Source organism: Danio rerio, chromosome 9 (assembly GCF_052040795.2).
Source record: "Danio rerio strain M-AB ecotype USA chromosome 9, GRCz13ab, whole genome shotgun sequence".
Lineage (NCBI taxonomy): Eukaryota > Metazoa > Chordata > Actinopteri > Cypriniformes > Danionidae > Danio > Danio rerio.
The window spans coordinates 17,108,641-17,396,998 of record NC_141029.1 but is presented as its reverse complement, the minus strand read 5'-3'; positions in this window follow the sequence as shown (position 1 = coordinate 17,396,998).

Sequence of the window (288,358 nt, the reverse complement as noted above, 5' to 3'; positions counted from 1 at the left end):
TTCAACGTCCAATTCAGAATGTAATAAAACCAGATCCAGCTATAAAATGCATCATTCTTTTTTGTTTTAGACAACATTTCATGCACTGTTACACATGTTAAAGCAAGTTGCAAGTGAAAATCTATGTCTCTGACTGAGTTTGCATTACTGTGATTTGACCTCTCTGCTGGCTGAGATAAGCTCATTTTCAACGTCCAATTCAGAATGTAATAAAACCTGATCCAGCTATAAAATGCATCATTCTTTTTTGTTTTAGACAACATTTCATGCACTGTTAAACATGTTAAAGCAAGTTGCAAGTGAAAATCTATGTCTCTGACTGAGTTTGCATTACTGTGATTTGACCTCTCTGCTGGCTGAGATAAGCTCATTTTCAACGTCCAATTCAGAATGTAATAAAACCAGATCCAGCCATAAAATGCATCATTCTTTTTTGTTTTAGACAACATTTCATGCACTGTTAAACATGTTAAAGCAAGTTGCAAGTGAAAATCTATGTCTCTGACTGAGTTTGCATTACTGTGATTTGACCTCTCTGCTGGCTGAGATAAGCTCATTTTCAACGTCTAATTCAGAAAGTGATAAAAACAGATCCAGCCATAAAATGCATCATTCTTTTTTGTTTTAGACAACATTTCATGCACTGTTAAACATGTTAAAGCAAGTTGCAAGTGAAAATCTATGTCTCTGACTGAGTTTGCATTACTGTGATTTGACCTCTCTGCTGGCTGAGATAAGCTCATTTTCAACGTCCAATTCAGAATGTAATAAAACCAGATCCAGCTATAAAATGCATCATTCTTTTTTGTTTTAGACAACATTTCATGCACTGTTAAACATGTTAAAGCAAGTTGCAAGTGAAAATCTATGTCTCTGACTGAGTTTGCATTACTGTGATTTGACCTCTCTGCTGGCTGAGATAAGCTCATTTTCAACGTCCAATTCAGAATGTAATAAAACCAGATCCAACCATAAAATGCATCATTCTTTTTGGTTTTAGACAACAATTCATGCACTGTTAAACATGTTAAAGCAAGTTGCAAGTGAAAATCTATGTCTCTGACTGAGTTTGCATTACTGTGATTTGACCTATCTGCTGGCTGAGATAAGCTCATTTTCAACGTCCAATTCAGAATGTAATAAAACCTGATCCAGCTATAAAATGCATCATTCTTTTTTGTTTTAGACAACATTTCATGCACTGTTAAACATGTTACAGCAAGTTGCAAGTGAAAATCTATGTCTCTGACTGAGTTTGCATTATTGTGATTTGACCTCTCTGCTGGCTGAGATAAGCTCATTTTCAACGTCCAATTCAGAAAGTGATAAAAACAGATCCAGCCATAAAATGCATCATTCTTTTTTGTTTTAGACAACATTTCATGCACTGTTAAACATGTTAAAGCAAGTTGCAAGTGAAAATCTATGTCTCTGACTGAGTTTGCATTACTGTGATTTGACCTCTCTGCTGGCTGAGATAAGCTCATTTTCAACGTCCAATTCAGAATGTAATAAAACCAGATCCAGCCATAAAATGCATCATTCTTTTTTGTTTTAGACAACATTTCATGCACTGTTAAACATGTTAAAGCAAGTTGCAAGTGAAAATCTATGTCTCTGACTGAGTTTGCATTACTGTGATTTGACCTATCTGCTGGCTGAGATAAGCTCATTTTCAACGTCCAATTCAGAATGTAATAAAACCTGATCCAGCTATAAAATGCATCATTCTTTTTTGTTTTAGACAACATTTCATGCACTGTTAAACATGTTAAAGCAAGTTGCAAGTGAAAATCTATGTCTCTGACTGAGTTTGCATTACTGTGATTTGACCTCTCTGCTGGCTGAGATAAGCTCATTTTCAACGTCCAATTCAGAAAGTGATAAAAACAGATCCAGCCATAAAATGCATCATTCTTTTTTGTTTTAGACAACATTTCATGCACTGTTAAACATGTTAAAGCAAGTTGCAAGTGAAAATCTATGTCTCTGACTGAGTTTGCATTACTGTGATTTGACCTCTCTGCTGGCTGAGATAAGCTCATTTTCAACGTCCAATTCAGAATGTAATAAAACCTGATCCAGCTATAAAATGCATCATTCTTTTTTGTTTTAGACAACATTTCATGCACTGTTAAACATGTTAAAGCAAGTTGCAAGTGAAAATCTATGTCTCTGACTGAGTTTGCTTTACTGTGATTTGACCTCTCTGCTGGCTGAGATAAGCTCATTTTCAACGTCCAATTCAGAATGTAATAAAAACAGATCCAGCCATAAAATGGATCATTCTTTTTTGTTTTAGACAACATTTCATGCACTGTTAAACATGTTAAAGCAAGTTGCAAGTGAAAATCTATGTCTCTGACTGAGTTTGCATTACTGTGATTTGACCTATCTGCTGGCTGAGATAAGCTCATTTTCAACGTCCAATTCAGAATGTAATAAAACCTGATCCAGCTATAAAATGCATCATTCTTTTTTGTTTTAGACAACATTTCATGCACTGTTAAACATGTTAAAGCAAGTTGCAAGTGAAAATCTATGTCTCTGACTGAGTTTGCATTACTGTGATTTGACCTCTCTGCTGGCTGAGATAAGCTCATTTTCAACGTCCAATTCAGAAAGTGATAAAAACAGATCCAGCCATAAAATGCATCATTCTTTTTTGTTTTAGACAACATTTCATGCACTGTTAAACATGTTAAAGCAAGTTGCAAGTGAAAATCTATGTCTCTGACTGAGTTTGCATTACTGTGATTTGACCTCTCTGCTGGCTGAGATAAGCTCATTTTCAACGTCCAATTCAGAATGTAATAAAACCTGATCCAGCTATAAAATGCATCATTCTTTTTTGTTTTAGACAACATTTCATGCACTGTTAAACATGTTAAAGCAAGTTGCAAGTGAAAATCTATGTCTCTGACTGAGTTTGCTTTACTGTGATTTGACCTCTCTGCTGGCTGAGATAAGCTCATTTTCAACGTCCAATTCAGAAAGTAATAAAAACAGATCCAGCCATAAAATGGATCATTCTTTTTTGTTTTAGACAACATTTCATGCACTGTTAAACATGTTAAAGCAAGTTGCAAGTGAAAATCTATGTCTCTGACTGAGTTTGCATTACTGTGATTTGACCTATCTGCTGGCTGAGATAAGCTCATTTTCAACGTCCAATTCAGAAAGTGATAAAAACAGATCCAGCCATAAAATGCATCATTCTTTTTTGTTTTAAACAACATTTCATGCACTGTTAAACATGTTAAAGCAAGTTGCAAGTGAAAATCTATGTCTCTGACTGAGTTTGCATTACTGTGATTTGACCTCTCTTCTGGCTGAGATAAGCTCATTTTCAACGTCCAATTCAGAATGTAATAAAACCAGATCCAGCCATAAAATGCATCATTCTTTTTTGTTTTAGACAACATTTCATGCACTGTTAAACATGTTAAAGCAAGTTGCAAGTGAAAATCTATGTCTCTGACTGAGTTTGCATTACTGTGATTTAACCTCTCTGCTGGCTGAGATAAGCTCATTTTCAACGTCCAATTCAGAATGTAATAAAACCTGATCCAGCTATAAAATGCATCATTCTTTTTTGTTTTAGACAACATTTCATGCACTGTTAAACATGTTAAAGCAAGTTGCAAGTGAAAATCTATGTCTCTGACTGAGTTTGCATTACTGTGATTTGACCTCTCTGCTGGCTGAGATAAGCTCATTTTCAACGTCCAATTCAGAATGTAATAAAACCAGATCCAGCCATAAAATGCATCATTCTTTTTTGTTTTAGACAACATTTCATGCACTGTTAAACATGTTAAAGCAAGTTGCAAGTGAAAATCTATGTCTCTGACTGAGTTTGCATTACTGTGATTTGACCTCTCTGCTGGCTGAGATAAGCTCATTTTCAACGTCCAATTCAGAATGTAATAAAACCAGATCCAGCCATAAAATGCATCATTCTTTTTTGTTTTAGACAACATTTCATGCACTGTTAAACATGTTAAAGCAAGTTGCAAGTGAAAATCTATGTCTCTGACTGAGTTTGCATTACTGTGATTTGACCTCTCTGCTGGCTGAGATAAGCTCATTTTTTTAACGTCCAATTCAGAAAGTGATAAAAACAGATCCAGCCATAAAATGCATCATTCTTTTTTGTTTTAGACAACATTTCATGCACTGTTAAACATGTTAAAGCAAGTTGCAAGTCAAAATCTATGTCTCTGACTGAGTTTGCATTACTGTGATTTGACCTCTCTGCTGGCTGAGATAAGCTCATTTTCAACGTCCAATTCAGAATGTAATAAAACCAGATCGAGCTATAAAATGCATCATTCTTTTATGTTTTAGACAACATTTCATGCACTGTTAAACATGTTAAAGCAAGTTGCAAGTGAAAATCTATGTCTCTGACTGAGTTTGCATTACTGTGATTTGACCTCTCTGCTGGCTGAGATAAGCTCATTTTCAACGTCCAATTCAGAATGTAATAAAACCAGATCCAACCATAAAATGCATCATTCTTTTTTGTTTTAGACAACATTTCATGCACTGTTAAACATGTTACAGCAAGTTGCAAGTGAAAATCTATGTCTCTGACTGAGTTTGAATTACTGTGATTTGACCTCTCTGCTGGCTGAGATAAGCTCATTTTCAACGTCCAATTCAGAATGTAATAAAACCAGATCCAGCTATAAAATGCATCATTCTTTTTTTTTAAACAACATTTCATGCACTGTTAAACATGTTAAAGCAAGTTGCAAGTGAAAATCTATGTCTCTAACTGAGTTTGCATTACTGTGATTTGACCTCTCTGCTGGCTGAGATAAGCTCATTTTCAACGTCCAATTCAGAATGTAATAAAACCAGATCCAGCCATAAAATGCATCATTCTTTTTTGTTTTAGACAACATTTCATGCACTGTTAAACATGTTAAAGCAAGTTGCAAGTGAAAATCTATGTCTCTGACTGAGTTTGCATTACTGTGATTTAACCTCTCTGCTGGCTGAGATAAGCTCATTTTCAACGTCCAATTCAGAATGTAATAAAACCTGATCCAGCTATAAAATGCATCATTCTTTTTTGTTTTAGACAACATTTCATGCACTGTTAAACATGTTAAAGCAAGTTGCAAGTGAAAATCTATGTCTCTGACTGAGTTTGCATTACTGTGATTTGACCTCTCTGCTGGCTGAGATAAGCTCATTTTCAACGTCCAATTCAGAATATAATAAAACCAGATCCAGCCATAAAATGCATCATTCTTTTTTGTTTTAGACAACATTTCATGCACTGTTAAACATGTTAAAGCAAGTTGCAAGTGAAAATCTATGTCTCTGACTGAGTTTGCATTACTGTGATTTGACCTCTCTGCTGGCTGAGATAAGCTCATTTTTAACGTCCAATTCAGAAAGTGATAAAAACAGATCCAGCCATAAAATGCATCATTCTTTTTTGTTTTAGACAACATTTCATGCACTGTTAAACATGTTAAAGCAAGTTGCAAGTGAAAATCTATGTCTCTGACTGAGTTTGCATTACTGTGATTTGACCTCTCTGCTGGCTGAGATAAGCTCATTTTCAACGTCCAATTCAGAATGTAATAAAACCAGATCCAGCTATAAAATGCATCATTCTTTTTTGTTTTAGACAACATTTCATGCACTGTTAAACATGTTAAAGCAAGTTGCAAGTGAAAATCTATGTCTCTGACTGAGTTTGCATTACTGTGATTTGACCTCTCTGCTGGCTGAGATAAGCTCATTTTCAACGTCCAATTCAGAATGTAATAAAACCAGATCCAACCATAAAATGCATCATTCTTTTTTGTTTTAGACAACATTTCATGCACTGTTAAACATGTTAAAGCAAGTTGCAAGTGAAAATCTATGTCTCTGACTGAGTTTGCATTACTGTGATTTAACCTCTCTCCTGGCTGAGATAAGCTCATTTTCAACGTCCAATTCAGAATGTAATAAAACCTGATCCAGCTATAAAATGCATCATTCTTTTTTGTTTAAGACAACATTTCATGCACTGTTAAACATGTTAAAGCAAGTTGCAAGTGAAAATCTATGTCTCTGACTGAGTTTGCATTACTGTGATTTGACCTCTCTGCTGGCTGAGATAAGCTCATTTTCAACGTCCAATTCAGAAAGTGATAAAACCAGATCCAGCCATAAAATGCATCATTCTTTTTTGTTTTAGACAACATTTCATGCACTGTTAAACATGTTAAAGCAAGTTGCAAGTGAAAATCTATGTCTCTGACTGAGTTTGCATTACTGTGATTTGACCTCTCTGCTGGCTGAGATAAGCTCATTTTCAACGTCCAATTCAGAATATAATAAAACCAGATCCAGCCATAAAATGCATCATTCTTTTTTGTTTTAGACAACATTTCATGCACTGTTAAACATGTTAAAGCAAGTTGCAAGTGAAAATCTATGTCTCTGACTGAGTTTGCATTACTGTGATTTGACCTTTCTGCTGGCTGAGATAAGCTCATTTTCAACGTCCAATTCAGAAAGTGATAAAAACAGATCCAGCCATAAAATGCATCATTCTTTTTTGTTTTAGACAACATTTCATGCACTGTTAAACATGTTAAAGCAAGTTGCAAGTGAAAATCTATGTCTCTGACTGAGTTTGCATTACTGTGATTTGACCTCTCTGCTGGCTGAGATAAGCTCATTTTCAACGTCCAATTCAGAATGTAATAAAACCTGATCCAGCTATAAAATGCATCATTCTTTTTTGTTTTAGACAACATTTCATGCACTGTTAAACATGTTAAAGCAAGTTGCAAGTGAAAATCTATGTCTCTGACTGAGTTTGCATTACTGTGATTTGACCTCTCTGCTGGCTGAGATAAGCTCATTTTCAACGTCCAATTCAGAAAGTGATAAAAACAGATCCAGCCATGAAATGGATCATTCTTTTTTGTTTTAGACAACATTTCATGCACTGTTAAACATGTTAAAGCAAGTTGCAAGTGAAAATCTATGTCTCTGACTGAGTTTGCATTACTGTGATTTGACCTATCTGCTGGCTGAGATAAGCTCATTTTCAACGTCCAATTCAGAAAGTGATAAAAACAGATCCAGCCATAAAATGCATCATTCTTTTTTGTTTTAGACAACATTTCATGCACTGTTAAACATGTTAAAGCAAGTTGCAAGTGAAAATCTATGTCTCTGACTGAGTTTGCATTACTGTGATTTAACCTCTCTCCTGGCTGAGATAAGCTCATTTTCAACGTCCAATTCAGAATGTAATAAAACCTGATCCAGCTATAAAATGCATCATTCTTTTTTGTTTAAGACAACATTTCATGCACTGTTAAACATGTTAAAGCAAGTTGCAAGTGAAAATCTATGTCTCTGACTGAGTTTGCATTACTGTGATTTGACCTCTCTGCTGGCTGAGATAAGCTCATTTTCAACGTCCAATTCAGAAAGTGATAAAACCAGATCCAGCCATAAAATGCATCATTCTTTTTTGTTTTAGACAACATTTCATGCACTGTTAAACATGTTAAAGCAAGTTGCAAGTGAAAATCTATGTCTCTGACTGAGTTTGCATTACTGTGATTTGACCTCTCTGCTGGCTGAGATAAGCTCATTTTCAACGTCCAATTCAGAATATAATAAAACCAGATCCAGCCATAAAATGCATCATTCTTTTTTGTTTTAGACAACATTTCATGCACTGTTAAACATGTTAAAGCAAGTTGCAAGTGAAAATCTATGTCTCTGACTGAGTTTGCATTACTGTGATTTGACCTTTCTGCTGGCTGAGATAAGCTCATTTTCAACGTCCAATTCAGAAAGTGATAAAAACAGATCCAGCCATAAAATGCATCATTCTTTTTTGTTTTAGACAACATTTCATGCACTGTTAAACATGTTAAAGCAAGTTGCAAGTGAAAATCTATGTCTCTGACTGAGTTTGCATTACTGTGATTTGACCTCTCTGCTGGCTGAGATAAGCTCATTTTCAACGTCCAATTCAGAATGTAATAAAACCTGATCCAGCTATAAAATGCATCATTCTTTTTTGTTTTAGACAACATTTCATGCACTGTTAAACATGTTAAAGCAAGTTGCAAGTGAAAATCTATGTCTCTGACTGAGTTTGCATTACTGTGATTTGACCTCTCTGCTGGCTGAGATAAGCTCATTTTCAACGTCCAATTCAGAAAGTGATAAAAACAGATCCAGCCATGAAATGGATCATTCTTTTTTGTTTTAGACAACATTTCATGCACTGTTAAACATGTTAAAGCAAGTTGCAAGTGAAAATCTATGTCTCTGACTGAGTTTGCATTACTGTGATTTGACCTATCTGCTGGCTGAGATAAGCTCATTTTCAACGTCCAATTCAGAAAGTGATAAAAACAGATCCAGCCATAAAATGCATCATTCTTTTTTGTTTTAGACAACATTTCATGCACTGTTAAACATGTTAAAGCAAGTTGCAAGTGAAAATCTATGTCTCTGACTGAGTTTGCATTACTGTGATTTAACCTCTCTGCTGGCTGAGATAAGCTCATTTTCAACGTCCAATTCAGAATGTAATAAAACCAGATCCAGCCATAAAATGCATCATTCTTTTTTGTTTTAGACAACATTTCATGCACTTTTAAACATGTTAAAGCAAGTTGCAAGTGAAAATCTATGTCTCTGACTGAGTTTGAATTACTGTGATTTGACCTCTCTGCTGGCTGAGATAAGCTCATTTTCAACGTCCAATTCAGAATATAATAAAACCAGATCCAGCCATAAAATGCATCATTCTTTTTTGTTTTAGACAACATTTCATGCACTGTTAAACATGTTAAAGCAAGTTGCAAGTGAAAATCTATGTCTCTGACTGAGTTTGCATTACTGTGATTTGACCTCTCTGCTGGCTGAGATAAGCTCATTTTTAACGTCCAATTCAGAAAGTGATAAAAACAGATCCAGCCATAAAATGCATCATTCTTTTTTGTTTTAGACAACATTTCATGCACTGTTAAACATGTTAAAGCAAGTTGCAAGTGAAAATCTATGTCTCTGACTGAGTTTGCATTACTGTGATATGACCTATCTGCTGGCTGAGATAAGCTCATTTTCAACGTCCAATTCAGAAAGTGATAAAAACAGATCCAGCCATAAAATGCATCATTCTTTTTTGTTTTAGACAACATTTCATGCACTGTTAAACATGTTAAAGCAAGTTGCAAGTGAAAATCTATGTCTCTGACTGAGTTTGCATTACTGTGATTTGACCTCTCTGCTGGCTGAGATAAGCTCATTTTCAACGTCCAATTCAGAATGTAATAAAACCTGATCCAGCTATAAAATGCATCATTCTTTTTTTTCAAACAACATTTCATGCACTGTTAAACATGTTAAAGCAAGTTGCAAGTGAAAATCTATGTCTCTGACTGAGCTTGCATTACTGTGATTTGACCTCTGCTGGCTGAGATAAGCTCATTTTCAACGTCCAATTCAGAATGTAATAAAACCAGATCCAGCCATAAAATGCATCATTCTTTTTTGTTTTAGACAACATTTCATGCACTGTTAAACATGTTAAAGCAAGTTGCAAGTGAAAATCTATGTCTCTGACTGAGTTTGCATTACTGTGATTTGACCTCTCTGCTGGCTGAGATAAGCTCATTTTCAACGTCCAATTCAGAAAGTGATAAAAACAGATCCAGCCATAAAATGCATCATTCTTTTTTGTTTTAGACAACATTTCATGCACTGTTAAACATGTTAAAGCAAGTTGCAAGTGAAAATCTATGTCTCTGACTGAGTTTGCATTACTGTGATTTGACCTCTCTGCTGGCTGAGATAAGCTCATTTTCAACGTCCAATTCAGAATGTAATAAAACCTGATCCAGCTATAAAATGCATCATTCTTTTTTGTTTTAGACAACATTTCATGCACTGTTAAACATGTTAAAGCAAGTTGCAAGTGAAAATCTATGTCTCTGACTGAGTTTGCATTACTGTGATTTGACCTCTCTGCTGGCTGAGATAAGCTCATTTTCAACGTCCAATTCAGAATGTAATAAAACCAGATCCAGCCATAAAATGCATCATTCTTTTTTGTTTTAGACAACATTTCATGCACTGTTAAACATTTTAAAGCAAGTTGCAAGTGAAAATCTATGTCTCTGACTGAGTTTGCATTACTGTGATTTGACCTTTCTGCTGGCTGAGATAAGCTCATTTTCAACGTCCAATTCAGAAAGTGATAAAAACAGATCCAGCCATAAAATGCATCATTCTTTTTTTTTAAACAACATTTCATGCACTGTTAAACATGTTAAAGCAAGTTGCAAGTGAAAATCTATGTCTCTGACTGAGTTTGCATTACTGTGATTTGACCTCTCTGCTGGCTGAGATAAGCTCATTTTCAACGTCCAATTCAGAATGTAATAAAACTAAATCCAGCCATAAAATGCATCATTCTTTTTTGTTTTAGACAACATTTCATGCACTGTTAAACATGTTAAAGCAAGTTGCAAGTGAAAATCTATGTCTCTGACTGAGTTTGCATTACTGTGATTTAACCTCTCTGCTGGCTGAGATAAGCTCATTTTCAACGTCCAATTCAGAATGTGATAAAACCAGATCCAGCCATAAAATGCATCATTCTTTTTTGTTTTAGACAACATTTCATGCACTGTTAAACATGTTAAAGCAAGTTGCAAGTGAAAATCTATGTCTCTGACTGAGTTTGCATTACTGTGATTTGACCTCTCTGCTGGCTGAGATAAGCTCATTTTCAACGTCCAATTCAGAAAGTGATAAAAACAGATCCAGACATAAAATGCATCATTCTTTTTTGTTTTAGACAACATTTCATGCACTGTTAAACATGTTAAAGCAAGTTGCAAGTGAAAATCTATGTCTCTGACTGAGTTTGCATTACTGTGATTTGACCTCTCTGCTGGCTGAGATAAGCTCATTTTCAACGTCCAATTCAGAAAGTGATAAAAACAGATCCAGCCATAAAATGCATCATTCTTTTTTGTTTTAGACAACATTTCATGCACTGTTAAACATGTTAAAGCAAGTTGCAAGTGAAAATCTATGTCTCTGACTGAGTTTGCATTACTGTGATTTGACCTCTCTGCTGGCTGAGATAAGCTCATTTTCAACGTCCAATTCAGAATGTAATAAAACCTGATCCAGCTATAAAATGCATCATTCTTTTTTTTAAACAACATTTCATGCACTGTTAAACATGTTAAAGCAAGTTGCAAGTGAAAATCTATGTCTCTGACTGAGTTTGCATTACTGTGATTTGACCTCTCTGCTGGCTGAGATAAGCTCATTTTCAACGTCCAATTCAGAATGTAATAAAACCAAATCCAGCCATAAAATGCATCATTCTTTTTTGTTTTAGACAACATTTCATGCACTGTTAAACATGTTAAAGCAAGTTGCAAGTGAAAATCTATGTCTCTGACTGAGTTTGCATTACTGTGATTTGACCTCTCTGCTGGCTGAGATAAGCTCATTTTCAACGTCCAATTCAGAATGTAATAAAACCAGATCCAGCCATAAAATGCATCATTCTTTTTTGTTTTAGACAACATTTCATGCACTGTTAAACATTTTAAAGCAAGTTGCAAGTGAAAATCTATGTCTCTGACTGAGTTTGCATTACTGTGATTTGACCTTTCTGCTGGCTGAGATAAGCTCATTTTCAACGTCCAATTCAGAAAGTGATAAAAACAGATCCAGCCATAAAATGCATCATTCTTTTTTGTTTTAGACAACATTTCATGCACTGTTAAACATGTTAAAGCAAGTTGCAAATGAAAATCTATGTCTCTGACTGAGTTTGCATTACTGTGATTTGACCTCTCTGCTGGCTGAGATAAGCTCATTTTCAACGTCCAATTCAGAAAGTGATAAAAACAGATCCAGCCATAAAATGCATCATTCTTTTTTGTTTTAGACAACATTTCATGCACTGTTAAACATGTTAAAGCAAGTTGCAAGTGAAAATCTATATCTCTGACTGAGTTTGCATTACTGTGATTTGACCTATCTGCTGGCTGAGATAAGCTCATTTTCAACGTCCAATTCAGAATGTAATAAAACCAGATCCAGCTATAAAATGCATCATTCTTTTTTGTTTTAGACAACATTTCATGCACTGTTAAACATGTTAAAGCAAGTTGCAAGTGAAAATCTATGTCTCTGACTGAGTTTGCATTACTGTGATTTGACCTCTCTGCTGGCTGAGATAAGCTCATTTTCAACGTCCAATTCAGAATGTAATAAAACCAGATCCAACCATAAAATGCATCATTCTTTTTTGTTTTAGACAACATTTCATGCACTGTTAAACATGTTAAAGCAAGTTGCAAGTGAAAATCTATGTCTCTGACTGAGTTTGCATTACTGTGATTTAACCTCTCTCCTGGCTGAGATAAGCTCATTTTCAACGTCCAATTCAGAATGTAATAAAACCTGATCCAGCTATAAAATGCATCATTCTTTTTTGTTTAAGACAACATTTCATGCACTGTTAAACATGTTAAAGCAAGTTGCAAGTGAAAATCTATGTCTCTGACTGAGTTTGCATTACTGTGATTTGACCTCTCTGCTGGCTGAGATAAGCTCATTTTCAACGTCCAATTCAGAAAGTGATAAAACCAGATCCAGCCATAAAATGCATCATTCTTTTTTGTTTTAGACAACATTTCATGCACTGTTAAACATGTTAAAGCAAGTTGCAAGTGAAAATCTATGTCTCTGACTGAGTTTGCATTACTGTGATTTGACCTCTCTGCTGGCTGAGATAAGCTCATTTTCAACGTCCAATTCAGAATATAATAAAACCAGATCCAGCCATAAAATGCATCATTCTTTTTTGTTTTAGACAACATTTCATGCACTGTTAAACATGTTAAAGCAAGTTGCAAGTGAAAATCTATGTCTCTGACTGAGTTTGCATTACTGTGATTTGACCTTTCTGCTGGCTGAGATAAGCTCATTTTCAACGTCCAATTCAGAAAGTGATAAAAACAGATCCAGCCATAAAATGCATCATTCTTTTTTGTTTTAGACAACATTTCATGCACTGTTAAACATGTTAAAGCAAGTTGCAAGTGAAAATCTATGTCTCTGACTGAGTTTGCATTACTGTGATTTGACCTCTCTGCTGGCTGAGATAAGCTCATTTTCAACGTCCAATTCAGAATGTAATAAAACCTGATCCAGCTATAAAATGCATCATTCTTTTTTGTTTTAGACAACATTTCATGCACTGTTAAACATGTTAAAGCAAGTTGCAAGTGAAAATCTATGTCTCTGACTGAGTTTGCATTACTGTGATTTGACCTCTCTGCTGGCTGAGATAAGCTCATTTTCAACGTCCAATTCAGAAAGTGATAAAAACAGATCCAGCCATGAAATGGATCATTCTTTTTTGTTTTAGACAACATTTCATGCACTGTTAAACATGTTAAAGCAAGTTGCAAGTGAAAATCTATGTCTCTGACTGAGTTTGCATTACTGTGATTTGACCTATCTGCTGGCTGAGATAAGCTCATTTTCAACGTCCAATTCAGAAAGTGATAAAAACAGATCCAGCCATAAAATGCATCATTCTTTTTTGTTTTAGACAACATTTCATGCACTGTTAAACATGTTAAAGCAAGTTGCAAGTAAAAATCTATGTCTCTGACTGAGTTTGAATTACTGTGATTTGACCTCTCTGCTGGCTGAGATAAGCTCATTTTCAACGTCCAATTCAGAATATAATAAAACCAGATCCAGCCATAAAATGCATAATTCTTTTTTGTTTTAGACAACATTTCATGCACTGTTAAACATGTTAAAGCAAGTTGCAAGTGAAAATCTATGTCTCTGACTGAGTTTGCATTACTGATATTTGACCTCTCTGCTGGCTGAGATAAGCTCATTTTTAACGTCCAATTCAGAAAGTGATAAAAACAGATCCAGCCATAAAATGCATCATTCTTTTTTGTTTTAGACAACATTTCATGCACTGTTAAACATGTTAAAGCAAGTTGCAAGTGAAAATCTATGTCTCTGACTGAGTTTGCATTACTGTGATATGACCTATCTGCTGGCTGAGATAAGCTCATTTTCAACGTCCAATTCAGAAAGTGATAAAAACAGATCCAGCCATAAAATGCATCATTCTTTTTTGTTTTAGACAACATTTCATGCACTGTTAAACATGTTAAAGCAAGTTGCAAGTGAAAATCTATGTCTCTGACTGAGTTTGCATTACTGTGATTTGACCTCTCTGCTGGCTGAGATAAGCTCATTTTCAACGTCCAATTCAGAATGTAATAAAACCTGATCCAGCTATAAAATGCATCATTCTTTTTTTTTAAACAACATTTCATGCACTGTTAAACATGTTAAAGCAAGTTGCAAGTGAAAATCTATGTCTCTGACTGAGCTTGCATTACTGTGATTTGACCTCTGCTGGCTGAGATAAGCTCATTTTCAACGTCCAATTCAGAATGTAATAAAACCAGATCCAGCCATAAAATGCATCATTCTTTTTTGTTTTAGACAACATTTCATGCACTGTTAAACATGTTAAAGCAAGTTGCAAGTGAAAATCTATGTCTCTGACTGAGTTTGCATTACTGTGATTTGACCTCTCTGCTGGCTGAGATAAGCTCATTTTCAACGTCCAATTCAGAAAGTGATAAAAACAGATCCAGCCATAAAATGCATCATTCTTTTTTGTTTTAGACAACATTTCATGCACTGTTAAACATGTTAAAGCAAGTTGCAAGTGAAAATCTATGTCTCTGACTGAGTTTGCATTACTGTGATTTGACCTCTCTGCTGGCTGAGATAAGCTCATTTTCAACGTCCAATTCAGAATGTAATAAAACCTGATCCAGCTATAAAATGCATCATTCTTTTTTGTTTTAGACAACATTTCATGCACTGTTAAACATGTTAAAGCAAGTTGCAAGTGAAAATCTATGTCTCTGACTGAGTTTGCATTACTGTGATTTGACCTCTCTGCTGGCTGAGATAAGCTCATTTTCAACGTCCAATTCAGAATGTAATAAAACCAGATCCAGCCATAAAATGCATCATTCTTTTTTGTTTTAGACAACATTTCATGCACTGTTAAACATTTTAAAGCAAGTTGCAAGTGAAAATCTATGTCTCTGACTGAGTTTGCATTACTGTGATTTGACCTTTCTGCTGGCTGAGATAAGCTCATTTTCAACGTCCAATTCAGAAAGTGATAAAAACAGATCCAGCCATAAAATGCATCATTCTTTTTTTTTAAACAACATTTCATGCACTGTTAAACATGTTAAAGCAAGTTGCAAGTGAAAATCTATGTCTCTGACTGAGTTTGCATTACTGTGATTTGACCTCTCTGCTGGCTGAGATAAGCTCATTTTCAACGTCCAATTCAGAATGTAATAAAACTAAATCCAGCCATAAAATGCATCATTCTTTTTTGTTTTAGACAACATTTCATGCACTGTTAAACATGTTAAAGCAAGTTGCAAGTGAAAATCTATGTCTCTGACTGAGTTTGCATTACTGTGATTTAACCTCTCTGCTGGCTGAGATAAGCTCATTTTCAACGTCCAATTCAGAATGTAATAAAACCAGATCCAGCCATAAAATGCATCATTCTTTTTTGTTTTAGACAACATTTCATGCACTGTTAAACATGTTAAAGCAAGTTGCAAGTGAAAATCTATGTCTCTGACTGAGTTTGCATTACTGTGATTTGACCTCTCTGCTGGCTGAGATAAGCTCATTTTCAACGTCCAATTCAGAAAGTGATAAAAACAGATCCAGACATAAAATGCATCATTCTTTTTTGTTTTAGACAACATTTCATGCACTGTTAAACATGTTAAAGCAAGTTGCAAGTGAAAATCTATGTCTCTGACTGAGTTTGCATTACTGTGATTTGACCTCTCTGCTGGCTGAGATAAGCTCATTTTCAACGTCCAATTCAGAAAGTGATAAAAACAGATCCAGCCATAAAATGCATCATTCTTTTTTGTTTTAGACAACATTTCATGCACTGTTAAACATGTTAAAGCAAGTTGCAAGTGAAAATCTATGTCTCTGACTGAGTTTGCATTACTGTGATTTGACCTCTCTGCTGGCTGAGATAAGCTCATTTTCAACGTCCAATTCAGAATGTAATAAAACCTGATCCAGCTATAAAATGCATCATTCTTTTTTTTAAACAACATTTCATGCACTGTTAAACATGTTAAAGCAAGTTGCAAGTGAAAATCTATGTCTCTGACTGAGTTTGCATTACTGTGATTTGACCTCTCTGCTGGCTGAGATAAGCTCATTTTCAACGTCCAATTCAGAATGTAATAAAACCAAATCCAGCCATAAAATGCATCATTCTTTTTTGTTTTAGACAACATTTCATGCACTGTTAAACATGTTAAAGCAAGTTGCAAGTGAAAATCTATGTCTCTGACTGAGTTTGCATTACTGTGATTTGACCTCTCTGCTGGCTGAGATAAGCTCATTTTCAACGTCCAATTCAGAAAGTGATAAAAACAGATCCAGCCATAAAATGCATCATTCTTTTTTGTTTTAGACAACATTTCATGCACTGTTAAACATGTTAAAGCAAGTTGCAAGTGAAAATCTATGTCTCTGACTGAGTTTGCATTACTGTGATTTGACCTATCTGCTGGCTGAGATAAGCTCATTTTCAACGTCCAATTCAGAAAGTGATAAAAACAGATCCAGCCATAAAATGCATCATTCTTTTTTGTTTTAGACAACATTTCATGCACTGTTAAACATGTTAAAGCAAGTTGCAAGTGAAAATCTATGTCTCTGACTGAGTTTGCATTACTGTGATTTGACCTCTCTGCTGGCTGAGATAAGCTCATTTTCAACGTCCAATTCAGAATGTAATAAAACCAGATCCAGCTATAAAATGCATCATTCTTTTTTTTTAAACAACATTTCATGCACTGTTAAACATGTTAAAGCAAGTTGCAAGTGAAAATCTATGTCTCTGACTGAGCTTGCATTACTGTGATTTGACCTCTCTGCTGGCTGAGATAAGCTCATTTTCAACGTCCAATTCAGAATGTAATAAAACTAAATCCAGCCATAAAATGCATCATTCTTTTTTGTTTTAGACAACATTTCATGCACTGTTAAACATGTTAAAACAAGTTGCAAGTGAAAATCTATGTCTCTGACTGAGTTTGCATTACTGTGATTTAACCTCTCTGCTGGCTGAGATAAGCTCATTTTCAACGTCCAATTCAGAATGTAATAAAACCAGATCCAGCCATAAAATGCATCATTCTTTTTTGTTTTAGACAACATTTCATGCACTGTTAAACATGTTAAAGCAAGTTGCAAGTGAAAATCTATGTCTCTGACTGAGTTTGCATTACTGTGATTTGACCTCTCTGCTGGCTGAGATAAGCTCATTTTCAACGTCCAATTCAGAAAGTGATAAAAACAGATCCAGCCATAAAATGCATCATTCTTTTTTGTTTTAGACAACATTTCATGCACTGTTAAACATGTTAAAGCAAGTTGCAAGTGAAAATCTATGTCTCTGACTGAGTTGGCATTACTGTGATTTGACCTCTCTGCTGGCTGAGATAAGCTCATTTTCAACGTCCAATTCAGAATGTAATAAAACCAGATCCAGCCATAAAATGCATCATTCTTTTTTGTTTTAGACAACATTTCATGCACTGTTAAACATGTTAAAGCAAGTTGCAAGTGAAAATCTATGTCTCTGACTGAGTTTGCATTACTGTGATTTGACCTATCTGCTGGCTGAGATAAGCTCATTTTCAACGTCCAATTCAGAAAGTGATAAAAACAGATCCAGCCATAAAATGCATCATTCTTTTTTGTTTTAGACAACATTTCATGCACTGTTAAACATGTTAAAGCAAGTTGCAAGTGAAAATCTATGTCTCTGACTGAGTTTGCATTACTGTGATTTGACCTCTCTGCTGGCTGAGATAAGCTCATTTTCAACGTCCAATTCAGAATGTAATAAAACCAGATCCAGCTATAAAATGCATCATTCTTTTTTTTTAAACAACATTTCATGCACTGTTAAACATGTTAAAGCAAGTTGCAAGTGAAAATCTATGTCTCTGACTGAGCTTGCATTACTGTGATTTGACCTCTCTGCTGGCTGAGATAAGCTCATTTTCAACGTCCAATTCAGAAAGTGATAAAAACAGATCCAGCCATAAAATGCATCATTCTTTTTTGTTTTAGACAACATTTCATGCACTGTTAAACATGTTAAAGCAAGTTGCAAGTGAAAATCTATGTCTCTGACTGAGTTGGCATTACTGTGATTTGACCTCTCTGCTGGCTGAGATAAGCTCATTTTCAACGTCCAAATCAGAATGTAATAAAACCAGATCCAGCTATAAAATGCATCATTCTTTTTTTGTTTTAGACAACATTTCATGCACTGTTAAACATGTTAAAGCAAGTTGCAAGTGAAAATCTATGTCTCTGACTGAGTTTGCATTACTGTGATTTGACCTCTCTGCTGGCTGAGATGAGCTCATTTTCAACGTCCAATTCAGAATGTAATAAAACCAGATCCAACCATAAAATGCATCATTCTTTTTTGTTTTAGACAACATTTCATGCACTGTTAAACATGTTAAAGCAAGTTGCAAGTGAAAATCTATGTCTCTGACTGAGTTTGCATTACTGTGATTTGACCTCTCTGCTGGCTGAGATAAGCTCATTTTCAACGTCCAATTCAGAATGTAATAAAACCTGAACCAGCTATAAAATGCATCATTCTTTTTTGTTTTAGACAACATTTCATGCACTGTTAAACATGTTACAGCAAGTTGCAAGTGAAAATCTATGTCTCTGACTGAGTTTGCATTACTGTGATTTGACCTCTCTGCTGGCTGAGATAAGCTCATTTTCAACGTCCAATTCAGAATGTAATAAAACCAGATCCAGCCATAAAATGCATCATTCTTTTTTGTTTTAGACAACATTTCATGCACTGTTAAACATGTTAAAGCAAGTTGCAAGTGAAAATCTATGTCTCTGACTGAGTTTGCATTACTGTGATTTGACCTCTCTGCTGGCTGAGATAAGCTCATTTTCAACGTCCAATTCAGAATATAATAAAACCAGATCCAGCCATAAAATGCATCATTCTTTTTTGTTTTAAACAACATTTCATGCACTGTTAAACATGTTAAAGCAAGTTGCAAGTGAAAATTTATGTCTCTGACTGAGTTTGCATTACTGTGATTTGACCTCTCTGCTGGCTGAGATAAGCTCATTTTCAACGTCCAATTCAGAAAGTGATAAAAACAGATCCAGCCATAAAATGCATCATTCTTTTTTGTTTTAAACAACATTTCATGCACTGTTAAACATGTTAAAGCAAGTTGCAAGTCAAAATCTATGTCTCTGACTGAGTTTGCATTACTGTGATTTGACCTCTCTGCTGGCTGAGATAAGCTCATTTTCAACGTCCAATTCAGAAAGTGATAAAAACAGATCCAGCCATAAAATGCATCATTCTTTTTTGTTTTAGACAACATTTCATGCACTGTTAAACATGTTAAAGCAAGTTGCAAGTGAAAATCTATGTCTCTGACTGAGTTTGCATTACTGTGATTTGACCTCTCTGCTGGCTGAGATGAGCTCATTTTCAACGTCCAATTCAGAATGTAATAAAACCAGATCCAGCCATAAAATGCATCATTCTTTTTTGTTTTAGACAACATTTCATGCACTGTTAAACATGTTAAAGCAAGTTGCAAGTGAAAATCTATGTCTCTGACTGAGTTTGCATTACTGTGATTTGACCTCTCTGCTGGCTGAGATAAGCTCATTTTCAACGTCCAATTCAGAATGTAATAAAACCTGATCCAGCTATAAAATGCATCATTCTTTTTTGTTTTAGACAACATTTCATGCACTGTTAAACATGTTACAGCAAGTTGCAAGTGAAAATCTATGTCTCTGACTGAGTTTGCATTACTGTGATTTGACCTCTCTGCTGGCTGAGATAAGCTCATTTTCAACGTCCAATTCAGAATGTAATAAAACCTGATCCAGCTATAAAATGCATCATTCTTTTTTGTTTTAGACAACATTTCATGCACTGTTAAACATGTTAAAGCAAGTTGCAAGTGAAAATCTATGTCTCTGACTGAGTTTGCATTACTGTGATTTGACCTCTCTGCTGGCTGAGATAAGCTCATTTTCAACGTCCAATTCAGAATATAATAAAACCAGATCCAGCCATAAAATGCATCATTCTTTTTTGTTTTAAACAACATTTCATGCACTGTTAAACATGTTAAAGCAAGTTGCAAGTGAAAATCTATGTCTCTGACTGAGTTTGCATTACTGTGATTTGACCTCTCTGCTGGCTGAGATAAGCTCATTTTCAACGTCCAATTCAGAAAGTGATAAAAACAGATCCAGCCATAAAATGCATCATTCTTTTTTGTTTTAGACAACATTTCATGCACTGTTAAACATGTTAAAGCAAGTTGCAAGTGAAAATCTATGTCTCTGACTGAGTTTGCATTACTGTGATTTGACCTCTCTGCTGGCTGAGATAAGCTCATTTTCAACGTCCAATTCAGAAAGTGATAAAACCAGATCCAGCCATAAAATGCATCATTCTTTTTTGTTTTAGACAACATTTCATGCACTGTTAAACATGTTAAAGCAAGTTGCAAGTGAAAATCTATGTCTCTGACTGAGTTTGCATTACTGTGATTTGACCTCTCTGCTGGCTGAGATAAGCTCATTTTCAACGTCCAATTCAGAAAGTGATAAAAACAGATCCAGCCATAAAATGCATCATTCTTTTTTGTTTTAGACAACATTTCATGCACTGTTAAACATGTTAAAGCAAGTTGCAAGTGAAAATCTATGTCTCTGACTGAGTTTGCATTACTGTGATTTGACCTATCTGCTGGCTGAGATAAGCTCATTTTCAACGTCCAATTCAGAAAGTGATAAAAACAGATCCAGCCATAAAATGCATCATTCTTTTTTGTTTTAGACAACATTTCATGCACTGTTAAACATGTTAAAGCAAGTTGCAAGTGAAAATCTATGTCTCTGACTGAGTTTGCATTACTGTGATTTGACCTCTCTGCTGGCTGAGATAAGCTCATTTTCAACGTCCAATTCAGAATGTAATAAAACCAGATCCAGCTATAAAATGCATCATTCTTTTTTTTTAAACAACATTTCATGCACTGTTAAACATGTTAAAGCAAGTTGCAAGTGAAAATCTATGTCTCTGACTGAGCTTGCATTACTGTGATTTGACCTCTCTGCTGGCTGAGATAAGCTCATTTTCAACGTCCAATTCAGAATGTAATAAAACTAAATCCAGCCATAAAATGCATCATTCTTTTTTGTTTTAGACAACATTTCATGCACTGTTAAACATGTTAAAACAAGTTGCAAGTGAAAATCTATGTCTCTGACTGAGTTTGCATTACTGTAATTTAACCTCTCTGCTGGCTGAGATAAGCTCATTTTCAACGTCCAATTCAGAATGTAATAAAACCAGATCCAGCCATAAAATGCATCATTCTTTTTTGTTTTAGACAACATTTCATGCACTGTTAAACATGTTAAAGCAAGTTGCAAGTGAAAATCTATGTCTCTGACTGAGTTTGCATTACTGTGATTTGACCTCTCTGCTGGCTGATATAAGCTCATTTTCAACGTCCAATTCAGAAAGTGATAAAAACAGATCCAGCCATAAAATGCATCATTCTTTTTTGTTTTAGACAACATTTCATGCACTGTTAAACATGTTAAAGCAAGTTGCAAGTGAAAATCTATGTCTCTGACTGAGTTTGCATTACTGTGATTTGACCTCTCTGCTGGCTGAGATGAGCTCATTTTCAACGTCCAATTCAGAATGTAATAAAACCAGATCCAACCATAAAATGCATCATTCTTTTTTGTTTTAGACAACATTTCATGCACTGTTAAACATGTTAAAGCAAGTTGCAAGTGAAAATCTATGTCTCTGACTGAGTTTGCATTACTGTGATTTGACCTCTCTGCTGGCTGAGATAAGCTCATTTTCAACGTCCAATTCAGAATGTAATAAAACCTGATCCAGCTATAAAATGCATCATTCTTTTTTGTTTTAGACAACATTTAATGCACTGTTAAACATGTTACAGCAAGTTGCAAGTGAAAATCTATGTCTCTGACTGAGTTTGCATTACTGTGATTTGACCTCTCTGCTGGCTGAGATAAGCTCATTTTCAACGTCCAATTCAGAATATAATAAAACCTGATCCAGCTATAAAATGCATCATTCTTTTTTGTTTTAAACAACATTTCATGCACTGTTAAACATGTTAAAGCAAGTTGCAAGTGAAAATTTATGTCTCTGACTGAGTTTGCATTACTGTGATTTGACCTCTCTGCTGGCTGAGATAAGCTCATTTTCAACGTCCAATTCAGAAAGTGATAAAAACAGATCCAGCCATAAAATGCATCATTCTTTTTTGTTTTAGACAACATTTCATGCACTGTTAAACATGTTAAAGCAAGTTGCAAGTCAAAATCTATGTCTCTGACTGAGTTTGCATTACTGTGATTTGACCTCTCTGCTGGCTGAGATAAGCTCATTTTCAACGTCCAATTCAGAATGTAATAAAACCTGATCCAGCCATAAAATGCATCATTCTTTTTTGTTTTAGACAACATTTCATGCACTGTTAAACATGTTAAAGCAAGTTGCAAGTGAAAATCTATGTCTCTGACTGAGTTTGCATTACTGTGATTTGACCTCTCTGCTGGCTGAGATAAGCTCATTTTCAACATCCAATTCAGAATGTAATAAAACCAGATCCAACCATAAAATGCATCATTCTTTTTTGTTTTAGACAACATTTCATGCACTGTTAAACATGTTAAAGCAAGTTGCAAGTGAAAATCTATGTCTCTGACTGAGTTTGCATTACTGTGATTTGACCTCTCTGCTGGCTGAGATAAGCTCATTTTCAACGTCCAATTCAGAATGTAATAAAACCAGATCCAACCATAAAATGCATCATTCTTTTTTGTTTTAGACAACATTTCATGCACTGTTAAACATGTTAAAGCAAGTTGCAAGTGAAAATCTATGTCTCTGACTGAGTTTGCATTACTGTGATTTGACCTCTCTGCTGGCTGAGATAAGCTCATTTTCAACGTCCAATTCAGAATGTAATAAAACCAGATCCAGCTATAAAATGCATCATTCTTTTTTGTTTTAGACAACATTTCATGCACTGTTAAACATGTTACAGCAAGTTGCAAGTGAAAATCTATGTCTCTGACTGAGTTTGCATTACTGTGATTTGACCTCTCTGCTGGCTGAGATAAGCTCATTTTCAACGTCCAATTCAGAATGTAATAAAACCAGATCCAGCCATAAAATGCATCATTCTTTTTTGTTTTAGACAACATTTCATGCACTGTTGAACATGTTAAAGCAAGTTGCAAGTGAAAATCTATGTCTCTGACTGAGTTTGCATTACTGTGATTTGACCTCTCTGCTGGCTGAGATAAGCTCATTTTCAACGTCCAATTCAGAAAGTGATAAAAACAAATCCAGCCATAAAATGCATCATTCTTTTTTGTTTTAGACAACATTTCATGCACTGTTAAACATGTTAAAGCAAGTTGCAAGTGCAATCTATGTCTCTGACTGAGTTTGCATTACTGTGATATGACCTCTCTGCTGGCTGAGATAAGCTCATTTTCAACGTCCAATTCAGAAAGTGATAAAAACAGATCCAGCCATAAAATGGATCATTCTTTTTTGTTTTAGACAACATTTCATGCACTGTTAAACATGTTAAAGCAAGTTGCAAGTGAAAATCTATGTCTCTGACTGAGTTTGCATTACTGTGATTTGACCTCTCTGCTGGCTGAGATAAGCTCATTTTCAACGTCCAATTCAGAATGTAATAAAACCAGATCCAGCCATAAAATGCATCATTCTTTTTTGTTTTAGACAACATTTCATGCACTGTTAAACATGTTAAAGCAAGTTGCAAGTGAAAATCTATGTCTCTGACTGAGTTTGCATTACTGTGATTTGACCTCTCTGCTGACTGAGATAAGCTCATTTTCAACGTCCAATTCAGAATGTAATAAAACCTGATCCAGCTATAAAATGCATCATTCTTTTTTGTTTTAGACAACATTTCATGCACTGTTAAACATGTTAAAGCAAGTTGCAAGTGAAAATCTATGTCTCTGACTGAGTTTGCATTACTGTGATTTGACCTCTCTGCTGGCTGAGATAAGCTCATTTTCAACGTCCAATTCAGAATGTAATAAAACCTGATCCAGCTATAAAATGCATCATTCTTTTTTGTTTTAGACAACATTTCATGCACTGTTAAACATGTTAAAGCAAGTTGCAAGTGAAAATCTATGTCTCTGACTGAGTTTGCATTACTGTGATTTGACCTCTCTGCTGGCTGAGATAAGCTCATTTTCAACATCCAATTCAGAATGTAATAAAACCAGATCCAACCATAAAATGCATCATTCTTTTTTGTTTTAGACAAAATTTCATGCACTGTTAAACATGTTAAAGCAAGTTGCAAGTGAAAATCTATGTCTCTGACTGAGTTTGCATTACTGTGATTTGACCTCTCTGCTGGCTGAGATAAGCTCATTTTCAACGTCCAGATCAGAATGTAATAAAACCAGATCCAGCCATAAAATGCATCATTCTTTTTTGTTTTAGACAACATTTCATGCACTGTTAAACATGTTAAAGCAAGTTGCAAGTGAAAATCTATGTCTCTGACTGAGTTTGCATTACTGTGATTTGACCTCTCTGCTGGCTGAGATAAGCTCATTTTCAACGTCCAATTCAGAATATAATAAAACCAGATCCAGCCATAAAATGCATCATTCTTTTTTGTTTTAAACAACATTTCATGCACTGTTAAACATGTTAAAGCAAGTTGCAAGTGAAAATTTATGTCTCTGACTGAGTTTGCATTACTGTGATTTGACCTCTCTGCTGGCTGAGATAAGCTCATTTTCAACGTCCAATTCAGAAAGTGATAAAACCAGATCCAGCCATAAAATGCATCATTCTTTTTTGTTTTAGACAACATTTCATGCACTGTTAAACATGTTAAAGCAAGTTGCAAGTCAAAATCTATGTCTCTGACTGAGTTTGCATTACTGTGATTTGACCTCTCTGCTGGCTGAGATAAGCTCATTTTCAACGTCCAATTCAGAATGTAATAAAACCTGATCCAGCTATAAAATGCATCATTCTTTTTTGTTTTAGACAACATTTCATGCACTGTTAAACATGTTAAAGCAAGTTGCAAGTGAAAATCTATGTCTCTGACTGACTTTGCATTACTGTGATTTGACCTCTCTGCTGGCTGAGATAAGCTCATTTTCAACGTCCAATTCAGAATGTAATAAAACCAGATCCAGCCATAAAATGCATCATTCTTTTTTGTTTTAGACAAAATTTCATGCACTGTTAAACATGTTAAAGCAAGTTGCAAGTGAAAATCTATGTCTCTGACTGAGTTTGCATTACTGTGATTTGACCTCTCTGCTGGCTGAGATAAGCTCATTTTCAACGTCCAATTCAGAAAGTGATAAAACCAGATCCAGCCATAAAATGCATCATTCTTTTTTGTTTTAGACAAAATTTCATGCACTGTTAAACATGTTAAAGCAAGTTGCAAGTGAAAATCTATGTCTCTGACTGAGTTTGCATTACTGTGATTTGACCTCTCTGCTGGCTGAGATGAGCTCATTTTCAACGTCCAATTCAGAATGTAATAAAACCAGATCCAACCATAAAATGCATCATTCTTTTTTGTTTTAGACAACATTTCATGCACTGTTAAACATGTTAAAGCAAGTTGCAAGTGAAAATCTATGTCTCTGACTGAGTTTGCATTACTGTGATTTGACCTCTTTGCTGGCTGAGATAAGCTCATTTTCAACGTCCAATTCAGAATGTAATAAAACCTGATCCAGCTATAAAATGCATCATTCTTTTTTGTTTTAGACAACATTTCATGCACTGTTAAACATGTTACAGCAAGTTGCAAGTGAAAATCTATGTCTCTGACTGAGTTTGCATTACTGTGATTTGACCTCTCTGCTGGCTGAGATAAGCTCATTTTCAACGTCCAATTCAGAATGTAATAAAACCAGATCCAGCCATAAAATGCATCATTCTTTTTTGTTTTAGACAACATTTCATGCACTGTTAAACATGTTAAAGCAAGTTGCAAGTGAAAATCTATGTCTCTGACTGAGTTTGCATTACTGTGATTTGACCTCTCTGCTGGCTGAGATAAGCTCATTTTCAACGTCCAATTCAGAATATAATAAAACCAGATCCAGCCATAAAATGCATCATTCTTTTTTGTTTTAAACAACATTTCATGCACTGTTAAACATGTTAAAGCAAGTTGCAAGTGAAAATTTATGTCTCTGACTGAGTTTGCATTACTGTGATTTGACCTCTCTGCTGGCTGAGATAAGCTCATTTTCAACGTCCAATTCAGAAAGTGATAAAAACAGATCCAGCCATAAAATGCATCATTCTTTTTTGTTTTAGACAACATTTCATGCACTGTTAAACATGTTAAAGCAAGTTGCAAGTCAAAATCTATGTCTCTGACTGAGTTTGCATTACTGTGATTTGACCTCTCTGCTGGCTGAGATAAGCTCATTTTCAACGTCCAATTCAGAAAGTGATAAAAACAGATCCAGCCATAAAATGCATCATTCTTTTTTGTTTTAGACAACATTTCATGCACTGTTAAACATGTTAAAGCAAGTTGCAAGTGAAAATCTATGTCTCTGACTGAGTTTGCATTACTGTGATTTGACCTATCTGCTGGCTGAGATAAGCTCATTTTCAACGTCCAATTCAGAAAGTGATAAAAACAGATCCAGCCATAAAATGCATCATTCTTTTTTGTTTTAGACAACATTTCATGCACTGTTAAACATGTTAAAGCAAGTTGCAAGTGAAAATCTATGTCTCTGACTGAGTTTGCATTACTGTGATTTGACCTCTCTGCTGGCTGAGATAAGCTCATTTTCAACGTCCAATTCAGAATGTAATAAAACCAGATCCAGCTATAAAATGCATCATTCTTTTTTTTTAAACAACATTTCATGCACTGTTAAACATGTTAAAGCAAGTTGCAAGTGAAAATCTATGTCTCTGACTGAGCTTGCATTACTGTGATTTGACCTCTCTGCTGGCTGAGATAAGCTCATTTTCAACGTCCAATTCAGAATGTAATAAAACTAAATCCAGCCATAAAATGCATCATTCTTTTTTGTTTTAGACAACATTTCATGCACTGTTAAACATGTTAAAACAAGTTGCAAGTGAAAATCTATGTCTCTGACTGAGTTTGCATTACTGTGATTTAACCTCTCTGCTGGCTGAGATAAGCTCATTTTCAACGTCCAATTCAGAATGTAATAAAACCAGATCCAGCCATAAAATGCATCATTCTTTTTTGTTTTAGACAACATTTCATGCACTGTTAAACATGTTAAAGCAAGTTGCAAGTGAAAATCTATGTCTCTGACTGAGTTTGCATTACTGTGATTTGACCTCTCTGCTGGCTGAGATAAGCTCATTTTCAACGTCCAATTCAGAAAGTGATAAAAACAGATCCAGCCATAAAATGCATCATTCTTTTTTGTTTTAGACAACATTTCATGCACTGTTAAACATGTTAAAGCAAGTTGCAAGTGAAAATCTATGTCTCTGACTGAGTTGGCATTACTGTGATTTGACCTCTCTGCTGGCTGAGATAAGCTCATTTTCAACGTCCAATTCAGAATGTAATAAAACCAGATCCAGCTATAAAATGCATCATTCTTTTTTTGTTTTAGACAACATTTCATGCACTGTTAAACATGTTAAAGCAAGTTGCAAGTGAAAATCTATGTCTCTGACTGAGTTTGCATTACTGTGATTTGACCTCTCTGCTGGCTGAGATGAGCTCATTTTCAACGTCCAATTCAGAATGTAATAAAACCAGATCCAACCATAAAATGCATCATTCTTTTTTGTTTTAGACAACATTTCATGCACTGTTAAACATGTTAAAGCAAGTTGCAAGTGAAAATCTATGTCTCTGACTGAGTTTGCATTACTGTGATTTGACCTCTCTGCTGGCTGAGATAAGCTCATTTTCAACGTCCAATTCAGAATGTAATAAAACCTGATCCAGCTATAAAATGCATCATTCTTTTTTGTTTTAGACAACATTTCATGCACTGTTAAACATGTTACAGCAAGTTGCAAGTGAAAATCTATGTCTCTGACTGAGTTTGCATTACTGTGATTTGACCTCTCTGCTGGCTGAGATAAGCTCATTTTCAACGTCCAATTCAGAATATAATAAAACCAGATCCAGCCATAAAATGCATCATTCTTTTTTGTTTTAAACAACATTTCATGCACTGTTAAACATGTTAAAGCAAGTTGCAAGTGAAAATTTATGTCTCTGACTGAGTTTGCATTACTGTGATTTGACCTCTCTGCTGGCTGAGATAAGCTCATTTTCAACGTCCAATTCAGAAAGTGATAAAAACAGATCCAGCCATAAAATGCATCATTCTTTTTTGTTTTAGACAACATTTCATGCACTGTTAAACATGTTAAAGCAAGTTGCAAGTCAAAATCTATGTCTCTGACTGAGTTTGCATTACTGTGATTTGACCTCTCTGCTGGCTGAGATAAGCTCATTTTCAACGTCCAATTCAGAATGTAATAAAACCTGATCCAGCCATAAAATGCATCATTCTTTTTTGTTTTAGACAACATTTCATGCACTGTTAAACATGTTAAAGCAAGTTGCAAGTGAAAATCTATGTCTCTGACTGAGTTTGCATTACTGTGATTTGACCTCTCTGCTGGCTGAGATGAGCTCATTTTCAACGTCCAATTCAGAATGTAATAAAACCAGATCCAACCATAAAATGCATCATTCTTTTTTGTTTTAGACAACATTTCATGCACTGTTAAACATGTTAAAGCAAGTTGCAAGTGAAAATCTATGTCTCTGACTGAGTTTGCATTACTGTGATTTGACCTCTCTGCTGGCTGAGATAAGCTCATTTTCAACGTCCAATTCAGAATGTAATAAAACCTGATCCAGCTATAAAATGCATCATTCTTTTTTGTTTTAGACAACATTTCATGCACTGTTAAACATGTTACAGCAAGTTGCAAGTGAAAATCTATGTCTCTGACTGAGTTTGCATTACTGTGATTTGACCTCTCTGCTGGCTGAGATAAGCTCATTTTCAACGTCCAATTCAGAATATAATAAAACCAGATCCAGCCATAAAATGCATCATTCTTTTTTGTTTTAAACAACATTTCATGCACTGTTAAACATGTTAAAGCAAGTTGCAAGTGAAAATTTATGTCTCTGACTGAGTTTGCATTACTGTGATTTGACCTCTCTGCTGGCTGAGATAAGCTCATTTTCAACGTCCAATTCAGAAAGTGATAAAAACAGATCCAGCCATAAAATGCATCATTCTTTTTTGTTTTAGACAACATTTCATGCACTGTTAAACATGTTAAAGCAAGTTGCAAGTCAAAATCTATGTCTCTGACTGAGTTTGCATTACTGTGATTTGACCTCTCTGCTGGCTGAGATAAGCTCATTTTCAACGTCCAATTCAGAATGTAATAAAACCTGATCCAGCCATAAAATGCATCATTCTTTTTTGTTTTAGACAACATTTCATGCACTGTTAAACATGTTAAAGCAAGTTGCAAGTGAAAATCTATGTCTCTGACTGAGTTTGCATTACTGTGATTTGACCTCTCTGCTGGCTGAGATAAGCTCATTTTCAACATCCAATTCAGAATGTAATAAAACCAGATCCAACCATAAAATGCATCATTCTTTTTTGTTTTAGACAACATTTCATGCACTGTTAAACATGTTAAAGCAAGTTGCAAGTGAAAATCTATGTCTCTGACTGAGTTTGCATTACTGTGATTTGACCTCTCTGCTGGCTGAGATAAGCTCATTTTCAACGTCCAATTCAGAAAGTGATAAAAACAGATCCAGCCATAAAATGCATCATTCTTTTTTGTTTTAGACAACATTTCATGCACTGTTAAACATGTTAAAGCAAGTTGCAAGTGAAAATCTATGTCTCTGACTGAGTTTGCATTACTGTGATTTGACCTCTCTGCTGGCTGAGATAAGCTCATTTTCAACGTCCAATTCAGAATGTAATAAAACTAGATCCAGCTATAAAATGCATCATTCTTTTTTGTTTTAGACAACATTTCATGCACTGTTAAACATGTTAAAGCAAGTTGCAAGTGAAAATCTATGTCTCTGACTGAGTTTGCATTACTGTGATTTGACCTCTCTGCTGGCTGAGATAAGCTCATTTTCAAAGTCCAATTCAGAATGTAATAAAACCAGATCCAGCCATAAAATGCATCATTCTTTTTTGTTTTAGACAACATTTCATGCACTGTTAAACATGTTAAAGCAAGTTGCAAGTGAAAATCTATGTCTCTGACTGAGTTTGCATTACTGTGATTTGACCTATCTGCTGGCTGAGATAAGCTCATTTTCAACGTCCAATTCAGAATGTAATAAAACCAGATCCAGCCATAAAATGCATCATTCTTTTTTGTTTTAGACAACATTTCATGCACTGTTAAACATGTTAAAGCAAGTTGCAAGTGAAAATCTATGTCTCTGACTGAGTTTGCATTACTGTGATTTGACCTCTCTGCTGGCTGAGATAAGCTCATTTTCAACGTCCAATTCAGAAAGTGATAAAAACAAATCCAGCCATAAAATGCATCATTCTTTTTTGTTTTAGACAACATTTCATGCACTGTTAAACATGTTAAAGCAAGTTGCAAGTGCAATCTATGTCTCTGACTGAGTTTGCATTACTGTGATATGACCTCTCTGCTGGCTGAGATAAGCTCATTTTCAACGTCCAATTCAGAAAGTGATAAAAACAGATCCAGCCATAAAATGGATCATTCTTTTTTGTTTTAGACAACATTTCATGCACTGTTAAACATGTTAAAGCAAGTTGCAAGTGAAAATCTATGTCTCTGACTGAGTTTGCATTACTGTGATTTGACCTCTCTGCTGGCTGAGATAAGCTCATTTTCAACGTCCAATTCAGAATGTAATAAAACCAGATCCAGCCATAAAATGCATCATTCTTTTTTGTTTTAGACAACATTTCATGCACTGTTAAACATGTTAAAGCAAGTTGCAAGTGAAAATCTATGTCTCTGACTGAGTTTGCATTACTGTGATTTGACCTCTCTGCTGACTGAGATAAGCTCATTTTCAACGTCCAATTCAGAATGTAATAAAACCTGATCCAGCTATAAAATGCATCATTCTTTTTTGTTTTAGACAACATTTCATGCACTGTTAAACATGTTAAAGCAAGTTGAAAGTGAAAATCTATGTCTCTGACTGAGTTTGCATTACTGTGATTTGACCTCTCTGCTGGCTGAGATAAGCTCATTTTCAACGTCCAATTCAGAATGTAATAAAACCTGATCCAGCTATAAAATGCATCATTCTTTTTTGTTTTAGACAACATTTCATGCACTGTTAAACATGTTAAAGCAAGTTGCAAGTGAAAATCTATGTCTCTGACTGAGTTTGCATTACTGTGATTTGACCTCTCTGCTGGCTGAGATAAGCTCATTTTCAACATCCAATTCAGAATGTAATAAAACCAGATCCAACCATAAAATGCATCATTCTTTTTTGTTTTAGACAAAATTTCATGCACTGTTAAACATGTTAAAGCAAGTTGCAAGTGAAAATCTATGTCTCTGACTGAGTTTGCATTACTGTGATTTGACCTCTCTGCTGGCTGAGATAAGCTCATTTTCAACGTCCAGATCAGAATGTAATAAAACCAGATCCAGCCATGATATGCATCATTCTTTTTTGTTTTAGACAACATTTCATGCACTGTTAAACATGTTAAAGCAAGTTGCAAGTGAAAATCTATGTCTCTGACTGAGTTTGCATTACTGTGATTTGACCTCTCTGCTGGCTGAGATAAGCTCATTTTCAACGTCCAATTCAGAATATAATAAAACCAGATCCAGCCATAAAATGCATCATTCTTTTTTGTTTTAAACAACATTTCATGCACTGTTAAACATGTTAAAGCAAGTTGCAAGTGAAAATTTATGTCTCTGACTGAGTTTGCATTACTGTGATTTGACCTCTCTGCTGGCTGAGATAAGCTCATTTTCAACGTCCAATTCAGAAAGTGATAAAAACAGATCCAGCCATAAAATGCATCATTCTTTTTTGTTTTAGACAACATTTCATGCACTGTTAAACATGTTAAAGCAAGTTGCAAGTGAAAATCTATGTCTCTGACTGAGTTTGCATTACTGTGATTTGACCTCTCTGCTGGCTGAGATAAGCTCATTTTCAACGTCCAATTCAGAATGTAATAAAACCTGATCCAGCTATAAAATGCATCATTCTTTTTTGTTTTAGACAACATTTCATGCACTGTTAAACATGTTAAAGCAAGTTGCAAGTGAAAATCTATGTCTCTGACTGACTTTGCATTACTGTGATTTGACCTCTCTGCTGGCTGAGATAAGCTCATTTTCAACGTCCAATTCAGAATGTAATAAAACCAGATCCAGCCATAAAATGCATCATTCTTTTTTGTTTTAGACAAAATTTCATGCACTGTTAAACATGTTAAAGCAAGTTGCAAGTGAAAATCTATGTCTCTGACTGAGTTTGCATTACTGTGATTTGACCTCTCTGCTGGCTGAGATAAGCTCATTTTCAACGTCCAATTCAGAAAGTGATAAAAACAGATCCAGCCATAAAATGCATCATTCTTTTTTGTTTTAGACAACATTTCATGCACTGTTAAACATGTTAAAGCAAGTTGCAAGTGAAAATCTATGTCTCTGACTGAGTTTGCATTACTGTGATTTGACCTCTCTGCTGGCTGAGATAAGCTCATTTTCAACGTCCAATTCAGAATGTAATAAAACCTGATCCAGCTAAAAAATGCATCATTCTTTTTTTGTTTTAGACAACATTTCATGCACTGTTAAACATGTTAAAGCAAGTTGCAAGTGAAAATCTATGTCTCTGACTGAGTTTGCATTACTGTGATTTGACCTCTCTGCGGTCAAGTAATAAAACCACTGTTAAACATGTTAAAGCAAGTTGCAAGTGAAAATCTATGTCTCTGACTGAGTTTGCATTACTGTGATTTGACCTCTCTGCTGGCTGAGATAAGCTCATTTTCAACGTCCAATTCAGAATGTAATAAAACCTGATCCAGCTATAAAATGCATCATTCTTTTTTGTTTTAGACAACATTTCATGCACTGTTAAACATGTTAAAGCAAGTTGCAAGTGAAAATCTATGTCTCTGACTGAGTTTGCATTACTGTGATTTGACATCTCTGCTGGCTGAGATAAGCTCATTTTCAACGTCCAATTCAGAATGTAATAAAACCTGATCCAGCTATAAAATGCATCATTCTTTTTTGTTTTAGACAACATTTCATGCACTGTTAAACATGTTAAAGCAAGTTGCAAGTGAAAATCTATGTCTCTGACTGAGTTTGCATTACTGTGATTTGACCTTTCTGCTGGCTGAGATAAGCTCATTTTCAACGTCCAATTCAGAAAGTGATAAAAACAGATCCAGCCATAAAATGCATCATTCTTTTTTTGTTTTAGACAACATTTCATGCACTGTTAAACATGTTAAAGCAAGTTGCAAGTGAAAATCTATGTCTCTGACTGAGTTTGCATTACTGTGATTTGACCTCTCTGCTGGCTGAGATAAGTTCATTTTCAACGTCCAATTCAGAATGTAATAAAACCTGATCCAGCCATAAAATGCATCATTCTTTTTTATTTTAGACAAAATTTCATGCACTGTTAAACATGTTAAAGCAAGTTGCAAGTGAAAATCTATGTCTCTGACTGAGTTTGCATTACTGTGATTTGACCTCTCTGCTGGCTGAGATAAGCTCATTTTCAACGTCCAATTCAGAAAGTGATAAAAACAGATCCAGCCATAAAATGCATCATTCTTTTTTGTTTTAGACAACATTTCATGCACTGTTAAACATGTTAAAGCAAGTTGCAAGTGAAAATCTATGTCTCTGACTAAGTTTGCATTACTGTGATTTGACCTCTCTGCTGGCTGAGATAAGCTCATTTTCAACGTCCAATTCAGAATGAAATAAAACCTGATCCAGCTAAAAATGCATCATTCTTTTTTTGTTTTAGACAACATTTCATGCACTGTTAAACATGTTAAAGCAAGTTGCAAGTGAAAATCTATGTCTCTGACTGAGTTTGCATTACTGTGATTTGACCTCTCTGCGGTCATGTAATAAAACCACTGTTAAACATGTTAAAGCAAGTTGCAAGTGAAAATCTATGTCTCTGACTGAGTTTGCATTACTGTGATTTGACCTCTCTGCTGGCTGAGATAAGCTCATTTTCAACGTCCAATTCAGAATGTAATAAAACCAGATCCAGCTATAAAATGCATCATTCTTTTTTTTTAAACAACATTTCATGCACTGTTAAACATGTTAAAGCAAGTTGCAAGTGAAAATCTATGTCTCTGACTGAGTTTGCATTACTGTGATTTGACCTCTCTGCTGGCTGAGATAAGCTCATTTTCAACGTCCAATTCAGAATGTAATAAAACCAGATCCAGCCATAAAATGCATCATTCTTTTTTGTTTTAGACAACATTTCATGCACCGTTAAACATGTTAAAGCAAGTTGCAAGTAAAAATCTATGTCTCTGACTGAGTTTGCATTACTGTGATTTGACCTCTCTGCTGGCTGAGATAAGCTCATTTTCAACGTCCAATTCAGAATGTAATAAAACCAGATCCAGCTATAAACTGCATCATTCTTTTTTTTTTAGACAACATTTCATGCTCTGTTAAACATGTTAAAGCAAGTTGCAAGTGAAAATCTATGTCTCTGACTGAGTTTGCATTACTGTGATTTGACCTCTCTGCTGGCTGAGATAAGCTCATTTTCAACGTCCAATTCAGAATGTAATAAAACCAGATCCAGCCATAAAATGCATCATTCTTTTTTGTTTTAGACAACATTTCATGCACTGTTAAACATGTTAAAGCAAGTTGCAAGTGAAAATCTATGTCTCTGACTGAGTTTGCATTACTGTGATTTGACCTCTCTGCTGGCTGAGATAAGCTCATTTTCAACGTCCAATTCAGAATGTAATAAAACCTGATCCAGCTATAAAATGCATCATTCTTTTTTGTTTTAGACAACATTTCATGCACTGTTAAACATGTTAAAGCAAGTTGCAAGTGAAAATCTATGTCTCTGACTGAGTTTGCATTACTGTGATTTGACCTCTCTGCTGGCTGAGATAAGCTCATTTTCAACGTCCAATACAGAATGTTATAAAACCAGATCCAGCCATAAAATGCATCATTCTTTTTTGTTTTAGACAACATTTCATGCACTGTTAAACATGTTAAAGCAAGTTGCAAGTGAAAATCTATGTCTCTGACTGAGTTTGCATTACTGTGATTTGACCTCTCTGCTGGCTGAGATAAGCTCATTTTCAACGTCCAATTCAGAATATAATAAAACCTGATCCAGCTATAAAATGCATCATTCTTTTTTGTTTTAGACAACATTTCATGCACTGTTAAACATGTTAAAGCAAGTTGCAAGTGAAAATCTATGTCTCTGACTGAGTTTGCATTACTGTGATTTGACCTCTCTGCTGGCTGAGATAAGCTCATTTTCAACGTCCAATTCAGAAAGTGATAAAAACAGATCCAGCCATAAAATGGATCATTCTTTTTTGTTTTAGACAACATTTCATGCACTGTTAAACATGTTAAAGCAAGTTGCAAGTGAAAATCTATGTCTCTGACTGAGTTTGCATTACTGTGATTTGACCTATCTGCTGGCTGAGATAAGCTCATTTTCAACGTCCAATTCAGAAAGTGATAAAAACAGATCCAGCCATAAAATGCATCATTCTTTTTTGTTTTAGACTACATTTCATGCACTGTTAAACATGTTAAAGCAAGTTGCAAGTGAAAATCTATGTCTCTGACTGAGTTTGCATTACTGTGATTTGACCTCTCTGCTGGCTGAGATAAGCTCATTTTCAACGTCCAATTCAGAATGTAATAAAACCAGATCCAGCCATAAAATGCATCATTCTTTTTTGTTTTAGACAACATTTCATGCACTGTTAAACATGTTAAAGCAAGTTGCAAGTGAAAATCTATGTCTCTGACTGAGTTTGCATTACTGTGATTTGACCTCTCTGCTGGCTGAGATAAGCTCATTTTCAACGTCCAATTCAGAATGTAATAAAACCAGATCCAGCCATAAAATGCATCATTCTTTTTTGTTTTAGACAACATTTCATGCACTGTTAAACATGTTAAAGCAAGTTGCAAGTGAAAATCTATGTCTCTGACTGAGTTTGCATTACTGTGATTTGACCTCTCTGCTGGCTGAGATAAGCTCATTTTCAACGTCCAATTCAGAATATAATAAAACCAGATCCAGCCATAAAATGCATCATTCTTTTTTGTTTTAAACAACATTTCATGCACTGTTAAACATGTTAAAGCAAGTTGCAAGTGAAAATTTATGTCTCTGACTGAGTTTGCATTACTGTGATTTGACCTCTCTGCTGGCTGAGATAAGCTCATTTTCAACGTCCAGATCAGAATGTAATAAAACCAGATCCAGCCATGATATGCATCATTCTTTTTTGTTTTAGACAACATTTCATGCACTGTTAAACATGTTAAAGCAAGTTGCAAGTGAAAATCTATGTCTCTGACTGAGTTTGCATTACTGTGATTTGACCTTTCTGCTGGCTGAGATAAGCTCATTTTCAACGTCCAATTCAGAAAGTGATAAAAACAGATCCAGCCATAAAATGCATCATTCTTTTTTTGTTTTAGACAACATTTCATGCACTGTTAAACATGTTAAAGCAAGTTGCAAGTGAAAATCTATGTCTCTGACTGAGTTTGCATTACTGTGATTTGACCTCTCTGCTGGCTGAGATAAGTTCATTTTCAACGTCCAATTCAGAATGTAATAAAACCTGATCCAGCCATAAAATGCATCATTCTTTTTTATTTTAGACAAAATTTCATGCACTGTTAAACATGTTAAAGCAAGTTGCAAGTGAAAATCTATGTCTCTGACTGAGTTTGCATTACTGTGATTTGACCTCTCTGCTGGCTGAGATAAGCTCATTTTCAACGTCCAATTCAGAAAGTGATAAAAACAGATCCAGCCATAAAATGCATCATTCTTTTTTGTTTTAGACAACATTTCATGCACTGTTAAACATGTTAAAGCAAGTTGCAAGTGAAAATCTATGTCTCTGACTAAGTTTGCATTACTGTGATTTGACCTCTCTGCTGGCTGAGATAAGCTCATTTTCAACGTCCAATTCAGAATGAAATAAAACCTGATCCAGCTAAAAATGCATCATTCTTTTTTTGTTTTAGACAACATTTCATGCACTGTTAAACATGTTAAAGCAAGTTGCAAGTGAAAATCTATGTCTCTGACTGAGTTTGCATTACTGTGATTTGACCTCTCTGCGGTCATGTAATAAAACCACTGTTAAACATGTTAAAGCAAGTTGCAAGTGAAAATCTATGTCTCTGACTGAGTTTGCATTACTGTGATTTGACCTCTCTGCTGGCTGAGATAAGCTCATTTTCAACGTCCAATTCAGAATGTAATAAAACCTGATCCAGCTATAAAATGCATCATTCTTTTTTGTTTTAGACAACATTTCATGCACTGTTAAACATGTTAAAGCAAGTTGCAAGTGAAAATCTATGTCTCTGACTGAGTTTGCATTACTGTGATTTGACCTTTCTGCTGGCTGAGATAAGCTCATTTTCAACGTCCAATTCAGAATGTAATAAAACCTGATCCAGCTATAAAATGCATCATTCTTTTTTGTTTTAGACAACATTTCATGCACTGTTAAACATGTTAAAGCAAGTTGCAAGTGAATACTATGTCTCTGACTGAGTTTGCATTACTGTGATTTGACCTCTCTGCTGGCTGAGATAAGCTCATTTTCAACGTCCAATTCAGAAAGTGATAAAAACAAATCCAGCCATAAAATGCATCATTCTTTTTTGTTTTAGACAACATTTCATGCACTGTTAAACATGTTAAAGCAAGTTGCAAGTGCAATCTATGTCTCTGACTGAGTTTGCATTACTGTGATATGACCTCTCTGCTGGCTGAGATAAGCTCATTTTCAACGTCCAATTCAGAAAGTGATAAAAACAGATCCAGCCATAAAATGGATCATTCTTTTTTGTTTTAGACAACATTTCATGCACTGTTAAACATGTTAAAGCAAGTTGCAAGTGAAAATCTATGTCTCTGACTGAGTTTGCATTACTGTGATTTGACCTCTCTGCTGGCTGAGATAAGCTCATTTTCAACGTCCAATTCAGAATGTAATAAAACCAGATCCAGCCATAAAATGCATCATTCTTTTTTGTTTTAGACAACATTTCATGCACTGTTAAACATGTTAAAGCAAGTTGCAAGTGAAAATCTATGTCTCTGACTGAGTTTGCATTACTGTGATTTAACCTCTCTGCTGACTGAGATAAGCTCATTTTCAACGTCCAATTCAGAATGTAATAAAACCTGATCCAGCTATAAAATGCATCATTCTTTTTTGTTTTAGACAACATTTCATGCACTGTTAAACATGTTAAAGCAAGTTGCAAGTGAAAATCTATGTCTCTGACTGAGTTTGCATTACTGTGATTTGACCTCTCTGCTGGCTGAGATAAGCTCATTTTCAACGTCCAATTCAGAATGTAATAAAACCTGATCCAGCTATAAAATGCATCATTCTTTTTTGTTTTAGACAACATTTCATGCACTGTTAAACATGTTAAAGCAAGTTGCAAGTGAAAATCTATGTCTCTGACTGAGTTTGCATTACTGTGATTTGACCTCTCTGCTGGCTGAGATAAGCTCATTTTCAACATCCAATTCAGAATGTAATAAAACCAGATCCAACCATAAAATGCATCATTCTTTTTTGTTTTAGACAAAATTTCATGCACTGTTAAACATGTTAAAGCAAGTTGCAAGTGAAAATCTATGTCTCTGACTGAGTTTGCATTACTGTGATTTGACCTCTCTGCTGGCTGAGATAAGCTCATTTTCAACGTCCAGATCAGAATGTAATAAAACCAGATCCAGCCATAAAATGCATCATTCTTTTTTGTTTTAGACAACATTTCATGCACTGTTAAACATGTTAAAGCAAGTTGCAAGTGAAAATCTATGTCTCTGACTGAGTTTGCATTACTGTGATTTGACCTCTCTGCTGGCTGAGATAAGCTCATTTTCAACGTCCAATTCAGAATATAATAAAACCAGATCCAGCCATAAAATGCATCATTCTTTTTTGTTTTAAACAACATTTCATGCACTGTTAAACATGTTAAAGCAAGTTGCAAGTGAAAATTTATGTCTCTGACTGAGTTTGCATTACTGTGATTTGACCTCTCTGCTGGCTGAGATAAGCTCATTTTCAACGTCCAATTCAGAATGTAATAAAACCAGATCCAGCCATAAAATGCATCATTCTTTTTTGTTTTAGACAACATTTCATGCACTGTTAAACATGTTAAAGCAAGTTGCAAGTGAAAATCTATGTCTCTGACTGAGTTTGCATTACTGTGATTTGACCTCTCTGCTGGCTGAGATAAGCTCATTTTCAACATCCAATTCAGAATGTAATAAAACCAGATCCAGCCATAAAATGCATCATTCTTTTTTGTTTTAGACAAAATTTCATGCACTGTTAAACATGTTAAAGCAAGTTGCAAGTGAAAATCTATGTCTCTGACTGAGTTTGCATTACTGTGATTTGACCTCTCTGCTGGCTGAGATAAGCTCATTTTCAACGTCCAGATCAGAATGTAATAAAACCAGATCCAGCCATAAAATGCATCATTCTTTTTTGTTTTAGACAACATTTCATGCACTGTTAAACATGTTAAAGCAAGTTGCAAGTGAAAATCTATGTCTCTGACTGAGTTTGCATTACTGTGATTTGACCTCTCTGCTGGCTGAGATAAGCTCATTTTCAACGTCCAATTCAGAATATAATAAAACCAGATCCAGCCATAAAATGCATCATTCTTTTTTGTTTTAAACAACATTTCATGCACTGTTAAACATGTTAAAGCAAGTTGCAAGTGAAAATTTATGTCTCTGACTGAGTTTGCATTACTGTGATTTGACCTCTCTGCTGGCTGAGATAAGCTCATTTTCAACGTCCAATTCAGAAAGTGATAAAAACAGATCCAGCCATAAAATGCATCATTCTTTTTTGTTTTAGACAACATTTCATGCACTGTTAAACATGTTAAAGCAAGTTGCAAGTCAAAATCTATGTCTCTGACTGAGTTTGCATTACTGTGATTTGACCTCTCTGCTGGCTGAGATAAGCTCATTTTCAACGTCCAATTCAGAATGTAATAAAACCTGATCCAGCTATAAAATGCATCATTCTTTTTTGTTTTAGACAACATTTCATGCACTGTTAAACATGTTAAAGCAAGTTGCAAGTGAAAATCTATGTCTCTGACTGACTTTGCATTACTGTGATTTGACCTCTCTGCTGGCTGAGATAAGCTCATTTTCAACGTCCAATTCAGAATGTAATAAAACCAGATCCAGCCATAAAATGCATCATTCTTTTTTGTTTTAGACAAAATTTCATGCACTGTTAAACATGTTAAAGCAAGTTGCAAGTGAAAATCTATGTCTCTGACTGAGTTTGCATTACTGTGATTTGACCTCTCTGCTGGCTGAGATAAGCTCATTTTCAACGTCCAATTCAGAAAGTGATAAAAACAGATCCAGCCATAAAATGCATCATTCTTTTTTGTTTTAGACAACATTTCATGCACTGTTAAACATGTTAAAGCAAGTTGCAAGTGAAAATCTATGTCTCTGACTGAGTTTGCATTACTGTGATTTGACCTCTCTGCTGGCTGAGATAAGCTCATTTTCAACGTCCAATTCAGAATGTAATAAAACCTGATCCAGCTAAAAAATGCATCATTCTTTTTTTGTTTTAGACAACATTTCATGCACTGTTAAACATGTTAAAGCAAGTTGCAAGTGAAAATCTATGTCTCTGACTGAGTTTGCAATACTGTGATTTGACCTCTCTGCGGTCAAGTAATAAAACCACTGTTAAACATGTTAAAGCAAGTTGCAAGTGAAAATCTATGTCTCTGACTGAGTTTGCATTACTGTGATTTGACCTCTCTGCTGGCTGAGATAAGCTCATTTTCAACGTCCAATTCAGAATGTAATAAAACCTGATCCAGCTATAAAATGCATCATTCTTTTTTGTTTTAGACAACATTTCATGCACTGTTAAACATGTTAAAGCAAGTTGCAAGTGAAAATCTATGTCTCTGACTGAGTTTGCATTACTGTGATTTGACATCTCTGCTGGCTGAGATAAGCTCATTTTCAACGTCCAATTCAGAATGTAATAAAACCTGATCCAGCTATAAAATGCATCATTCTTTTTTGTTTTAGACAACATTTCATGCACTGTTAAACATGTTAAAGCAAGTTGCAAGTGAAAATCTATGTCTCTGACTGAGTTTGCATTACTGTGATTTGACCTTTCTGCTGGCTGAGATAAGCTCATTTTCAACGTCCAATTCAGAAAGTGATAAAAACAGATCCAGCCATAAAATGCATCATTCTTTTTTTGTTTTAGACAACATTTCATGCACTGTTAAACATGTTAAAGCAAGTTGCAAGTGAAAATCTATGTCTCTGACTGAGTTTGCATTACTGTGATTTGACCTCTCTGCTGGCTGAGATAAGTTCATTTTCAACGTCCAATTCAGAATGTAATAAAACCTGATCCAGCCATAAAATGCATCATTCTTTTTTATTTTAGACAAAATTTCATGCACTGTTAAACATGTTAAAGCAAGTTGCAAGTGAAAATCTATGTCTCTGACTGAGTTTGCATTACTGTGATTTGACCTCTCTGCTGGCTGAGATAAGCTCATTTTCAACGTCCAATTCAGAAAGTGATAAAAACAGATCCAGCCATAAAATGCATCATTCTTTTTTGTATAGACAACATTTCATGCACTGTTAAACATGTTAAAGCAAGTTGCAAGTGAAAATCTATGTCTCTGACTAAGTTTGCATTACTGTGATTTGACCTCTCTGCTGGCTGAGATAAGCTCATTTTCAACGTCCAATTCAGAATGAAATAAAACCTGATCCAGCTAAAAATGCATCATTCTTTTTTTGTTTTAGACAACATTTCATGCACTGTTAAACATGTTAAAGCAAGTTGCAAGTGAAAATCTATGTCTCTGACTGAGTTTGCATTACTGTGATTTGACCTCTCTGCGGTCATGTAATAAAACCACTGTTAAACATGTTAAAGCAAGTTGCAAGTGAAAATCTATGTCTCTGACTGAGTTTGCATTACTGTGATTTGACCTCTCTGCTGGCTGAGATAAGCTCATTGTCAACGTCCAATTCAGAATGTAATAAAACCTGATCCAGCTATAAAATGCATCATTCTTTTTTGTTTTAGACAACATTTCATGCACTGTTAAACATGTTAAAGCAAGTTGCAAGTGAAAATCTATGTCTCTGACTGAGTTTGCATTACTGTGATTTGACCTTTCTGCTGGCTGAGATAAGCTCATTTTCAACGTCCAATTCAGAATGTAATAAAACCTGATCCAGCTATAAAATGCATCATTCTTTTTTGTTTTAGACAACATTTCATGCACTGTTAAACATGTTAAAGCAAGTTGCAAGTGAATACTATGTCTCTGACTGAGTTTGCATTACTGTGATTTGACCTCTCTGCTGGCTGAGATAAGCTCATTTTCAACGTCCAATTCAGAAAGTGATAAAAACAAATCCAGCCATAAAATGCATCATTCTTTTTTGTTTTAGACAACATTTCATGCACTGTTAAACATGTTAAAGCAAGTTGCAAGTGCAATCTATGTCTCTGACTGAGTTTGCATTACTGTGATATGACCTCTCTGCTGGCTGAGATAAGCTCATTTTCAACGTCCAATTCAGAAAGTGATAAAAACAGATCCAGCCATAAAATGGATCATTCTTTTTTGTTTTAGACAACATTTCATGCACTGTTAAACATGTTAAAGCAAGTTGCAAGTGAAAATCTATGTCTCTGACTGAGTTTGCATTACTGTGATTTGACCTCTCTGCTGACTGAGATAAGCTCATTTTCAACGTCCAATTCAGAATGTAATAAAACCTGATCCAGCTATAAAATGCATCATTCTTTTTTGTTTTAGACAACATTTCATGCACTGTTAAACATGTTAAAGCAAGTTGCAAGTGAAAATCTATGTCTCTGACTGAGTTTGCATTACTGTGATTTGACCTCTCTGCTGGCTGAGATAAGCTCATTTTCAACGTCCAATTCAGAATGTAATAAAACCTGATCCAGCTATAAAATGCATCATTCTTTTTTGTTTTAGACAAAATTTCATGCACTGTTAAACATGTTAAAGCAAGTTGCAAGTGAAAATCTATGTCTCTGACTGAGTTTGCATTACTGTGATTTGACCTCTCTGCTGGCTGAGATAAGCTCATTTTCAACGTCCAGATCAGAATGTAATAAAACCAGATCCAGCCATAAAATGCATCATTCTTTTTTTGTTTTAGACAACATTTCATGCACTGTTAAACATGTTAAAGCAAGTTGCAAGTGAAAATCTATGTCTCTGACTGAGTTTGCATTACTGTGATTTGACCTCTCTGCTGGCTGAGATAAGCTCATTTTCAACGTCCAATTCAGAATATAATAAAACCAGATCCAGCCATAAAATGCATCATTCTTTTTTGTTTTAAACAACATTTCATGCACTGTTAAACATGTTAAAGCAAGTTGCAAGTGAAAATTTATGTCTCTGACTGAGTTTGCATTACTGTGATTTGACCTCTCTGCTGGCTGAGATAAGCTCATTTTCAACGTCCAATTCAGAAAGTGATAAAAACAGATCCAGCCATAAAATGCATCATTCTTTTTTGTTTTAGACAACATTTCATGCACTGTTAAACATGTTAAAGCAAGTTGCAAGTGAAAATCTATGTCTCTGACTGAGTTTGCATTACTGTGATTTGACCTCTCTGCGGTCAAGTAATAAAACCACTGTTAAACATGTTAAAGCAAGTTGCAAGTGAAAATCTATGTCTCTGACTGAGTTTGCATTACTGTGATTTGACCTCTCTGCTGGCTGAGATAAGCTCATTTTCAACGTCCAATTCAGAATATAATAAAACCAGATCCAGCCATAAAATGCATCATTCTTTTTTGTTTTAGACAACATTTCATGCACTGTTAAACATGTTAAAGCAAGTTGCAAGTGAAAATCTATGTCTCTGACTGAGTTTGCATTACTGTGATTTGACCTCTCTGCGGTCAAGTAATAAAACCACTGTTAAACATGTTAAAGCAAGTTGCAAGTGAAAATCTATGTCTCTGACTGAGTTTGCATTACTGTGATTTGACCTCTCTGCTGGCTGAGATAAGCTCATTTTCAACGTCCAATTCAGAATGTAATAAAACCTGATCCAGCTATAAAATGCATCATTCTTTTTTGTTTTAGACAACATTTCATGCACTGTTAAACATGTTAAAGCAAGTTGCAAGTGAAAATCTATGTCTCTGACTGAGTTTGTATTACTGTGATCTGACATCTCTGCTGGCTGAGATAAGCTCATTTTCAACGTCCAATTCAGAATGTAATAAAACCTGATCCAGCTATAAAATGCATCATTCTTTTTTGTTTTAGACAACATTTCATGCACTGTTAAACATGTTAAAGCAAGTTGCAAGTGAAAATCTATGTCTCTGACTGAGTTTGCATTACTGTGATTTGACCTTTCTGCTGGCTGAGATAAGCTCATTTTCAACGTCCAATTCAGAAAGTGATAAAAACAGATCCAGCCATAAAATGCATCATTCTTTTTTTGTTTTAGACAACATTTCATGCACTGTTAAACATGTTAAAGCAAGTTGCAAGTGAAAATCTATGTCTCTGACTGAGTTTGCATTACTGTGATTTGACCTCTCTGCTGGCTGAGATAAGTTCATTTTCAACGTCCAATTCAGAATGTAATAAAACCTGATCCAGCCATAAAATGCATCATTCTTTTTTGTTTTAGACAAAATTTCATGCACTGTTAAACATGTTAAAGCAAGTTGCAAGTGAAAATCTATGTCTCTGACTGAGTTTGCATTACTGTGATTTGACCTCTCTGCTGGCTGAGATAAGCTCATTTTCAACGTCCAATTCAGAAAGTGATAAAAACAGATCCAGCCATAAAATGCATCATTATTTTTTGTTTTAGACAACATTTCATATACTGTTAAACATGTTAAAGCAAGTTGCAAGTGAAAATCTATGTCTCTGACTGAGTTTGCATTACTGTGATTTGACCTCTCTGCTGGCTGAGATAAGCTCATTTTCAACGTCCAATTCAGAATGAAATAAAACCTGATCCAGCTAAAAAATGCATCATTCTTTTTTTGTTTTAGACAACATTTCATGCACTGTTAAACATGTTAAAGCAAGTTGCAAGTAAAAATCTATGTCTCTGACTGAGTTTGCATTACTGTGATTTGACCTCTCTGCGGTCATGTAATAAAACCACTGTTAAACATGTTAAAGCAAGTTGCAAGTGAAAATCTATGTCTCTGACTGAGTTTGCATTACTGTGATTTGACCTCTCTGCTGGCTGAGATAAGCTCATTTTCAACGTCCAATTCAGAATGTAATAAAACCTGATCCAGCTATAAAATGCATCATTCTTTTTTGTTTTAGACAACATTTCATGCACTGTTAAACATGTTAAAGCAAGTTGCAAGTGAAAATCTATGTCTCTGACTGAGTTTGCATTACTGTGATTTGACCTTTCTGCTGGCTGAGATAAGCTCATTTTCAACGTCCAATTCAGAATGTAATAAAACCTGATCCAGCTATAAAATGCATCATTCTTTTTTGTTTTAGACAACATTTCATGCACTGTTAAACATGTTAAAGCAAGTTGCAAGTGAATACTATGTCTCTGACTGAGTTTGCATTACTGTGATTTGACCTCTCTGCTGGCTGAGATAAGCTCATTTTCAACGTCCAATTCAGAATGTAATAAAACCAGATCCAGCCATAAAATGCATCATTCTTTTTTGTTTTAGACAACATTTCATGCACTGTTAAACATGTTAAAGCAAGTTGCAAGTGAAAATCTATGTCTCTGACTGAGTTTGCATTACTGTGATTTGACCTCTCTGCTGGCTGAGATAAGCTCATTTTCAACGTCCAATTCAGAATGTAATAAAACCAGATCCAGCCATAAAATGCATCATTCTTTTTTGTTTTAGACAACATTTCATGCACTGTTAAACATGTTAAAGCAAGTTGCAAGTGAAAATCTATGTCTCTGACTGAGTTTGCATTACTGTGATTTGACCTCTCTGCTGGCTGAGATAAGCTCATTTTCAACGTCCAATTCAGAATGTAATAAAACCAGATCCAGCCATAAAATGCATCATTCTTTTTTGTTTTAGACAACATTTCATGCACTGTTAAACATGTTAAAGCAAGTTGCAAGTAAAAAATCTATGTCTCTGACTGAGTTTGCATTACTGTGATTTGACCTCTCTGCTGGCTGAGATAAGCTCATTTTCAACGTCCAATTCAGAATGTAATAAAACCAGATCCAGCCATAAAATGCATCATTCTTTTTTGTTTTAGACAACATTTCATGCACTGTTAAACATGTTAAAGCAAGTTGCAAGTGAAAATCTATGTCTCTGACTGAGTTTGCATTACTGTGATTTGACCTCTCTGCTGGCTGAGATAAGCTCATTTTCAACGTCCAATTCAGAATGTAATAAAACCTGATCCAGCTATAAAATGCATCATTCTTTTTTGTTTTAGACAACATTTCATGCACTGTTAAACATGTTAAAGCAAGTTGCAAGTGAAAATCTATGTCTCTGACTGAGTTTGCATTACTGTGATTTGACCTTTCTGCTGGCTGAGATAAGCTCATTTTCAACGTCCAATTCAGAAAGTGATAAAAACAGATCCAGCCATAAAATGCATCATTCTTTTTTTGTTTTAGACAACATTTCATGCACTGTTAAACATGTTAAAGCAAGTTGCAAGTGAAACTCTATGTCTCTGACTGAGTTTGCATTACTGTGATTTGACCTCTCTGCTGGCTGAGATAAGCTCATTTTCAACGTCCAATTCAGAATGTAATAAAACCAGATCCAGCCATAAAATGCATCATTCTTTTTTGTTTTAGACAACATTTCATGCACTGTTAAACATGTTAAAGCAAGTTGCAAGTGAAAATCTATGTCTCTGACTGAGTTTGCATTACTGTGATTTGACCTCTCTGCTGGCTGAGATAAGCTCATTTTCAACGTCCAATTCAGAAAGTGATAAAAACAGATCCAGCCATAAAATGCATTATTCTTTTTTGTTTTAGACAACATTTCATGCACTGTTAAACATGTTAAAGCAAGTTGCAAGTGAAAATCTATGTCTCTGACTGAGTTTGCATTACTGTGATTTGACCTCTCTGCTGGCTGAGATAAGCTCATTTTCAACGTCCAATTCAGAATGTAATAAAACCTGATCCAGCTAAAAAATGCATCATTCTTTTTTTGTTTTAGACAACATTTCATGCACTGTTAAACATGTTAAAGCAAGTTGCAAGTGAAAATCTATGTCTCTGACTGAGTTTGCATTACTGTGATTTGACCTCTCTGCTGGCTGAGATAAGCTCATTTTCAACGTCCAATTCAGAATGTAATAAAACCTGATCCAGCCATAAAATGCATCATTCTTTTTTGTTTTAGACATTTCATGCACTGTTAAACATGTTAAAGCAAGTTGCAAGTGAAAATCTAAGTCTCTGACTGAGTTTGCATTACTGTGATTTGACCTCTCTGCGGTCATGTAATAAAACCACTGTTAAACATGTTAAAGCAAGTTGCAAGTGAAAATCTGTCTCTGACTGAGTTTGCATTACTGTGATTTGACCTATCTGCTGGCTGAGATAAGCTCATTTTCAACGTCCAATTCAGAATGTAATAAAACCTGATCCAGTCATAAAATGCATCATTCTTTTTTGTTTTAGACAACATTTCATGCACTGTTAAACATGTTAAAGCAAGTTGCAAGTGAAAATCTATGTCTCTGACTGAGTTTGCATTACTGTGATTTGACCTCTCTGCTGGCTGAGATAAGCTCATTTTCAACGTCCAATTCAGAATGTAATAAAACCAGATCCAGCTATAAAATGCATCATTCTTTTTTGTTTTAGACAACATTTCATGCACTGTTAAACATGTTAAAGCAAGTTGCAAGTGAGAATCTATGTCTCTGACTGAGTTTGCATTACTGTGATTTGACCTCTCTGCTGGCTGAGATAAGCTCATTTTCAACGTCCAATTCAGAATGTAATAAAACCAGATCCAGCCATAAAATGCATCATTCTTTTTTGTTTTAGACAACATTTCATGCACTGTTAAACATGTTAAAGCAAGTTGCAAGTGAAAATCTATGTCTCTGACTGAGTTTGCATTACTGTGATTTGACCTCTCTGCTGGCTGAGATAAGCTCATTTTCAACGTCCAATTCAGAATGTAATAAAACCAGATCCAGCTATAAACTGCATCATTCTTTTTTTTTTAGACAACATTTCATGCACTGTTAAACATGTTAAAGCAAGTTGCAAGTGAAAATCTATGTCTCTGACTGAGTTTGCATTACTGTGATTTGACCTCTCTGCTGGCTGAGATAAGCTCATTTTCAACGTCCAATTCAGAATGTAATAAAACCAGATCCAGCCATAAAATGCATCATTCTTTTTTTGTTTTAGACAACATTTCATGCACTGTTAAACATGTTAAAGCAAGTTGCAAGTGAAAATTTATGTCTCTGACTGAGTTTGCATTACTGTGATTTGACCTCTCTGCTGGCTGAGATAAGCTCATTTTCAACGTCCAATTCAGAATGTAATAAAACCAGATCCAGCCATAAAATGCATCATTCTTTTTTGTTTTAGACAACATTTCATGCACTGTTAAACATGTTAAAGCAAGTTGCAAGTGAAAATCTATGTCTCTGACTGAGTTTGCATTACTGTGATTTGACCTCTCTGCTGGCTGAGATAAGCTCATTTACAACGTCCAATTCAGAATGTAATAAAACCAGATCCAGCCATAAAATGCATCATTCTTTTTTGTTTTAGACAACATTTCATGCACTGTTAAACATGTTAAAGCAAGTTGCAAGTGAAAATCTATGTCTCTGACTGAGTTTGCATTACTGTGATTTGACCTCTCTGCTGGCTGAGATAAGCTCATTTTCAACGTCCAATTCAGAATGTAATAAAACCTGATCCAGCTATAAAATGCATCATTCTTTTTTGTTTTAGACAACATTTCATGCACTGTTAAACATGTTAAAGCAAGTTGCAAGTGAAAATTTATGTCTCTGACTGAGTTTGCATTACTGTGATTTGACCTCTCTGCTGGCTGAGATAAGCTCATTTTCAACGTCCAATTCAGAATGTAATAAAACCAGATCCAGCCATAAAATGCATCATTCTTTTTTGTTTTAGACAACATTTCATGCACTGTTAAACATGTTAAAGCAAGTTGCAAGTGAAAATCTATGTCTCTGACTGAGTTTGCATTACTGTGATTTGACCTCTCTGCTGGCTGAGATAAGCTCATTTTCAACGTCCAATTCAGAATGTAATAAAACCAGATCCAGCCATAAAATGCATCATTCTTTTTTGTTTTAGACAACATTTCATGCACTGTTAAACATGTTAAAGCAAGTTGCAAGTGAAAATCTATGTCTCTGACTGAGTTTGCATTACTGTGATTTGACCTCTCTGCTGGCTGAGATAAGCTCATTTTCAACGTCCAATTCAGAATGTAATAAAACCTGATCCAGCTAAAAAATGCATCATTCTTTTTTTGTTTTAGACAACATTTCATGCACTGTATAACATGTTAAAGCAAGTTGCAAGTGAAAATCTATGTCTCTGACTGAGTTTGCATTACTGTGATTTGACCTCTCTGCTGGCTGAGATAAGCTCATTTTCAACGTCCAATTCAGAATGTAATAAAACCTGATCCAGCCATAAAATGCATCATTCTTTTTTGTTTTAGACATTTCATGCACTGTTAAACATGTTAAAGCAAGTTGCAAGTGAAAATCTATGTCTCTGACTGAGTTTGCATTACTGTGATTTGACCTCTCTGCGGTCATGTAATAAAACCACTGTTAAACATGTTAAAGCAAGTTGCAAGTGAAAATCTGTCTCTGACTGAGTTTGCATTACTGTGATTTGACCTATCTGCTGGCTGAGATAAGCTCATTTTCAACATCCAATTCAGAATGTAATAAAACCTGATCCAGTCATAAAATGCATCATTCTTTTTTGTTTTAGACAACATTTCATGCACTGTTAAACATGTTAAAGCAAGTTGCAAGTGAAAATCTATGTCTCTGACTGAGTTTGCATTACTGTGATTTGACCTCTCTGCTGGCTGAGATAAGCTCATTTTCAACGTCCAATTCAGAATGTAATAAAACCAGATCCAGCTATAAAATGCATCATTCTTTTTTGTTTTAGACAACATTTCATGCACTGTTAAACATGTTAAAGCAAGTTGCAAGTGAGAATCTATGTCTCTGACTGAGTTTGCATTACTGTGATTTGACCTCTCTGCTGGCTGAGATAAGCTCATTTTCAACGTCCAATTCAGAATGTAATAAAACCAGATCCAGCCATAAAATGCATCATTCTTTTTTGTTTTAGACAACATTTCATGCACTGTTAAACATGTTAAAGCAAGTTGCAAGTGAAAATCTATGTCTCTGACTGAGTTTGCATTACTGTGATTTGACCTCTCTGCTGGCTGAGATAAGCTCATTTTCAACGTCTAATTCAGAATGTAATAAAACCAGATCCAGCTATAAACTGCATCATTCTTTTTGTTTTAGACAACATTTCATGCACTGTTAAACATGTTAAAGCAAGTTGCAAGTGAAAATCTATGTCTCTGACTGAGTTTGCATTACTGTGATTTGACCTCTCTGCTGGCTGAGATAAGCTCATTTTCAACGTCCAATTCAGAATGTAATAAAACCAGATCCAGCCATAAAATGCATCATTCTTTTTTGTTTTAGACAACATTTCATGCACTGTTAAACATGTTAAAGCAAGTTGCAAGTGAAAATATATGTCTCTGACTGAGTTTGCATTACTGTGATATGACCTCTCTGCTGGCTGAGATAAGCTCATTTTCAACGTCCAATTCAGAATGTAATAAAACCAGATCCAGCTATAAAATGCATCATTCTTTTTTGTTTTAGACAACATTTCATGCACTGTTAAACATGTTAAAGCAAGTTGCAAGTGAAAATCTATGTCTCTGACTGAGTTTGCATTACTGTGATTTGACCTCTCTGCTGGCTGAGATAAGCTCATTTTCAACGTCCAATACAGAATGTTATAAAACCAGATCCAGCCATAAAATGCATCATTCTTTTTTGTTTTAGACAACATTTCATGCACTGTTAAACATGTTAAAGCAAGTTGCAAGTGAAAATCTATGTCTCTGACTGAGTTTGCATTACTGTGATTTGACCTCTCTGCTGGCTGAGATAAGCTCATTTTCAACGTCCAATTCAGAATGTAATAAAACCAGATCCAGCTATAAAATGCATCATTCTTTTTTTTTAAACAACATTTCATGCACTGTTAAACATGTTAAAGCAAGTTGCAAGTGAAAATCTATGTCTCTGACTGAGTTTGCATTACTGTGATTTGACCTCTCTGCTGGCTGAGATAAGCTCATTTTCAACGTCCAATTCAGAATGTAATAAAACCAGATCCAGCCATAAAATGCATCATTCTTTTTTGTTTTAGACAACATTTCATGCACCGTTAAACATGTTAAAGCAAGTTGCAAGTAAAAATCTATGTCTCTGACTGAGTTTGCATTACTGTGATTTGACCTCTCTGCTGGCTGAGATAAGCTCATTTTCAACGTCCAATTCAGAATGTAATAAAACCAGATCCAGCTATAAACTGCATCATTCTTATTTTTTTAGACAACATTTCATGCTCTGTTAAACATGTTAAAGCAAGTTGCAAGTGAAAATCTATGTCTCTGACTGAGTTTGCATTACTGTGATTTGACCTCTCTGCTGGCTGAGATAAGCTCATTTTCAACGTCCAATTCAGAATGTAATAAAACCAGATCCAGCCATAAAATGCATCATTCTTTTTTGTTTTAGACAACATTTCATGCACTGTTAAACATGTTAAAGCAAGTTGCAAGTGAAAATCTATGTCTCTGACTGAGTTTGCATTACTGTGATTTGACCTCTCTGCTGGCTGAGATAAGCTCATTTTCAACGTCCAATTCAGAATGTAATAAAACCTGATCCAGCTATAAAATGCATCATTCTTTTTTGTTTTAGACAACATTTCATGCACTGTTAAACATGTTAAAGCAAGTTGCAAGTGAAAATCTATGTCTCTGACTGAGTTTGCATTACTGTGATTTGACCTCTCTGCTGGCTGAGATAAGCTCATTTTCAACGTCCAATACAGAATGTTATAAAACCAGATCCAGCCATAAAATGCATCATTCTTTTTTGTTTTAGACAACATTTCATGCACTGTTAAACATGTTAAAGCAAGTTGCAAGTGAAAATCTATGTCTCTGACTGAGTTTGCATTACTGTGATTTGACCTCTCTGCTGGCTGAGATAAGCTCATTTTCAACGTCCAATTCAGAATATAATAAAACCTGATCCAGCTATAAAATGCATCATTCTTTTTTGTTTTAGACAACATTTCATGCACTGTTAAACATGTTAAAGCAAGTTGCAAGTGAAAATCTATGTCTCTGACTGAGTTTGCATTACTGTAATTTGACATCTCTGCTGGCTGAGATAAGCTCATTTTCAACGTCCAATTCAGAATGTAATAAAACCTGATCCAGCTAAAAAATGCATCATTCTTTTTTTGTTTTAGACAACATTTCATGCACTGTTAAACATGTTAAAGCAAGTTGCAAGTGAAAATCTATGTCTCTGACTGAGTTTGCATTACTGTGATTTGACCTCTCTGCTGGCTGAGATAAGCTCATTTTCAACGTCCAATTCAGAATGTAATAAAACCTGATCCAGCCATAAAATGCATCATTCTTTTTTGTTTTAGACATTTCATGCACTGTTAAACATGTTAAAGCAAGTTGCAAGTGAAAATCTAAGTCTCTGACTGAGTTTGCATTACTGTGATTTGACCTCTCTGCGGTCATGTAATAAAACCACTGTTAAACATGTTAAAGCAAGTTGCAAGTGAAAATCTGTCTCTGACTGAGTTTGCATTACTGTGATTTGACCTATCTGCTGGCTGAGATAAGCTCATTTTCAACGTCCAATTCAGAATGTAATAAAACCTGATCCAGTCATAAAATGCATCATTCTTTTTTGTTTTAGACAACATTTCATGCACTGTTAAACATGTTAAAGCAAGTTGCAAGTGAAAATCTATGTCTCTGACTGAGTTTGCATTACTGTGATTTGACCTCTCTGCTGGCTGAGATAAGCTCATTTTCAACGTCCAATTCAGAATGTAATAAAACCAGATCCAGCTATAAAATGCATCATTCTTTTTTGTTTTAGACAACATTTCATGCACTGTTAAACATGTTAAAGCAAGTTGCAAGTGAGAATCTATGTCTCTGACTGAGTTTGCATTACTGTGATTTGACCTCTCTGCTGGCTGAGATAAGCTCATTTTCAACGTCCAATTCAGAATGTAATAAAACCAGATCCAGCCATAAAATGCATCATTCTTTTTTGTTTTAGACAACATTTCATGCACTGTTAAACATGTTAAAGCAAGTTGCAAGTGAAAATCTATGTCTCTGACTGAGTTTGCATTACTGTGATTTGACCTCTCTGCTGGCTGAGATAAGCTCATTTTCAACGTCCAATTCAGAAAGTGATAAAAACAGATCCAGCCATAAAATGCATCATTCTTTTTTTGTTTTAGACAACATTTCATGCACTGTTAAACATGTTAAAGCAAGTTGCAAGTGAAAATTTATGTCTCTGACTGAGTTTACATTACTGTGATTTGACCTCTCTGCTGGCTGAGATAAGCTCATTTTCAACGTCCAATTCAGAATGTAATAAAACCAGATCCAGCCATAAAATGCATCATTCTTTTTTGTTTTAGACAACATTTCATGCACTGTTAAACATGTTAAAGCAAGTTGCAAGTGAAAATCTATGTCTCTGACTGAGTTTGCATTACTGTGATTTGACCTCTCTGCTGGCTGAGATAAGCTCATTTTCAACGTCCAATTCAGAATGTAATAAAACCAGATCCAGCCATAAAATGCATCATTCTTTTTTGTTTTAGACAACATTTCATGCACTGTTAAACATGTTAAAGCAAGTTGCAAGTGAAAATCTATGTCTCTGACTGAGTTTGCATTACTGTGATTTGACCTCTCTGCTGGCTGAGATAAGCTCATTTTCAACGTCCAATTCAGAATGTAATAAAACCTGATCCAGCTATAAAATGCATCATTCTTTTTTGTTTTAGACAACATTTCATGCACTGTTAAACATGTTAAAGCAAGTTGCAAGTGAAAATCTATGTCTCTGACTGAGTTTGCATTACTGTGATTTGACCTTTCTGCTGGCTGAGATAAGCTCATTTTCAACGTCCAATTCAGAAAGTGATAAAAACAGATCCAGCCATAAAATGCATCATTCTTTTTTTGTTTTAGACAACATTTCATGCACTGTTAAACATGTTAAAGCAAGTTGCAAGTGAAAATCTATGTCTCTGACTGAGTTTGCATTACTGTGATTTGACCTCTCTGCTGGCTGAGATAAGCTCATTTTCAACGTCCAATTCAGAATGTAATAAAACCTGATCCAGCTAAAAAATGCATCATTCTTTTTTTGTTTTAGACAACATTTCATGCACTGTTAAACATGTTAAAGCAAGTTGCAAGTGAAAATCTATGTCTCTGACTGAGTTTGCATTACTGTGATTTGACCTCTCTGCTGGCTGAGATAAGCTCATTTTCAACGTCCAATTCAGAAAGTGATAAAAACAGATCCAGCCATAAAATGCATCATTCTTTTTTTGTTTTAGACAACATTTCATGCACTGTTAAACATGTTAAAGCAAGTTGCAAGTGAAAATCTATGTCTCTGACTGAGTTTGCATTACTGTGATTTGACCTCTCTGCTGGCTGAGATAAGCTCATTTTCAACGTCCAATTCAGAATGTAATAAAACCTGATCCAGCTAAAAAATGCATCATTCTTTTTTTGTTTTAGACAACATTTCATGCACTGTTAAACATGTTAAAGCAAGTTGCAAGTGAAAATCTATGTCTCTGACTGAGTTTGCATTACTGTGATTTGACCTCTCTGCTGGCTGAGATAAGCTCATTTTCAACGTCCAATTCAGAATGTAATAAAACCTGATCCAGCCATAAAATGCATCATTCTTTTTTGTTTTAGACATTTCATGCACTGTTAAACATGTTAAAGCAAGTTGCAAGTGAAAATCTATGTCTCTGACTGAGTTTGCATTACTGTGATTTGACCTCTCTGCGGTCATGTAATAAAACCACTGTTAAACATGTTAAAGCAAGTTGCAAGTGAAAATCTGTCTCTGACTGAGTTTGCATTACTGTGATTTGACCTATCTGCTGGCTGAGATAAGCTCATTTTCAACGTCCAATTCAGAATGTAATAAAACCTGATCCAGTCATAAAATGCATCATTCTTTTTTGTTTTAGACAACATTTCATGCACTGTTAAACATGTTAAAGCAAGTTGCAAGTGAAAATCTATGTCTCTGACTGAGTTTGCATTACTGTGATTTGACCTCTCTGCTGGCTGAGATAAGCTCATTTTCAACGTCCAATTCAGAATGTTATAAAACCAGATCCAGCTATAAAATGCATCATTCTTTTTTGTTTTAGACAACATTTCATGCACTGTTAAACATGTTAAAGCAAGTTGCAAGTGAGAATCTATGTCTCTGACTGAGTTTGCATTACTGTGATTTGACCTCTCTGCTGGCTGAGATAAGCTCATTTTCAACGTCCAATTCAGAATGTAATAAAACCAGATCCAGCCATAAAATGCATCATTCTTTTTTGTTTTAGACAACATTTCATGCACTGTTAAACATGTTAAAGCAAGTTGCAAGTGAAAATCTATGTCTCTGACTGAGTTTGCATTACTGTGATTTGACCTCTCTGCTGGCTGAGATAAGCTCATTTTCAACGTCTAATTCAGAATGTAATAAAACCAGATCCAGCTATAAACTGCATCATTCTTTTTGTTTTAGACAACATTTCATGCACTGTTAAACATGTTAAAGCAAGTTGCAAGTGAAAATCTATGTCTCTGACTGAGTTTGCATTACTGTGATTTGACCTCTCTGCTGGCTGAGATAAGCTCATTTTCAACGTCCAATTCAGAATGTAATAAAACCAGATCCAGCCATAAAATGCATCATTCTTTTTTGTTTTAGACAACATTTCATGCACTGTTAAACATGTTAAAGCAAGTTGCAAGTGAAAATATATGTCTCTGACTGAGTTTGCATTACTGTGATATGACCTCTCTGCTGGCTGAGATAAGCTCATTTTCAACGTCCAATTCAGAATGTAATAAAACCAGATCCAGCTATAAAATGCATCATTCTTTTTTGTTTTAGACAACATTTCATGCACTGTTAAACATGTTAAAGCAAGTTGCAAGTGAAAATCTATGTCTCTGACTGAGTTTGCATTACTGTGATTTGACCTCTCTGCTGGCTGAGATAAGCTCATTTTCAACGTCCAATACAGAATGTTATAAAACCAGATCCAGCCATAAAATGCATCATTCTTTTTTGTTTTAGACAACATTTCATGCACTGTTAAACATGTTAAAGCAAGTTGCAAGTGAAAATCTATGTCTCTGACTGAGTTTGCATTACTGTGATTTGACCTCTCTGCTGGCTGAGATAAGCTCATTTTCAACGTCCAATTCAGAATGTAATAAAACCAGATCCAGCTATAAAATGCATCATTCTTTTTTTTTAAACAACATTTCATGCACTGTTAAACATGTTAAAGCAAGTTGCAAGTGAAAATCTATGTCTCTGACTGAGTTTGCATTACTGTGATTTGACCTCTCTGCTGGCTGAGATAAGCTCATTTTCAACGTCCAATTCAGAATGTAATAAAACCAGATCCAGCCATAAAATGCATCATTCTTTTTTGTTTTAGACAACATTTCATGCACCGTTAAACATGTTAAAGCAAGTTGCAAGTAAAAATCTATGTCTCTGACTGAGTTTGCATTACTGTGATTTGACCTCTCTGCTGGCTGAGATAAGCTCATTTTCAACGTCCAATTCAGAATGTAATAAAACCAGATCCAGCTATAAACTGCATCATTCTTTTTTTTTTAGACAACATTTCATGCTCTGTTAAACATGTTAAAGCAAGTTGCAAGTGAAAATCTATGTCTCTGACTGAGTTTGCATTACTGTGATTTGACCTCTCTGCTGGCTGAGATAAGCTCATTTTCAACGTCCAATTCAGAATGTAATAAAACCAGATCCAGCCATAAAATGCATCATTCTTTTTTGTTTTAGACAACATTTCATGCACTGTTAAACATGTTAAAGCAAGTTGCAAGTGAAAATCTATGTCTCTGACTGAGTTTGCATTACTGTGATTTGACCTCTCTGCTGGCTGAGATAAGCTCATTTTCAACGTCCAATTCAGAATGTAATAAAACCTGATCCAGCTATAAAATGCATCATTCTTTTTTGTTTTAGACAACATTTCATGCACTGTTAAACATGTTAAAGCAAGTTGCAAGTGAAAATCTATGTCTCTGACTGAGTTTGCATTACTGTGATTTGACCTCTCTGCTGGCTGAGATAAGCTCATTTTCAACGTCCAATACAGAATGTTATAAAACCAGATCCAGCCATAAAATGCATCATTCTTTTTTGTTTTAGACAACATTTCATGCACTGTTAAACATGTTAAAGCAAGTTGCAAGTGAAAATCTATGTCTCTGACTGAGTTTGCATTACTGTGATTTGACCTCTCTGCTGGCTGAGATAAGCTCATTTTCAACGTCCAATTCAGAATATAATAAAACCTGATCCAGCTATAAAATGCATCATTCTTTTTTGTTTTAGACAACATTTCATGCACTGTTAAACATGTTAAAGCAAGTTGCAAGTGAAAATCTATGTCTCTGACTGAGTTTGCATTACTGTGATTTGACCTCTCTGCTGGCTGAGATAAGCTCATTTTCAACGTCCAATTCAGAAAGTGATAAAAACAGATCCAGCCATAAAATGGATCATTCTTTTTTGTTTTAGACAACATTTCATGCACTGTTAAACATGTTAAAGCAAGTTGCAAGTGAAAATCTATGTCTCTGACTGAGTTTGCATTACTGTGATTTGACCTATCTGCTGGCTGAGATAAGCTCATTTTCAACGTCCAATTCAGAAAGTGATAAAAACAGATCCAGCCATAAAATGCATCATTCTTTTTTGTTTTAGACTACATTTCATGCACTGTTAAACATGTTAAAGCAAGTTGCAAGTGAAAATCTATGTCTCTGACTGAGTTTGCATTACTGTGATTTGACCTCTCTGCTGGCTGAGATAAGCTCATTTTCAACGTCCAATTCAGAATGTAATAAAACCAGATCCAGCCATAAAATGCATCATTCTTTTTTGTTTTAGACAACATTTCATGCACTGTTAAACATGTTAAAGCAAGTTGCAAGTGAAAATCTATGTCTCTGACTGAGTTTGCATTACTGTGATTTGACCTCTCTGCTGGCTGAGATAAGCTCATTTTCAACGTCCAATTCAGAATGTAATAAAACCAGATCCAGCCATAAAATGCATCATTCTTTTTTGTTTTAGACAACATTTCATGCACTGTTAAACATGTTAAAGCAAGTTGCAAGTGAAAATCTATGTCTCTGACTGAGTTTGCATTACTGTGATTTGACCTCTCTGCTGGCTGAGATAAGCTCATTTTCAACGTCCAATTCAGAAAGTGATAAAAACAAATCCAGCCATAAAATGCATCATTCTTTTTTGTTTTAGACAACATTTCATGCACTGTTAAACATGTTAAAGCAAGTTGCAAGTGAAAATCTATGTCTCTGACTGAGTTTGCATTACTGTGATTTGACCTCTCTGCTGGCTGAGATAAGCTCATTTTCAACGTCCAATTCAGAATGTAATAAAACCTGATCCAGCTATAAAATGCATCATTTTTTTTTTGTTTTAGACAACATTTCATGCACTGTTAAACATGTTAAAGCAAGTTGCAAGTGAAAATCTATGTCTCTGACTGAGTTTGCATTACTGTGATTTGACCTCTCTGCTGGCTGAGATAAGCTCATTTTCAACGTCCAATTCAGAAAGTGATAAAAACAGATCCAGCCATAAAATGGATCATTCTTTTTTGTTTTAGACAACATTTCATGCACTGTTAAACATGTTAAAGCAAGTTGCAAGTGAAAATCTATGTCTCTGACTGAGTTTGCATTACTGTGATTTGACCTCTCTGCTGGCTGAGATAGGCTCATTTTTTTAACGTCCAATTCAGAATGTAATAAAACCAGATCCAGCCATAAAATGCATCATTCTTTTTTGTTTTAGACAACATTTCATGCACTGTTAAACATGTTAAAGCAAGTTGCAAGTAAAAATCTATGTCTCTGACTGAGTTTGCATTACTGTGATTTGACCTCTCTGCTGGCTGAGATAAGCTCATTTTCAACGTCCAATTCAGAATGTAATAAAACCTGATCCAGCTATAAAATGCATCATTCTTTTTTGTTTTAGACAACATTTCATGCACTGTTAAACATGTTAAAGCAAGTTGCAAGTGAAAATCTATGTCTCTGACTGAGTTTGCATTACTGTGATTTGACCTCTCTGCTGGCTGAGATAAGCTCATTTTCAACGTCCAATTCAGAATGTAATAAAACCAGATACAGCTATAAAATGCATCATTCTTTTTTGTTTTAGACAACATTTCATGCACTGTTAAACATGTTAAAGCAAGTTGCAAGTGAAAATCTATGTCTCTGACTGAGTTTGCATTACTGTGATTTGACCTCTCTGCAGGCTGAGATAAGCTCATTTTCAACGTCCAATACAGAATGTTATAAAACCAGATCCAGCCATAAAATGCATCATTCTTTTTTTTTTTAGACAACATTTCATGCACTGTTAAACATGTTAAAGCAAGTTGCAAGTGAAAATCTATGTCTCTGACTGAGTTTGCATTACTGTGATTTGACCTCTCTGCTGGCTGAGATAAGCTCATTTTCAACGTCCAATTCAGAATGTAATAAAACCAGATCCAGCCATAAAATGCATCATTCTTTTTTGTTTTAGACAACATTTCATGCACTGTTAAACATGTTAAAGCAAGTTGCAAGTGAAAATCTATGTCTCTGACTGAGTTTGCATTACTGTGATTTGACCTCTCTGCTGGCTGAGATAAGCTCATTTTCAACGTCCAATTCAAAATGTAATAAAACCAGATCCAGCTATAAACTGCATCATTCTTTTTTTTTTAGACAACATTTCATGCTCTGTTAAACATGTTAAAGCAAGTTGCAAGTGAAAATCTATGTCTCTGACTGAGTTTGCATTACTGTGATTTGACCTCTCTGCTGGCTGAGATAAGCTCATTTTCAACGTCCAATTCAGAATGTAATAAAACCAGATCCAGCCATAAAACGCATCATTCTTTTTTGTTTTAGACAACATTTCATGCACTGTTAAACATGTTAAAGCAAGTTGCAAGTGAAAATCTATGTCTCTGACTGAGTTTGCATTACTGTGATTTGACCTCTCTGCTGGCTGAGATAAGCTCATTTTCAACGTCCAATTCAGAATGTAATAAAACCTGATCCAGCTATAAAATGCATCATTCTTTTTTGTTTTAGACAACATTTCATGCACTGTTAAACATGTTAAAGCAAGTTGCAAGTGAAAATCTATGTCTCTGACTGAGTTTGCATTACTGTGATTTGACCTCTCTGCTGGCTGAGATAAGCTCATTTTCAACGTCCAATTCAGAATGTAATAAAACCAGATCCAGCCATAAAATGCATCATTCTTTTTTGTTTTAGACAACATTTCATGCGGAGACTTCCGGTGTGGCGGCGAAGCTGATGGCTGTGTGAAAGAACCTCTCTTAATTGGTTGATTTAAAATCCCCTAGAAGATTCACGCAAGAAAACGAAGACAAACTGAAAATTAACATGGAAGGGGAGAAGCACAAAAGGGGTAAAAACAAGGTAGGCTCGAAGCGGGAAAAAGGAGAAATAACCGATGATACTGACGGCGGTGAAGAGAGCCGCGAAAATAATGGCGGTGCTGGAAAGGCCAACGTGGAAGCAACTAACTCGGATATTAGTGCTATTAGAGATGACATCCGAGCATTCAGAGCGGATCTTAAAAATGATATGGATGACTTTCGACTCTCTCTTCGGGAAGATATGCGTAAGGAGCTGATCGAATTTAGGGGGGAAATTAATCAGAAACTTAAAAATCTCTCAGACGATCTACAAGCCGCCAACTCCAGAGTGACTGAAGCAGAAGAACGTATAACTGATATTGAGGAATGGGACGCGGCGGCTGGTGACGCTCTCTTTAGAATGTTAGAGAGTCAGAAAGAGTTGCAAACAAAGTTAACCGACTTAGAAGCTCGCTCGAAGCGCAATAACCTCCGTATCTACGGAATCCCGGAGGGATTCGAGGGAAGCAACCTGATGGAGTTCGTAACGAGACTTATTAAAACGGAGCTCGACCTGCCACTAACAGACTTGGAGATCGGTATACAGCGATGCCACAGAGCACTTGCCCCGAAGCCCCCCCGCGATGCACCGCCGAGATCACTGGTAATTTGCTTTCTACAACACAGAGTAAAAGAACAGGTGCTACACACTGCATGGAAAAAGAAAGAAGTCCGACTTGAAGGAAAGAGGATTTATTTTGACCACGATTATCCTCCGGAGATATTAAAGAAAAGAAAGGCATACGCGGGGATATTAAAAGAGCTCAAAATCAAAGGGATTCGGTTCCAAACTCCACACCCGGCCAAACTGAAAGTTTTCTTTGGAGATGGCACCCAGATCTACGAGAGCGCGGCAGAAGCTGCAAAAGATTTGAAGAAAAGAGGATTTTCTGTGGGAAATGTGGAACAAGACCCCGAAGAACCGAAACGCCGAAATCTCCCTAACGCTACCTGGGAAAGAGCAAGCACAAAACGTCATCGCAAATCAGTGGACCAAGAACGGATTAGGGAGAAGTTGCAGAACTTTCATCGCGTCGCACATGAATCGTCTGAAAAGTGAATATATTATTCTCACCGAGAAATAACGTAAGTGACTGCATAAAAGACATTTGGACGATACTATTACTAAGCCTTTAACCGAACACTGAGGAGCTGAATGCTTATTAAGGCATATGACGCGTTACTCCCTTCGGACAATAACATATTTTGATTAAAAATAAGCAATCGATGGAGCAGTTATTTTATCTCCTATATTTTCGTTTAAGTTTGATTATCTAATTGAGCCTACCAAGGATGAATAGAGAAACCGATTAAGCAAGAGCAGATTTTTCTGATAAACTTTTCTTTTGCACCAAAGAGAGGCCCTTGACGGTCACAGGGACATTCTCTCAACTAGAAGGTTATAACTATAACCTGGGACTTGGAAGCCCTTTTTTCTCATCTTGTTATTAATGTTCATACTTTGTTTGTTAGGTTGTTGTTGGAAATGTTTTATAAAAGTGAGCGGTTTAAAATGAATATATATGCGTGGTCAGGAATATAAATTAGTCACGTTGAATGTCAATGGCATACATAGTCCAATTAAAAGAAGTAAGATAATTGCGAAAATGAAACAAGAAAAAATACAAATAATTAATTGGCAGGAGACACACTTATCACCTCAGGAACACGAGTAATTAAAGAGATTTGGCTTTCAAAATACTTTCTATTCATCGCATAAATCAGGACGTAAGAGGGGGGTAGCTATTCTGATTCCTAATTCAGTGAACTTTGAACTTATATCAGAAATTAAAGATAAAGAGGGTAGATATATTTTAGTTAGGGGGAAATTAGATAATAAAGAAATTACATTATTTAATGTGTATGCTCCACCAGGAAGTACCAAAACATTCTTTAAGAAAATATTTAATTTGATAGTCACAGAGTCACACGGTACTTTGATAGTAGGTGGGGACCTAAATGTTCACATTGAACCCAGACTTGATGCAACTGGTCCCAACAGAAAGAAAACCTCAAATGCTAAAATGATACAAAGACTGCTTAAAGAACTTGGCATGTTCGATATATGGAGAGAGTTTCACCCTAAGGAAAAACAGTTTACCTTCTATTCAACATGTCATGCAATGTACTCAAGAATTGATTATTTATTCATGAATAATTCAGATAGACATAGAATTAAAAACTGTAGTATAGGGATTAGAGATATTTCTGACCACTCCGGGGTATATCTAACCTTATATTTAGATAACCAGCAAAAAGAGACACTCTGGAGACTTAACACAGCAATTTTGAATGATAAAACTATACAGAAACAAATTCAGACTGAGTTTGATCTATATATCCAAAGCAATGACAATGGAGAAGTGTCTCCGAGTACCTTATGGGATGCTGCGAAGGCAGTAATTCGTGGTAAAATTATTTCCCTCACTGCTTATCGTAAAAGAGAAAAACAGAAAAAATTATTAAACCTCCAAAAGGAAATAAAAAATCTGGAAACAAAACATATTAAACAAAAAGACCCACAAATATTGATAAGATTAAATAAAATTAAACAAGACCTAAATAAAATATATGATGAAGAAATAGAAAAACAATGTAAATTCGCTAAACAAAGATATTATGAGATAGGACCTAAAGCAATGAAATTATTATCCTGGAGGATACGAAAACAACAGTCTAAAAACACAATCTATAAAATAAGGAATCCTAAAACTCAAAAGGTGTGTACTGAGTTAAAACACATTCAGAAATCTTTTGAACTATATTACAAAGACTTATACACCCAACCAACTAGAGCAGAAACTGGGATTATAAAGAGTTTTTTGGATTCACTAGACCTACCGTCAATAGGGGAACAACAGAATAAAGCATTGTTAACTGAAATAACTATAGAAGAATTGGATAGTGCTATATCAAAACTGAAAGCAAATAAAACACCAGGAACTGATGGATATCCATCAGAGATGTATAAAACATTCAAACCTCAAATAACACCCATGCTCCTCAAATGCTTTAATTATGTACTAAGAGGTGGAGAAATTCCACAATCTTGGCAGGAAGCTGTGATTTCAATTATTCCAAAGCAGGGAAAGGATAAGAATGAATGTAGCTCATACAGACCAATTTCTGTCTTAAATGTGGACTACAAGCTATTTGCTTCTATATTATCAAAGAGACTGGAGGTTGTCATTTCTGAATTAGTAGATTTAGACCAAACTGGTTTTATACAAAACAGACAGACGCAGGATAACTTAAGGAGAACATTACAAATAATGAGTCATATTACAACAGAAAATATAAGTGCAATGTTGTTAAGCCTAGATGCTGAAAAAGCATTTGATTCTGTTGGATGGGATTACTTGTATCAGGTTCTGGCAAGATTTGGCTTTAACAATAAATTTATTGAATGCATTAAAGGGCTATATCTATCACCAAAAGCTAAAATAAAAATTAATGGCCATCTGTCCAAAACTATTTACTTGGAAAGAGGGACACGCCAGGGCTGCCCTTTAAGTCCTACTTTATTTGCATTGTTTATCGAACCCCTGGCCCAAGCAATAAGAGAAGAGCCAGAAATAAAAGGGATCGTAATTAAAAAAGAGGAACATAGAATCTGTATGTATGCAGACGATGTTCTCCTGTTTTTGGCAAATCCTAAATCTAGTATTCCTAAATTAATGTCCCTCCTAAACACAATTAACTTCTATTCTGGATATAAGATAAATATTAAAAAAACGCAAACTCTTACTTACAATTTTAGACCAAATTTAGAAATGAAAAAACAATATAATTTTAAATGGAATTCTATTTCACTAAAATATTTGGGAATAAACTTAACAAAAGACTTGTCAACACTTTTTGACAGTAACTACGGCCCCATTTATAAAGAGATAAAATCTGATATTGCAAAATGGACTCTCCTACCATTAGACATGAGCAGCCGGATAGAAGCAATTAAAATGAACGTGGTTCCACGGTTACTTTATCTTTTTCAATCACTGCCTCTGGAAATACCTCAAAAACAATTTAATGAATGGGATAAGATGATCTCAAGGTTTATCTGGAATAGTAGAAGACCTAGGATAAAGTTCAAGACACTGCAATTGAGAAAAGAAAATGGTGGAAGAGCCCTTCCATGTCTTCAGGACTATTTTTTTGCTGCACAATTAAAACCTTTACTATGTTGGTGTATACAAAGCTATGAGTCTAAATGGAAAACACTAGAAACTACACAAATAGATCAACCTTTACAATCCTTACTTGGTAATAAAAATCAAGCAGAAAAGTACTACAGTAGATTGAGTACTTGGACCGTGTTTTCTTTGAAGTTATGGTTTAGAATACTGAAGAAATTACAATTAGAAAAGCATAATGGGATATTAAGTTGGATAGCATTCGACCCGGACTTTCAACCGTGTACACTAGATAAGAGATTTAAACAGTGGGTTTGGAGAGGAATCACATCATTCAGTTCGGTGACCTCTAATGGACACTTTATGAGTTATCAGACCTTATCAGATACATTTGGCCTGGACAAGCAGGACTTTTACAGATACTTGCAAGTTAGAGATTACTTTAATAAAAAAATTAAAAATAAATTTAAGGATGATTCTAATTTGATCACAGTATTTGCGGATGCATACATAAAAGAAGAAAACAAAAAACTGGTCTCTAAATTATATGAATGCATACAAAACAGTAAGACTCATTCATCAATTTACATAAAACAAAAATGGGAGAAAGAGTCAAACCAACAAATAACAGAAGAAGACTGGACAGATATGTGTGTCACACATGCAAAAACCACAAACTCGAGAGCTTGGAGAGAGTTTGGATGGAAAAATTTGATGAGGTTCTTCATAACTCCTAGACTGTCTGCATTGCGTACAGGTGTTGAAAGTTTGGGCTCTTGTTGGAGACAATGTGGAACCTCAATGGCTAACCATTTTCATGTTTTTTGGAGTTGCCCAAAAATACAAACCTTCTGGAGTGAAATAGCGACTGAAATAAAAAAGATAATCGGAGAAGAATTGGACTACTCATTTATAACATTATACCTTGGGAAAATACCAGAAGTTTTTCCAACTATTGACAAGTACCTAATTCAAATCCTTTTGGTAAGTAGCAGAAAAGCCATAACTCGAAAATGGTTACATGCTGACCCCCCGACAAGGGCTCAATGGATAGGAATTGTAAAGGAAATACACTGTATGGAGAGACTCACTTTTAATCTAAGATTTGACTTAAAAAAGTATACCAAGTACTGGAAAAAATGGTCTGAATATGTCATTGTAAATAATCTGTAATAATGTATGTCAAACGTATCATGACTTGATTTTGTAACTCTTCCAACAACCACTTTTGTTCTGTTTTTTTTTTTTTTTTTTTTTTTAACTTATTTATCTATTTATTTTGATGAGGTTAATTTAATATTTTTATACGTGTATGTATGTAGATGTACGTGTGTTGTATTGGCCTATATGGGTTTGTATGCATATGTATATTTATGTATATATGTATTTTTTTTTTTAAATTTGTTTTGTTCCTACTGGTTATGTTCCTAAAAAAATCAATAAAAACTAAGTAAAAAAAAAAAGACAACATTTCATGCACTGTTAAACATGTTAAAGCAAGTTGCAAGTGAAAATCTATGTCTCTGACTGAGTTTGCATTACTGTGATTTGACCTCTCTGCTGGCTGAGATAAGCTCATTTTCAACGTCCAATTCAGAATATAATAAAACCTGATCCAGCTATAAAATGCATCATTCTTTTTTGTTTTAGACAAGATTTCATGCACTGTTAAACATGTTAAAGCAAGTTGCAAGTGAAAATCTATGTCTCTGACTGAGTTTGCATTACTGTGATTTGACCTCTCTGCTGGCTGAGATAAGCTCATTTTCAACGTCCAATTCAGAAAGTGATAAAAACAGATCCAGCCATAAAATGGATCATTCTTTTTTGTTTTAGACAACATTTCATGCACTGTTAAACATGTTAAAGCAAGTTGCAAGTGAAAATCTATGACTCTGACTGAGTTTGCATTACTGTGATTTGACCTATCTGCTGGCTGAGATAAGCTCATTTTCAACGTCCAATTCAGAAAGTGATAAAAACAGATCCAGCCATAAAATGCATCATTCTTTTTTGTTTTAGACAACATTTCATGCACTGTTAAACATGTTAAAGCAAGTTGCAAGTGAAAATCTATGTCTCTGACTGAGTTTGCATTACTGTGATTTGACCTCTCTGCTGGCTGAGATAAGCTCATTTTCAACGTCCAATTCAGAATGTAATAAAACCAGATCCAGCCATAAAATGCATCATTCTTTTTTGTTTTAGACAACATTTCATGCACTGTTAAACATGTTAAAGCAAGTTGCAAGTGAAAATCTATGTCTCTGACTGAGTTTGCATTACTGTGATTTGACCTCTCTGCTGGCTGAGATAAGCTCATTTTCAACGTCCAATTCAGAATGTAATAAAACCAGATCCAGCCATAAAATGCATCATTCTTTTTTGTTTTAGACAACATTTCATGCACTGTTAAACATGTTAAAGCAAGTTGCAAGTGAAAATCTATGTCTCTGACTGAGTTTGCATTACTGTGATTTGACCTCTCTGCTGGCTGAGATAAGCTCATTTTCAACGTCCAATTCAGAATGTAATAAAACCAGATCCAGCCATAAAATGCATCATTCTTTTTTGTTTTAGACAACATTTCATGCACTGTTAAACATGTTAAAGCAAGTTGCAAGTGAAAATCTATGTCTCTGACTGAGTTTGCATTACTGTGATTTGACCTCTCTGCTGGCTGAGATAAGCTCATTTTCAACGTCCAATTCAGAATGTAATAAAACCAGATCCAGCCATAAAATGCATCATTCTTTTTTGTTTTAGACAACATTTCATGCACTGTTAAACATGTTAAAGCAAGTTGCAAGTGAAAATCTATGTCTCTGACTGAGTTTGCATTACTGTGATTTGACCTCTCTGCTGGCTGAGATAAGCTCATTTTCAACGTCCAATTCAGAATGTAATAAAACCTGATCCAGCTATAAAATGCATCATTCTTTTTTGTTTTAGACAACATTTCATGCACTGTTAAACATGTTAAAGCAAGTTGCAAGTGAAAATCTATGTCTCTGACTGAGTTTGCATTACTGTGATTTGACCTCTCTGCTGGCTGAGATAAGCTCATTTTCAACGTCCAATTCAGAAAGTGATAAAAACAGATCCAGCCATAAAATGGATCATTCTTTTTTGTTTTAGACAACATTTCATGCACTGTTAAACATGTTAAAGCAAGTTGCAAGTGAAAATCTATGTCTCTGACTGAGTTTGCATTACTGTGATTTGACCTATCTGCTGGCTGAGATAAGCTCATTTTCAACGTCCAATTCAGAAAGTGATAAAAACAGATCCAGCCATAAAATGCATCATTCTTTTTTGTTTTAGACAACATTTCATGCACTGTTAAACATGTTAAAGCAAGTTGCAAGTGAAAATCTATGTCTCTGACTGAGTTTGCATTACTGTGATTTGACCTCTCTGCTGGCTGAGATAAGCTCATTTTCAACGTCCAATTCAGAATGTAATAAAACCAGATCCAGCCATAAAATGCATCATTCTTTTTTGTTTTAGACAACATTTCATGCACTGTTAAACATGTTAAAGCAAGTTGCAAGTGAAAATCTATGTCTCTGACTGAGTTTGCATTACTGTGATTTGACCTCTCTGCTGGCTGAGATAAGCTCATTTTCAACGTCCAATTCAGAATGTAATAAAACCAGATCCAGCCATAAAATGCATCATTCTTTTTTGTTTTAGACAACATTTCATGCACTGTTAAACATGTTAAAGCAAGTTGCAAGTGAAAATCTATGTCTCTGACTGAGTTTGCATTACTGTGATTTGACCTCTCTGCTGGCTGAGATAAGCTCATTTTCAACGTCCAATTCAGAAAGTGATAAAAACAGATCCAGCCATAAAATGCATCATTCTTTTTTGTTTTAGACAACATTTCATGCACTGTTAAACATGTTAAAGCAAGTTGCAAGTGAAAATCTATGTCTCTGACTGAGTTTGCATTACTGTGATTTGACCTCTCTGCTGGCTGAGATAAGCTCATTTTCAACGCCCAATTCAGAATGTAATAAAACCAGATCCAGCCATAAAATGCATCATTCTTTTTTGTTTTAGACAACATTTCATGCACTGTTAAACATGTTAAAGCAAGTTGCAAGTGAAAATCTATGTCTCTGACTGAGTTTGCATTACTGTGATTTGACCTCTCTGCTGGCTGAGATAAGCTCATTTTCAACGTCCAATTCAGAATGTAATAAAACCAGATCCAGCCATAAACTGCATCATTCTTTTTTGTTTTAGACAACATTTCATGCACTGTTAAACATGTTAAAGCAAGTTGCAAGTGAAAATCTATGTCTCTGACTGAGTTTGCATTACTGTGATTTGACCTCTCTGCTGGCTGAGATAAGCTCATTTTCAACGTCCAATTCAGAATGTAATAAAACCAGATCCAGCCATAAAATGCATCATTCTTTTTTGTTTTAGACAACATTTCATGCACTGTTAAACATGTTAAAGCAAGTTGCTAGTGAAAATCTATGTCTCTGACTGAGTTTGCATTACTGTGATTTGACCTCTCTGCTGGCTGAGATAAGCTCATTTTCAACGTCCAATTCAGAATATAATAAAACCTGATCCAGCTATAAAATGCATCATTCTTTTTTGTTTTAGACAACATTTCATGCACTGTTAAACATGTTAAGCAAGTTGCAAGTGACAATCTATGTCTCTGACTGAGTTTGCATTACTGTGATTTGACCTCTCTGCTGGCTGAGATAAGCTCATTTTCAACGTCCAATTCAGAATGTAATAAAACCTGATCCAGCTATAAAATGCATCATTCTTTTTTGTTTTAGACAACATTTCATGCACTGTTAAACATGTTAAAGCAAGTTGCAAGTGAATACTATGTCTCTGACTGAGTTTGCATTACTGTGATTTGACCTCTCTGCTGGCTGAGATAAGCTCATTTTCAACGTCCAATTCAGAATGTAATAAAACCTGATCCAGCTATAAAATGCATCATTCTTTTTTGTTTTAGACAACATTTCATGCACTGTTAAACATGTTAAAGCAAGTTGCAAGTGAATACTATGTCTCTGACTGAGTTTGCATTACTGTGATTTGACCTCTCTGCTGGCTGAGATAAGCTCATTTTCAACGTCCAATTCAGAATGTAATAAAACCTGATCCAGCTATAAAATGCATCATTTTTTTTTGTTTTAGACAACATTTCATGCACTGTTAAACATGTTAAAGCAAGTTGCAAGTGAAAATCTATGTCTCTGACTGAGTTTGCATTACTGTGATTTGACCTCTCTGCTGGCTGAGATAAGCTCATTTTCAACGTCCAATTCAGAATGTAATAAAACCACATCCAGCCATAAAATGCATCATTCTTTTTTGTTTTAGACAACATTTCATGCACTGTTAAACATGTTAAAGCAAGTTGCAAGTGAAAATCTATGTCTCTGACTGAGTTTGCATTACTGTGATTTGACCTCTCTGCTGGCTGAGATAAGCTCATTTTCAACGTCCAATTCAGAATGTAATAAAACCTGATCCAGCTATAAAATGCATCATTCTTTTTTGTTTTAGACAACATTTCATGCACTGTTAAACATGTTAAAGCAAGTTGCAAGTGAAAATCTATGTCTCTGACTGAGTTTGCATTACTGTGATTTGACCTCTCTGCTGGCTGAGATAAGCTCATTTTCAACGTCCAATTCAGAATGTAATAAAACCAGATCCAGCCATAAAATGCATCATTCTTTTTTGATTTAGACAACATTTCATGCACTGTTAAACATGTTAAAGCAAGTTGCAAGTGAAAATCTATGTCTCTGACTGAGTTTGCATTACTGTGATTTGACCTCTCTGCTGGCTGAGATAAGCTCATTTTCAACGTCCAATTCAGAAAGTGATAAAAACAGATCCAGCCATAAAATGCATCATTCTTTTTTGTTTTAGACAACATTTCATGCACTGTTAAACATGTTAAAGCAAGTTGCAAGTGAAAATCTATGTCTCTGACTGAGTTTGCATTACTGTGATTTGACCTCTCTGCTGGCTGAGATAAGCTCATTTTCAACGTCCAATTCAGAATGTAATAAAACCTGATCCAGCTATAAAATGCATCATTCTTTTTTGTTTTAGACAACATTTCATGCACTGTTAAACATGTTAAAGCAAGTTGCAAGTGAAAATCTATGTCTCTGACTGAGTTTGCATTACTGTGATTTGACCTCTCTGCTGGCTGAGATAAGCTCATTTTCAACGTCCAATTCAGAATGTAATAAAACCAGATCCAGCTATAAACTGCATCATTCTTTTTTTTTAGACAACATTTCATGCACTGTTAAACATGTTAATGCAAGTTGCAAGTGAAAATCTATGTCTCTGACTGAGTTTGCATTACTGTGATTTGACCTCTCTGCTGGCTGAGATAAGCTCATTTTCAACGTCCAATTCAGAATGTAATAAAACCAGATCCAGCCATAAAATGCATCATTCTTTTTTGTTTTAGACAACATTTCATGCACTGTTAAACATGTTAAAGCAAGTTGCAAGTGAAAATCTATGTCTCTGACTGAGTTTGCATTACTGTGATTTGACCTCTCTGCTGGCTGAGATAAGCTCATTTTCAACGTCCAATTCAGAATGTAATAAAACCTGATCCAGCTATAAAATGCATCATTCTTTTTTGTTTTAGACAACATTTCATGCACTGTTAAACATGTTAAAGCAAGTTGCAAGTGAAAATCTATGTCTCTGACTGAGTTTGCATTACTGTGATTTGACCTCTCTGCTGGCTGAGATAAGCTCATTTTCAACGTCCAATTCAGAAAGTGATAAAAACAGATCCAGCCATAAAATTGATCATTCTTTTTTGTTTTAGACAACATTTCATGCACTGTTAAACATGTTAAGCAAGTTGCAAGTGACAATCTATGTCTCTGACTGAGTTTGCATTACTGTGATTTGACCTCTCTGCTGGCTGTGATAAGCTCATTTTCAACGTCCAATTCAGAATGTAATAAAACCAGATCCAGCCATAAAATGCATCATTCTTTTTTGTTTTAGACAACATTTCATGCACTGTTAAACATGTTAAAGCAAGTTGCAAGTGAAAATCTATGTCTCTGACTGAGTTTGCATTACTGTGATTTGACCTCTCTGCTGGCTGAGATAAGCTCATTTTCAACGTCCAATTCAGAATGTAATAAAACCTGATCCAGCTATAAAATGCATCATTCTTTTTTGTTTTAGACAACATTTCATGCACTGTTAAACATGTTAAAGCAAGTTGCAAGTGAATACTATGTCTCTGACTGAGTTTGCATTACTGTGATTTGACCTCTCTGCTGGCTGAGATAAGCTCATTTTCAACGTCCAATTCAGAATGTAATAAAACCTGATCCAGCTATAAAATGCATCATTCTTTTTTGTTTTAGACAACATTTCATGCACTGTTAAACATGTTAAAGCAAGTTGCAAGTGAATACTATGTCTCTGACTGAGTTTGCATTACTGTGATTTGACCTCTCTGCTGGCTGAGATAAGCTCATTTTCAACGTCCAATTCAGAATGTAATAAAACCTGATCCAGCTATAAAATGCATCATTTTTTTTTTTGTTTTAGACAACATTTCATGCACTGTTAAACATGTTAAAGCAAGTTGCAAGTGAAAATCTATGTCTCTGACTGAGTTTGCATTACTGTGATTTGACCTCTCTGCTGGCTGAGATAAGCTCATTTTCAACGTCCAATTCAGAATGTAATAAAACCACATCCAGCCATAAAATGCATCATTCTTTTTTGTTTTAGACAACATTTCATGCACTGTTAAACATGTTAAAGCAAGTTGCAAGTGAAAATCTATGTCTCTGACTGAGTTTGCATTACTGTGATTTGACCTCTCTGCTGGCTGAGATAAGCTCATTTTCAACGTCCAATTCAGAATGTAATAAAACCTGATCCAGCTATAAAATGCATCATTCTTTTTTGTTTTAGACAACATTTCATGCACTGTTAAACATGTTAAAGCAAGTTGCAAGTGAAAATCTATGTCTCTGACTGAGTTTGCATTACTGTGATTTGACCTCTCTGCTGGCTGAGATAAGCTCATTTTCAACGTCCAATTCAGAATGTAATAAAACCAGATCCAGCCATAAAATGCATCATTCTTTTTTGATTTAGACAACATTTCATGCACTGTTAAACATGTTAAAGCAAGTTGCAAGTGAAAATCTATGTCTCTGACTGAGTTTGCATTACTGTGATTTGACCTCTCTGCTGGCTGAGATAAGCTCATTTTCAACGTCCAATTCAGAAAGTGATAAAAACAGATCCAGCCATAAAATGCATCATTCTTTTTTGTTTTAGACAACATTTCATGCACTGTTAAACATGTTAAAGCAAGTTGCAAGTGAAAATCTATGTCTCTGACTGAGTTTGCATTACTGTGATTTGACCTCTCTGCTGGCTGAGATAAGCTCATTTTCAACGTCCAATTCAGAATGTAATAAAACCTGATCCAGCTATAAAATGCATCATTCTTTTTTGTTTTAGACAACATTTCATGCACTGTTAAACATGTTAAAGCAAGTTGCAAGTGAATACTATGTCTCTGACTGAGTTTGCATTACTGTGATTTGACCTCTCTGCTGGCTGAGATAAGCTCATTTTCAACGTCCAATTCAGAATGTAATAAAACCTGATCCAGCTATAAAATGCATCATTTTTTTTTTTGTTTTAGACAACATTTCATGCACTGTTAAACATGTTAAAGCAAGTTGCAAGTGAAAATCTATGTCTCTGACTGAGTTTGCATTACTGTGATTTGACCTCTCTGCTGGCTGAGATAAGCTCATTTTCAACGTCCAATTTAGAATGTAATAAAACCAGATCCAGCCATAAAATGCATCATTCTTTTTTGTTTTAGACAACATTTCATGCACTGTTAAACATGTTAAAGCAAGTTGCAAGTGAAAATCTATGTCTCTGACTGAGTTTGCATTACTGTGATTTGACCTCTCTGCTGGCTGAGATAAGCTCATTTTCAACGTCCAATTCAGAATGTAATAAAACCAGATCCAGCCATAAAATGCATCATTCTTTTTTGTTTTAGACAAAATTTCATGCACTGTTAAACATGTTAAAGCTAGTTGCAAGTGAAAATCTATGTCTCTGACTGAGTTTGCATTACTGTGATTTGACCTATCTGCTGGCTGAGATAAGCTCATTTTCAACGTCCAATTCAGAAAGTAATAAAAACAGATCCAGCCATAAAATGCATCATTCTTTTTTGTTTTAGACAACATTTCATGCACTGTTAAACATGTTAAAGCAAGTTGCAAGTGAAAATCTATGTCTCTGACTGAGTTTGCATTACTGTGATTTGACCTCTCTGCTGGCTGAGATAAGCTCATTTTCAACGTCCAATTCAGAAAGTGATAAAAACAGATCCAGCCATAAAATGCATCATTCTTTTTTTGTTTTAGACAACATTTCATGCACTGTTAAACATGTTAAAGCAAGTTGCAAGTGAAAATCTATGTCTCTGACTGAGTTTGCATTACTGTGATTTGACCTCTCTGCTGGCTGAGATAAGCTCATTTTCAACGTCCAATTCAGAATGTAATAAAACCAGATCCAGCTATAAAATGCATCATTCTTTTTTGTTTTAGACAAAATTTCATGCACTGTTAAACATGTTAAAGCAAGTTGCAAGTGAAAATCTATGTCTCTGACTGAGTTTGCATTACTGTGATTTGACCTCTCTGCTGGCTGAGATAAGCTCATTTTCAACGTCCAATTCAGAAAGTGATGAAAACAGATCCAGCCATAAAATGCATCATTCTTTTTTGTTTTAGACAACATTTCATGCACTGTTAAACATGTTAAAAAAGTTGCAAGTGAAAATCTATGTCTCTGACTGAGTTTGCATTACTGTGATTTGACCTCTCTGCTGGCTGAGATAAGCTCATTTTCAACGTCCAATTCAGAATGTAATAAAACCACATCCAGCCATAAAATGCATCATTCTTTTTTGTTTTAGACAACATTTCATGCACTGTTAAACATGTTAAAGCAAGTTGCAAGTGAAAATCTATGTCTCTGACTGAGTTTGCATTACTGTGATTTGACCTCTCTGCTGGCTGAGATAAGCTCATTTTCAACGTCCAATTCAGAATGTAATAAAACCTGATCCAGCTATAAAATGCATCATTCTTTTTTGTTTTAGACAACATTTCATGCACTGTTAAACATGTTAAAGCAAGTTGCAAGTGAAAATCTATGTCTCTGACTGAGTTTGCATTACTGTGATTTGACCTCTCTGCTGGCTGAGATAAGCTCATTTTCAACGTCCAATTCAGAATGTAATAAAACCAGATCCAGCCATAAAATGCATCATTCTTTTTTGATTTAGACAACATTTCATGCACTGTTAAACATGTTAAAGCAAGTTGCAAGTGAAAATCTATGTCTCTGACTGAGTTTGCATTACTGTGATTTGACCTCTCTGCTGGCTGAGATAAGCTCATTTTCAACGTCCAATTCAGAAAGTGATAAAAACAGATCCAGCCATAAAATGCATCATTCTTTTTTGTTTTAGACAACATTTCATGCACTGTTAAACATGTTAAAGCAAGTTGCAAGTGAAAATCTATGTCTCTGACTGAGTTTGCATTACTGTGATTTGACCTCTCTGCTGGCTGAGATAAGCTCATTTTCAACGTCCAATTCAGAATGTAATAAAACCTGATCCAGCTATAAAATGCATCATTCTTTTTTTGTTTTAGACAACATTTCATGCACTGTTAAACATGTTAAAGCAAGTTGCAAGTGAAAATCTATGTCTCTGACTGAGTTTGCATTACTGTGATTTGACCTCTCTGCTGGCTGAGATAAGCTCATTTTCAACGTCCAATTCAGAATGTAATAAAACCAGATCCAGCCATAAAATGTATCATTCTTTTTTGTTTTAGACAACATTTCATGCAACTGTTAAACATGTTAAAGCAAGTTGCAAGTGAAAATCTATGTCTCTGACTGAGTTTGCATTACTGTGATTTGACCTATCTGCTGGCTGAGATAAGCTCATTTTCAACGTCCAATTCAGAAAGTGATAAAAACAGATCCAGCCATACAATGTATCATTCTTTTTTGTTTTAGACAACATTTCATGCACTGTTAAACATGTTAAAGCAAGTTGCAAGTGAAAATCTATGTCTCTGACTGAGTTTGCATTACCGTGATTTGACCTATCTGCTGGCTGAGATGAGCTCATTTTCAACGTCCAATTCAGAAAGTGATAAAAACAGATCCAGCTATAAAATGCATCATTCTTTTTTGTTTTAGACAACATTTCATGCACTGTTAAACATGTTAAAGCAAGTTGCAAGTGAAAATCTATGTCTCTGACTGAGTTTGCATTACTGTGATTTGACCTCTCTGCTGGCTGAGATAAGCTCATTTTCAACGTCCAATTCAGAATGTAATAAAACCAGATCCAGCTATAAACTGCATCATTCTTTTTTTTTTAGACAACATTTCATGCACTGTTAAACATGTTAAAGCAAGTTGCAAGTGAAAATCTATGTCTCTGACTGAGTTTGCATTACTGTGATTTGACCTCTCTGCTGGCTGAGATAAGCTCATTTTCAACGTCCAATTCAGAATGTAATAAAACCAGATCCAGCCATAAAATGCATCATTCTTTTTTGTTTTAGACAACATTTCATGCACTGTTAAACATGTTAAAGCAAGTTGCAAGTGAAAATCTATGTCTCTGACTGAGTTTGCATTACTGTGATTTGACCTCTCTGCTGGCTGAGATAAGCTCATTTTCAACGTCCAATTCAGAATGTAATAAAACCTGATCCAGCTATAAAATGAATCATTCTTTTTTGTTTTAGACAACATTTCATGCACTGTTAAACATGTTAAAGCAAGTTGCAAGTGAAAATCTATGTCTCTGACTGAGTTTGCATTACTGTGATTTGACCTCTCTGCTGGCTGAGATAAGCTCATTTTCAACGTCCAATTCAGAATGTAATAAAACCACATCCAGCCATAAAATGCATCATTCTTTTTTGTTTTAGACAACATTTCATGCACTGTTAAACATGTTAAAGCAAGTTGCAAGTGAAAATCTATGTCTCTGACTGAGTTTGCATTACTGTGATTTGACCTCTCTGCTGGCTGAGATAAGCTCATTTTCAACGTCCAATTCAGAATGTAATAAATACTGATCCAGCTATAAAATGAATCATTCTTTTTTGTTTTAGACAACATTTCATGCACTGTTAAACATGTTAAAGCAAGTTGCAAGTGAAAATCTATGTCTCTGACTGAGTTTGCATTACTGTGATTTGACCTCTCTGCTGGCTGAGATAAGCTCATTTTCAACGTCCAATTCAGAATGTAATAAAACCACATCCAGCCATAAAATGCATCATTCTTTTTTGTTTTAGACAACATTTCATGCACTGTTAAACATGTTAAAGCAAGTTGCAAGTGAAAATCTATGTCTCTGACTGAGTTTGCATTACTGTGATTTGACCTCTCTGCTGGCTGAGATAAGCTCATTTTCAACGTCCAATTCAGAATGTAATAAATACTGATCCAGCTATAAAATGAATCATTCTTTTTTGTTTTAGACAACATTTCATGCACTGTTAAACATGTTAAAGCAAGTTGCAAGTGAAAATCTATGTCTCTGACTGAGTTTGCATTACTGTGATTTGACCTCTCTGCTGGCTGAGATAAGCTCATTTTCAACGTCCAATTCAGAATGTAATACAAACAGATCCAGCCATAAAATGCATCATTCTTTTTTGTTTTAGACAACATTTCATGCACTGTTAAACATGTTAAAGCAAGTTGCAAGTGAAAATCTATGTCTCTGACTGAGTTTGCATTACTGTGATTTGACCTCTCTGCTGGCTGAGATAAGCTCATTTTCAACGTCCAATTCAGAATGTAATAAAACCAGATCCAGCCATAAAATGCATCATTCTTTTTTGTTTTAGACAACATTTCATGCACTGTTAAACATGTTAAAGCAAGTTGCAAGTGAAAATCTATGTCTCTGACTGAGTTTGCATTACTGTGATTTGACCTCTCTGCTGGCTGAGATAAGCTCATTTTCAACGTCCAATTCAGAATGTAATAAAACCAGATCCAGCCATAAAATGCATCATTCTTTTTTGTTTTAGACAACATTTCATGCACTGTTAAACATGTTAAAGCAAGTTGCAAGTGAAAATCTATGTCTCTGACTGAGTTTGCATTACTGTGATTTGACCTCTCTGCTGGCTGAGATAAGCTCATTTTCAACGTCCAATTCAGAATGTAATAAAACCTGATCCAGCTATAAAATGCATCATTCTTTTTTGTTTTAGACAACATTTCATGCACTGTTAAACATGTTAAAGCAAGTTGCAAGTGAAAATCTATGTCTCTGACTGAGTTTGCATTACTGTGATTTGACCTCTCTGCTGGCTGAGATAAGCTCATTTTCAACGTCCAATTCAGAAAGTGATAAAAACAGATCCAGCCATAAAATGGATCATTCTTTTTTGTTTTAGACAACATTTCATGCACTGTTAAACATGTTAAAGCAAGTTGCAAGTGAAAATCTATGTCTCTGACTGAGTTTGCATTACTGTGATTTGACCTATCTGCTGGCTGAGATAAGCTCATTTTCAACGTCCAATTCAGAAAGTGATAAAAACAGATCCAGCCATAAAATGCATCATTCTTTTTTGTTTTAGACAACATTTCATGCACTGTTAAACATGTTAAAGCAAGTTGCAAGTGAAAATCTATGTCTCTGACTGAGTTTGCATTACTGTGATTTGACCTCTCTGCTGGCTGAGATAAGCTCATTTTCAACGTCCAATTCAGAATGTAATAAAACCAGATCCAGCCATAAAATGCATCATTCTTTTTTGTTTTAGACAACATTTCATGCACTGTTAAACATGTTAAAGCAAGTTGCAAGTGAAAATCTATGTCTCTGACTGAGTTTGCATTACTGTGATTTGACCTCTCTGCTGGCTGAGATAAGCTCATTTTCAACGTCCAATTCAGAAAGTGATAAAAACAGATCCAGCCATAAAATGGATCATTCTTTTTTGTTTTAGACAACATTTCATGCACTGTTAAACATGTTAAAGCAAGTTGCAAGTGAAAATCTATGTCTCTGACTGAGTTTGCATTACTGTGATTTGACCTATCTGCTGGCTAAGATAGGCTCATTTTTTTAACGTCCAATTCAGAATGTAATAAAACCAGATCCAGCCATAAAATGCATCATTCTTTTTTGTTTTAGACAACATTTCATGCACTGTTAAACATGTTAAAGCAAGTTGCAAGTGAAAATCTATGTCTCTGACTGAGTTTGCATTACTGTGATTTGACCTCTCTGCTGGCTGAGATAAGCTCATTTTCAACGTCCAATTCAGAAAGTGATAAAAACAGATCCAGCCATAAAATGCATCATTCTTTTTTGTTTTAGACAACATTTCATGCACTGTTAAACATGTTAAAGCAAGTTGCAAGTGAAAATCTATGTCTCTGACTGAGTTTGCATTACTGTGATTTGACCTCTCTGCTGGCTGAGATAAGCTCATTTTCAACGTCCAATTCAGAATGTAATAAAACCAGATCCAGCCATAAAATGCATCATTCTTTTTTGTTTTAGACAACATTTCATGCACTGTTAAACATGTTAAAGCAAGTTGCAAGTGAAAATCTATGTCTCTGACTGAGTTTGCATTACTGTGATTTGACCTCTCTGCTGGCTGAGATAAGCTCATTTTCAACGTCCAATTCAGAATGTAATAAAACCAGATCCAGCCATAAAATGCATCATTCTTTTTTGTTTTAGACAACATTTCATGCACTGTTAAACATGTTAAAGCAAGTTGCAAGTGAAAATCTATGTCTCTGACTGAGTTTGCATTACTGTGATTTGACCTCTCTGCTGGCTGAGATAAGCTCATTTTCAACGTCCAATTCAGAATGTAATAAAACCAGATCCAGCCATAAAATGCATCATTCTTTTTTGTTTTAGACAACATTTCATGCACTGTTAAACATGTTAAAGCAAGTTGCAAGTGAAAATCTATGTCTCTGACTGAGTTTGCATTACTGTGATTTGACCTCTCTGCTGGCTGAGATAAGCTCATTTTCAACGTCCAATTCAGAAAGTGATAAAAACAGATCCAGCCATAAAATGGATCATTCTTTTTTGTTTTAGACAACATTTCATGCACTGTTAAACATGTTAAAGCAAGTTGCAAGTGAAAATCTATGTCTCTGACTGAGTTTGCATTACTGTGATTTGACCTATCTGCTGGCTAAGATAGGCTCATTTTTTTAACGTCCAATTCAGAATGTAATAAAACCAGATCCAGCCATAAAATGCATCATTCTTTTTTGTTTTAGACAACATTTCATGCACTGTTAAACATGTTAAAGCAAGTTGCAAGTGAAAATCTATGTCTCTGACTGAGTTTGCATTGCTGTGATTTGACCTCTCTGCTGGCTGAGATAAGCTCATTTTCAACGTCCAATTCAGAAAGTGATAAAAACAGATCCAGCCATAAAATGCATCATTCTTTTTTGTTTTAGACAACATTTCATGCACTGTTAAACATGTTAAAGCAAGTTGCAAGTGAAAATCTATGTCTCTGACTGAGTTTGCATTACTGTGATTTGACCTATCTGCTGGCTGAGATAAGCTCATTTTCAACGTCCAATTCAGAAAGTGATAAAAACAGATCCAGCCATAAAATGCATCATTCTTTTTTGTTTTAGACAACATTTCATGCACTGTTAAACATGTTAAAGCAAGTTGCAAGTGAAAATCTATGTCTCTGACTGAGTTTGCATTACTGTGATTTGACCTCTCTGCTGGCTGAGATAAGCTCATTTTCAACGTCCAATTCAGAATGTAATAAAACCAGATCCAGCCATAAAATGCATCATTCTTTTTTGTTTTAGACAACATTTCATGCACTGTTAAACATGTTAAAGCAAGTTGCAAGTGAAAATCTATGTCTCTGACTGAGTTTGCATTACTGTGATTTGACCTCTCTGCTGGCTGAGATAAGCTCATTTTCAACGTCCAATTCAGAAAGTGATAAAAACAGATCCAGCCATAAAATGGATCATTCTTTTTTGTTTTAGACAACATTTCATGCACTGTTAAACATGTTAAAGCAAGTTGCAAGTGAAAATCTATGTCTCTGACTGAGTTTGCATTACTGTGATTTGACCTATCTGCTGGCTAAGATAGGCTCATTTTTTTAACGTCCAATTCAGAATGTAATAAAACCAGATCCAGCCATAAAATGCATCATTCTTTTTTGTTTTAGACAACATTTCATGCACTGTTAAACATGTTAAAGCAAGTTGCAAGTGAAAATCTATGTCTCTGACTGAGTTTGCATTACTGTGATTTGACCTCTCTGCTGGCTGAGATAAGCTCATTTTCAACGTCCAATTCAGAATGTAATAAAACCAGATCCAGCCATAAAATGCATCATTCTTTTTTGTTTTAGACAACATTTCATGCACTGTTAAACATGTTAAAGCAAGTTGCAAGTGAAAATCTATGTCTCTGACTGAGTTTGCATTACTGTGATTTGACCTCTCTGCTGGCTGAGATAAGCTCATTTTCAACGTCCAATTCAGAATGTAATAAAACCTGATCCAGCTATAAAATGCATCATTCTTTTTTGTTTTAGACAACATTTCATGCACTGTTAAACATGTTAAAGCAAGTTGCAAGTGAAAATCTATGTCTCTGACTGAGTTTGCATTACTGTGATTTGACCTCTCTGCTGGCTGAGATAAGCTCATTTTCAACGTCCAATTCAGAAAGTGATAAAAACAGATCCAGCCATAAAATGGATCATTCTTTTTTGTTTTAGACAACATTTCATGCACTGTTAAACATGTTAAAGCAAGTTGCAAGTGAAAATCTATGTCTCTGACTGAGTTTGCATTACTGTGATTTGACCTATCTGCTGGCTAAGATAAGCTCATTTTCAACGTCCAATTCAGAAAGTGATAAAAACAGATCCAGCCATAAAATGCATCATTCTTTTTTGTTTTAGACAACATTTCATGCACTGTTAAACATGTTAAAGCAAGTTGCAAGTGAAAATCTATGTCTCTGACTGAGTTTGCATTACTGTGATTTGACCTCTCTGCTGGCTGAGATAAGCTCATTTTCAACGTCCAATTCAGAATGTAATAAAACCAGATCCAGCCATAAAATGCATCATTCTTTTTTGTTTTAGACAACATTTCATGCACTGTTAAACATGTTAAAGCAAGTTGCAAGTGAAAATCTATGTCTCTGACTGAGTTTGCATTACTGTGATTTGACCTCTCTGCTGGCTGAGATAAGCTCATTTTCAACGTCCAATTCAGAAAGTGATAAAAACAGATCCAGCCATAAAATGGATCATTCTTTTTTGTTTTAGACAACATTTCATGCACTGTTAAACATGTTAAAGCAAGTTGCAAGTGAAAATCTATGTCTCTGACTGAGTTTGCATTACTGTGATTTGACCTATCTGCTGGCTAAGATAGGCTCATTTTTTTAACGTCCAATTCAGAATGTAATAAAACCAGATCCAGCCATAAAATGCATCATTCTTTTTTGTTTTAGACAACATTTCATGCACTGTTAAACATGTTAAAGCAAGTTGCAAGTGAAAATCTATGTCTCTGACTGAGTTTGCATTACTGTGATTTGACCTCTCTGCTGGCTGAGATAAGCTCATTTTCAACGTCCAATTCAGAAAGTGATAAAAACAGATCCAGCCATAAAATGCATCATTCTTTTTTGTTTTAGACAACATTTCATGCACTGTTAAACATGTTAAAGCAAGTTGCAAGTGAAAATCTATGTCTCTGACTGAGTTTGCATTACTGTGATTTGACCTCTCTGCTGGCTGAGATAAGCTCATTTTCAACGTCCAATTCAGAATGTAATAAAACCAGATCCAGCCATAAAATGCATCATTCTTTTTTGTTTTAGACAACATTTCATGCACTGTTAAACATGTTAAAGCAAGTTGCAAGTGAAAATCTATGTCTCTGACTGAGTTTGCATTACTGTGATTTGACCTCTCTGCTGGCTGAGATAAGCTCATTTTCAACGTCCAATTCAGAATGTAATAAAACCAGATCCAGCCATAAAATGCATCATTCTTTTTTGTTTTAGACAACATTTCATGCACTGTTAAACATGTTAAAGCAAGTTGCAAGTGAAAATCTATGTCTCTGACTGAGTTTGCATTACTGTGATTTGACCTCTCTGCTGGCTGAGATAAGCTCATTTTCAACGTCCAATTCAGAATGTAATAAAACCAGATCCAGCTATAAACTGCATCATTCTTTTTTTTTTAGACAACATTTCATGCACTGTTAAACATGTTAAAGCAAGTTGCAAGTGAAAATCTATGTCTCTGACTGAGTTTGCATTACTGTGATTTGACCTCTCTGCTGGCTGAGATAAGCTCATTTTCAACGTCCAATTCAGAATGTAATAAAACCAGATCCAGCCATAAAATGCATCATTCTTTTTTGTTTTAGACAACATTTCATGCACTGTTAAACATGTTAAAGCAAGTTGCAAGTGAAAATCTATGTCTCTGACTGAGTTTGCATTACTGTGATTTGACCTCTCTGCTGGCTGAGATAAGCTCATTTTCAACGTCCAATTCAGAATGTAATAAAACCTGATCCAGCTATAAAATGCATCATTCTTTTTTGTTTTAGACAACATTTCATGCACTGTTAAACATGTTAAAGCAAGTTGCAAGTGAAAATCTATGTCTCTGACTGAGTTTGCATTACTGTGATTTGACCTCTCTGCTGGCTGAGATAAGCTCATTTTCAACGTCCAATTCAGAATGTAATAAAACCAGATCCAGCCATAAAATGCATCATTCTTTTTTGATTTAGACAACATTTCATGCACTGTTAAACATGTTAAAGCAAGTTGCAAGTGAAAATCTATGTCTCTGACTGAGTTTGCATTACTGTGATTTGACCTCTCTGCTGGCTGAGATAAGCTCATTTTCAACGTCCAATTCAGAAAGTGATAAAAACAGATCCAGCCATAAAATGCATCATTCTTTTTTGTTTTAGACAACATTTCATGCACTGTTAAACATGTTAAAGCAAGTTGCAAGTGAAAATCTATGTCTCTGACTGAGTTTGCATTACTGTGATTTGACCTCTCTGCTGGCTGAGATAAGCTCATTTTCAACGTCCAATTCAGAATGTAATAAAACCTGATCCAGCTATAAAATGCATCATTCTTTTTTGTTTTAGACAACATTTCATGCACTGTTAAACATGTTAAAGCAAGTTGCAAGTGAATACTATGTCTCTGACTGAGTTTGCATTACTGTGATTTGACCTCTCTGCTGGCTGAGATAAGCTCATTTTCAACGTCCAATTCAGAATGTAATAAAACCTGATCCAGCTATAAAATGCATCATTTTTTTTTTGTTTTAGACAACATTTCATGCACTGTTAAACATGTTAAAGCAAGTTGCAAGTGAAAATCTATGTCTCTGACTGAGTTTGCATTACTGTGATTTGACCTCTCTGCTGGCTGAGATAAGCTCATTTTCAACGTCCAATTTAGAATGTAATAAAACCAGATCCAGCCATAAAATGCATCATTCTTTTTTGTTTTAGACAACATTTCATGCACTGTTAAACATGTTAAAGCAAGTTGCAAGTGAAAATCTATGTCTCTGACTGAGTTTGCATTACTGTGATTTGACCTCTCTGCTGGCTGAGATAAGCTCATTTTCAACGTCCAATTCAGAATGTAATAAAACCAGATCCAGCCATAAAATGCATCATTCTTTTTTGTTTTAGACAAAATTTCATGCACTGTTAAACATGTTAAAGCTAGTTGCAAGTGAAAATCTATGTCTCTGACTGAGTTTGCATTACTGTGATTTGACCTATCTGCTGGCTGAGATAAGCTCATTTTCAACGTCCAATTCAGAAAGTAATAAAAACAGATCCAGCCATAAAATGCATCATTCTTTTTTGTTTTAGACAACATTTCATGCACTGTTAAACATGTTAAAGCAAGTTGCAAGTGAAAATCTATGTCTCTGACTGAGTTTGCATTACTGTGATTTGACCTATCTGCTGGCTGAGATAAGCTCATTTTCAACGTCCAATTCAGAAAGTGATAAAAACAGATCCAGCCATAAAATGCATCATTCTTTTTTTGTTTTAGACAACATTTCATGCACTGTTAAACATGTTAAAGCAAGTTGCAAGTGAAAATCTATGTCTCTGACTGAGTTTGCATTACTGTGATTTGACCTCTCTGCTGGCTGAGATAAGCTCATTTTCAACGTCCAATTCAGAATGTAATAAAACCAGATCCAGCTATAAAATGCATCATTCTTTTTTGTTTTAGACAAAATTTCATGCACTGTTAAACATGTTAAAGCAAGTTGCAAGTGAAAATCTATGTCTCTGACTGAGTTTGCATTACTGTGATTTGACCTCTCTGCTGGCTGAGATAAGCTCATTTTCAACGTCCAATTCAGAAAGTGATGAAAACAGATCCAGCCATAAAATGCATCATTCTTTTTTGTTTTAGACAACATTTCATGCACTGTTAAACATGTTAAAAAAGTTGCAAGTGAAAATCTATGTCTCTGACTGAGTTTGCATTACTGTGATTTGACCTCTCTGCTGGCTGAGATAAGCTCATTTTCAACGTCCAATTCAGAATGTAATAAAACCACATCCAGCCATAAAATGCATCATTCTTTTTTGTTTTAGACAACATTTCATGCACTGTTAAACATGTTAAAGCAAGTTGCAAGTGAAAATCTATGTCTCTGACTGAGTTTGCATTACTGTGATTTGACCTCTCTGCTGGCTGAGATAAGCTCATTTTCAACGTCCAATTCAGAATGTAATAAAACCAGATCCAGCCATAAAATGCATCATTCTTTTTTGTTTTAGACAACATTTCATGCACTGTTAAACATGTTAAAGCAAGTTGCAAGTGAAAATCTATGTCTCTGACTGAGTTTGCATTACTGTGATTTGACCTCTCTGCTGGCTGAGATAAGCTCATTTTCAACGTCCAATTCAGAAAGTGATAAAAACAGATCCAGCCATAAAATGGATCATTCTTTTTTGTTTTAGACAACATTTCATGCACTGTTAAACATGTTAAAGCAAGTTGCAAGTGAAAATCTATGTCTCTGACTGAGTTTGCATTACTGTGATTTGACCTATCTGCTGGCTAAGATAGGCTCATTTTTTTAACGTCCAATTCAGAATGTAATAAAACCAGATCCAGCCATAAAATGCATCATTCTTTTTTGTTTTAGACAACATTTCATGCACTGTTAAACATGTTAAAGCAAGTTGCAAGTGAAAATCTATGTCTCTGACTGAGTTTGCATTACTGTGATTTGACCTCTCTGCTGGCTGAGATAAGCTCATTTTCAACGTCCAATTCAGAAAGTGATAAAAACAGATCCAGCCATAAAATGCATCATTCTTTTTTGTTTTAGACAACATTTCATGCACTGTTAAACATGTTAAAGCAAGTTGCAAGTGAAAATCTATGTCTCTGACTGAGTTTGCATTACTGTGATTTGACCTCTCTGCTGGCTGAGATAAGCTCATTTTCAACGTCCAATTCAGAATGTAATAAAACCAGATCCAGCCATAAAATGCATCATTCTTTTTTGTTTTAGACAACATTTCATGCACTGTTAAACATGTTAAAGCAAGTTGCAAGTGAAAATCTATGTCTCTGACTGAGTTTGCATTACTGTGATTTGACCTCTCTGCTGGCTGAGATAAGCTCATTTTCAACGTCCAATTCAGAATGTAATAAAACCAGATCCAGCCATAAAATGCATCATTCTTTTTTGTTTTAGACAACATTTCATGCACTGTTAAACATGTTAAAGCAAGTTGCAAGTGAAAATCTATGTCTCTGACTGAGTTTGCATTACTGTGATTTGACCTCTCTGCTGGCTGAGATAAGCTCATTTTCAACGTCCAATTCAGAATGTAATAAAACCAGATCCAGCCATAAAATGCATCATTCTTTTTTGTTTTAGACAACATTTCATGCACTGTTAAACATGTTAAAGCAAGTTGCAAGTGAAAATCTATGTCTCTGACTGAGTTTGCATTACTGTGATTTGACCTCTCTGCTGGCTGAGATAAGCTCATTTTCAACGTCCAATTCAGAAAGTGATAAAAACAGATCCAGCCATAAAATGGATCATTCTTTTTTGTTTTAGACAACATTTCATGCACTGTTAAACATGTTAAAGCAAGTTGCAAGTGAAAATCTATGTCTCTGACTGAGTTTGCATTACTGTGATTTGACCTATCTGCTGGCTAAGATAGGCTCATTTTTTTAACGTCCAATTCAGAATGTAATAAAACCAGATCCAGCCATAAAATGCATCATTCTTTTTTGTTTTAGACAACATTTCATGCACTGTTAAACATGTTAAAGCAAGTTGCAAGTGAAAATCTATGTCTCTGACTGAGTTTGCATTGCTGTGATTTGACCTCTCTGCTGGCTGAGATAAGCTCATTTTCAACGTCCAATTCAGAAAGTGATAAAAACAGATCCAGCCATAAAATGCATCATTCTTTTTTGTTTTAGACAACATTTCATGCACTGTTAAACATGTTAAAGCAAGTTGCAAGTGAAAATCTATGTCTCTGACTGAGTTTGCATTACTGTGATTTGACCTATCTGCTGGCTGAGATAAGCTCATTTTCAACGTCCAATTCAGAAAGTGATAAAAACAGATCCAGCCATAAAATGCATCATTCTTTTTTGTTTTAGACAACATTTCATGCACTGTTAAACATGTTAAAGCAAGTTGCAAGTGAAAATCTATGTCTCTGACTGAGTTTGCATTACTGTGATTTGACCTCTCTGCTGGCTGAGATAAGCTCATTTTCAACGTCCAATTCAGAATGTAATAAAACCAGATCCAGCCATAAAATGCATCATTCTTTTTTGTTTTAGACAACATTTCATGCACTGTTAAACATGTTAAAGCAAGTTGCAAGTGAAAATCTATGTCTCTGACTGAGTTTGCATTACTGTGATTTGACCTCTCTGCTGGCTGAGATAAGCTCATTTTCAACGTCCAATTCAGAAAGTGATAAAAACAGATCCAGCCATAAAATGGATCATTCTTTTTTGTTTTAGACAACATTTCATGCACTGTTAAACATGTTAAAGCAAGTTGCAAGTGAAAATCTATGTCTCTGACTGAGTTTGCATTACTGTGATTTGACCTATCTGCTGGCTAAGATAGGCTCATTTTTTTAACGTCCAATTCAGAATGTAATAAAACCAGATCCAGCCATAAAATGCATCATTCTTTTTTGTTTTAGACAACATTTCATGCACTGTTAAACATGTTAAAGCAAGTTGCAAGTGAAAATCTATGTCTCTGACTGAGTTTGCATTACTGTGATTTGACCTCTCTGCTGGCTGAGATAAGCTCATTTTCAACGTCCAATTCAGAATGTAATAAAACCAGATCCAGCCATAAAATGCATCATTCTTTTTTGTTTTAGACAACATTTCATGCACTGTTAAACATGTTAAAGCAAGTTGCAAGTAAAAATCTATGTCTCTGACTGAGTTTGCATTACTGTGATTTGACCTCTCTGCTGGCTGAGATAAGCTCATTTTCAACGTCCAATTCAGAATGTAATAAAACCTGATCCAGCTATAAAATGCATCATTCTTTTTTGTTTTAGACAACATTTCATGCACTGTTAAACATGTTAAAGCAAGTTGCAAGTGAAAATCTATGTCTCTGACTGAGTTTGCATTACTGTGATTTGACCTCTCTGCTGGCTGAGATAAGCTCATTTTCAACGTCCAATTCAGAAAGTGATAAAAACAGATCCAGCCATAAAATGGATCATTCTTTTTTGTTTTAGACAACATTTCATGCACTGTTAAACATGTTAAAGCAAGTTGCAAGTGAAAATCTATGTCTCTGACTGAGTTTGCATTACTGTGATTTGACCTATCTGCTGGCTAAGATAAGCTCATTTTCAACGTCCAATTCAGAAAGTGATAAAAACAGATCCAGCCATAAAATGCATCATTCTTTTTTGTTTTAGACAACATTTCATGCACTGTTAAACATGTTAAAGCAAGTTGCAAGTGAAAATCTATGTCTCTGACTGAGTTTGCATTACTGTGATTTGACCTCTCTGCTGGCTGAGATAAGCTCATTTTCAACGTCCAATTCAGAATGTAATAAAACCAGATCCAGCCATAAAATGCATCATTCTTTTTTGTTTTAGACAACATTTCATGCACTGTTAAACATGTTAAAGCAAGTTGCAAGTGAAAATCTATGTCTCTGACTGAGTTTGCATTACTGTGATTTGACCTCTCTGCTGGCTGAGATAAGCTCATTTTCAACGTCCAATTCAGAAAGTGATAAAAACAGATCCAGCCATAAAATGGATCATTCTTTTTTGTTTTAGACAACATTTCATGCACTGTTAAACATGTTAAAGCAAGTTGCAAGTGAAAATCTATGTCTCTGACTGAGTTTGCATTACTGTGATTTGACCTATCTGCTGGCTAAGATAGGCTCATTTTTTTAACGTCCAATTCAGAATGTAATAAAACCAGATCCAGCCATAAAATGCATCATTCTTTTTTGTTTTAGACAACATTTCATGCACTGTTAAACATGTTAAAGCAAGTTGCAAGTGAAAATCTATGTCTCTGACTGAGTTTGCATTACTGTGATTTGACCTCTCTGCTGGCTGAGATAAGCTCATTTTCAACGTCCAATTCAGAAAGTGATAAAAACAGATCCAGCCATAAAATGCATCATTCTTTTTTGTTTTAGACAACATTTCATGCACTGTTAAACATGTTAAAGCAAGTTGCAAGTGAAAATCTATGTCTCTGACTGAGTTTGCATTACTGTGATTTGACCTCTCTGCTGGCTGAGATAAGCTCATTTTCAACGTCCAATTCAGAATGTAATAAAACCAGATCCAGCCATAAAATGCATCATTCTTTTTTGTTTTAGACAACATTTCATGCACTGTTAAACATGTTAAAGCAAGTTGCAAGTGAAAATCTATGTCTCTGACTGAGTTTGCATTACTGTGATTTGACCTCTCTGCTGGCTGAGATAAGCTCATTTTCAACGTCCAATTCAGAATGTAATAAAACCAGATCCAGCCATAAAATGCATCATTCTTTTTTGTTTTAGACAACATTTCATGCACTGTTAAACATGTTAAAGCAAGTTGCAAGTGAAAATCTATGTCTCTGACTGAGTTTGCATTACTGTGATTTGACCTCTCTGCTGGCTGAGATAAGCTCATTTTCAACGTCCAATTCAGAATGTAATAAAACCAGATCCAGCTATAAACTGCATCATTCTTTTTTTTTTAGACAACATTTCATGCACTGTTAAACATGTTAAAGCAAGTTGCAAGTGAAAATCTATGTCTCTGACTGAGTTTGCATTACTGTGATTTGACCTCTCTGCTGGCTGAGATAAGCTCATTTTCAACGTCCAATTCAGAATGTAATAAAACCAGATCCAGCCATAAAATGCATCATTCTTTTTTGTTTTAGACAACATTTCATGCACTGTTAAACATGTTAAAGCAAGTTGCAAGTGAAAATCTATGTCTCTGACTGAGTTTGCATTACTGTGATTTGACCTCTCTGCTGGCTGAGATAAGCTCATTTTCAACGTCCAATTCAGAATGTAATAAAACCTGATCCAGCTATAAAATGCATCATTCTTTTTTGTTTTAGACAACATTTCATGCACTGTTAAACATGTTAAAGCAAGTTGCAAGTGAAAATCTATGTCTCTGACTGAGTTTGCATTACTGTGATTTGACCTCTCTGCTGGCTGAGATAAGCTCATTTTCAACGTCCAATTCAGAATGTAATAAAACCAGATCCAGCCATAAAATGCATCATTCTTTTTTGATTTAGACAACATTTCATGCACTGTTAAACATGTTAAAGCAAGTTGCAAGTGAAAATCTATGTCTCTGACTGAGTTTGCATTACTGTGATTTGACCTCTCTGCTGGCTGAGATAAGCTCATTTTCAACGTCCAATTCAGAAAGTGATAAAAACAGATCCAGCCATAAAATGCATCATTCTTTTTTGTTTTAGACAACATTTCATGCACTGTTAAACATGTTAAAGCAAGTTGCAAGTGAAAATCTATGTCTCTGACTGAGTTTGCATTACTGTGATTTGACCTCTCTGCTGGCTGAGATAAGCTCATTTTCAACGTCCAATTCAGAATGTAATAAAACCTGATCCAGCTATAAAATGCATCATTCTTTTTTGTTTTAGACAACATTTCATGCACTGTTAAACATGTTAAAGCAAGTTGCAAGTGAATACTATGTCTCTGACTGAGTTTGCATTACTGTGATTTGACCTCTCTGCTGGCTGAGATAAGCTCATTTTCAACGTCCAATTCAGAATGTAATAAAACCTGATCCAGCTATAAAATGCATCATTTTTTTTTTGTTTTAGACAACATTTCATGCACTGTTAAACATGTTAAAGCAAGTTGCAAGTGAAAATCTATGTCTCTGACTGAGTTTGCATTACTGTGATTTGACCTCTCTGCTGGCTGAGATAAGCTCATTTTCAACGTCCAATTTAGAATGTAATAAAACCAGATCCAGCCATAAAATGCATCATTCTTTTTTGTTTTAGACAACATTTCATGCACTGTTAAACATGTTAAAGCAAGTTGCAAGTGAAAATCTATGTCTCTGACTGAGTTTGCATTACTGTGATTTGACCTCTCTGCTGGCTGAGATAAGCTCATTTTCAACGTCCAATTCAGAATGTAATAAAACCAGATCCAGCCATAAAATGCATCATTCTTTTTTGTTTTAGACAAAATTTCATGCACTGTTAAACATGTTAAAGCTAGTTGCAAGTGAAAATCTATGTCTCTGACTGAGTTTGCATTACTGTGATTTGACCTATCTGCTGGCTGAGATAAGCTCATTTTCAACGTCCAATTCAGAAAGTAATAAAAACAGATCCAGCCATAAAATGCATCATTCTTTTTTGTTTTAGACAACATTTCATGCACTGTTAAACATGTTAAAGCAAGTTGCAAGTGAAAATCTATGTCTCTGACTGAGTTTGCATTACTGTGATTTGACCTATCTGCTGGCTGAGATAAGCTCATTTTCAACGTCCAATTCAGAAAGTGATAAAAACAGATCCAGCCATAAAATGCATCATTCTTTTTTTGTTTTAGACAACATTTCATGCACTGTTAAACATGTTAAAGCAAGTTGCAAGTGAAAATCTATGTCTCTGACTGAGTTTGCATTACTGTGATTTGACCTCTCTGCTGGCTGAGATAAGCTCATTTTCAACGTCCAATTCAGAATGTAATAAAACCAGATCCAGCTATAAAATGCATCATTCTTTTTTGTTTTAGACAAAATTTCATGCACTGTTAAACATGTTAAAGCAAGTTGCAAGTGAAAATCTATGTCTCTGACTGAGTTTGCATTACTGTGATTTGACCTCTCTGCTGGCTGAGATAAGCTCATTTTCAACGTCCAATTCAGAAAGTGATGAAAACAGATCCAGCCATAAAATGCATCATTCTTTTTTGTTTTAGACAACATTTCATGCACTGTTAAACATGTTAAAAAAGTTGCAAGTGAAAATCTATGTCTCTGACTGAGTTTGCATTACTGTGATTTGACCTCTCTGCTGGCTGAGATAAGCTCATTTTCAACGTCCAATTCAGAATGTAATAAAACCACATCCAGCCATAAAATGCATCATTCTTTTTTGTTTTAGACAACATTTCATGCACTGTTAAACATGTTAAAGCAAGTTGCAAGTGAAAATCTATGTCTCTGACTGAGTTTGCATTACTGTGATTTGACCTCTCTGCTGGCTGAGATAAGCTCATTTTCAACGTCCAATTCAGAATGTAATAAAACCTGATCCAGCTATAAAATGCATCATTCTTTTTTGTTTTAGACAACATTTCATGCACTGTTAAACATGTTAAAGCAAGTTGCAAGTGAAAATCTATGTCTCTGACTGAGTTTGCATTACTGTGATTTGACCTCTCTGCTGGCTGAGATAAGCTCATTTTCAACGTCCAATTCAGAATGTAATAAAACCAGATCCAGCCATAAAATGCATCATTCTTTTTTGATTTAGACAACATTTCATGCACTGTTAAACATGTTAAAGCAAGTTGCAAGTGAAAATCTATGTCTCTGACTGAGTTTGCATTACTGTGATTTGACCTCTCTGCTGGCTGAGATAAGCTCATTTTCAACGTCCAATTCAGAAAGTGATAAAAACAGATCCAGCCATAAAATGCATCATTCTTTTTTGTTTTAGACAACATTTCATGCACTGTTAAACATGTTAAAGCAAGTTGCAAGTGAAAATCTATGTCTCTGACTGAGTTTGCATTACTGTGATTTGACCTCTCTGCTGGCTGAGATAAGCTCATTTTCAACGTCCAATTCAGAATGTAATAAAACCTGATCCAGCTATAAAATGCATCATTCTTTTTTTGTTTTAGACAACATTTCATGCACTGTTAAACATGTTAAAGCAAGTTGCAAGTGAAAATCTATGTCTCTGACTGAGTTTGCATTACTGTGATTTGACCTCTCTGCTGGCTGAGATAAGCTCATTTTCAACGTCCAATTCAGAATGTAATAAAACCAGATCCAGCCATAAAATGTATCATTCTTTTTTGTTTTAGACAACATTTCATGCAACTGTTAAACATGTTAAAGCAAGTTGCAAGTGAAAATCTATGTCTCTGACTGAGTTTGCATTACTGTGATTTGACCTATCTGCTGGCTGAGATAAGCTCATTTTCAACGTCCAATTCAGAAAGTGATAAAAACAGATCCAGCCATACAATGTATCATTCTTTTTTGTTTTAGACAACATTTCATGCACTGTTAAACATGTTAAAGCAAGTTGCAAGTGAAAATCTATGTCTCTGACTGAGTTTGCATTACCGTGATTTGACCTATCTGCTGGCTGAGATGAGCTCATTTTCAACGTCCAATTCAGAAAGTGATAAAAACAGATCCAGCTATAAAATGCATCATTCTTTTTTGTTTTAGACAACATTTCATGCACTGTTAAACATGTTAAAGCAAGTTGCAAGTGAAAATCTATGTCTCTGACTGAGTTTGCATTACTGTGATTTGACCTCTCTGCTGGCTGAGATAAGCTCATTTTCAACGTCCAATTCAGAATGTAATAAAACCTGATCCAGCTATAAAATGCATCATTCTTTTTTGTTTTAGACAACATTTCATGCACTGTTAAACATGTTAAAGCAAGTTGCAAGTGAAAATCTATGTCTCTGACTGAGTTTGCATTACTGTGATTTGACCTCTCTGCTGGCTGAGATAAGCTCATTTTCAACGTCCAATTCAGAATGTAATAAAACCAGATCCAGCCATAAAATGCATCATTCTTTTTTGATTTAGACAACATTTCATGCACTGTTAAACATGTTAAAGCAAGTTGCAAGTGAAAATCTATGTCTCTGACTGAGTTTGCATTACTGTGATTTGACCTCTCTGCTGGCTGAGATAAGCTCATTTTCAACGTCCAATTCAGAAAGTGATAAAAACAGATCCAGCCATAAAATGCATCATTCTTTTTTGTTTTAGACAACATTTCATGCACTGTTAAACATGTTAAAGCAAGTTGCAAGTGAAAATCTATGTCTCTGACTGAGTTTGCATTACTGTGATTTGACCTCTCTGCTGGCTGAGATAAGCTCATTTTCAACGTCCAATTCAGAATGTAATAAAACCTGATCCAGCTATAAAATGCATCATTCTTTTTTGTTTTAGACAACATTTCATGCACTGTTAAACATGTTAAAGCAAGTTGCAAGTGAATACTATGTCTCTGACTGAGTTTGCATTACTGTGATTTGACCTCTCTGCTGGCTGAGATAAGCTCATTTTCAACGTCCAATTCAGAATGTAATAAAACCTGATCCAGCTATAAAATGCATCATTTTTTTTTTGTTTTAGACAACATTTCATGCACTGTTAAACATGTTAAAGCAAGTTGCAAGTGAAAATCTATGTCTCTGACTGAGTTTGCATTACTGTGATTTGACCTCTCTGCTGGCTGAGATAAGCTCATTTTCAACGTCCAATTTAGAATGTAATAAAACCAGATCCAGCCATAAAATGCATCATTCTTTTTTGTTTTAGACAACATTTCATGCACTGTTAAACATGTTAAAGCAAGTTGCAAGTGAAAATCTATGTCTCTGACTGAGTTTGCATTACTGTGATTTGACCTCTCTGCTGGCTGAGATAAGCTCATTTTCAACGTCCAATTCAGAATGTAATAAAACCAGATCCAGCCATAAAATGCATCATTCTTTTTTGTTTTAGACAAAATTTCATGCACTGTTAAACATGTTAAAGCTAGTTGCAAGTGAAAATCTATGTCTCTGACTGAGTTTGCATTACTGTGATTTGACCTATCTGCTGGCTGAGATAAGCTCATTTTCAACGTCCAATTCAGAAAGTAATAAAAACAGATCCAGCCATAAAATGCATCATTCTTTTTTGTTTTAGACAACATTTCATGCACTGTTAAACATGTTAAAGCAAGTTGCAAGTGAAAATCTATGTCTCTGACTGAGTTTGCATTACTGTGATTTGACCTATCTGCTGGCTGAGATAAGCTCATTTTCAACGTCCAATTCAGAAAGTGATAAAAACAGATCCAGCCATAAAATGCATCATTCTTTTTTTGTTTTAGACAACATTTCATGCACTGTTAAACATGTTAAAGCAAGTTGCAAGTGAAAATCTATGTCTCTGACTGAGTTTGCATTACTGTGATTTGACCTCTCTGCTGGCTGAGATAAGCTCATTTTCAACGTCCAATTCAGAATGTAATAAAACCAGATCCAGCTATAAAATGCATCATTCTTTTTTGTTTTAGACAAAATTTCATGCACTGTTAAACATGTTAAAGCAAGTTGCAAGTGAAAATCTATGTCTCTGACTGAGTTTGCATTACTGTGATTTGACCTCTCTGCTGGCTGAGATAAGCTCATTTTCAACGTCCAATTCAGAAAGTGATGAAAACAGATCCAGCCATAAAATGCATCATTCTTTTTTGTTTTAGACAACATTTCATGCACTGTTAAACATGTTAAAAAAGTTGCAAGTGAAAATCTATGTCTCTGACTGAGTTTGCATTACTGTGATTTGACCTCTCTGCTGGCTGAGATAAGCTCATTTTCAACGTCCAATTCAGAATGTAATAAAACCACATCCAGCCATAAAATGCATCATTCTTTTTTGTTTTAGACAACATTTCATGCACTGTTAAACATGTTAAAGCAAGTTGCAAGTGAAAATCTATGTCTCTGACTGAGTTTGCATTACTGTGATTTGACCTCTCTGCTGGCTGAGATAAGCTCATTTTCAACGTCCAATTCAGAATGTAATAAAACCTGATCCAGCTATAAAATGCATCATTCTTTTTTGTTTTAGACAACATTTCATGCACTGTTAAACATGTTAAAGCAAGTTGCAAGTGAAAATCTATGTCTCTGACTGAGTTTGCATTACTGTGATTTGACCTCTCTGCTGGCTGAGATAAGCTCATTTTCAACGTCCAATTCAGAATGTAATAAAACCAGATCCAGCCATAAAATGCATCATTCTTTTTTGATTTAGACAACATTTCATGCACTGTTAAACATGTTAAAGCAAGTTGCAAGTGAAAATCTATGTCTCTGACTGAGTTTGCATTACTGTGATTTGACCTCTCTGCTGGCTGAGATAAGCTCATTTTCAACGTCCAATTCAGAAAGTGATAAAAACAGATCCAGCCATAAAATGCATCATTCTTTTTTGTTTTAGACAACATTTCATGCACTGTTAAACATGTTAAAGCAAGTTGCAAGTGAAAATCTATGTCTCTGACTGAGTTTGCATTACTGTGATTTGACCTCTCTGCTGGCTGAGATAAGCTCATTTTCAACGTCCAATTCAGAATGTAATAAAACCTGATCCAGCTATAAAATGCATCATTCTTTTTTTGTTTTAGACAACATTTCATGCACTGTTAAACATGTTAAAGCAAGTTGCAAGTGAAAATCTATGTCTCTGACTGAGTTTGCATTACTGTGATTTGACCTCTCTGCTGGCTGAGATAAGCTCATTTTCAACGTCCAATTCAGAATGTAATAAAACCAGATCCAGCCATAAAATGTATCATTCTTTTTTGTTTTAGACAACATTTCATGCAACTGTTAAACATGTTAAAGCAAGTTGCAAGTGAAAATCTATGTCTCTGACTGAGTTTGCATTACTGTGATTTGACCTATCTGCTGGCTGAGATAAGCTCATTTTCAACGTCCAATTCAGAAAGTGATAAAAACAGATCCAGCCATACAATGTATCATTCTTTTTTGTTTTAGACAACATTTCATGCACTGTTAAACATGTTAAAGCAAGTTGCAAGTGAAAATCTATGTCTCTGACTGAGTTTGCATTACCGTGATTTGACCTATCTGCTGGCTGAGATGAGCTCATTTTCAACGTCCAATTCAGAAAGTGATAAAAACAGATCCAGCTATAAAATGCATCATTCTTTTTTGTTTTAGACAACATTTCATGCACTGTTAAACATGTTAAAGCAAGTTGCAAGTGAAAAACTATGTCTCTGACTGAGTTTGCATTACTGTGATTTGACCTCTCTGCTGGCTGAGATAAGCTCATTTTCAACGTCCAATTCAGAATGTAATAAAACCAGATCCAGCTATAAACTGCATCATTCTTTTTTTTTTAGACAACATTTCATGCACTGTTAAACATGTTAAAGCAAGTTGCAAGTGAAAATCTATGTCTCTGACTGAGTTTGCATTACTGTGATTTGACCTCTCTGCTGGCTGAGATGAGCTCATTTTCAACGTCCAATTCAGAATGTAATAAAACCAGATCCAGCCATAAAATGCATCATTCTTTTTTGTTTTAGACAACATTTCATGCACTGTTAAACATGTTAAAGCAAGTTGCAAGTGAAAATCTATGTCTCTGACTGAGTTTGCATTACTGTGATTTGACCTATCTGCTGGCTGAGATAAGCTCATTTTCAACGTCCAATTCAGAAAGTGATAAAAACAGATCCAGCCATAAAATGCATCATTCTTTTTTGTTTTAGACAACATTTCATGCACTGTTAAACATGTTAAAGCAAGTTGCAAGTGAAAATCTATGTCTCTGACTGAGTTTGCATTACTGTGATTTGACCTCTCTGCTGGCTGAGATAAGCTCATTTTCAACGTCCAATTCAGAATGTAATAAAACCAGATCCAGCCATAAAATGCATCATTCTTTTTTGTTTTAGACAACATTTCATGCACTGTTAAACATGTTAAAGCAAGTTGCAAGTGAAAATCTATGTCTCTGACTGAGTTTGCATTACTGTGATTTGACCTCTCTGCTGGCTGAGATAAGCTCATTTTCAACGTCCAATTCAGAAAGTGATAAAAACAGATCCAGCCATAAAATGGATCATTCTTTTTTGTTTTAGACAACATTTCATGCACTGTTAAACATGTTAAAGCAAGTTGCAAGTGAAAATCTATGTCTCTGACTGAGTTTGCATTACTGTGATTTGACCTATCTGCTGGCTAAGATAGGCTCATTTTTTTAACGTCCAATTCAGAATGTAATAAAACCAGATCCAGCCATAAAATGCATCATTCTTTTTTGTTTTAGACAACATTTCATGCACTGTTAAACATGTTAAAGCAAGTTGCAAGTGAAAATCTATGTCTCTGACTGAGTTTGCATTACTGTGATTTGACCTCTCTGCTGGCTGAGATAAGCTCATTTTCAACGTCCAATTCAGAATGTAATAAAACCAGATCCAGCCATAAAATGCATCATTCTTTTTTGTTTTAGACAACATTTCATGCACTGTTAAACATGTTAAAGCAAGTTGCAAGTAAAAATCTATGTCTCTGACTGAGTTTGCATTACTGTGATTTGACCTCTCTGCTGGCTGAGATAAGCTCATTTTCAACGTCCAATTCAGAATGTAATAAAACCTGATCCAGCTATAAAATGCATCATTCTTTTTTGTTTTAGACAACATTTCATGCACTGTTAAACATGTTAAAGCAAGTTGCAAGTGAAAATCTATGTCTCTGACTGAGTTTGCATTACTGTGATTTGACCTCTCTGCTGGCTGAGATAAGCTCATTTTCAACGTCCAATTCAGAAAGTGATAAAAACAGATCCAGCCATAAAATGGATCATTCTTTTTTGTTTTAGACAACATTTCATGCACTGTTAAACATGTTAAAGCAAGTTGCAAGTGAAAATCTATGTCTCTGACTGAGTTTGCATTACTGTGATTTGACCTATCTGCTGGCTAAGATAAGCTCATTTTCAACGTCCAATTCAGAAAGTGATAAAAACAGATCCAGCCATAAAATGCATCATTCTTTTTTGTTTTAGACAACATTTCATGCACTGTTAAACATGTTAAAGCAAGTTGCAAGTGAAAATCTATGTCTCTGACTGAGTTTGCATTACTGTGATTTGACCTCTCTGCTGGCTGAGATAAGCTCATTTTCAACGTCCAATTCAGAATGTAATAAAACCAGATCCAGCCATAAAATGCATCATTCTTTTTTGTTTTAGACAACATTTCATGCACTGTTAAACATGTTAAAGCAAGTTGCAAGTGAAAATCTATGTCTCTGACTGAGTTTGCATTACTGTGATTTGACCTCTCTGCTGGCTGAGATAAGCTCATTTTCAACGTCCAATTCAGAAAGTGATAAAAACAGATCCAGCCATAAAATGGATCATTCTTTTTTGTTTTAGACAACATTTCATGCACTGTTAAACATGTTAAAGCAAGTTGCAAGTGAAAATCTATGTCTCTGACTGAGTTTGCATTACTGTGATTTGACCTATCTGCTGGCTAAGATAGGCTCATTTTTTTAACGTCCAATTCAGAATGTAATAAAACCAGATCCAGCCATAAAATGCATCATTCTTTTTTGTTTTAGACAACATTTCATGCACTGTTAAACATGTTAAAGCAAGTTGCAAGTGAAAATCTATGTCTCTGACTGAGTTTGCATTACTGTGATTTGACCTCTCTGCTGGCTGAGATAAGCTCATTTTCAACGTCCAATTCAGAAAGTGATAAAAACAGATCCAGCCATAAAATGCATCATTCTTTTTTGTTTTAGACAACATTTCATGCACTGTTAAACATGTTAAAGCAAGTTGCAAGTGAAAATCTATGTCTCTGACTGAGTTTGCATTACTGTGATTTGACCTCTCTGCTGGCTGAGATAAGCTCATTTTCAACGTCCAATTCAGAATGTAATAAAACCAGATCCAGCCATAAAATGCATCATTCTTTTTTGTTTTAGACAACATTTCATGCACTGTTAAACATGTTAAAGCAAGTTGCAAGTGAAAATCTATGTCTCTGACTGAGTTTGCATTACTGTGATTTGACCTCTCTGCTGGCTGAGATAAGCTCATTTTCAACGTCCAATTCAGAATGTAATAAAACCAGATCCAGCCATAAAATGCATCATTCTTTTTTGTTTTAGACAACATTTCATGCACTGTTAAACATGTTAAAGCAAGTTGCAAGTGAAAATCTATGTCTCTGACTGAGTTTGCATTACTGTGATTTGACCTCTCTGCTGGCTGAGATAAGCTCATTTTCAACGTCCAATTCAGAATGTAATAAAACCAGATCCAGCTATAAACTGCATCATTCTTTTTTTTTTAGACAACATTTCATGCACTGTTAAACATGTTAAAGCAAGTTGCAAGTGAAAATCTATGTCTCTGACTGAGTTTGCATTACTGTGATTTGACCTCTCTGCTGGCTGAGATAAGCTCATTTTCAACGTCCAATTCAGAATGTAATAAAACCAGATCCAGCCATAAAATGCATCATTCTTTTTTGTTTTAGACAACATTTCATGCACTGTTAAACATGTTAAAGCAAGTTGCAAGTGAAAATCTATGTCTCTGACTGAGTTTGCATTACTGTGATTTGACCTCTCTGCTGGCTGAGATAAGCTCATTTTCAACGTCCAATTCAGAATGTAATAAAACCTGATCCAGCTATAAAATGCATCATTCTTTTTTGTTTTAGACAACATTTCATGCACTGTTAAACATGTTAAAGCAAGTTGCAAGTGAAAATCTATGTCTCTGACTGAGTTTGCATTACTGTGATTTGACCTCTCTGCTGGCTGAGATAAGCTCATTTTCAACGTCCAATTCAGAATGTAATAAAACCAGATCCAGCCATAAAATGCATCATTCTTTTTTGATTTAGACAACATTTCATGCACTGTTAAACATGTTAAAGCAAGTTGCAAGTGAAAATCTATGTCTCTGACTGAGTTTGCATTACTGTGATTTGACCTCTCTGCTGGCTGAGATAAGCTCATTTTCAACGTCCAATTCAGAAAGTGATAAAAACAGATCCAGCCATAAAATGCATCATTCTTTTTTGTTTTAGACAACATTTCATGCACTGTTAAACATGTTAAAGCAAGTTGCAAGTGAAAATCTATGTCTCTGACTGAGTTTGCATTACTGTGATTTGACCTCTCTGCTGGCTGAGATAAGCTCATTTTCAACGTCCAATTCAGAATGTAATAAAACCTGATCCAGCTATAAAATGCATCATTCTTTTTTGTTTTAGACAACATTTCATGCACTGTTAAACATGTTAAAGCAAGTTGCAAGTGAATACTATGTCTCTGACTGAGTTTGCATTACTGTGATTTGACCTCTCTGCTGGCTGAGATAAGCTCATTTTCAACGTCCAATTCAGAATGTAATAAAACCTGATCCAGCTATAAAATGCATCATTTTTTTTTTGTTTTAGACAACATTTCATGCACTGTTAAACATGTTAAAGCAAGTTGCAAGTGAAAATCTATGTCTCTGACTGAGTTTGCATTACTGTGATTTGACCTCTCTGCTGGCTGAGATAAGCTCATTTTCAACGTCCAATTTAGAATGTAATAAAACCAGATCCAGCCATAAAATGCATCATTCTTTTTTGTTTTAGACAACATTTCATGCACTGTTAAACATGTTAAAGCAAGTTGCAAGTGAAAATCTATGTCTCTGACTGAGTTTGCATTACTGTGATTTGACCTCTCTGCTGGCTGAGATAAGCTCATTTTCAACGTCCAATTCAGAAAGTAATAAAAACAGATCCAGCCATAAAATGCATCATTCTTTTTTGTTTTAGACAACATTTCATGCACTGTTAAACATGTTAAAGCAAGTTGCAAGTGAAAATCTATGTCTCTGACTGAGTTTGCATTACTGTGATTTGACCTATCTGCTGGCTGAGATAAGCTCATTTTCAACGTCCAATTCAGAAAGTGATAAAAACAGATCCAGCCATAAAATGCATCATTCTTTTTTTGTTTTAGACAACATTTCATGCACTGTTAAACATGTTAAAGCAAGTTGCAAGTGAAAATCTATGTCTCTGACTGAGTTTGCATTACTGTGATTTGACCTCTCTGCTGGCTGAGATAAGCTCATTTTCAACGTCCAATTCAGAATGTAATAAAACCAGATCCAGCTATAAAATGCATCATTCTTTTTTGTTTTAGACAAAATTTCATGCACTGTTAAACATGTTAAAGCAAGTTGCAAGTGAAAATCTATGTCTCTGACTGAGTTTGCATTACTGTGATTTGACCTCTCTGCTGGCTGAGATAAGCTCATTTTCAACGTCCAATTCAGAAAGTGATGAAAACAGATCCAGCCATAAAATGCATCATTCTTTTTTGTTTTAGACAACATTTCATGCACTGTTAAACATGTTAAAAAAGTTGCAAGTGAAAATCTATGTCTCTGACTGAGTTTGCATTACTGTGATTTGACCTCTCTGCTGGCTGAGATAAGCTCATTTTCAACGTCCAATTCAGAATGTAATAAAACCACATCCAGCCATAAAATGCATCATTCTTTTTTGTTTTAGACAACATTTCATGCACTGTTAAACATGTTAAAGCAAGTTGCAAGTGAAAATCTATGTCTCTGACTGAGTTTGCATTACTGTGATTTGACCTCTCTGCTGGCTGAGATAAGCTCATTTTCAACGTCCAATTCAGAATGTAATAAAACCTGATCCAGCTATAAAATGCATCATTCTTTTTTGTTTTAGACAACATTTCATGCACTGTTAAACATGTTAAAGCAAGTTGCAAGTGAAAATCTATGTCTCTGACTGAGTTTGCATTACTGTGATTTGACCTCTCTGCTGGCTGAGATAAGCTCATTTTCAACGTCCAATTCAGAATGTAATAAAACCAGATCCAGCCATAAAATGCATCATTCTTTTTTGATTTAGACAACATTTCATGCACTGTTAAACATGTTAAAGCAAGTTGCAAGTGAAAATCTATGTCTCTGACTGAGTTTGCATTACTGTGATTTGACCTCTCTGCTGGCTGAGATAAGCTCATTTTCAACGTCCAATTCAGAAAGTGATAAAAACAGATCCAGCCATAAAATGCATCATTCTTTTTTGTTTTAGACAACATTTCATGCACTGTTAAACATGTTAAAGCAAGTTGCAAGTGAAAATCTATGTCTCTGACTGAGTTTGCATTACTGTGATTTGACCTCTCTGCTGGCTGAGATAAGCTCATTTTCAACGTCCAATTCAGAATGTAATAAAACCTGATCCAGCTATAAAATGCATCATTCTTTTTTTGTTTTAGACAACATTTCATGCACTGTTAAACATGTTAAAGCAAGTTGCAAGTGAAAATCTATGTCTCTGACTGAGTTTGCATTACTGTGATTTGACCTCTCTGCTGGCTGAGATAAGCTCATTTTCAACGTCCAATTCAGAATGTAATAAAACCAGATCCAGCCATAAAATGTATCATTCTTTTTTGTTTTAGACAACATTTCATGCAACTGTTAAACATGTTAAAGCAAGTTGCAAGTGAAAATCTATGTCTCTGACTGAGTTTGCATTACTGTGATTTGACCTATCTGCTGGCTGAGATAAGCTCATTTTCAACGTCCAATTCAGAAAGTGATAAAAACAGATCCAGCCATACAATGTATCATTCTTTTTTGTTTTAGACAACATTTCATGCACTGTTAAACATGTTAAAGCAAGTTGCAAGTGAAAATCTATGTCTCTGACTGAGTTTGCATTACCGTGATTTGACCTATCTGCTGGCTGAGATGAGCTCATTTTCAACGTCCAATTCAGAAAGTGATAAAAACAGATCCAGCTATAAAATGCATCATTCTTTTTTGTTTTAGACAACATTTCATGCACTGTTAAACATGTTAAAGCAAGTTGCAAGTGAAAATCTATGTCTCTGACTGAGTTTGCATTACTGTGATTTGACCTCTCTGCTGGCTGAGATAAGCTCATTTTCAACGTCCAATTCAGAATGTAATAAAACCTGATCCAGCTATAAAATGCATCATTCTTTTTTGTTTTAGACAACATTTCATGCACTGTTAAACATGTTAAAGCAAGTTGCAAGTGAAAATCTATGTCTCTGACTGAGTTTGCATTACTGTGATTTGACCTCTCTGCTGGCTGAGATAAGCTCATTTTCAACGTCCAATTCAGAATGTAATAAAACCAGATCCAGCCATAAAATGCATCATTCTTTTTTGATTTAGACAACATTTCATGCACTGTTAAACATGTTAAAGCAAGTTGCAAGTGAAAATCTATGTCTCTGACTGAGTTTGCATTACTGTGATTTGACCTCTCTGCTGGCTGAGATAAGCTCATTTTCAACGTCCAATTCAGAAAGTGATAAAAACAGATCCAGCCATAAAATGCATCATTCTTTTTTGTTTTAGACAACATTTCATGCACTGTTAAACATGTTAAAGCAAGTTGCAAGTGAAAATCTATGTCTCTGACTGAGTTTGCATTACTGTGATTTGACCTCTCTGCTGGCTGAGATAAGCTCATTTTCAACGTCCAATTCAGAATGTAATAAAACCTGATCCAGCTATAAAATGCATCATTCTTTTTTGTTTTAGACAACATTTCATGCACTGTTAAACATGTTAAAGCAAGTTGCAAGTGAATACTATGTCTCTGACTGAGTTTGCATTACTGTGATTTGACCTCTCTGCTGGCTGAGATAAGCTCATTTTCAACGTCCAATTCAGAATGTAATAAAACCTGATCCAGCTATAAAATGCATCATTTTTTTTTTGTTTTAGACAACATTTCATGCACTGTTAAACATGTTAAAGCAAGTTGCAAGTGAAAATCTATGTCTCTGACTGAGTTTGCATTACTGTGATTTGACCTCTCTGCTGGCTGAGATAAGCTCATTTTCAACGTCCAATTTAGAATGTAATAAAACCAGATCCAGCCATAAAATGCATCATTCTTTTTTGTTTTAGACAACATTTCATGCACTGTTAAACATGTTAAAGCAAGTTGCAAGTGAAAATCTATGTCTCTGACTGAGTTTGCATTACTGTGATTTGACCTCTCTGCTGGCTGAGATAAGCTCATTTTCAACGTCCAATTCAGAATGTAATAAAACCAGATCCAGCCATAAAATGCATCATTCTTTTTTGTTTTAGACAAAATTTCATGCACTGTTAAACATGTTAAAGCTAGTTGCAAGTGAAAATCTATGTCTCTGACTGAGTTTGCATTACTGTGATTTGACCTATCTGCTGGCTGAGATAAGCTCATTTTCAACGTCCAATTCAGAAAGTAATAAAAACAGATCCAGCCATAAAATGCATCATTCTTTTTTGTTTTAGACAACATTTCATGCACTGTTAAACATGTTAAAGCAAGTTGCAAGTGAAAATCTATGTCTCTGACTGAGTTTGCATTACTGTGATTTGACCTATCTGCTGGCTGAGATAAGCTCATTTTCAACGTCCAATTCAGAAAGTGATAAAAACAGATCCAGCCATAAAATGCATCATTCTTTTTTTGTTTTAGACAACATTTCATGCACTGTTAAACATGTTAAAGCAAGTTGCAAGTGAAAATCTATGTCTCTGACTGAGTTTGCATTACTGTGATTTGACCTCTCTGCTGGCTGAGATAAGCTCATTTTCAACGTCCAATTCAGAATGTAATAAAACCAGATCCAGCTATAAAATGCATCATTCTTTTTTGTTTTAGACAAAATTTCATGCACTGTTAAACATGTTAAAGCAAGTTGCAAGTGAAAATCTATGTCTCTGACTGAGTTTGCATTACTGTGATTTGACCTCTCTGCTGGCTGAGATAAGCTCATTTTCAACGTCCAATTCAGAAAGTGATGAAAACAGATCCAGCCATAAAATGCATCATTCTTTTTTGTTTTAGACAACATTTCATGCACTGTTAAACATGTTAAAAAAGTTGCAAGTGAAAATCTATGTCTCTGACTGAGTTTGCATTACTGTGATTTGACCTCTCTGCTGGCTGAGATAAGCTCATTTTCAACGTCCAATTCAGAATGTAATAAAACCACATCCAGCCATAAAATGCATCATTCTTTTTTGTTTTAGACAACATTTCATGCACTGTTAAACATGTTAAAGCAAGTTGCAAGTGAAAATCTATGTCTCTGACTGAGTTTGCATTACTGTGATTTGACCTCTCTGCTGGCTGAGATAAGCTCATTTTCAACGTCCAATTCAGAATGTAATAAAACCTGATCCAGCTATAAAATGCATCATTCTTTTTTGTTTTAGACAACATTTCATGCACTGTTAAACATGTTAAAGCAAGTTGCAAGTGAAAATCTATGTCTCTGACTGAGTTTGCATTACTGTGATTTGACCTCTCTGCTGGCTGAGATAAGCTCATTTTCAACGTCCAATTCAGAATGTAATAAAACCAGATCCAGCCATAAAATGCATCATTCTTTTTTGATTTAGACAACATTTCATGCACTGTTAAACATGTTAAAGCAAGTTGCAAGTGAAAATCTATGTCTCTGACTGAGTTTGCATTACTGTGATTTGACCTCTCTGCTGGCTGAGATAAGCTCATTTTCAACGTCCAATTCAGAAAGTGATAAAAACAGATCCAGCCATAAAATGCATCATTCTTTTTTGTTTTAGACAACATTTCATGCACTGTTAAACATGTTAAAGCAAGTTGCAAGTGAAAATCTATGTCTCTGACTGAGTTTGCATTACTGTGATTTGACCTCTCTGCTGGCTGAGATAAGCTCATTTTCAACGTCCAATTCAGAATGTAATAAAACCTGATCCAGCTATAAAATGCATCATTCTTTTTTTGTTTTAGACAACATTTCATGCACTGTTAAACATGTTAAAGCAAGTTGCAAGTGAAAATCTATGTCTCTGACTGAGTTTGCATTACTGTGATTTGACCTCTCTGCTGGCTGAGATAAGCTCATTTTCAACGTCCAATTCAGAATGTAATAAAACCAGATCCAGCCATAAAATGTATCATTCTTTTTTGTTTTAGACAACATTTCATGCAACTGTTAAACATGTTAAAGCAAGTTGCAAGTGAAAATCTATGTCTCTGACTGAGTTTGCATTACTGTGATTTGACCTATCTGCTGGCTGAGATAAGCTCATTTTCAACGTCCAATTCAGAAAGTGATAAAAACAGATCCAGCCATACAATGTATCATTCTTTTTTGTTTTAGACAACATTTCATGCACTGTTAAACATGTTAAAGCAAGTTGCAAGTGAAAATCTATGTCTCTGACTGAGTTTGCATTACCGTGATTTGACCTATCTGCTGGCTGAGATGAGCTCATTTTCAACGTCCAATTCAGAAAGTGATAAAAACAGATCCAGCTATAAAATGCATCATTCTTTTTTGTTTTAGACAACATTTCATGCACTGTTAAACATGTTAAAGCAAGTTGCAAGTGAAAAACTATGTCTCTGACTGAGTTTGCATTACTGTGATTTGACCTCTCTGCTGGCTGAGATAAGCTCATTTTCAACGTCCAATTCAGAATGTAATAAAACCAGATCCAGCTATAAACTGCATCATTCTTTTTTTTTTAGACAACATTTCATGCACTGTTAAACATGTTAAAGCAAGTTGCAAGTGAAAATCTATGTCTCTGACTGAGTTTGCATTACTGTGATTTGACCTCTCTGCTGGCTGAGATGAGCTCATTTTCAACGTCCAATTCAGAATGTAATAAAACCAGATCCAGCCATAAAATGCATCATTCTTTTTTGTTTTAGACAACATTTCATGCACTGTTAAACATGTTAAAGCAAGTTGCAAGTGAAAATCTATGTCTCTGACTGAGTTTGCATTACTGTGATTTGACCTCTCTGCTGGCTGAGATAAGCTCATTTTCAACGTCCAATTCAGAATGTAATAAAACCTGATCCAGCTATAAAATGAATCATTCTTTTTTGTTTTAGACAACATTTCATGCACTGTTAAACATGTTAAAGCAAGTTGCAAGTGAAAATCTATGTCTCTGACTGAGTTTGCATTACTGTGATTTGACCTCTCTGCTGGCTGAGATAAGCTCATTTTCAACGTCCAATTCAGAATGTAATAAAACCACATCCAGCCATAAAATGCATCATTCTTTTTTGTTTTAGACAACATTTCATGCACTGTTAAACATGTTAAAGCAAGTTGCAAGTGAAAATCTATGTCTCTGACTGAGTTTGCATTACTGTGATTTGACCTCTCTGCTGGCTGAGATAAGCTCATTTTCAACGTCCAATTCAGAATGTAATAAATACTGATCCAGCTATAAAATGAATCATTCTTTTTTGTTTTAGACAACATTTCATGCACTGTTAAACATGTTAAAGCAAGTTGCAAGTGAAAATCTATGTCTCTGACTGAGTTTGCATTACTGTGATTTGACCTCTCTGCTGGCTGAGATAAGCTCATTTTCAACGTCCAATTCAGAATGTAAAAAAACCACATCCAGCCATAAAATGCATCATTCTTTTTTGTTTTAGACAACATTTCATGCACTGTTAAACATGTTAAAGCAAGTTGCAAGTGAAAATCTATGTCTCTGACTGAGTTTGCATTACTGTGATTTGACCTCTCTGCTGGCTGAGATAAGCTCATTTTCAACGTCCAATTCAGAATGTAATAAATACTGATCCAGCTATAAAATGAATCATTCTTTTTTGTTTTAGACAACATTTCATGCACTGTTAAACATGTTAAAGCAAGTTGCAAGTGAAAATCTATGTCTCTGACTGAGTTTGCATTACTGTGATTTGACCTCTCTGCTGGCTGAGATAAGCTCATTTTCAACGTCCAATTCAGAATGTAATACAAACAGATCCAGCCATAAAATGCATCATTCTTTTTTGTTTTAGACAACATTTCATGCACTGTTAAACATGTTAAAGCAAGTTGCAAGTGAAAATCTATGTCTCTGACTGAGTTTGCATTACTGTGATTTGACCTCTCTGCTGGCTGAGATAAGCTCATTTTCAACGTCCAATTCAGAATGTAATAAAACCAGATCCAGCCATAAAATGCATCATTCTTTTTTGTTTTAGACAACATTTCATGCACTGTTAAACATGTTAAAGCAAGTTGCAAGTGAAAATCTATGTCTCTGACTGAGTTTGCATTACTGTGATTTGACCTCTCTGCTGGCTGAGATAAGCTCATTTTCAACGTCCAATTCAGAATGTAATAAAACCAGATCCAGCCATAAAATGCATCATTCTTTTTTGTTTTAGACAACATTTCATGCACTGTTAAACATGTTAAAGCAAGTTGCAAGTGAAAATCTATGTCTCTGACTGAGTTTGCATTACTGTGATTTGACCTCTCTGCTGGCTGAGATAAGCTCATTTTCAACGTCCAATTCAGAATGTAATAAAACCTGATCCAGCTATAAAATGCATCATTCTTTTTTGTTTTAGACAACATTTCATGCACTGTTAAACATGTTAAAGCAAGTTGCAAGTGAAAATCTATGTCTCTGACTGAGTTTGCATTACTGTGATTTGACCTCTCTGCTGGCTGAGATAAGCTCATTTTCAACGTCCAATTCAGAAAGTGATAAAAACAGATCCAGCCATAAAATGGATCATTCTTTTTTGTTTTAGACAACATTTCATGCACTGTTAAACATGTTAAAGCAAGTTGCAAGTGAAAATCTATGTCTCTGACTGAGTTTGCATTACTGTGATTTGACCTATCTGCTGGCTGAGATAAGCTCATTTTCAACGTCCAATTCAGAAAGTGATAAAAACAGATCCAGCCATAAAATGCATCATTCTTTTTTGTTTTAGACAACATTTCATGCACTGTTAAACATGTTAAAGCAAGTTGCAAGTGAAAATCTATGTCTCTGACTGAGTTTGCATTACTGTGATTTGACCTATCTGCTGGCTAAGATAGGCTCATTTTTTTAACGTCCAATTCAGAATGTAATAAAACCAGATCCAGCCATAAAATGCATCATTCTTTTTTGTTTTAGACAACATTTCATGCACTGTTAAACATGTTAAAGCAAGTTGCAAGTGAAAATCTATGTCTCTGACTGAGTTTGCATTACTGTGATTTGACCTCTCTGCTGGCTGAGATAAGCTCATTTTCAACGTCCAATTCAGAAAGTGATAAAAACAGATCCAGCCATAAAATGCATCATTCTTTTTTGTTTTAGACAACATTTCATGCACTGTTAAACATGTTAAAGCAAGTTGCAAGTGAAAATCTATGTCTCTGACTGAGTTTGCATTACTGTGATTTGACCTCTCTGCTGGCTGAGATAAGCTCATTTTCAACGTCCAATTCAGAATGTAATAAAACCAGATCCAGCCATAAAATGCATCATTCTTTTTTGTTTTAGACAACATTTCATGCACTGTTAAACATGTTAAAGCAAGTTGCAAGTGAAAATCTATGTCTCTGACTGAGTTTGCATTACTGTGATTTGACCTCTCTGCTGGCTGAGATAAGCTCATTTTCAACGTCCAATTCAGAATGTAATAAAACCAGATCCAGCCATAAAATGCATCATTCTTTTTTGTTTTAGACAACATTTCATGCACTGTTAAACATGTTAAAGCAAGTTGCAAGTGAAAATCTATGTCTCTGACTGAGTTTGCATTACTGTGATTTGACCTCTCTGCTGGCTGAGATAAGCTCATTTTCAACGTCCAATTCAGAATGTAATAAAACCAGATCCAGCCATAAAATGCATCATTCTTTTTTGTTTTAGACAACATTTCATGCACTGTTAAACATGTTAAAGCAAGTTGCAAGTGAAAATCTATGTCTCTGACTGAGTTTGCATTACTGTGATTTGACCTCTCTGCTGGCTGAGATAAGCTCATTTTCAACGTCCAATTCAGAAAGTGATAAAAACAGATCCAGCCATAAAATGGATCATTCTTTTTTGTTTTAGACAACATTTCATGCACTGTTAAACATGTTAAAGCAAGTTGCAAGTGAAAATCTATGTCTCTGACTGAGTTTGCATTACTGTGATTTGACCTATCTGCTGGCTAAGATAGGCTCATTTTTTTAACGTCCAATTCAGAATGTAATAAAACCAGATCCAGCCATAAAATGCATCATTCTTTTTTGTTTTAGACAACATTTCATGCACTGTTAAACATGTTAAAGCAAGTTGCAAGTGAAAATCTATGTCTCTGACTGAGTTTGCATTGCTGTGATTTGACCTCTCTGCTGGCTGAGATAAGCTCATTTTCAACGTCCAATTCAGAAAGTGATAAAAACAGATCCAGCCATAAAATGCATCATTCTTTTTTGTTTTAGACAACATTTCATGCACTGTTAAACATGTTAAAGCAAGTTGCAAGTGAAAATCTATGTCTCTGACTGAGTTTGCATTACTGTGATTTGACCTATCTGCTGGCTGAGATAAGCTCATTTTCAACGTCCAATTCAGAAAGTGATAAAAACAGATCCAGCCATAAAATGCATCATTCTTTTTTGTTTTAGACAACATTTCATGCACTGTTAAACATGTTAAAGCAAGTTGCAAGTGAAAATCTATGTCTCTGACTGAGTTTGCATTACTGTGATTTGACCTCTCTGCTGGCTGAGATAAGCTCATTTTCAACGTCCAATTCAGAATGTAATAAAACCAGATCCAGCCATAAAATGCATCATTCTTTTTTGTTTTAGACAACATTTCATGCACTGTTAAACATGTTAAAGCAAGTTGCAAGTGAAAATCTATGTCTCTGACTGAGTTTGCATTACTGTGATTTGACCTCTCTGCTGGCTGAGATAAGCTCATTTTCAACGTCCAATTCAGAAAGTGATAAAAACAGATCCAGCCATAAAATGGATCATTCTTTTTTGTTTTAGACAACATTTCATGCACTGTTAAACATGTTAAAGCAAGTTGCAAGTGAAAATCTATGTCTCTGACTGAGTTTGCATTACTGTGATTTGACCTATCTGCTGGCTAAGATAGGCTCATTTTTTTAACGTCCAATTCAGAATGTAATAAAACCAGATCCAGCCATAAAATGCATCATTCTTTTTTGTTTTAGACAACATTTCATGCACTGTTAAACATGTTAAAGCAAGTTGCAAGTGAAAATCTATGTATCTGACTGAGTTTGCATTACTGTGATTTGACCTCTCTGCTGGCTGAGATAAGCTCATTTTCAACGTCCAATTCAGAATGTAATAAAACCAGATCCAGCCATAAAATGCATCATTCTTTTTTGTTTTAGACAACATTTCATGCACTGTTAAACATGTTAAAGCAAGTTGCAAGTGAAAATCTATGTCTCTGACTGAGTTTGCATTACTGTGATTTGACCTCTCTGCTGGCTGAGATAAGCTCATTTTCAACGTCCAATTCAGAATGTAATAAAACCTGATCCAGCTATAAAATGCATCATTCTTTTTTGTTTTAGACAACATTTCATGCACTGTTAAACATGTTAAAGCAAGTTGCAAGTGAAAATCTATGTCTCTGACTGAGTTTGCATTACTGTGATTTGACCTCTCTGCTGGCTGAGATAAGCTCATTTTCAACGTCCAATTCAGAAAGTGATAAAAACAGATCCAGCCATAAAATGGATCATTCTTTTTTGTTTTAGACAACATTTCATGCACTGTTAAACATGTTAAAGCAAGTTGCAAGTGAAAATCTATGTCTCTGACTGAGTTTGCATTACTGTGATTTGACCTATCTGCTGGCTGAGATAAGCTCATTTTCAACGTCCAATTCAGAAAGTGATAAAAACAGATCCAGCCATAAAATGCATCATTCTTTTTTGTTTTAGACAACATTTCATGCACTGTTAAACATGTTAAAGCAAGTTGCAAGTGAAAATCTATGTCTCTGACTGAGTTTGCATTACTGTGATTTGACCTCTCTGCTGGCTGAGATAAGCTCATTTTCAACGTCCAATTCAGAATGTAATAAAACCAGATCCAGCCATAAAATGCATCATTCTTTTTTGTTTTAGACAACATTTCATGCACTGTTAAACATGTTAAAGCAAGTTGCAAGTGAAAATCTATGTCTCTGACTGAGTTTGCATTACTGTGATTTGACCTCTCTGCTGGCTGAGATAAGCTCATTTTCAACGTCCAATTCAGAAAGTGATAAAAACAGATCCAGCCATAAAATGGATCATTCTTTTTTGTTTTAGACAACATTTCATGCACTGTTAAACATGTTAAAGCAAGTTGCAAGTGAAAATCTATGTCTCTGACTGAGTTTGCATTACTGTGATTTGACCTATCTGCTGGCTAAGATAGGCTCATTTTTTTAACGTCCAATTCAGAATGTAATAAAACCAGATCCAGCCATAAAATGCATCATTCTTTTTTGTTTTAGACAACATTTCATGCACTGTTAAACATGTTAAAGCAAGTTGCAAGTGAAAATCTATGTCTCTGACTGAGTTTGCATTACTGTGATTTGACCTCTCTGCTGGCTGAGATAAGCTCATTTTCAACGTCCAATTCAGAAAGTGATAAAAACAGATCCAGCCATAAAATGCATCATTCTTTTTTGTTTTAGACAACATTTCATGCACTGTTAAACATGTTAAAGCAAGTTGCAAGTGAAAATCTATGTCTCTGACTGAGTTTGCATTACTGTGATTTGACCTCTCTGCTGGCTGAGATAAGCTCATTTTCAACGTCCAATTCAGAATGTAATAAAACCAGATCCAGCCATAAAATGCATCATTCTTTTTTGTTTTAGACAACATTTCATGCACTGTTAAACATGTTAAAGCAAGTTGCAAGTGAAAATCTATGTCTCTGACTGAGTTTGCATTACTGTGATTTGACCTCTCTGCTGGCTGAGATAAGCTCATTTTCAACGTCCAATTCAGAATGTAATAAAACCAGATCCAGCCATAAAATGCATCATTCTTTTTTGTTTTAGACAACATTTCATGCACTGTTAAACATGTTAAAGCAAGTTGCAAGTGAAAATCTATGTCTCTGACTGAGTTTGCATTACTGTGATTTGACCTCTCTGCTGGCTGAGATAAGCTCATTTTCAACGTCCAATTCAGAATGTAATAAAACCAGATCCAGCTATAAACTGCATCATTCTTTTTTTTTTAGACAACATTTCATGCACTGTTAAACATGTTAAAGCAAGTTGCAAGTGAAAATCTATGTCTCTGACTGAGTTTGCATTACTGTGATTTGACCTCTCTGCTGGCTGAGATAAGCTCATTTTCAACGTCCAATTCAGAATGTAATAAAACCAGATCCAGCCATAAAATGCATCATTCTTTTTTGTTTTAGACAACATTTCATGCACTGTTAAACATGTTAAAGCAAGTTGCAAGTGAAAATCTATGTCTCTGACTGAGTTTGCATTACTGTGATTTGACCTCTCTGCTGGCTGAGATAAGCTCATTTTCAACGTCCAATTCAGAATGTAATAAAACCTGATCCAGCTATAAAATGCATCATTCTTTTTTGTTTTAGACAACATTTCATGCACTGTTAAACATGTTAAAGCAAGTTGCAAGTGAAAATCTATGTCTCTGACTGAGTTTGCATTACTGTGATTTGACCTCTCTGCTGGCTGAGATAAGCTCATTTTCAACGTCCAATTCAGAATGTAATAAAACCAGATCCAGCCATAAAATGCATCATTCTTTTTTGTTTTAGACAACATTTCATGCACTGTTAAACATGTTAAAGCAAGTTGCAAGTGAAAATCTATGTCTCTGACTGAGTTTGCATTACTGTGATTTGACCTCTCTGCTGGCTGAGATAAGCTCATTTTCAACGTCCAATTCAGAAAGTGATAAAAACAGATCCAGCCATAAAATGGATCATTCTTTTTTGTTTTAGACAACATTTCATGCACTGTTAAACATGTTAAAGCAAGTTGCAAGTGAAAATCTATGTCTCTGACTGAGTTTGCATTACTGTGATTTGACCTCTCTGCTGGCTGAGATAAGCTCATTTTCAACGTCTAATTCAGAATGTAATAAAACCAGATCCAGCCATAAACTGCATCATTCTTTTTTGTTTTAGACAACATTTCATGCACTGTTAAACATGTTAAAGCAAGTTGCAAGTGAAAATCTATGTCTCTGACTGAGTTTGCATTACTGTGATTTGACCTCTCTGCTGGCTGAGATAAGCTCATTTTCAACGTCCAATTCAGAATGTAATAAAACCAGATCCAGCCATAAAATGCATCATTCTTTTTTGTTTTAGACAACATTTCATGCACTGTTAAACATGTTAAAGCAAGTTGCTAGTGAAAATCTATGTCTCTGACTGAGTTTGCATTACTGTGATTTGACCTCTCTGCTGGCTGAGATAAGCTCATTTTCAACGTCCAATTCAGAATATAATAAAACCTGATCCAGCTATAAAATGCATCATTCTTTTTTGTTTTAGACAACATTTCATGCACTGTTAAACATGTTAAAGCAAGTTGCAAGTGAAAATCTATGTCTCTGACTGAGTTTGCATTACTGTGATTTGACCTCTCTGCTGGCTGAGATGAGCTCATTTTCAACGTCCAATTCAGAAAGTGATAAAAACAGATCCAGCCATAAAATGGATCATTCTTTTTTGTTTTAGACAACATTTCATGCACTGTTAAACATGTTAAGCAAGTTGCAAGTGACAATCTATGTCTCTGACTGAGTTTGCATTACTGTGATTTGACCTCTCTGCTGGCTGTGATAAGCTCATTTTCAACGTCCAATTCAGAATGTAATAAAACCAGATCCAGCCATAAAATGCATCATTCTTTTTTGTTTTAGACAACATTTCATGCACTGTTAAACATGTTAAAGCAAGTTGCAAGTGAAAATCTATGTCTCTGACTGAGTTTGCATTACTGTGATTTGACCTCTCTGCTGGCTGAGATAAGCTCATTTTCAACGTCCAATTCAGAATGTAATAAAACCTGATCCAGCTATAAAATGCATCATTCTTTTTTGTTTTAGACAACATTTCATGCACTGTTAAACATGTTAAAGCAAGTTGCAAGTGAATACTATGTCTCTGACTGAGTTTGCATTACTGTGATTTGACCTCTCTGCTGGCTGAGATAAGCTCATTTTCAACGTCCAATTCAGAATGTAATAAAACCTGATCCAGCTATAAAATGCATCATTCTTTTTTGTTTTAGACAACATTTCATGCACTGTTAAACATGTTAAAGCAAGTTGCAAGTGAATACTATGTCTCTGACTGAGTTTGCATTACTGTGATTTGACCTCTCTGCTGGCTGAGATAAGCTCATTTTCAACGTCCAATTCAGAATGTAATAAAACCAGATCCAGCTATAAAATGCATCATTTTTTTTTTTGTTTTAGACAACATTTCATGCACTGTTAAACATGTTAAAGCAAGTTGCAAGTAAAAATCTATGTCTCTGACTGAGTTTGCATTACTGTGATTTGACCTCTCTGCTGGCTGAGATAAGCTCATTTTCAACGTCCAATTCAGAATGTAATAAAACCACATCCAGCCATAAAATGCATCATTCTTTTTTGTTTTAGACAACATTTCATGCACTGTTAAACATGTTAAAGCAAGTTGCAAGTGAAAATCTATGTCTCTGACTGAGTTTGCATTACTGTGATTTGACCTCTCTGCTGGCTGAGATAAGCTCATTTTCAACGTCCAATTCAGAATGTAATAAAACCTGATCCAGCTATAAAATGCATCATTCTTTTTTGTTTTAGACAACATTTCATGCACTGTTAAACATGTTAAAGCAAGTTGCAAGTGAAAATCTATGTCTCTGACTGAGTTTGCATTACTGTGATTTGACCTCTCTGCTGGCTGAGATAAGCTCATTTTCAACGTCCAATTCAGAATGTAATAAAACCAGATCCAGCCATAAAATGCATCATTCTTTTTTGATTTAGACAACATGTCATGCACTGTTAAACATGTTAAAGCAAGTTGCAAGTGAAAATCTATGTCTCTGACTGAGTTTGCATTACTGTGATTTGACCTCTCTGCTGGCTGAGATAAGCTCATTTTCAACGTCCAATTCAGAAAGTGATAAAAACAGATCCAGCCATAAAATGCATCATTCTTTTTTGTTTTAGACAACATTTCATGCACTGTTAAACATGTTAAAGCAAGTTGCAAGTGAAAATCTATGTCTCTGACTGAGTTTGCATTACTGTGATTTGACCTCTCTGCTGGCTGAGATAAGCTCATTTTCAACGTCCAATTCAGAATGTAATAAAACCTGATCCAGCTATAAAATGCATCATTCTTTTTTGTTTTAGACAACATTTCATGCACTGTTAAACATGTTAAAGCAAGTTGCAAGTGAATACTATGTCTCTGACTGAGTTTGCATTACTGTGATTTGACCTCTCTGCTGGCTGAGATAAGCTCATTTTCAACGTCCAATTCAGAATGTAATAAAACCTGATCCAGCTATAAAATGCATCATTTTTTTTTGTTTTAGACAACATTTCATGCACTGTTAAACATGTTAAAGCAAGTTGCAAGTGAAAATCTATGTCTCTGACTGAGTTTGCATTACTGTGATTTGACCTCTCTGCTGGCTGAGATAAGCTCATTTTCAACGTCCAATTTAGAATGTAATAAAACCAGATCCAGCCATAAAATGCATCATTCTTTTTTGTTTTAGACAACATTTCATGCACTGTTAAACATGTTAAAGCAAGTTGCAAGTGAAAATCTATGTCTCTGACTGAGTTTGCATTACTGTGATTTGACCTCTCTGCTGGCTGAGATAAGCTCATTTTCAACGTCCAATTCAGAATGTAATAAAACCAGATCCAGCCATAAAATGCATCATTCTTTTTTGTTTTAGACAACATTTCATGCACTGTTAAACATGTTAAAGCTAGTTGCAAGTGAAAATCTATGTCTCTGACTGAGTTTGCATTACTGTGATTTGACCTATCTGCTGGCTGAGATAAGCTCATTTTCAACGTCCAATTCAGAATGTAATAAAACCAGATCCAGCTATAAACTGCATCATTCTTTTTTTTTTAGACAACATTTCATGCACTGTTAAACATGTTAAAGCAAGTTGCAAGTGAAAATCTATGTCTCTGACTGAGTTTGCATTACTGTGATTTGACCTCTCTGCTGGCTGAGATAAGCTCATTTTCAACGTCCAATTCAGAATGTAATAAAACCAGATCCAGCCATAAAATGCATCATTCTTTTTTGTTTTAGACAACATTTCATGCACTGTTAAACATGTTAAAGCAAGTTGCAAGTGAAAATCTATGTCTCTGACTGAGTTTGCATTACTGTGATTTGACCTCTCTGCTGGCTGAGATAAGCTCATTTTCAACATCCAATTCAGAATGTAATAAAACCTGATCCAGCTATAAAATGCATCATTCTTTTTTGTTTTAGACAACATTTCATGCACTGTTAAACATGTTAAAGCAAGTTGCAAGTGAAAATCTATGTCTCTGACTGAGTTTGCATTACTGTGATTTGACCTCTCTGCTGGCTGAGATAAGCTCATTTTCAACGTCCAATTCAGAATGTAATAAAACCAGATCCAGCCATAAAATGCATCATTCTTTTTTGTTTTAGACAACATTTCATGCACTGTTAAACATGTTAAAGCAAGTTGCAAGTGAAAATCTATGTCTCTGACTGAGTTTGCATTACTGTGATTTGACCTCTCTGCTGGCTGAGATAAGCTCATTTTCAACGTCCAATTCAGAATGTAATAAAACCAGATCCAGCTATAAAATGCATCATTCTTTTTTGTTTTAGACAACATTTCATGCACTGTTAAACATGTTAAAGCAAGTTGCAAGTGAAAATTTATGTCTCTGACTGAGTTTGCATTACTGTGATTTGACCTCTCTGCTGGCTGAGATAAGCTCATTTTCAACGTCCAATTCAGAATGTAATAAAACCAGATCCAGCCATAAAATGTATCATTCTTTTTTGTTTTAGACAACATTTCATGCACTGTTAAACATGTTAAAGCAAGTTGCAAGTGAAAATCTATGTCTCTGACTGAGTTTGCATTACTGTGATTTGACCTATCTGCTGGCTGAGATAAGCTCATTTTCAACGTCCAATTCAGAAAGTGATAAAAACAGATCCAGCCATAAAATGTATCATTCTTTTTTGTTTTAGACAACATTTCATGCACTGTTAAACATGTTAAAGCAAGTTGCAAGCGAAAATCTATGTCTCTGACTGAGTTTGCATTACCGTGATTTGACCTCTCTGCTGGCTGAGATAAGCTCATTTTCAACGTCCAATTCAGAATGTAATAAAACCAGATCCAGCTAGTGAGTTTGCATTACTGTGATTTGACCTCTCTGCTGGCTGAGATAAGCTCATTTTCAACGTCCAATACAGTATGTTATAAAACCAGATCCAGCCAAAGAAAACTGCATCATTCTTTTTTTTAGACAACATTTCATGCACTGTTAAACATGTTAAAGCAAGTTGCAAGTGAAAATCTATGTCTCTGACTGAGTTTGCATTACTGTGATTTGACCTCTCTGCTGGCTGAGATAAGCTCATTTTCAACGTCCAATTCAGAAAGTGATAAAAACAGATCCAGCCATAAAATGCATCATTCTTTTTTTGTTTTAGACAACATTTCATGCACTGTTAAACATGTTAAAGCAAGTTGCAAGTGAAAATCTATGTCTCTGACTGAGTTTGCATTACTGTGATTTGACCTCTCTGCTGGCTGAGATAAGCTCATTTTCAACGTCCAATTCAGAATGCAATAAAACCTGATCCAGCTATAAAATGCATCATTCTTTTTTGTTTTAGACAACATTTCATGCACTGTTAAACATGTTAAAGCAAGTTGCAAGTGAAAATCTATGTCTCTGACTGAGTTTGCATTACTGTGATTTGACCTCTCTGCTGGCTGAGATAAGCTCATTTTCAACGTCCAATTCAGAATGTAATAAAACCAGATCCAGCCATAAAATGCATCATTCTTTTTTGTTTTAGACAACATTTCATGCACTGTTAAACATGTTAAAGCAAGTTGCAAGTGAAAATCTATGTCTCTGACTGAGTTTGCATTACTGTGATTTGACCTATCTGCTGGCTGATATAAGCTCATTTTCAACGTCCAACTCAGAAAGTAATAAAAACAGATCCAGCCATAAAATGCATCATTCTTTTTTGTTTTAGACAACATTTCATGCACTGTTAAACATGTTAAAGCAAGTTGCAAGTGAAATTCTATGTCTCTGACTGAGTTTGCATTACTGTGATTTGACCTATCTGCTGGCTGAGATAAGCTCATTTTCAACGTCCAATTCAGAAAGTGATAAAAACAGATCCAGCCATAAAATGCATCATTCTTTTTTGTTTTAGACAACATTTCATGCACTGTTAAACATGTTAAAGCAAGTTGCAAGTGAAAATCTATGTCTCTGACTGAGTTTGCATTACTGTGATTTGACCTCTCTGCTGGCTGAGATAAGCTCATTTTCAACGTCCAATTCAGAATGTAATAAAACCAGATCTAGCTATAAAATGCATCATTCTTTTTTGTTTTAGACAACATTTCATGCACTGTTAAACATGTTAAAGCAAGTTGCAAGTGAAAATCTATGTCTCTGACTGAGTTTGCATTACTGTGATTTGACCTCTCTGCTGGCTGAGATAAGCTCATTTTCAACGTCCAATTCAGAAAGTGATAAAAACAGATCCAGCCATAAAATGCATCATTCTTTTTTGTTTTAGACAACATTTCATGCACTGTTAAACATGTTAAAAAAGTTGCAAGTGAAAATCTATGTCTCTGACTGAGTTTGCATTACTGTGATTTGACCTCTCTGCTGGCTGAGATAAGCTCATTTTCAACGTCCAATTCAGAATGTAATAAAACCACATCCAGCCATAAAATGCATCATTCTTTTTTGTTTTAGACAACATTTCATGCACTGTTAAACATGTTAAAGCAAGTTGCAAGTGAAAATCTATGTCTCTGACTGAGTTTGCATTACTGTGATTTGACCTCTCTGCTGGCTGAGATAAGCTCATTTTCAACGTCCAATTCAGAATGTAATAAAACCAGATCCAGCCATAAAATGCATCATTCTTTTTTGTTTTAGACAACATTTCATGCACTGTTAAACATGTTAAAGCAAGTTGCAAGTGAAAATCTATGTCTCTGACTGAGTTTGCATTACTGTGATTTGACCTCTCTGCTGGCTGAGATAAGCTCATTTTCAACGTCCAATTCAGAATGTAATAAAACCAGATCCAGCCATAAAATGCATCATTCTTTTTTGATTTAGACAACATTTCATGCACTGTTAAACATGTTAAAGCAAGTTGCAAGTGAAAATCTATGTCTCTGACTGAGTTTGCATTACTGTGATTTGACCTCTCTGCTGGCTGAGATAAGCTCATTTTCAACGTCCAATTCAGAAAGTGATAAAAACAGATCCAGCCATAAAATGCATCATTCTTTTTTGTTTTAGACAACATTTCATGCACTGTTAAACATGTTAAAGCAAGTTGCAAGTGAAAATCTATGTCTCTGACTGAGTTTGCATTACTGTGATTTGACCTCTCTGCTGGCTGAGATAAGCTCATTTTCAACGTCCAATTCAGAAAGTGATAAAAACAGATCCAGCCATAAAATGCATCATTTCTTTTTTGTTTTAGACAACATTTCATGCACTGTTAAACATGTTAAAGCAAGTTGCAAGTGAAAATCTATGTCTCTGACTGAGTTTGCATTATTGTGATTTGACCTCTCTGCTGGCTGAGATAAGCTCATTTTCAACGTCCAATTCAGAATGTAATAAAACCAGATCCAGCTATAAACTGCATCATTCTTTTTTTTTTAGACAACATTTCATGCACTGTTAAACATGTTAAAGCAAGTTGCAAGTGAAAATCTATGTCTCTGACTGAGTTTGCATTACTGTGATTTGACCTCTCTGCTGGCTGAGATAAGCTCATTTTCAACGTCCAATTCAGAATGTAATAAAACCAGATCCAGCCATAAAATGCATCATTCTTTTTTGTTTTAGACAACATTTCATGCACTGTTAAACATGTTAAAGCAAGTTGCAAGTGAAAATCTATGTCTCTGACTGAGTTTGCATTACTGTGATTTGACCTCTCTGCTGGCTGAGATAAGCTCATTTTCAACATCCAATTCAGAATGTAATAAAACCTGATCCAGCTATAAAATGCATCATTCTTTTTTGTTTTAGACAACATTTCATGCACTGTTAAACATGTTAAAGCAAGTTGCAAGTGAAAATCTATGTCTCTGACTGAGTTTGCATTACTGTGATTTGACCTCTCTGCTGGCTGAGATAAGCTCATTTTCAACGTCCAATTCAGAATGTAATAAAACCAGATCCAGCCATAAAATGCATCATTCTTTTTTGTTTTAGACAACATTTCATGCACTGTTAAACATGTTAAAGCAAGTTGCAAGTGAAAATCTATGTCTCTGACTGAGTTTGCATTACTGTGATTTGACCTCTCTGCTGGCTGAGATAAGCTCATTTTCAACGTCCAATTCAGAATGTAATAAAACCAGATCCAGCTATAAAATGCATCATTCTTTTTTGTTTTAGACAACATTTCATGCACTGTTAAACATGTTAAAGCAAGTTGCAAGTGAAAATTTATGTCTCTGACTGAGTTTGCATTACTGTGATTTGACCTCTCTGCTGGCTGAGATAAGCTCATTTTCAACGTCCAATTCAGAATGTAATAAAACCAGATCCAGCCATAAAATGTATCATTCTTTTTTGTTTTAGACAACATTTCATGCACTGTTAAACATGTTAAAGCAAGTTGCAAGTGAAAATCTATGTCTCTGACTGAGTTTGCATTACTGTGATTTGACCTATCTGCTGGCTGAGATAAGCTCATTTTCAACGTCCAATTCAGAAAGTGATAAAAACAGATCCAGCCATAAAATGTATCATTCTTTTTTGTTTTAGACAACATTTCATGCACTGTTAAACATGTTAAAGCAAGTTGCAAGTGAAAATCTATGTCTCTGACTGAGTTTGCATTACCGTGATTTGACCTCTCTGCTGGCTGAGATAAGCTCATTTTCAACGTCCAATTCAGAATGTAATAAAACCAGATCCAGCTAGTGAGTTTGCATTACTGTGATTTGACCTCTCTGCTGGCTGAGATAAGCTCATTTTCAACGTCCAATACAGTATGTTATAAAACCAGATCCAGCCAAAGAAAACTGCATCATTCTTTTTTTTTAGACAACATTTCATGCACTGTTAAACATGTTAAAGCAAGTTGCAAGTGAAAATCTATGTCTCTGACTGAGTTTGCATTACTGTGATTTGACCTCTCTGCTGGCTGAGATAAGCTCATTTTCAACGTCCAATTCAGAAAGTGATAAAAACAGATCCAGCCATAAAATGCATCATTCTTTTTTTGTTTTAGACAACATTTCATGCACTGTTAAACATGTTAAAGCAAGTTGCAAGTGAAAATCTATGTCTCTGACTGAGTTTGCATTACTGTGATTTGACCTCTCTGCTGGCTGAGATAAGCTCATTTTCAACGTCCAATTCAGAATGCAATAAAACCTGATCCAGCTATAAAATGCATCATTCTTTTTTGTTTTAGACAACATTTCATGCACTGTTAAACATGTTAAAGCAAGTTGCAAGTGAAAATCTATGTCTCTGACTGAGTTTGCATTACTGTGATTTGACCTCTCTGCTGGCTGAGATAAGCTCATTTTCAACGTCCAATTCAGAATGTAATAAAACCAGATCCAGCCATAAAATGCATCATTCTTTTTTGTTTTAGACAACATTTCATGCACTGTTAAACATGTTAAAGCAAGTTGCAAGTGAAAATCTATGTCTCTGACTGAGTTTGCATTACTGTGATTTGACCTCTCTGCTGGCTGAGATAAGCTCATTTTCAACGTCCAATTCAGAATGTAATAAAACCAGATCCAGCCATAAAATGCATCATTCTTTTTTGATTTAGACAACATTTCATGCACTGTTAAACATGTTAAAGCAAGTTGCAAGTGAAAATCTATGTCTCTGACTGAGTTTGCATTACTGTGATTTGACCTCTCTGCTGGCTGAGATAAGCTCATTTTCAACGTCCAATTCAGAAAGTGATAAAAACAGATCCAGCCATAAAATGCATCATTCTTTTTTGTTTTAGACAACATTTCATGCACTGTTAAACATGTTAAAGCAAGTTGCAAGTGAAAATCTATGTCTCTGACTGAGTTTGCATTACTGTGATTTGACCTCTCTGCTGGCTGAGATAAGCTCATTTTCAACGTCCAATTCAGAATGTAATAAAACCACATCCAGCCATAAAATGCATCATTCTTTTTTGTTTTAGACAACATTTCATGCACTGTTAAACATGTTAAAGCAAGTTGCAAGTGAAAATCTATGTCTCTGACTGAGTTTGCATTACTGTGATTTGACCTCTCTGCTGGCTGAGATAAGCTCATTTTCAACGTCCAATTCAGAATGTAATAAAACCTGATCCAGCTATAAAATGCATCATTCTTTTTTGTTTTAGACAACATTTCATGCACTGTTAAACATGTTAAAGCAAGTTGCAAGTGAAAATCTATGTCTCTGACTGAGTTTGCATTACTGTGATTTGACCTCTCTGCTGGCTGAGATAAGCTCATTTTCAACGTCCAATTCAGAATGTAATAAAACCAGATCCAGCCATAAAATGCATCATTCTTTTTTGATTTAGACAACATTTCATGCACTGTTAAACATGTTAAAGCAAGTTGCAAGTGAAAATCTATGTCTCTGACTGAGTTTGCATTACTGTGATTTGACCTCTCTGCTGGCTGAGATAAGCTCATTTTCAACGTCCAATTCAGAAAGTGATAAAAACAGATCCAGCCATAAAATGCATCATTCTTTTTTGTTTTAGACAACATTTCATGCACTGTTAAACATGTTAAAGCAAGTTGCAAGTGAAAATCTATGTCTCTGACTGAGTTTGCATTACTGTGATTTGACCTCTCTGCTGGCTGAGATAAGCTCATTTTCAACGTCCAATTCAGAATGTAATAAAACCTGATCCAGCTATAAAATGCATCATTCTTTTTTGTTTTAGACAACATTTCATGCACTGTTAAACATGTTAAAGCAAGTTGCAAGTGAAAATCTATGTCTCTGACTGAGTTTGCATTACTGTGATTTGACCTCTCTGCTGGCTGAGATAAGCTCATTTTCAACGTCCAATTCAGAATGTAATAAAAGCAGATCCAGCCATAAAATGTATCATTCTTTTTTGTTTTAGACAACATTTCATGCAACTGTTAAACATGTTAAAGCAAGTTGCAAGTGAAAATCTATGTCTCTGACTGAGTTTGCATTACTGTGATTTGACCTCTCTGCTGGCTGAGATAAGCTCATTTTCAACGTCCAATTCAGAAAGTGATAAAAACAGATCCAGCCATAAAATGCATCAATCTTTTTTGTTTTAGACAACATTTCATGCACTGTTAAACATGTTAAAGCAAGTTGCAAGTGAAAATCTATGTCTCTGACTGAGTTTGCATTACTGTGATTTGACCTCTCTGCTGGCTGAGATAAACTCATTTTCAACGTCCAATTCAGAATGTAATAAAACCAGATCCAGCTATAAACTGCATCATTCTTTTTTTTTTAGACAACATTTCATGCACTGTTAAACATGTTAAAGCAAGTTGCAAGTGAAAATCTATGTCTCTGACTGAGTTTGCATTACTGTGATTTGACCTCTCTGCTGGCTGAGATAAGCTCATTTTCAACGTCCAATTCAGAATGTAATAAAACCAGATCCAGCCATAAAATGCATCATTCTTTTTTGTTTTAGACAACATTTCATGCACTGTTAAACATGTTAAAGCAAGTTGCAAGTGAAAATCTATGTCTCTGACTGAGTTTGCATTACTGTGATTTGACCTCTCTGCTGGCTGAGATAAGCTCATTTTCAACGTCCAATTCAGAATGTAATAAAACCTGATCCAGCTATAAAATGCATCATTCTTTTTTGTTTTAGACAACATTTCTTGCACTGTTAAACATGTTAAAGCAAGTTGCAAGTGAAAATCTATGTCTCTGACTGAGTTTGCATTACTGTGATTTGACCTCTCTGCTGGCTGAGATAAGCTCATTTTCAACGTCCAATTCAGAATGTAATAAAACCAGATCCAGCCATAAAATGCATCATTCTTTTTTGTTTTAGACAACATTTCATGCACTGTTAAACATGTTAAAGCAAGTTGCAAGTGAAAATCTATGTCTCTGACTGAGTTTGCATTACTGTGATTTGACCTCTCTGCTGGCTGAGATAAGCTCATTTTCAACGTCCAATTCAGAATGTAATAAAACCAGATCCAGCTATAAAATGCATCATTCTTTTTTGTTTTAGACAACATTTCATGCACTGTTAAACATGTTAAAGCAAGTTGCAAGTGAAAATCTATGTCTCTGACTGAGTTTGCATTACTGTGATTTGACCTCTCTGCTGGCTGAGATAAGCTCATTTTCAACGTCCAATTCAGAATGTAATAAAACCAGATCCAGCCATAAAATGTATCATTCTTTTTTGTTTTAGACAACATTTCATGCACTGTTAAACATGTTAAAGCAAGTTGCAAGTGAAAATCTATGTCTCTGACTGAGTTTGCATTACTGTGATTTGACCTATCTGCTGGCTGAGATAAGCTCATTTTCAACGTCCAATTCAGAAAGTGATAAAAACAGATCCAGCCATAAAATGTATCATTCTTTTTTGTTTTAGACAACATTTCATGCACTGTTAAACATGTTAAAGCAAGTTGCAAGTGAAAATCTATGTCTCTGACTGAGTTTGCATTACCGTGATTTGACCTCTCTGCTGGCTGAGATAAGCTCATTTTCAACGTCCAATTCAGAATGTAATAAAACCAGATCCAGCTAGTGAGTTTGCATTACTGTGATTTGACCTCTCTGCTGGCTGAGATAAGCTCATTTTCAACGTCCAATACAGTATGTTATAAAACCAGATCCAGCCAAAGAAAACTGCATCATTCTTTTTTTTAGACAACATTTCATGCACTGTTAAACATGTTAAAGCAAGTTGCAAGTGAAAATCTATGTCTCTGACTGAGTTTGCATTACTGTGATTTGACCTCTCTGCTGGCTGAGATAAGCTCATTTTCAACGTCCAATTCAGAAAGTGATAAAAACAGATCCAGCCATAAAATGCATCATTCTTTTTTTGTTTTAGACAACATTTCATGCACTGTTAAACATGTTTAAGCAAGTTGCAAGTGAAAATCTATGTCTCTGACTGAGTTTGCATTACTGGGATTTGACCTCTCTGCTGGCTGAGATAAGCTCATTTTCAACGTCCAATTCAGAATGCAATAAAACCTGATCCAGCTATAAAATGCATCATTCTTTTTTGTTTTAGACAACATTTCATGCACTGTTAAACATGTTAAAGCAAGTTGCAAGTGAAAATCTATGTCTCTGACTGAGTTTGCATTACTGTGATTTGACCTCTCTGCTGGCTGAGATAAGCTCATTTTCAACGTCCAATTCAGAATGTAATAAAACCACATCCAGCCATAAAATGCATCATTCTTTTTTGTTTTAGACAACATTTCATGCACTGTTAAACATGTTAAAGCAAGTTGCAAGTGAAAATCTATGTCTCTGACTGAGTTTGCATTACTGTGATTTGACCTCTCTGCTGGCTGAGATAAGCTCATTTTCAACGTCCAATTCAGAATGTAATAAAACCTGATCCAGCTATAAAATGCATCATTCTTTTTTGTTTTAGACAACATTTCATGCACTGTTAAACATGTTAAAGCAAGTTGCAAGTGAAAATCTATGTCTCTGACTGAGTTTGCATTACTGTGATTTGACCTCTCTGCTGGCTGAGATAAGCTCATTTTCAACGTCCAATTCAGAATGTAATAAAACCAGATCCAGCCATAAAATGCATCATTCTTTTTTGTTTTAGACAACATTTCATGCACTGTTAAACATGTTAAAGCAAGTTGCAAGTGAAAATCTATGTCTCTGACTGAGTTTGCATTACTGTGATTTGACCTCTCTGCTGGCTGAGATAAGCTCATTTTCAACGTCCAATTCAGAAAGTGATAAAAACAGATCCAGCCATAAAATGCATCATTCTTTTTTGTTTTAGACAACATTTCATGCACTGTTAAACATGTTAAAGCAAGTTGCAAGTGAAAATCTATGTCTCTGACTGAGTTTGCATTACTGTGATTTGACCTCTCTGCTGGCTGAGATAAGCTCATTTTCAACGTCCAATTCAGAATGTAATAAAACCTGATCCAGCTATAAAATGCATCATTCTTTTTTGTTTTAGACAACATTTCATGCACTGTTAAACATGTTAAAGCAAGTTGCAAGTGAAAATCTATGTCTCTGACTGAGTTTGCATTACTGTGATTTGACCTCTCTGCTGGCTGAGATAAGCTCATTTTCAACGTCCAATTCAGAATGTAATAAAACCAGATCCAGCTATAAAATGTATCATTCTTTTTTGTTTTAGACAACATTTCATGCAACTGTTAAACATGTTAAAGCAAGTTGCAAGTGAAAATCTATGTCTCTGACTGAGTTTGCATTACTGTGGTTTGACCTATCTGCTGGCTGAGATAAGCTCATTTTCAACGTCCAATTCAGAAAGTGATAAAAACAGATCCAGCCATAAAATGGATCATTCTTTTTTGTTTTAGACAACATTTCATGCACTGTTAAACATGTTAAAGCAAGTTGCAAGTGAAAATCTATGTCTCTGACTGAGTTTGCATTACCGTGATTTGACCTATCTGCTGGCTGAGATAAGCTCATTTTCAACGTCCAATTCAGAAAGTGATAAAAACAGATCCAGCCATAAAATGCATCATTCTTTTTTGTTTTAGACAACATTTCATGCACTGTTAAACATGTTAAAGCAAGTTGCAAGTGAAAATCTATGTCTCTGACTGAGTTTGCATTACTGTGATTTGACCTCTCTGCTGGCTGAGATAAGCTCATTTTCAACGTCCAATTCAGAATGTAATAAAACCAGATCCAGCTATAAACTGCATCATTCTTTTTTTTTAGACAACATTTCATGCACTGTTAAACATGTTAAAGCAAGTTGCAAGTGAAAATCTATGTCTCTGACTGAGTTTGCATTACTGTGATTTGACCTCTCTGCTGGCTGAGATAAGCTCATTTTCAACGTCCAATTCAGAATGTAATAAAACCTGATCCAGCTATAAAATGCATCATTCTTTTTTGTTTTAGACAACATTTCATGCACTGTTAAACATGTTAAAGCAAGTTGCAAGTGAAAATCTATGTCTCTGACTGAGTTTGCATTACTGTGATTTGACCTCTCTGCTGGCTGAGATAAGCTCATTTTCAACGTCCAATTCAGAATGTAATAAAACCAGATCCAGCCATAAAATGCATCATTCTTTTTTGTTTTAGACAACATTTCATGCACTGTTAAACATGTTAAAGCAAGTTGCAAGTGAAAATCTATGTCTCTGACTGAGTTTGCATTACTGTGATTTGACCTCTCTGCTGGCTGAGATAAGCTCATTTTCAACGTCCAATTCAGAATGTAATAAAACCAGATCCAGCTATAAAATGCATCATTCTTTTTTGTTTTAGACAACATTTCATGCACTGTTAAACATGTTAAAGCAAGTTGCAAGTGAAAATCTATGTCTCTGACTGAGTTTGCATTACTGTGATTTGACCTCTCTGCTGGCTGAGATAAGCTCATTTTCAACGTCCAATTCAGAATGTAATAAAACCAGATCCAGCCATAAAATGGATCATTCTTTTTTGTTTTAGACAACATTTCTTGCACTGTTAAACATGTTAAAGCAAGTTGCAAGTGAAAATCTATGTCTCTGACTGAGTTTGCATTACCGTGATTTGACCTATCTGCTGGTTGAGATAAGCTCATTTTCAACGTCCAATTCAGAAAGTGATAAAAACAGATCCAGCCATAAAATGCATCATTCTTTTTTGTTTTAGACAACATTTCATGCACTGTTAAACATGTTAAAGCAAGTTGCAAGTGAAAATCTATGTCTCTGACTGAGTTTGCATTACTGTGATTTGACCTCTCTGCTGGCTGAGATAAGCTCATTTTCAACGTCCAATTCAGAATGTAATAAAACCTGATCCAGCTATAAACTGCATCATTCTTTTTTTTTTTAGACAACATTTCATGCACTGTTAAACATGTTAAAGCAAGTTGCAAGTGAAAATCTATGTCTCTGACTGAGTTTGCATTACTGTGATTTGACCTCTCTGCTGGCTGAGATAAGCTCATTTTCAACGTCCAATTCAGAATGTAATAAAACCTGATCCAGCTATAAAATGCATCATTCTTTTTTGTTTTAGACAACATTTCATGCACTGTTAAACATGTTAAAGCAAGTTGCAAGTGAAAATCTATGTCTCTGACTGAGTTTGCATTACTGTGATTTGACCTCTCTGCTGGCTGAGATAAGCTCATTTTCAACGTCCAATTCAGAATGTAATAAAACCAGATCCAGCTATAAAATGCATCATTCTTTTTTGTTTTAGACAACATTTCATGCACTGTTAAACATGTTAAAGCAAGTTGCAAGTGAAAATCTATGTCTCTGACTGAGTTTGCATTACTGTGGTTTGACCTCTCTGCTGGCTGAGATAAGCTCATTTTCAACGTCCAATTCAGAATGTAATAAAACCAGATACAGCCATAAAATGGATCATTCTTTTTTGTTTTAGACAACATTTCATGCACTGTTAAACATGTTAAAGCAAGTTGCAAGTGAAAATCTATGTCTCTGACTGAGTTTGCATTACCGTGATTTGACCTATCTGCTGGCTGAGATAAGCTCATTTTCAACGTCCAATTCAGAAAGTGATAAAAACAGATCCAGCCATAAAATGCATCATTCTTTTTTGTTTTAGACAACATTTCATGCACTGTTAAACATGTTAAAGCAAGTTGCAAGTGAAAATCTATGTCTCTGACTGAGTTTGCATTACTGTGATTTGACCTCTCTGCTGGCTGAGATAAGCTCATTTTCAACGTCCAATTCAGAATGTAATAAAACCAGATCCAGCTATAAACTGCATCATTCTTTTTTTTTTAGACAACATTTCATGCACTGTTAAACATGTTAAAGCAAGTTGCAAGTGAAAATCTATGTCTCTGACTGAGTTTGCATTACTGTGATTTGACCTCTCTGCTGGCTGAGATAAGCTCATTTTCAACGTCCAATTCAGAATGTAATAAAACCTGATCCAGCTATAAAATGCATCATTCTTTTTTGTTTTAGACAACATTTCATGCACTGTTAAACATGTTAAAGCAAGTTGCAAGTGAAAATCTATGTCTCTGACTGAGTTTGCATTACTGTGATTTGACCTCTCTGCTGGCTGAGATAAGCTCATTTTCAACGTCCAATTCAGAATGTAATAAAACCAGATCCAGCCATAAAATGCATCATTCTTTTTTGTTTTAGACAACATTTCATGCACTGTTAAACATGTTAAAGCAAGTTGCAAGTGAAAATCTATGTCTCTGACTGAGTTTGCATTACTGTGATTTGACCTCTCTGCTGGCTGAGATAAGCTCATTTTCAACGTCCAATTCAGAATGTAATAAAACCAGATCCAGCTATAAAATGCATCATTCTTTTTTGTTTTAGACAACATTTCATGCACTGTTAAACATGTTAAAGCAAGTTGCAAGTGAAAATCTATGTCTCTGACTGAGTTTGCATTACTGTGATTTGACCTCTCTGCTGGCTGAGATAAGCTCATTTTCAACGTCCAATTCAGAATGTAATAAAACCAGATCCAGCCATAAAATGTATCATTCTTTTTTGTTTTAGACAACATTTCATGCACTGTTAAACATGTTAAAGCAAGTTGCAAGTGAAAATCTATGTCTCTGACTGAGTTTGCATTACTGTGATTTGACCTATCTGCTGGCTGAGATAAGCTCATTTTCAACGTCCAATTCAGAAAGTGATAAAAACAGATCCAGCCATAAAATGTATCATTCTTTTTTGTTTTAGACAACATTTCATGCACTGTTAAACATGTTAAAGCAAGTTGCAAGTGAAAATCTATGTCTCTGATTGAGTTTGCATTACCGTGATTTGACCTCTCTGCTGGCTGAGATAAGCTCATTTTCAACGTCCAATTCAGAATGTAATAAAACCAGATCCAGCTAGTGAGTTTGCATTACTGTGATTTGACCTCTCTGCTGGCTGAGATAAGCTCATTTTCAACGTCCAATACAGTATGTTATAAAACCAGATCCAGCCAAAGAAAACTGCATCATTCTTTTTTTTTAGACAACATTTCATGCACTGTTAAACATGTTAAAGCAAGTTGCAAGTGAAAATCTATGTCTCTGACTGAGTTTGCATTACTGTGATTTGACCTCTCTGCTGGCTGAGATAAGCTCATTTTCAACGTCCAATACAGAATGTTATAAAACCAGATCCAGCCATAAAATGCATCATTCTTTTTTGTTTTAGACAACATTTCATGCACTGTTAAACATGTTAAAGCAAGTTGCAAGTGAAAATCTATGTCTCTGACTGAGTTTGCATTACTGTGATTTGACCTCTCTGCTGGCTGAGATAAGCTCATTTTCAACGTCCAATTCAGAAAGTGATAAAAACAGATCCAGCCATAAAATGCATCATTCTTTTTTGTTTTAGACAACATTTCATGCACTGTTAAACATGTTAAAGCAAGTTGCAAGTGAAAATCTATGTCTCTGACTGAGTTTGCATTACTGTGATTTGACCTCTCTGCTGGCTGAGATAAGCTCATTTTCAACGTCCAATTCAGAATGTAATTAAACCTGATCCAGCTATAAAATGCATCATTCTTTTTTGTTTTAGACAACATTTCATGCACTGTTAAACATGTTAAAGCAAGTTGCAAGTGAAAATCTATGTCTCTGACTGAGTTTGCATTACTGTGATTTGACCTCTCTGCTGGCTGAGATAAGCTCATTTTCAACGTCCAATTCAGAATGTAATAAAACCAGATCCAGCCATAAAATGCATCATTCTTTTTTGTTTTAGACAACATTTCATGCACTGTTAAACATGTTAAAGCAAGTTGCAAGTGAAAATCTATGTCTCTGACTGAGTTTGCATTACTGTGATTTGACCTCTCTGCTGGCTGAGATAAGCTCATTTTCAACGTCCAATTCAGAACGTAATAAAACCAGATCCAGCCATAAAATGCATCATTCTTTTTTGTTTTAGACAACATTTCATGCACTGTTAAACATGTTAAAGCAAGTTGCAAGTGAAAATCTATGTCTCTGACTGAGTTTGCATTACTGTGATTTGACCTATCTGCTGGCTGAGATAAGCTCATTTTCAACGTCCAATTCAGAAAGTGATAAAAACAGATCCAGCCATAAAATGCATCATTCTTTTTGGTTTTAGACAACATTTCATGCACTGTTAAACATGTTAAAGCAAGTTGCAAGTGAAAATCTATGTCTCTGACTGAGTTTGCATTACTGTGATTTGACCTCTCTGCTGGCTGAGATAAGCTCATTTTCAACGTCCAATTCAGAATGTAATAAAACCAGATCCAGCTATAAAATGCATCATTCTTTTTTGTTTTAGACAACATTTCATGCACTGTTAAACATGTTAAAAAAGTTGCAAGTGAAAATCTATGTCTCTGACTGAGTTTGCATTACTGTGATTTGACCTCTCTGCTGGCTGAGATAAGCTCATTTTCAACGTCCAATTCAGAATGTAATAAAACCAGATCCAGCTATAAACTGCATCATTCTTTTTTTTTTTAGACAACATTTTATGCACTGTTAAACATGTTAAAGCAAGTTGCAAGTGAAAATCTATGTCTCTGACTGAGTTTGCATTACTGTGATTTGACCTCTCTGCTGGCTGAGATAAGCTCATTTTCAACGTCCAATTCAGAATGTAATAAAACCAGATCCAGCCATAAAATGCATCATTCTTTTTTGTTTTAGACAACATTTCATGCATTGTTAAACATGTTAAAGCAAGTTGCAAGTGAAAATCTATGTCTCTGACTGAGTTTGCATTACTGTGATTTGACCTCTCTGCTGGCTGAGATAAGCTCATTTTCAACGTCCAATTCAGAATGTAATAAAACCTGATCCAGCTATAAAATGCATCATTCTTTTTTGTTTTAGACAACATTTCATGCACTGTTAAACATGTTAAAGCAAGTTGCAAGTGAAAATCTATGTCTCTGACTGAGTTTGCATTACTGTGATTTGACCTCTCTGCTGGCTGAGATAAGCTCATTTTCAACGTCCAATTCAGAATGTAATAAAACCAGATCCAGCTATAAAACGCATCATTCTTTTTTGTTTTAGACAACATTTCATGCACTGTTAAACATGTTAAAGCAAGTTGCAAGTGAAAATCTATGTCTCTGACTGAGTTTGCATTACTGTGATTTGACCTCTCTGCTGGCTGAGATAAGCTCATTTTCAACGTCCAATTCAGAACGTAATAAAACCAGATCCAGCCATAAAATGCATCATTCTTTTTTTGTTTTAGACAACATTTCATGCACTGTTAAACATGTTAAAGCAAGTTGCAAGTGAAAATCTATGTCTCTGACTGAGTTTGCATTACTGTGATTTGACCTATCTGCTGGCTGAGATAAGCTCATTTTCAACGTCCAATTCAGAATGTAATAAAACCAGATCCAGCCAAAGAAAAATGCATCATTCCTTTTTTTTTAGACAACATTTCATGCACTGTTAAACATGTTAAAGCAAGTTGCAAGTGAAAATCTATGTCTCTGACTGAGTTTGCATTACTGTGATTTGACCTCTCTGCTGGCTGAGATAAGCTCATTTTCAACGTGCAATACAGAATGTTATAAAACCAGATCCAGCCATAAAATGCATCATTCTTTTTTGTTTTAGACAACATTTCATGCACTGTTAAACATGTTAAAGCAAGTTGCAAGTGAAAATCTATGTCTCTGACTGAGTTTGCATTACTGTGATTTGACCTCTCTGCTGGCTGAGATAAGCTCATTTTCAACTTCCAATTCAGAATGTAATAAAACCAGATACAGCTATAAAATGCATCATTCTTTTTTGTTTTAGACAACATTTCATGCACTGTTAAACATGTTAAAGCAAGTTGCAAGTAAAAAATTTATGTCTCTGACTGAGTTTGCATTACTGGGATATGACCTCTCTGCTGGCTGAGATAAGCTCATTTTCAACGTCCAATTCAGAATGTCATAAAACCAGATCCAGCTATAAAATGCATCATTCTTTTTTGTTTTAGACAACATTTCATGCACTGTTAAACATGTTAAAGCAAGTTGCAAGTGAAAATCTATGTCTCTGACTGAGTTTGCATTACTGTGATTTGACCTCTCTGCTGGCTGAGATAAGTTCATTTTCAACGTCCAATTCAGAATGTAATAAAACCAGATCCAGCCATAAATGCATCATTCTTTTTTGTTTTAGACAACATTTCATGCACTGTTAAACATGTTAAAGCAAGTTGCAAGTGAAAATCTATGTCTCTGACTGAGTTTGCATTACTGTGATTTGACCTCTCTGCTGGCTAAGATAAGCTCATTTTCAACGTCCAATTCAGAAAGTGATAAAAACAGATCCAGCCATAAAATGCATCATTCTTTTTCTGTTTTAGACAACATTTCATGCACTGTTAAACATGTTAAAGCAAGTTGCAAGTGAAAATCTATGTCTCTGACTGAGTTTGCATTACTGTGATTTGACCTCTCTGCTGGCTGAGATAAGCTCATTTTCAACGTCCAATTCAGAATGTAATAAAACCAGATCCAGCCATAAAATGTATCATTCTTTTTTGTTTTAGACAACATTTCATGCAACTGTTAAACATGTTAAAGCAAGTTGCAAGTGAAAATCTATGTCTCTGACTGAGTTTGCATTACTGTGGTTTGACCTATCTGCTGGCTGAGATAAGCTCATTTTCAACGTCCAATTCAGAAAGTGATAAAAACAGATCCAGCCATAAAATGGATCATTCTTTTTTGTTTTAGACAACATTTCATGCACTGTTAAACATGTTAAAGCAAGTTGCAAGTGAAAATCTATGTCTCTGACTGAGTTTGCATTACCGTGATTTGACCTATCTGCTGGCTGAGATAAGCTCATTTTCAACGTCCAATTCAGAAAGTGATAAAAACAGATCCAGCCATAAAATGCATCATTCTTTTTTGTTTTAGACAACATTTCATGCACTGTTAAACATGTTAAAGCAAGTTGCAAGTGAAAATCTATGTCTCTGACTGAGTTTGCATTACTGTGATTTGACCTCTCTGCTGGCTGAGATAAGCTCATTTTCAACGTCCAATTCAGAATGTAATAAAACCAGATCCAGCTATAAACTGCATCATTCTTTTTTTTTTAGACAACATTTCATGCACTGTTAAACATGTTAAAGCAAGTTGCAAGTGAAAATCTATGTCTCTGACTGAGTTTGCATTACTGTGATTTGACCTCTCTGCTGGCTGAGATAAGCTCATTTTCAACGTCCAATTCAGAATGTAATAAAACCTGATCCAGCTATAAAATGCATCATTCTTTTTTGTTTTAGACAACATTTCATGCACTGTTAAACATGTTAAAGCAAGTTGCAAGTGAAAATCTATGTCTCTGACTGAGTTTGCATTACTGTGATTTGACCTCTCTGCTGGCTGAGATAAGCTCATTTTCAACGTCCAATTCAGAATGTAATAAAACCAGATCCAGCCATAAAATGCATCATTCTTTTTTGTTTTAGACAACATTTCATGCACTGTTAAACATGTTAAAGCAAGTTGCAAGTGAAAATCTATGTCTCTGACTGAGTTTGCATTACTGTGATTTGACCTCTCTGCTGGCTGAGATAAGCTCATTTTCAACGTCCAATTCAGAATGTAATAAAACCAGATCCAGCTATAAAATGCATCATTCTTTTTTTGTTTTAGACAACATTTCATGCACTGTTAAACAAGTTAAAGCAAGTTGCAAGTGAAAATCTATGTCTCTGACTGAGTTTGCATTACTGTGATTTGACCTCTCTGCTGGCTGAGATAAGCTCATTTTCAACGTCCAATTCAGAATGTAATAAAACCAGATCCAGCCATAAAATGGATCATTCTTTTTTGTTTTAGACAACATTTCATGCACTGTTAAACATGTTAAAGCAAGTTGCAAGTGAAAATCTATGTCTCTGACTGAGTTTGCATTACCGTGATTTGACCTATCTGCTGGTTGAGATAAGCTCATTTTCAACGTCCAATTCAGAAAGTGATAAAAACAGATCCAGCCATAAAATGCATCATTCTTTTTTGTTTTAGACAACATTTCATGCACTGTTAAACATGTTAAAGCAAGTTGCAAGTGAAAATCTATGTCTCTGACTGAGTTTGCATTACTGTGATTTGACCTCTCTGCTGGCTGAGATAAGCTCATTTTCAACGTCCAATTCAGAATGTAATAAAACCTGATCCAGCTATAAACTGCATCATTCTTTTTTTTTTAGACAACATTTCATGCACTGTTAAACATGTTAAAGCAAGTTGCAAGTGAAAATCTATGTCTCTGACTGAGTTTGCATTACTGTGATTTGACCTCTCTGCTGGCTGAGATAAGCTCATTTTCAACGTCCAATTCAGAATGTAATAAAACCTGATCCAGCTATAAAATGCATCATTCTTTTTTGTTTTAGACAACATTTCATGCACTGTTAAACATGTTAAAGCAAGTTGCAAGTGAAAATCTATGTCTCTGACTGAGTTTGCATTACTGTGATTTGACCTCTCTGCTGGCTGAGATAAGCTCATTTTCAACGTCCAATTCAGAATGTAATAAAACCAGATCCAGCTATAAAATGCATCATTCTTTTTTGTTTTAGACAACATTTCATGCACTGTTAAACATGTTAAAGCAAGTTGCAAGTGAAAATCTATGTCTCTGACTGAGTTTGCATTACTGTGGTTTGACCTCTCTGCTGGCTGAGATAAGCTCATTTTCAACGTCCAATTCAGAATGTAATAAAACCAGATACAGCCATAAAATGGATCATTCTTTTTTGTTTTAGACAACATTTCAAGCACTGTTAAACATGTTAAAGCAAGTTGCAAGTGAAAATCTATGTCTCTGACTGAGTTTGCATTACCGTGATTTGACCTTTCTGCTGGCTGAGATAAGCTCATTTTCAACGTCCAATTCAGAAAGTGATAAAAACAGATCCAGCCATAAAATGCATCATTCTTTTTTGTTTTAGACAACATTTCATGCACTGTTAAACATGTTAAAGCAAGTTGCAAGTGAAAATCTATGTCTCTGACTGAGTTTGCATTACTGTGATTTGACCTCTCTGCTGGCTGAGATAAGCTCATTTTCAACGTCCAATTCAGAATGTAATAAAACCAGATCCAGCTATAAACTGCATCATTCTTTTTTTTTTAGACAACATTTCATGCACTGTTAAACATGTTAAAGCAAGTTGCAAGTGAAAATCTATGTCTCTGACTGAGTTTGCATTACTGTGATTTGACCTCTCTGCTGGCTGAGATAAGCTCATTTTCAACGTCCAATTCAGAATGTAATAAAACCTGATCCAGCTATAAAATGCATCATTCTTTTTTGTTTTAGACAACATTTCATGCACTGTTAAACATGTTAAAGCAAGTTGCAAGTGAAAATCTATGTCTCTGACTGAGTTTGCATTACTGTGATTTGACCTCTCTGCTGGCTGAGATAAGCTCATTTTCAACGTCCAATTCAGAATGTAATAAAACCAGATCCAGCCATAAAATGCATCATTCTTTTTTGTTTTAGACAACATTTCATGCACTGTTAAACATGTTAAAGCAAGTTGCAAGTGAAAATCTATGTCTCTGACTGAGTTTGCATTACTGTGATTTGACCTCTCTGCTGGCTGAGATAAGCTCATTTTCAACGTCCAATTCAGAATGTAATAAAACCAGATCCAGCTATAAAATGCATCATTCTTTTTTGTTTTAGACAACATTTCATGCACTGTTAAACATGTTAAAGCAAGTTGCAAGTGAAAATCTATGTCTCTGACTGAGTTTGCATTACTGTGATTTGACCTCTCTGCTGGCTGAGATAAGCTCATTTTCAACGTCCAATTCAGAATGTAATAAAACCAGATCCAGCCATAAAATGTATCATTCTTTTTTGTTTTAGACAACATTTCATGCACTGTTAAACATGTTAAAGCAAGTTGCAAGTGAAAATCTATGTCTCTGACTGAGTTTGCATTACTGTGATTTGACCTATCTGCTGGCTGAGATAAGCTCATTTTCAACGTCCAATTCAGAAAGTGATAAAAACAGATCCAGCCATAAAATGTATCATTCTTTTTTGTTTTAGACAACATTTCATGCACTGTTAAACATGTTAAAGCAAGTTGCAAGTGAAAATCTATGTCTCTGATTGAGTTTGCATTACCGTGATTTGACCTCTCTGCTGGCTGAGATAAGCTCATTTTCAACGTCCAATTCAGAATGTAATAAAACCAGATCCAGCTAGTGAGTTTGCATTACTGTGATTTGACCTCTCTGCTGGCTGAGATAAGCTCATTTTCAACGTCCAATACAGTATGTTATAAAACCAGATCCAGCCAAAGAAAACTGCATCATTCTTTTTTTTTAGACAACATTTCATGCACTGTTAAACATGTTAAAGCAAGTTGCAAGTGAAAATCTATGTCTCTGACTGAGTTTGCATTACTGTGATTTGACCTCTCTGCTGGCTGAGATAAGCTCATTTTCAACGTCCAATACAGAATGTTATAAAACCAGATCCAGCCATAAAATGCATCATTCTTTTTTGTTTTAGACAACATTTCATGCACTGTTAAACATGTTAAAGCAAGTTGCAAGTGAAAATCTATGTCTCTGACTGAGTTTGCATTACTGTGATTTGACCTCTCTGCTGGCTGAGATAAGCTCATTTTCAACGTCCAATTCAGAAAGTGATAAAAACAGATCCAGCCATAAAATGCATCATTCTTTTTTGTTTTAGACAACATTTCATGCACTGTTAAACATGTTAAAGCAAGTTGCAAGTGAAAATCTATGTCTCTGACTGAGTTTGCATTACTGTGATTTGACCTCTCTGCTGGCTGAGATAAGCTCATTTTCAACGTCCAATTCAGAATGTAATTAAACCTGATCCAGCTATAAAATGCATCATTCTTTTTTGTTTTAGACAACATTTCATGCACTGTTAAACATGTTAAAGCAAGTTGCAAGTGAAAATCTATGTCTCTGACTGAGTTTGCATTACTGTGATTTGACCTCTCTGCTGGCTGAGATAAGCTCATTTTCAACGTCCAATTCAGAATGTAATAAAACCAGATCCAGCCATAAAATGCATCATTCTTTTTTGTTTTAGACAACATTTCATGCACTGTTAAACATGTTAAAGCAAGTTGCAAGTGAAAATCTATGTCTCTGACTGAGTTTGCATTACTGTGATTTGACCTCTCTGCTGGCTGAGATAAGCTCATTTTCAACGTCCAATTCAGAACGTAATAAAACCAGATCCAGCCATAAAATGCATCATTCTTTTTTGTTTTAGACAACATTTCATGCACTGTTAAACATGTTAAAGCAAGTTGCAAGTGAAAATCTATGTCTCTGACTGAGTTTGCATTACTGTGATTTGACCTATCTGCTGGCTGAGATAAGCTCATTTTCAACGTCCAATTCAGAAAGTGATAAAAACAGATCCAGCCATAAAATGCATCATTCTTTTTGGTTTTAGACAACATTTCATGCACTGTTAAACATGTTAAAGCAAGTTGCAAGTGAAAATCTATGTCTCTGACTGAGTTTGCATTACTGTGATTTGACCTCTCTGCTGGCTGAGATAAGCTCATTTTCAACGTCCAATTCAGAATGTAATAAAACCAGATCCAGCTATAAAATGCATCATTCTTTTTTGTTTTAGACAACATTTCATGCACTGTTAAACATGTTAAAAAAGTTGCAAGTGAAAATCTATGTCTCTGACTGAGTTTGCATTACTGTGATTTGACCTCTCTGCTGGCTGAGATAAGCTCATTTTCAACGTCCAATTCAGAATGTAATAAAACCAGATCCAGCTATAAACTGCATCATTCTTTTTTTTTTAGACAACATTTCATGCACTGTTAAACATGTTAAAGCAAGTTGCAAGTGAAAATCTATGTCTCTGACTGAGTTTGCATTACTGTGATTTGACCTCTCTGCTGGCTGAGATAAGCTCATTTTCAACGTCCAATTCAGAATGTAATAAAACCAGATCCAGCCATAAAATGCATCATTCTTTTTTGTTTTAGACAACATTTCATGCATTGTTAAACATGTTAAAGCAAGTTGCAAGTGAAAATCTATGTCTCTGACTGAGTTTGCATTACTGTGATTTGACCTCTCTGCTGGCTGAGATAAGCTCATTTTCAACGTCCAATTCAGAATGTAATAAAACCTGATCCAGCTATAAAATGCATCATTCTTTTTTGTTTTAGACAACATTTCATGCACTGTTAAACATGTTAAAGCAAGTTGCAAGTGAAAATCTATGTCTCTGACTGAGTTTGCATTACTGTGATTTGACCTCTCTGCTGGCTGAGATAAGCTCATTTTCAACGTCCAATTCAGAATGTAATAAAACCAGATCCAGCTATAAAACGCATCATTCTTTTTTGTTTTAGACAACATTTCATGCACTGTTAAACATGTTAAAGCAAGTTGCAAGTGAAAATCTATGTCTCTGACTGAGTTTGCATTACTGTGATTTGACCTCTCTGCTGGCTGAGATAAGCTCATTTTCAACGTCCAATTCAGAACGTAATAAAACCAGATCCAGCCATAAAATGCATCATTCTTTTTTGTTTTAGACAACATTTCATGCACTGTTAAACATGTTAAAGCAAGTTGCAAGTGAAAATCTATGTCTCTGACTGAGTTTGCATTACTGTGATTTGACCTATCTGCTGGCTGAGATAAGCTCATTTTCAACGTCCAATTCAGAATGTAATAAAACCAGATCCAGCCAAAGAAAAATGCATCATTCCTTTTTTTTAGACAACATTTCATGCACTGTTAAACATGTTAAAGCAAGTTGCAAGTGAAAATCTATGTCTCTGACTGAGTTTGCATTACTGTGATTTGACCTCTCTGCTGGCTGAGATAAGCTCATTTTCAACGTGCAATACAGAATGTTATAAAACCAGATCCAGCCATAAAATGCATCATTCTTTTTTGTTTTAGACAACATTTCATGCACTGTTAAACATGTTAAAGCAAGTTGCAAGTGAAAATCTATGTCTCTGACTGAGTTTGCATTACTGTGATTTGACCTCTCTGCTGGCTGAGATAAGCTCATTTTCAACTTCCAATTCAGAATGTAATAAAACCAGATACAGCTATAAAATGCATCATTCTTTTTTGTTTTAGACAACATTTCATGCACTGTTAAACATGTTAAAGCAAGTTGCAAGTAAAAAATTTATGTCTCTGACTGAGTTTGCATTACTGTGATATGACCTCTCTGCTGGCTGAGATAAGCTCATTTTCAACGTCCAATTCAGAATGTCATAAAACCAGATCCAGCTATAAAATGCATCATTCTTTTTTGTTTTAGACAACATTTCATGCACTGTTAAACATGTTAAAGCAAGTTGCAAGTGAAAATCTATGTCTCTGACTGAGTTTGCATTACTGTGATTTGACCTCTCTGCTGGCTGAGATAAGTTCATTTTCAACGTCCAATTCAGAATGTAATAAAACCAGATCCAGCCATAAAATGCATCATTCTTTTTTGTTTTAGACAACATTTCATGCACTGTTAAACATGTTAAAGCAAGTTGCAAGTGAAAATCTATGTCTCTGACTGAGTTTGCATTACTGTGATTTGACCTCTCTGCTGGCTAAGATAAGCTCATTTTCAACGTCCAATTCAGAAAGTGATAAAAACAGATCCAGCCATAAAATGCATCATTCTTTTTCTGTTTTAGACAACATTTCATGCACTGTTAAACATGTTAAAGCAAGTTGCAAGTGAAAATCTATGTCTCTGACTGAGTTTGCATTACTGTGATTTAACCTCTCTGCTGGCTGAGATAAGCTCATTTTTAACGTCCAATTCAGAATGCAATAAAACCTGATCCAGCTATAAAATGCATCATTCTTTTTTGTTTTAGACAGCATTTCATGCACTGTTAAACATGTTAAAGCAAGTTGCAAGTGAAAATCTATGTCTCTGACTGAGTTTGCATTACTGTGATTTGACCTCTCTGCTGGCTGAGATAAGCTCATTTTCAACGTCCAATTCAGAATGTAATAAAACCAGATCCAGCTATAAAATGCATCATTCTTTTTTGTTTTAGACAACATTTCATGCACTGTTAAACATGTTAAAGCAAGTTGCAAGTGAAAATCTATGTCTCTGACTGAGTTTGCATTACTGTGATTTGACCTCTCTGCTGGCTGAGATAAGCTCATTTTCAACGTCCAATTCAGAAAGTGATAAAAACAGATCCAGCCATAAAATGCATCATTCTTTTTTGTTTTAGACAACATTTCATGCACTGTTAAACATGTTAAAGCAAGTTGCAAGTGAAAATCTATGTCTCTGACTGAGTTTGCATTACTGTGATTTGACCTCTCTGCTGGCTGGGATAAGCTCATTTTCAACGTCCAATTCAGAATGTAATAAAACCAGATCCAGCCATAAAATGCATAATTCTTTTTTTGTTTTAGACAACATTTCATGCACTGTTAAACATGTTAAAGCAAGTTGCAAGTGAAAATCTATGTCTCTGACTGAGTTTGCATTACTGTGATTTGACCTCTCTGCTGGCTGAGATAAGCTCATTTTCAACGTCCAATTCAGAAAGTGATAAAAACAGATCCAGCCATAAAATGCATCATTCTTTTTTGTTTTAGACAACATTTCATGCACTGTTAAACATGTTAAAGCAAGTTGCAAGTGAAAATCTATGTCTCTGACTGAGTTTGCATTACTGTGATTTGACCTGTCTGCTGGCTGAGATAAGCTCATTTTCAACGTCCAATTCAGAATGTAATAAAACCTGATCCAGCTATAAAATGCATCATTCTTTTTTGTTTTAGACAACATTTCATGCACTGTTAAACATGTTAAAGCAAGTTGCAAGTGAAAATTTATGTCTCTGACTGAGTTTGCATTACTGTGATTTGACCTCTCTGCTGGCTGAGATAAGCTCATTTTCAACGTCCAATTCAGAATGTAATAAAACCAGATCCAGCCATAAAATGCATCATTCTTTTTTGTTTTAGACAACATTTCATGCACTGTTAAACATGTTAAAGCAAGTTGCAAGTCAAAATCTATGTCTCTGACTGAGTTTGCATTACTGTGATTTGACCTCTCTGCTGGCTGAGATAAGCTCATTTTCAACGTCCAATTCAGAATGCAATAAAACCTGATCCAGCTATAAAATGCATCATTCTTTTTTGTTTTAGACAACATTTCATGCACTGTTAAACATGTTAAAGCAAGTTGCAAGTGAAAATCTATGTCTCTGACTGAGTTTGCATTACTGTGATTTGACCTCTCTGCTGGCTGAGATAAGCTCATTTTCAACGTCCAATTCAGAATGTAATAAAACCAGATCCAGCCATAAAATGCATCTTTCTTTTTTTGTTTTAGACAACATTTCATGCACTGTTAAACATGTTAAAGCAAGTTGCTAGTGAAAATCTATGTCTCTGACTGAGTTTGCATTACTGTGATTTGACCTATCTGCTGGCTGAGATAAGCTCATTTTCAACGTCCAATTCAGAAAGTGATAAAAACAGATCCAGCCATAAAATGCATCATTCTTTTTTGTTTTAGACAACATTTCATGCACTGTTAAACATGTTAAAGCAAGTTGCAAGTGAAAATCTATGTCTCTGACTGAGTTTGCATTACTGTGATTTGACCTCTCTGCTGGCTGAGATAAGCTCATTTTCAACGTCCAATTCAGAATGTAATAAAACCAGATCCAGCCATAAAATGCATCATTCTTTTTTGTTTTAGACAACATTTCATGCACTGTTAAACATGTTAAAGCAAGTTGCAAGTGAAAATCTATGTCTCTGACTGAGTTTGCATTACTGTGATTTGACCTCTCTGCTGGCTGAGATAAGCTCATTTTCAACGTCCAATTCAGAATGCAAAAAACCTGATCCAGCTATAAAATGCATCATTCTTTTTTGTTTTAGACAACATTTCATGCACTGTTAAACATGTTAAAGCAAGTTGCAAGTGAAAATCTATGTCTCTGACTGAGTTTGCATTACTGTGATTTGACCTCTCTGCTGGCTGAGATAAGCTCATTTTCAACGTCCAATTCAGAATGTAATAAAACCAGATCCAGCCATAAAATGCATCATTCTTTTTTGTTTTAGACAACATTTCATGCACTGTTAAACATGTTAAAGCAAGTTGCAAGTGAAAATCTATGTCTCTGACTGAGTTTGCATTACTGTGATTTGACCTCTCTGCTGGCTGAGATAAGCTCATTTTCAACGTCCAATTCAGAATGTAATAAAACCAGATCCAGCCATAAAATGCATCATTCTTTTTTGTTTTAGACAACATTTCATGCACTGTTAAACATGTTAAAGCAAGTTGCAAGTGAAAATCTATGTCTCTGACTGAGTTTGCATTACTGTGATTTGACCTCTCTGCTGGCTGAGATAAGCTCATTTTCAACGTCCAATTCAGAAAGTGATAAAAACAGATCCAGCCATAAAATGGAGCATTCTTTTTTGTTTTAGACAACATTTCATGCACTGTTAAACATGTTAAAGCAAGTTGCAAGTGAAAATCTATGTCTCTGACTGAGTTTGCATTACTGTGATTTGACCTCTCTGCTGGCTGAGATGAGCTCATTTTCAACGTCCAATTCAGAAAGTGATAAAAACAGATCCAGCCATAAAATGGATCATTCTTTTTTGTTTTAGACAACATTTCATGCACTGTTAAACATGTTAAAGCAAGTTGCAAGTGAAAATCTATGTCTCTGACTGAGTTTGCATTACTGTGATTTGACCTCTCTGCTGGCTGAGATAAGCTCATTTTCAACGTCCAATTCAGAATGTAATAAAACCAGATCCAGCCATAAAATGCATAATTCTTTTTTGTTTTAGACAACATTTCATGCACTGTTAAACATGTTAAAGCAAGTTGCAAGTGAAAAACTATGTCTCTGACTGAGTTTGCATTACTGTGATTTGACCTCTCTGCTGGCTGAGATAAGCTCATTTTCAACGTCCAATTCAGAATGTAATAAAACCAGATCCAGCCATAAAATGCATCATTCTTTTTTGTTTTAGACAACATTTCATGCACTGTTAAACATGTTAAAGCAAGTTGCAAGTGAAAATCTATGTCTCTGACTGAGTTTGCATTACTGTGATTTGACCTCTCTGCTGGCTGAGATAAGCTCATTTTCAACGTCCAATTCAGAAAGTGATAAAAACAGATCCAGCCATAAAATGCATCATTCTTTTTTTGTTTTAGACAACATTTCATGCACTGTTAAACATGTTAAAGCAAGTTGCAAGTGAAAATCTATGTCTCTGACTGAGTTTGCATTACTGTGATTTGACCTCTCTGCTGGCTGAGATAAGCTCATTTTCAACGTCCAATTCAGAAAGTGATAAAAACAGATCCAGCCATAAAATGCATCATTCTTTTTTGTTTTAGACAACATTTCATGCACTGTTAAACATGTTAAAGCAAGTTGCAAGTGAAAATCTATGTCTCTGACTGAGTTTGCATTACTGTGATTTGACCTCTCTGCTGGCTGAGATAAGCTCATTTTCAACGTCCAATTCAGAATGTAATAAAACCTGATCCAGCTATAAAATGCATCATTCTTTTTTGTTTTAGACAACATTTCATGCACTGTTAAACATGTTAAAGCAAGTTGCAAGTGAAAATTTATGTCTCTGACTGAGTTTGCATTACTGTGATTTGACCTCTCTGCTGGCTGAGATAAGCTCATTTTCAACGTCCAATTCAGAATGTAATAAAACCACATCCAGCCATAAAATGCATCTTTCTTTTTTGTTTTAGACAACATTTCATGCACTGTTAAACATGTTAAAGCAAGTTGCAAGTGAAAATTTATGTCTCTGACTGAGTTTGCATTACTGTGATTTGACCTCTCTGCTGGCTGAGATAAGCTCATTTTCAACGTCCAATTCAGAATGTAATAAAACCTGATCCAGCTATAAAATGCATCATTCTTTTTTGTTTTAGACAACATTTCATGCACTGTTAAACATGTTAAAGCAAGTTGCAAGTGAAAATTTATGTCTCTGACTGAGTTTGCATTACTGTGATTTGACCTCTCTGCTGGCTGAGATAAGCTCATTTTCAACGTCCAATTCAGAATGTAATAAAACCACATCCAGCCATAAAATGCATCTTTCTTTTTTGTTTTAGACAAAATTTCATGCACTGTTAAACATGTTAAAGCAAGTTGCAAGTGAAAATTTATGTCTCTGACTGAGTTTGCATTACTGTGATTTGACCTCTCTGCTGGCTGAGATAAGCTCATTTTCAACGTCCAATTCAGAATGTAATAAAACCAGATCCAGCCATAAAATGCATCATTCTTTTTTGTTTTAGACAACATTTCATGCACTGTTAAACATGTTAAAGCAAGTTGCAAGTGAAAATCTATGTCTCTGACTGAGTTTGCATTACTGTGATTTGACCTATCTGCTGGCTGAGATAAGCTCATTTTCAACGTCCAATTCAGAATGTGATAAAAACAGATCCAGCCATAAAATGGATCATTCTTTTTTGTTTTAGACAACATTTCATGCACTGTTAAACATGTTAAAGCAAGTTGCAAGTGAAAATCTATGTCTCTGACTGAGTTTGCATTACTGTGATTTGACCTCTCTGCTGGCTGAGATAAGCTCATTTTCAACGTCCAATTCAGAAAGTGATAAAAACAGATCCAGCCATAAAATGCATCATTCTTTTTTGTTTTAGACAACATTTCATGCACTGTTAAACATGTTAAAGCAAGTTGCAAGTGAAAATCTATGTCTCTGACTGAGTTTGCATTACTGTGATTTGACCTCTCTGCTGGCTGAGATAAGCTCATTTTCAAGGTCCAATTCAGAATGTAATAAAACCTGATCCAGCTATAAAATGCATCATTCTTTTTTGTTTTAGACAACATTTCATGCACTGTTAAACATGTTAAAGCAAGTTGCAAGTGAAAATCTATGTCTCTGACTGAGTTTGCATTACTGTGATTTGACCTATCTGCTGGCTGAGATAAGCTCATTTTCAACGTCCAATTCAGAATGTGATAAAAACAGATCCAGCCATAAAATGGATCATTCTTTTTTGTTTTAGACAACATTTCATGCACTGTTAAACATGTTAAAGCAAGTTGCAAGTGAAAATCTATGTCTCTGACTGAGTTTGCATTACTGTGATTTGACCTATCTGCTGGCTGAGATAAGCTCATTTTCAACGTCCAATTCAGAATGTGATAAAAACAGATCCAGCCATAAAATGGATCATTCTTTTTTGTTTTAGACAACATTTCATGCACTGTTAAACATGTTAAAGCAAGTTGCAAGTGAAAATCTATGTCTCTGACTGAGTTCGCATTACTGTGATTTGACCTCTCTGCTGGCTGAGATAAGCTCATTTTCAACGTCCAATTCAGAATGTAATAAAACCAGATCCAGCCATAAAATGCATCATTCTTTTTTGTTTTAGACAACATTTCATGCACTGTTAAACATGTTAAAGCAAGTTGCAAGTGAAAATCTATGTCTCTGACTGAGTTTGCATTACCGTGATTTGACCTATCTGCTGGCTGAGATAAGCTCATTTTCAACGTCCAATTCAGAAAGTGATAAAAACAGATCCAGCCATAAAATGCATCATTCTTTTTTGTTTTAGACAACATTTCATGCACTGTTAAACATGTTAAAGCAAGTTGCAAGTGAAAATCTATGTCTCTGACTGAGTTTGCATTATTGTGATATGACCTCTCTGCTGGCTGAGATAAGCTCATTTTCAACGTCCAATTCAGAATGTAATAAAACCAGATCCAGCCATAAAATGCATCATTCTTTTTTGTTTTAGACAACATTTCATGCACTGTTAAACATGTTAAAGCAAGTTGCAAGTGAAAATCTATGTCTCTGACTGAGTTTGCATTACTGTGATTTGACCTCTCTGCTGGCTGAGATAAGCTCATTTTCAACGTCCAATTCAGAATGTAATAAAACCAGATCCAGCCATAAAATGCATCATTCTTTTTTGTTTTAGACAACATTTCATGCACTGTTAAACATGTTAAAGCAAGTTGCAAGTGAAAATCTATGTCTCTGACTGAGTTTGCATTACTGTGATTTGACCTATCTGCTGGCTGAGATAAGCTCATTTTCAACGTCCAATTCAGAAAGTGATAAAAACAGATCCAGCCATAAAATGCATCATTCTTTTTTGTTTTAGACAACATTTCATGCACTGTTAAACATGTTAAAGCAAGTTGCAAGTGAAAATCTATGTCTCTGACTGAGTTTGCATTACTGTGATTTGACCTCTCTGCTGGCTGAGATAAGCTCATTTTCAACGTCCAATTCAGAATGTAATAAAACCAGATCCAGCCATAAAATGCATCATTCTTTTTTGTTTTAGACAACATTTCATGCACTGTTAAACATGTTAAAGCAAGTTGCAAGTGAAAATCTATGTCTCTGACTGAGTTTGCATTACTGTGATTTGACCTATCTGCTGGCTGAGATAAGCTCATTTTCAACGTCCAATTCAGAATGTGATAAAAACAGATCCAGCCATAAAATGGATCATTCTTTTTTGTTTTAGACAACATTTCATGCACTGTTAAACATGTTAAAGCAAGTTGCAAGTGAAAATCTATGTCTCTGACTGAGTTTGCATTACTGTGATTTGACCTCTCTGCTGGCTGAGATAAGCTCATTTTCAACGTCCAATTCAGAAAGTGATAAAAACAGATCCAGCCATAAAATGCATCATTCTTTTTTGTTTTAGACAACATTTCATGCACTGTTAAACATGTTAAAGCAAGTTGCAAGTGAAAATCTATGTCTCTGACTGAGTTTGCATTACTGTGATTTGACCTCTCTGCTGGCTGAGATAAGCTCATTTTCAACGTCCAATTCAGAAAGTGATAAAAACAGATCCAGCCATAAAATGCATCATTCTTTTTTTGTTTTAGACAACATTTCATGCACTGTTAAACATGTTAAAGCAAGTTGCAAGTCAAAATCTATGTCTCTGACTGAGTTTGCATTACTGTGATTTGACCTCTCTGCTGGCTGAGATAAGCTCATTTTCAACGTCCAATTCAGAATGTAATAAAACCAGATCCAGCCATAAAATGCATCATTCTTTTTTGTTTTAGACAACATTTCATGCACTGTTAAACATGTTAAAGCAAGTTGCAAGTGAAAATCTATGTCTCTGACTGAGTTTGCATTACTGTGATTTGACCTATCTGCTGGCTGAGATAAGCTCATTTTCAACGTCCAATTCAGAATGTGATAAAAACAGATCCAGCCATAAAATGGATCATTCTTTTTTGTTTTAGACAACATTTCATGCACTGTTAAACATGTTAAAGCAAGTTGCAAGTGAAAATCTTTGTCTCTGACTGAGTTTGCATTACTGTGATTTGACCTCTCTGCTGGCTGAGATAAGCTCATTTTCAACGTCCAATTCAGAAAGTGATAAAAACAGATCCAGCCATAAAATGCATCATTCTTTTTTGTTTTAGACAACATTTCATGCACTGTTAAACATGTTAAAGCAAGTTGCAAGTGAAAATCTATGTCTCTGACTGAGTTTGCATTACTGTGATTTGACCTCTCTGCTGGCTGAGATAAGCTCATTTTCAACGTCCAATTCAGAAAGTGATAAAAACAGATCCAGCCATAAAATGCATCATTCTTTTTTTGTTTTAGACAACATTTCATGCACTGTTAAACATGTTAAAGCAAGTTGCAAGTCAAAATCTATGTCTCTGACTGAGTTTGCATTACTGTGATTTGACCTCTCTGCTGGCTGAGATAAGCTCATTTTCAACGTCCAATTCAGAATGCAATAAAACCTGATCCAGCTATAAAATGCATCATTCTTTTTTGTTTTAGACAACATTTCATGCACTGTTAAACATGTTAAAGCAAGTTGCAAGTGAAAATCTATGTCTCTGACTGAGTTTGCATTACTGTGATTTGACCTCTCTGCTGGCTGAGATAAGCTCATTTTCAACGTCCAATTCAGAATGTAATAAAACCAGATCCAGCTATAAAATGCATCATTTTTTTTTGTTTTAGACAACATTTCATGCACTGTTAAACATGTTAAAGCAAGTTGCAAGTGAAAATCTATGTCTCTGACTGAGTTTGCATTACTGTGATTTGACCTCTCTGCTGGCTGAGATAAGCTCATTTTCAACGTCCAATTCAGAAAGTGATAAAAACAGATCCAGCCATAAAATGCATCATTCTTTTTTGTTTTAGACAACATTTCATGCACTGTTAAACATGTTAAAGCAAGTTGCAAGTGAAAATCTATGTCTCTGACTGAGTTTGCATTACTGTGATTTGACCTCTCTGCTGGCTGAGATAAGCTCATTTTCAACGTCCAATTCAGAATGTAATAAAACCAGATCCAGCCATAAAATGCATAATTCTTTTTTTGTTTTAGACAACATTTCATGCACTGTTAAACATGTTAAAGCAAGTTGCAAGTGAAAATCTATGTCTCTGACTGAATTTGCATTACTGTGATTTGACCTCTCTGCTGGCTGAGATAAGCTCATTTTCAACGTCCAATTCAGAAAGTGATAAAAACAGATCCAGCCATAAAATGCATCATTCTTTTTTGTTTTAGACAACATTTCATGCACTGTTAAACATGTTAAAGCAAGTTGCAAGTGAAAATCTATGTCTCTGACTGAGTTTGCATTACTGTGATTTGACCTCTCTGCTGGCTGAGATAAGCTCATTTTCAACGTCCAATTCAGAATGTAATAAAACCAGATCCAGCTATAAAATGCATCATTCTTTTTTGTTTTAGACAACATTTCATGCACTGTTAAACATGTTAAAGCAAGTTGCAAGTGAAAATCTATGTCTCTGACTGAGTTTGCATTACTGTGATTTGACCTCTCTGCTGGCTGAGATAAGCTCATTTTCAACGTCCAATTCAGAATGTAATAAAACCACATCCAGCCATAAAATGCATCATTCTTTTTTGTTTTAGACAACATTTCATGCACTGTTAAACATGTTAAAGCAAGTTGCAAGTGAAAATCTATGTCTCTGACTGAGTTTGCATTACTGTGATTTGACCTCTCTGCTGGCTGAGATAAGCTCATTTTCAACGTCCAATTCAGAATGTAATAAAACCAGATCCAGCCATAAAATGCATCATTCTTTTTTGTTTTAGACAACATTTCATGCACTGTTAAACATGTTAAAGCAAGTTGCAAGTGAAAATCTATGTCTCTGACTGAGTTTGCATTACTGTGATTTGACCTATCTGCTGGCTGAGATAAGCTCATTTTCAACGTCCAATTCAGAAAGTGATAAAAACAGATCCAGCCATAAAATGCATCATTCTTTTTTGTTTTAGACAACATTTCATGCACTGTTAAACATGTTAAAGCAAGTTGCAAGTGAAAATCTATGTCTCTGACTGAGTTTGCATTACTGTGATTTGACCTCTCTGCTGGCTGAGATAAGCTCATTTTCAACGTCCAATTCAGAATGTAATAAAACCAGATCCAGCCATAAAATGCATCATTCTTTTTTGTTTTAGACAACATTTCATGCACTGTTAAACATGTTAAAGCAAGTTGCAAGTGAAAATCTATGTCTCTGACTGAGTTTGCATTACTGTGATTTGACCTATCTGCTGGCTGAGATAAGCTCATTTTCAACGTCCAATTCAGAATGTGATAAAAACAGATCCAGCCATAAAATGGATCATTCTTTTTTGTTTTAGACAACATTTCATGCACTGTTAAACATGTTAAAGCAAGTTGCAAGTGAAAATCTATGTCTCTGACTGAGTTTGCATTACTGTGATTTGACCTCTCTGCTGGCTGAGATAAGCTCATTTTCAACGTCCAATTCAGAAAGTGATAAAAACAGATCCAGCCATAAAATGCATCATTCTTTTTTGTTTTAGACAACATTTCATGCACTGTTAAACATGTTAAAGCAAGTTGCAAGTGAAAATCTATGTCTCTGACTGAGTTTGCATTACTGTGATTTGACCTCTCTGCTGGCTGAGATAAGCTCATTTTCAACGTCCAATTCAGAAAGTGATAAAAACAGATCCAGCCATAAAATGCATCATTCTTTTTTTGTTTTAGACAACATTTCATGCACTGTTAAACATGTTAAAGCAAGTTGCAAGTGAAAATCTATGTCTCTGACTGAGTTTGCATTACTGTGATTTGACCTCTCTGCTGGCTGAGATAAGCTCATTTTCAACGTCCAATTCAGAATGCAATAAAACCTGATCCGGCTATAAAATGCATCATTCTTTTTTGTTTTAGACAACATTTCATGCACTGTTAAACATGTTAAAGCAAGTTGCAAGTGAAAATCTATGTCTCTGACTGAGTTTGCATTACTGTGATTTGACCTCTCTGCTGGCTGAGATAAGCTCATTTTCAACGTCCAATTCAGAATGTAATAAAACCAGATCCAGCTATAAAATGCATCATTTTTTTTTGTTTTAGACAACATTTCATGCACTGTTAAACATGTTAAAGCAAGTTGCAAGTGAAAATCTATGTCTCTGACTGAGTTTGCATTACTGTGATTTGACCTCTCTGCTGGCTGAGATAAGCTCATTTTCAACGTCCAATTCAGAAAGTGATAAAAACAGATCCAGCCATAAAATGCATCATTCTTTTTTGTTTTAGACAACATTTCATGCACTGTTAAACATGTTAAAGCAAGTTGCAAGTGAAAATCTATGTCTCTGACTGAGTTTGCATTACTGTGATTTGACCTCTCTGCTGGCTGAGATAAGCTCATTTTCAACGTCCAATTCAGAATGTAATAAAACCAGATCCAGCCATAAAATGCATAATTCTTTTTTTGTTTTAGACAACATTTCATGCACTGTTAAACATGTTAAAGCAAGTTGCAAGTGAAAATCTATGTCTCTGACTGAATTTGCATTACTGTGATTTGACCTCTCTGCTGGCTGAGATAAGCTCATTTTCAACGTCCAATTCAGAAAGTGATAAAAACAGATCCAGCCATAAAATGCATCATTCTTTTTTGTTTTAGACAACATTTCATGCACTGTTAAACATGTTAAAGCAAGTTGCAAGTGAAAATCTATGTCTCTGACTGAGTTTGCATTACTGTGATTTGACCTCTCTGCTGGCTGAGATAAGCTCATTTTCAACGTCCAATTCAGAATGTAATAAAACCAGATACAGCTATAAAATGCATCATTCTTTTTTGTTTTAGACAACATTTCATGCACTGTTAAACATGTTAAAGCAAGTTGCAAGTGAAAATCTATGTCTCTGACTGAGTTTGCATTACTGTGATTTGACCTCTCTGCTGGCTGAGATAAGCTCATTTTCAACGTCCAATTCAGAATGTAATAAAACCACATCCAGCCATAAAATGCATCATTCTTTTTTGTTTTAGACAACATTTCATGCACTGTTAAACATGTTAAAGCAAGTTGCAAGTGAAAATCTATGTCTCTGACTGAGTTTGCATTACTGTGATTTGACCTCTCTGCTGGCTGAGATAAGCTCATTTTCAACGTCCAATTCAGAATGTAATAAAACCCGATCCAGCTATAAAATGCATCATTCTTTTTTATTTTAGACAACATTTCATACACTGTTAAACATGTTAAAGCAAGTTGCAAGTGAAAATCTATGTCTCTGACTGAGTTTGCATTACTGTGATTTGACCTCTCTGCTGGCTGAGATAAGCTCATTTTCAACGTCCAATTCAGAATGTAATAAAACCAGATCCAGCCATAAAATGCATCATTCTTTTTTGATTTAGACAACATTTCATGCACTGTTAAACATGTTAAAGCAAGTTGCAAGTGAAAATCTATGTCTCTGACTGAGTTTGCATTACTGTGATTTGACCTCTCTGCTGGCTGAGATAAGCTCATTTTCAACGTCCAATTCAGAAAGTGATAAAAACAGATCCAGCCATAAAATGCATCATTCTTTTTTGTTTTAGACAACATTTCATGCACTGTTAAACATGTTAAAGCAAGTTGCAAGTGAAAATCTATGTCTCTGACTGAGTTTGCATTACTGTGATTTGACCTCTCTGCTGGCTGAGATAAGCTCATTTTCAACGTCCAATTCAGAATGTAATAAACCTGATCCAGCTATAAAATGCATCATTCTTTTTTGTTTTAGACAACATTTCATGCACTGTTAAACATGTTAAAGCAAGTTGCAAGTGAAAATCTATGTCTCTGACTGAGTTTGCATTACTGTGATTTGACCTCTCTGCTGGCTGAGATAAGCTCATTTTCAACGTCCAATTCAGAATGTAATAAAACCACATCCAGCCATAAAATGCATCATTCTTTTTTGATTTAGACAACATTTCATGCACTGTTAAACATGTTAAAGCAAGTTGCAAGTGAAAATCTATGTCTCTGACTGAGTTTGCATTACTGTGATTTGACCTCTCTGCTGGCTGAGATAAGCTCATTTTCAACGTCCAATTCAGAATGTAATAAAACCAGATCCAGCCATAAAATGCATCATTCTTTTTTGTTTTAGACAACATTTCATGCACTGTTAAACATGTTAAAGCAAGTTGCAAGTGAAAATCTATGTCTCTGACTGAGTTTGCATTACTGTGATTTGACCTCTCTGCTGGCTGAGATAAGCTCATTTTCAATGTCCAATTCAGAATGTAATAAAACCAGATCCAGCCATAAAATGCATCATTCTTTTTTGTTTTAGACAACATTTCATGCACTGTTAAACATGTTAAAGCAAGTTGCAAGTGAAAATCTATGTCTCTGACTGAGTTTGCATTACTGTGATTTGACCTCTCTGCTGGCTGAGATAAGCTCATTTTCAACGTCCAATTCAGAATGTAATAAAACCAGATCCAGCTATAAAATGCATCATTCTTTTTTGTTTCAGACAACATTTCATGCACTGTTAAACATGTTAAAGCAAGTTGCAAGTGAAAATCTATGTCTCTGACTGAGTTTGCATTACTGTGATTTGACCTCTCTGCTGGCTGAGATAAGCTCATTTTCAACGTCCAATTCAGAATGTAATAAAACCTGATCCAGCTATAAAATGCATCATTCTTTTTTGTTTTAGACAACATTTCATGCACTGTTAAACATGTTAAAGCAAGTTGCAAGTGAAAATCTATGTCTCTGACTGAGTTTGCATTACTGTGATTTGACCTCTCTGCTGGCTGAGATAAGCTCATTTTCAACGTCCAATTCAGAATGTAATAAAACCACATCCAGCCATAAAATGCATCATTCTTTTTTGTTTTAGACAACATTTCATGCACTGTTAAACATGTTAAAGCAAGTTGCAAGTGAAAATCTATGTCTCTGACTGAGTTTGCATTACTGTGATTTGACCTCTCTGCTGGCTGAGATAAGTTCATTTTCAACGTCCAATTCAGAATGTAATAAAACCTGATCCAGCTATAAAATGCATCATTCTTTTTTATTTTAGACAACATTTCATACACTGTTAAACATGTTAAAGCAAGTTGCAAGTGAAAATCTATGTCTCTGACTGAGTTTGCATTACTGTGATTTGACCTCTCTGCTGGCTGAGATAAGCTCATTTTCAACGTCCAATTCAGAATGTAATAAAACCAGATCCAGCCATAAAATGCATCATTCTTTTTTGATTTAGACAACATTTCATGCACTGTTAAACATGTTAAAGCAAGTTGCAAGTGAAAATCTATGTCTCTGACTGAGTTTGCATTACTGTGATTTGACCTCTCTGCTGGCTGAGATAAGCTCATTTTCAACGTCCAATTCAGAAAGTGATAAAAACAGATCCAGCCATAAAATGCATCATTCTTTTTTGTTTTAGACAACATTTCATGCACTGTTAAACATGTTAAAGCAAGTTGCAAGTGAAAATCTATGTCTCTGACTGAGTTTGCATTACTGTGATTTGACCTCTCTGCTGGCTGAGATAAGCTCATTTTCAACGTCCAATTCAGAATGTAATAAACCTGATCCAGCTATAAAATGCATCATTCTTTTTTGTTTTAGACAACATTTCATGCACTGTTAAACATGTTAAAGCAAGTTGCAAGTGAAAATCTATGTCTCTGACTGAGTTTGCATTACTGTGATTTGACCTCTCTGCTGGCTGAGATAAGCTCATTTTCAACGTCCAATTCAGAATGTAATAAAACCAGATCCAGCCATAAAATGCATCATTCTTTTTTGTTTTAGACAACATTTCATGCACTGTTAAACATGTTAAAGCAAGTTGCAAGTGAAAATCTATGTCTCTGACTGAGTTTGCATTACTGTGATTTGACCTCTCTGCTGGCTGAGATAAGCTCATTTTCAACGTCCAATACAGAATGTAATAAAACCAGATCCAGCCATAAAATGCATCATTCTTTTTTGTTTTAGACAACATTTCATGCACTGTTAAACATGTTAAAGCAAGTTGCAAGTGAAAATCTATGTCTCTGACTGAGTTTGCATTACTGTGATTTGACCTCTCTGCTGGCTGAGATAAGCTCATTTTCAACGTCCAATTCAGAATGTAATAAAACCAGATCCAGCCATAAAATGCATCATTCTTTTTTGTTTTAGACAACATTTCATGCACTGTTAAACATGTTAAAGCAAGTTGCAAGTGAAAATCTATGTCTCTGACTGAGTTTGCATTACTGTGATTTGACCTCTCTGCTGGCTGAGATAAGCTCATTTTCAACGTCCAATTCAGAATGTAATAAAACCAGATCCAGCTATAAAATGCATCATTCTTTTTTGTTTCAGACAACATTTCATGCACTGTTAAACATGTTAAAGCAAGTTGCAAGTGAAAATCTATGTCTCTGACTGAGTTTGCATTACTGTGATTTGACCTCTCTGCTGGCTAAGATAAGCTCATTTTCAACGTCCAATTCAGAATGTAATAAAACCTGATCCAGCTATAAAATGCATCATTCTTTTTTGTTTTAGACAACAATTCATGCACTGTTAAACATGTTAAAGCAAGTTGCAAGTGAAAATCTATGTCTCTGACTGAGTTTGCATTACTGTGATTTGACCTCTCTGCTGGCTGAGATAAGCTCATTTTCAACGTCCAATTCAGAATGTAATAAAACCAGATCCAGCCATAAAATGCATCATTCATTTTTGATTTAGACAACATTTCATGCACTGTTAAACATGTTAAAGCAAGTTGCAAGTGAAAATCTATGTCTCTGACTGAGTTTGCATTACTGTGATTTGACCTCTCTGCTGGCTGAGATAAGCTCATTTTCAACGTCCAATTCAGAAAGTGATAAAAACAGATCCAGCCATAAAATGCATCATTCTTTTTTGTTTTAGACAACATTTCATGCACTGTTAAACATGTTAAAGCAAGTTGCAAGTGAAAATCTATGTCTCTGACTGAGTTTGCATTACTGTGATTTGACCTCTCTGCTGGCTGAGATAAGCTCATTTTCAACGTCCAATTCAGAATGTAATAAACCTGATCCAGCTATAAAATGCATCATTCTTTTTTGTTTTAGACAACATTTCATGCACTGTTAAACATGTTAAAGCAAGTTGCAAGTGAAAATCTATGTCTCTGACTGAGTTTGCATTACTGTGATTTGACCTCTCTGCTGGCTGAGATAAGCTCATTTTCAACGTCCAATTCAGAATGTAATAAAACCAGATCCAGCCATAAAATGCATCATTCTTTTTTGTTTTAGACAACATTTCATGCACTGTTAAACATGTTAAAGCAAGTTGCAAGTGAAAATCTATGTCTCTGACTGAGTTTGCATTACTGTGATTTGACCTCTCTGCTGGCTGAGATAAGCTCATTTTCCACGTCCAATACAGAATGTAATAAAACCAGATCCAGCCATAAAATGCATCATTCTTTTTTGTTTTAGACAACATTTCATGCACTGTTAAACATGTTAAAGCAAGTTGCAAGTGAAAATCTATGTCTCTGACTGAGTTTGCATTACTGTGATTTGACCTCTCTGCTGGCTGAGATAAGCTCATTTTCAACGTCCAATTCAGAATGTAATAAAACCAGATCCAGCCATAAAATGCATCATTCTTTTTTGTTTTAGACAACATTTCATGCACTGTTAAACATGTTAAAGCAAGTTGCAAGTGAAAATCTATGTCTCTGACTGAGTTTGCATTACTGTGATTTGACCTCTCTGCTGGCTGAGATAAGCTCATTTTCAACGTCCAATTCAGAATGTAATAAAACCAGATCCAGCTATAAAATGCATCATTCTTTTTTGTTTCAGACAACATTTCATGCACTGTTAAACATGTTAAAGCAAGTTGCAAGTGAAAATCTATGTCTCTGACTGAGTTTGCATTACTGTGATTTGACCTCTCTGCTGGCTGAGATAAGCTCATTTTCAACGTCCAATTCAGAATGAAATAAAACCTGATCCAGCTATAAAATGCATCATTCCTTTTTGTTTTAGACAACATTTCATGCACTGTTAAACATGTTAAAGCAAGTTGCAAGTGAAAATCTATGTCTCTGACTGAGTTTGCATTACTGTGATTTGACCTCTCTGCTGGCTGAGATAAGCTCATTTTCAACGTCCAATTCAGAATGTAATAAAACCTGATCCAGCTATAAAATGCATCATTCTTTTTTGTTTTAGACAACATTTCATGCACTGTTAAACATGTTAAAGCAAGTTGCAAGTGAAAATCTATGTCTCTGACTGAGTTTGCATTACTGTGATTTGACCTCTCTGCTGGCTGAGATAAGCTCATTTTCAACGTCCAATTCAGAATGTAATAAAACCAGATCCAGCCATAAAATGCATCATTCTTTTTTGTTTTAGACAACATTTCATGCACTGTTAAACATGTTAAAGCAAGTTGCAAGTGAAAATCTGTGTCTCTGACTGAGTTTGCATTACTGTGATTTGACCTCTCTGCTGGCTGAGATAAGCTCATTTTCAACGTCCAATTCAGAATGTAATAAAACCAGATCCAGCCATAAAATGCATCATTCTTTTTTGTTTTAGACAACATTTCATGCACTGTTAAACATGTTAAAGCAAGTTGCAAGTGAAAATCTATGTCTCTGACTGAGTTTGCATTACTGTGATTTGACCTCTCTGCTGGCTGAGATAAGCTCATTTTCAACGTCCAATTCAGAATGTAATAAAACCAGATCCAGCCATAAAATGCATCATTCTTTTTTGTTTTAGACAACATTTCATGCACTGTTAAACATGTTAAAGCAAGTTGCAAGTGAAAATCTATGTCTCTGATTGAGTTTGCATTACTGTGATTTGACCTCTCTGCTGGCTGAGATAAGCTCATTTTCAACGTACAATTAAGAATGTAATAAAACCAGATCCAGCCATAAAATGCATCATTCTTTTTTGTTTTAGACAACATTTCATGCACTGTTAAACATGTTAAAGCAAGTTGCAAGTGAAAATCTATGTCTCTGACTGAGTTTGCATTACTGTGATTTGACCTCTCTGCTGGCTGAGATAAGTTCATTTTCAACGTCCAATTCAGAATGTAATAAAACCTGATCCAGCTATAAAATGCATCATTCTTTTTTATTTTAGACAACATTTCATACACTGTTAAACATGTTAAAGCAAGTTGCAAGTGAAAATCTATGTCTCTGACTGAGTTTGCATTACTGTGATTTGACCTCTCTGCTGGCTGAGATAAGCTCATTTTCAACGTCCAATTCAGAATGTAATAAAACCAGATCCAGCCATAAAATGCATCATTCTTTTTTGATTTAGACAACATTTCATGCACTGTTAAACATGTTAAAGCAAGTTGCAAGTGAAAATCTATGTCTCTGACTGAGTTTGCATTACTGTGATTTGACCTCTCTGCTGGCTGAGATAAGCTCATTTTCAACGTCCAATTCAGAAAGTGATAAAAACAGATCCAGCCATAAAATGCATCATTCTTTTTTGTTTTAGACAACATTTCATGCACTGTTAAACATGTTAAAGCAAGTTGCAAGTGAAAATCTATGTCTCTGACTGAGTTTGCATTACTGTGATTTGACCTCTCTGCTGGCTGAGATAAGCTCATTTTCAACGTCCAATTCAGAATGTAATAAACCTGATCCAGCTATAAAATGCATCATTCTTTTTTGTTTTAGACAACATTTCATGCACTGTTAAACATGTTAAAGCAAGTTGCAAGTGAAAATCTATGTCTCTGACTGAGTTTGCATTACTGTGATTTGACCTCTCTGCTGGCTGAGATAAGCTCATTTTCAACGTCCAATTCAGAATGTAATAAAACCAGATCCAGCCATAAAATGCATCATTCTTTTTTGTTTTAGACAACATTTCATGCACTGTTAAACATGTTAAAGCAAGTTGCAAGTGAAAATCTATGTCTCTGACTGAGTTTGCATTACTGTGATTTGACCTCTCTGCTGGCTGAGATAAGCTCATTTTCAACGTCCAATACAGAATGTAATAAAACCAGATCCAGCCATAAAATGCATCATTCTTTTTTGTTTTAGACAACATTTCATGCACTGTTAAACATGTTAAAGCAAGTTGCAAGTGAAAATCTATGTCTCTGACTGAGTTTGCATTACTGTGATTTGACCTCTCTGCTGGCTGAGATAAGCTCATTTTCAACGTCCAATTCAGAATGTAATAAAACCAGATCCAGCCATAAAATGCATCATTCTTTTTTGTTTTAGACAACATTTCATGCACTGTTAAACATGTTAAAGCAAGTTGCAAGTGAAAATCTATGTCTCTGACTGAGTTTGCATTACTGTGATTTGACCTCTCTGCTGGCTGAGATAAGCTCATTTTCAACGTCCAATTCAGAATGTAATAAAACCAGATCCAGCTATAAAATGCATCATTCTTTTTTGTTTCAGACAACATTTCATGCACTGTTAAACATGTTAAAGCAAGTTGCAAGTGAAAATCTATGTCTCTGACTGAGTTTGCATTACTGTGATTTGACCTCTCTGCTGGCTAAGATAAGCTCATTTTCAACGTCCAATTCAGAATGTAATAAAACCTGATCCAGCTATAAAATGCATCATTCTTTTTTGTTTTAGACAACAATTCATGCACTGTTAAACATGTTAAAGCAAGTTGCAAGTGAAAATCTATGTCTCTGACTGAGTTTGCATTACTGTGATTTGACCTCTCTGCTGGCTGAGATAAGCTCATTTTCAACGTCCAATTCAGAATGTAATAAAACCAGATCCAGCCATAAAATGCATCATTCATTTTTGATTTAGACAACATTTCATGCACTGTTAAACATGTTAAAGCAAGTTGCAAGTGAAAATCTATGTCTCTGACTGAGTTTGCATTACTGTGATTTGACCTCTCTGCTGGCTGAGATAAGCTCATTTTCAACGTCCAATTCAGAAAGTGATAAAAACAGATCCAGCCATAAAATGCATCATTCTTTTTTGTTTTAGACAACATTTCATGCACTGTTAAACATGTTAAAGCAAGTTGCAAGTGAAAATCTATGTCTCTGACTGAGTTTGCATTACTGTGATTTGACCTCTCTGCTGGCTGAGATAAGCTCATTTTCAACGTCCAATTCAGAATGTAATAAACCTGATCCAGCTATAAAATGCATCATTCTTTTTTGTTTTAGACAACATTTCATGCACTGTTAAACATGTTAAAGCAAGTTGCAAGTGAAAATCTATGTCTCTGACTGAGTTTGCATTACTGTGATTTGACCTCTCTGCTGGCTGAGATAAGCTCATTTTCAACGTCCAATTCAGAATGTAATAAAACCAGATCCAGCCATAAAATGCATCATTCTTTTTTGTTTTAGACAACATTTCATGCACTGTTAAACATGTTAAAGCAAGTTGCAAGTGAAAATCTATGTCTCTGACTGAGTTTGCATTACTGTGATTTGACCTCTCTGCTGGCTGAGATAAGCTCATTTTCCACGTCCAATACAGAATGTAATAAAACCAGATCCAGCCATAAAATGCATCATTCTTTTTTGTTTTAGACAACATTTCATGCACTGTTAAACATGTTAAAGCAAGTTGCAAGTGAAAATCTATGTCTCTGACTGAGTTTGCATTACTGTGATTTGACCTCTCTGCTGGCTGAGATAAGCTCATTTTCAACGTCCAATTCAGAATGTAATAAAACCAGATCCAGCCATAAAATGCATCATTCTTTTTTGTTTTAGACAACATTTCATGCACTGTTAAACATGTTAAAGCAAGTTGCAAGTGAAAATCTATGTCTCTGACTGAGTTTGCATTACTGTGATTTGACCTCTCTGCTGGCTGAGATAAGCTCATTTTCAACGTCCAATTCAGAATGTAATAAAACCAGATCCAGCTATAAAATGCATCATTCTTTTTTGTTTCAGACAACATTTCATGCACTGTTAAACATGTTAAAGCAAGTTGCAAGTGAAAATCTATGTCTCTGACTGAGTTTGCATTACTGTGATTTGACCTCTCTGCTGGCTGAGATAAGCTCATTTTCAACGTCCAATTCAGAATGAAATAAAACCTGATCCAGCTATAAAATGCATCATTCCTTTTTGTTTTAGACAACATTTCATGCACTGTTAAACATGTTAAAGCAAGTTGCAAGTGAAAATCTATGTCTCTGACTGAGTTTGCATTACTGTGATTTGACCTCTCTGCTGGCTGAGATAAGCTCATTTTCAACGTCCAATTCAGAATGTAATAAAACCTGATCCAGCTATAAAATGCATCATTCTTTTTTGTTTTAGACAACATTTCATGCACTGTTAAACATGTTAAAGCAAGTTGCAAGTGAAAATCTATGTCTCTGACTGAGTTTGCATTACTGTGATTTGACCTCTCTGCTGGCTGAGATAAGCTCATTTTCAACGTCCAATTCAGAATGTAATAAAACCAGATCCAGCCATAAAATGCATCATTCTTTTTTGTTTTAGACAACATTTCATGCACTGTTAAACATGTTAAAGCAAGTTGCAAGTGAAAATCTGTGTCTCTGACTGAGTTTGCATTACTGTGATTTGACCTCTCTGCTGGCTGAGATAAGCTCATTTTCAACGTCCAATTCAGAATGTAATAAAACCAGATCCAGCCATAAAATGCATCATTCTTTTTTGTTTTAGACAACATTTCATGCACTGTTAAACATGTTAAAGCAAGTTGCAAGTGAAAATCTATGTCTCTGACTGAGTTTGCATTACTGTGATTTGACCTCTCTGCTGGCTGAGATAAGCTCATTTTCAACGTCCAATTCAGAATGTAATAAAACCAGATCCAGCCATAAAATGCATCATTCTTTTTTGTTTTAGACAACATTTCATGCACTGTTAAACATGTTAAAGCAAGTTGCAAGTGAAAATCTATGTCTCTGATTGAGTTTGCATTACTGTGATTTGACCTCTCTGCTGGCTGAGATAAGCTCATTTTCAACGTACAATTAAGAATGTAATAAAACCAGATCCAGCCATAAAATGCATCATTCTTTTTTGTTTTAGACAACATTTCATGCACTGTTAAACATGTTAAAGCAAGTTGCAAGTGAAAATCTATGTCTCTGACTGAGTTTGCATTACTGTGATTTGACCTCTCTGCTGGCTGAGATAAGCTCATTTTCAACGTCCAATTCAGAATGTAATAAAACCTGATCCAGCTATAAAATGCATCATTCTTTTTTGTTTTAGACAACATTTCATGCACTGTTAAACATGTTAAAGCAAGTTGCAAGTGAAAATCTATGTCTCTGACTGAGTTTGCATTACTGTGATTTGACCTCTCTGCTGGCTGAGATAAGCTCATTTTCAACGTCCAATTAAGAATGTAATAAAACCAGATCCAGCCATAAAATGCATCATTCTTTTTTGTTTTAGACAACATTTCATGCACTGTTAAACATGTTAAAGCAAGTTGCAAGTGAAAATCTATGTCTCTGACTGAGTTTGCATTACTGTGATTTGACCTCTCTGCTGGCTGAGATAAGCTCATTTTCAACGTCCAATTCAGAAAGTGATAAAAACAGATCCAGCCATAAAATGCATCATTCTTTTTTGTTTTAGACAACATTTCATGCACTGTTAAACATGTTAAAGCAAGTTGCAAGTGAAAATCTATGTCTCTGACTGAGTTTGCATTACTGTGATTTGACCTCTCTGCTGGCTGAGATAAGCTCATTTTCAACGTCCAATTCAGAATGTAATAAAACCAGATCCAGCTATAAAATGCATCATTCTTTTTTGTTTTAGACAACATTTCATGCACTGTTAAACATGTTAAAGCAAGTTGCAAGTGAAAATCTATGTCTCTGACTGAGTTTGCATTACTGTGATTTGACCTCTCTGCTGGCTGAGATAAGCTCATTTTCAACGTCCAATTCAGAATGTAATAAAACCAGATCCAGCTATAAAATGCATCATTCTTTTTTGTTTTAGACAACATTTCATGCACTGTTAAACATGTTAAAGCAAGTTGCAAGTGAAAATCTATGTCTCTGACTGAGTTTGCATTACTGTGATTTGACCTCTCTGCTGGCTGAGATAAGCTCATTTTCAACGTCCAATTCAGAATGTAATAAAACCAGATCCAGCCATAAAATGCATCATTCTTTTTTGATTTAGACAACATTTTATGCACTGTTAAACATGTTAAAGCAAGTTGCAAGTGAAAATCTATGTCTCTGACTGAGTTTGCATTACTGTGATTTGACCTCTCTGCTGGCTGAGATAAGCTCATTTTCAACGTCCAATTCAGAAAGTGATAAAAACAGATCCAGCCATAAAATGCATCATTCTTTTTTGTTTTAGACAACATTTCATGCACTGTTAAACATGTTAAAGCAAGTTGCAAGTGAAAATCTATGTCTCTGACTGAGTTTGCATTACTGTGATTTGACCTCTCTGCTGGCTGAGATAAGCTCATTTTCAACGTCCAATTCAGAATGTAATAAAACCTGATCCAGCTATAAAATGCATCATTCTTTTTTGTTTCAGACAACATTTCATGCACTGTTAAACATGTTAAAGCAAGTTGCAAGTGAAAATCTATGTCTCTGACTGAGTTTGCATTACTGTGATTTGACCTCTCTGCTGGCTGAGATAAGCTCATTTTCAACGTCCAATTAAGAATGTAATAAAACCAGATCCAGCCATAAAATGCATCATTCTTTTTTGTTTTAGACAACATTTCATGCACTGTTAAACATGTTAAAGCAAGTTGCAAGTGAAAATCTATGTCTCTGACTGAGTTTGCATTACTGTGATTTGACCTATCTGCTGGCTGAGATAAGCTCATTTTCAACGTCCAATTCAGAAAGTGATAAAAACAGATCCAGCCATAAAATGCATCATTCTTTTTTGTTTTAGACAACATTTCATGCACTGTTAAACATGTTAAAGCAAGTTGCAAGTGAAAATCTATGTCTCTGACTGAGTTTGCATTACTGTGATTTGACCTCTCTGCTGGCTGAGATAAGCTCATTTTCAACGTCCAATTAAGAATGTAATAAAACCAGATCCAGCCATAAAATGCATCATTCTTTTTTGTTTTAGACAACATTTCATGCACTGTTAAACATGTTAAAGCAAGTTGCAAGTGAAAATCTATGTCTCTGACTGAGTTTGCATTACTGTAATTTGACCTATCTGCTGGCTGAGATAAGCTCATTTTCAACGTCCAATTCAGAAAGTGATAAAAACAGATCCAGCCATAAAATGCATCATTCTTTTTTGTTTTAGACAACATTTCATGCACTGTTAAACATGTTAAAGCAAGTTGCAAGTGAAAATCTATGTCTCTGACTGAGTTTGCATTACTGTGATTTGACCTCTCTGCTGGCTGAGATAAGCTCATTTTCAACGTCCAATTCAGAATGAAATAAAACCTGATCCAGCTATAAAATGCATCATTCCTTTTTGTTTTAGACAACATTTCATGCACTGTTAAACATGTTAAAGCAAGTTGCAAGTGAAAATCTATGTCTCTGACTGAGTTTGCATTACTGTGATTTGACCTCTCTGCTGGCTGAGATAAGCTCATTTTCAACGTCCAATTCAGAATGTAATAAAACCTGATCCAGCTATAAAATGCATCATTCTTTTTTGTTTTAGACAACATTTCATGCACTGTTAAACATGTTAAAGCAAGTTGCAAGTGAAAATCTATGTCTCTGACTGAGTTTGCATTACTGTGATTTGACCTCTCTGCTGGCTGAGATAAGCTCATTTTCAACGTCCAATTCAGAATGTAATAAAACCAGATCCAGCCATAAAATGCATCATTCTTTTTTGTTTTAGACAACATTTCATGCACTGTTAAACATGTTAAAGCAAGTTGCAAGTGAAAATCTGTGTCTCTGACTGAGTTTGCATTACTGTGATTTGACCTCTCTGCTGGCTGAGATAAGCTCATTTTCAACGTCCAATTCAGAATGTAATAAAACCAGATCCAGCCATAAAATGCATCATTCTTTTTTGTTTTAGACAACATTTCATGCACTGTTGAACATGTTAAAGCAAGTTGCAAGTGAAAATCTATGTCTCTGACTGAGTTTGCATTACTGTGATTTGACCTCTCTGCTGGCTGAGATAAGCTCATTTTCAACGTCCAATTCAGAATGTAATAAAACCAGATCCAGCCATAAAATGCATCATTCTTTTTTGTTTTAGACAACATTTCATGCACTGTTAAACATGTTAAAGCAAGTTGCAAGTGAAAATCTATGTCTCTGATTGAGTTTGCATTACTGTGATTTGACCTCTCTGCTGGCTGAGATAAGCTCATTTTCAACGTACAATTAAGAATGTAATAAAACCAGATCCAGCCATAAAATGCATCATTCTTTTTTGTTTTAGACAACATTTCATGCACTGTTAAACATGTTAAAGCAAGTTGCAAGTGAAAATCTATGTCTCTGACTGAGTTTGCATTACTGTGATTTGACCTCTCTGCTGGCTGAGATAAGCTCATTTTCAACGTCCAATTCAGAATGTAATAAAACCTGATCCAGCTATAAAATGCATCATTCTTTTTTGTTTTAGACAACATTTCATGCACTGTTAAACATGTTAAAGCAAGTTGCAAGTGAAAATCTATGTCTCTGACTGAGTTTGCATTACTGTGATTTGACCTCTCTGCTGGCTGAGATAAGCTCATTTTCAACGTCCAATTAAGAATGTAATAAAACCAGATCCAGCCATAAAATGCATCATTCTTTTTTGTTTTAGACAACATTTCATGCACTGTTAAACATGTTAAAGCAAGTTGCAAGTGAAAATCTATGTCTCTGACTGAGTTTGCATTACTGTGATTTGACCTCTCTGCTGGCTGAGATAAGCTCATTTTCAACGTCCAATTCAGAAAGTGATAAAAACAGATCCAGCCATAAAATGCATCATTCTTTTTTGTTTTAGACAACATTTCATGCACTGTTAAACATGTTAAAGCAAGTTGCAAGTGAAAATCTATGTCTCTGACTGAGTTTGCATTACTGTGATTTGACCTCTCTGCTGGCTGAGATAAGCTCATTTTCAACGTCCAATTCAGAATGTAATAAAACCAGATCCAGCTATAAAATGCATCATTCTTTTTTGTTTTAGACAACATTTCATGCACTGTTAAACATGTTAAAGCAAGTTGCAAGTGAAAATCTATGTCTCTGACTGAGTTTGCATTACTGTGATTTGACCTCTCTGCTGGCTGAGATAAGCTCATTTTCAACGTCCAATTCAGAATGTAATAAAACCAGATCCAGCTATAAAATGCATCATTCTTTTTTGTTTTAGACAACATTTCATGCACTGTTAAACATGTTAAAGCAAGTTGCAAGTGAAAATCTATGTCTCTGACTGAGTTTGCATTACTGTGATTTGACCTCTCTGCTGGCTGAGATAAGCTCATTTTCAACGTCCAATTCAGAATGTAATAAAACCAGATCCAGCCATAAAATGCATCATTCTTTTTTGATTTAGACAACATTTTATGCACTGTTAAACATGTTAAAGCAAGTTGCAAGTGAAAATCTATGTCTCTGACTGAGTTTGCATTACTGTGATTTGACCTCTCTGCTGGCTGAGATAAGCTCATTTTCAACGTCCAATTCAGAAAGTGATAAAAACAGATCCAGCCATAAAATGCATCATTCTTTTTTGTTTTAGACAACATTTCATGCACTGTTAAACATGTTAAAGCAAGTTGCAAGTGAAAATCTATGTCTCTGACTGAGTTTGCATTACTGTGATTTGACCTCTCTGCTGGCTGAGATAAGCTCATTTTCAACGTCCAATTCAGAATGTAATAAAACCTGATCCAGCTATAAAATGCATCATTCTTTTTTGTTTCAGACAACATTTCATGCACTGTTAAACATGTTAAAGCAAGTTGCAAGTGAAAATCTATGTCTCTGACTGAGTTTGCATTACTGTGATTTGACCTCTCTGCTGGCTGAGATAAGCTCATTTTCAACGTCCAATTAAGAATGTAATAAAACCAGATCCAGCCATAAAATGCATCATTCTTTTTTGTTTTAGACAACATTTCATGCACTGTTAAACATGTTAAAGCAAGTTGCAAGTGAAAATCTATGTCTCTGACTGAGTTTGCATTACTGTGATTTGACCTATCTGCTGGCTGAGATAAGCTCATTTTCAACGTCCAATTCAGAAAGTGATAAAAACAGATCCAGCCATAAAATGCATCATTCTTTTTTGTTTTAGACAACATTTCATGCACTGTTAAACATGTTAAAGCAAGTTGCAAGTGAAAATCTATGTCTCTGACTGAGTTTGCATTACTGTGATTTGACCTCTCTGCTGGCTGAGATAAGCTCATTTTCAACGTCCAATTAAGAATGTAATAAAACCAGATCCAGCCATAAAATGCATCATTCTTTTTTGTTTTAGACAACATTTCATGCACTGTTAAACATGTTAAAGCAAGTTGCAAGTGAAAATCTATGTCTCTGACTGAGTTTGCATTACTGTAATTTGACCTATCTGCTGGCTGAGATAAGCTCATTTTCAACGTCCAATTCAGAAAGTGATAAAAACAGATCCAGCCATAAAATGCATCATTCTTTTTTGTTTTAGACAACATTTCATGCACTGTTAAACATGTTAAAGCAAGTTGCAAGTGAAAATCTATGTCTCTGACTGAGTTTGCATTACTGTGATTTGACCTCTCTGCTGGCTGAGATAAGCTCATTTTCAACGTCCAATTCAGAATGTAATAAAACCAGATCCAGCTATAAAATGCATCATTCTTTTTTGTTTTAGACAACATTTCATGCACTGTTAAACATGTTAAAGCAAGTTGCAAGTGAAAATCTATGTCTCTGACTGAGTTTGCATTACTGTGATTTGACCTCTCTGCTGGCTGAGATAAGCTCATTTTCAACGTCCAATTCAGAATGTAATAAAACCAGATCCAGCTATAAAATGCATCATTCTTTTTTGTTTTAGACAACATTTCATGCACTGTTAAACATGTTAAAGCAAGTTGCAAGTGAAAATCTATGTCTCTGACTGAGTTTGCATTACTGTGATTTGACCTCTCTGCTGGCTGAGATAAGCTCATTTTCAACGTCCAATTAAGAATGTAATAAAACCAGATCCAGCCATAAAATGCATCATTCTTTTTTGTTTTAGACAACATTTCATGCACTGTTAAACATGTTAAAGCAAGTTGCAAGTGAAAATCTATGTCTCTGACTGAGTTTGCATTACTGTGATTTGACCTATCTGCTGGCTGAGATAAGCTCATTTTCAACGTCCAATTCAGAAAGTGATAAAAACAGATCCAGCCATAAAATGCATCATTCTTTTTTGTTTTAGACAACATTTCATGCACTGTTAAACATGTTAAAGCAAGTTGCAAGTGAAAATCTATGTCTCTGACTGAGTTTGCATTACTGTGATTTGACCTCTCTGCTGGCTGAGATAAGCTCATTTTCAACGTCCAATTCAGAATGTAATAAAACCTGATCCAGCTATAAAATGCATCATTCTTTTTTGTTTCAGACAACATTTCATGCACTGTTAAACATGTTAAAGCAAGTTGCAAGTGAAAATCTATGTCTCTGACTGAGTTTGCATTACTGTGATTTGACCTCTCTGCTGGCTGAGATAAGCTCATTTTCAACGTCCAATTCAGAATGTAATAAAACCTGATCCAGCTATAAAGTGCATCATTCTTTTTTGTTTTAGACAACATTTCATGCACTGTTAAACATGTTAAAGCAAGTTGCAAGTGAAAATCTATGTCTCTGACTGAGTTTGCATTACTGTGATTTGACCTCTCTGCTGGCTGAGATAAGCTCATTTTCAACGTCCAATTCAGAAAGTGATAAAAACAGATCCAGCCATAAAATGCATCATTCTTTTTTGTTTTAGACAACATTTCATGCACTGTTAAACATGTTAAAGCAAGTTGCAAGTGAAAATCTATGTCTCTGACTGAGTTTGCATTACTGTGATTTGACCTCTCTGCTGGCTGAGATAAGCTCATTTTCAACGTCCAATTCAGAATGTAATAAAACCAGATCCAGCTATAAAATGCATCATTCTTTTTTGTTTTAGACAACATTTCATGCACTGTTAAACATGTTAAAGCAAGTTGCAAGTGAAAATCTATGTCTCTGACTGAGTTTGCATTACTGTGATTTGACCTCTCTGCTGGCTGAGATAAGCTCATTTTCAACGTCCATTTCAAAAAATGATAAAAACAGATCCAGCCATAACATGGATCATTCTTTTTTGTTTTAGACAACATTTCATGCACTGTTAAACATGTTAAAGCAAGTTGCAAGTGAAAATCTATGTCTCTGACTGAGTTTGCATTACTGTGATTTGACCTCTCTGCTGGCTGAGATAAGCTCATTTTCAACGTCCAATTCAGAATGTAATAAAACCAGATCCAGCTATAAAATGCATCATTCTTTTTTGTTTTAGACAACATTTCATGCACTGTTAAACATGTTAAAGCAAGTTGCAAGTGAAAATCTATGTCTCTGACTGAGTTTGCATTACTGTGATTTGACCTCTCTGCTGGCTGAGATAAGCTCATTTTCAACGTCCAATTCAGAATGTAATAAAACCAGATCCAGCTATAAAATGCATCATTCTTTTTTGTTTTAGACAACATTTCATGCACTGTTAAACATGTTAAAGCAAGTTGCAAGTGAAAATCTATGTCTCTGACTGAGTTTGCATTACTGTGATTTGACCTCTCTGCTGGCTGAGATAAGCTCATTTTCAACGTCCAATTCAGAATGTAATAAAACCAGATCCAGACATAAAATGCATCATTCTTTTTTGTTTTAGACAACATTTCATGCACTGTTAAACATGTTAAAGCAAGTTGCAAGTGAAAATCTATGTCTCTGACTGAGTTTGCATTACTGTGATTTGACCTCTCTGCTGGCTGAGATAAGCTCATTTTCAACGTCCAATTTAGAATGTAATAAAACCAGATCCAGCCATAAAATGCATCATTCTTTTTTGTTTTAGACAACATTTCATGCACTGTTCAACATGTTAAAGCAAGTTGCAAGTGAAAATCTATGTCTCTGACTGAGTTTGCATTACTGTGATTTGACCTCTCTGCTGGCTGAGATAAGCTCATTTTCAACGTCCAATTCAGAATGTAATAAAACCTGATCCAGCTATAAAATGCATCATTCTTTTTTGTTTTAGACAACATTTCATACACTGTTAAACATGTTAAAGCAAGTTGCAAGTGAAAATCTATGTCTCTGACTGAGTTTGCATTACTGTGATTTGACCTCTCTGCTGGCTGAGATAAGCTCATTTTCAACGTCCAATTCAGAATGTAATAAAACCAGATCCAGCCATAAAATGCATCATTCTTTTTTGATTTAGACAACATTTCATGCACTGTTAAAAATGTTAAAGCAAGTTGCAAGTGAAAATCTATGTCTCTGACTGAGTTTGCATTACTGTGATTTGACCTCTCTGCTGGCTGAGATAAGCTCATTTTCAACGTCCAATTCAGAAAGTGATAAAAACAGATCCAGCCATAAAATGCATCATTCTTTTTTGTTTTAGACAACATTTCATGCACTGTTAAACATGTTAAAGCAAGTTGCAAGTGAAAATCTATGTCTCTGACTGAGTTTGCATTACTGTGATTTGACCTCTCTGCTGGCTGAGATAAGTTCATTTTCAACGTCCAATTCAGAATGTAATAAAACCTGATCCAGCTATAAAATGCATCATTCTTTTTTATTTTAGACAACATTTCATACACTGTTAAACATGTTAAAGCAAGTTGCAAGTGAAAATCTATGTCTCTGACTGAGTTTGCATTACTGTGATTTGACCTCTCTGCTGGCTGAGATAAGCTCATTTTCAACGTCCAATTCAGAATGTAATAAAACCAGATCCAGCCATAAAATGCATCATTCTTTTTTGATTTAGACAACATTTCATGCACTGTTAAACATGTTAAAGCAAGTTGCAAGTGAAAATCTATGTCTCTGACTGAGTTTGCATTACTGTGATTTGACCTCTCTGCTGGCTGAGATAAGCTCATTTTCAACGTCCAATTCAGAAAGTGATAAAAACAGATCCAGCCATAAAATGCATCATTCTTTTTTGTTTTAGACAACATTTCATGCACTGTTAAACATGTTAAAGCAAGTTGCAAGTGAAAATCTATGTCTCTGACTGAGTTTGCATTACTGTGATTTGACCTCTCTGCTGGCTGAGATAAGCTCATTTTCAACGTCCAATTCAGAATGTAATAAACCTGATCCAGCTATAAAATGCATCATTCTTTTTTGTTTTAGACAACATTTCATGCACTGTTAAACATGTTAAAGCAAGTTGCAAGTGAAAATCTATGTCTCTGACTGAGTTTGCATTACTGTGATTTGACCTCTCTGCTGGCTGAGATAAGCTCATTTTCAACGTCCAATTCAGAATGTAATAAAACCAGATCCAGCCATAAAATGCATCATTCTTTTTTGTTTTAGACAACATTTCATGCACTGTTAAACATGTTAAAGCAAGTTGCAAGTGAAAATCTATGTCTCTGACTGAGTTTGCATTACTGTGATTTGACCTCTCTGCTGGCTGAGATAAGCTCATTTTCAACGTCCAATACAGAATGTAATAAAACCAGATCCAGCCATAAAATGCATCATTCTTTTTTGTTTTAGACAACATTTCATGCACTGTTAAACATGTTAAAGCAAGTTGCAAGTGAAAATCTATGTCTCTGACTGAGTTTGCATTACTGTGATTTGACCTCTCTGCTGGCTGAGATAAGCTCATTTTCAACGTCCAATTCAGAATGTAATAAAACCAGATCCAGCCATAAAATGCATCATTCTTTTTTGTTTTAGACAACATTTCATGCACTGTTAAACATGTTAAAGCAAGTTGCAAGTGAAAATCTATGTCTCTGACTGAGTTTGCATTACTGTGATTTGACCTCTCTGCTGGCTGAGATAAGCTCATTTTCAACGTCCAATTCAGAATGTAATAAAACCAGATCCAGCTATAAAATGCATCATTCTTTTTTGTTTCAGACAACATTTCATGCACTGTTAAACATGTTAAAGCAAGTTGCAAGTGAAAATCTATGTCTCTGACTGAGTTTGCATTACTGTGATTTGACCTCTCTGCTGGCTAAGATAAGCTCATTTTCAACGTCCAATTCAGAATGTAATAAAACCTGATCCAGCTATAAAATGCATCATTCTTTTTTGTTTTAGACAACAATTCATGCACTGTTAAACATGTTAAAGCAAGTTGCAAGTGAAAATCTATGTCTCTGACTGAGTTTGCATTACTGTGATTTGACCTCTCTGCTGGCTGAGATAAGCTCATTTTCAACGTCCAATTCAGAATGTAATAAAACCAGATCCAGCCATAAAATGCATCATTCATTTTTGATTTAGACAACATTTCATGCACTGTTAAACATGTTAAAGCAAGTTGCAAGTGAAAATCTATGTCTCTGACTGAGTTTGCATTACTGTGATTTGACCTCTCTGCTGGCTGAGATAAGCTCATTTTCAACGTCCAAATCAGAAAGTGATAAAAACAGATCCAGCCATAAAATGCATCATTCTTTTTTGTTTTAGACAACATTTCATGCACTGTTAAACATGTTAAAGCAAGTTGCAAGTGAAAATCTATGTCTCTGACTGAGTTTGCATTACTGTGATTTGACCTCTCTGCTGGCTGAGATAAGCTCATTTTCAACGTCCAATTCAGAATGTAATAAACCTGATCCAGCTATAAAATGCATCATTCTTTTTTGTTTTAGACAACATTTCATGCACTGTTAAACATGTTAAAGCAAGTTGCAAGTGAAAATCTATGTCTCTGACTGAGTTTGCATTACTGTGATTTGACCTCTCTGCTGGCTGAGATAAGCTCATTTTCAACGTCCAATTCAGAATGTAATAAAACCAGATCCAGCCATAAAATGCATCATTCTTTTTTGTTTTAGACAACATTTCATGCACTGTTAAACATGTTAAAGCAAGTTGCAAGTGAAAATCTATGTCTCTGACTGAGTTTGCATTACTGTGATTTGACCTCTCTGCTGGCTGAGATAAGCTCATTTTCCACGTCCAATACAGAATGTAATAAAACCAGATCCAGCCATAAAATGCATCATTCTTTTTTGTTTTAGACAACATTTCATGCACTGTTAAACATGTTAAAGCAAGTTGCAAGTGAAAATCTATGTCTCTGACTGAGTTTGCATTACTGTGATTTGACCTCTCTGCTGGCTGAGATAAGCTCATTTTCAACGTCCAATTCAGAATGTAATAAAACCAGATCCAGCCATAAAATGCATCATTCTTTTTTGTTTTAGACAACATTTCATGCACTGTTAAACATGTTAAAGCAAGTTGCAAGTGAAAATCTATGTCTCTGACTGAGTTTGCATTACTGTGATTTGACCTCTCTGCTGGCTGAGATAAGCTCATTTTCAACGTCCAATTCAGAATGAAATAAAACCTGATCCAGCTATAAAATGCATCATTCCTTTTTGTTTTAGACAACATTTCATGCACTGTTAAACATGTTAAAGCAAGTTGCAAGTGAAAATCTATGTCTCTGACTGAGTTTGCATTACTGTGATTTGACCTCTCTGCTGGCTGAGATAAGCTCATTTTCAACGTCCAATTCAGAATGTAATAAAACCTGATCCAGCTATAAAATGCATCATTCTTTTTTGTTTTAGACAACATTTCATGCACTGTTAAACATGTTAAAGCAAGTTGCAAGTGAAAATCTATGTCTCTGACTGAGTTTGCATTACTGTGATTTGACCTCTCTGCTGGCTGAGATAAGCTCATTTTCAACGTCCAATTCAGAATGTAATAAAACCAGATCCAGCCATAAAATGCATCATTCTTTTTTGTTTTAGACAACATTTCATGCACTGTTAAACATGTTAAAGCAAGTTGCAAGTGAAAATCTGTGTCTCTGACTGAGTTTGCATTACTGTGATTTGACCTCTCTGCTGGCTGAGATAAGCTCATTTTCAACGTCCAATTCAGAATGTAATAAAACCAGATCCAGCCATAAAATGCATCATTCTTTTTTGTTTTAGACAACATTTCATGCACTGTTAAACATGTTAAAGCAAGTTGCAAGTGAAAATCTATGTCTCTGACTGAGTTTGCATTACTGTGATTTGACCTCTCTGCTGGCTGAGATAAGCTCATTTTCAACGTCCAATTCAGAATGTAATAAAACCAGATCCAGCCATAAAATGCATCATTCTTTTTTGTTTTAGACAACATTTCATGCACTGTTAAACATGTTAAAGCAAGTTGCAAGTGAAAATCTATGTCTCTGATTGAGTTTGCATTACTGTGATTTGACCTCTCTGCTGGCTGAGATAAGCTCATTTTCAACGTACAATTAAGAATGTAATAAAACCAGATCCAGCCATAAAATGCATCATTCTTTTTTGTTTTAGACAACATTTCATGCACTGTTAAACATGTTAAAGCAAGTTGCAAGTGAAAATCTATGTCTCTGACTGAGTTTGCATTACTGTGATTTGACCTCTCTGCTGGCTGAGATAAGCTCATTTTCAACGTCCAATTCAGAATGTAATAAAACCTGATCCAGCTATAAAATGCATCATTCTTTTTTGTTTTAGACAACATTTCATGCACTGTTAAACATGTTAAAGCAAGTTGCAAGTGAAAATCTATGTCTCTGACTGAGTTTGCATTACTGTGATTTGACCTCTCTGCTGGCTGAGATAAGCTCATTTTCAACGTCCAATTAAGAATGTAATAAAACCAGATCCAGCCATAAAATGCATCATTCTTTTTTGTTTTAGACAACATTTCATGCACTGTTAAACATGTTAAAGCAAGTTGCAAGTGAAAATCTATGTCTCTGACTGAGTTTGCATTACTGTGATTTGACCTCTCTGCTGGCTGAGATAAGCTCATTTTCAACGTCCAATTCAGAAAGTGATAAAAACAGATCCAGCCATAAAATGCATCATTCTTTTTTGTTTTAGACAACATTTCATGCACTGTTAAACATGTTAAAGCAAGTTGCAAGTGAAAATCTATGTCTCTGACTGAGTTTGCATTACTGTGATTTGACCTCTCTGCTGGCTGAGATAAGCTCATTTTCAACGTCCAATTCAGAATGTAATAAAACCAGATCCAGCTATAAAATGCATCATTCTTTTTTGTTTTAGACAACATTTCATGCACTGTTAAACATGTTAAAGCAAGTTGCAAGTGAAAATCTATGTCTCTGACTGAGTTTGCATTACTGTGATTTGACCTCTCTGCTGGCTGAGATAAGCTCATTTTCAACGTCCAATTCAGAATGTAATAAAACCAGATCCAGCTATAAAATGCATCATTCTTTTTTGTTTTAGACAACATTTCATGCACTGTTAAACATGTTAAAGCAAGTTGCAAGTGAAAATCTATGTCTCTGACTGAGTTTGCATTACTGTGATTTGACCTCTCTGCTGGCTGAGATAAGCTCATTTTCAACGTCCAATTCAGAATGTAATAAAACCAGATCCAGCCATAAAATGCATCATTCTTTTTTGATTTAGACAACATTTTATGCACTGTTAAACATGTTAAAGCAAGTTGCAAGTGAAAATCTATGTCTCTGACTGAGTTTGCATTACTGTGATTTGACCTCTCTGCTGGCTGAGATAAGCTCATTTTCAACGTCCAATTCAGAAAGTGATAAAAACAGATCCAGCCATAAAATGCATCATTCTTTTTTGTTTTAGACAACATTTCATGCACTGTTAAACATGTTAAAGCAAGTTGCAAGTGAAAATCTATGTCTCTGACTGAGTTTGCATTACTGTGATTTGACCTCTCTGCTGGCTGAGATAAGCTCATTTTCAACGTCCAATTCAGAATGTAATAAAACCTGATCCAGCTATAAAATGCATCATTCTTTTTTGTTTCAGACAACATTTCATGCACTGTTAAACATGTTAAAGCAAGTTGCAAGTGAAAATCTATGTCTCTGACTGAGTTTGCATTACTGTGATTTGACCTCTCTGCTGGCTGAGATAAGCTCATTTTCAACGTCCAATTAAGAATGTAATAAAACCAGATCCAGCCATAAAATGCATCATTCTTTTTTGTTTTAGACAACATTTCATGCACTGTTAAACATGTTAAAGCAAGTTGCAAGTGAAAATCTATGTCTCTGACTGAGTTTGCATTACTGTGATTTGACCTATCTGCTGGCTGAGATAAGCTCATTTTCAACGTCCAATTCAGAAAGTGATAAAAACAGATCCAGCCATAAAATGCATCATTCTTTTTTGTTTTAGACAACATTTCATGCACTGTTAAACATGTTAAAGCAAGTTGCAAGTGAAAATCTATGTCTCTGACTGAGTTTGCATTACTGTGATTTGACCTCTCTGCTGGCTGAGATAAGCTCATTTTCAACGTCCAATTAAGAATGTAATAAAACCAGATCCAGCCATAAAATGCATCATTCTTTTTTGTTTTAGACAACATTTCATGCACTGTTAAACATGTTAAAGCAAGTTGCAAGTGAAAATCTATGTCTCTGACTGAGTTTGCATTACTGTAATTTGACCTATCTGCTGGCTGAGATAAGCTCATTTTCAACGTCCAATTCAGAAAGTGATAAAAACAGATCCAGCCATAAAATGCATCATTCTTTTTTGTTTTAGACAACATTTCATGCACTGTTAAACATGTTAAAGCAAGTTGCAAGTGAAAATCTATGTCTCTGACTGAGTTTGCATTACTGTGATTTGACCTCTCTGCTGGCTGAGATAAGCTCATTTTCAACGTCCAATTCAGAATGTAATAAAACCAGATCCAGCTATAAAATGCATCATTCTTTTTTGTTTTAGACAACATTTCATGCACTGTTAAACATGTTAAAGCAAGTTGCAAGTGAAAATCTATGTCTCTGACTGAGTTTGCATTACTGTGATTTGACCTCTCTGCTGGCTGAGATAAGCTCATTTTCAACGTCCAATTCAGAATGTAATAAAACCAGATCCAGCTATAAAATGCATCATTCTTTTTTGTTTTAGACAACATTTCATGCACTGTTAAACATGTTAAAGCAAGTTGCAAGTGAAAATCTATGTCTCTGACTGAGTTTGCATTACTGTGATTTGACCTCTCTGCTGGCTGAGATAAGCTCATTTTCAACGTCCAATTAAGAATGTAATAAAACCAGATCCAGCCATAAAATGCATCATTCTTTTTTGTTTTAGACAACATTTCATGCACTGTTAAACATGTTAAAGCAAGTTGCAAGTGAAAATCTATGTCTCTGACTGAGTTTGCATTACTGTGATTTGACCTATCTGCTGGCTGAGATAAGCTCATTTTCAACGTCCAATTCAGAAAGTGATAAAAACAGATCCAGCCATAAAATGCATCATTCTTTTTTGTTTTAGACAACATTTCATGCACTGTTAAACATGTTAAAGCAAGTTGCAAGTGAAAATCTATGTCTCTGACTGAGTTTGCATTACTGTGATTTGACCTCTCTGCTGGCTGAGATAAGCTCATTTTCAACGTCCAATTCAGAATGTAATAAAACCTGATCCAGCTATAAAATGCATCATTCTTTTTTGTTTCAGACAACATTTCATGCACTGTTAAACATGTTAAAGCAAGTTGCAAGTGAAAATCTATGTCTCTGACTGAGTTTGCATTACTGTGATTTGACCTCTCTGCTGGCTGAGATAAGCTCATTTTCAACGTCCAATTCAGAATGTAATAAAACCTGATCCAGCTATAAAGTGCATCATTCTTTTTTGTTTTAGACAACATTTCATGCACTGTTAAACATGTTAAAGCAAGTTGCAAGTGAAAATCTATGTCTCTGACTGAGTTTGCATTACTGTGATTTGACCTCTCTGCTGGCTGAGATAAGCTCATTTTCAACGTCCAATTCAGAAAGTGATAAAAACAGATCCAGCCATAAAATGCATCATTCTTTTTTGTTTTAGACAACATTTCATGCACTGTTAAACATGTTAAAGCAAGTTGCAAGTGAAAATCTATGTCTCTGACTGAGTTTGCATTACTGTGATTTGACCTCTCTGCTGGCTGAGATAAGCTCATTTTCAACGTCCAATTCAGAATGTAATAAAACCAGATCCAGCTATAAAATGCATCATTCTTTTTTGTTTTAGACAACATTTCATGCACTGTTAAACATGTTAAAGCAAGTTGCAAGTGAAAATCTATGTCTCTGACTGAGTTTGCATTACTGTGATTTGACCTCTCTGCTGGCTGAGATAAGCTCATTTTCAACGTCCATTTCAAAAAATGATAAAAACAGATCCAGCCATAACATGGATCATTCTTTTTTGTTTTAGACAACATTTCATGCACTGTTAAACATGTTAAAGCAAGTTGCAAGTGAAAATCTATGTCTCTGACTGAGTTTGCATTACTGTGATTTGACCTCTCTGCTGGCTGAGATAAGCTCATTTTCAACGTCCAATTCAGAATGTAATAAAACCAGATCCAGCTATAAAATGCATCATTCTTTTTTGTTTTAGACAACATTTCATGCACTGTTAAACATGTTAAAGCAAGTTGCAAGTGAAAATCTATGTCTCTGACTGAGTTTGCATTACTGTGATTTGACCTCTCTGCTGGCTGAGATAAGCTCATTTTCAACGTCCAATTTAGAATGTAATAAAACCAGATCCAGACATAAAATGCATCATTCTTTTTTGTTTTAGACAACATTTCATGCACTGTTAAACATGTTAAAGCAAGTTGCAAGTGAAAATCTATGTCTCTGACTGAGTTTGCATTACTGTGATTTGACCTCTCTGCTGGCTGAGATAAGCTCATTTTCAACGTCCAATTCAGAATGTAATAAAACCAGATCCAGCTATAAAATGCATCATTCTTTTTTGTTTTAGACAACATTTCATGCACTGTTAAACATGTTAAAGCAAGTTGCAAGTGAAAATCTATGTCTCTGACTGAGTTTGCATTACTGTGATTTGACCTCTCTGCTGGCTGAGATAAGCTCATTTTCAACGTCCATTTCAAAAAGTGATAAAAACAGATCCAGCCATAAAATGGATCATTCTTTTTTGTTTTAGACAACATTTCATGCACTGTTAAACATGTTAAAGCAAGTTGCAAGTGAAAATCTATGTCTCTGACTGAGTTTGCATTACTGTGATTTGACCTCTCTGCTGGCTGAGATAAGCTCATTTTCAACGTCCAATTCAGAATGTAATAAAACCAGATCCAGCTATAAAATGCATCATTCTTTTTTGTTTTAGACAACATTTCATGCACTGTTAAACATGTTAAAGCAAGTTGCAAGTGAAAATCTATGTCTCTGACTGAGTTTGCATTACTGTGATTTGACCTCTCTGCTGGCTGAGATAAGCTCATTTTCAACGTCCAATTCAGAATGTAATAAAACCAGATCCAGACATAAAATGCATCATTCTTTTTTGTTTTAGACAACATTTCATGCACTGTTAAACATGTTAAAGCAAGTTGCAAGTGAAAATCTATGTCTCTGACTGAGTTTGCATTACTGTGATTTGACCTCTCTGCTGGCTGAGATAAGCTCATTTTCAACGTCCAATTTAGAATGTAATAAAACCAGATCCAGCCATAAAATGCATCATTCTTTTTTGTTTTAGACAACATTTCATGCACTGTTCAACATGTTAAAGCAAGTTGCAAGTGAAAATCTATGTCTCTGACTGAGTTTGCATTACTGTGATTTGACCTCTCTGCTGGCTGAGATAAGCTCATTTTCAACGTCCAATTCAGAATGTAATAAAACCTGATCCAGCTATAAAATGCATCATTCTTTTTTGTTTTAGACAACATTTCATACACTGTTAAACATGTTAAAGCAAGTTGCAAGTGAAAATCTATGTCTCTGACTGAGTTTGCATTACTGTGATTTGACCTCTCTGCTGGCTGAGATAAGCTCATTTTCAACGTCCAATTCAGAATGTAATAAAACCAGATCCAGCCATAAAATGCATCATTCTTTTTTGATTTAGACAACATTTCATGCACTGTTAAAAATGTTAAAGCAAGTTGCAAGTGAAAATCTATGTCTCTGACTGAGTTTGCATTACTGTGATTTGACCTCTCTGCTGGCTGAGATAAGCTCATTTTCAACGTCCAATTCAGAAAGTGATAAAAACAGATCCAGCCATAAAATGCATCATTCTTTTTTGTTTTAGACAACATTTCATGCACTGTTAAACATGTTAAAGCAAGTTGCAAGTGAAAATCTATGTCTCTGACTGAGTTTGCATTACTGTGATTTGACCTCTCTGCTGGCTGAGATAAGCTCATTTTCAACGTCCAATTCAGAATGTAATAAAACCTGATCCAGCTATAAAATGCATCATTCTTTTTTGTTTTAGACAACATTTCATGCACTGTTAAACATGTTAAAGTAAGTTGCAAGTGAAAATCTATGTCTCTGACTGAGTTTGCATTACTGTGATTTGACCTCTCTGCTGGCTGAGATAAGCTCATTTTCAACGTCCAATTCAGAATGTAATAAAACCAGATCCAGCCATAAAATGCATCATTCTTTTTTGTTTTAGACAACATTTCATGCACTGTTAAACATGTTAAAGCAAGTTGCAAGTGAAAATCTATGTCTCTGACTGAGTTTGCATTACTGTGATTTGACCTCTCTGCTGGCTGAGATAAGCTCATTTTCAACGTCCAATACAGAATGTAATAAAACCAGATCCAGCCATAAAATGCATCATTATTTTTTGTTTTAGACAACATTTCATGCACTGTTAAACATGTTAAAGCAAGTTGCAAGTGAAAATCTATGTCTCTGACTGAGTTTGCATTACTGTGATTTGACCTCTCTGCTGGCTGAGATAAGCTCATTTTCAACGTCCAATTCAGAATGTAATAAAACCTGATCCAGCTATAAAATGCATCATTCTTTTTTGTTTTAGACAACATTTCATGCACTGTTAAACATGTTAAAGCAAGTTGCAAGTGAAAATCTATGTCTCTGACTGAGTTTGCATTACTGTGATTTGACCTCTCTGCTGGCTGAGATAAGCTCATTTTCAACGTCCAATTTAGAATGTAATAAAACCAGATCCAGACATAAAATGCATCATTCTTTTTTGTTTTAGACAACATTTCATGCACTGTTAAACATGTTAAAGCAAGTTGCAAGTGAAAATCTATGTCTCTGACTGAGTTTGCATTACTGTGATTTGACCTCTCTGCTGGCTGAGATAAGCTCATTTTCAACGTCCAATTCAGAATGTAATAAAACCAGATCCAGCTATAAAATGCATCATTCTTTTTTGTTTTAGACAACATTTCATGCACTATTAAACATGTTAAAGCAAGTTGCAAGTGAAAATCTATGTCTCTGACTGAGTTTGCATTACTGTGATTTGACCTCTCTGCTGGCTGAGATAAGCTCATTTTCAACGTCCATTTCAAAAAGTGATAAAAACAGATCCAGCCATAAAATGGATCATTCTTTTTTGTTTTAGACAACATTTCATGCACTGTTAAACATGTTAAAGCAAGTTGCAAGTGAAAATCTATGTCTCTGACTGAGTTTGCATTACTGTGATTTGACCTCTCTGCTGGCTGAGATAAGCTCATTTTCAACGTCCAATTCAGAATGTAATAAAACCAGATCCAGCTATAAAATGCATCATTCTTTTTTGTTTTAGACAACATTTCATGCACTGTTAAACATGTTAAAGCAAGTTGCAAGTGAAAATCTATGTCTCTGACTGAGTTTGCATTACTGTGATTTGACCTCTCTGCTGGCTGAGATAAGCTCATTTTCAACGTCCAATTCAGAATGTAATAAAACCAGATCCAGACATAAAATGCATCATTCTTTTTTGTTTTAGACAACATTTCATGCACTGTTAAACATGTTAAAGCAAGTTGCAAGTGAAAATCTATGTCTCTGACTGAGTTTGCATTACTGTGATTTGACCTCTCTGCTGGCTGAGATAAGCTCATTTTCAACGTCCAATTTAGAATGTAATAAAACCAGATCCAGCCATAAAATGCATCATTCTTTTTTGTTTTAGACAACATTTCATGCACTGTTCAACATGTTAAAGCAAGTTGCAAGTGAAAATCTATGTCTCTGACTGAGTTTGCATTACTGTGATTTGACCTCTCTGCTGGCTGAGATAAGCTCATTTTCAACGTCCAATTCAGAATGTAATAAAACCTGATCCAGCTATAAAATGCATCATTCTTTTTTGTTTTAGACAACATTTCATACACTGTTAAACATGTTAAAGCAAGTTGCAAGTGAAAATCTATGTCTCTGACTGAGTTTGCATTACTGTGATTTGACCTCTCTGCTGGCTGAGATAAGCTCATTTTCAACGTCCAATTCAGAATGTAATAAAACCAGATCCAGCCATAAAATGCATCATTCTTTTTTGATTTAGACAACATTTCATGCACTGTTAAAAATGTTAAAGCAAGTTGCAAGTGAAAATCTATGTCTCTGACTGAGTTTGCATTACTGTGATTTGACCTCTCTGCTGGCTGAGATAAGCTCATTTTCAACGTCCAATTCAGAAAGTGATAAAAACAGATCCAGCCATAAAATGCATCATTCTTTTTTGTTTTAGACAACATTTCATGCACTGTTAAACATGTTAAAGCAAGTTGCAAGTGAAAATCTATGTCTCTGACTGAGTTTGCATTACTGTGATTTGACCTCTCTGCTGGCTGAGATAAGCTCATTTTCAACGTCCAATTCAGAATGTAATAAAACCTGATCCAGCTATAAAATGCATCATTCTTTTTTGTTTTAGACAACATTTCATGCACTGTTAAACATGTTAAAGTAAGTTGCAAGTGAAAATCTATGTCTCTGACTGAGTTTGCATTACTGTGATTTGACCTCTCTGCTGGCTGAGATAAGCTCATTTTCAACGTCCAATTCAGAATGTAATAAAACCAGATCCAGCCATAAAATGCATCATTCTTTTTTGTTTTAGACAACATTTCATGCACTGTTAAACATGTTAAAGCAAGTTGCAAGTGAAAATCTATGTCTCTGACTGAGTTTGCATTACTGTGATTTGACCTCTCTGCTGGCTGAGATAAGCTCATTTTCAACGTCCAATACAGAATGTAATAAAACCAGATCCAGCCATAAAATGCATCATTATTTTTTGTTTTAGACAACATTTCATGCACTGTTAAACATGTTAAAGCAAGTTGCAAGTGAAAATCTATGTCTCTGACTGAGTTTGCATTACTGTGATTTGACCTCTCTGCTGGCTGAGATAAGCTCATTTTCAACGTCCAATTCAGAATGTAATAAAACCTGATCCAGCTATAAAATGCATCATTCTTTTTTGTTTTAGACAACATTTCATGCACTGTTAAACATGTTAAAGCAAGTTGCAAGTGAAAATCTATGTCTCTGACTGAGTTTGCATTACTGTGATTTGACCTCTCTGCTGGCTGAGATAAGCTCATTTTCAACGTCCAATTCAGAATGTAATAAAACCAGATCCAGCCATAAAATGCATCATTATTTTTTGTTTTAGACAACATTTCATGCACTGTTAAACATGTTAAAGCAAGTTGCAAGTGAAAATCTATGTCTCTGACTGAGTTTGCATTACTGTGATTTGACCTCTCTGCTGGCTGAGATAAGCTCATTTTCAACGTCCAATTCAGAATGTAATAAAACCTGATCCAGCTATAAAATGCATCATTCTTTTTTGTTTTAGACAACATTTCATGCACTGTTAAACATGTTAAAGCAAGTTGCAAGTGAAAATCTATGTCTCTGACTGAGTTTGCATTACTGTGATTTGACCTCTCTGCTGGCTGAGATAAGCTCATTTTCAACGTCCAATTCAGAATGTAATAAAACCTGATCCAGCTATAAAATGCATCATTCTTTTTTGTTTTAGACAACATTTCATACACTGTTAAACATGTTAAAGCAAGTTGCAAGTGAAAATCTATGTCTCTGACTGAGTTTGCATTACTGTGATTTGACCTCTCTGCTGGCTGAGATAAGCTCATTTTCAACGTCCAATTCAGAATGTAATAAAACCAGATCCAGCCATAAAATGCATCATTCTTTTTTGATTTAGACAACATTTCATGCACTGTTAAACATGTTAAAGCAAGTTGCAAGTGAAAATCTATGTCTCTGACTGAGTTTGCATTACTGTGATTTGACCTCTCTGCTGGCTGAGATAAGCTCATTTTCAACGTCCAATTCAGAATGTAATAAAACCAGATCCAGCCATAAAATGCATCATTCTTTTTTTGTTTTAGACAACATTTCATGCACTGTTAAACATGTTAAAGCAAGTTGCAAGTGAAAATCTATGTCTCTGACTGAGTTTGCATTACTGTGATTTGACCTATCTGCTGGCTGAGATAAGCTCATTTTCAACGTCCAATTCAGAAAGTGATAAAAACAGATCCAGCCATAAAATGCATCATTCTTTTTTGTTTTAGACAACATTTCATGCACTGTTAAACATGTTAAAGCAAGTTGCAAGTGAAAATCTATGTCTCTGACTGAGTTTGCATTACTGTGATTTGACCTCTCTGCTGGCTGAGATAAGCTCATTTTCAACGTCCAATTCAGAATGTAATAAAACCAGATCCAGCTATAAAATGCATCATTCTTTTTTGTTTTAGACAACATTTCATGCACTGTTAAACATGTTAAAGCAAGTTGCAAGTGAAAATCTATGTCTCTGACTGAGTTTGCATTACTGTGATTTGACCTCTCTGCTGGCTGAGATAAGCTCATTTTCAACGTCCAATTCAGAATGTAATAAAACCACATCCAGCCATAAAATGCATCATTCTTTTTTGTTTTAGACAACATTTCATGCACTGTTCAACATGTTAAAGCAAGTTGCAAGTGAAAATCTATGTCTCTGACTGAGTTTGCATTACTGTGATTTGACCTCTCTGCTGGCTGAGATAAGCTCATTTTCAACGTCCAATTCAGAATGTAATAAAACCTGATCCAGCTATAAAATGCATCATTCTTTTTTGTTTTAGACAACATTTCATACACTGTTAAACATGTTAAAGCAAGTTGCAAGTGAAAATCTATGTCTCTGACTGAGTTTGCATTACTGTGATTTGACCTCTCTGCTGGCTGAGATAAGCTAATTTTCAACGTCCAATTCAGAATGTAATAAAACCAGATCCAGCCATAAAATGCATCATTCTTTTTTGATTTAGACAACATTTCATGCACTGTTAAACATGTTAAAGCAAGTTGCAAGTGAAAATCTATGTCTCTGACTGAGTTTGCATTACTGTGATTTGACCTCTCTGCTGGCTGAGATAAGCTCATTTTCAACGTCCAATTCAGAAAGTGATAAAAACAGATCCAGCCATAAAATGCATCATTCTTTTTTGTTTTAGACAACATTTCATGCACTGTTAAACATGTTAAAGCAAGTTGCAAATGAAAATCTATGTCTCTGACTGAGTTTGCATTACTGTGATTTGACCTCTCTGCTGGCTGAGATAAGCTCATTTTCAACGTCCAATTCAGAATGTAATATAACCTGATCCAGCTATAAAATGCATCATTCTTTTTTGTTTTAGACAACATTTCATGCACTGTTAAACATGTTAAAGCAAGTTGCAAGTGAAAATCTATGTCTCTGACTGAGTTTGCATTACTGTGATTTGACCTCTCTGCTGGCTGAGATAAGCTCATTTTCAACGTCCAATTCAGAATGTAATAAAACCAGATCCAACCATAAAATGCATCATTCTTTTTTGTTTTAGACAACATTTCATGCACTGTTAAACATGTTAAAGCAAGTTGCAAGTGAAAATCTATGTCTCTGACTGAGTTTGCATTACTGTGATTTGACCTCTCTGCTGGCTGAGATAAGCTCATTTTCAACGTCCAATACAGAATGTAATAAAACCAGATCCAGCCATAAAATGCATCATTCTTTTTTGTTTTAGACAACATTTCATGCACTGTTAAACATGTTAAAGCAAGTTGCAAGTGAAAATCTATGTCTCTGACTGAGTTTGCATTACTGTGATTTGACCTCTCTGCTGGCTGAGATAAGCTCATTTTCAACGTCCAATTCAGAATGTAATAAAACCTGATCCAGCTATAAAATGCATCATTCTTTTTTGTTTTAGACAACATTTCATGCACTGTTAAGCATGTTAAAGCAAGTTGCAAGTGAAAATCTATGTCTCTGACTGAGTTTGCATTACTGTGATTTGACCTCTCTGCTGGCTGAGATAAGCTCATTTTCAACGTCCAATTCAGAATGTAATAAAACCAGATCCAGCCATAAAATGCATCATTCTTTTTTGTTTTAGACAACATTTCATGCACTGTTAAACATGTTAAAGCAAGTTGCAAGTGAAAATCTATGTCTCTGACTGAGTTTGCATTACTGTGATTTGACCTCTCTGCTGGCTGAGATAAGCTCATTTTCAACGTCCAATTCAGAATGTAATAAAACCTGATCCAGCTATAAAATGCATCATTCTTTTTTGTTTTAGACAACATTTCATGCACTGTTAAACATGTTAAAGCAAGTTGCAAGTGAAAATCTATGTCTCTGACTGAGTTTGCATTACTGTGATTTGACCTCTCTGCTGGCTGAGATAAGCTCATTTTCAACGTCCAATTCAGAATGTAATAAAACCAGATCCAGCTATAAAATGCATCATTCTTTTTTGTTTTAGACAACATTTCTTGCACTGTTAAACATGTTAAAGCAAGTTGCAAGTGAAAATCTATGTCTCTGACTGAGTTTGCATTACTGTGATTTGACCTCTCTGCTGGCTGAGATAAGCTCATTTTCAACGTCCAATTCAGAATGTAATAAAACCAGATCCAGCCATAAAATGCATCATTCTTTTTTGTTTTAGACAACATTTCATGCACTGTTAAACATGTTAAAGCAAGTTGCAAGTGAAAATCTATGTCTCTGACTGAGTTTGCATTACTGTGATTTGACCTCTCTGCTGGCTGAGATAAGCTCATTTTCAACGTCCAAGTCAGAAAGTGATAAAAACAGATCCAGCCATAAAATGGATCATTCTTTTTTGTTTTAGACAACATTTCATGCACTGTTAAACATGTTAAAGCAAGTTGCAAGTGAAAATCTATGTCTCTGACTGAGTTTGCATTACTGTGATTTGACCTCTCTGCTGGCTGAGATAAGCTCATTTTCAACGTCCAATTCAGAATGTAATAAAACCAGATCCAGCTATAAAATGCATCATTCTTTTTTGTTTTAGACAACATTTCATGCACTGTTAAACATGTTAAAGCAAGTTGCAAGTGAAAATCTATGTCTCTGACTGAGTTTGCATTACTGTGATTTGACCTCTCTGCTGGCTGAGATAAGCTCATTTTCAACGTCCAATTCAGAAAGTGATAAAAATAGATCCGGACATAAAATGCATCATTCTTTTTTGTTTTAGACAACATTTCATGCACTGTTAAACATGTTAAAGCAAGTTGCAAGTGAAAATCTATGTCTCTGACTGAGTTTGCATTACTGTGATTTGACCTCTCTGCTGGCTGAGATAAGCTCATTTTCAACGTCCAATTCAGAATGTAATAAAACCAGATCCAGCTATAAAATGCATCATTCTTTTTTGTTTTAGACAACATTTCATGCACTGTTAAACATGTTAAAGCAAGTTGCAAGTGAAAATCTATGTCTCTGACTGAGTTTGCATTACTGTGATTTGACCTCTCTGCTGGCTGAGATAAGCTCATTTTCAACGTCCAATTCAGAATGTAATAAAACCAGATCCAGCCATAAAATGCATCATTCTTTTTTGTTTTAGACAACATTTCATGCACTGTTAAACATGTTAAAGCAAGTTGCAAGTGAAAATCTATGTCTCTGACTGAGTTTGCATTACTGTGATTTGACCTCTCTGCTGGCTGAGATAAGCTCATTTTCAACGTCCAATTCAGAATGTAATAAAACCAGATCCAGCCATAAAATGCATCATTCTTTTTTGTTTTAGACAACATTTCATGCACTGTTAAACATGTTAAAGCAAGTTGCAAGTGAAAATCTATGTCTCTGACTGAGGTTGCATTACTGTGATTTGACCTCTCTGCTGGCTGAGATAAGCTCATTTTCAACGTCCAATTCAGAATGTAATAAAACCAGATCCAGCCATAAAATGCATCATTCTTTTTTGTTTTAGACAACATTTCATGCACTGTTAAACATGTTAAAGCAAGTTGCAAGTGAAAATCTATGTCTCTGACTGAGTTTGCATTACTGTGATTTGACCTCTCTGCTGGCTGAGATAAGCTCATTTTCAACGTACAATTTAGAATATAATAAAACCTGATCCAGCTATAAAATGCATCATTCTTTTTTGTTTTAGACAACATTTCATGCACTGTTAAACATGTTAAAGCAAGTTGCAAGTGAAAATCTATGTCTCTGACTGAGTTTGCATTACTGTGATTTGACCTCTCTGCTGGCTGAGATAAGCTCATTTTCAACGTCCATTTCAGAATGTAATAAAACCAGATCCAGCCATAAAATGCATCATTCTTTTTTGTTTTAGACAACATTTCATGCACTGTTAAACATGTTAAAGCAAGTTGCAAGTGAAAATCTAAGTCTCTGACTGAGTTTGCATTACTGTGATTTGACCTCTCTGCTGGCTGAGATAAGCTCATTTTCAACGTCCAATTCAAAATGTAATAAAACCACATCCAGCCATAAAATGCATCATTCTTTTTTGTTTTAGACAACATTTCATGCACTGTTAAACATGTTAAAGCAAGTTGCAAGTGAAAATCTATGTCTCTGACTGAGTTTGCATTACTGTGATTTGACCTCTCTGCTGGCTGAGATAAGCTCATTTTCAACGTCCAATTCAGAATGTAATAAAACCTGATCCAGCTATAAAATGCATCATTCTTTTTTGTTTTAGACAACATTTCATACACTGTTAAACATGTTAAAGCAAGTTGCAAGTGAAAATCTATGTCTCTGACTGAGTTTGCATTACTGTGATTTGACCTCTCTGCTGGCTGAGATAAGCTCATTTTCAACGTCCAATTCAGAATGTAATAAAACCAGATCCAGCCATAAAATGCATCATTCTTTTTTGATTTAGACAACATTTCATGCACTGTTAAACATGTTAAAGCAAGTTGCAAGTGAAAATCTATGTCTCTGACTGAGTTTGCATTACTGTGATTTGACCTCTCTGCTGGCTGAGATAAGCTCATTTTCAACGTCCAATTCAGAATGTAATAAAACCAGATCCAGCCATAAAATGCATCATTCTTTTTTTGTTTTAGACAACATTTCATGCACTGTTAAACATGTTAAAGCAAGTTGCAAGTGAAAATCTATGTCTCTGACTGAGTTTGCATTACTGTGATTTGACCTATCTGCTGGCTGAGATAAGCTCATTTTCAACGTCCAATTCAGAAAGTGATAAAAACAGATCCAGCCATAAAATGCATCATTCTTTTTTGTTTTAGACAACATTTCATGCACTGTTAAACATGTTAAAGCAAGTTGCAAGTGAAAATCTATGTCTCTGACTGAGTTTGCATTACTGTGATTTGACCTCTCTGCTGGCTGAGATAAGCTCATTTTCAACGTCCAATTCAGAATGTAATAAAACCAGATCCAGCTATAAAATGCATCATTCTTTTTTGTTTTAGACAACATTTCATGCACTGTTAAACATGTTAAAGCAAGTTGCAAGTGAAAATCTATGTCTCTGACTGAGTTTGCATTACTGTGATTTGACCTCTCTGCTGGCTGAGATAAGCTCATTTTCAACGTCCAATTCAGAATGTAATAAAACCACATCCAGCCATAAAATGCATCATTCTTTTTTGTTTTAGACAACATTTCATGCACTGTTCAACATGTTAAAGCAAGTTGCAAGTGAAAATCTATGTCTCTGACTGAGTTTGCATTACTGTGATTTGACCTCTCTGCTGGCTGAGATAAGCTCATTTTCAACGTCCAATTCAGAATGTAATAAAACCTGATCCAGCTATAAAATGCATCATTCTTTTTTGTTTTAGACAACATTTCATACACTGTTAAACATGTTAAAGCAAGTTGCAAGTGAAAATCTATGTCTCTGACTGAGTTTGCATTACTGTGATTTGACCTCTCTGCTGGCTGAGATAAGCTAATTTTCAACGTCCAATTCAGAATGTAATAAAACCAGATCCAGCCATAAAATGCATCATTCTTTTTTGATTTAGACAACATTTCATGCACTGTTAAACATGTTAAAGCAAGTTGCAAGTGAAAATCTATGTCTCTGACTGAGTTTGCATTACTGTGATTTGACCTCTCTGCTGGCTGAGATAAGCTCATTTTCAACGTCCAATTCAGAAAGTGATAAAAACAGATCCAGCCATAAAATGCATCATTCTTTTTTGTTTTAGACAACATTTCATGCACTGTTAAACATGTTAAAGCAAGTTGCAAATGAAAATCTATGTCTCTGACTGAGTTTGCATTACTGTGATTTGACCTCTCTGCTGGCTGAGATAAGCTCATTTTCAACGTCCAATTCAGAATGTAATAAAACCTGATCCAGCTATAAAATGCATCATTCTTTTTTGTTTTAGACAACATTTCATGCACTGTTAAACATGTTAAAGCAAGTTGCAAGTGAAAATCTATGTCTCTGACTGAGTTTGCATTACTGTGATTTGACCTCTCTGCTGGCTGAGATAAGCTCATTTTCAACGTCCAATTCAGAATGTAATAAAACCAGATCCAACCATAAAATGCATCATTCTTTTTTGTTTTAGACAACATTTCATGCACTGTTAAACATGTTAAAGCAAGTTGCAAGTGAAAATCTATGTCTCTGACTGAGTTTGCATTACTGTGATTTGACCTCTCTGCTGGCTGAGATAAGCTCATTTTCAACGTCCAATACAGAATGTAATAAAACCAGATCCAGCCATAAAATGCATCATTCTTTTTTGTTTTAGACAACATTTCATGCACTGTTAAACATGTTAAAGCAAGTTGCAAGTGAAAATCTATGTCTCTGACTGAGTTTGCATTACTGTGATTTGACCTCTCTGCTGGCTGAGATAAGCTCATTTTCAACGTCCAATTCAGAATGTAATAAAACCTGATCCAGCTATAAAATGCATCATTCTTTTTTGTTTTAGACAACATTTCATGCACTGTTAAGCATGTTAAAGCAAGTTGCAAGTGAAAATCTATGTCTCTGACTGAGTTTGCATTACTGTGATTTGACCTCTCTGCTGGCTGAGATAAGCTCATTTTCAACGTCCAATTCAGAATGTAATAAAACCAGATCCAGCCATAAAATGCATCATTCTTTTTTGTTTTAGACAACATTTCATGCACTGTTAAACATGTTAAAGCAAGTTGCAAGTGAAAATCTATGTCTCTGACTGAGTTTGCATTACTGTGATTTGACCTCTCTGCTGGCTGAGATAAGCTCATTTTCAACGTCCAATTCAGAATGTAATAAAACCTGATCCAGCTATAAAATGCATCATTCTTTTTTGTTTTAGACAACATTTCATGCACTGTTAAACATGTTAAAGCAAGTTGCAAGTGAAAATCTATGTCTCTGACTGAGTTTGCATTACTGTGATTTGACCTCTCTGCTGGCTGAGATAAGCTCATTTTCAACGTCCAATTCAGAATGTAATAAAACCAGATCCAGCTATAAAATGCATCATTCTTTTTTGTTTTAGACAACATTTCTTGCACTGTTAAACATGTTAAAGCAAGTTGCAAGTGAAAATCTATGTCTCTGACTGAGTTTGCATTACTGTGATTTGACCTCTCTGCTGGCTGAGATAAGCTCATTTTCAACGTCCAATTCAGAATGTAATAAAACCAGATCCAGCCATAAAATGCATCATTCTTTTTTGTTTTAGACAACATTTCATGCACTGTTAAACATGTTAAAGCAAGTTGCAAGTGAAAATCTATGTCTCTGACTGAGTTTGCATTACTGTGATTTGACCTCTCTGCTGGCTGAGATAAGCTCATTTTCAACGTCCAAGTCAGAAAGTGATAAAAACAGATCCAGCCATAAAATGGATCATTCTTTTTTGTTTTAGACAACATTTCATGCACTGTTAAACATGTTAAAGCAAGTTGCAAGTGAAAATCTATGTCTCTGACTGAGTTTGCATTACTGTGATTTGACCTCTCTGCTGGCTGAGATAAGCTCATTTTCAACGTCCAATTCAGAATGTAATAAAACCAGATCCAGCTATAAAATGCATCATTCTTTTTTGTTTTAGACAACATTTCATGCACTGTTAAACATGTTAAAGCAAGTTGCAAGTGAAAATCTATGTCTCTGACTGAGTTTGCATTACTGTGATTTGACCTCTCTGCTGGCTGAGATAAGCTCATTTTCAACGTCCAATTCAGAAAGTGATAAAAATAGATCCGGACATAAAATGCATCATTCTTTTTTGTTTTAGACAACATTTCATGCACTGTTAAACATGTTAAAGCAAGTTGCAAGTGAAAATCTATGTCTCTGACTGAGTTTGCATTACTGTGATTTGACCTCTCTGCTGGCTGAGATAAGCTCATTTTCAACGTCCAATTCAGAATGTAATAAAACCTGATCCAGCTATAAAATGCATCATTCTTTTTTGTTTTAGACAACATTTCATGCACTGTTAAACATGTTAAAGCAAGTTGCAAGTGAAAATCTATGTCTCTGACTGAGCTTGCATTACTGTGATTTGACCTCTCTGCTGGCTGAGATAAGCTCATTTTCAACGTCCAATTCAGAATGTAATAAAACCAGATCCAGCCATAAAATGCATCATTCTTTTTTGTTTTAGACAACATTTCATGCACTGTTAAACATGTTAAAGCAAGTTGCAAGTGAAAATCTATGTCTCTGACTGAGTTTGCATTACTGTGATTTGACCTCTCTGCTGGCTGAGATAAGCTCATTTTCAACGTCCAATACAGAATGTAATAAAACCAGATCCAGCCATAAAATGCATCATTCTTTTTTGTTTTAGACAACATTTCATGCACTGTTAAACATGTTAAAGCAAGTTGCAAGTGAAAATCTATGTCTCTGACTGAGTTTGCATTACTGTGATTTGACCTCTCTGCTGGCTGAGATAAGCTAATTTTCAACGTCCAATTCAGAATGTAATAAAACCTGATCCAGCTATAAAATGCATCATTCTTTTTTGTTTTAGACAACATTTCATGCACTGTTAAACATGTTAAAGCAAGTTGCAAGTGAAAATCTATGTCTCTGACTGAGTTTGCATTACTGTGATTTGACCTCTCTGCTGGCTGAGATAAGCTCATTTTCAACGTCCATTTCAAAAAGTGATAAAAACAGATCCAGCCATAAAATGGATCATTCTTTTTTGTTTTAGACAACATTTCATGCACTGTTAAACATGTTAAAGCAAGTTGCAAGTGAAAATCTATGTCTCTGACTGAGTTTGCATTACTGTGATTTGACCTCTCTGCTGGCTGAGATAAGCTCATTTTCAACGTCCAATTCAGAATGTAATAAAACCAGATCCAGCTATAAAATGCATCATTCTTTTTTGTTTTAGACAACATTTCATGCACTGTTAAACATGTTAAAGCAAGTTGCAAGTGAAAATCTATGTCTCTGACTGAGTTTGCATTACTGTGATTTGACCTCTCTGCTGGCTGAGATAAGCTCATTTTCAACGTCCAATTCAGAATGTAATAAAACCAGATCCAGACATAAAATGCATCATTCTTTTTTGTTTTAGACAACATTTCATGCACTGTTAAACATGTTAAAGCAACTTGCAAGTGAAAATCTATGTCTCTGACTGAGTTTGCATTACTGTGATTTGACCTCTCTGCTGGCTGAGATAAGCTCATTTTCAACGTCCAATTTAGAATGTAATAAAACCAGATCCAGCCATAAAATGCATCATTCTTTTTTGTTTTAGACAACATTTCATGCACTGTTCAACAAGTTAAAGCAAGTTGCAAGTGAAAATCTATGTCTCTGACTGAGTTTGCATTACTGTGATTTGACCTCTCTGCTGGCTGAGATAAGCTCATTTTCAACGTCCAATTCAGAATGTAATAAAACCAGATCCAGCTATAAAATGCATCATTCTTTTTTGTTTTAGACAACATTTCATGCACTGTTAAACATGTTAAAGCAAGTTGCAAGTGAAAATCTATGTCTCTGACTGAGTTTGCATTACTGTGATTTGACCTATCTGCTGGCTGAGATAAGCTCATTTTCAACGTCCAATTCAGAAAGTGATAAAAACAGATCCAGCCATAAAATGCATCATTCTTTTTTGTTTTAGACAACATTTCATGCACTGTTAAACATGTTAAAGCAAGTTGCAAGTGAAAATCTATGTCTCTGACTGAGTTTGCATTACTGTGATTTGACCTCTCTGCTGGCTGAGATAAGCTCATTTTCAACGTCCAATTCAGAATGTAATAAAACCAGATCCAGCTATAAAATGCATCATTCTTTTTTGTTTTAGACAACATTTCATGCACTGTTAAACATGTTAAAGCAAGTTGCAAGTGAAAATCTATGTCTCTGACTGAGTTTGCATTACTGTGATTTGACCTCTCTGCTGGCTGAGATAAGCTCATTTTCAACGTCCAATTCAGAATGTAATAAAACCACATCCAGCCATAAAATGCATCATTCTTTTTTGTTTTAGACAACATTTCATGCACTGTTCAACATGTTAAAGCAAGTTGCAAGTGAAAATCTATGTCTCTGACTGAGTTTGCATTACTGTGATTTGACCTCTCTGCTGGCTGAGATAAGCTCATTTTCAACGTCCAATTCAGAATGTAATAAAACCTGATCCAGCTATAAAATGCCTCATTCTTTTTTGTTTTAGACAACATTTCATACACTGTTAAACATGTTAAAGCAAGTTGCAAGTGAAAATCTATGTCTCTGACTGAGTTTGCATTACTGTGATTTGACCTCTCTGCTGGCTGAGATAAGCCAATTTTCAACGTCCAATTCAGAATGTAATAAAACCAGATCCAGCCATAAAATGCATCATTCTTTTTTGATTTAGACAACATTTCATGCACTGTTAAACATGTTAAAGCAAGTTGCAAGTGAAAATCTATGTCTCTGACTGAGTTTGCATTACTGTGATTTGACCTCTCTGCTGGCTGAGATAAGCTCATTTTCAACGTCCAATTCAGAAAGTGATAAAAACAGATCCAGCCATAAAATGCATCATTCTTTTTTGTTTTAGACAACATTTCATGCACTGTTAAACATGTTAAAGCAAGTTGCAAATGAAAATCTATGTCTCTGACTGAGTTTGCATTACTGTGATTTGACCTCTCTGCTGGCTGAGATAAGCTCATTTTCAACGTCCAATTCAGAATGTAATAAAACCAGATCCAGACATAAAATGCATCATTCTTTTTTGTTTTAGACAACATTTCATGCACTGTTAAACATGTTAAAGCAACTTGCAAGTGAAAATCTATGTCTCTGACTGAGTTTGCATTACTGTGATTTGACCTCTCTGCTGGCTGAGATAAGCTCATTTTCAACGTCCAATTTAGAATGTAATAAAACCAGATCCAGCCATAAAATGCATCATTCTTTTTTGTTTTAGACAACATTTCATGCACTGTTCAACATGTTAAAGCAAGTTGCAAGTGAAAATCTATGTCTCTGACTGAGTTTGCATTACTGTGATTTGACCTCTCTGCTGGCTGAGATAAGCTCATTTTCAACGTCCAATTCAGAATGTAATAAAACCAGATCCAGCTATAAAATGCATCATTCTTTTTTGTTTTAGACAACATTTCATGCACTGTTAAACATGTTAAAGCAAGTTGCAAGTGAAAATCTATGTCTCTGACTGAGTTTGCATTACTGTGATTTGACCTATCTGCTGGCTGAGATAAGCTAATTTTCAACGTCCAATTCAGAAAGTGATAAAAACAGATCCAGCCATAAAATGCATCATTCTTTTTTGTTTTAGACAACATTTCATGCACTGTTAAACATGTTAAAGCAAGTTGCAAGTGAAAATCTATGTCTCTGACTGAGTTTGCATTACTGTGATTTGACCTCTCTGCTGGCTGAGATAAGCTCATTTTCAACGTCCAATTCAGAATGTAATAAAACCAGATCCAGCTATAAAATGCATCATTCTTTTTTGTTTTAGACAACATTTCATGCACTGTTAAACATGTTAAAGCAAGTTGCAAGTGAAAATCTATGTCTCTGACTGAGTTTGCATTACTGTGATTTGACCTCTCTGCTGGCTGAGATAAGCTCATTTTCAACGTCCAATTCAGAATGTAATAAAACCACATCCAGCCATAAAATGCATCATTCTTTTTTGTTTTAGACAACATTTCATGCACTGTTCAACATGTTAAAGCAAGTTGCAAGTGAAAATCTATGTCTCTGACTGAGTTTGCATTACTGTGATTTGACCTCTCTGCTGGCTGAGATAAGCTCATTTTCAACGTCCAATTCAGAATGTAATAAAACCTGATCCAGCTATAAAATGCCTCATTCTTTTTTGTTTTAGACAACATTTCATACACTGTTAAACATGTTAAAGCAAGTTGCAAGTGAAAATCTATGTCTCTGACTGAGTTTGCATTACTGTGATTTGACCTCTCTGCTGGCTGAGATAAGCCAATTTTCAACGTCCAATTCAGAATGTAATAAAACCAGATCCAGCCATAAAATGCATCATTCTTTTTTGATTTAGACAACATTTCATGCACTGTTAAACATGTTAAAGCAAGTTGCAAGTGAAAATCTATGTCTCTGACTGAGTTTGCATTACTGTGATTTGACCTCTCTGCTGGCTGAGATAAGCTCATTTTCAACGTCCAATTCAGAAAGTGATAAAAACAGATCCAGCCATAAAATGCATCATTCTTTTTTGTTTTAGACAACATTTCATGCACTGTTAAACATGTTAAAGCAAGTTGCAAATGAAAATCTATGTCTCTGACTGAGTTTGCATTACTGTGATTTGACCTCTCTGCTGGCTGAGATAAGCTCATTTTCAACGTCCAATTCAGAATGTAATAAAACCTGATCCAGCTATAAAATGCATCATTCTTTTTTGTTTTAGACAACATTTCATGCACTGTTAAACATGTTAAAGCAAGTTGCAAGTGAAAATCTATGTCTCTGACTGAGTTTGCATTACTGTGATTTGACCTCTCTGCTGGCTGAGATAAGCTCATTTTCAACGTCCAATTCAGAATGTAATAAAACCAGATCCAGCCATAAAATGCATCATTCTTTTTTGTTTTAGACAACATTTCATGCACTGTTAAACATGTTAAAGCAAGTTGCAAGTGAAAATCTATGTCTCTGACTGAGTTTGCATTACTGTGATTTGACCTCTCTGCTGGCTGAGATAAGCTCATTTTCAACGTCCAATTCAGAATGTAATAAAACCAGATCCAGCCATAAAATGCATCATTCTTTTTTGTTTTAGACAACATTTCATGCACTGTTAAACATGTTAAAGCAAGTTGCAAGTGAAAATCTATGTCTCTGACTGAGGTTGCATTACTGTGATTTGACCTCTCTGCTGGCTGAGATAAGCTCATTTTCAACGTCCAATTCAGAATGTAATAAAACCAGATCCAGCTATAAAATGCATCATTCTTTTTTGTTTTAGACAACATTTCTTGCACTGTTAAACATGTTAAAGCAAGTTGCAAGTGAAAATCTATGTCTCTGACTGAGTTTGCATTACTGTGATTTGACCTCTCTGCTGGCTGAGATAAGCTCATTTTTAACGTCCAATTCAGAATGTAATAAAACCAGATCCAGCCATAAAATGCATCATTCTTTTTTGTTTTAGACAACATTTCATGCACTGTTAAACATGTTAAAGCAAGTTGCAAGTGAAAATCTATGTCTCTGACTGAGTTTGCATTACTGTGATTTGACCTCTTTGCTGGCTGAGATAAGCTCATTTTCAACGTCCAATTCAGAATGTAATAAAACCAGATCCAGCCATAAAATGCATCATTCTTTTTTGTTTTAGACAACATTTCATGCACTGTTAAACATGTTAAAGCAAGTTGCAAGTGAAAATCTATGTCTCTGACTGAGTTTGCATTACTGTGATTTGACCTCTCTGCTGGCTGAGATAAGCTCATTTTCAACGTACAATTCAGAATATAATAAAACCTGATCCAGCTATAAAATGCATCATTCTTTTTTGTTTTATACAACATTTCATGCACTGTTAAACATGTTAAAGCAAGTTGCAAGTGAAAATCTATGTCTCTGACTGAGTTTGCATTACTGTGATTTGACCTCTCTGCTGGCTGAGATAAGCTCATTTTCAACGTCCAATTCAGAATGTAATAAAACCAGATCCAGCCATAAAATGCATCATTCTTTTTTGTTTTAGACAACATTTCATGCACTGTTAAACATGTTAAAGCAAGTTGCAAGTGAAAATCTATGTCTCTTACTGAGTTTGCATTACTGTGATTTGACCTCTCTGCTGGCTGAGATAAGCTCATTTTCAACGTCCAATTCAGAAAGTGATAAAAATAGATCCAGCCATAAAATGCATCATTCTTTTTTGTTTTAGACAACATTTCATGCACTGTTAAACATGTTAAAGCAAGTTGCAAGTGAAAATCTATGTCTCTGACTGAGTTTGCATTACTGTGATTTGACCTCTCTGCTGGCTGAGATAAGCTCATTTTCAACGTCCAATTCAGAAAGTGATAAAAACAGATCCAGCCATAAAATGCATCATTCTTTTTTGTTTTAGACAACATTTCCTGCACTGTTAAACATGTTAAAGCAAGTTGCAAGTGAAAATCTATGTCCCTGACTGAGTTTGCATTACTGTGATTTGACCTCTCTGCTGGCTGAGATGAGCTCATTTTCAACGTCCAATTCAGAAAGTGATAAAAACAGATCCAGCCATAAAATGGATCATTCTTTTTTGTTTTAGACAACATTTCATGCACTGTTAAACATGTTAAAGCAAGTTGCAAGTGAAAATCTATGTCTCTGACTGAGTTTGCATTACTGTGATTTGACCTCTCTGCTGGCTGAGATAAGCTCATTTTCAACGTCCAATTCAGAAAGTGATAAAACAGATCCAGCCATAAAATGGATCATTCTTTTTTGTTTTAGACAACATTTCATGCACTGTTAAACATGTTAAAGCAAGTTGCAAGTGAAAATCTATGTCTCTGACTGAGTTTGCATTACTGTGATTTGACCTCTCTGCTGGCTGAGATAAGCTCATTTTCAACGTCCAATTCAGAATGTAATAAAACCAGATCCAGCTATAAAATGCATCATTCTTTTTTGTTTTAGACAACATTTCATGCACTGTTAAACATGTTAAAGCAAGTTGCAAGTGAAAATCTATGTCTCTGACTGAGTTTGCATTACTGTGATTTGACCTCTCTGCTGGCTAAGATAAGCTCATTTTCAACGTCCAATTCAGAATGTAATAAAACCAGATCCAGCCATAAAATGCATCATTCTTTTTTGTTTTAGACAACATTTCATGCACTGTTAAACATGTTAAAGCAAGTTGCAAGTGAAAATCTATGTCTCTGACTGAGTTTGCATTACTGTGATTTGACCTCTCTGCTGGCTGAGATAAGCTCATTTTCAACGTCCAATTCAGAATGTAATAAAACCAGATCCAGGTATAAAATGCATCATTCTTTTTTGTTTTAGACAACATTTCATGCACTGTTAAACATGTTAAAGCAAGTTGCAAGTGAAAATCTATGTCTCTGACTGAGTTTGCATTACTGTGATTTGACCTCTCTGCTGGCTGAGATAAGCTCATTTTCAACGTCCATTTCAAAAAATGATAAAAACAGATCCAGCCATAACATGGATCATTCTTTTTTGTTTTAGACAACATTTCATGCACTGTTAAACATGTTAAAGCAAGTTGCAAGTGAAAATCTATGTCTCTGACTGAGTTTGCATTACTGTGATTTGACCTCTCTGCTGGCTGAGATAAGCTCATTTTCAACGTCCAATTCAGAATGTAATAAAACCAGATCCAGCTATAAAATGCATCATTCTTTTTTGTTTTAGACAACATTTCATGCACTGTTAAACATGTTAAAGCAAGTTGCAAGTGAAAATCTATGTCTCTGACTGAGTTTGCATTACTGTGATTTGACCTCTCTGCTGGCTGAGATAAGCTCATTTTCAACGTCCAATTCAGAATGTAATAAAACCAGATCCAGCTATAAAATGCATCATTATTTTTTGTTTTAGACAACATTTCATGCACTGTTAAACATGTTAAAGCAAGTTGCAAGTGAAAATCTATGTCTCTGACTGAGTTTGCATTACTGTGATTTGACCTCTCTGCTGGCTGAGATAAGCTCATTTTCAACGTCCATTTCAAAAAGTGATAAAAACAGATCCAGCCATAAAATGGATCATTCTTTTTTGTTTTAGACAACATTTCATGCACTGTTAAACATGTTAAAGCAAGTTGCAAGTGAAAATCTATGTCTCTGACTGAGGTTGCATTACTGTGATTTGACCTCTCTGCTGGCTGAGATAAGCTCATTTTCAACGTCCAATTCAGAATGTAATAAAACCAGATCCAGCTATAAAATGCATCATTCTTTTTTGTTTTAGACAACATTTCATGCACTGTTAAACATGTTAAAGCAAGTTGCAAGTGAAAATCTATGTCTCTGACTGAGTTTGCATTACTGTGATTTGACCTCTCTGCTGGCTGAGATAAGCTCATTTTCAACGTCCAATTCAGAATGTAATAAAACCAGATCCAGACATAAAATGCATCATTCTTTTTTGTTTTAGACAACATTTCATGCACTGTTAAACATGTTAAAGCAAGTTGCAAGTGAAAATCTATGTCTCTGACTGAGTTTGCATTACTGTGATTTGACCTCTCTGCTGGCTGAGATAAGCTCATTTTCAACGTCCAATTTAGAATGTAATAAAACCAGATCCAGCCATAAAATGCATCATTCTTTTTTGTTTTAGACAACATTTCATGCACTGTTCAACATGTTAAAGCAAGTTGCAAGTGAAAATCTATGTCTCTGACTGAGTTTGCATTACTGTGATTTGACCTCTCTGCTGGCTGAGATAAGCTCATTTTCAACGTCCAATTCAGAATGTAATAAAACCTGATCCAGCTATAAAATGCATCATTCTTTTTTGTTTTAGACAACATTTCATACACTGTTAAACATGTTAAAGCAAGTTGCAAGTGAAAATCTATGTCTCTGACTGAGTTTGCATTACTGTGATTTGACCTCTCTGCTGGCTGAGATAAGCTAATTTTCAACGTCCAATTCAGAATGTAATAAAACCAGATCCAGCCATAAAATGCATCATTCTTTTTTGATTTAGACAACATTTCATGCACTGTTAAACATGTTAAAGCAAGTTGCAAGTGAAAATCTATGTCTCTGACTGAGTTTGCATTACTGTGATTTGACCTCTCTGCTGGCTGAGATAAGCTCATTTTCAACGTCCAATTCAGAAAGTGATAAAAACAGATCCAGCCATAAAATGCATCATTCTTTTTTGTTTTAGACAACATTTCATGCACTGTTAAACATGTTAAAGCAAGTTGCAAGTGAAAATCTATGTCTCTGACTGAGTTTGCATTACTGTGATTTGACCTCTCTGCTGGCTGAGATAAGCTCATTTTCAACGTCCAATTCAGAATGTAATAAAACCTGATCCAGCTATAAAATGCATCATTCTTTTTTGTTTTAGACAACATTTCATGCACTGTTAAACATGTTAAAGCAAGTTGCAAGTGAAAATCTATGTCTCTGACTGAGTTTGCATTACTGTGATTTGACCTCTCTGCTGGCTGAGATAAGCTCATTTTCAACGTCCAATTCAGAATGTAATAAAACCAGATCCAGCCATAAAATGCATCATTCTTTTTTGTTTTAGACAACATTTCATGCACTGTTAAACATGTTAAAGCAAGTTGCAAGTGAAAATCTATGTCTCTGACTGAGTTTGCATTACTGTGATTTGACCTCTCTGCTGGCTGAGATAAGCTCATTTTCAACGTCCAATACAGAATGTAATAAAACCAGATCCAGCCATAAAATGCATCATTCTTTTTTGTTTTAGACAACATTTCATGCACTGTTAAACATGTTAAAGCAAGTTGCAAGTGAAAATCTATGTCTCTGACTGAGTTTGCATTACTGTGATTTGACCTCTCTGCTGGCTGAGATAAGCTCATTTTCAACGTCCAATTCAAAATGTAATAAAACCAGATCCAGCCATAAAATGCATCATTCTTTTTTGTTTTAGACAACATTTCATGCACTGTTAAACATGTTAAAGCAAGTTGCAAGTGAAAATCTAAGTCTCTGACTGAGTTTGCATTACTGTGATTTGACCTCTCTGCTGGCTGAGATAAGCTCATTTTCAACGTCCAATTCAGAATGTAATAAAACCAGATCCAGCTATAAAATGCATCATTCTTTTTTGTTTCAGACAACATTTTATGCACTGTTAAACATGTTAAAGCAAGTTGCAAGTGAAAATCTATGTCTCTGACTGAGTTTGCATTACTGTGATTTGACCTCTCTGCTGGCTGAGATAAGCTCATTTTCAACGTCCAATTCAGAATGTAATAAAACCTGATCCAGCTATAAAATGCATCATTCTTTTTTGTTTTAGACAACATTTTATGCACTGTTAAACATGTTAAAGCAAGTTGCAAGTGAAAATCTATGTCTCTGACTGAGTTTGCATTACTGTGATTTGACCTCTTTGCTGGCTGAGATAAGCTCATTTTCAACGTCCAATTCAGAATGTAATAAAACCTGATCCAGCTATAAAATGCATCATTCTTTTTTGTTTTAGACAACATTTCATGCACTGTTAAACATGTTAAAGCAAGTTGCAAGTGAAAATCTATGTCTCTGACTGAGTTTGCATTACTGTGATTTGACCTCTCTGCTGGCTGAGATAAGCTCATTTTCAACGTCCAATTCAGAATGTAATAGAACCAGATCCAGCCATAAAATGCATCATTCTTTTTTGTTTTAGACAACATTTCATGCACTGTTAAACATGTTAAAGCAAGTTGCAAGTGAAAATCTATGTCTCTGACTGAGTTTGCATTACTGTGATTTGACCTCTCTGCTGGCTGAGATAAGCTCATTTTCAACGTCCAATTCAGAATGTAATAAAACCAGATCCAGCCATAAAATGCATCATTCTTTTTTGTTTTAGACAACATTTCATGCACTGTTAAACATGTTAAAGCAAGTTGCAAGTGAAAATCTATGTCTCTGACTGAGGTTGCATTACTGTGATTTGACCTCTCTGCTGGCTGAGATAAGCTCATTTTCAACGTCCAATTCAGAATGTAATAAAACCAGATCCAGCTATAAAATGCATCATTCTTTTTTGTTTTAGACAACATTTCTTGCACTGTTAAACATGTTAAAGCAAGTTGCAAGTGAAAATCTATGTCTCTGACTGAGTTTGCATTACTGTGATTTGACCTCTCTGCTGGCTGAGATAAGCTCATTTTCAACGTCCAATTCAGAATGTAATAAAACCAGATCCAGCCATAAAATGCATCATTCTTTTTTGTTTTAGACAACATTTCATGCACTGTTAAACATGTTAAAGCAAGTTGCAAGTGAAAATCTATGTCTCTGACTGAGTTTGCATTACTGTGATTTGACCTCTTTGCTGGCTGAGATAAGCTCATTTTCAACGTCCAATTCAGAATGTAATAAAACCAGATCCAGCCATAAAATGCATCATTCTTTTTTGTTTTAGACAACATTTCATGCACTGTTAAACATGTTAAAGCAAGTTGCAAGTGAAAATCTATGTCTCTGACTGAGTTTGCATTACTGTGATTTGACCTCTCTGCTGGCTGAGATAAGCTCATTTTCAACGTACAATTCAGAATATAATAAAACCTGATCCAGCTATAAAATGCATCATTCTTTTTTGTTTTAGACAACATTTCATGCACTGTTAAACATGTTAAAGCAAGTTGCAAGTGAAAATCTATGTCTCTGACTGAGTTTGCATTACTGTGATTTGACCTCTCTGCTGGCTGAGATAAGCTCATTTTCAACGTCCAATTCAGAATGTAATAAAACCTGATCCAGCTATAAAATGCATCATTCTTTTTTGTTTTAGACAACATTTCATACACTGTTAAACATGTTAAAGCAAGTTGCAAGTGAAAATCTATGTCTCTGACTGAGTTTGCATTACTGTGATTTGACCTCTCTGCTGGCTGAGATAAGCTCATTTTCAACGTCCAATTCAGAATGTAATAAAACCAGATCCAGCCATAAAATGCATCATTCTTTTTTGATTTAGACAACATTTCATGCACTGTTAAACATGTTAAAGCAAGTTGCAAGTGAAAATCTATGTCTCTGACTGAGTTTGCATTACTGTGATTTGACCTCTCTGCTGGCTGAGATAAGCTCATTTTCAACGTCCAATTCAGAATGTAATAAAACCACATCCAGCCATAAAATGCATCATTCTTTTTTGTTTTAGACAACATTTCATGCACTGTTCAACATGTTAAAGCAAGTTGCAAGTGAAAATCTATGTCTCTGACTGAGTTTGCATTACTGTGATTTGACCTCTCTGCTGGCTGAGATAAGCTCATTTTCAACGTCCAATTCAGAATGTAATAAAACCTGATCCAGCTATAAAATGCATCATTCTTTTTTGTTTTAGACAACATTTCATACACTGTTAAACATGTTAAAGCAAGTTGCAAGTGAAAATCTATGTCTCTGACTGAGTTTGCATTACTGTGATTTGACCTCTCTGCTGGCTGAGATAAGCTAATTTTCAACGTCCAATTCAGAATGTAATAAAACCAGATCTAGCCATAAAATGCATCATTCTTTTTTGATTTAGACAACATTTCATGCACTGTTAAACATGTTAAAGCAAGTTGCAAGTGAAAATCTATGTCTCTGACTGAGTTTGCATTACTGTGATTTGACCTCTCTGCTGGCTGAGATAAGCTCATTTTCAACGTCCAATTCATAATGTAATAAAACCTGATCCAGCTATAAAATGCATCATTCTTTTTTGTTTTAGACAACATTTCATGCACTGTTAAACATGTTAAAGCAAGTTGCAAGTGAAAATCTATGTCTCTGACTGAGTTTGCATTACTGTGATTTGACCTCTCTGCTGGCTGAGATAAGCTCATTTTCAACGTCCAATTCAGAATGTAATAAAACCAGATCCAGCCATAAAATGCATCATTCTTTTTTGTTTTAGACAACATTTCATGCACTGTTAAACATGTTAAAGCAAGTTGCAAGTGAAAATCTATGTCTCTGACTGAGTTTGCATTACTGTGATTTGACCTCTCTGCTGGCTGAGATAAGCTCATTTTCAACGTCCAATACAGAATGTAATAAAACCAGATCCAGCCATAAAATGCATCATTCTTTTTTGTTTTAGACAACATTTCATGCACTGTTAAACATGTTAAAGCAAGTTGCAAGTGAAAATCTATGTCTCTGACTGAGTTTGCATTACTGTGATTTGACCTCTCTGCTGGCTGAGATAAGCTCATTTTCAACGTCCAATTCAGAATGTAATAAAACCTGATCCAGCTATAAAATGCATCATTCTTTTTTGTTTTAGACAACATTTCATGCACTGTTAAACATGTTAAAGCAAGTTGCAAGAGAAAATCTATGTCTCTGACTGAGTTTGCATTACTGTGATTTGACCTCTCTGCTGGCTGAGATAAGCTCATTTTCAACGTCCAATTCAGAATGTAATAAAACCAGATCCAGCCATAAAATGCATCATTCTTTTTTGTTTTAGACAACATTTCATGCACTGTTAAACATGTTAAAGCAAGTTGCAAGTGAAAATCTAAGTCTCTGACTGAGTTTGCATTACTGTGATTTGACCTCTCTGCTGGCTGAGATAAGCTCATTTTCAACGTCCAATTCAGAATGTAATAAAACCAGATCCAGCTATAAAATGCATCATTCTTTTTTGTTTTAGACAACATTTCATGCACTGTTAAACATGTTAAAGCAAGTTGCAAGTGAAAATCTATGTCTCTTACTGAGTTTGCATTACTGTGATTTGACCTCTCTGCTGGCTGAGATGAGCTCATTTTCAACGTCCAATTCAGAATGTAATAAAACCAGATCCAGCCATAAAATGCATCATTCTTTTTTGATTTAGACAACATTTCATGCACTGTTAAACATGTTAAAGCAAGTTGCAAGTGAAAATCTATGTCTCTGACTGAGTTTGCATTACTGTGATTTGACCTCTCTGCTGGCTGAGATAAGCTCATTTTCAACGTCCAATTCAGAATGTAATAAAACCACATCCAGCCATAAAATGCATCATTCTTTTTTGTTTTAGACAACATTTCATGCACTGTTCAACATGTTAAAGCAAGTTGCAAGTGAAAATCTATGTCTCTGACTGAGTTTGCATTACTGTGATTTGACCTCTCTGCTGGCTGAGATAAGCTCATTTTCAACGTCCAATTCAGAATGTAATAAAACCTGATACAGCTATAAAATGCATCATTCTTTTTTGTTTTAGACAACATTTCATACACTGTTAAACATGTTAAAGCAAGTTGCAAGTGAAAATCTATGTCTCTGACTGAGTTTGCATTACTGTGATTTGACCTCTCTGCTGGCTGAGATAAGCTAATTTTCAACGTCCAATTCAGAATGTAATAAAACCAGATCTAGCCATAAAATGCATCATTCTTTTTTGATTTAGACAACATTTCATGCACTGTTAAACATGTTAAAGCAAGTTGCAAGTGAAAATCTATGTCTCTGACTGAGTTTGCATTACTGTGATTTGACCTCTCTGCTGGCTGAGATAAGCTCATTTTCAACGTCCAATTTAGAATGTAATAAAACCACATCCAGCCATAAAATGCATCATTCTTTTTTGTTTTAGACAACATTTCATGCACTGTTCAACATGTTAAAGCAAGTTGCAAGTGAAAATCTATGTCTCTGACTGAGTTTGCATTACTGTGATTTGACCTCTCTGCTGGCTGAGATAAGCTCATTTTCAACGTCCAATTCAGAATGTAATAAAACCTGATCCAGCTATAAAATGCATCATTCTTTTTTGTTTTAGACAACATTTCATACACTGTTAAACATGTTAAAGCAAGTTGCAAGTGAAAATCTATGTCTCTGACTGAGTTTGCATTACTGTGATTTGACCTCTCTGCTGGCTGAGATAAGCTCATTTTCAACGTCCAATTCAGAAAGTGATAAAAACAGATCCAGCCATAAAATGCATCATTCTTTTTTGTTTTAGACAACATTTCATGCACTGTTAAACATGTTAAAGCAAGTTGCAAGTGAAAATCTATGTCTCTGACTGAGTTTGCATTACTGTGATTTGACCTCTCTGCTGGCTGAGATAAGCTCATTTTCAACGTCCAATTCAGAATGTAATAAAACCTGATCCAGCTATAAAATGCATCATTCTTTTTTGTTTTAGACAACATTTCATGCACTGTTAAACATGTTAAAGCAAGTTGCAAGTGAAAATCTATGTCTCTGACTGAGTTTGCATTACTGTGATTTGACCTCTCTGCTGGCTGAGATAAGCTCATTTTCAACGTCCAATTCAGAATGTAATAAAACCAGATCCAGCCATAAAATGCATCATTCTTTTTTTGTTTTAGACAACATTTCATGCACTGTTAAACATGTTAAAGCAAGTTGCAAGTGAAAATCTATGTCTCTGACTGAGTTTGCATTACTGTGATTTGACCTCTCTGCTGGCTGAGATAAGCTCATTTTCAACGTCCAATACAGAATGTAATAAAACCAGATCCAGCCATAAAATGCATCATTCTTTTTTGTTTTAGACAACATTTCATGCACTGTTAAACATGTTAAAGCAAGTTGCAAGTGAAAATCTATGTCTCTGACTGAGTTTGCATTACTGTGATTTGACCTCTCTGCTGGCTGAGATAAGCTCATTTTCAACGTCCAATTCAGAATGTAATAAAACCAGATCCAGCCATAAAATGCATCATTCTTTTTTGTTTTAGACAACATTTCATGCACTGTTAAACATGTTAAAGCAAGTTACAAGTGAAAATCTAAGTCTCTGACTGAGTTTGCATTACTGTGATTTGACCTCTCTGCTGGCTGAGATAAGCTCATTTTCAACGTCCAATTCAGAATGTAATAAAACCAGATCCAGCTATAAAATGCATCATTCTTTTTTGTTTCAGACAACATTTTATGCACTGTTAAACATGTTAAAGCAAGTTGCAAGTGAAAATCTATGTCTCTGACTGAGTTTGCATTACTGTGATTTGACCTCTCTGCTGGCTGAGATAAGCTCATTTTCAACGTCCAATTCAGAATGTAATAAAACCTGATCCAGCTATAAAATGCATCATTCTTTTTTGTTTTAGACAACATTTCATGCACTGTTAAACATGTTAAAGCAAGTTGCAAGTGAAAATCTATGTCTCTGACTGAGTTTGCATTACTGTGATTTGACCTCTTTGCTGGCTGAGATAAGCTCATTTTCAACGTCCACTTCAGAATGTAATAAAACCTGATCCAGCTATAAAATGCATCATTCTTTTTTGTTTTAGACAACATTTCATGCACTGTTAAACATGTTAAAGCAAGTTGCAAGTGAAAATCTATGTCTCTGACTGAGTTTGCATTACTGTGATTTGACCTCTCTGCTGGCTGAGATAAGCTCATTTTCAACGTCCAATTCAGAATGTAATAAAACCAGATCCAGCCATAAAATGCATCATTCTTTTTTGTTTTAGACAACATTTCATGCACTGTTAAACATGTTAAAGCAAGTTGCAAGTGAAAATCTATGTCTCTGACTGAGTTTGCATTACTGTGATTTGACCTCTCTGCTGGCTGAGATAAGCTCATTTTCAACGTCCAATTCAGAATGTAATAAAACCAGATCCAGCCATAAAATGCATCATTCTTTTTTGTTTTAGACAACATTTCATGCACTGTTAAACATGTTAAAGCAAGTTGCAAGTGAAAATCTATGTCTCTGACTGAGGTTGCAATACTGTGATTTGACCTCTCTGCTGGCTGAGATAAGCTCATTTTCAACGTCCAATTCAGAATGTAATAAAACCAGATCCAGCTATAAAATGCATCATTCTTTTTTGTTTTAGACAACATTTCTTGCACTGTTAAACATGTTAAAGCAAGTTGCAAGTAAAAATCTATGTCTCTGACTGAGTTTGCATTACTGTGATTTGACCTCTCTGCTGGCTGAGATAAGCTCATTTTCAACGTCCAATTCAGAATGTAATAAAACCAGATCCAGCCATAAAATGCATCATTCTTTTTTGTTTTAGACAACATTTCATGCACTGTTAAACATGTTAAAGCAAGTTGCAAGTGAAAATCTATGTCTCTGACTGAGTTTGCATTACTGTGATTTGACCTCTTTGCTGGCTGAGATAAGCTCATTTTCAACGTCCAATTCAGAATGTAATAAAACCAGATCCAGCCATAAAATGCATCATTCTTTTTTGTTTTAGACAACATTTCATGCACTGTTAAACATGTTAAAGCAAGTTGCAAGTGAAAATCTATGTCTCTGACTGAGTTTGCATTACTGTGATTTGACCTCTCTGCTGGCTGAGATAAGCTCATTTTCAACGTACAATTCAGAATATAATAAAACCTGATCCAGCTATAAAATGCATCATTCTTTTTTGTTTTAGACAACATTTCATGCACTGTTAAACATGTTAAAGCAAGTTGCAAGTGAAAATCTATGTCTCTGACTGAGTTTGCATTACTGTGATTTGACCTCTCTGCTGGCTGAGATAAGCTCATTTTCAACGTCCAATTCAGAATGTAATAAAACCTGATCCAGCTATAAAATGCATCGTTCTTTTTTGTTTTAGACAACATTTCATACACTGTTAAACATGTTAAAGCAAGTTGCAAGTGAAAATCTATGTCTCTGACTGAGTTTGCATTACTGTGATTTGACCTCTCTGCTGGCTGAGATAAGCTCATTTTCAACGTCCAATTCAGAATGTAATAAAACCAGATCTAGCCATAAAATGCATCATTCTTTTTTGATTTAGACAACATTTCATGCACTGTTAAACATGTTAAAGCAAGTTGCAAGTGAAAATCTATGTCTCTGACTGAGTTTGCATTACTGTGATTTGACCTCTCTGCTGGCTGAGATAAGCTCATTTTCAACGTCCAATTCAGAAAGTGATAAAAACAGATCCAGCCATAAAATGCATCATTCTTTTTTGTTTTAGACAACATTTCATGCACTGTTAAACATGTTAAAGCAAGTTGCAAGTGAAAATCTATGTCTCTGACTGAGTTTGCATTACTGTGATTTGACCTCTCTGCTGGCTGATATAAGCTCATTTTCAACGTCCAATTCAGAATGTAATAAAACCAGATCCAGCCATAAAATGCATCATTCTTTTTTGTTTTAGACAACATTTCATGCACTGTTAAACATGTTAAAGCAAGTTGCAAGTGAAAATCTATGTCTCTGACTGAGTTTGCATTACTGTGATTTGACCTCTCTGCTGGCTGAGATAAGCTCATTTTCAACGTCCAATACAGAATGTAATAAAACCAGATCCAGCCATAAAATGCATCATTCTTTTTTTTTTAGACAACATTTCATGCACTGTTAAACATGTTAAAGCAAGTTGCAAGTGAAAATCTATGTCTCTGACTGAGTTTGCATTACTGTGATTTGACCTCTCTGCTGGCTGAGATAAGCTCATTTTCAACGTCCAATTCAGAATGTAATAAAACCTGATCCAGCTATAAAATGCATCATTCTTTTTTGTTTTAGACAACATTTCATGCACTGTTAAACATGTTAAAGCAAGTTGCAAGAGAAAATCTATGTCTCTGACTGAGTTTGCATTACTGTGATTTGACCTCTCTGCTGGCTGAGATAAGCTCATTTTCAACGTCCAATTCAGAATGTAATAAAACCAGATCCAGCCATAAAATGCATCATTCTTTTTTGTTTTAGACAACATTTCATGCACTGTTAAACATGTTAAAGCAAGTTGCAAGTGAAAATCTATGTCTCTGACTGAGTTTGCATTACTGTGATTTGACCTCTCTGCTGGCTGAGATAAGCTCATTTTCAACGTCCAATTCAGAATGTAATAAAACCAGATCCAGCTATAAAATGCATCATTCTTTTTTGTTTTAGACAACATTTCATGCACTGTTAAACATGTTAAAACAAGTTGCAAGTGAAAATCTATGTCTCTTACTGAGTTTGCATTACTGTGATTTGACCTCTCTGCTGGCTGAGATAAGCTCATTTTCAACGTCCAATTCAGAATGTAATAAAACCAGATCCAGCCATAAAATGCATCATTCTTTTTTTATTTAGACAACATTTCATGCACTGTTAAACATGTTAAAGCAAGTTGCAAGTGAAAATCTATGTCTCTGACTGAGTTTGCATTACTGTGATTTGACCTCTCTGCTGGCTGAGATAAGCTCATTTTCAACGTCCAATTCAGAATGTAATAAAACCACATCCAGCCATAAAATGCATCATTCTTTTTTGTTTTAGACAACATTTCATGCACTGTTCAACATGTTAAAGCAAGTTGCAAGTGAAAATCTATGTCTCTGACTGAGTTTGCATTACTGTGATTTGACCTCTCTGCTGGCTGAGATAAGCTCATTTTCAACGTCCAATTCAGAATGTAATAAAACCTGATCCAGCTATAAAATGCATCATTCTTTTTTGTTTTAGACAACATTTCATACACTGTTAAACATGTTAAAGCAAGTTGCAAGTGAAAATCTATGTCTCTGACTGAGTTTGCATTACTGTGATTTGACCTCTCTGCTGGCTGAGATAAGCTAATTTTCAACGTCCAATTCAGAATGTAATAAAACCAGATCTAGCCATAAAATGCATCATTCTTTTTTGATTTAGACAACATTTCATGCACTGTTAAACATGTTAAAGCAAGTTGCAAGTGAAAATCTATGTCTCTGACTGAGTTTGCATTACTGTGATTTGACCTCTCTGCTGGCTGAGATAAGCTCATTTTCAACGTCCAATTCAGAAAGTGATAAAAACAGATCCAGCCATAAAATGCATCATTCTTTTTTGTTTTAGACAACATTTCATGCACTGTTAAACATGTTAAAGCAAGTTGCAAGTGAAAATCTATGTCTCTGACTGAGTTTGCATTACTGTGATTTGACCTCTCTGCTGGCTGAGATAAGCTCATTTTCAACGTCCAATTCAGAATGTAATAAAACCTGATCCAGCTATAAAATGCATCATTCTTTTTTGTTTTAGACAACATTTCATGCACTGTTAAACATGTTAAAGCAAGTTGCAAGTGAAAATCTATGTCTCTGACTGAGTTTGCATTACTGTGATTTGACCTCTCTGCTGGCTGAGATAAGCTCATTTTCAACGTCCAATTCAGAAAGTGATAAAACCAGATCCAGCCATAAAATGCATCATTCTTTTTTGTTTTAGACAACATTTCATGCACTGTTAAACATGTTAAAGCAAGTTGCAAGTGAAAATCTATGTCTCTGACTGAGTTTGCATTACTGTGATTTGACCTCTCTGCTGGCTGAGATAAGCTCATTTTCAACGTCCAATACAGAATGTAATAAAACCAGATCCAGCCATAAAATGCATCATTCTTTTTTGTTTTAGACAACATTTCATGCACTGTTAAACATGTTAAAGCAAGTTGCAAGTGAAAATCTATGTCTCTGACTGAGTTTGCATTACTGTGATTTGACCTCTCTGCTGGCTGAGATAAGCTCATTTTCAACGTCCAATTCAGAATGTAATAAAACCAGATCCAGCCATAAAATGCATCATTCTTTTTTGTTTTAGACAACATTTCATGCACTGTTAAACATGTTAAAGCAAGTTGCAAGTGAAAATCTATGTCTCTGACTGAGTTTGCATTACTGTGATTTGACCTCTTTGCTGGCTGAGATAAGCTCATTTTCAACGTCCAATTCAGAATGTAATAAAACCAGATCCAGCCATAAAATGCATCATTCTTTTTTGTTTTAGACAACATTTCATGCACTGTTAAACATGTTAAAGCAAGTTGCAAGTGAAAATCTATGTCTCTGACTGAGTTTGCATTACTGTGATTTGACCTCTCTGCTGGCTGAGATAAGCTCATTTTCAACGTACAATTCAGAATATAATAAAACCTGATCCAGCTATAAAATGCATCATTCTTTTTTGTTTTAGACAACATTTCATGCACTGTTAAACATGTTAAAGCAAGTTGCAAGTGAAAATCTATGTCTCTGACTGAGTTTGCATTACTGTGATTTGACCTCTCTGCTGGCTGAGATAAGCTCATTTTCAACGTCCAATTCAGAATGTAATAAAACCTGATCCAGCTATAAAATGCATCATTCTTTTTTGTTTTAGACAACATTTCATACACTGTTAAACATGTTAAAGCAAGTTGCAAGTGAAAATCTATGTCTCTGACTGAGTTTGCATTACTGTGATTTGACCTCTCTGCTGGCTGAGATAAGCTCATTTTCAACGTCCAATTCAGAATGTAATAAAACCAGATCCAGCCATAAAATGCATCATTCTTTTTTGATTTAGACAACATTTCATGCACTGTTAAACATGTTAAAGCAAGTTGCAAGTGAAAATCTATGTCTCTGACTGAGTTTGCATTACTGTGATTTGACCTCTCTGCTGGCTGAGATAAGCTCATTTTCAACGTCCAATTCAGAATGTAATAAAACCACATCCAGCCATAAAATGCATCATTCTTTTTTGTTTTAGACAACATTTCATGCACTGTTCAACATGTTAAAGCAAGTTGCAAGTGAAAATCTATGTCTCTGACTGAGTTTGCATTACTGTGATTTGACCTCTCTGCTGGCTGAGATAAGCTCATTTTCAACGTCCAATTCAGAATGTAATAAAACCTGATCCAGCTATAAAATGCATCATTCTTTTTTGTTTTAGACAACATTTCATACACTGTTAAACATGTTAAAGCAAGTTGCAAGTGAAAATCTATGTCTCTGACTGAGTTTGCATTACTGTGATTTGACTTCTCTGCTGGCTGAGATAAGCTAATTTTCAACGTCCAATTCAGAATGTAATAAAACCAGATCTAGCCATAAAATGCATCATTCTTTTTTGATTTAGACAACATTTCATGCACTGTTAAACATGTTAAAGCAAGTTGCAAGTGAAAATCTATGTCTCTGACTGAGTTTGCATTACTGTGATTTGACCTCTCTGCTGGCTGAGATAAGCTCATTTTCAACGTCCAATTCAGAAAGTGATAAAAACAGATCCAGCCATAAAATGCATCATTCTTTTTTGTTTTAGACAACATTTCATGCACTGTTAAACATGTTAAAGCAAGTTGCAAGTGAAAATCTATGTCTCTGACTGAGTTTGCATTACTGTGATTTGACCTCTCTGCTGGCTGAGATAAGCTCATTTTCAACGTCCAATTCAGAATGTAATAAAACCAGATCCAGCAATAAAATGCATCATTCTTTTTTGTTTTAGACAACATTTCATGCACTGTTAAACATGTTAAAGCAAGTTGCAAGTGAAAATCTATGTCTCTGACTGAGTTTGCATTACTGTGATTTGACCTCTCTGCTGGCTGAGATAAGCTCATTTTCAACGTCCAATACAGAATGTAATAAAACCAGATCCAGCCATAAAATGCATCATTCTTTTTTTTTTTAGACAACATTTCATGCACTGTTAAACATGTTAAAGCAAGTTGCAAGTGAAAATCTATGTCTCTGACTGAGTTTGCATTACTGTGATTTGACCTCTCTGCTGGCTGAGATAAGCTCATTTTCAACGTCCAATTCAGAATGTAATAAAACCACATCCAGCTATAAAATGCATCATTCTTTTTTGTTTTAGACAACATTTCATGCACTGTTAAACATGTTAAAGCAAGTTGCAAGAGAAAATCTATGTCTCTGACTGAGTTTGCATTACTGTGATTTGACCTCTCTGCTGGCTGAGATAAGCTCATTTTCAACGTCCAATTCAGAATGTAATAAAACCAGATCCAGCCATAAAATGCATCATTCTTTTTTGTTTTAGACAACATTTCATGCACTGTTAAACATGTTAAAGCAAGTTGCAAGTGAAAATCTAAGTCTCTGACTGAGTTTGCATTACTGTGATTTGACCTCTCTGCTGGCTGAGATAAGCTCATTTTCAACGTCCAATTCAGAATGTAATAAAACCAGATCCAGCTATAAAATGCATCATTCTTTTTTGTTTTAGACAACATTTCATGCACTGTTAAACATGTTAAAACAAGTTGCAAGTGAAAATCTATGTCTCTTACTGAGTTTGCATTACTGTGATTTGACCTCTCTGCTGGCTGAGATAAGCTCATTTTCAACGTCCAATTCAGAATGTAATAAAACCAGATCCAGCCATAAAATGCATCATTCTTTTTTGATTTAGACAACATTTCATGCACTGTTAAACATGTTAAAGCAAGTTGCAAGTGAAAATCTATGTCTCTGACTGAGTTTGCATTACTGTGATTTGACCTCTCTGCTGGCTGAGATAAGCTCATTTTCAACGTCCAATTCAGAATGTAATAAAACCACATCCAGCCATAAAATGCATCATTCTTTTTTGTTTTAGACAACATTTCATGCACTGTTCAACATGTTAAAGCAAGTTGCAAGTGAAAATCTATGTCTCTGACTGAGTTTGCATTACTGTGATTTGACCTCTCTGCTGGCTGAGATAAGCTCATTTTCAACGTCCAATTCAGAATGTAATAAAACCTGATCCAGCTATAAAATGCATCATTCTTTTTTGTTTTAGACAACATTTCATACACTGTTAAACATGTTAAAGCAAGTTGCAAGTGAAAATCTATGTCTCTGACTGAGTTTGCATTACTGTGATTTGACCTCTCTGCTGGCTGAGATAAGCTCATTTTCAACGTCCAATTCAGAAAGTGATAAAAACAGATCCAGCCATAAAATGCATCATTCTTTTTTGTTTTAGACAACATTTCATGCACTGTTAAACATGTTAAAGCAAGTTGCAAGTGAAAATCTATGTCTCTGACTGAGTTTGCATTACTGTGATTTGACCTCTCTGCTGGCTGAGATAAGCTCATTTTCAACGTCCAATTCAGAATGTAATAAAACCTGATCCAGCTATAAAATGCATCATTCTTTTTTGTTTTAGACAACATTTCATACACTGTTAAACATGTTAAAGCAAGTTGCAAGTGAAAATCTATGTCTCTGACTGAGTTTGCATTACTGTGATTTGACCTCTCTGCTGGCTGAGATAAGCTCATTTTCAACGTCCAATTCAGAATGTAATAAAACCAGATCCAGCCATAAAATGCATCATTCTTTTTTGATTTAGACAACATTTCATGCACTGTTAAACATGTTAAAGCAAGTTGCAAGTGAAAATCTATGTCTCTGACTGAGTTTGCATTACTGTGATTTGACCTCTCTGCTGGCTGAGATAAGCTCATTTTCAACGTCCAATTCAGAATGTAATAAAACCACATCCAGCCATAAAATGCATCATTCTTTTTTGTTTTAGACAACATTTCATGCACTGTTCAACATGTTAAAGCAAGTTGCAAGTGAAAATCTATGTCTCTGACTGAGTTTGCATTACTGTGATTTGACCTCTCTGCTGGCTGAGATAAGCTCATTTTCAACGTCCAATTCAGAATGTAATAAAACCTGATCCAGCTATAAAATGCATCATTCTTTTTTGTTTTAGACAACATTTCATACACTGTTAAACATGTTAAAGCAAGTTGCAAGTGAAAATCTATGTCTCTGACTGAGTTTGCATTACTGTGATTTGACTTCTCTGCTGGCTGAGATAAGCTAATTTTCAACGTCCAATTCAGAATGTAATAAAACCAGATCTAGCCATAAAATGCATCATTCTTTTTTGATTTAGACAACATTTCATGCACTGTTAAACATGTTAAAGCAAGTTGCAAGTGAAAATCTATGTCTCTGACTGAGTTTGCATTACTGTGATTTGACCTCTCTGCTGGCTGAGATAAGCTCATTTTCAACGTCCAATTCAGAAAGTGATAAAAACAGATCCAGCCATAAAATGCATCATTCTTTTTTGTTTTAGACAACATTTCATGCACTGTTAAACATGTTAAAGCAAGTTGCAAGTGAAAATCTATGTCTCTGACTGAGTTTGCATTACTGTGATTTGACCTCTCTGCTGGCTGAGATAAGCTCATTTTCAACGTCCAATTCAGAATGTAATAAAACCAGATCCAGCAATAAAATGCATCATTCTTTTTTGTTTTAGACAACATTTCATGCACTGTTAAACATGTTAAAGCAAGTTGCAAGTGAAAATCTATGTCTCTGACTGAGTTTGCATTACTGTGATTTGACCTCTCTGCTGGCTGAGATAAGCTCATTTTCAACGTCCAATACAGAATGTAATAAAACCAGATCCAGCCATAAAATGCATCATTCTTTTTTTTTTTAGACAACATTTCATGCACTGTTAAACATGTTAAAGCAAGTTGCAAGTGAAAATCTATGTCTCTGACTGAGTTTGCATTACTGTGATTTGACCTCTCTGCTGGCTGAGATAAGCTCATTTTCAACGTCCAATTCAGAATGTAATAAAACCACATCCAGCTATAAAATGCATCATTCTTTTTTGTTTTAGACAACATTTCATGCACTGTTAAACATGTTAAAGCAAGTTGCAAGAGAAAATCTATGTCTCTGACTGAGTTTGCATTACTGTGATTTGACCTCTCTGCTGGCTGAGATAAGCTCATTTTCAACGTCCAATTCAGAATGTAATAAAACCAGATCCAGCCATAAAATGCATCATTCTTTTTTGTTTTAGACAACATTTCATGCACTGTTAAACATGTTAAAGCAAGTTGCAAGTGAAAATCTAAGTCTCTGACTGAGTTTGCATTACTGTGATTTGACCTCTCTGCTGGCTGAGATAAGCTCATTTTCAACGTCCAATTCAGAATGTAATAAAACCAGATCCAGCTATAAAATGCATCATTCTTTTTTGTTTTAGACAACATTTCATGCACTGTTAAACATGTTAAAACAAGTTGCAAGTGAAAATCTATGTCTCTTACTGAGTTTGCATTACTGTGATTTGACCTCTCTGCTGGCTGAGATAAGCTCATTTTCAACGTCCAATTCAGAATGTAATAAAACCAGATCCAGCCATAAAATGCATCATTCTTTTTTGATTTAGACAACATTTCATGCACTGTTAAACATGTTAAAGCAAGTTGCAAGTGAAAATCTATGTCTCTGACTGAGTTTGCATTACTGTGATTTGACCTCTCTGCTGGCTGAGATAAGCTCATTTTCAACGTCCAATTCAGAATGTAATAAAACCACATCCAGCCATAAAATGCATCATTCTTTTTTGTTTTAGACAACATTTCATGCACTGTTCAACATGTTAAAGCAAGTTGCAAGTGAAAATCTATGTCTCTGACTGAGTTTGCATTACTGTGATTTGACCTCTCTGCTGGCTGAGATAAGCTCATTTTCAACGTCCAATTCAGAATGTAATAAAACCTGATCCAGCTATAAAATGCATCATTCTTTTTTGTTTTAGACAACATTTCATACACTGTTAAACATGTTAAAGCAAGTTGCAAGTGAAAATCTATGTCTCTGACTGAGTTTGCATTACTGTGATTTGACCTCTCTGCTGGCTGAGATAAGCTCATTTTCAACGTCCAATTCAGAAAGTGATAAAAACAGATCCAGCCATAAAATGCATCATTCTTTTTTGTTTTAGACAACATTTCATGCACTGTTAAACATGTTAAAGCAAGTTGCAAGTGAAAATCTATGTCTCTGACTGAGTTTGCATTACTGTGATTTGACCTCTCTGCTGGCTGAGATAAGCTCATTTTCAACGTCCAATTCAGAATGTAATAAAACCTGATCCAGCTATAAAATGCATCATTCTTTTTTGTTTTAGACAACATTTCATGCACTGTTAAACATGTTAAAGCAAGTTGCAAGTGAAAATCTATGTCTCTGACTGAGTTTGCATTACTGTGATTTGACCTCTCTGCTGGCTGAGATAAGCTCATTTTCAACGTCCAATTCAGAAAGTGATAAAACCAGATCCAGCCATAAAATGCATCATTCTTTTTTGTTTTAGACAACATTTCATGCACTGTTAAACATGTTAAAGCAAGTTGCAAGTGAAAATCTATGTCTCTGACTGAGTTTGCATTACTGTGATTTGACCTCTCTGCTGGCTGAGATAAGCTCATTTTCAACGTCCAATACAGAATGTAATAAAACCAGATCCAGCCATAAAATGCATCATTCTTTTTTGTTTTAGACAACATTTCATGCACTGTTAAACATGTTAAAGCAAGTTGCAAGTGAAAATCTATGTCTCTGACTGAGTTTGCATTACTGTGATTTGACCTCTCTGCTGGCTGAGATAAGCTCATTTTCAACGTCCAATTCAGAATGTAATAAAACCTGATCCAGCTATAAAATGCATCATTCTTTTTTGTTTTAGACAACATTTCATGCACTGTTAAACATGTTAAAGCAAGTTGCAAGAGAAAATCTATGTCTCTGACTGAGTTTGCATTACTGTGATTTGACCTCTGTGCTGGCTGAGATAAGCTCATTTTCAACGTCCAATTCAGAATGTAATAAAACCAGATCCAGCCATAAAATGCATCATTCTTTTTTGTTTTAGACAACATTTCATGCACTGTTAAACATGTTAAAGCAAGTTGCAAGTGAAAATCTAAGTCTCTGACTGAGTTTGCATTACTGTGATTTGACCTCTCTGCTGGCTGAGATAAGCTCATTTTCAACGTCCAATTCAGAATGTAATAAAACCAGATCCAGCTATAAAATGCATCATTCTTTTTTGTTTCAGACAACATTTTATGCACTGTTAAACATGTTAAAGCAAGTTGCAAGTGAAAATCTATGTCTCTGACTGAGTTTGCATTACTGTGATTTGACCTCTCTGCTAGCTGAGATAAGCTCATTTTCAACGTCCAATTCAGAATGTAATAAAACCTGATCCAGCTATAAAATGCATCATTCTTTTTTGTTTTAGACAACATTTCATGCACTGTTAAACATGTTAAAGCAAGTTGCAAGTGAAAATCTATGTCTCTGACTGAGTTTGCATTACTGTGATTTGACCTCTCTGCTGGCTGAGATAAGCTCATTTTCAACGTCCAATTCAGAATGTAATAAAACCTGATCCAGCTATAAAATGCATCATTCTTTTTTGTTTTAGACAACATTTCATGCACTGTTAAACATGTTAAAGCAAGTTGCAAGTGAAAATCTATGTCTCTGACTGAGTTTGCATTACTGTGATTTGACCTCTCTGCTGGCTGAGATAAGCTCATTTTCAACGTCCAATTCAGAATGTAATAAAACCAGATCCAGCCATAAAATGCATCATTCTTTTTTGTTTTAGACAACATTTCATGCACTGTTAAACATGTTAAAGCAAGTTGCAAGTGAAAATCTATGTCTCTGACTGAGTTTGCATTACTGTGATTTGACCTCTCTGCTGGCTGAGATAAGCTCATTTTCAACGTCCAATTCAGAATGTAATAAAACCAGATCCAGCCATAAAATGCATCATTCTTTTTTGTTTTAGACAACATTTCATGCACTGTTAAACATGTTAAAGCAAGTTGCAAGTGAAAATCTATGTCTCTTACTGAGTTTGCATTACTGTGATTTGACCTCTCTGCTGGCTGAGATAAGCTCATTTTCAACGTCCAATTCAGAAAGTGATAAAAACAGATCCAGCCATAAAATGGATCATTCTTTTTTGTTTTAGACAACATTTCATGCACTGTTAAACATGTTAAAGCAAGTTGCAAGTGAAAATCTATGTCTCTGACTGAGTTTGCATTACTGTGATTTGACCTCTCTGCTGGCTGAGATAAGCTCATTTTCAACGTCCAATTCAGAATGTAATAAAACCTGATCCAGCTATAAAATGCATCATTCTTTTTTGTTTTAGACAACATTTCATGCACTGTTAAACATGTTAAAGCAAGTTGCAAGTGAAAATCTATGTCTCTGACTGAGTTTGCATTACTGTGATTTGACCTCTCTGCTGGCTGAGATAAGCTCATTTTCAACGTCCAATTCAGAAAGTGATAAAAATAGATCCGGACATAAAATGCATCATTCTTTTTTGTTTTAGACAACATTTCATGCACTGTTAAACATGTTAAAGCAAGTTGCAAGAGAAAACATATGTCTCTGACTGAGTTTGCATTACTGTGATTTGACCTCTCTGCTGGCTGAGATAAGCTCATTTTCAACGTCCAATTCAGAATGTAATAAAACCAGATCCAGCCATAAAATGCATCATTCTTTTTTGTTTTAGACAACATTTCATGCACTGTTAAACATGTTAAAGCAAGTTGCAAGTGAAAATCTATGTCTCTGACTGAGTTTGCATTACTGTGATTTGACCTCTCTGCTGGCTGAGATAAGCTCATTTTCAACGTCCAATTCAGAAAGTGATAAAACAGATCCAGCCATAAAATGGATCATTCTTTTTTGTTTTAGACAACATTTCATGCACTGTTAAACATGTTAAAGCAAGTTGCAAGTGAAAATCTATGTCTCTGACTGAGTTTGCATTACTGTGATTTGACCTCTCTGCTGGCTGAGATAAGCTCATTTTCAACGTCCAATTCAGAATGTAATAAAACCAGATCCAGCTATAAAATGCATCATTCTTATTTGTTTTAGACAACATTTCATGCACTGTTAAACATGTTAAAGCAAGTTGCAAGTGAAAATCTATGTCTCTGACTGAGTTTGCATTACTGTGATTTGACCTCTCTGCTGGCTAAGATAAGCTCATTTTCAACGTCCAATTCAGAATGTAATAAAACCAGATCCAGCCATAAAATGCATCATTCTTTTTTGTTTTAGACAACATTTCATGCACTGTTAAACATGTTAAAGCAAGTTGCAAGTGATAATCTATGTCTCTGACTGAGTTTGCTTTACTGTGATTTGACCTCTCTGCTGGCTGAGATAAGCTCATTTTCATCGTCCAATTCAAAAGTGATAAAAACAGATCCAGTCATAAAATGCATCATTCTTTTTTGTTTTAGACAACATTTCATGCACTGTTAAACATGTTAAAGCAAGTTGCAAGAGAAAATCTATGTCCCTGACTGAGTTTGCATTACTGTGATTTGACCTCTCTGCTGGCTGAGATAAGCTCATTTTCAACGTCCAATTCAGAATGTAATAAAACCAGATCCAGCTATAAAATGCATCATTCTTTTTTGTTTTAGACAACATTTCATGCACTGTTAAACATGTTAAAGCAAGTTGCAAGTGAAAATCTATGTCTCTGACTGAGTTTGCATTACTGTGATTTGACCTCTCTGCTGGCTGAGATAAGCTCATTTTCAACGTCCAATTCAGAATGTAATAAAACCAGATCCAGCCATAAAATGCATCATTCTTTTTTGTTTTAGACAACATTTCATGCACTGTTAAACATGTTAAAGCAAGTTGCAAGTGAAAATCTATGTCTCTGACTGAGTTTGCATTACTGTGATTTGACCTCTCTGCTGGCTGAGATAAGCTCATTTTCAACGTCCAATACAGAATGTAATAAAACCAGATCCAGCCATAAAATGCATCATTCTTTTTTGTTTTAGACAACATTTCATGCACTGTTAAACATGTTAAAGCAAGTTGCAAGTGAAAATCTATGTCTCTGACTGAGTTTGCATTACTGTGATTTGACCTCTCTGCTGGCTGAGATAAGCTCATTTTCAACGTCCAATTCAGAATGTAATAAAACCTGATCCAGCTATAAAATGCATCATTCTTTTTTGTTTTAGACAACATTTCATGCACTGTTAAACATGTTAAAGCAAGTTGCAAGAGAAAATCTATGTCTCTGACTGAGTTTGCATTACTGTGATTTGACCTCTCTGCTGGCTGAGATAAGCTCATTTTCAACGTCCAATTCAGAATGTAATAAAACCAGATCCAGCCATAAAATGCATAATTCTTTTTTGTTTTAGACAACATTTCATGCACTGTTAAACATGTTAAAGCAAGTTGCAAGTGAAAATCTAAGTCTCTGACTGAGTTTGCATTACTGTGATTTGACCTCTCTGCTGGCTGAGATAAGCTCATTTTCAACGTCCAATTCAGAATGTAATAAAACCAGATCCAGCTATAAAATGCATCATTCTTTTTTGTTTTAGACAACATTTCATGCACTGTTAAACATGTTAAAGCAAGTTGCAAGTGAAAATCTATGTCTCTGACTGAGTTTGCATTACTGTGATTTGACCTCTCTGTTGGCTGAGATAAGCTCATTTTCAACGTCCAATTCAGAATGTAATAAAACCTGATCCAGCTATAAAATGCATCATTCTTTTTTGTTTTAGACAACATTTCATGCACTGTTAAACATGTTAAAGCAAGTTGCAAGTGAAAATCTATGTCTCTGACTGAGTTTGCATTACTGTGATTTGACCTCTCTGCTGGCTGAGATAAGCTCATTTTCAACGTCCAATTCAGAAAGTGATAAAAATAGATCCGGACATAAAATGCATCATTCTTTTTTGTTTTAGACAACATTTCATGCACTGTTAAACATGTTAAAGCAAGTTGCAAGAGAAAACATATGTCTCTGACTGAGTTTGCATTACTGTGATTTGACCTCTCTGCTGGCTGAGATAAGCTCATTTTCAACGTCCAATTCAGAATGTAATAAAACCAGATCCAGCCATAAAATGCATCATTCTTTTTTGTTTTAGACAACATTTCATGCACTGTTAAACATGTTAAAGCAAGTTGCAAGTGAAAATCTATGTCTCTGACTGAGTTTGCATTACTGTGATTTGACCTCTCTGCTGGCTGAGATAAGCTCATTTTCAACGTCCAATTCAGAATGTAATAAAACCAGATCCAGCTATAAAATGCATCATTCTTATTTGTTTTAGACAACATTTCATGCACTGTTAAACATGTTAAAGCAAGTTGCAAGTGAAAATCTATGTCTCTGACTGAGTTTGCATTACTGTGATTTGACCTCTCTGCTGGCTAAGATAAGCTCATTTTCAACGTCCAATTCAGAATGTAATAAAACCAGATCCAGCCATAAAATGCATCATTCTTTTTTGTTTTAGACAACATTTCATGCACTGTTAAACATGTTAAAGCAAGTTGCAAGTGATAATCTATGTCTCTGACTGAGTTTGCTTTACTGTGATTTGACCTCTCTGCTGGCTGAGATAAGCTCATTTTCATCGTCCAATTCAAAAGTGATAAAAACAGATCCAGTCATAAAATGCATCATTCTTTTTTGTTTTAGACAACATTTCATGCACTGTTAAACATGTTAAAGCAAGTTGCAAGAGAAAATCTATGTCCCTGACTGAGTTTGCATTACTGTGATTTGACCTCTCTGCTGGCTGAGATAAGCTCATTTTCAACGTCCAATTCAGAATGTAATAAAACCAGATCCAGCTATAAAATGCATCATTCTTTTTTGTTTTAGACAACATTTCATGCACTGTTAAACATGTTAAAGCAAGTTGCAAGTGAAAATCTATGTCTCTGACTGAGTTTGCATTACTGTGATTTGACCTCTCTGCTGGCTGAGATAAGCTCATTTTCAACGTCCAATTCAGAATGTAATAAAACCAGATCCAGCCATAAAATGCATCATTCTTTTTTGTTTTAGACAACATTTCATGCACTGTTAAACATGTTAAAGCAAGTTGCAAGTGAAAATCTATGTCTCTGACTGAGTTTGCATTACTGTGATTTGACCTCTCTGCTGGCTGAGATAAGCTCATTTTCAACGTCCAATTCAGAATGTAATAAAACCAGATCCAGCCATAAAATGCATCATTCTTTTTTGTTTTAGACAACATTTCATGCACTGTTAAACATGTTAAAGCAAGTTGCAAGTGAAAATCTATGTCTCTGACTGAGTTTGCATTACTGTGATTTGACCTCTCTGCTGGCTGAGATAAGCTCATTTTCAACGTCCAATACAGAATGTAATAAAACCAGATCCAGCCATAAAATGCATCATTCTTTTTTGTTTTAGACAACATTTCATGCACTGTTAAACATGTTAAAGCAAGTTGCAAGTGAAAATCTATGTCTCTGACTGAGTTTGCATTACTGTGATTTGACCTCTCTGCTGGCTGAGATAAGCTCATTTTCAACGTCCAATTCAGAATGTAATAAAACCAGATCCAGCCATAAAATGCATCATTCTTTTTTGTTTTAGACAACATTTCATGCACTGTTAAACATGTTAAAGCAAGTTGCAAGTGAAAATCTATGTCTCTGACTGAGTTTGCATTACTGTGATTTGACCTCTCTGCTGGCTGAGATAAGCTCATTTTCAACGTCCAATTCAGAATGTAATAAAACCAGATCCAGCCATAAAATGCATCATTCTTTTTTGATTTAGACAACATTTCATGCACTGTTAAACATGTTAAAGCAAGTTGCAAGTGAAAATCTATGTCTCTGACTGAGTTTGCATTACTGTGATTTGACCTCTCTGCTGGCTGAGATAAGCTCATTTTCAACGTCCAATTCAGAATGTAATAAACCTGATCCAGCTATAAAATGCATCATTCTTTTTTGTTTTAGACAACATTTCATGCACTGTTAAACATGTTAAAGCAAGTTGCAAGTGAAAATCTATGTCTCTGACTGAGTTTGCATTACTGTGATTTGACCTCTCTGCTGGCTGAGATAAGCTCATTTTCAACGTCCAATTCAGAATGTAATAAAACCAGATCCAGCCATAAAATGCATCATTCTTTTTTGTTTTAGACAACATTTCATGCACTGTTAAACATGTTAAAGCAAGTTGCAAGTGAAAATCTATGTCTCTGACTGAGTTTGCATTACTGTGATTTGACCTCTCTGCTGGCTGAGATAAGCTCATTTTCAACGTCCAATACAGAATGTAATAAAACCAGATCCAGCCATAAAATGCATCATTCTTTTTTGTTTTAGACAACATTTCATGCACTGTTAAACATGTTAAAGCAAGTTGCAAGTGAAAATCTATGTCTCTGACTGAGTTTGCATTACTGTGATTTGACCTCTCTGCTGGCTGAGATAAGCTCATTTTCAACGTCCAATTCAGAATGTAATAAAACCAGATCCAGCCATAAAATGCATCATTCTTTTTTGTTTTAGACAACATTTCATGCACTGTTAAACATTTTAAAGCAAGTTGCAAGTGAAAATCTATGTCTCTGACTGAGTTTGCATTACTGTGATTTGACCTCTCTGCTGGCTGAGATAAGCTCATTTTCAACGTCCAATTCAGAATGTAATAAAACCAGATCCAGCCATAAAATGCATCATTCTTTTTTGATTTAGACAACATTTCATGCACTGTTAAACATGTTAAAGCAAGTTGCAAGTGAAAATCTATGTCTCTGACTGAGTTTGCATTACTGTGATTTGACCTCTCTGCTGGCTGAGATAAGCTCATTTTCAACGTCCAATTCAGAAAGTGATAAAAACAGATCCAGCCATAAAATGCATCATTCTTTTTTGTTTTAGACAACATTTCATGCACTGTTAAACATGTTAAAGCAAGTTGCAAGTGAAAATCTATGTCTCTGACTGAGTTTGCATTACTGTGATTTGACCTCTCTGCTGGCTGAGATAAGCTCATTTTCAACGTCCAATTCAGAATGTAATAAAACCAGATCCAGCCATAAAATCCATCATTCTTTTTTGTTTTAGACAACATTTCATGCACTGTTAAACATGTTAAAGCAAGTTGCAAGTGAAAATCTATGTCTCTGACTGAGTTTGCATTACTGTGATTTGACCTCTCTGCTGGCTGAGATAAGCTCATTTTCAACGTCCAATTCAGAATGTAATAAAACCACATCCAGCCATAAAATGCATCATTCTTTTTTGTTTTAGACAACATTTCATGCACTGTTAAACATGTTAAAGCAAGTTGCAAGTGAAAATCTATGTCTCTGACTGAGTTTGCATTACTGTGATTTGACCTCTCTGCTGGCTGAGATGAGCTCATTTTCAACGTCCAATACAGAATGTAATAAAACCAGATCCAGCCATAAAATGCATCATTCTTTTTTGTTTTAGACAACATTTCATGCACTGTTAAACATGTTAAAGCAAGTTGCAAGTGAAAATCTATGTCTCTGACTGAGTTTGCGTTACTGTGATTTGACCTCTCTGCTGGCTGAGATAAGCTCATTTTCAACGTCCAATTCAGAATGTAATAAAACCAGATCCAGCCATAAAATGCATCATTCTTTTTTGTTTCAGACAACATTTCATGCACTGTTAAACATGTTAAAGCAAGTTGCAAGTGAAAATCTATGTCTCTGACTGAGTTTGCATTACTGTGATTTGACCTCTCTGCTGGCTGAGATAAGCTCAATTTCAACGTCCAATTCAGAATGTAATAAAACCTGATCCAGCTATAAAATGCATCATTCCTTTTTGTTTTAGACAACATTTCATGCACTGTTAAACATGTTAAAGCAAGTTGCAAGTGAAAATCTATGTCTCTGACTGAGTTTGCATTACTGTGATTTGACCTCTCTGCTGGCTGAGATAAGCTCATTTTCAACGTCCAATTCAGAATGTAATAAAACCTGATCCAGCTATAAAATGCATCATTCTTTTTTGTTTTAGACAACATTTCATGCACTGTTAAACATGTTAAAGCAAGTTGCAAGTGAAAATCTATGTCTCTGACTGAGTTTACATTACTGTGATTTGACCTCTCTGCTGGCTGAGATAAGCTCATTTTCAACGTCCAATTCAGAATGTAATAAAACCAGATCCAGCCATAAAATGCATCATTCTTTTTTGTTTTAGACAACATTTCATGCACTGTTAAACATGTTAAAGCAAGTTGCAAGTGAAAATCTATGTCTCTGACTGAGTTTGCATTACTGTGATTTGACCTCTCTGCTGGCTGAGATAAGCTCATTTTCAACGTCCAATTCAGAATGTAATAAAACCTGATCCAGCTATAAAATGCATCATTCTTTTTTGTTTTAGACAACATTTCATACACTGTTAAACATGTTAAAGCAAGTTGCAAGTGAAAATCTATGTCTCTGACTGAGTTTGCATTACTGTGATTTGACCTCTCTGCTGGCTGAGATAAGCTCATTTTCAACGTCCAATTCAGAATGTAATAAAACCAGATCCAGCCATAAAATGCATCATTCTTTTTTGATTTAGACAAAATTTCATGCACTGTTAAACATGTTAAAGCAAGTTGCAAGTGAAAATCTATGTCTCTGACTGAGTTTGCATTACTGTGATTTGACCTCTCTGCTGGCTGAGATAAGCTCATTTTCAACGTCCAATTCAGAAAGTGATAAAAACAGATCCAGCCATAAAATGCATCATTCTTTTTTGTTTTAGACAACATTTCATGCACTGTTAAACATGTTAAAGCAAGTTGCAAGTGAAAATCTATGTCTCTGACTGAGTTTGCATTACTGTGATTTGACCTCTCTGCTGGCTGAGATAAGCTCATTTTCAACGTCCAATTCAGAATGTAATAAACCTGATCCAGCTATAAAATGCATCATTCTTTTTTGTTTTAGACAACATTTCATGCACTGTTAAACATGTTAAAGCAAGTTGCAAGTGAAAATCTATGTCTCTGACTGAGTTTGCATTACTGTGATTTGACCTCTCTGCTGGCTGAGATAAGCTCATTTTCAACGTCCAATTCAGAATGTAATAAAATCAGATCCAGCCATAAAATGCATCATTCTTTTTTGTTTTAGACAACATTTCATGCACTGTTAAACATGTTAAAGCAAGTTGCAAGTGAAAATCTATGTCTCTGACTGAGTTTGCATTACTGTGATTTGACCTCTCTGCTGGCTGAGATAAGCTCATTTTCAACGTCCAATTCAGAATGTAATAAAACCAGATCCAGCTATAAAATGCATCATTCTTTTTTGTTTTAGACAACATTTCATGCACTGTTAAACATGTTAAAGCAAGTTGCAAGTGAAAATCTATGTCTCTGACTGAGTTTGCATTACTGTGATTTGACCTCTCTGCTGGCTGAGATAAGCTCATTTTCAACGTCCAATTCAGAATGTAATAAAACCTGATCCAGCTATAAAATGCATCATTCTTTTTTGTTTTAGACAACATTTCATACACTGTTAAACATGTTAAAGCAAGTTGCAAGTGAAAATCTATGTCTCTGACTGAGTTTGCATTACTGTGATTTGACCTCTCTGCTGGCTGAGATAAGCTCATTTTCAACGTCCAATTCAGAATGTAATAAAACCAGATCCAGCCATAAAATGCATCATTCTTTTTTGATTTAGACAACATTTCATGCACTGTTAAACATGTTAAAGCAAGTTGCAAGTGAAAATCTATGTCTCTGACTGAGTTTGCGTTACTGTGATTTGACCTCTCTGCTGGCTGAGATAAGCTCATTTTCAACGTCCAATTCAGAATGTAATAAAACCAGATCCAGCCATAAAATGCATCATTCTTTTTTGTTTCAGACAACATTTCATGCACTGTTAAACATGTTAAAGCAAGTTGCAAGTGAAAATCTATGTCTCTGACTGAGTTTGCATTACTGTGATTTGACCTCTCTGCTGGCTGAGATAAGCTCAATTTCAACGTCCAATTCAGAATGTAATAAAACCTGATCCAGCTATAAAATGCATCATTCCTTTTTGTTTTAGACAACATTTCATGCACTGTTAAACATGTTAAAGCAAGTTGCAAGTGAAAATCTATGTCTCTGACTGAGTTTGCATTACTGTGATTTGACCTCTCTGCTGGCTGAGATAAGCTCATTTTCAACGTCCAATTCAGAATGTAATAAAACCTGATCCAGCTATAAAATGCATCATTCTTTTTTGTTTTAGACAACATTTCATGCACTGTTAAACATGTTAAAGCAAGTTGCAAGTAAAAATCTATGTCTCTGACTGAGTTTACATTACTGTGATTTGACCTCTCTGCTGGCTGAGATAAGCTCATTTTCAACGTCCAATTCAGAATGTAATAAAACCAGATCCAGCCATAAAATGCATCATTCTTTTTTGTTTTAGACAACATTTCATGCACTGTTAAACATGTTAAAGCAAGTTGCAAGTGAAAATCTATGTCTCTGACTGAGTTTGCATTACTGTGATTTGACCTCTCTGCTGGCTGAGATAAGCTCATTTTCAACGTCCAATTCAGAATGTAATAAAACCAGATCCAGCCATAAAATGCATCATTCTTTTTTGTTTTAGACAACATTTCATGCACTGTTAAACATGTTAAAGCAAGTTGCAAGTGAAAATCTATGTCTCTGACTGAGTTTGCATTACTGTGATTTGACCTATCTGCTGGCTGAGATAAGCTCATTTTCAACGTCCAATTCAGAAAGTGATAAAAACAGATCCAGCCATAAAATGCATCATTCTTTTTTGTTTTAGACAACATTTCATGCACTGTTAAACATGTTAAAGCAAGTTGCAAGTGAAAATCTATGTCTCTGACTGAGTTTGCATTACTGTGATTTGACCTCTCTGCTGGCTGAGATAAGCTCATTTTCAACGTCCAATTCAAAATGTAATAAAACCAGATCCAGCTATAAAATGCATCATTCTTTTTTGTTTTAGACAACATTTCATGCACTGTTAAACATGTTAAAGCAAGTTGCAAGTGAAAATCTATGTCTCTGACTGAGTTTGCATTACTGTGATTTGACCTCTCTGCTGGCTGAGATAAGCTCATTTTCAACGTCCAATTCAGAATGTAATAAAACCTGATCCAGCTATAAAATGCATCATTCTTTTTTGTTTTAGACAACATTTCATACACTGTTAAACATGTTAAAGCAAGTTGCAAGTGAAAATCTATGTCTCTGACTGAGTTTGCATTACTGTGATTTGACCTCTCTGCTGGCTGAGATAAGCTCATTTTCAACGTCCAATTCAGAATGTAATAAAACCAGATCCAGCCATAAAATGCATCATTCTTTTTTGATTTAGACAACATTTCATGCACTGTTAAACATGTTAAAGCAAGTTGCAAGTGAAAATCTATGTCTCTGACTGAGTTTGCATTACTGTGATTTGACCTCTCTGCTGGCTGAGATAAGCTCATTTTCAACGTCCAATTCAGAAAGTGATAAAAACAGATCCAGCCATAAAATGCATCATTCTTTTTTGTTTTAGACAACATTTCATGCACTGTTAAACATGTTAAAGCAAGTTGCAAGTGAAAATCTATGTCTCTGACTGAGTTTGCATTACTGTGATTTGACCTCTCTGCTGGCTGAGATAAGCTCATTTTCAACGTCCAATTCAGAATGTAATAAACCTGATCCAGCTATAAAATGCATCATTCTTTTTTGTTTTAGACAACATTTCATGCACTGTTAAACATGTTAAAGCAAGTTGCAAGTGAAAATCTATGTCTCTGACTGAGTTTGCATTACTGTGATTTGACCTCTCTGCTGGCTGAGATAAGCTCATTTTCAACGTCCAATTCAGAATGTAATAAAACCAGATCCAGCCATAAAATGCATCATTCTTTTTTGTTTTAGACAACATTTCATGCACTGTTAAACATGTTAAAGCAAGTTGCAAGTGAAAATCTATGTCTCTGACTGAGTTTGCATTACTGTGATTTGACCTCTCTGCTTGCTGAGATGAGCTCATTTTCAACGTCCAATACAGAATGTAATAAAACCAGATCCAGCCATAAAATGCATCATTCTTTTTTGTTTTAGACAACATTTCATGCACTGTTAAACATGTTAAAGCAAGTTGCAAGTGAAAATCTATGTCTCTGACTGAGTTTACATTACTGTGATTTGACCTCTCTGCTGGCTGAGATAAGCTCATTTTCAACGTCCAATTCAGAATGTAATAAAACCAGATCCAGCCATAAAATGCATCATTCTTTTTTGTTTTAGACAACATTTCATGCACTGTTAAACATGTTAAAGCAAGTTGCAAGTGAAAATCTATGTCTCTGACTGAGTTTGCATTACTGTGATTTGACCTCTCTGCTGGCTGAGATAAGCTCATTTTCAACGTCCAATTCAGAATGTAATAAAACCAGATCCAGCCATAAAATGCATCATTCTTTTTTGTTTTAGACAACATTTCATGCACTGTTAAACATGTTAAAGCAAGTTGCAAGTGAAAATCTATGTCTCTGACTGAGTTTGCATTACTGTGATTTGACCTATCTGCTGGCTGAGATAAGCTCATTTTCAACGTCCAATTCAGAAAGTGATAAAAACAGATCCAGCCATAAAATGCATCATTCTTTTTTGTTTTAGACAACATTTCATGCACTGTTAAACATGTTAAAGCAAGTTGCAAGTGAAAATCTATGTCTCTGACTGAGTTTGCATTACTGTGATTTGACCTCTCTGCTGGCTGAGATAAGCTCATTTTCAACGTCCAATTCAGAATGTAATAAAACCAGATCCAGCTATAAAATGCATCATTCTTTTTTGTTTTAGACAACATTTCATGCACTGTTAAACATGTTAAAGCAAGTTGCAAGTGAAAATCTATGTCTCTGACTGAGTTTGCATTACTGTGATTTGACCTCTCTGCTGGCTGAGATAAGCTCATTTTCAACGTCCAATTCAGAATGTAATAAAACCTGATCCAGCTATAAAATGCATCATTCTTTTTTGTTTTAGACAACATTTCATACACTGTTAAACATGTTAAAGCAAGTTGCAAGTGAAAATCTATGTCTCTGACTGAGTTTGCATTACTGTGATTTGACCTCTCTGCTGGCTGAGATAAGCTCATTTTCAACGTCCAATTCAGAATGTAATAAAACCAGATCCAGCCATAAAATGCATCATTCTTTTTTGATTTAGACAACATTTCATGCACTGTTAAACATGTTAAAGCAAGTTGCAAGTGAAAATCTATGTCTCTGACTGAGTTTGCATTACTGTGATTTGACCTCTCTGCTGGCTGAGATAAGCTCATTTTCAACGTCCAATTCAGAAAGTGATAAAAACAGATCCAGCCATAAAATGCATCATTCTTTATTGTTTTAGACAACATTTCATGCACTGTTAAACATGTTAAAGCAAGTTGCAAGTGAAAATCTATGTCTCTGACTGAGTTTGCATTACTGTGATTTGACCTCTCTGCTGGCTGAGATAAGCTCATTTTCAACGTCCAATTCAGAATGTGATAAACCTGATCCAGCTATAAAATGCATCATTCTTTTTTGTTTTAGACAACATTTCATGCACTGTTAAACATGTTAAAGCAAGTTGCAAGTGAAAATCTATGTCTCTGACTGAGTTTGCATTACTGTGATTTGACCTCTCTGCTGGCTGAGATAAGCTCATTTTCAACGTCCAATTCAGAATGTAATAAAACCAGATCCAGCCATAAAATGCATCATTCTTTTTTGTTTTAGACAACATTTCATGCACTGTTAAACATGTTAAAGCAAGTTGCAAGTGAAAATCTATGTCTCTGACTGAGTTTGCATTACTGTGATTTGACCTCTCTGCTGGCTGAGATGAGCTCATTTTCAACGTCCAATACAGAATGTAATAAAACCAGATCCAGCCATAAAATGCATCATTCTTTTTTGTTTTAGACAACATTTCATGCACTGTTAAACATGTTAAAGCAAGTTGCAAGTGAAAATCTATGTCTCTGACTGAGTTTGCATTACTGTGATTTGACCTCTCTGCTGGCTGAGATAAGCTCATTTTCAACGTCCAATTCAGAATGTAATAAAACCAGATCCAGCCATAAAATGCATCATTCTTTTTTGTTTTAGACAACATTTCATGCACTGTTAAACATGTTAAAGCAAGTTGCAAGTGAAAATCTATGTCTCTGACTGAGTTTGCATTACTGTGATTTGACCTATCTGCTGGCTGAGATAAGCTCATTTTCAACGTCCAATTCAGAAAGTGATAAAAACAGATCCAGCCATAAAATGCATCATTCTTTTTTGTTTTAGACAACATTTCATGCACTGTTAAACATGTTAAAGCAAGTTGCAAGTGAAAATCTATGTCTCTGACTGAGTTTGCATTACTGTGATTTGACCTCTCTGCTGGCTGAGATAAGCTCATTTTCAACGTCCAATTCAGAATGTAATAAAACCAGATCCAGCTATAAAATGCATCATTCTTTTTTGTTTTAGACAACATTTCATGCACTGTTAAACATGTTAAAGCAAGTTGCAAGTGAAAATCTATGTCTCTGACTGAGTTTGCATTACTGTGATTTGACCTCTCTGCTGGCTGAGATAAGCTCATTTTCAACGTCCAATTCAGAATGTAATAAAACCTGATCCAGCTATAAAATGCATCATTCTTTTTTGTTTTAGACAACATTTCATACACTGTTAAACATGTTAAAGCAAGTTGCAAGTGAAAATCTATGTCTCTGACTGAGTTTGCATTACTGTGATTTGACCTCTCTGCTGGCTGAGATAAGCTCATTTTCAACGTCCAATTCAGAATGTAATAAAACCAGATCCAGCCATAAAATGCATCATTCTTTTTTGATTTAGACAACATTTCATGCACTGTTAAACATGTTAAAGCAAGTTGCAAGTGAAAATCTATGTCTCTGACTGAGTTTGCATTACTGTGATTTGACCTCTCTGCTGGCTGAGGTAAGCTCATTTTCAACGTCCAATTCAGAAAGTGATAAAAACAGATCCAGCCATAAAATGCATCATTCTTTTTTGTTTTAGACAACATTTCATGCACTGTTAAACATGTTAAAGCAAGTTGCAAGTGAAAATCTATGTCTCTGACTGAGTTTGCATTACTGTGATTTGACCTCTCTGCTGGCTGAGATAAGCTCATTTTCAACGTCCAATTCAGAATGTAATAAACCTGATCCAGCTATAAAATGCATCATTCTTTTTTGTTTTAGACAACATTTCATGCACTGTTAAACATGTTAAAGCAAGTTGCAAGTGAAAATCTATGTCTCTGACTGAGTTTGCATTACTGTGATTTGACCTCTCTGCTGGCTGAGATAAGCTCATTTTCAACGTCCAATTCAGAATGTAATAAAACCAGATCCAGCCATAAAATGCATCATTCTTTTTTGTTTTAGACAACATTTCATGCACTGTTAAACATGTTAAAGCAAGTTGCAAGTGAAAATCTATGTCTCTGACTGAGTTTGCATTACTGTGATTTGACCTCTCTGCTTGCTGAGATGAGCTCATTTTCAACGTCCAATACAGAATGTAATAAAACCAGATCCAGCCATAAAATGCATCATTCTTTTTTGTTTTAGACAACATTTCATGCACTGTTAAACATGTTAAAGCAAGTTGCAAGTGAAAATCTATGTCTCTGACTGAGTTTACATTACTGTGATTTGACCTCTCTGCTGGCTGAGATAAGCTCATTTTCAACGTCCAATTCAGAATGTAATAAAACCAGATCCAGCCATAAAATGCATCATTCTTTTTTGTTTTAGACAACATTTCATGCACTGTTAAACATGTTAAAGCAAGTTGCAAGTGAAAATCTATGTCTCTGACTGAGTTTGCATTACTGTGATTTGACCTCTCTGCTGGCTGAGATAAGCTCATTTTCAACGTCCAATTCAGAATGTAATAAAACCAGATCCAGCCATAAAATGCATCATTCTTTTTTTGTTTTAGACAACATTTCATGCACTGTTAAACATGTTAAAGCAAGTTGCAAGTGAAAATCTATGTCTCTGACTGAGTTTGCATTACTGTGATTTGACCTATCTGCTGGCTGAGATAAGCTCATTTTCAACGTCCAATTCAGAAAGTGATAAAAACAGATCCAGCCATAAAATGCATCATTCTTTTTTGTTTTAGACAACATTTCATGCACTGTTAAACATGTTAAAGCAAGTTGCAAGTGAAAATCTATGTCTCTGACTGAGTTTGCATTACTGTGATTTGACCTCTCTGCTGGCTGAGATAAGCTCATTTTCAACGTCCAATTCAGAATGTAATAAAACCAGATCCAGCTATAAAATGCATCATTCTTTTTTGTTTTAGACAACATTTCATGCACTGTTAAACATGTTAAAGCAAGTTGCAAGTGAAAATCTATGTCTCTGACTGAGTTTGCATTACTGTGATTTGACCTCTCTGCTGGCTGAGATAAGCTCATTTTCAACGTCCAATTCAGAATGTAATAAAACCTGATCCAGCTATAAAATGCATCATTCTTTTTTGTTTTAGACAACATTTCATACACTGTTAAACATGTTAAAGCAAGTTGCAAGTGAAAATCTATGTCTCTGACTGAGTTTGCATTACTGTGATTTGACCTCTCTGCTGGCTGAGATAAGCTCATTTTCAACGTCCAATTCAGAATGTAATAAAACCAGATCCAGCCATAAAATGCATCATTCTTTTTTGATTTAGACAACATTTCATGCACTGTTAAACATGTTAAAGCAAGTTGCAAGTGAAAATCTATGTCTCTGACTGAGTTTGCATTACTGTGATTTGACCTCTCTGCTGGCTGAGATAAGCTCATTTTCAACGTCCAATTCAGAAAGTGATAAAAACAGATCCAGCCATAAAATGCATCATTCTTTATTGTTTTAGACAACATTTCATGCACTGTTAAACATGTTAAAGCAAGTTGCAAGTGAAAATCTATGTCTCTGACTGAGTTTGCATTACTGTGATTTGACCTCTCTGCTGGCTGAGATAAGCTCATTTTCAACGTCCAATTCAGAATGTAATAAACCTGATCCAGCTATAAAATGCATCATTCTTTTTTGTTTTAGACAACATTTCATGCACTGTTAAACATGTTAAAGCAAGTTGCAAGTGAAAATCTATGTCTCTGACTGAGTTTGCATTACTGTGATTTGACCTCTCTGCTGGCTGAGATAAGCTCATTTTCAACGTCCAATTCAGAATGTAATAAAACCAGATCCAGCCATAAAATGCATCATTCTTTTTTGTTTTAGACAACATTTCATGCACTGTTAAACATGTTAAAGCAAGTTGCAAGTGAAAATCTATGTCTCTGACTGAGTTTGCATTACTGTGATTTGACCTCTCTGCTGGCTGAGATGAGCTCATTTTCAACGTCCAATACAGAATGTAATAAAACCAGATCCAGCCATAAAATGCATCATTCTTTTTTGTTTTAGACAACATTTCATGCACTGTTAAACATGTTAAAGCAAGTTGCAAGTGAAAATCTATGTCTCTGACTGAGTTTGCATTACTGTGATTTGACCTCTCTGCTGGCTGAGATAAGCTCATTTTCAACGTCCAATTCAGAATGTAATAAAACCAGATCCAGCCATAAAATGCATCATTCTTTTTTGTTTTAGACAACATTTCATGCACTGTTAAACATGTTAAAGCAAGTTGCAAGTGAAAATCTATGTCTCTGACTGAGTTTGCATTACTGTGATTTGACCTCTCTGCTGGCTGAGATAAGCTCATTTTCAACGTCCAATTCAGAATGTAATAAAACCAGATCCAGCCATAAAATGCATCATTCTTTTTTGTTTTAGACAACATTTCATGCACTGTTAAACATGTTAATGCAAGTTGCAAGTGAAAATCTATGTCTCTGACTGAGTTTGCATTACTGTGATTTGACCTCTCTGCTGGCTGAGATAAGCTCATTTTCAACGTCCAATTCAGAATGTAATAAAACCTGATCCAGCTATAAAATGCATCATTCTTTTTTGTTTTAGACAACATTTCATACACTGTTAAACATGTTAAAGCAAGTTGCAAGTGAAAATCTATGTCTCTGACTGAGTTTGCATTACTGTGATTTGACCTCTCTGCTGGCTGAGATAAGCTCATTTTCAACGTCCAATTCAGAATGTAATAAAACCAGATCCAGCCATAAAATGCATCATTCTTTTTTGATTTAGACAACATTTCATGCACTGTTAAACATGTTAAAGCAAGTTGCAAGTGAAAATCTATGTCTCTGACTGAGTTTGCATTACTGTGATTTGACCTCTCTGCTGGCTGAGATAAGCTCATTTTCAACGTCCAATTCAGAAAGTGATAAAAACAGATCCAGCCATAAAATGCATCATTCTTTTTTGTTTTAGACAACATTTCATGCACTGTTAAACATGTTAAAGCAAGTTGCAAGTGAAAATCTATGTCTCTGACTGAGTTTGCATTACTGTGATTTGACCTATCTGCTGGCTGAGATAAGCTCATTTTCAACGTCCAATTCAGAAAGTGATAAAAACAGATCCAGCCATAAAATGCATCATTCTTTTTTGTTTTAGACAACATTTCATGCACTGTTAAACATGTTAAAGCAAGTTGCAAGTGAAAATCTATGTCTCTGACTGAGTTTGCATTACTGTGATTTGACCTCTCTGCTGGCTGAGATGAGCTCATTTTCAACGTCCAATACAGAATGTAATAAAACCAGATCCAGCCATAAAATGCATCATTATTTTTTGATTTAGACAACATTTCATGCACTGTTAAACATGTTAAAGCAAGTTGCAAGTGAAAATCTATGTCTCTGACTGAGTTTGCATTACTGTGATTTGACCTCTCTGCTGGCTGAGATAAGCTCATTTTCAACGTCCAATTCAGAATGTAATAAAACCAGATCCAGCCATAAAATGCATCATTCTTTTTTGTTTTAGACAACATTTCATGCACTGTTAAACATGTTAAAGCAAGTTGCAAGTGAAAATCTATGTCTCTGACTGAGTTTGCATTACTGTGATTTGACCTCTCTGCTGGCTGAGATAAGCTCATTTTCAACGTCCAATTCAGAATGTAATAAAACCAGATCCAGCCATAAAATGCATCATTCTTTTTTGTTTTAGACAACATTTCATGCACTGTTAAACATGTTAATGCAAGTTGCAAGTGAAAATCTATGTCTCTGACTGAGTTTGCATTACTGTGATTTGACCTCTCTGCTGGCTGAGATAAGCTCATTTTCAACGTCCAATTCAGAATGTAATAAAACCTGATCCAGCTATAAAATGCATCATTCTTTTTTGTTTTAGACAACATTTCATACACTGTTAAACATGTTAAAGCAAGTTGCAAGTGAAAATCTATGTCTCTGACTGAGTTTGCATTACTGTGATTTGACCTCTCTGCTGGCTGAGATAAGCTCATTTTCAACGTCCAATTCAGAATGTAATAAAACCAGATCCAGCCATAAAATGCATCATTCTTTTTTGATTTAGACAACATTTCATGCACTGTTAAACATGTTAAAGCAAGTTGCAAGTGAAAATCTATGTCTCTGACTGAGTTTGCATTACTGTGATTTGACCTCTCTGCTGGCTGAGATAAGCTCATTTTCAACGTCCAATTCAGAAAGTGATAAAAACAGATCCAGCCATAAAATGCATCATTCTTTTTTTGTTTTAGACAACATTTCATGCACTGTTAAACATGTTAAAGCAAGTTGCAAGTGAAAATCTATGTCTCTGACTGAGTTTGCATTACTGTGATTTGACCTCTCTGCTGGCTGAGATAAGCTCATTTTCAACGTCCAATTCAGAATGTAATAAACCTGATCCAGCTATAAAATGCATCATTCTTTTTTGTTTTAGACAACATTTCATGCACTGTTAAACATGTTAAAGCAAGTTGCAAGTGAAAATCTATGTCTCTGACTGAGTTTGCATTACTGTGATTTGACCTCTCTGCTGGCTGAGATAAGCTCATTTTCAACGTCCAATTCAGAATGTAATAAAACCAGATCCAGCCATAAAATGCATCATTCTTTTTTTGTTTTAGACAACATTTAATGCACTGTTAAACATGTTAAAGCAAGTTGCAAGTGAAAATCTATGTCTCTGACTGAGTTTGCATTACTGTGATTTGACCTCTCTGCTGGCTGAGATGAGCTCATTTTCAACGTCCAATACAGAATGTAATAAAACCAGATCCAGCCATAAAATGCATCATTCTTTTTTGTTTTAGACAACATTTCATGCACTGTTAAACATGTTAAAGCAAGTTGCAAGTGAAAATCTATGTCTCTGACTGAGTTTGCATTACTGTGATTTGACCTCTCTGCTGGCTGAGATAAGCTCATTTTCAACGTCCAATTCAGAATGTAATAAAACCAGATCCAGCCATAAAATGCATCATTCTTTTTTGTTTTAGACAACATTTCATGCACTGTTAAACATGTTAAAGCAAGTTGCAAGTGAAAATCTATGTCTCTGACTGAGTTTGCATTACTGTGATTTGACCTCTCTGCTGGCTGAGATAAGCTCATTTTCAACGTCCAATTCAGAAAGTGATAAAAACAGATCCAGCCATAAAATGCATCATTCTTTTTTGTTTTAGACAACATTTCATGCACTGTTAAACATGTTAAAGCAAGTTGCAAGTGAAAATCTATGTCTCTGACTGAGTTTGCATTACTGTGATTTGACCTCTCTGCTGGCTGAGATAAGCTCATTTTCAACGTCCAATTCAGAATGTAATAAACCTGATCCAGCTATAAAATGCATCATTCTTTTTTGTTTTAGACAACATTTCATGCACTGTTAAACATGTTAAAGCAAGTTGCAAGTGAAAATCTATGTCTCTGACTGAGTTTGCATTACTGTGATTTGACCTCTCTGCTGGCTGAGATAAGCTCATTTTCAACGTCCAATTCAGAATGTAATAAAACCACATCCAGCCATAAAATGCATCATTCTTTTTTGTTTTAGACAACATTTCATGCACTGTTAAACATGTTAAAGCAAGTTGCAAGTGAAAATCTATGTCTCTGACTGAGTTTGCATTACTGTGATTTGACCTCTCTGCTGGCTGAGATAAGCTCATTTTCAACGTCCAATTCAGAATGTAATAAAACCAGATCCAGCCATAAAATGCATCATTCTTTTTTGTTTTAGACAACATTTCATGCACTGTTAAACATGTTAAAGCAAGTTGCAAGTGAAAATCTATGTCTCTGACTGAGTTTGCATTACTGTGATTTGACCTCTCTGCTGGCTGAGATAAGCTCATTTTCAACGTCCAATACAGAATGTAATAAAACCAGATCCAGCCATAAAATGCATCATTCTTTTTTGTTTTAGACAACATTTCATGCACTGTTAAACATGTTAAAGCAAGTTGCAAGTGAAAATCTATGTCTTTGACTGAGTTTGCATTACTGTGATTTGACCTCTCTGCTGGCTGAGATAAGCTCATTTTCAACGTCCAATTCAGAATGTAATAAAACCTGATCCAGCTATAAAATGCATCATTCTTTTTTGTTTTAGACAACATTTCATGCACTGTTAAACATGTTAAAGCAAGTTGCAAGTGAAAATCTATGTCTCTGACTGAGTTTGCATTACTGTGATTTGACCTCTCTGCTGGCTGAGATAAGCTCATTTTCAACGTCCAATTCAGAATGTAATAAAACCTGATCCAGCTATAAAATGCATCATTCTTTTTTGTTTTAGACAACATTTCATGCACTGTTAAACATGTTAAAGCAAGTTGCAAGTGAAAATCTATGTCTCTGACTGAGTTTGCATTACTGTGACTTGACCTCTCTGCTGGCTGAGATAAGCTCATTTTCAACGTCCAATTCAGAATGTAATAAAACCAGATCCAGCCATAAAATGCATCATTCTTTTTTGTTTTAGACAACATTTCATGCACTGTTAAACATGTTAAAGCAAGTTGCAAGTGAAAATCTATGTCTCTGACTGAGTTTGCATTACTGTGATTTGACCTCTCTGCTGGCTGAGATAAGCTCATTTTCAACGTCCAATTCAGAATGTAATAAAACCAGATCCAGCCATAAAATGCATCATTCTTTTTTGTTTTAGACAACATTTCATGCACTGTTAAACATGTTAAAGCAAGTTGCAAGTGAAAATCTATGTCTCTGACTGAGTTTGCATTACTGTGATTTGACCTCTCTGCTGGCTGAGATAAGCTCATTTTCAACGTCCAATTCAGAATGTAATAAAACCAGATCCAGCCATAAAATGCATCATTCTTTTTTGATTTAGACAACATTTCATGCACTGTTAAACATGTTAAAGCAAGTTGCAAGTGAAAATCTATGTCTCTGACTGAGTTTGCATTACTGTGATTTGACCTCTCTGCTGGCTGAGATAAGCTCATTTTCAACGTCCAATTCAGAAAGTGATAAAAACAGATCCAGCCATAAAATGCATCATTCTTTTTTGTTTTAGACAACATTTCATGCACTGTTAAACATGTTAAAGCAAGTTGCAAGTGAAAATCTATGTCTCTGACTGAGTTTGCATTACTGTGATTTGACCTCTCTGCTGGCTGAGATAAGCTCATTTTCAACGTCCAATTCAGAATGTAATAAAACCAGATCCAGCCATAAAATCCATCATTCTTTTTTGTTTTAGACAACATTTCATGCACTGTTAAACATGTTAAAGCAAGTTGCAAGTGAAAATCTATGTCTCTGACTGAGTTTGCATTACTGTGATTTGACCTCTCTGCTGGCTGAGATAAGCTCATTTTCAACGTCCAATTCAGAATGTAATAAAACCAGATCCAGCCATAAAATGCATCATTCTTTTTTGTTTTAGACAACATTTCATGCACTGTTAAACATGTTAAAGCAAGTTGCAAGTGAAAATCTATGTCTCTGACTGAGTTTGCATTACTGTGATTTGACCTCTCTGCTGGCTGAGATAAGCTCATTTTCAACGTCCAATTCAGAAAGTGATAAAAACAGATCCAGCCATAAAATGCATCATTCTTTTTTGTTTTAGACAACATTTCATGCACTGTTAAACATGTTAAAGCAAGTTGCAAGTGAAAATCTATGTCTCTGACTGAGTTTGCATTACTGTGATTTGACCTCTCTGCTGGCTGAGATAAGCTCATTTTCAACGTCCAATTCAGAATGTAATAAACCTGATCCAGCTATAAAATGCATCATTCTTTTTTGTTTTAGACAACATTTCATGCACTGTTAAACATGTTAAAGCAAGTTGCAAGTGAAAATCTATGTCTCTGACTGAGTTTGCATTACTGTGATTTGACCTCTCTGCTGGCTGAGATAAGCTCATTTTCAACGTCCAATTCAGAATGTAATAAAACCACATCCAGCCATAAAATGCATCATTCTTTTTTGTTTTAGACAACATTTCATGCACTGTTAAACATGTTAAAGCAAGTTGCAAGTGAAAATCTATGTCTCTGACTGAGTTTGCATTACTGTGATTTGACCTCTCTGCTGGCTGAGATAAGCTCATTTTCAACGTCCAATTCAGAATGTAATAAAACCAGATCCAGCCATAAAATGCATCATTCTTTTTTGTTTTAGACAACATTTCATGCACTGTTAAACATGTTAAAGCAAGTTGCAAGTGAAAATCTATGTCTCTGACTGAGTTTGCATTACTGTGATTTGACCTCTCTGCTGGCTGAGATAAGCTCATTTTCAACGTCCAATACAGAATGTAATAAAACCAGATCCAGCCATAAAATGCATCATTCTTTTTTGTTTTAGACAACATTTCATGCACTGTTAAACATGTTAAAGCAAGTTGCAAGTGAAAATCTATGTCTTTGACTGAGTTTGCATTACTGTGATTTGACCTCTCTGCTGGCTGAGATAAGCTCATTTTCAACGTCCAATTCAGAATGTAATAAAACCTGATCCAGCTATAAAATGCATCATTCTTTTTTGTTTTAGACAACATTTCATGCACTGTTAAACATGTTAAAGCAAGTTGCAAGTGAAAATCTATGTCTCTGACTGAGTTTGCATTACTGTGATTTGACCTCTCTGCTGGCTGAGATAAGCTCATTTTCAACGTCCAATTCAGAATGTAATAAAACCTGATCCAGCTATAAAATGCATCATTCTTTTTTGTTTTAGACAACATTTCATGCACTGTTAAACATGTTAAAGCAAGTTGCAAGTGAAAATCTATGTCTCTGACTGAGTTTGCATTACTGTGACTTGACCTCTCTGCTGGCTGAGATAAGCTCATTTTCAACGTCCAATTCAGAATGTAATAAAACCAGATCCAGCCATAAAATGCATCATTCTTTTTTGTTTTAGACAACATTTCATGCACTGTTAAACATGTTAAAGCAAGTTGCAAGTGAAAATCTATGTCTCTGACTGAGTTTGCATTACTGTGATTTGACCTCTCTGCTGGCTGAGATAAGCTCATTTTCAACGTCCAATTCAGAATGTAATAAAACCAGATCCAGCCATAAAATGCATCATTCTTTTTTGTTTTAGACAACATTTCATGCACTGTTAAACATGTTAAAGCAAGTTGCAAGTGAAAATCTATGTCTCTGACTGAGTTTGCATTACTGTGATTTGACCTCTCTGCTGGCTGAGATAAGCTCATTTTCAACGTCCAATTCAGAATGTAATAAAACCAGATCCAGCCATAAAATGCATCATTCTTTTTTGATTTAGACAACATTTCATGCACTGTTAAACATGTTAAAGCAAGTTGCAAGTGAAAATCTATGTCTCTGACTGAGTTTGCATTACTGTGATTTGACCTCTCTGCTGGCTGAGATAAGCTCATTTTCAACGTCCAATTCAGAAAGTGATAAAAACAGATCCAGCCATAAAATGCATCATTCTTTTTTGTTTTAGACAACATTTCATGCACTGTTAAACATGTTAAAGCAAGTTGCAAGTGAAAATCTATGTCTCTGACTGAGTTTGCATTACTGTGATTTGACCTCTCTGCTGGCTGAGATAAGCTCATTTTCAACGTCCAATTCAGAATGTAATAAAACCAGATCCAGCCATAAAATCCATCATTCTTTTTTGTTTTAGACAACATTTCATGCACTGTTAAACATGTTAAAGCAAGTTGCAAGTGAAAATCTATGTCTCTGACTGAGTTTGCATTACTGTGATTTGACCTCTCTGCTGGCTGAGATAAGCTCATTTTCAACGTCCAATTCAGAATGTAATAAAACCAGATCCAGCCATAAAATGCATCATTCTTTTTTGTTTTAGACAACATTTCATGCACTGTTAAACATGTTAAAGCAAGTTGCAAGTGAAAATCTATGTCTCTGACTGAGTTTGCATTACTGTGATTTGACCTCTCTGCTGGCTGAGATAAGCTCATTTTCAACGTCCAATTCAGAAAGTGATAAAAACAGATCCAGCCATAAAATGCATCATTCTTTTTTGTTTTAGACAACATTTCATGCACTGTTAAACATGTTAAAGCAAGTTGCAAGTGAAAATCTATGTCTCTGACTGAGTTTGCATTACTGTGATTTGACCTCTCTGCTGGCTGAGATAAGCTCATTTTCAACGTCCAATTCAGAATGTAATAAAACCAGATCCAGCCATAAAATGCATCATTCTTTTTTGTTTTAGACAACATTTCATGCACTGTTAAACATGTTAAAGCAAGTTGCAAGTGAAAATCTATGTCTCTGACTGAGTTTGCATTACTGTGATTTGACCTCTCTGCTGGCTGAGATAAGCTCATTTTCAACGTCCAATTCAGAATGTAATAAAACCAGATCCAGCCATAAAATGCATCATTCTTTTTTGTTTTAGACAACATTTCATGCACTGTTAAACATGTTAAAGCAAGTTGCAAGTGAAAATCTATGTCTCTGACTGAGGTTGCATTACTGTGATTTGACCTCTCTGCTGGCTGAGATAAGCTCATTTTCAACGTCCAATTCAGAATGTAATAAAACCAGATCCAGCTATAAAATGCATCATTCTTTTTTGTTTTAGACAACATTTCATGCACTGTTAAACATGTTAAAGCAAGTTGCAAGTGAAAATCTATGTCTCTGACTGAGTTTGCATTACTGTGATTTGACCTCTCTGCTGGCTGAGATAAGCTCATTTTCAACGTCCAATTCAGAATGTAATAAAACCTGATCCAGCTATAAAATGCATCATTCTTTTTTGTTTTAGACAACATTTCATACACTGTTAAACATGTTAAAGCAAGTTGCAAGTGAAAATCTATGTCTCTGACTGAGTTTGCATTACTGTGATTTGACCTCTCTGCTGGCTGAGATAAGCTCATTTTCAACGTCCAATTCAGAATGTAATAAAACCAGATCCAGCCATAAAATGCATCATTCTTTTTTGATTTAGACAACATTTCATGCACTGTTAAACATGTTAAAGCAAGTTGCAAGTGAAAATCTATGTCTCTGACTGAGTTTGCATTACTGTGATTTGACCTCTCTGCTGGCTGAGATAAGCTCATTTTCAACGTCCAATTCAGAAAGTGATAAAAACAGATCCAGCCATAAAATGCATCATTCTTTTTTGTTTTAGACAACATTTCATGCACTGTTAAACATGTTAAAGCAAGTTGCAAGTGAAAATCTATGTCTCTGACTGAGTTTGCATTACTGTGATTTGACCTCTCTGCTGGCTGAGATAAGCTCATTTTCAACGTCCAATTCAGAATGTAATAAACCTGATCCAGCTATAAAATGCATCATTCTTTTTTGTTTTAGACAACATTTCATGCACTGTTAAACATGTTAAAGCAAGTTGCAAGTGAAAATCTATGTCTCTGACTGAGTTTGCATTACTGTGATTTGACCTCTCTGCTGGCTGAGATAAGCTCATTTTCAACGTCCAATTCAGAATGTAATAAAACCAGATCCAGCCATAAAATGCATCATTCTTTTTTGTTTTAGACAACATTTCATGCACTGTTAAACATGTTAAAGCAAGTTGCAAGTGAAAATCTATGTCTCTGACTGAGTTTGCATTACTGTGATTTGACCTCTCTGCTGGCTGAGATGAGCTCATTTTCAACGTCCAATACAGAATGTAATAAAACCAGATCCAGCCATAAAATGCATCATTCTTTTTTGTTTTAGACAACATTTCATGCACTGTTAAACATGTTAAAGCAAGTTGCAAGTGAAAATCTATGTCTCTGACTGAGTTTGCATTACTGTGATTTGACCTCTCTGCTGGCTGAGATAAGCTCATTTTCAACGTCCAATTCAGAATGTAATAAAACCAGATCCAGCCATAAAATGCATCATTCTTTTTTGTTTTAGACAACATTTCATGCACTGTTAAACATGTTAAAGCAAGTTGCAAGTGAAAATCTATGTCTCTGACTGAGTTTGCATTACTGTGATTTGACCTCTCTGCTGGCTGAGATAAGCTCATTTTCAACGTCCAATTCAGAATGTAATAAAACCAGATCCAGCTATAAAATGCATCATTCTTTTTTGTTTCAGACAACATTTCATGCACTGTTAAACATGTTAAAGCAAGTTGCAAGTGAAAATCTATGTCTCTGACTGAGTTTGCATTACTGTGATTTGACCTCTCTGCTGGCTGAGATAAGCTCATTTTCAACGTCCAATTCAGAATGTAATAAAACCTGATCCAGCTATAAAATGCATCATTCTTTTTTGTTTTAGACAACATTTCATGCACTGTTAAACATGTTAAAGCAAGTTGCAAGTGAAAATCTATGTCTCTGACTGAGTTTGCATTACTGTGATTTGACCTCTCTGCTGGCTGAGATAAGCTCATTTTCAACGTCCAATTCAGAATGTAATAAAACCTGATCCAGCTATAAAATGCATCATTCTTTTTTGTTTTAGACAACATTTCATGCACTGTTAAACATGTTAAAGCAAGTTGCAAGTGAAAATCTATGTCTCTGACTGAGTTTACATTACTGTGATTTGACCTCTCTGCTGGCTGAGATAAGCTCATTTTCAACGTCCAATTCAGAATGTAATAAAACCAGATCCAGCCATAAAATGCATCATTCTTTTTTGTTTTAGACAACATTTCATGCACTGTTAAACATGTTAAAGCAAGTTGCAAGTGAAAATCTATGTCTCTGACTGAGTTTGCATTACTGTGATTTGACCTCTCTGCTGGCTAAGATAAGCTCATTTTCAACGTCCAATTCAGAATGTAATAAAACCAGATCCAGCCATAAAATGCATCATTCTTTTTTGTTTTAGACAACATTTCATGCACTGTTAAACATGTTAAAGCAAGTTGCAAGTGAAAATCTATGTCTCTGACTGAGTTTGCATTACTGTGATTTGACCTATCTGCTGGCTGAGATAAGCTCATTTTCAACGTCCAATTCAGAAAGTGATAAAAACAGATCCAGCCATAAAATGCATCATTCTTTTTTGTTTTAGACAACATTTCATGCACTGTTAAACATGTTAAAGCAAGTTGCAAGTGAAAATCTATGTCTCTGACTGAGTTTGCATTACTGTGATTTGACCTCTCTGCTGGCTGAGATGAGCTCATTTTCAACGTCCAATACAGAATGTAATAAAACCAGATCCAGCCATAAAATGCATCATTCTTTTTTGTTTTAGACAACATTTCATGCACTGTTAAACATGTTAAAGCAAGTTGCAAGTGAAAATCTATGTCTCTGACTGAGTTTGCATTACTGTGATTTGACCTCTCTGCTGGCTGAGATAAGCTCATTTTCAACGTCCAATTCAGAATGTAATAAAACCAGATCCAGCCATAAAATGCATCATTCTTTTTTGTTTTAGACAACATTTCATGCACTGTTAAACATGTTAAAGCAAGTTGCAAGTGAAAATCTATGTCTCTGACTGAGTTTGCATTACTGTGATTTGACCTCTCTGCTGGCTGAGATAAGCTCATTTTCAACGTCCAATTCAGAATGTAATAAAACCAGATCCAGCTATAAAATGCATCATTCTTTTTTGTTTCAGACAACATTTCATGCACTGTTAAACATGTTAAAGCAAGTTGCAAGTGAAAATCTATGTCTCTGACTGAGTTTGCATTACTGTGATTTGACCTCTCTGCTGGCTGATATAAGCTCATTTTCAACGTCCAATTCAGAATGTAATAAAACCTGATCCAGCTATAAAATGCATCATTCCTTTTTGTTTTAGACAACATTTCATGCACTGTTAAACATGTTAAAGCAAGTTGCAAGTGAAAATCTATGTCTCTGACTGAGTTTGCATTACTGTGATTTGACCTCTCTGCTGGCTGAGATAAGCTCATTTTCAACGTCCAATTCAGAATGTAATAAAACCTGATCCAGCTATAAAATGCATCATTCTTTTTTGTTTTAGACAACATTTCATGCACTGTTAAACATGTTAAAGTAAGTTGCAAGTGAAAATCTATGTCTCTGACTGAGTTTGCATTACTGTGATTTGACCTCTCTGCTGGCTGAGATAAGCTCATTTTCAACGTCCAATTCAGAATGTAATAAAACCAGATCCAGCCATAAAATGCATCATTCTTTTTTGTTTTAGACAACATTTCATGCACTGTTAAACATGTTAAAGCAAGTTGCAAGTGAAAATCTATGTCTCTGACTGAGTTTGCATTACTGTGATTTGACCTCTCTGCTGGCTGAGATAAGCTCATTTTCAACGTCCAATTCAGAATGTAATAAAACCAGATCCAGCCATAAAATGCATCATTCTTTTTTGTTTTAGACAACATTTCATGCACTGTTAAACATGTTAAAGCAAGTTGCAAGTGAAAATCTATGTCTCTGACTGAGTTTGCATTACTGTGATTTGACCTATCTGCTGGCTGAGATAAGCTCATTTTCAACGTCCAATTCAGAAAGTGATAAAAACCAGATCCAGCCATAAAATGCATCATTCTTTTTTGTTTTAGACAACATTTCATGCACTGTTAAACATGTTAAAGCAAGTTGCAAGTGAAAATCTATGTCTCTGACTGAGTTTGCATTACTGTGATTTGACCTCTCTGCTGGCTGAGATAAGCTCATTTTCAACGTCCAATTCAGAATGTAATAAAACCAGATCCAGCTATAAAATGCATCATTCTTTTTTGTTTTAGACAACATTTCATGCACTGTTAAACATGTTAAAGCAAGTTGCAAGTGAAAATCTATGTCTCTGACTGAGTTTGCATTACTGTGATTTGACCTCTCTGCTGGCTGAGATAAGCTCATTTTCAACGTCCAATTCAGAATGTAATAAAACCTGATCCAGCTATAAAATGCATCATTCTTTTTTGTTTTAGACAACATTTCATACACTGTTAAACATGTTAAAGCAAGTTGCAAGTGAAAATCTATGTCTCTGACTGAGTTTGCATTACTGTGATTTGACCTCTCTGCTGGCTGAGATAAACTCATTTTCAACGTCCAATTCAGAATGTAATAAAACCAGATCCAGCCATAAAATGCATCATTCTTTTTTGATTTAGACAACATTTCATGCACTGTTAAACATGTTAAAGCAAGTTGCAAGTGAAAATCTATGTCTCTGACTGAGTTTGCATTACTGTGATTTGACCTCTCTGCTGGCTGAGATAAGCTCATTTTCAACGTCCAATTCAGAAAGTGATAAAAACAGATCCAGCCATAAAATGCATCATTCTTTTTTGTTTTAGACAACATTTCATGCACTGTTAAACATGTTAAAGCAAGTTGCAAGTGAAAATCTATGTCTCTGACTGAGTTTGCATTACTGTGATTTGACCTCTCTGCTGGCTGAGATAAGCTCATTTTCAACGTCCAATTCAGAATGTAATAAACCTGATCCAGCTATAAAATGCATCATTCTTTTTTGTTTTAGACAACATTTCATGCACTGTTAAACATGTTAAAGCAAGTTGCAAGTGAAAATCTATGTCTCTGACTGAGTTTGCATTACTGTGATTTGACCTCTCTGCTGGCTGAGATAAGCTCATTTTCAACGTCCAATTCAGAATGTAATAAAACCAGATCCAGCCATAAAATGCATCATTCTTTTTTGTTTTAGACAACATTTCATGCACTGTTAAACATGTTAATGCAAGTTGCAAGTGAAAATCTATGTCTCTGACTGAGTTTGCATTACTGTGATTTGACCTCTCTGCTGGCTGAGATAAGCTCATTTTCAACGTCCAATTCAGAATGTAATAAAACCTGATCCAGCTATAAAATGCATCATTCTTTTTTGTTTTAGACAACATTTCATACACTGTTAAACATGTTAAAGCAAGTTGCAAGTGAAAATCTATGTCTCTGACTGAGTTTGCATTACTGTGATTTGACCTCTCTGCTGGCTGAGATAAGCTCATTTTCAACGTCCAATTCAGAATGTAATAAAACCAGATCCAGCCATAAAATGCATCATTCTTTTTTGATTTAGACAACATTTCATGCACTGTTAAACATGTTAAAGCAAGTTGCAAGTGAAAATCTATGTCTCTGACTGAGTTTGCATTACTGTGATTTGACCTCTCTGCTGGCTGAGATAAGCTCATTTTCAACGTCCAATTCAGAAAGTGATAAAAACAGATCCAGCCATAAAATGCATCATTCTTTTTTGTTTTAGACAACATTTCATGCACTGTTAAACATGTTAAAGCAAGTTGCAAGTGAAAATCTATGTCTCTGACTGAGTTTGCATTACTGTGATTTGACCTCTCTGCTGGCTGAGATAAGCTCATTTTCAACGTCCAATTCAGAATGTAATAAAACCAGATCCAGCTATAAAATGCATCATTCTTTTTTGTTTTAGACAACATTTCATGCACTGTTAAACATGTTAAAGCAAGTTGCAAGTGAAAATCTATGTCTCTGACTGAGTTTGCATTACTGTGATTTGACCTCTCTGCTGGCTGAGATAAGCTCATTTTCAACGTCCAATTCAGAATGTAATAAAACCTGATCCAGCTATAAAATGCATCATTCTTTTTTGTTTTAGACAACATTTCATACACTGTTAAACATGTTAAAGCAAGTTGCAAGTGAAAATCTATGTCTCTGACTGAGTTTGCATTACTGTGATTTGACCTCTCTGCTGGCTGAGATAAACTCATTTTCAACGTCCAATTCAGAATGTAATAAAACCAGATCCAGCCATAAAATGCATCATTCTTTTTTGATTTAGACAACATTTCATGCACTGTTAAACATGTTAAAGCAAGTTGCAAGTGAAAATCTATGTCTCTGACTGAGTTTGCATTACTGTGATTTGACCTCTCTGCTGGCTGAGATAAGCTCATTTTCAACGTCCAATTCAGAAAGTGATAAAAACAGATCCAGCCATAAAATGCATCATTCTTTTTTGTTTTAGACAACATTTCATGCACTGTTAAACATGTTAAAGCAAGTTGCAAGTGAAAATCTATGTCTCTGACTGAGTTTGCATTACTGTGATTTGACCTCTCTGCTGGCTGAGATAAGCTCATTTTCAACGTCCAATTCAGAATGTAATAAACCTGATCCAGCTATAAAATGCATCATTCTTTTTTGTTTTAGACAACATTTCATGCACTGTTAAACATGTTAAAGCAAGTTGCAAGTGAAAATCTATGTCTCTGACTGAGTTTGCATTACTGTGATTTGACCTCTCTGCTGGCTGAGATAAGCTCATTTTCAACGTCCAATTCAGAATGTAATAAAACCAGATCCAGCCATAAAATGCATCATTCTTTTTTGTTTTAGACAACATTTCATGCACTGTTAAACATGTTAAAGCAAGTTGCAAGTGAAAATCTATGTCTCTGACTGAGTTTGCATTACTGTGATTTGACCTCTCTGCTGGCTGAGATAAGCTCATTTTCAACGTCCAATTCAGAATGTAATAAAACCAGATCCAGCTATAAAATGCATCATTCTTTTTTGTTTTAGACAACATTTCATGCACTGTTAAACATGTTAAAGCAAGTTGCAAGTGAAAATCTATGTCTCTGACTGAGTTTGCATTACTGTGATTTGACCTCTCTGCTGGCTGAGATAAGCTCATTTTCAACGTCCAATTCAGAATGTAATAAAACCAGATCCAGCCATAAAATGCATCATTCTTTTTTGTTTTAGACAACATTTCATGCACTGTTAAACATGTTAAAGCAAGTTGCAAGTGAAAATCTATGTCTCTGACTGAGTTTGCATTACTGTGATTTGACCTCTCTGCTGGCTGAGATAAGCTCATTTTCAACGTCCAATACAGAATGTAATAAAACCAGATCCAGCCATAAAATGCATCATTCTTTTTTGTTTTAGACAACATTTCATGCACTGTTAAACATGTTAAAGCAAGTTGCAAGTGAAAATCTATGTCTCTGACTGAGTTTGCATTACTGTGATTTGACCTCTCTGCTGGCTGAGATAAGCTCATTTTCAACGTCCAATTCAGAATGTAATAAAACCTGATCCAGCTATAAAATGCATCATTCTTTTTTGTTTCAGACAACATTTCATGCACTGTTAAACATGTTAAAGCAAGTTGCAAGTGAAAATCTATGTCTCTGACTGAGTTTGCATTACTGTGATTTGACCTCTCTGCTGGCTGAGATAAGCTCATTTTCAACGTCCAATTCAGAATGTAATAAAACCTGATCCAGCTATAAAATGCATCATTCTTTTTTGTTTTAGACAACATTTCATGCACTGTTAAACATGTTAAAGCAAGTTGCAAGTGAAAATCTATGTCTCTGACTGAGTTTGCATTACTGTGATTTGACCTCTCTGCTGGCTGAGATAAGCTCATTTTCAACGTCCAATTCAGAATGTAATAAAACCTGATCCAGCTATAAAATGCATCATTCTTTTTTGTTTTAGACAACATTTCATGCACTGTTAAACATGTTAAAGCAAGTTGCAAGTGAAAATCTATGTCTCTGACTGAGTTTGCATTACTGTGATTTGACCTCTCTGCTGGCTGAGATAAGCTCATTTTCAACGTCCAATTCAGAATGTAATAAAACCAGATCCAGCCATAAAATGCATCATTCTTTTTTGTTTTAGATAACATTTCATGCACTGTTAAACATGTTAAAGCAAGTTGCAAGTGAAAATCTATGTCTCTGACTGAGTTTGCATTACTGTGATTTGACCTATCTGCTGGCTGAGATAAGCTCATTTTCAACGTCCAATTCAGAAAGTGATAAAAACAGATCCAGCCATAAAATGCATCATTCTTTTTTGTTTTAGACAACATTTCATGCACTGTTAAACATGTTAAAGCAAGTTGCAAGTGAAAATCTATGTCTCTGACTGAGTTTACATTACTGTGATTTGACCTCTCTGCTGGCTGAGATAAGCTCATTTTCAACGTCCAATTCAGAATGTAATAAAACCAGATCCAGCCATAAAATGCATCATTCTTTTTTGTTTTAGACAACATTTCATGCACTGTTAAACATGTTAAAGCAAGTTGCAAGTGAAAATCTATGTCTCTGACTGAGTTTGCATTACTGTGATTTGACCTCTTTGCTGGCTGAGATAAGCTCATTTTCAACGTCCAATTCAGAATGTAATAAAACCAGATCCAGCCATAAAATCCATCATTCTTTTTTGTTTTAGACAACATTTCATGCACTGTTAAACATGTTAAAGCAAGTTGCAAGTGAAAATCTATGTCTCTGACTGAGTTTGCATTACTGTGATTTGACCTCTCTGCTGGCTGAGATAAGCTCATTTTCAACGTCCAATTCAGAATGTAATAAAACCAGATCCAGCCATAAAATGCATCATTCTTTTTTGTTTTAGACAACATTTCATGCACTGTTAAACATGTTAAAGCAAGTTGCAAGTGAAAATCTATGTCTCTGACTGAGTTTGCATTACTGTGATTTGACCTCTCTGCTGGCTGAGATAAGCTCATTTTCAACGTCCAATTCAGAATGTAATAAAACCAGATCCAGCCATAAAATGCATCATTCTTTTTTGATTTAGACAACATTTCATGCACTGTTAAACATGTTAAAGCAAGTTGCAAGTGAAAATCTATGTCTCTGACTGAGTTTGCATTACTGTGATTTGACCTCTCTGCTGGCTGAGATAAGCTCATTTTCAACGTCCAATTCAGAAAGTGATAAAAACAGATCCAGCCATAAAATGCATCATTCTTTTTTTTTTTAGACAACATTTCATGCACTGTTAAACATGTTAAAGCAAGTTGCAAGTGAAAATCTATGTCTCTGACTGAGTTTGCATTACTGTGATTTGACCTCTTTGCTGGCTGAGATAAGCTCATTTTCAACGTCCAATTCAGAATGTAATAAAACCAGATCCAGCCATAAAATCCATCATTCTTTTTTGTTTTAGACAACATTTCATGCACTGTTAAACATGTTAAAGCAAGTTGCAAGTGAAAATCTATGTCTCTGACTGAGTTTGCATTACTGTGATTTGACCTCTCTGCTGGCTGAGATAAGCTCATTTTCAACGTCCAATTCAGAATGTAATAAAACCAGATCCAGCCATAAAATGCATCATTCTTTTTTGTTTTAGATAACATTTCATGCACTGTTAAACATGTTAAAGCAAGTTGCAAGTGAAAATCTATGTCTCTGACTGAGTTTGCATTACTGTGATTTGACCTATCTGCTGGCTGAGATAAGCTCATTTTCAACGTCCAATTCAGAAAGTGATAAAAACAGATCCAGCCATAAAATGCATCATTCTTTTTTGTTTTAGACAACATTTCATGCACTGTTAAACATGTTAAAGCAAGTTGCAAGTGAAAATCTATGTCTCTGACTGAGTTTACATTACTGTGATTTGACCTCTCTGCTGGCTGAGATAAGCTCATTTTCAACGTCCAATTCAGAATGTAATAAAACCAGATCCAGCCATAAAATGCATCATTCTTTTTTGTTTTAGACAACATTTCATGCACTGTTAAACATGTTAAAGCAAGTTGCAAGTGAAAATCTATGTCTCTGACTGAGTTTGCATTACTGTGATTTGACCTCTCTGCTGGCTGAGATAAGCTCATTTTCAACGTCCAATTCAGAATGTAATAAAACCTGATCCAGCTATAAAATGCATCATTCTTTTTTGTTTTAGACAACATTTCATGCACTGTTAAACATGTTAAAGCAAGTTGCAAGTGAAAATCTATGTCTCTGACTGAGTTTGCATTACTGTGATTTGACCTCTCTGCTGGCTGAGATAAGCTCATTTTCAACGTCCAATTCAGAATGTAATAAAACCAGATCCAGCCATAAAATGCATCATTCTTTTTTGTTTTAGACAACATTTCATGCACTGTTAAACATGTTAAAGCAAGTTGCAAGTGAAAATCTATGTCTCTGACTGAGTTTGCATTACTGTGATTTGACCTCTCTGCTGGCTGAGATACGCTCATTTTCAACGTCCAATTCAGAATGTAATAAAACCAGATCCAGCCATAAAATGCATCATTCTTTTTTGTTTTAGACAACATTTCATGCACTGTTAAACATGTTAAAGCAAGTTGCAAGTGAAAATCTATGTCTCTGACTGAGTTTGCATTACTGTGATTTGACCTCTCTGCTGGCTGAGATAAGCTCATTTTCAACGTCCAATTCAGAATGTAATAAAACCAGATCCAGCCATAAAATGCATCATTCTTTTTTGATTTAGACAACATTTCATGCACTGTTAAACATGTTAAAGCAAGTTGCAAGTGAAAATCTATGTCTCTGACTGAGTTTGCATTACTGTGATTTGACCTCTCTGCTGGCTGAGATAAGCTCATTTTCAACGTCCAATTCAGAATGTAATAAAACCTGATCCAGCTATAAAATGCATCATTCTTTTTTGTTTTAGACAACATTTCATGCACTGTTAAACATGTTAAAGCAAGTTGCAAGTGAAAATCTATGTCTCTGACTGAGTTTGCATTACTGTGATTTGACCTCTCTGCTGGCTGAGATAAGCTCATTTTCAACGTCCAATTCAGAATGTAATAAAACCAGATCCAGCCATAAAATGCATCATTCTTTTTTGTTTTAGACAACATTTCATGCACTGTTAAACATGTTAAAGCAAGTTGCAAGTGAAAATCTATGTCTCTGACTGAGTTTGCATTACTGTGATTTGACCTCTCTGCTGGCTGAGATAAGCTCATTTTCAACGTCCAATTCAGAATGTAATAAAACCAGATCCAGCTATAAAATGCATCATTCTTTTTTGTTTCAGACAACATTTCATGCACTGTTAAACATGTTAAAGCAAGTTGCAAGTGAAAATCTATGTCTCTGACTGAGTTTGCATTACTGTGATTTGACCTCTCTGCTGGCTGAGATAAGCTCATTTTCAACGTCCAATTCAGAATGTAATAAAACCTGATCCAGCTATAAAATGCATCATTCCTTTTTGTTTTAGACAACATTTCATGCACTGTTAAACATGTTAAAGCAAGTTGCAAGTGAAAATCTATGTCTCTGACTGAGTTTGCATTACTGTGATTTGACCTCTCTGCTGGCTGAGATAAGCTCATTTTCAACGTCCAATTCAGAATGTAATAAAACCTGATCCAGCTATAAAATGCATCATTCTTTTTTGTTTTAGACAACATTTCATGCACTGTTAAACATGTTAAAGCAAGTTGCAAGTGAAAATCTATGTCTCTGACTGAGTTTACATTACTGTGATTTGACCTCTCTGCTGGCTGAGATAAGCTCATTTTCAACGTCCAATTCAGAATGTAATAAAACCAGATCCAGCCATAAAATGCATCATTCTTTTTTGTTTTAGACAACATTTCATGCACTGTTAAACATGTTAAAGCAAGTTGCAAGTGAAAATCTATGTCTCTGACTGAGTTTGCATTACTGTGATTTGACCTCTCTGCTGGCTGAGATAAGCTCATTTTCAACGTCCAATTCAGAATGTAATAAAACCAGATCCAGCCATAAAATGCATCATTCTTTTTTGTTTTAGACAACATTTCATGCACTGTTAAACATGTTAAAGCAAGTTGCAAGTGAAAATCTATGTCTCTGACTGAGTTTGCATTACTGTGATTTGACCTATCTGCTGGCTGAGATAAGCTCATTTTTAACGTCCAATTCAGAAAGTGATAAAAACAGATCCAGCCATAAAATGCATCATTCTTTTTTGTTTTAGACAACATTTCATGCACTGTTAAACATGTTAAAGCAAGTTGCAAGTGAAAATCTATGTCTCTGACTGAGTTTGCATTACTGTGATTTGACCTCTCTGCTGGCTGAGATAAGCTCATTTTCAACGTCCAATTCAGAATGTAATAAAACCAGATCCAGCTATAAAATGCATCATTCCTTTTTGTTTTAGACAACATTTCATGCACTGTTAAACATGTTAAAGCAAGTTGCAAGTGAAAATCTATGTCTCTGACTGAGTTTGCATTACTGTGATTTGACCTCTCTGCTGGCTGAGATAAGCTCATTTTCAACGTCCAATTCAGAATGTAATAAAACCTGATCCAGCTATAAAATGCATCATTCTTTTTTGTTTTAGACAACATTTCATGCACTGTTAAACATGTTAAAGCAAGTTGCAAGTGAAAATCTATGTCTCTGACTGAGTTTACATTACTGTGATTTGACCTCTCTGCTGGCTGAGATAAGCTCATTTTCAACGTCCAATTCAGAATGTAATAAAACCAGATCCAGCCATAAAATGCATCATTCTTTTTTGTTTTAGACAACATTTCATGCACTGTTAAACATGTTAAAGCAAGTTGCAAGTGAAAATCTATGTCTCTGACTGAGTTTGCATGACTGTGATTTGACCTCTCTGCTGGCTGAGATAAGCTCATTTTCAACGTCCAATTCAGAATGTAATAAAACCAGATCCAGCCATAAAATGCATCATTCTTTTTTGTTTTAGACAACATTTCATGCACTGTTAAACATGTTAAAGCAAGTTGCAAGTGAAAATCTATGTCTCTGACTGAGTTTGCATTACTGTGATTTGACCTATCTGCTGGCTGAGATAAGCTCATTTTCAACGTCCAATTCAGAAAGTGATAAAAACAGATCCAGCCATAAAATGCATCATTCTTTTTTGTTTTAGACAACATTTCATGCACTGTTAAACATGTTAAAGCAAGTTGCAAGTGAAAATCTATGTCTCTGACTGAGTTTGCATTACTGTGATTTGACCTCTCTGCTGGCTGAGATAAGCTCATTTTCAACGTCCAATTCAGAATGTAATAAAACCAGATCCAGCTATAAAATGCATCATTCTTTTTTGTTTTAGACAACATTTCATGCACTGTTAAACATGTTAAAGCAAGTTGCAAGTGAAAATCTATGTCTCTGACTGAGTTTGCATTACTGTGATTTGACCTCTCTGCTGGCTGAGATAAGCTCATTTTCAACGTCCAATTCAGAATGTAATAAAACCTGATCCAGCTATAAAATGCATCATTCTTTTTTGTTTTAGACAACATTTCATACACTGTTAAACATGTTAAAGCAAGTTGCAAGTGAAAATCTATGTCTCTGACTGAGTTTGCATTACTGTGATTTGACCTCTCTGCTGGCTGAGATAAACTCATTTTCAACGTCCAATTCAGAATGTAATAAAACCAGATCCAGCCATAAAATGCATCATTCTTTTTTGATTTAGACAACATTTCATGCACTGTTAAACATGTTAAAGCAAGTTGCAAGTGAAAATCTATGTCTCTGACTGAGTTTGCATTACTGTGATTTGACCTCTCTGCTGGCTGAGATAAGCTCATTTTCAACGTCCAATTCAGAATGTAATAAAACCAGATCCAGCCATAAAATGCATCATTCTTTTTTGTTTTAGACAACATTTCATGCACTGTTAAACATGTTAAAGCAAGTTGCAAGTGAAAATCTATGTCTCTGACTGAGTTTGCATGACTGTGATTTGACCTCTCTGCTGGCTGAGATAAGCTCATTTTCAACGTCCAATTCAGAATGTAATAAAACCAGATCCAGCCATAAAATGCATCATTCTTTTTTGTTTTAGACAACATTTCATGCACTGTTAAACATGTTAAAGCAAGTTGCAAGTGAAAATCTATGTCTCTGACTGAGTTTGCATTACTGTGATTTGACCTATCTGCTGGCTGAGATAAGCTCATTTTCAACGTCCAATTCAGAAAGTGATAAAAACAGATCCAGCCATAAAATGCATCATTCTTTTTTGTTTTAGACAACATTTCATGCACTGTTAAACATGTTAAAGCAAGTTGCAAGTGAAAATCTATGTCTCTGACTGAGTTTGCATTACTGTGATTTGACCTCTCTGCTGGCTGAGATAAGCTCATTTTCAACGTCCAATTCAGAATGTAATAAAACCAGATCCAGCTATAAAATGCATCATTCTTTTTTGTTTTAGACAACATTTCATGCACTGTTAAACATGTTAAAGCAAGTTGCAAGTGAAAATCTATGTCTCTGACTGAGTTTGCATTACTGTGATTTGACCTCTCTGCTGGCTGAGATAAGCTCATTTTCAACGTCCAATTCAGAATGTAATAAAACCTGATCCAGCTATAAAATGCATCATTCTTTTTTGTTTTAGACAACATTTCATACACTGTTAAACATGTTAAAGCAAGTTGCAAGTGAAAATCTATGTCTCTGACTGAGTTTGCATTACTGTGATTTGACCTCTCTGCTGGCTGAGATAAACTCATTTTCAACGTCCAATTCAGAATGTAATAAAACCAGATCCAGCCATAAAATGCATCATTCTTTTTTGATTTAGACAACATTTCATGCACTGTTAAACATGTTAAAGCAAGTTGCAAGTGAAAATCTATGTCTCTGACTGAGTTTGCATTACTGTGATTTGACCTCTCTGCTGGCTGAGATAAGCTCATTTTCAACGTCCAATTCAGAAAGTGATAAAAACAGATCCAGCCATAAAATGCATCATTCTTTTTTTGTTTTAGACAACATTTCATGCACTGTTAAACATGTTAAAGCAAGTTGCAAGTGAAAATCTATGTCTCTGACTGAGTTTGCATTACTGTGATTTGACCTCTCTGCTGGCTGAGATAAGCTCATTTTCAACGTCCAATTCAGAATGTAATAAACCTGATCCATTTATAAAATGCATCATTCTTTTTTGTTTTAGACAACATTTCATGCACTGTTAAACATGTTAAAGCAAGTTGCAAGTGAAAATCTATGTCTCTGACTGAGTTTGCATTACTGTGATTTGACCTCTCTGCTGGCTGAGATAAGCTCATTTTCAACGTCCAATTCAGAATGTAATAAAACCACATCCAGCCATAAAATGCATCATTCTTTTTTGTTTTAGACAACATTTCATGCACTGTTAAACATGTTAAAGCAAGTTGCAAGTGAAAATCTATGTCTCTGACTGAGTTTGCATTACTGTGATTTGACCTCTCTGCTGGCTGAGATAAGCTCATTTTCAACGTCCAATTCAGAATGTAATAAAACCAGATCCAGCCATAAAATGCATCATTCTTTTTTGTTTTAGACAACATTTCATGCACTGTTAAACATGTTAAAGCAAGTTGCAAGTGAAAATCTATGTCTCTGACTGAGTTTGCATTACTGTGATTTGACCTCTCTGCTGGCTGAGATAAGCTCATTTTCAACGTCCAAAACAGAATGTAATAAAACCAGATCCAGCCATAAAATGCATCATTCTTTTTTGTTTTAGACAACATTTCATGCACTGTTAAACATGTTAAAGCAAGTTGCAAGTGAAAATCTATGTCTCTGACTGAGTTTGCATTACTGTGATTTGACCTCTCTGCTGGCTGAGATAAGCTCATTTTCAACGTCCAATTCAGAATGTAATAAAACCTGATCCAGCTATAAAATGCATCATTCTTTTTTGTTTTAGACAACATTTCATGCACTGTTAAACATGTTAAAGCAAGTTGCAAGTGAAAATCTATGTCTCTGACTGAGTTTGCATTACTGTGATTTGACCTCTCTGCTGGCTGAGATAAGCTCATTTTCAACGTCCAATTCAGAATGTAATAAAACCTGATCCAGCTATAAAATGCATCATTCTTTTTTGTTTTAGACAACATTTCATGCACTGTTAAACATGTTAAAGCAAGTTGCAAGTGAAAATCTATGTCTCTGACTGAGTTTGCATTACTGTGATTTGACCTCTCTGCTGGCTGAGATAAGCTCATTTTCAACGTCCAATTCAGAATGTAATAAAACCAGATCCAGCCATAAAATGCATCATTCTTTTTTGTTTTAGACAACATTTCATGCACTGTTAAACATGTTAAAGCAAGTTGCAAGTGAAAATCTATGTCTCTGACTGAGTTTGCATTACTGTGATTTGACCTCTCTGCTGGCTGAGATAAGCTCATTTTCAACGTCCAATTCAGAATGTAATAAAACCAGATCCAGCCATAAAATGCATCATTCTTTTTTGTTTTAGACAACATTTCATGCACTGTTAAACATGTTAAAGCAAGTTGCAAGTGAAAATCTATGTCTCTGACTGAGTTTGCATTACTGTGATTTGACCTCTCTGCTGGCTGAGATAAGCTCATTTTCAACGTCCAATTCAGAATGTAATAAAACCAGATCCAGCCATAAAATGCATCATTCTTTTTTGATTTAGACAACATTTCATGCACTGTTAAACATGTTAAAGCAAGTTGCAAGTGAAAATCTATGTCTCTGACTGAGTTTGCATTACTGTGATTTGACCTCTCTGCTGGCTGAGATAAGCTCATTTTCAACGTCCAATTCAGAAAGCGATAAAAACAGATCCAGCCATAAAATGCATCATTCTTTTTTGTTTTAGACAACATTTCATGCACTGATAAACATGTTAAAGCAAGTTGCAAGTGAAAATCTATGTCTCTGACTGAGTTTGCATTACTGTGATTTGACCTCTCTGCTGGCTGAGATAAGCTCATTTTCAACGTCCAATTCAGAATGTAATAAAACCAGATCCAGCCATAAAATCCATCATTCTTTTTTGTTTTAGACAACATTTCATGCACTGTTAAACATGTTAAAGCAAGTTGCAAGTGAAAATCTATGTCTCTGACTGAGTTTGCATTACTGTGATTTTACCTCTCTGCTGGCTGAGATAAGCTCATTTTCAACGTCCAATTCAGAATGTAATAAAACCAGATCCAGCCATAAAATGCATCATTCTTTTTTGTTTTAGACAACATTTCATGCACTGTTAAACATGTTAAAGCAAGTTGCAAGTGAAAATCTATGTCTCTGACTGAGTTTGCATTACTGTGATTTGACCTCTCTGCTGGCTGAGATAAGCTCATTTTCAACGTCCAATTCAGAATGTAATAAAACCTGATCCAGCTATAAAATGCATCATTCTTTTTTGTTTTAGACAACATTTCATACACTGTTAAACATGTTAAAGCAAGTTGCAAGTGAAAATCTATGTCTCTGACTGAGTTTGCATTACTGTGATTTGACCTCTCTGCTGGCTGAGATAAACTCATTTTCAACGTCCAATTCAGAATGTAATAAAACCAGATCCAGCCATAAAATGCATCATTCTTTTTTGATTTAGACAACATTTCATGCACTGTTAAACATGTTAAAGCAAGTTGCAAGTGAAAATCTATGTCTCTGACTGAGTTTGCATTACTGTGATTTGACCTCTCTGCTGGCTGAGATAAGCTCATTTTCAACGTCCAATTCAGAAAGTGATAAAAACAGATCCAGCCATAAAATGCATCATTCTTTTTTTGTTTTAGACAACATTTCATGCACTGTTAAACATGTTAAAGCAAGTTGCAAGTGAAAATCTATGTCTCTGACTGAGTTTGCATTACTGTGATTTGACCTCTCTGCTGGCTGAGATAAGCTCATTTTCAACGTCCAATTCAGAATGTAATAAACCTGATCCATTTATAAAATGCATCATTCTTTTTTGTTTTAGACAACATTTCATGCACTGTTAAACATGTTAAAGCAAGTTGCAAGTGAAAATCTATGTCTCTGACTGAGTTTGCATTACTGTGATTTGACCTCTCTGCTGGCTGAGATAAGCTCATTTTCAACGTCCAATTCAGAATGTAATAAAACCACATCCAGCCATAAAATGCATCATTCTTTTTTGTTTTAGACAACATTTCATGCACTGTTAAACATGTTAAAGCAAGTTGCAAGTGAAAATCTATGTCTCTGACTGAGTTTGCATTACTGTGATTTGACCTCTCTGCTGGCTGAGATAAGCTCATTTTCAACGTCCAATTCAGAATGTAATAAAACCAGATCCAGCCATAAAATGCATCATTCTTTTTTGTTTTAGACAACATTTCATGCACTGTTAAACATGTTAAAGCAAGTTGCAAGTGAAAATCTATGTCTCTGACTGAGTTTGCATTACTGTGATTTGACCTCTCTGCTGGCTGAGATAAGCTCATTTTCAACGTCCAATACAGAATGTAATAAAACCAGATCCAGCCATAAAATGCATCATTCTTTTTTGTTTTAGACAACATTTCATGCACTGTTAAACATGTTAAAGCAAGTTGCAAGTGAAAATCTATGTCTCTGACTGAGTTTGCATTACTGTGATTTGACCTCTCTGCTGGCTGAGATAAGCTCATTTTCAACGTCCAATTCAGAATGTAATAAAACCTGATCCAGCTATAAAATGCATCATTCTTTTTTGTTTTAGACAACATTTCATGCACTGTTAAACATGTTAAAGCAAGTTGCAAGTGAAAATCTATGTCTCTGACTGAGTTTGCATTACTGTGATTTGACCTCTCTGCTGGCTGAGATAAGCTCATTTTCAACGTCCAATTCAGAATGTAATAAAACCTGATCCAGCTATAAAATGCATCATTCTTTTTTGTTTTAGACAACATTTCATGCACTGTTAAACATGTTAAAGCAAGTTGCAAGTGAAAATCTATGTCTCTGACTGAGTTTGCATTACTGTGATTTGACCTCTCTGCTGGCTGAGATAAGCTCATTTTCAACGTCCAATTCAGAATGTAATAAAACCAGATCCTGCCATAAAATGCATCATTCTTTTTTGTTTTAGACAACATTTCATGCACTGTTAAACATGTTAAAGCAAGTTGCAAGTGAAAATCTATGTCTCTGACTGAGTTTGCATTACTGTGATTTGACCTCTCTGCTGGCTGAGATAAGCTCATTTTCAACGTCCAATTCAGAATGTAATAAAACCAGATCCAGCCATAAAATGCATCATTCTTTTTTGTTTTAGACAACATTTCATGCACTGTTAAACATGTTAAAGCAAGTTGCAAGTGAAAATCTATGTCTCTGACTGAGTTTGCATTACTGTGATTTGACCTCTCTGCTGGCTGAGATAAGCTCATTTTCAACGTCCAATTCAGAATGTAATAAAACCAGATCCAGCCATAAAATGCATCATTCTTTTTTGATTTAGACAACATTTCATGCACTGTTAAACATGTTAAAGCAAGTTGCAAGTGAAAATCTATGTCTCTGACTGAGTTTGCATTACTGTGATTTGACCTCTCTGCTGGCTGAGATAAGCTCATTTTCAACGTCCAATTCAGAAAGCGATAAAAACAGATCCAGCCATAAAATGCATCATTCTTTTTTGTTTTAGACAACATTTCATGCACTGATAAACATGTTAAAGCAAGTTGCAAGTGAAAATCTATGTCTCTGACTGAGTTTGCATTACTGTGATTTGACCTCTCTGCTGGCTGAGATAAGCTCATTTTCAACGTCCAATTCAGAATGTAATAAAACCAGATCCAGCCATAAAATCCATCATTCTTTTTTGTTTTAGACAACATTTCATGCACTGTTAAACATGTTAAAGCAAGTTGCAAGTGAAAATCTATGTCTCTGACTGAGTTTGCATTACTGTGATTTTACCTCTCTGCTGGCTGAGATAAGCTCATTTTCAACGTCCAATTCAGAATGTAATAAAACCAGATCCAGCCATAAAATGCATCATTCTTTTTTGTTTTAGACAACATTTCATGCACTGTTAAACATGTTAAAGCAAGTTGCAAGTGAAAATCTATGTCTCTGACTGAGTTTGCATTACTGTGATTTGACCTCTCTGCTGGCTGAGATAAGCTCATTTTCAACGTCCAATTCAGAATGTAATAAAACCAGATCCAGCCATAAAATGCATCATTCTTTTTTGTTTTAGACAACATTTCATGCACTGTTAAACATGTTAAAGCAAGTTGCAAGTGAAAATCTATGTCTCTGACTGAGTTTGCATTACTGTGATTTGACCTCTCTGCTGGCTGAGATAAGCTCATTTTCAACGTCCAATTCAGAATGTAATAAAACCAGATCCAGCCATAAAATGCATCATTCTTTTTTGATTTAGACAACATTTCATGCACTGTTAAACATGTTAAAGCAAGTTGCAAGTGAAAATCTATGTCTCTGACTGAGTTTGCATTACTGTGATTTGACCTCTCTGCTGGCTGAGATAAGCTCATTTTCAACGTCCAATTCAGAAAGTGATAAAAACAGATCCAGCCATAAAATGCATCATTCTTTTTTGTTTTAGACAACATTTCATGCACTGTTAAACATGTTAAAGCAAGTTGCAAGTGAAAATCTATGTCTCTGACTGAGTTTGCATTACTGTTATTTGACCTCTTTGCTGGCTGAGATAAGCTCATTTTCAACGTCCAATTCAGAAAGTGATAAAAACAGATCCAGCCATAAAATGCATCATTCTTTTTTGTTTTAGACAACATTTCATGCACTGTTAAACATGTTAAAGCAAGTTGCAAGTGAAAATCTATGTCTCTGACTGAGTTTGCATTACTGTGATTTGACCTCTTTGCTGGCTGAGATAAGCTCATTTTCAACGTCCAATTCAGAATGTAATAAAACCAGATCCAGCCATAAAATCCATCATTCTTTTTTGTTTTAGACAACATTTCATGCACTGTTAAACATGTTAAAGCAAGTTGCAAGTGAAAATCTATGTCTCTGACTGAGTTTGCATTACTGTGATTTGACCTCTCTGCTGGCTGAGATAAGCTCATTTTCAACGTCCAATTCAGAATGTAATAAAACCAGATCCAGCCATAAAATGCATCATTCTTTTTTGTTTTAGATAACATTTCATGCACTGTTAAACATGTTAAAGCAAGTTGCAAGTGAAAATCTATGTCTCTGACTGAGTTTGCATTACTGTGATTTGACCTATCTGCTGGCTGAGATAAGCTCATTTTCAACGTCCAATTCAGAAAGTGATAAAAACAGATCCAGCCATAAAATGCATCATTCTTTTTTGTTTTAGACAACATTTCATGCACTGTTAAACATGTTAAAGCAAGTTGCAAGTGAAAATCTATGTCTCTGACTGAGTTTACATTACTGTGATTTGACCTCTCTGCTGGCTGAGATAAGCTCATTTTCAACGTCCAATTCAGAATGTAATAAAACCAGATCCAGCCATAAAATGCATCATTCTTTTTTGTTTTAGACAACATTTCATGCACTGTTAAACATGTTAAAGCAAGTTGCAAGTGAAAATCTATGTCTCTGACTGAGTTTGCATTACTGTGATTTGACCTCTCTGCTGGCTGAGATAAGCTCATTTTCAACGTCCAATTCAGAATGTAATAAAACCTGATCCAGCTATAAAATGCATCATTCTTTTTTGTTTTAGACAACATTTCATGCACTGTTAAACATGTTAAAGCAAGTTGCAAGTGAAAATCTATGTCTCTGACTGAGTTTGCATTACTGTGATTTGACCTCTCTGCTGGCTGAGATAAGCTCATTTTCAACGTCCAATTCAGAATGTAATAAAACCAGATCCACCCATAAAATGCATCATTCTTTTTTGTTTTAGACAACATTTCATGCACTGTTAAACATGTTAAAGCAAGTTGCAAGTGAAAATCTATGTCTCTGACTGAGTTTGCATTACTGTGATTTGACCTCTCTGCTGGCTGAGATAAGCTCATTTTCAACGTCCAATTCAGAATGTAATAAAACCAGATCCAGCCATAAAATGCATCATTCTTTTTTGTTTTAGACAACATTTCATGCACTGTTAAACATGTTAAAGCAAGTTGCAAGTGAAAATCTATGTCTCTGACTGAGTTTGCATTACTGTGATTTGACCTCTCTGCTGGCTGAGATAAGCTCATTTTCAACGTCCAATTCAGAATGTAATAAAACCAGATCCAGCCATAAAATGCATCATTCTTTTTTGATTTAGACAACATTTCATGCACTGTTAAACATGTTAAAGCAAGTTGCAAGTGAAAATCTATGTCTCTGACTGAGTTTGCATTACTGTGATTTGACCTCTCTGCTGGCTGAGATAAGCTCATTTTCAACGTCCAATTCAGAATGTAATAAAACCAGATCCAGCCATAAAATGCATCATTCTTTTTTGTTTTAGACAACATTTCATGCACTGTTAAACATGTTAAAGCAAGTTGCAAGTGAAAATCTATGTCTCTGACTGAGTTTGCATTACTGTGATTTGACCTCTCTGCTGGCTGAGATAAGCTCATTTTCAACGTCCAATTCAGAATGTAATAAAACCAGATCCAGCTATAAAATGCATCATTCTTTTTTGTTTTAGACAACATTTCATGCACTGTTAAACATGTTAAAGCAAGTTGCAAGTGAAAATCTATGTCTCTGACTGAGTTTGCATTACTGTGATTTGACCTCTCTGCTGGCTGAGATAAGCTCATTTTCAACGTCCAATTCAGAATGTAATAAACCTGATCCATTTATAAAATGCATCATTCTTTTTTGTTTTAGACAACATTTCATGCACTGTTAAACATGTTAAAGCAAGTTGCAAGTGAAAATCTATGTCTCTGACTGAGTTTGCATTACTGTGATTTGACCTCTCTGCTGGCTGAGATAAGCTCATTTTCAACGTCCAATTCAGAATGTAATAAAACCACATCCAGCCATAAAATGCATCATTCTTTTTTGTTTTAGACAACATTTCATGCACTGTTAAACATGTTAAAGCAAGTTGCAAGTGAAAATCTATGTCTCTGACTGAGTTTGCATTACTGTGATTTGACCTCTCTGCTGGCTGAGATAAGCTCATTTTCAACGTCCAATTCAGAATGTAATAAAACCAGATCCAGCCATAAAATGCATCATTCTTTTTTGTTTTAGACAACATTTCATGCACTGTTAAACATGTTAAAGCAAGTTGCAAGTGAAAATCTATGTCTCTGACTGAGTTTGCATTACTGTGATTTGACCTCTCTGCTGGCTGAGATAAGCTCATTTTCAACGTCCAATACAGAATGTAATAAAACCAGATCCAGCCATAAAATGCATCATTCTTTTTTGTTTTAGACAACATTTCATGCACTGTTAAACATGTTAAAGCAAGTTGCAAGTGAAAATCTATGTCTCTGACTGAGTTTGCATTACTGTGATTTGACCTCTCTGCTGGCTGAGATAAGCTCATTTTCAACGTCCAATTCAGAATGTAATAAAACCTGATCCAGCTATAAAATGCATCATTCTTTTTTGTTTTAGACAACATTTCATGCACTGTTAAACATGTTAAAGCAAGTTGCAAGTGAAAATCTATGTCTCTGACTGAGTTTGCATTACTGTGATTTGACCTCTCTGCTGGCTGAGATAAGCTCATTTTCAACGTCCAATTCAGAATGTAATAAAACCTGATCCAGCTATAAAATGCATCATTCTTTTTTGTTTTAGACAACATTTCATGCACTGTTAAACATGTTAAAGCAAGTTGCAAGTGAAAATCTATGTCTCTGACTGAGTTTGCATTACTGTGATTTGACCTCTCTGCTGGCTGAGATAAGCTCATTTTCAACGTCCAATTCAGAATGTAATAAAACCAGATCCAGCCATAAAATGCATCATTCTTTTTTGTTTTAGACAACATTTCATGCACTGTTAAACATGTTAAAGCAAGTTGCAAGTGAAAATCTATGTCTCTGACTGAGTTTGCATTACTGTGATTTGACCTCTCTGCTGGCTGAGATAAGCTCATTTTCAACGTCCAATTCAGAATGTAATAAAACCAGATCCAGCCATAAAATGCATCATTCTTTTTTGTTTTAGACAACATTTCATGCACTGTTAAACATGTTAAAGCAAGTTGCAAGTGAAAATCTATGTCTCTGACTGAGTTTGCATTACTGTGATTTGACCTCTCTGCTGGCTGAGATAAGCTCATTTTCAACGTCCAATTCAGAATGTAATAAAACCAGATCCAGCCATAAAATGCATCATTCTTTTTTGATTTAGACAACATTTCATGCACTGTTAAACATGTTAAAGCAAGTTGCAAGTGAAAATCTATGTCTCTGACTGAGTTTGCATTACTGTGATTTGACCTCTCTGCTGGCTGAGATAAGCTCATTTTCAACGTCCAATTCAGAAAGCGATAAAAACAGATCCAGCCATAAAATGCATCATTCTTTTTTGTTTTAGACAACATTTCATGCACTGATAAACATGTTAAAGCAAGTTGCAAGTGAAAATCTATGTCTCTGACTGAGTTTGCATTACTGTGATTTGACCTCTCTGCTGGCTGAGATAAGCTCATTTTCAACGTCCAATTCAGAATGTAATAAAACCAGATCCAGCCATAAAATCCATCATTCTTTTTTGTTTTAGACAACATTTCATGCACTGTTAAACATGTTAAAGCAAGTTGCAAGTGAAAATCTATGTCTCTGACTGAGTTTGCATTACTGTGATTTTACCTCTCTGCTGGCTGAGATAAGCTCATTTTCAACGTCCAATTCAGAATGTAATAAAACCAGATCCAGCCATAAAATGCATCATTCTTTTTTGTTTTAGACAACATTTCATGCACTGTTAAACATGTTAAAGCAAGTTGCAAGTGAAAATCTATGTCTCTGACTGAGTTTGCATTACTGTGATTTGACCTCTCTGCTGGCTGAGATAAGCTCATTTTCAACGTCCAATTCAGAATGTAATAAAACCAGATCCAGCCATAAAATGCATCATTCTTTTTTGTTTTAGACAACATTTCATGCACTGTTAAACATGTTAAAGCAAGTTGCAAGTGAAAATCTATGTCTCTGACTGAGTTTGCATTACTGTGATTTGACCTCTCTGCTGGCTGAGATAAGCTCATTTTCAACGTCCAATTCAGAATGTAATAAAACCAGATCCAGCCATAAAATGCATCATTCTTTTTTGATTTAGACAACATTTCATGCACTGTTAAACATGTTAAAGCAAGTTGCAAGTGAAAATCTATGTCTCTGACTGAGTTTGCATTACTGTGATTTGACCTCTCTGCTGGCTGAGATAAGCTCATTTTCAACGTCCAATTCAGAAAGTGATAAAAACAGATCCAGCCATAAAATGCATCATTCTTTTTTGTTTTAGACAACATTTCATGCACTGTTAAACATGTTAAAGCAAGTTGCAAGTGAAAATCTATGTCTCTGACTGAGTTTGCATTACTGTGATTTGACCTCTTTGCTGGCTGAGATAAGCTCATTTTCAACGTCCAATTCAGAAAGTGATAAAAACAGATCCAGCCATAAAATGCATCATTCTTTTTTGTTTTAGACAACATTTCATGCACTGTTAAACATGTTAAAGCAAGTTGCAAGTGAAAATCTATGTCTCTGACTGAGTTTGCATTACTGTGATTTGACCTCTTTGCTGGCTGAGATAAGCTCATTTTCAACGTCCAATTCAGAATGTAATAAAACCAGATCCAGCCATAAAATCCATCATTCTTTTTTGTTTTAGACAACATTTCATGCACTGTTAAACATGTTAAAGCAAGTTGCAAGTGAAAATCTATGTCTCTGACTGAGTTTGCATTACTGTGATTTGACCTCTCTGCTGGCTGAGATAAGCTCATTTTCAACGTCCAATTCAGAATGTAATAAAACCAGATCCAGCCATAAAATGCATCATTCTTTTTTGTTTTAGATAACATTTCATGCACTGTTAAACATGTTAAAGCAAGTTGCAAGTGAAAATCTATGTCTCTGACTGAGTTTGCATTACTGTGATTTGACCTATCTGCTGGCTGAGATAAGCTCATTTTCAACGTCCAATTCAGAAAGTGATAAAAACAGATCCAGCCATAAAATGCATCATTCTTTTTTGTTTTAGACAACATTTCATGCACTGTTAAACATGTTAAAGCAAGTTGCAAGTGAAAATCTATGTCTCTGACTGAGTTTACATTACTGTGATTTGACCTCTCTGCTGGCTGAGATAAGCTCATTTTCAACGTCCAATTCAGAATGTAATAAAACCAGATCCAGCCATAAAATGCATCATTCTTTTTTGTTTTAGACAACATTTCATGCACTGTTAAACATGTTAAAGCAAGTTGCAAGTGAAAATCTATGTCTCTGACTGAGTTTGCATTACTGTGATTTGACCTCTCTGCTGGCTGAGATAAGCTCATTTTCAACGTCCAATTCAGAATGTAATAAAACCAGATCCAGCCATAAAATGCATCATTCTTTTTTGTTTTAGACAACATTTCATGCACTGTTAAACATGTTAAAGCAAGTTGCAAGTGAAAATCTATGTCTCTGACTGAGTTTGCATTACTGTGATTTGACCTCTCTGCTGGCTGAGATAAGCTCATTTTCAACGTCCAATTCAGAATGTAATAAAACCAGATCCAGCCATAAAATGCATCATTCTTTTTTGTTTTAGACAACATTTCATGCACTGTTAAACATGTTAAAGCAAGTTGCAAGTGAAAATCTATGTCTCTGACTGAGTTTGCATTACTGTGATTTGACCTCTCTGCTGGCTGAGATAAGCTCATTTTCAACGTCCAATTCAGAATGTAATAAAACCAGATCCAGCCATAAAATGCATCATTCTTTTTTGATTTAGACAACATTTCATGCACTGTTAAACATGTTAAAGCAAGTTGCAAGTGAAAATCTATGTCTCTGACTGAGTTTGCATTACTGTGATTTGACCTCTCTGCTGGCTGAGATAAGCTCATTTTCAACGTCCAATTCAGAAAGTGATAAAAACAGATCCAGCCATAAAATGCATCATTCTTTTTTGTTTTAGACAACATTTCATGCACTGTTAAACATGTTAAAGCAAGTTGCAAGTGAAAATCTATGTCTCTGACTGAGTTTGCATTACTGTGATTTGACCTCTTTGCTGGCTGAGATAAGCTCATTTTCAACGTCCAATTCAGAAAGTGATAAAAACAGATCCAGCCATAAAATGCATCATTCTTTTTTGTTTTAGACAACATTTCATGCACTGTTAAACATGTTAAAGCAAGTTGCAAGTGAAAATCTATGTCTCTGACTGAGTTTGCATTACTGTGATTTGACCTCTTTGCTGGCTGAGATAAGCTCATTTTCAACGTCCAATTCAGAATGTAATAAAACCAGATCCAGCCATAAAATCCATCATTCTTTTTTGTTTTAGACAACATTTCATGCACTGTTAAACATGTTAAAGCAAGTTGCAAGTGAAAATCTATGTCTCTGACTGAGTTTGCATTACTGTGATTTGACCTCTCTGCTGGCTGAGATAAGCTCATTTTCAACGTCCAATTCAGAATGTAATAAAACCAGATCCAGCCATAAAATGCATCATTCTTTTTTGTTTTAGATAACATTTCATGCACTGTTAAACATGTTAAAGCAAGTTGCAAGTGAAAATCTATGTCTCTGACTGAGTTTGCATTACTGTGATTTGACCTATCTGCTGGCTGAGATAAGCTCATTTTCAACGTCCAATTCAGAAAGTGATAAAAACAGATCCAGCCATAAAATGCATCATTCTTTTTTGTTTTAGACAACATTTCATGCACTGTTAAACATGTTAAAGCAAGTTGCAAGTGAAAATCTATGTCTCTGACTGAGTTTACATTACTGTGATTTGACCTCTCTGCTGGCTGAGATAAGCTCATTTTCAACGTCCAATTCAGAATGTAATAAAACCAGATCCAGCCATAAAATGCATCATTCTTTTTTGTTTTAGACAACATTTCATGCACTGTTAAACATGTTAAAGCAAGTTGCAAGTGAAAATCTATGTCTCTGACTGAGTTTGCATTACTGTGATTTGACCTCTCTGCTGGCTGAGATAAGCTCATTTTCAACGTCCAATTCAGAATGTAATAAAACCTGATCCAGCTATAAAATGCATCATTCTTTTTTGTTTTAGACAACATTTCATGCACTGTTAAACATGTTAAAGCAAGTTGCAAGTGAAAATCTATGTCTCTGACTGAGTTTGCATTACTGTGATTTGACCTCTCTGCTGGCTGAGATAAGCTCATTTTCAACGTCCAATTCAGAATGTAATAAAACCAGATCCACCCATAAAATGCATCATTCTTTTTTGTTTTAGACAACATTTCATGCACTGTTAAACATGTTAAAGCAAGTTGCAAGTGAAAATCTATGTCTCTGACTGAGTTTGCATTACTGTGATTTGACCTCTCTGCTGGCTGAGATAAGCTCATTTTCAACGTCCAATTCAGAATGTAATAAAACCAGATCCAGCCATAAAATGCATCATTCTTTTTTGTTTTAGACAACATTTCATGCACTGTTAAACATGTTAAAGCAAGTTGCAAGTGAAAATCTATGTCTCTGACTGAGTTTGCATTACTGTGATTTGACCTCTCTGCTGGCTGAGATAAGCTCATTTTCAACGTCCAATTCAGAATGTAATAAAACCAGATCCAGCCATAAAATGCATCATTCTTTTTTGATTTAGACAACATTTCATGCACTGTTAAACATGTTAAAGCAAGTTGCAAGTGAAAATCTATGTCTCTGACTGAGTTTGCATTACTGTGATTTGACCTCTCTGCTGGCTGAGATAAGCTCATTTTCAACGTCCAATTCAGAATGTAATAAAACCTGATCCAGCTATAAAATGCATCATTCTTTTTTGTTTTAGACAACATTTCATGCACTGTTAAACATGTTAAAGCAAGTTGCAAGTGAAAATCTATGTCTCTGACTGAGTTTGCATTACTGTGATTTGACCTCTCTGCTGGCTGAGATAAGCTCATTTTCAACGTCCAATTCAGAATGTAATAAAACCAGATCCAGCCATAAAATGCATCATTCTTTTTTGTTTTAGACAACATTTCATGCACTGTTAAACATGTTAAAGCAAGTTGCAAGTGAAAATCTATGTCTCTGACTGAGTTTGCATTACTGTGATTTGACCTCTCTGCTGGCTGAGATAAGCTCATTTTCAACGTCCAATTCAGAATGTAATAAAACCAGATCCAGCTATAAAATGCATCATTCTTTTTTGTTTTAGACAACATTTCATGCACTGTTAAACATGTTAAAGCAAGTTGCAAGTGAAAATCTATGTCTCTGACTGAGTTTGCATTACTGTGATTTGACCTCTCTGCTGGCTGAGATAAGCTCATTTTCAACGTCCAATTCAGAATGTAATAAAACCTGATCCAGCTATAAAATGCATCATTCTTTTTTGTTTTAGACAACATTTCATACACTGTTAAACATGTTAAAGCAAGTTGCAAGTGAAAATCTATGTCTCTGACTGAGTTTGCATTACTGTGATTTGACCTCTCTGCTGGCTGAGATAAACTCATTTTCAACGTCCAATTCAGAATGTAATAAAACCAGATCCAGCCATAAAATGCATCATTCTTTTTTGATTTAGACAACATTTCATGCACTGTTAAACATGTTAAAGCAAGTTGCAAGTGAAAATCTATGTCTCTGACTGAGTTTGCATTACTGTGATTTGACCTCTCTGCTGGCTGAGATAAGCTCATTTTCAACGTCCAATTCAGAAAGTGATAAAAACAGATCCAGCCATAAAATGCATCATTCTTTTTTGTTTTAGACAACATTTCATGCACTGTTAAACATGTTAAAGCAAGTTGCAAGTGAAAATCTATGTCTCTGACTGAGTTTGCATTACTGTGATTTGACCTCTCTGCTGGCTGAGATAAGCTCATTTTCAACGTCCAATTCAGAATGTAATAAAACCTGATCCATTTATAAAATGCATCATTCTTTTTTGTTTTAGACAACATTTCATACACTGTTAAACATGTTAAAGCAAGTTGCAAGTGAAAATCTATGTCTCTGACTGAGTTTGCATTACTGTGATTTGACCTCTCTGCTGGCTGAGATAAGCTCATTTTCAACGTCCAATTCAGAATGTAATAAAACCAGATCCAGCCATAAAATGCATCATTCTTTTTTGATTTAGACAACATTTCATGCACTGTTAAACATGTTAAAGCAAGTTGCAAGTGAAAATCTATGTCTCTGACTGAGTTTGCATTACTGTGATTTGACCTCTCTGCTGGCTGAGATAAGCTCATTTTCAACGTCCAATTCAGAAAGTGATAAAAACAGATCCAGCCATAAAATGCATCATTCTTTTTTGTTTTAGACAACATTTCATGCACTGTTAAACATGTTAAAGCAAGTTGCAAGTGAAAATCTATGTCTCTGACTGAGTTTGCATTACTGTGATTTGACCTCTTTGCTGGCTGAGATAAGCTCATTTTCAACGTCCAATTCAGAATGTAATAAAACCAGATCCAGCCATAAAATCCATCATTCTTTTTTGTTTTAGACAACATTTCATGCACTGTTAAACATGTTAAAGCAAGTTGCAAGTGAAAATCTATGTCTCTGACTGAGTTTGCATTACTGTGATTTGACCTCTCTGCTGGCTGAGATAAGCTCATTTTCAACGTCCAATTCAGAATGTAATAAAACCAGATCCAGCCATAAAATGCATCATTCTTTTTTGTTTTAGACAACATTTCATGCACTGTTAAACATGTTAAAGCAAGTTGCAAGTGAAAATCTATGTCTCTGACTGAGTTTGCATTACTGTGATTTGACCTCTCTGCTGGCTGAGATAAGCTCATTTTCAACGTCCAATTCAGAATGTAATAAAACCAGATCCAGCCATAAAATGCATCATTCTTTTTTGATTTAGACAACATTTCATGCACTGTTAAACATGTTAAAGCAAGTTGCAAGTGAAAATCTATGTCTCTGACTGAGTTTGCATTACTGTGATTTGACCTCTCTGCTGGCTGAGATAAGCTCATTTTCAACGTCCAATTCAGAAAGTGATAAAAACAGATCCAGCCATAAAATGCATCATTCTTTTTTGTTTTAGACAACATTTCATGCACTGTTAAACATGTTAAAGCAAGTTGCAAGTGAAAATCTATGTCTCTGACTGAGTTTGCATTACTGTGATTTGACCTCTTTGCTGGCTGAGATAAGCTCATTTTCAACGTCCAATTCAGAATGTAATAAAACCAGATCCAGCCATAAAATCCATCATTCTTTTTTGTTTTAGACAACATTTCATGCACTGTTAAACATGTTAAAGCAAGTTGCAAGTGAAAATCTATGTCTCTGACTGAGTTTGCATTACTGTGATTTGACCTCTCTGCTGGCTGAGATAAGCTCATTTTCAACGTCCAATTCAGAATGTAATAAAACCAGATCCAGCCATAAAATGCATCATTCTTTTTTGTTTTAGATAACATTTCATGCACTGTTAAACATGTTAAAGCAAGTTGCAAGTGAAAATCTATGTCTCTGACTGAGTTTGCATTACTGTGATTTGACCTATCTGCTGGCTGAGATAAGCTCATTTTCAACGTCCAATTCAGAAAGTGATAAAAACAGATCCAGCCATAAAATGCATCATTCTTTTTTGTTTTAGACAACATTTCATGCACTGTTAAACATGTTAAAGCAAGTTGCAAGTGAAAATCTATGTCTCTGACTGAGTTTACATTACTGTGATTTGACCTCTCTGCTGGCTGAGATAAGCTCATTTTCAACGTCCAATTCAGAATGTAATAAAACCAGATCCAGCCATAAAATGCATCATTCTTTTTTGTTTTAGACAACATTTCATGCACTGTTAAACATGTTAAAGCAAGTTGCAAGTGAAAATCTATGTCTCTGACTGAGTTTGCATTACTGTGATTTGACCTCTCTGCTGGCTGAGATAAGCTCATTTTCAACGTCCAATTCAGAATGTAATAAAACCTGATCCAGCTATAAAATGCATCATTCTTTTTTGTTTTAGACAACATTTCATGCACTGTTAAACATGTTAAAGCAAGTTGCAAGTGAAAATCTATGTCTCTGACTGAGTTTGCATTACTGTGATTTGACCTCTCTGCTGGCTGAGATAAGCTCATTTTCAACGTCCAATTCAGAATGTAATAAAACCAGATCCACCCATAAAATGCATCATTCTTTTTTGTTTTAGACAACATTTCATGCACTGTTAAACATGTTAAAGCAAGTTGCAAGTGAAAATCTATGTCTCTGACTGAGTTTGCATTACTGTGATTTGACCTCTCTGCTGGCTGAGATAAGCTCATTTTCAACGTCCAATTCAGAATGTAATAAAACCAGATCCAGCCATAAAATGCATCATTCTTTTTTGTTTTAGACAACATTTCATGCACTGTTAAACATGTTAAAGCAAGTTGCAAGTGAAAATCTATGTCTCTGACTGAGTTTGCATTACTGTGATTTGACCTCTCTGCTGGCTGAGATAAGCTCATTTTCAACGTCCAATTCAGAATGTAATAAAACCAGATCCAGCCATAAAATGCATCATTCTTTTTTGATTTAGACAACATTTCATGCACTGTTAAACATGTTAAAGCAAGTTGCAAGTGAAAATCTATGTCTCTGACTGAGTTTGCATTACTGTGATTTGACCTCTCTGCTGGCTGAGATAAGCTCATTTTCAACGTCCAATTCAGAATGTAATAAAACCTGATCCAGCTATAAAATGCATCATTCTTTTTTGTTTTAGACAACATTTCATGCACTGTTAAACATGTTAAAGCAAGTTGCAAGTGAAAATCTATGTCTCTGACTGAGTTTGCATTACTGTGATTTGACCACTCTGCTGGCTGAGATAAGCTCATTTTCAACGTCCAATTCAGAATGTAATAAAACCAGATCCAGCCATAAAATGCATCATTCTTTTTTGTTTTAGACAACATTTCATGCACTGTTAAACATGTTAAAGCAAGTTGCAAGTGAAAATCTATGTCTCTGACTGAGTTTGCATTACTGTGATTTGACCTCTCTGCTGGCTGAGATAAGCTCATTTTCAACGTCCAATTCAGAATGTAATAAAACCTGATCCAGCTATAAAATGCATCATTCTTTTTTGTTTTAGACAACATTTCATACACTGTTAAACATGTTAAAGCAAGTTGCAAGTGAAAATCTATGTCTCTGACTGAGTTTGCATTACTGTGATTTGACCTCTCTGCTGGCTGAGATAAACTCATTTTCAACGTCCAATTCAGAATGTAATAAAACCAGATCCAGCCATAAAATGCATCATTCTTTTTTGATTTAGACAACATTTCATGCACTGTTAAACATGTTAAAGCAAGTTGCAAGTGAAAATCTATGTCTCTGACTGAGTTTGCATTACTGTGATTTGACCTCTCTGCTGGCTGAGATAAGCTCATTTTCAACGTCCAATTCAGAAAGTGATAAAAACAGATCCAGCCATAAAATGCATCATTCTTTTTTGTTTTAGACAACATTTCATGCACTGTTAAACATGTTAAAGCAAGTTGCAAGTGAAAATCTATGTCTCTGACTGAGTTTGCATTACTGTGATTTGACCTCTCTGCTGGCTGAGATAAGCTCATTTTCAACGTCCAATTCAGAATGTAATAAACCTGATCCATTTATAAAATGCATCATTCTTTTTTGTTTTAGACAACATTTCATGCACTGTTAAACATGTTAAAGCAAGTTGCAAGTGAAAATCTATGTCTCTGACTGAGTTTGCATTACTGTGATTTGACCTCTCTGCTGGCTGAGATAAGCTCATTTTCAACGTCCAATTCAGAATGTAATAAAACCAGATCCAGCCATAAAATGCATCATTCTTTTTTGTTTTAGACAACATTTCATGCACTGTTAAACATGTTAAAGCAAGTTGCAAGTGAAAATCTATGTCTCTGACTGAGGTTGCATTACTGTGATTTGACCTCTCTGCTGGCTGAGATAAGCTCATTTTCAACGTCCAATTCAGAATGTAATAAAACCAGATCCAGCTATAAAATGCATCATTCTTTTTTGTTTTAGACAACATTTCATGCACTGTTAAACATGTTAAAGCAAGTTGCAAGTGAAAATCTATGTCTCTGACTGAGTTTGCATTACTGTGATTTGACCTCTCTGCTGGCTGAGATAAGCTCATTTTCAACGTCCAATTCAGAATGTAATAAAACCTGATCCAGCTATAAAATGCATCATTCTTTTTTGTTTTAGACAACATTTCATACACTGTTAAACATGTTAAAGCAAGTTGCAAGTGAAAATCTATGTCTCTGACTGAGTTTGCATTACTGTGATTTGACCTCTCTGCTGGCTGAGATAAGCTCATTTTCAACGTCCAATACAGAATGTAATAAAACCAGATCCAGCCATAAAATGCATCATTCTTTTTTGTTTTAGACAACATTTCATGCACTGTTAAACATGTTAAAGCAAGTTGCAAGTGAAAATCTATGTCTCTGACTGAGTTTGCATTACTGTGATTTGACCTCTCTGCTGGCTGAGATAAGCTCATTTTCAACGTCCAATACAGAATGTAATAAAACCAGATCCAGCCATAAAATGCATCATTCTTTTTTGTTTTAGACAACATTTCATGCACTGTTAAACATGTTAAAGCAAGTTGCAAGTGAAAATCTATGTCTCTGACTGAGTTTGCATTACTGTGATTTGACCTCTCTGCTGGCTGAGATAAGCTCATTTTCAACGTCCAATTCAGAATGTAATAAAACCAGATCCAGCCATAAAATGCATCATTCTTTTTTGTTTTAGACAACATTTCATGCACTGTTAAACATGTTAAAGCAAGTTGCAAGTGAAAATCTATGTCTCTGACTGAGTTTGCATTACTGTGATTTGACCTCTCTGCTGGCTGAGATAAGCTCATTTTCAACGTCCAATTCAGAATGTAATAAAACCAGATCCAGCTATAAAATGCATCATTCTTTTTTGTTTTAGACAACATTTCATGCACTGTTAAACATGTTAAAGCAAGTTGCAAGTGAAAATCTATGTCTCTGACTGAGTTTGCATTACTGTGATTTGACCTCTCTGCTGGCTGAGATAAGCTCATTTTCAACGTCCAATTCAGAATGTAATAAAACCTGATCCAGCTATAAAATGCATCATTCTTTTTTGTTTTAGACAACATTTCATACACTGTTAAACATGTTAAAGCAAGTTGCAAGTGAAAATCTATGTCTCTGACTGAGTTTGCATTACTGTGATTTGACCTCTCTGCTGGCTGAGATAAACTCATTTTCAACGTCCAATTCAGAATGTAATAAAACCAGATCCAGCCATAAAATGCATCATTCTTTTTTGATTTAGACAACATTTCATGCACTGTTAAACATGTTAAAGCAAGTTGCAAGTGAAAATCTATGTCTCTGACTGAGTTTGCATTACTGTGATTTGACCTCTCTGCTGGCTGAGATAAGCTCATTTTCAACGTCCAATTCAGAAAGTGATAAAAACAGATCCAGCCATAAAATGCATCATTCTTTTTTGTTTTAGACAACATTTCATGCACTGTTAAACATGTTAAAGCAAGTTGCAAGTGAAAATCTATGTCTCTGACTGAGTTTGCATTACTGTGATTTGACCTCTCTGCTGGCTGAGATAAGCTCATTTTCAACGTCCAATTCAGAATGTAATAAACCTGATCCATTTATAAAATGCATCATTCTTTTTTGTTTTAGACAACATTTCATGCACTGTTAAACATGTTAAAGCAAGTTGCAAGTAAAAATCTATGTCTCTGACTGAGTTTGCATTACTGTGATTTGACCTCTCTGCTGGCTGAGATAAGCTCATTTTCAACGTCCAATTCAGAATGTAATAAAACCAGATCCAGCCATAAAATGCATCATTCTTTTTTGTTTTAGACAACATTTCATGCACTGTTAAACATGTTAAAGCAAGTTGCAAGTGAAAATCTATGTCTCTGACTGAGTTTGCATTACTGTGATTTGACCTCTCTGCTGGCTGAGATAAGCTCATTTTCAACGTCCAATACAGAATGTAATAAAACCAGATCCAGCCATAAAATGCATCATTCTTTTTTGTTTTAGACAACATTTCATGCACTGTTAAACATGTTAAAGCAAGTTGCAAGTGAAAATCTATGTCTCTGACTGAGTTTGCATTACTGTGATTTGACCTCTCTGCTGGCTGAGATAAGCTCATTTTCAACGTCCAATACAGAATGTAATAAAACCAGATCCAGCCATAAAATGCATCATTCTTTTTTGTTTTAGACAACATTTCATGCACTGTTAAACATGTTAAAGCAAGTTGCAAGTGAAAATCTATGTCTCTGACTGAGTTTGCATTACTGTGATTTGACCTCTCTGCTGGCTGAGATAAGCTCATTTTCAACGTCCAATTCAGAATGTAATAAAACCTGATCCAGCTATAAAATGCATCATTCTTTTTTGTTTTAGACAACATTTCATGCACTGTTAAACATGTTAAAGCAAGTTGCAAGTGAAAATCTATGTCTCTGACTGAGTTTGCATTACTGTGATTTGACCTCTCTGCTGGCTGAGATAAGCTCATTTTCAACGTCCAATTCAGAATGTAATAAAACCTGATCCAGCTATAAAATGCATCATTCTTTTTTGTTTTAGACAACATTTCATGCACTGTTAAACATGTTAAAGCAAGTTGCAAGTGAAAATCTATGTCTCTGACTGAGTTTGCATTACTGTGATTTGACCTCTCTGCTGGCTGAGATAAGCTCATTTTCAACGTCCAATTCAGAATGTAATAAAACCAGATCCAGCCATAAAATGCATCATTCTTTTTTGTTTTAGACAACATTTCATGCACTGTTAAACATGTTAAAGCAAGTTGCAAGTGAAAATCTATGTCTCTGACTGAGTTTGCATTACTGTGATTTGACCTCTCTGCTGGCTGAGATAAGCTCATTTTCAACGTCCAATTCAGAATGTAATAAAACCAGATCCAGCCATAAAATGCATCATTCTTTTTTGTTTTAGACAACATTTCATGCACTGTTAAACATGTTAAAGCAAGTTGCAAGTGAAAATCTATGTCTCTGACTGAGTTTGCATTACTGTGATTTGACCTCTCTGCTGGCTGAGATAAGCTCATTTTCAACGTCCAATTCAGAATGTAATAAAACCAGATCCAGCCATAAAATGCATCATTCTTTTTTGATTTAGACAACATTTCATGCACTGTTAAACATGTTAAAGCAAGTTGCAAGTGAAAATCTATGTCTCTGACTGAGTTTGCATTACTGTGATTTGACCTCTCTGCTGGCTGAGATAAGCTCATTTTCAACGTCCAATTCAGAAAGCGATAAAAACAGATCCAGCCATAAAATGCATCATTCTTTTTTGTTTTAGACAACATTTCATGCACTGATAAACATGTTAAAGCAAGTTGCAAGTGAAAATCTATGTCTCTGACTGAGTTTGCATTACTGTGATTTGACCTCTCTGCTGGCTGAGATAAGCTCATTTTCAACGTCCAATTCAGAATGTAATAAAACCAGATCCAGCCATAAAATCCATCATTCTTTTTTGTTTTAGACAACATTTCATGCACTGTTAAACATGTTAAAGCAAGTTGCAAGTGAAAATCTATGTCTCTGACTGAGTTTGCATTACTGTGATTTGACCTCTCTGCTGGCTGAGATAAGCTCATTTTCAACGTCCAATTCAGAATGTAATAAAACCAGATCCAGCCATAAAATGCATCATTCTTTTTTGTTTTAGATAACATTTCATGCACTGTTAAACATGTTAAAGCAAGTTGCAAGTGAAAATCTATGTCTCTGACTGAGTTTGCATTACTATGATTTGACCTATCTGCTGGCTGAGATAAGCTCATTTTCAACGTCCAATTCAGACAGTGATAAAAACAGATCCAGCCATAAAATGCATCATTCTTTTTTGTTTTAGACAACATTTCATGCACTGTTAAACATGTTAAAGCAAGTTGCAAGTGAAAATCTATGTCTCTGACTGAGTTTACATTACTGTGATTTGACCTCTCTGCTGGCTGAGATAAGCTCATTTTCAACGTCCAATTCAGAATGTAATAAAACCAGATCCAGCCATAAAATGCATCATTCTTTTTTGTTTTAGACAACATTTCATGCACTGTTAAACATGTTAAAGCAAGTTGCAAGTGAAAATCTATGTCTCTGACTGAGTTTGCATGACTGTGATTTGACCTCTCTGCTGGCTGAGATAAGCTCATTTTCAACGTCCAATTCAGAATGTAATAAAACCAGATCCAGCCATAAAATGCATCATTCTTTTTTGATTTAGACAACATTTCATGCAC